Source organism: Fundulus heteroclitus, unplaced genomic scaffold, assembly GCF_011125445.2.
Source record: "Fundulus heteroclitus isolate FHET01 unplaced genomic scaffold, MU-UCD_Fhet_4.1 scaffold_28, whole genome shotgun sequence".
NCBI classification, from domain to species: domain Eukaryota; kingdom Metazoa; phylum Chordata; class Actinopteri; order Cyprinodontiformes; family Fundulidae; genus Fundulus; species Fundulus heteroclitus.
Genome location: NW_023396689.1, coordinates 3,086,012 through 3,355,202, shown reverse-complemented (window position 1 = coordinate 3,355,202; position 269,191 = coordinate 3,086,012). Strand labels below are relative to the sequence as shown.

General features: G+C 41.9%; 4 protein-coding genes and 1 long non-coding RNA gene across 19 annotated transcripts in view; 2 read left to right on the top strand and 3 right to left on the bottom strand.

Annotated features, from left to right (window-relative positions):
* Positions 1 to 20,468, top strand: part of abhd18 (abhydrolase domain containing 18) — an 81,858-nt gene extending 61,390 nt beyond the window's left edge. The window contains exons 13-14 of one of the 3 annotated variants that reach the window (XM_036130085.1): positions 14,389 to 14,551; positions 18,669 to 20,468. In XM_036130085.1, the coding sequence (XP_035985978.1) occupies positions 14,389 to 14,551; positions 18,669 to 18,702 (197 nt within the window). In that variant the 3' untranslated portion in view covers positions 18,703 to 20,468. Of the gene's footprint in view, positions 1 to 14,388; positions 14,552 to 18,664 lie in introns of all 3 variants that reach the window. The other 2 variants (XM_036130084.1, XM_036130086.1) reach the window with 2 other exon arrangements.
* Positions 20,469 to 26,784: 6,316 nt separating this feature from the next.
* On the top strand, positions 26,785 to 39,621 carry LOC118559381. Of its 2 annotated transcripts, XM_036130083.1 has the most exons (4): positions 26,785 to 28,598; positions 29,790 to 30,429; positions 33,325 to 33,484; positions 37,074 to 39,621. In XM_036130083.1, the coding sequence occupies exons 1-4, from the start codon at positions 27,941 to 27,943 to the stop codon at positions 37,086 to 37,088; spliced, it is 1,473 nt and encodes a 490-aa protein (XP_035985976.1). In that variant the 5' UTR covers positions 26,785 to 27,940; the 3' UTR covers positions 37,089 to 39,621. The 2 variants fall into 2 exon arrangements, 1 of the variants encoding a protein (XP_035985976.1); XR_004928811.1 differs by lacking the exon at positions 26,785 to 28,598 and having other exon boundaries at positions 29,791 to 33,484.
* Positions 39,622 to 44,319: 4,698 nt separating this feature from the next.
* On the bottom strand, positions 44,320 to 180,833 carry ccdc142 (coiled-coil domain containing 142). 12 transcript variants are annotated; one of them, XM_036130074.1, is made up of 15 exons: positions 180,370 to 180,833; positions 175,548 to 175,786; positions 175,200 to 175,346; positions 169,852 to 171,104; positions 168,300 to 168,601; positions 156,425 to 156,511; positions 144,651 to 144,830; positions 144,054 to 144,220; positions 136,420 to 136,572; positions 127,568 to 127,682; positions 123,787 to 123,964; positions 96,750 to 96,860; positions 47,677 to 47,777; positions 44,579 to 44,747; positions 44,320 to 44,478 (listed from the first exon to the last, which is right to left on the bottom strand). In XM_036130074.1, the coding sequence occupies exons 2-15, from the start codon at positions 175,614 to 175,616 to the stop codon at positions 44,370 to 44,372; spliced, it is 3,141 nt and encodes a 1,046-aa protein (XP_035985967.1). In that variant the 5' UTR covers positions 175,617 to 175,786; positions 180,370 to 180,833; the 3' UTR covers positions 44,320 to 44,369. The 12 variants fall into 12 exon arrangements, 10 of the variants coding, with proteins under 10 accessions (XP_035985967.1, XP_035985968.1, XP_035985969.1 ...); XM_036130075.1 differs by having other exon boundaries at positions 175,548 to 175,689; XM_036130076.1 differs by having other exon boundaries at positions 175,548 to 175,684.
* A 39,653-nt stretch (positions 180,834 to 220,486) lies between these two features.
* On the bottom strand, positions 220,487 to 244,029 carry immt (inner membrane protein, mitochondrial (mitofilin)). Its single transcript, XM_036130064.1, has 14 exons — positions 243,838 to 244,029; positions 240,933 to 241,000; positions 240,611 to 240,800; positions 238,486 to 238,630; positions 237,259 to 237,354; positions 235,327 to 235,491; positions 233,042 to 233,175; positions 231,817 to 231,920; positions 231,473 to 231,608; positions 231,008 to 231,137; positions 230,607 to 230,830; positions 229,886 to 230,017; positions 227,267 to 227,396; positions 220,487 to 221,443 (listed from the first exon to the last, which is right to left on the bottom strand). Exons 1-14 carry the CDS (start codon positions 243,877 to 243,879, stop codon positions 220,836 to 220,838), a joined length of 2,304 nt encoding a protein of 767 aa, XP_035985957.1. The 5' UTR covers positions 243,880 to 244,029; the 3' UTR covers positions 220,487 to 220,835.
* A 1,692-nt stretch (positions 244,030 to 245,721) lies between these two features.
* Positions 245,722 to 246,061, bottom strand: LOC118559377. The gene is made up of 2 exons (XR_004928806.1): positions 246,012 to 246,061; positions 245,722 to 245,936 (listed from the first exon to the last, which is right to left on the bottom strand). It is a non-coding gene; the product is annotated as an uncharacterized LOC118559377 (long non-coding RNA).
* Positions 246,062 to 269,191: the final 23,130 nt, after the last annotated feature.

Here is a 269,191-nt window from a genome sequence, read left to right as displayed (position 1 = left end):
TTATAAAGATCTGATTTATATATTTAAATGTGTAGTGAATTCAGTCCAAATATTGTTCTTCAGTTATCTTTAAAATTCCCTACACAATTTGATATTTCTGGCTTGTGTACTTGGTCAGTGAGGATTTCCGTTTTATGTGAACATCCAATGAATATTACCTGGCATGATAGAATAGTAAATAAAAGAAAAACTGAATAAATAGTTCAGCTCAACCACACTCAAAAGCCAAAAAAAAAGCCAATGGTCTTTAGGTCTTTAATAAACATGTAAAACTCAAGAGTCAAGGCCAGTCAAATGAATTGGCAAGCTGTTCCAGAGTTTAGGAGCAGCTACCCTAAACTATGGGTCCCCTTGGATCTTAATCCTGGTTTTAGGGACCTCTAGCAGATGCTGATGAGCCAAACTGAGCTGTCTAGCTAGTGTATGTGGGGTTGTGCTATTACACACTGTTTAAAATTATTTAATGTTTAATAAATAACTCTCTCTGTTAGCTATTGTCCGGCGAGTATCAGCCCTAGGGCTGATATTGGGACAACAGTTGAAAGGAATGATTCGAGCACAGACGTTCTCTTAACAGCAAACTCTGCACACTTATAGAATAAATGAGTGACAACTTCTCTTCAAGTTCAAGAATTTATTAACAGAAATAAATTGAACATACCGAGAACACAACTATAGAATGCTGTTTATCTGAATTAACACTATATTTCAATCAACAAATCCTGATACTAGGCTAGTGGAACTTAACGAAAACTACTAAGCAAAATGAAGATCAAAAGAAGCTAAGGAACTATGTACACACAAAAGAAACAAGACAAAATAAAATGGTTGATCATCATCATCAGAATAATTAAGTGAATCTGGGTTCACTGCAGATCTAAGTTAAAGAACCAAAGTTCATCTTAAAGAACATGGAATGAGGTTAAATTTGCTTAACTAATTCAGATTTGGTTTGTTATAACCGTAAAAAACAAACTTGAATTACATCAGCATGGCATGGTTTCGAAGAAGCCAGCAGGAGCTATCCTGTCAGCGCCACGTGTTTCAAAAACACTGTGAAAACTGTGAAGTAAACCTTCTAAAATAAACCATTTAACTTTCCCTGTCAGCTTCCTGCAACAGCTGGGAGAAAAAAACACAAGGCTGGTTTCAGCATAGACGGATTGTTTATTCCAGCGTCTGGTTACGCAGAAGTTAGACTGCAGACTTAGCTTCTATTCAGCTGGCAGTTCTCCAAAATCCGTCAGATCCTCCTCTCCGCGGTGGATGATGAAAGTTACCCACTTTGTTGCTCCAGGAACAACAGGACTGAGTTTCCACCCAATGCTATTCCAACGAAACAGTGGGAAATGAGGATATTTGTCTGTGGGAAGTTTGGCTTTATAGCAACGGCAACCTGCTGAGTGGGCAGTTTATGGTGCCTGAAAAAGTCTGAATTTCCTCATGGGTTGATGGCACAACAATAGTTAGGCCCAGAAATATTTGGACAGTGATACAAGTTTTGTTGAAAATGTATTCAGGATGCAAATATATAATCAATATGGGATTAAAGTCCAGACTCTTAGCTGTAATTTGAGAGTATCCATATCCAAATTGGAGCAAGGGTTCAGGAATTCCAGCTCTTTAATACGTAGCTGGCTCTTTTTCAAGGGACCAAAAGTAATTGGATAATTGACTCAGAAGACTGCAAAATAAATAACAAGGCTGCATGGGCTCTTCCCTCGTTAACCTATCATTATTAAGCAGTTAAAAGGTCTGGAGTTTGCATTTGGAAGCTGTTGCTGTGAACACACAACATGCGGTCAAAGGATCTCTCAACAGAGGTGAAATCTCATCTAATACATCTAAAACTCCATTCTGTCTTTTCCCAGTTACCCTCAACATCTCACCGCACCACTGGATTCTCCAAGCATAAAAACTGAATGGCAGCTGAAAATTAGGCACAGTAACTTCTGTCCCACTGACATCTCACTGTGTCTAGCTGTTGCTTTTATGTTAAATGATCGCGCAACTAAACAAAGATCTACTTAACTTTGCTTAACTAGTATGGATGACATGTTTGCAACCCCTGATCCCTCCCCAGACACAATATACATAAAAAGATTCCTAACAAATAACCGAAAAGTAAGTCTGTATTTCTCAACAGGACAGTTGTTTTCCCCCAATGTGATGTTTGTGCAGTCAGCTGTAGGTTGTCACCCGTCCCGATATGGAATCGTCCTTTTGTAACGTGAGGATTCAAATAAATGGTGTCTGGATCACTTTCCAGAAGGAGAACCGAAAGGATGGAGACAGATGAACTTTTGGGACCACGCTTTATTCCGTCTCACTCCAACTCCCAGCACAGCTGCACTTCCTTGTTTTTGTCACATGACCAACAACAAACCAATGAGAATCTAAACTTAGGAAAAGCAGATCGAACTATCTTAAAGATGTAGTCGTGAATTACATAAAATATAACTATATGAACTACCACATTAACTTAACTTTACATTTCTTCCCCCTCCCACAAAAGAAACGACCCAGTTTCAAATAAAATAAAGAGGAAAACAAGCATCTGCAAAAAAAAAAAAAAAAACATATATGAAAGTAACTTCAGTCCAAAATTCACTTCAGTCACTTCAGAACATAGTCCTTAAGGTACGTGGGAGGTCTAATTGGACGTCTGCCGGGGCGTGGCAGGGAACTAGCATCTCGAGGAATAGCAGAGGGGACAGTGCTAGACTGACGTACTTGGCCAATGGGGATGGCAGGTGAAGCCTCAGTCAGGGGAATGTGCGGTCGGGACAGGGGCTGAGGTTGTGGAGGGCCAGTAGGAGGTGCCGAAGAGGGAGCACTATCGCAGCCAGTCAAGTCGGAGATCTTTGCTGCTGTTGACTTTGCAGATTCATAGGGCAAGGCACCAGACAATGCAGTCAAGGGAGGGACTGGAGGCTGGAAGACGTCGCCCACAGGTGTCCTATGCCCACGATCTGGCACAGGAGTATGGTAGGGTCTAAGGCGGTTGTAGTGGACAATCTGGGACTTCTCAGATTGATCCAGGAGGTAGTGAATCCTGTACGTCACTCCAGGAGAATCTGCCTCAGATCCAAGGCACTCCAATATTTCAAAGGGGCCTTTCCAGTGAGGAGCAAGTTTTTGCCTAGTCGTGGTAGGGTCATTCAACCATACAAGGTCTCCAGGAACATAGGGAGTGTACCTAACACATTTGTCATACTGCCATTTCTGCTGATCGTGGGCACATTCTCTATTCCCTGCGGCAGAACTGAAGGCTGACTGAAGTTTCAGAGTCAACTGTGCAGCATAGTCAGCAGGGGAACCTTGAGTGGATATAGATGGTGTGTTATCAGGTGACATGTTGACAGGCATCCTGACCTCATGTCCATGTGTGAGGAAGAATGGTGTGAAACCTGTTGTAGAGTGAGGACTGGTATTGTAAGCCAAAGCAACTTGGTTGAGACAGTCATCCCAGTCACCAGGCTGTTGGAGAAGTGACTTTGCTAACTGATCAATGAGTGTTCTGTTAAATCTCTCAATCATGCCATCACTCTGGATGATATGGGCTAGTTCTTGTTTTCTGAATGCCCAGAAGTTTACACAGATGTCTCAGCAGATTAGACTCAAACTGCCGTCCTTGATCAGTGTGAAGCATCTCAGGGATGCCATGTTCACAAAAGTAATTTTCAAACAGACATTTTGCAACTGTTGTGGAGCGCTGGTCTGGAATGGCATAGAGGTTGACAAACTTGGAGAAATAATCTTGCACAACAAGCACATACCTGTTCCCACGACTTGTGATTGAGAGCTCAAGGATGTCAGCTGCAACCTTCTGGAATGGTTCCGTTGCGACAATCGTTTTCATCGGAGCTCTCAGATGAGGTGTGGGACTTCGTCTTGCTTCACATGGAGTACATTGTTTACACCATTCCTTGATATCACATGACATAAAGGGCCAGTAACACAGTTGCTGAGCAAGTTTCAGGACTTTATCAGCCGATAAATGACCCGTTACTGGATTCCCATGCAGCATCTCCAGAACAGCGTCCTGGAGAGAGAGGGGAACAATTACTTGATGCAACACTGATTTCGGAGAAGGGTTGAAAATTTTACGGCAGAGAATACCATTATGAAAGGTGAGTCTGTGATACTTGTGCCATAGGGCTTTCTCAGCAGGTGGGCGTTTTTTCATGTGCCAATATGGTGGCTTCTGACCTCTAGCTTTCCAGTCACTGACCTCAGACAGTATGGCATCCTGTTGCTGTTCCTTCTTGAAATCATCTTCGGGGAAGTGAAGCACAAAGGTGGAGGAGATAGACTGCGGAACACACTATAAAGAGGCTGGAGAAGGCTGTGATCCAGTCAGGTACGCGGACACTGGCTCAGGATCATTACTGCAGGGGCTGTGATCAACCGAACTGACAGGCGCCGACAGACTTACAGGACTGGGACAAGAATGGGGATTGGCTGGAACACTGGGAAAGGTGGTCTGCTCTCCGATGTCAGCTGGATAACGTGACATTGCCTCTGCATTGAGGTGGCGGTGGCCATCTTTGTGTATGGCAGTCCATTCAAAAGGATCAAGTTCAAGAGCCCAGCGAGCACGACGACCAGTTCTGTCATTGTCAATGGGTATTTTCCTAAGACCCAAAAGAGGTTTGTGGTCGGTGACGATAACAAACGGTTGTTTGTAGTGGCGAAAATGTCTTACGGCCCAAACAATGGCCTAGAGTTCTCTGTCATAAGTTGACCATTTCCTCTCTGCTTTTGTGAGAACATGGCTAGCATAAGCAATCACTTTTTCCTGATCACTTTGTCTCTGAGCAAGCACAGAACCGATAGCAGAACCTGAAGCATCCGTGTAGAGAAGGAATGGCAATGTAAAGTCAGGGAATGCAACCACTGGAGGATTTGTGAGTGCATGTTTCAGGTGTGTGAATGCATTCTGACAGTGAGAAGTCCATTGGAAAGATGCATACTTTTCTGTGAGTGCATGCAAAGGGAGACTGTGATGTGCAAAGTTTCTGATAAACTTCCGGTAGTACGAGCAAAGCCCAAGAAATGCTCGTACCTCCGTAGCTGACTGTGGAACGGGCCAGTCTTGGAACCTTTTCACATTTCTTGGGTCTGGCTTAATGCCGTCTTTGGACACAACATGGCCCAAAAACTGCACCTGACAAAACTGCATTTTGATGGATTCAGCTTCAGGCCACTTGACTGGAATCTGGAGAGAATTTCTTCCAGGTGCTGGAGATGTTCGCTGAACGAGCGGCTGAAGATAAGGACATCATCCAAATACACAAGGCAAGTTTTTCACGGGAGGCCATGAAGTACCATTTCCATCAAGTGTTGGCATGTAGCTGGCGCATTCGTAAGACCCATTGGCATAACTTTAAAGTGATAAAGTCCACTGCCTGCCATTTTGAACCACACTGAGAGAGTGTGCCACTATGATGCCACAGGAGGGGTTGGGCATGACAACACCACAGTAGTCAGTGGGCATAGGGGAAGCAGGTGTAGCTGCTGACACACAGGCTGTGATGAGGGTTTCACTCATAGCTGGAATCTTAGTCGGCGCTAACACAGACACATTACACCAAGCACCTCTGAGAACTTCAAAGTCCTGTTGCCATGCTTTCTTCCCCAGTTTGATCCCAATCGTTAACTTGCCTAGGATGTCCAGGCGCTGTCCACTGACTGAGCAAGCCGGCAGAGAAGAAGGTGACAGGGGGCGTTTCTTCAACGCTGGGTGAGAGTTTCGAAAATCTTCGCTCACAATGAAGACAAAAGAACCAGAGTCAATTAAAGTACACACTTCAATGCCTTCAACAATACCTAAGATGGTCGAAGAAACAGGGTAATTGGGTTGTGAGTCGTTATGGTCAGGCATCAACTCTGGGGAATCATTCTGGCGCCGTGAAACAGAAGCTGATGTTTGCCCCTCAACATCAGCTAATGGAAGTTTCCCGGTCGGTTGAAACCAGAGTGTGACTGTCTTTCAGGCGACTGGAAACGAACATTGCCTCTAGGGTGTGGACTGCCGTCTCGGTTTCTCCGTTGAAAAGGACTAGGACTGCGTCTGTTTTTGTTTAGGTCATCATCATCATAGCGACCATACCTGGAGTACTGATGAGGTTGTCGTGATGAAGGGTAGTGCCACTCCTGGTTTCGCTGATAAACAGGTGATTGGGGACGACGTTCATAGCGAAGCTCTGGATCACGACCATAATACTGCTCAGGTGAATAAAAGTCTCTGCGGTGTCTGTTACGGTAGTGTTGTGGAGAGACACTGCATGCACTGTATCGAGCATCGTTGGAGGACAACCTGTCACGCCCGGAGTCCAAACGATAAGCCAGGGAACTTTGCTTCTCTTGTAAGTGCTGTACTTCACTTTTTAAGCTGTTGACCGTAAGGGTCAACTGTTCGACAGCATGCAGCAGCTGGTCATTAGGAGGTCTAGGATGAACCATCGCTACCTGTTCTGAAGGGTGAGGGTGAGGAGACGCAACCGATGTCAGTTGAAGAGACGCTCGTGCTCTCTCACAGCGGCTGGCGATACGCAAGGTGTCCTCAGATTCTCAGCACCCATCTCATGGACTTTCAACTGCAAGTTCGGGTCCAAGCCAGAAACAAATCGGCGAAATTTTTCACCCTCCATTGCGTTGTAGTCATAGTTGGGAAAGGCTTCAAGTACAAGACGAGTGATGTCAGCACTGTACACATCCAAACTCTCACCTGGCTTGTGAGGTCGAGCATTCACATGTGTCTGGAAAAATGGTAGGGAATACTTCGGGCCAAAAACATCTCTGAGTCTTTCCTTCACTAAATCATAGTCTCTGGGTCGAAGCAGGAAGGCTGTCCCAATATAAAAACGCGGCATCCGCCAGGCGAGTAGGAAGGAGTGAAGCCATCACCGTAGACAAATTAGTATCCGTCGAACTCATAGCCTGCACTGCTACTTCAAAGCGTCGAGACCAACTCGTAAAAGATTCAGTCCCATCTCCTTTAAACGCAGGTGGAAGCTCGATTTTCAGGGAACTGGGGACAGAATGTGCGGCTAGAGAGGCAGCACCTGTCCTCGTATCAGTCGGTCGGTGATCAGCGGAGGAAGACTGCAGACGCGCGTCACATTCATCGTTCGACATGGTGGGAAAAAAAAATATGTCCAGCGCAAAAAAAAATTACCAAATGCACAAAAAAACGGGGAAAAAAACACTGCAAAAGTTCTTAATATCTCCAGACCAGGTTACAGGCAATCCGTTGTTCTCCAAATGTGTAAAAAAAATCCAGATGGCACAAAAGGCAACAACATCCACAGTTCGGGACAAGTAACCAAAAGCGCCAAAAAACACCAAAATAACACCACGCTGCCACCAAATGTAACGTGAGGGTTCAAATAAATGATGTCTGGATCACTCTCCAGAAGGAGAACCGAAAGGATGGAGAAAGATGAACTTTTGCGACCACGCTTTATTCCGTCTCACTCCAACTCCCAGCACTATATCTTAAAGATGTAGTCGTGAATTACATAAAATATAACTATATGAACTACCACGTTAACTGAACTTTACACTTTATTTGGTTAATGTTGTCCGTTTTGAAGCAATTTGTTCCGTATTTTGATAAATATCAGATAACCATGTCTGTCACACACATATCAACATTAAGTCTAATATGAACAAAATAAGACGTAGGAAATAAGGCCAGCAAAATTATTGTGGCGGGATTTATCAGGACCACTCAGTCACACCTACGCAGCTTTCACAGTTGCATAGAGATGAACACTGCACACCTTTCTCGCTCTCCTTTCAGTTACACTCCGACGCGAAAACACTTTGAAACTAGATGGGAGTGAGAAGAGGTAATTCTTGGCTGAAGAGCATCAGTGGCAACAAAATTGATACTTTAGCAGTCTATGAGCTCAATGGGTTCGGATGAGACGCTATGTGGGGTTCTCTTTCATAGCATTTGTTTTGTGTTTAACTATGGGAACGCCTTCTGTGTGACCTCTTCAGAAGCTTAAAGGTATACTATGCAACCGGCGTTGATTTTCCAAGCTTTGCGCCGCTGAGCGGAGCGGGCGGAGATGCGCGCATATCGAGTTAGTTTTATTTTTTTATTATTATTTTTTTGGAATGTCGGCGAGGCGGTAGCGTGAGGGAAACCCTACAATGTTACTTACAATCGCATCAGCAGAAACGCAAGGTCCGCATCAGCCTTGCAGCCTTCTATGTTCACCCGTGTAGGACTCCTCTCTCTGTCCAGAACCCTTTTTGCTCGTTCTTGCCTGCTCAGACATGGGCTTTCGCTGTTTTCTCGCTGGTTCCGCTATGATAACTGCACAAATATTGCCACTGCGCTAGCAACGAGCACACCTTTCACTGCGGGCGTGTAGCAGTTGTCGCCGTAAAGCAAGACCGACTCTGGCGATGCACACGAGACTACTGAGCCTGTGAGTGCGGGCCGACTGCTCCTGCAATTGCAAGTGCGGTATTTCCCCCACAGACCACCAGGGCGGCCGAGAAAACCTTAGTTCAACCTGAAATGACTCATTTAATCATCCAAAACGGTATGGAACATATTAATTAACTGAAAAATGTTGCATAGTATGCCTTTAAATGTCATTACTCCAGCCCTGAGTGGCTGACATCAGTGATGTTTATGCTGGGGAGAGTCCAATCCCCCACCCTAAATAGGGCTGGCATAACGTCAATCGCCATTCAAAACCCTCTTGCTTCTTTGAGAAGGCTATGGACAACTGTAGCACTGGGCGCTAAGCTAAACTGTCCAAAGACCTTGTGGACAACTCTGTCACTGGATGCTCATTCCCAGCCATACGGTTGTCTGCTATCTTGCGGAAGTAGCAATACTTCTCCTAGCTGGTATAAGCGTGAGTAGCAATACTATCACTCTTATTTTAAGCAAGTAGAAATACTATCGCTCGACAAAAGCTCTAGCTAGCACTTACTAATTAGCTGCGCAAGCCTGTTAGGAGAGCTCCACTAGTGCAAGTCCAAGCTAGCCATGGCTACAGCGACAAACACCAGTAACCATGGATGATCACATGTTTTGTCCCTGCGCCAATAGGATATCCTCGTGGGACACTCATCCTGTGCGAGGCTGGCTTGGGTGTGGCCCATGCTGCAATCTTCCATCTCTCCAGGACCTGTACGCCTCCAGGACTCTGAGGCGTGCAGGGAAGATTGTGGCTGATCCCTCGCACCCCAGTCACAGATTATTTCAGTCACTTCCCTCTGGCAGGAGGCTGCGGTCCATCAGGAACAAAACCTCACGCTACAAGAAGCTTATGCTGTTGGATGACGGAGAGGAGGACTTGACCATCTTGACCAGCTAAACTCCCTGTGGGAAGAGAGCTGCGTCATAACAAATCATGTTAACAGATTATGTTATGATGCAGAGCCATGGGTTTCATGGTTCTTCAGGAGTGGGCCCATTGGCTTGGACTCACCAACCTGACGACGAAGGAAAAAAAGGAATTCCTCGACACACCAATCTTCACTCATGGTCTCTTTGGTACAGCGATTATCACCATGCAGAAGAGATGTGAGGAGAAAAAGAGGGGCAATGAGATGCTGAAACTGTGCATCCCACCACAGCTGCCGCTCCGGCACCGCATCAGTCGTACGTTTTGGCCGCCGCTCGCCCGAAGCCCGGCTTAAGGATCCCCAAGGTGTCTAAAGCGCTGGCCGCGACATCAGCTCCTGAATGTCCGCAGAATCGTTGGCTAGGAAACAATCCCCTCAGGCACATCCCCAGCCCGTTCCCACTCCACCTGCAGCCGCTACGAGTGGAAGAAGTGGCCGGGCAGACGACCTTTTCTCTGCGAGCCCAGTTCTCTACTTTCACGAGCTGCTCCATGCCATCCCGTCTCCGCTGCAGAGTTTGTTTGGGGGGAAAACTGTTAGAGTGTCAGCCCTAACCTGTTTTGTTCATCCCGGGCTGACAAGAGCAACAGTGTTCCAACAGTTGTTACAAAAGCACTTATCTCATGCATTCTGTATTAAAGATGTGCGCATTCAGGCAGAAAGCCGAGGGCGCCATTACACATCGTGAAAAGAATAATAAAGAAAAATACGTTGAAAAACAAAGAAACGCTGGCTGCTATAACACAGCTCGGAAAGACCAATCACTCCCCGGCTGTGAAGACGGCATCCCATCTACCTCTATGCTGCTCATTTAGAGGTGGGGAAGGCATGCACACAGTCAAACTGGGTGCTGCGGACAATCAAATGAGGCTACAGACTCCAGTTCAAAGTTGCCCCGCCCCAGTTCAAAGGAATTATATATTTGCAGGTAAAAAGAAATACAGAGGTCCTTTTGGAAGAAATTTCCACCTTAAAGGACAAGGGAACAATTAAAGTTATCCTCCATCAGAAACCCAAAGCAGATTTTACTCAAGGTATTTTCTGGTTCCAAAGAAAAAGGGGGGAGGAATGAGAGCCATTCTGAATCTCCGGGCCATGAACTGTCATCTGAGGAAATACAAATTCAGGATGCTGACCAGTGGCAGCTGGCCCATAGGGGGCGCTCGGGCGCAACCTCCTTAGATGTGGAGGGGGAAAGTCAAAATATATATAGATTTTAAAAGTATTATTAATGTCAGTTTTTACTTAATAGTACATGGCTACATGTAAGAAGAATTATTAAAACACTGCTACTAATTAACTCCACCAATTGACTCTCATATTACTGTGCATTTCCACCGACAGAACGTATCATTTCTCTTGTGGGGCTATCACTCAAAGCGCCATCAATAAATAATTCTCCAAACAATTGTATGCTGTAGATGCTCCTCCCACGAGTGGCTGTAAATAACAAAATCATCCAAGTAGGCAGCCAAAAAGTCTGTGATGTCCCTCAGGATTTAATCCATTAGGCGTTGAAAGGTCGCTGGGGCCCCCTGCAGACCAAATGGCATTACTCTAAACTGGTACAGACCAAATTGTGTTCTGAAGGCTGTCAGATCCTTTGCTCCATGGGCCAGCGCAAGCTTTAACCTGCCACTAATCCAAGGTCTGTTTGCAGTGTGCTATCAAAAGTGCTATGTGCATGTTGCAGCGTTTCAGGTAAGGTGCATGTGTCTACTTATCCAGTAACGAACCGGGTCTTCGTTACACGGCCCTATTTATAGGGTGGGGGATTGGACCCTCCCCGGCATAGATGTCACTGATGCTAGTCACTCGGCTGGCATAATATGATATTTAAGATTCTGATAAGGTCACGCAGGAGGCATTCACATAGTGAGACACGAAGCAAATGCTAGTCAGAGAACCAAGGTTATATTCATAACCTTAAGTTATAACAGTTGTAAAGTGGTCAGTTGTGACCTATGGAGTCATGGCATTTCTGGATATATTTTTTTTCTGATTCATGTGCTTATAGTTTTAATGATGTTCATAGTGGTTTATATGAGCATTTAGCCAAGATTCTGACATTTCAGTGGATATGTCTGTGTTTACTATGGTGACTGGCAGTAATTAAAAGAGATACAAAAATAGTGAAATTCCTCCCCTGGCACCGAGGGTTGGGTCTGTGCTAGTGTTTCGGTTAAAGAAACTGTAGAGATGATTAAACTTCAGACGTGTGTTGAGGTGGTGGTGGAAGTTTTCAAGATAAAATTTTGTTCCAAAATAAAATGCTGTACCTCGACAAACCAGTAAAGTTACCAGAATCCGCATGGGAAAGACAGAAAAGCCACATGCAGCTACTAAACTGCCCCTCAGCTACTCCTCCTCTAGCCGATGTGTCCCCCTCAAATTTCAAATGCTTCCGATGCCACTCTGCCTACATACAGCACAGTGACTACCTGTAACCCTTTAAACAGTGATGGGCAGTAGCGCCGCTACATGTAGCGAAGCTATTAGTCAAACTACATTTTCCAGTAGCTTGACCGTAGCGTCGCTGCTTTATGAATCAAGTAACTTTCCTGTAGTGACGTTATTTTTTTGATCAAGTAGCGACGTAGCGTCCACAAACGCTACAAAATCCAGGACATAACTAAGAAATGAAACCAGGTTTGTTATTTTGAAACAACATTTAGAGTGAACAATCAATTTGAGTTGTTGGTTGGACATGTTCATGCGCGAGCTTCTACTTTGCCTCTCCTGTCTGTATCTATCGAAACATGCGCATGCCTACGGCAGTGGAACTTATGGCAAGCCGATTAGGCAAATACTCGCCCTTACAATAACGTGCAGTTCCAACACGTATTTTACGCGAGCGCACGTTTTTTACGTCACCGCGTGTTTCCAGCCAGAACGCGCGGTGACGTAAAAAACACACGCTCGCTTAAAATACTAGATTTAAAGGTGTTTTACCCAATAAGAACACTGCAGCACCAGACACAACCAGGAGGTCCCTGATCGTTGGGGAAAGGCAGAAAGAAGATGCACCTTCCTTTCTGATCCTGTCTAAATCCTGCTTAGTTCAATAATAAAGTCTGATATTACACAAAACTCACTCTGCTTGTTCTCCCTACTTATGCCCTTTGTGCAGAAGATAAATGAAATCTTTAACAGAAATGTTATTATTAATTCTGAAAATATTATCATGTGAATATAAATACAAAGCATACAGAAAATGCAGCTTTATTAAGTGACCTGGTTTATTTTATTTAGCTTTTAATTTCTTTTCAACATTTAGTTCTACTACTTGGCTTGTGCTTTGGTAGTTTCATGTTTAAAATGACAAAAGAATCATGAAAAAGCTTATGGTGCATCTTCTTTCTGCGATCAGGGACCTCCTGGTTGTGTCTGGTGCTGCAGTGTTCTTATTGGGTCAAACACCTTTAAATCTAGTGGCTGAGCACATAAAAGACAACCTCCTGATAATATAATATGCAAAAAACGCCACCAAACGTTATTAACGCCACCGCACGTACTAGGCCAATAACCTTTTTGTTTTATTTCTAGCAGTAATTACTTCAGTTTGTATTTTATTATGCTGCTCATAAAGCAATGTCTACACTGTGTTAGGTCATCTTTAATAAATGTTTTAACCAGTGTATCAGACTCATTTTGAATTGATCTGACATTAGGTTGGTACAACGTTAAATAGCTTCTGATGTAGTTAAGCTACTTTTAACACATTTGTGTAACTTTGCTTGCTATATTTCTATAGGTGGTAGCTTTTGTGTAGTGAAGCTTAATTTATTCTTGAGTAACTGATAGCTTAGCTCACTACACTAGACAAGTAGCTTGCCCAACACTGCCTTTAAATAGATAGACCGATTCGTTACAAGCTTGAAGATATTTGTAATGCTTATTGGAGGACACACCTCAGTTTAACATGTCCCTACGGTAAAACAATTTTTAATTCTTTTTAGGGGTGCATTAATTTTTGTCCAAGCCTGCTTTATTCCTTTTTTTTTTATGATTCTGATACACAACCTGCGGTAGACTGGCGACCTGTCCAGGGTGTTCCCCGCCTCTCACCCATTCACAGCTGGAGAAAGGCACCAGCACCCCTCCTGACCCCAAAAGGGATAAGCGTGTTAGGAAATGGATGATGGATGGATGGATTCTGATACACCACAATTCAAAAGAAATCAGATTTCAATTCAATTTTTCAATTCAATTTTATTTATATAGCGCCAAATCATGAAACATGTCATCTCAAGGCACTTTACAAAATCAAGCTCAATCATATTATACAGATTGGGTCAGATTATACAGATTGGTCAAAAATGTCCTATATAAGGAAACCAGTTGATTGCATCAAAGTCCCGACAAGCAGCATTCACTCCTGGGGAACCGTAGAGCCACAGGGAGAGTCGTCTGCATTGTACATGGCTTTGCTGCAATCCCTCATACTGAGCAAGCATGAAGCGACAGTGGGAAGAAAAACTCCCCATTAACGGGAAGGAAAACCTCCGGCAGAACCGGGCTCAGTATGAACGGTCATCTGCCTCGACCGACTGGGGTTACAGAAGACAGAGCAGCGACACAACAAGAGAGACAAAAAAGCACAGAAGCACACATTGATCTAGTAATCTGTTCTACATTAGATGGTAGTAGTGGGTGAGCCGTCTTCTCTGGATGATATCACAGTTAACAGAACGCCAGACCAGGTGTACCTACTATTTCCATTGGTTAATTTTCATTAAACGTTTATTATTACTTTTGTCAGTTTCAAGTTACTTTAGTGACTGCTGTGCCAACAATTTTGTACATGATTTTGAGTAAAAAAAAAAAAAATATATATATATATATATATATATATATATATATATATATATATATATATATATATATATATATATATATAAGGAAACCAGTATTTTTTTATTTTTTTTTTTTTTGCACAAGGTCTCGAACAGCATCCATGTATCCAAAACTAAAGAATTGTCCTCTTCCTGATGACTCTTCTAGTACCTGTAGACACTGGTCTCATAATTGTGATCCAGGCCAGAGAAGATGCCTACATTCCTCGAACAGGAGTCCTAAGTCTGCAGGAGATTTGGCCCGGATGTGAAGTCAGATATCTGAATGGAGGACACATCAGTGCATACCTGTTTAAACAGAATTTCTTCCGGTAAGCTGAATTCTTGAAAATCTGTTTTCTTAGATTTTAACATAAATCTTCATAAACTACACTTACTAATTAGGCCACACTTTAATGTCTTCCTTTCGTGTTGTATTCTGCATTTTACACTTTAGACAAAATCAATGTTGTGCATTAAGCCCGTTTTCCGCCATCTCACTTATGCTGTCTCTACTCAGCTCCGCCCATTTTGCGAGGATTTCAGCTACAGTTTTTTCATGGCCAGGCCATGTGTCACCGACCCTGCTCAGGGGCAGGGTCAAACTGAGTGGACTCGAGCAGAGTTTTGAAATAAACACACTACTTTTCAGTGATTGCCCAAGAGCGAGGAGAAGCGAGGTTTTTCTCCAAGGAAGTCCAGGAAAACTGAGGACCGACAACGTTAATAGTAAAGACCACTATGAGTGGGCCAAAATGAAATATAATTTAACTTTTTACAAGTCATAAACCACACCTGAAGGAACAAAAAAGAAACGGAAAAACGAAACCTCAGCTTTTTATACACAGACTCGCTGTTTCTGATCCGCCGATTTACCGAGGCTTTCTTTCATTTTAGACACACTGAAAGCTGTTAAGTTTTGTCTAAAGGTGTTTGATTTAGAAATTTGCTCATGTCCCTTGATCCATCCTAATCTGCTGATCTATGCGGCAGGAGCCAGCTGCTGTCTTCAGACCCCCCCCCCCCCCCCCCCCCCTGCAGATCCCATAGCGAGCAGTGGGAGGAGCTGCTCCTCTGACCAAAGATCATGAAGTGCAAAGAATATAACCTATAAAATAATCTCACTGCGGTCAAAAATCTGTGAGTTTGCGTCATATAAATTCATTCTTGTTGCTCCACCCATGGCTGAGGCAAAAATATTCTCATAAAGCTCTAAATTTTAACTCTGTGAGGCAAACTTTGGAGCAGATCAGACAGTCTGCTTCTCTCTCTCTCTCTCTCTCTCTCTCTCTCTCTCTCTCTCTCTCTCTCTCTCTCTCTGTCTCTCTTTCTCTCTCTCTCTCTCTCTCTCTCTCTCTCTATGCCTTACCTTATTGCTTATTTTATCCATAAAAAAATTCAAGAAAGTCTTGCATATACAATAATACAAACATTATTTGTATTTCTTGTATTATTTTCATTTATAAGGATTTTTTTTTCATTCTTTACCGTTTCTCGCAGATTTTTTCAACATGTTAATGTTGCAAACAAGACGTAAGCCGGGAGTTAAAGGCTTCACCTCTAAGAAGTGTTTTGTTTTCCAGGCTTTTCTTGACCAATTGAAAAACATAATGCTTCAATTAAAGCGGGCGAGGCGGAGTAGGGCGGACACAATTGAGTAGGGCCATTGGAAAAGGGGCTTTATAGAACCACAAGGCTTTGGCTCCTAATAACATTTGTCCTCCTTTACACTTACTTTTGTACGGAGTGTGAAATTGGTCTGGTTTGAAAGAAAAAAAGAGAAGCTTTCATCTAAGAACGCCATCCGAACTCAGAAGTTCAGATTGTATCATGAGGAAAGAACTTTTTGTAAAAGAAATTTAAGCAAAATCTCATAATTGAAGCAAAATCTAGCAACATGTGCTAGATTGTCTTTCTGGATAAACTAGCACAAATAGGTTGTCCAGAAAGACAATGGCTTATGCATACTGCCAAATTAGTTATTAAGTGGTTTAAGGACAAAAACGTTGATGTGTTGTTGTGGCCATCACAAAGTTCTGGTATTGGTCTCACTGGAAAAGTGCTGACTGAGCTTTTGTGAGCCAGGTGGCCTAAATATCAGACTCAGTTACTTATTAAGTTCTGATAGGAAGAATCGTCCAGAATTCCAGTAAATTGTTACGAGAAGCTTGTGAAAAGATGGATACCCAAGAAGTTTGTCCTTAATAATACATTTTAAAAGTTTTAGATCCCTTAATTCTTCAGAGATCTGCTCACTCAGTGTTTCCAGAACCAAAACTAAACAAGGTGAGGCAACATTTAGTTTCTATGCTCATCAGGTCTTTAATAAACTCCCTAAATTTCTTTAAATCAGGACTGAAAACAACCTTTTACTGCAGCTTACCTACAAAGTGTAAAGGTTACATTACGGTACCACATCGTGTCTCTAATGACTGTCGTCCATCCATCTTTGGCCTTCCACCTATCCAAGGTCTGGTTGCAGGGTCAAAAGGTAAACTCAGACATACCTCCCCCCAGCTTGGTCTGGGGGATCCCAGACGGGATATATAGTACTTCCAGCAAGTTCTGGGTCTTCCCCAGGCCTGCTGGGACATTCTTTGAAAACCTCAACTGACTACTTTCAATGCAGAGCAGCAGCAGCTCTACACTTGAGCTACCTATGCTACCACCCCAATCCATTGGTCCTTCTCTCGTTCCATCCTACCATCGCTCGTGTAGACACCAAGATAACTCCTCAGCTTGAAGCAGAAACTAACCACCAACCCAAAGGGGGCCATCCACATTTTTCCAGTCAAGGACAGTGGCCTCAGAGGCACCGTCTCTCATTCTGGCCGGGAGGCCATTGCCCGAGGAGGCCAACAGAACCACATCATCCGTAAAAAGCAAAGGTTAGATCCTCAGGTTACCAAACCACACACGTTTCTCTCCACAACTACACATTGAGAGCCTGTCCTTGAAAAACACAAACAGGATCGGTGACTTGGCAAGTTTTTGTATAGAACATTTTAGTGACAAGACAATTCAAAGCGCTGTACGTCAACAAAACATACAAAAAGACAGATAAAACTTCATCGCAGTGGCATAATAAAAACCGGGAAAGAGAAGCTTGACTACAAACTTAAACAAGTGATGTTGCATTTAACAGTCATAGGCTACATTCACACTGCAGGGAAATGCAACCGAAAGCCGATCTTTTTACCCATAGTCTCTTTCACTGCAGTGTGAACCTTCCAAATTCCTATCTTTTCACCCCCAAAAAAATCAGATCTGTGCCACTTCCATATGTGGTACTAATTCGGATACATGTCAAATTTTTTTTTTTCAAAGTGTCCGCAGTCTGAACGGTCATGTCGCATTTCATCCATCTTTCACGTCATTCTTCTGTCTCTCACTACACATCCACACACAGTAGTAGCAGTTAGCGCTCCATAAAAGACCATTGTTAATAGCTGTGCTGCTTTCTTCTTACCTTATTTTGTCTTGCTATGATGTGGTCTCAATATTGTCGTCTCCCATGCTCAGCAGCTTTCTAATATTAATAATAGCAAGGAGAGATGCCAGCCAGTATCCACTCTTTTTTTCGGGTTTTTTTTTTTAACAGAACTATTGAACACTTCTAGAAACAATTACATTCACCATTACTTCCACAAACAGTGCGCTGCTCCGTGACGTCTCCTTCTGTTATCCTCGCATGCAGGTCGTTTTGCGGTCTTGAGCTGTTCAAACAGCAGTTTGGTGGTAGTCGCTTTTAATAATAATACGAATGACCACCTCAAAAAAATCAGATTTCAGCAAAAAAAATCTGAATTCAGTATCAAGACCTGCAGTGTGATCATAGCCATAGGCAACTCTAAACAAAAGGTTTCAGCACCTTTACAGTCTTCTGGGAGTTGGTTCCAGATAAGTGGAGCATAAGAACTAAATGCTGCTTCTCCATGTTTGGTTCTGGTTCTGGGAATGCAGCGTAGGCTTGAACCAGAAGACCTCAGTGGTCTGGAGTGTTGATACACTAATAACAAGCCTGTCATGTATTTAGGTGCTAAGCCATTCAGTGATTTATATACTAACAACAGTATTTTAAAGTCTATTCTCTGAGACACAGGTAGTCAGTGTAAGGACTTTAGAACTGGGTCAATGTGATCTACTTTTAGTTCTTGTTAGGACATCGGCAGCAGCAATTTTCTGCTCACATATAAGGACTTTTAGCCTTTACAAGCCACCCAGTTACCCTATTCTCCTGCAGCACCACCCACAAAATAATTTGTTTTAAATTATCCTTTTTTCCATTCATGCGTTTTTATTTGATAGTTAAATGTTTACTCTTTCCACTATGCTATATTGCAAATTGATGGAGTTGTAGTTTTTAATGTCTTTAAAAATTAACCTAATTTCCTTGCATCCTGGCTTTATGCATGTTGATTATTGATGATGTTTCTTTTCCCCAGACAGGCCATTTATGATGCATTTAACAGATTTTGCCTGAAGTATCCAAGCTCATAATAGCCATGGGAGACTGAGGCCCTGTTTACCCATGAACACACACCATGGTTGACTGGACAGAAGAAATGACGATGCCTTTACTACAAAGATGGCAGCAAAAATCGAAAATATGTTTAATTTTCAGTTTATTCAACTAACAGTGGCAGCTTAGTACACTTTTTTTTAATTCCTCCAGATTCTCCTGACTTGCCTGGTGTTTGCTCAGGTAAAGTAAAACTAACATGGAAGAGTGATGCGGCAGATCTGTCTGCCGGTGTTTCGACATCGAATAGAAATGTAGGCTTTATTTTGATTGACTCTAGAAACCATGGAACAATTGTGATGTCTAGTTTTTATTGTCATTGCTTGAATATGTACCACAATATTCCATCTTTCCTCCTAATTTGGAAATCTCTGGATTCCACAAGTAGACAAATCTGTAATAAGCTACTGAATGTGGAAGTGTAATTACAGAAGTATTAATTCAGCAGTGATTGCCTTTTTATTAAGTAAAGTGAATCAGCTTGACATTTCCCTACTGTATTGAGGGACTCTGTATGCATAATGCACACAGTGTTTTGGCTGCATACTGAAGATTTTAACTTGACATTTTGTCACCTTTTGTATCTTATTTTTCTGAAATAGAAATGAGCTGAGTGCCGTTGCCTTGTGTTATATTTTTTCTTTCTTTTCTGAGAAGATCTGTGTTAGGTGCCATTCCCTGATTGTTTTCAGAGATTTATTACAACTGTGAGTCTCTTTGTTTAGTATAGGTTATGCAGTACACCCAACCAAATACAAAGAAACATCCAGCCACAGCCCGTTGCTTTAAGTGATTCTAACAAATGCACTACAAAGACAAGCTGCAGTTGGAGTTGCTTGTACTATCATTAACCATTGTATGGTTGTCTGTGTACAAACTTGCAAGATGCTGAGATGTAAATCCTGTTTTATCTAGATAAATTTTTTTACAGAACAAATCCTTTTAGTGATGTGAACAAATTGACGCATTGCTGATGTTCTCTTAGTTTGGATACATTTAAATATTTCAGAAGTGTCTAATCCATAGGTTAAAGTTCTTCGCCGCTACAACGGATTTCCGTCAATCGGTCAATTGTTATTATAAAAATAAAATGTCTGTTTTATCAACAGAAGTTTGGCAAAAACTGTTCAACTTCATTACAACAAAGCAGAAGAAAAACCTTTGATTTTAATTTTCTGAGTTTAATAAGAAAATGTTACAGCTGCCAAATCCGATTTACAATGAAAACATCCTGTTTATCATTATTTTACCGGTCCGTGTATCAATGACGGTACCCATGTTAATCGCAGTAGCCTCCATCGACTAAAAAACTTCCTCTGGTCACCATTGTCCAAACAGCATTTAATCAGCTTTTCACATCCAAAAACTCCTGACAGCCTGGATCTGAACAGAGTTCACCGCAGCTACTGCTTTGCTAAAGATGGGAAGAATGGAGAAGATTCTGAGGAGATTTGGATTTGCTAATATTTCACCACTTCATAAATCAATTCTCACATCAGTTAAAAGGCCACATACTTGGAAATTACATGAATGTTATGTTTACACATGTGTTTTCTCGCTGTGTTGCAAACTTGACAACGTTTCAGTTGTTTTAAGAATGTGGTCTAAATTGGCTCAGCCCTGTCTGTTGCTCCACATCTGTAAACCCTGCGTGCTAGGTTGACGTCAGCGACTCGTCGCTCGTTAACCGCCCGATGATTAATAAAAAAATCTATTAATGAAATGAAGAAAGGCTTGTGTTAAACATCATTTGTGTATGGCGCTCTTATATTGTATTACGGTAGCCAAAGAGTGTTGGTCGTTATATGTGGGGTATTACGGTTTTTCATATCCGCATGTATGCCATGCTACTTCCGTGTTCACTTGTATGTAGTTGATGACGGAGACGGATGACCAAAGCCGTACTCTATGTGAAAGTTCATTTAATAAATGGCATTGGATAGACACTTCGCTTGTTCTTCTCCACGTCAAGTTGATCCTGCGTAACAGTAAGATAACTTAACAGGTTATGGGCCCAGGGCCGAAGATAGGCGAGTGTGAGGAAGTTTAACGCGACGTATTACGCGATAGCTAGCCAGCAAGAAGCTGAGAAATTGGCGAGGTTGGATGTTGGCAAACCGAGCAACAGGAATCCCAGCACCGCAGCTTTTATTCGACGGATCTGAAGAGAAATATGACCTTTGGGAAACGAGGTTCCTAAGCTGTCTACACATTCTCAAGTTGAAGGATACCATTTTACATGAGCCCACTCAAGCGAGCGATGAGGACAACCGGAAAAATGCAGACTGCTATGCCAAACTGGTAAGGCTAATAGACGATAAAAGCCTATCGCTAATCAGGCACGAAGCCGCTGATAATGGCAGGAAAGCCCTTAGCATACTTAAAGAACATTATTCAGGAAAAAGCAAGCCACGGATTATAAATATGTACACGTCATTAACAAAGCTGCGAATGGCAGAAAATGAAACTGTCACAGACTTTTTAATACAGGCAGAGAACATCATTACAGCGTTAAGAGATGCTGGAGAAACCATGAGTGATGGATTAATCGTAGCCATGATACTAGGCGGGCTACCAGACTCATTCAAGCTGCTAGCAGTCCCTGTAACACAGAATGAGGATAACGTTACGTTTTCGGACTTTAAAAGAAGGCTACGGGTCTATGAAGAATCGGGAAAAAATGAAAATGACAGAACAGACTACAGATAACGTGATGAAGATGCATACAAGACGGGGCAGAGGCCACAGCAAGCCACAAGGTAACAGAAAAGAAGAAGATGCCAACTTGACTTGTTATAAATGTGGAATAAAAGGACACAGGGCGAGAAAGTGTTACAAGAAAGTGTGGTGCAATTACTGTAGAAACAATACCCATACTGAGTCACTATGTAAGAAAAAGGGGGGACAAGATGGCGCCAGAAAAGTTGCTGTGGAACAGGATGGCGATGGAGGAGATTACCTGTTCATGGCTAAACATGTGAAAAGTGAAAGACCACCACTTAACGTGAAAACAAAAGGCATCATGGTGGACGCGGGGGCAACTTCCCACATTGTGAACGACATCAACAAGTTCCAGAACTTCGACAGCTCGTTCCAGCCAGTGTGGAATTAGCCGACGGAAGCAAGTGCAGTGGAATGGCCCAACAGAGAGGAACGGCGGTGATCCACCTTTTAGACAACGCTGGACGACAACACACAGCGCAGCTAAGAGACACACTCTACATGCCATCATACCCACACGGCATCTTCTCAGTGGCAAGAGCGTCAAATGGAGGAGCTACAATCACTTTCAAAAAGGGGGACAGCTGCATGATCACCAAGGATGGTAGCAGGTTTGACATTCACGAGACTGGAATTTGTATTACTTGCCAACTGTTGAAAAAGATGTTGACCAGTGTAATGTATGTCACGATCTACAGACTTGGCACCAAATGGGTCACTGCAATTTTGAGGATGTTAAAAGGTTACAAGGTGTTGTGAAGGGCATGGAGATTAAGGGAGGTGCAGTTGGTTTGGATCAGTCATGTGATGTGTGTACACAAGGAAAGTTTACTCAGACAAGAAAGAGGGAGCCAGATAGGAAAGCAAAGAAGCCCCTAGAAGTAGTTCACACTGATTTAACCGGACCTATGTCCACACCAAGCAAAGAGGGACACAGATATGTGCAGTCCTTCACAGATGACTACTCAGGCACTGTACTGGTGTACTTTCTAAAGTCTACGAGTGATACGGTGCAGGCCACAGAAAGATTCTTGGCAGACACAGCACCTTATGGAGAAATCAAGTGTATCCGTTCAGATAACGGCACTGAGTTTACAAGTCGAGACTTTCAGGCAATATTAACAAAGAATAGGATTAGGCATGGGACGTCTGCTCCTTACTCACCCCACCAAAATGTCACTGTGGAGAGAGGTTGGAGAACACTCTACGATATGAGCAGATGCCTACTGATAGAAAGCTGGCTGCCAGATGAGCTGTGCAACTATGTTGTGCAGACCTCAGCTTATGTGAGAAACAGGTGCTACAGTAGACGCACAAAGAAAACGCCCTACGAGTTATTCACTGGCAAGGTACCGAATGTTTCCAAATTGCAAAAATTCGGATCAAAGTGTTTTACTTACAAGCAAGAGAAAGGCAAATTGGACTCTAGATGTGAGCAAGGCATTTTCATAGGCTACGATAAAAACAGCCCAGCCTATCTAGTATACGATCCAGATACAAAGAGGGTCCAAAAGCATAGACTGGTGAAATTCACCATTAAAACAACCCAGGAAAGGGAGACACAAACATCTGAGCCACACATAGAACACGGGGGTGTACATCCAAGGGTTGACAACAGTGAAGAGAGTGTTGTTGATGAAAATGTGGAAAATGTACCAGGTCAGGGTGATCAAAGTGGTATTACCGAGACTTCACCTGAAAAGACTGAGTACACACAGCCAGGTGAAGTCACAGAAACTGTGACCAAAAAGTACTCACCGAGAAATGGAAAGAAACCAGCTTATCTACAGGATTTTGAAACTGACGATAAGGAGGACAAACTGAACACATGCATGGACTCTTGTTACAGAGCGGTGTGTGATATACCTCAAACTTACCAGGACGCTATTGCATCAACCAAAGTGAGGCCGTGGACAAATGCCATGAAAGAGGAGATGCGATCTCTGGAGGAGAACGAGACCTTCAGCCTAACTCAGTTGCCACCAGGCAAACAGACAGTGGGGGGCAGATGGGTTTTTGCACTTAAAACAGAAATTGATGGGTCTGACAAATACAAAGCAAGATTTGTAGCAAAAGGCTACAGTCAGAAACAAGGCACTGATTATGATGAGACTTTCTCACCCACAGCTGATATGACAAGTGTGAGAGTGGTCATGCAAAAGGCAGTGCAGGATGATCTAGTCTTACACCAGATGGATGTTAAGACTGCTTACTTGCATGCCCCAATTGACTGTGAAATCTATATGGAGCAACCTGAAGGTTATGAGAAAAGGTCAAAATCAGGTGAAAAGCTAGTGTGCAAGTTACACAAATCTCTCTATGGTCTTAAACAGTCAGGGAGGAATTGGAATGCTATGTTGCATACATGTTTAGTTGAGAATGATTTTGTACAGTATCCAGCTGACACCTGTGTGTATACACGAGAAAAACACAATGAGAAAGTAATCCTAATAATTTGGGTTGATGATCTAATCATAGCAGCTAACAATGAGAGTGTTCTGGGAAATGTAAAGATGATGCTTACTGAAAGGTTCAAAATGAAAGACATGGGAAAGCTGAGACATTTCTTGGGGATAGATTTTAAACAAGCAGATGGTTTAGTCAAAATGTCACAAGAGAGATATGTGAGAAAGATTCTAGATCGATTTGAAATGCAGGATTGCAAAACTAGAGAAACACCATGTGAACCAAAACTTGAATACACAAAAGATGCTGAGAAAATGAAAGAGCCAAGGAAGTATAGGGAGACAGTAGGTAGCTTAATTTACTTGTCCACATGCACCCGTCCAGATATAAGCTTTGTGGTCAGTGAACTCTCTCAGCACTTTGCTGAACCAACAATAGAACACTGGAACACAATAAAACATGTTTTCAGGTACCTCAAGGGTACAACAGAACAGGGGTTGTTCTTCAGGAGAAATGACATAGGAAAAACTAGGTCTAAGGGTCTACTGTGATGCTGACTGGGCGTCAGATTCAGCGGATAGACGAAGTACATCAGGATGTTGTGTCAGTTCAAATGAGGGAAGCTCTTTGATATCCTGGAAAACAAGAAAACCAACAATAGCGTTATCTGCTTGTGAGGCTGAATACATGTCCTTAGCTTCAGCCATACAGGAATGCATCTACTTAGAACAACTGCTCAGTATTGTCCTACTGATCGAATGATTGCTGATGTTCTGACAAAACCAGCTACAAAACTGAAGTTGAAAAGGTTTGCAGGAGACATGTTTGGCACTTAGGAGTGCAAAGAGTGTTTTATACTTCAAGATAATGAGAAAACCTCATTCTGTTATTTTGTTTTCATGTAATCTAATGAGATAAGAGCGAGTGGGGGTGTTAAACATCATTTGTGTATGGCGCTCTTATATTGTATTACGATAGCCAAAGAGTGTTGGTCGTTATATGTGGGGTATTACGGTTTTTCATATCCGCATGTATGCCATGCTACTTTCGTGTTCACTTGTATGTAGTTGATGAGGGAGACGGATGAACAGAGCCGTACTCTATGTGAAAGTTCATTTAATAAATGGCATTGGATAGACACTTCGCTTGTTCTTCTCCACGTCAAGTTGATCCTGCGCGACAGTAAGATAACTTAACAGCTTGTGTTCATTTCCATGTTTGTTATTAACCACTTTACTTGAATTTGGGGAGTCTGCAGGATTACATATAGAATGTGCGCACAACCATCACCGCACCTGACCCACACCATCATTATTCCTACAACATGATGTGCGAGGTGCAGAAAAACAGCAGCATTGTATCACAAACTTGCAGGTCAGGTCCTCAACCACACAAGTATGCCACGTGAGTGTGACATGCATGGCACACAGAAACAGCGCATCAATCCACAGAATGGCCCAGTGCACACATCCTGATGGACACTCTCACAAACGCACATAGAGATGTGCCTACATAGCCCATTTCACAGCGACACAGGGAGAAACGATTTATTTCACTAATAGTCCGTGGGCCAGAATCTGTAGGACGTCTTCTTAAGAACTTTCGTACAAACTGTCAGGGGGCAACTTTCTTCAACCCGGGATAAGTTGCTACACATAGCAGTGATTTTAAAACACCAATGTTTACTCGCTGTTTCCCATTTCTCTGGCATGTGAAAAACGGCGAGGTGCGAATAAAGTCCAGTTCTGGCTTTGAGATGACTCTTGTGTCTGCTCTGCCTTGGGAGTGACTGGGTCCGATGAGGGAGGGATCCTCCCGTAGTTGTTCACCCGCTGCTTTGTCAGAGCCGCCCTGCTTGCTGAGCTCGCCTCGCTCTGCAGCCTTGCCTCGGTCCGCATACCTTTGAACAGGTTGATGTCTTCACGGAGGGGGACAGGAGTCCAGATCTGGGTCAGCCACCTGGCGGGCCTGCAGCTCCGCCTGCAATGGAGCATATGGAAAGGAGGGTGAAGCCCCACTAGGTCCATATGTAATTTTAAACAAGGGGTCATCAGCAGCACAACCAGCATTGTCACGTCTGTTACTCATGTCCCCAGATAAATATTTTCCCCTGCCTTCTGTTTCAGTTCAGAATTTAGTTTTAGCATTCATTGCCGCATTTATTCGTCTTTCCCTCAGATCTAAATCCCTTTATATATATATATATATAATTATTTTTATTTTTTACCTAGTTTCTCTCCATCAACTGTTTCACCTTAACTGATTTATACTTAAAGTTGCATCCCGTGGAAAACCAAATTTATCTTACCAAATTAAAGCACATTCAACCCAATCATCTCCACTTTTCCCCCTCATAATTTTATGTATTGGAGAGTCTGGAGGAGAGAGAGACACTCCCGAAACCTTTGAGGTTCCGGAACCCATTTTTTTACCACAGGCAGCACGTCTGCCCGTCCTGGCTTTCTCCTTTATGAGGTGTAGAAATGCTAAAACCACCCGCAAAACCCTTTGTTTCACTTGGTCCTATTGTTACCAATAGACCAGCCCTGTTCTCCAGACAGGGTCAGGCCCTCGTGCTGATGTTCTCACTCCACTAACTCTGCAAAATTAAATAAGTATTAGGAGATGATGATTAATGTGCAACAAAATGGTTTAGAGCAGTGTCTCACCCAGGAATGATCACAGAAATTTTTTGGATTCGGATTCCGATTGGCCAGGAGCTGGTTCCAGGACTCCCCTTATTTCAATGTAGGTGGACTGAAGATAGGTCTTCAGGCTAGCCAAGCATCCTTATCCCTCACCATGCAGTCTTCCTGGCACGTCGGATCCTGCCAACAACGCCAAATTGTAATGGATATTAATAATTATCAATTAAGTGAGCACACCACTCATGAAAACAAATGATGCATCGTTTGTCTTTATGTTATTTATTCAAAGGCATGAGCGTTTGAATGTCTCTGTCCCCCAACGCAGTCAAGAAACCGAGCAATAAGAAAAAGAACACACTAAACTTTTATACATTCTGAGTTAACATAGAAAGTGGAAGTAATCTTCAGAGGAGTGCAGCCACTGGTACGATCCAGGTCCTATCTAACTCAACTCCTCTCTGTGTCCTTGGATGTGGAAACACAATAGTGAATCTGTAAGCATGAGAGATTCTTTCACATGGGAAAGTTATGCAGGAGCACCCAGAGAAGATATGATCAGAGTTACATACATCAAAAAAAATTTCACAACAGTAGCTGTAGGAGCCTGAATGAACATTTTGTGATTTTCTTTGTATGCATTATGATTAATGTTTTGTGTTTAGTTTTCTTGCTAAATTTATTTGTTTGTTGAAATTATTAGATATTATTGGTAATTAATATTAATTTGGGGAATTTGAATATTTAACTATTGTGGACATTTTGTTATTATTTTTATTACTTTTTGGTTTAAGGATGCATACGTGTCACCTTTGAAGAATGATGCATCATGGGAGTTTGGGGTTTTTGGTTGTGGATCTGACAGAGTGGAGCCAAATGTTTTTTTGACCTCTGTCGCCCTCATATTTTGTATGTTAAGCACCCTTTTTTCCCATCTATTCACTAAAACGTTTTTAAATGCAATAACGTCTCCTTGGATTATTTTTGGACCAATCATCTGGACAACTTGTTGGGATTGTTGAGGGCGCAGCGAGTCAGGCCAGCTGCACTTGTTTTTGAACTTTACAACTAGTCAAAAAAACAGCTTCAAGTGGATTTCTGGACCTTTTGGATTTTTTCTGTGGATAATTCGTTTCTTCACAAATTTTGGATTATTATTGTGGATAAAAACGATTAAAATGTCGACACACTCAGTCAAGTCAAGGAAAGAGGAAATTAAAAATGACGGAAAAAGCATTTGAGGCGTCCAAGGAGAAGGATTTAAATGTGCGCAGATACAAGTTGTCCCAAGTATCATGTATGATCAATCACCTTGATAAATTAATGGAAAAGAAGAAAATGTGGACATTGTTAAAAACAAACTGCGGGTCGATTATCACCGTTTGCACCAAGAATTCTGTGAATCAAATGCAGTGCTTAAGGACTATATGGTGGAAGAGGATTACGTGGAGGATCAAGAAAAATGGTTTCAACCTAAAAACAAGCAAATGATTAACTTCTTCTGGAAATGTGAGAATTGGATGAAAAATGTCTTGAAACAAGTGGGACAGGCTGATCAAATGACCGTGACGCTTGGTGCGGAGGCACCTGAACCAGCACTAAAGTGCCAGGTCGGAACTATGTGCGCTTTGGAGGTGGACGTGAAATCTACAAACAGTAGAGCTCCTAGCCGGCGCTCTGGGTCGTCATATGGAAGCAGGAGTTCATCATACTCGCTACGAATAAAGGCAGAGTTGGAACGCGCATCACTAAAGGTAAAAGCTGCTGCAATAAAGGAAAAGTTGGCTATAGAAAGGGAGCAAACGGAGGCAAAGCTGAGAGCTGTGGAATTTGATGCTCAGCAGAAAAGAATTGAGGCAGAATTAAAAGCAAAGAAAGAAATGCATGAAATTCTAACTGCCCTGGCTGAATCAGAAGTTAAAATGGAAGTGCTGCAAAAATATGCCTCAGGATGTACTCAAGCTTCTTTTGATTTAAACAGTGATGCTGATTGTGATGATGATGATGGCAATGAGGACAATGACGATGGGAACAAATACGGAGATGAATTAATTATGGACAATCCAGAGGCGCAACAATTGGAACCATAGACATCATATACGTAGACGCCCCATTGTACGCTGCCGGCCGCTGGGCCGACGTGCCTACAAGGCGGCCATCTTGGGTCAGACCACACATCAGACATCTGCTGTCAAAATGAATAGGAGGCAGCTTAGATCTCATTTTAATCATATGTTCACAACACTCGTGACATTTCAGACAGATTACATATATTTATTCAGAACCAAAACTATTTAAATTGAAGTCAAACTGGATGAAAAATGTACATGCACTTACATATTTTGCAGTTATATATTATAATATACACACAATTTATACACACATAAATTTCTCTCTCTTTCTTCCTATATATATATATATATATATATATATATATATATATATATATATATATATATATATATATATATATATATATATATACTGTATGTATAGGCTACATACACAGACACCGATCTACAGACAAAAGCACTGATCTACATAGGAGCAAAACTATATACAGACAAGTGAGAGCAGAGGTGCTCATAACAGCATTTAAAAATTATATATTACAAACCGCAATCTGGGGGGAAATAAATCAACAAAAAACCTAACGCATCTAAGAATCAAATACATTACAAAATCATAGCAAAAACGGTATAATATCCCCCCCACCACAAATCATGTCTATCCAGTAATTTAGGACCATTTTGTTTGTTTTTGGTGTTTAATGTACTTTTCTCTACTTCCATCCCTGCTACCCATTAGCACATATTGTGTTTATGCCAGAAAAACTGTGACTGTAAAGCATTAGGATTATCTATTATAAAATCTTACTTATGGAAGGTAATTCCCCAGGATCTGGTTTCTAGTAGGCCTATCCTTTTATTTGCGCACCCATAAGCGGAGTAAAAGTCGGGCTTCCTGGGACGTGGCTCTGGAAGTTTGTTTACTTTCAATACAAAATCGAAATTATATATTAAGTTAGACAATAATTTAATTCAATCAATTGGTCCCATGTAGCCCCTAAAGGGGTGACGTTTCAGTCAGTTGATTTATCTGGAAATCGGGTGAGAATACACCGGATTCAGAGTGTCTGAAAACATAAAGTACATTTTTCTGAATTGACTTGTATTCTCTCTGAGCGCAGCTAGGTCTGACCTAAGATGGCCGCTCTGTCGGCACGCCTCTCACCCGAGGACGCGGTGTCTACGTATTCATGTCTGTGATTGGAACCACAAGTGCTGCCCCCTGCTGGATTAGAAATGAAGAACACGAAAATAGGTATTACATCTGTGTCTCGACCTTCATCACATCATGTTTCACCAACATCCAATCTGCAAAACAACACCTCAACCACACCACCGAGAGCATCTACAGCCCCCAACCCGGACTTAGCCTTGTGCAAGGCCATACATCAACAAGCCAGTGTTACTGATTATTTGGTGAAAAACCATAAAGCTACTTTGCTTCCTGAGTTGAAAATTTCAGTTTTTTATGGTGACCCTCTTGAATATCAGACTTTTATTAGATCTATTGAGCACAACATAGAGGGCCGCACAAGTGATGCTTGTGACAGATTGCAGTTTCTTTTGCAGTATACTAGTGGCCAGCCACATGAACTGGTGAAGAGCTGCATCCACATGGAGTCAACAGCTGGATATAACAAGGCAAAGACTTTGCTAAAGGATTTTTTTGGAGATGATTTTAAAATTGCAGATGCATATATGAAAGAAATTATGGACTGGCCAATGATAAAGCCAGAAGATGGCGCAGCACTTCACTCCTTTTCCCTGTTTCTCACTGATGCTTCAATGCAATGGCAGACATCACTTATCTGGAAGATTTGGACAACGCCACTTACATCAAGTTGCTGGTAAGCAAGCTACCTTACAGACTTAAAGAAACATGGAGAAAATCTGCACGTGATTTACTAGAGAAAACAAAAAAGCGAGTTCAATTTAAGGATTTTGTTGATTTTATTACAAAACAAGCAAAGTACATGATACATCTGCTTTATGGGAACATAAAAGAGTCAAATAACAGTAAAGATGTGTTGTCCCGCCAGAGATCAAAGTCTCAGGCTCCAGATTTATTAAGGTCAAAGAAGGTTTTCAGCACTGTTGTTGTACCATCCCCTGTAGAAAATAAAGACAATATAGTGAGCGAGTTGCAAAGGCAGAAAGTGTTTTACTTACCTGTGGATGCCAATGGAAAACCCTGTGCTTATTGTAAAGGAGAACATTACAGTTTGTCAATCTGTAACAAACTAAAAGCCAAGTCACACAAAGAAAAGATTGACTTTTTGAGGCGCAGAGGTTTATGTTTTGCCTGTTTGAAACATGGACATATGGCCAGCTGCTGTAAAGAAAAGGCATCTTGTCAGGAGTGTTCTGGACCACACCCAATGCTGCTGCATATAAATATTAAATCAAGAGAAGCGCAAAATGGAAATGAAAGCCGAGATAAGCAAACTGTGTCAAGTGCTTTGGAAATTTCTGGCTACACTGGGGCTGGTAGAGAAGACTGCACGCTCTCTATTGTACCAGTGTGTGTCAAAGCTGTAAAAGGGACTAAAGTGTTGGTTACTTATGCATTTCTAGATCCAGGAAGCACAGCTACCTTTGCCACAGAATCTCTCATAAATGAACTGAATATGAACGGACATAACACAAGTATTTTGCTTAGGACGATGGGAAGAGAGTCTGTTGTGGATACCTGTATTGTGAATGGACTGGAAATTAGCAGTTTAGACAGTGACAACTTCATTCAGCTGTCAGAAGTATACTCACAAAATGTTTTTCCAGTTTGCAAAGAGAACATCCCTCGTCAGGAAGATGTGAATAAATGGCCCCACCTGAAGGAAGTGAAACTCCCAGTTATCCAAGCCAACATTGGATTGCTCATCGGAGCAAATGTTCCCAAAGCTATGGAACCACTTCAAGCGGTAAAAAGTGTGGATAATGTACCATATGCTGTGAGGACAATATTAGGCTGGATGATAAATGGACCGTTGAGAGGTGGTGGAGGGACTAAACCAACCAATACATGGACTCAAGTGACTGTAAATAGGATTTCAGTTGCCAGGTTGGGTGAGTTGTGGCAGCTGCAATTTAAGCAAGATTTTCCTGATGCAGGTCAAACTGAGGAGATTGAGATGTCCAAAGATGACAAGCAGTTTATTTCTATGATGTGTAAGTCTGTGGAGCTGAAGAATGGACATTACAAGGTTTGTCTCCCAATGAAAAATGCAGAACTGCAAATGCCAAATAACAGATCAGTGGCAGAGCAACGTGCACTGAATTTAAAGAAAAGATTTTCCAAAGATGGCAGCTACTACAAGGAGTATGTGGCATTCATGGACAGCATCTTGGAGAAAGGTTATGCAGTGGAGATAAATGCCAAAGATGAAACATCAAGTAATCGTAAATGGTACTTACCTCATCATGGAGTTAGACATCCTGTGAAGCAAAAACTACGTGTCGTCTTTGATTGCGGAGCTAGTTTTGGAGGAACATCTTTAAATCAGGAGTGGCTGCAAGGACTAGGTTTAACAAGCTCATTAATTGGAGTGCTTTTGAGATTCCGTCAGGAGACTGTTGCTATGATGGCTGATGTGGAGGGCATGTTTTATCAAGTGCAAGTAAGTGATGAAGACACAGACCTCCTTAGATTCCTCTGGTGGCCTGATGGTGATTACAGTAAGGAGCTGGTGGATCATAAGATGCTGGTGCACATTTTCGGAGCGACGTCATCTCCAAGTGTAGCAACATTTGCCATGCAGAAATGTGCTTCTGATTTTGAAGGAGAGTTTGGTCGAGACACAGCTCAAACTGTATTTAGGAACGTTTATGTGGATGACTGCATTAAGTCTGTCAAGGATCAAGGTAGTGTGATTACCCTTGCTGCTGCTTTGACAGAAATGCTGGCAAAAGGCGGCTTCCGGCTGACAAAGTGGTCCAGTAACTGTCGAACGTTGCTTAACACCATACCAGTAAATGAACGAGCAACTGGATTTCAAGATCTGGATTTGGATCAGGATTACTTACCAGTGGAGAGGGCCCTGTGAATACAGTGGTGTGCGGAAACAGACCAGTTCAAGTTTAAAATCAATCTCAAAGAGTGCCCACACACCAGAAGAGGACTACTTTCACTGGTTAGTTCTATCTTTGATCCAATGGGTTTGCTCGCTCCCGTCATTTTACCAGTGAAGAAACTTCTTCAGGAGTTGTGTCGTTTAAAATACTCTTGGGATGAAGAGCTACCAGACACCATCATTAAAGGTTGGAAGAAGTGGCTTTCGGGACTCAAGCTACTGGAAGAATTTGGAGTGGACAAGGTGCATTAAAACCAAGCATTTTGGTAGACCAGTCTTTGCACAACTTCACCATTTTGCTGATGCAAGCGAAGATGCTTATGGCACAGTAAGCTATCTGGTGCTACATAATGACTCAGGTGAGGCACGGTCCACTCTGCTGATGGCCAGAGCCAGAGTTGCTCCTCTAAAAACACCCACTGTTCCAAGGCTGGAGCTCACAGCTGCTACAGTGGCAGTTAAAATGGATAAACTGTTGAAGAAAGAGCTGGAGTTATAGCTGAAGGACTCTGTACTCTGGACTGACAGTACAGCTGTCATTAAATATTTGAACAGTAAAACGACAAGGTTCAAGACATTTGTGGCGAACCGTATAACAGCCATCCTGCAGCATTCACAACCATTTCAGTGGAGGTATGTGAATTCTAGCTCTAATCTTGCTGATTTTGTCTCCAGGGGACTGACAGCCGAAGCTTTGCTGCTGTGTGGAGACTGGCTGTCTGGACCAAGTTTCCTTCTTCAGACATCTGATCTATGGCCCACAAATCCTGATATCAGAGTTGCAGATTGTGAAGACTTGGAGGTGAAAAGAGTGGCTCAAGTTCACACTGTACAGGTACAGCTCAGCAATGCTACAGACATGTTAATGCAGCATTTCTCCTCTTGGATAAAGCTGAAGAGAGCTGTAGCGTGGTTTCTCAGGCTGAAAAGGCTGTTGCAGCTAAGGTTGAAAAGAAAGAAGGTTTTGTCTTCAGATAATGTGAACAACATGGAAGACATGGAATCAAATTCCAAAGGAATGGACTTGTCCTGTGCTGATTTGGATGAAGCAGAATCAGAAATTGTGAAGTATTTCCAAATGCAATACTTTAAAGAGGACATAATGATGCTAATGAAAGGAGAAAATCTTAAGAGAAGTAGCCCACTACATAAACTCAATCCAGTGCTTCTAGACGAAGTGATAAGAGTGGGTGGAAGATTGAGTCAATGCGCCTTGCCATCTGAATTCAAGCAGCCGTTGATACTGCCCAAGCAGTCCCATATTGCCTCTCTTGTGTTGAGACATGTTCATGAAGTTACAGCTCATGCGGGCAGGAATCACATGTTGGCTAAATTAAGAGAGAGGTTTTGGATTCCTGGAGCCTGTGGAGCTATCAGAAAGTTGTTATCAAAATGTGTTACTTGCAGAAAGCTCCATGGTTCAACGGGGAAGCAATTAATGGCTGATTTACCTAGATGCAGATTACTCTCTGATGATCCGCCATTTACCAGAGTTGGGATTAATTACTTTGGTCCTTTCTTGGTGCGAAGGGGAAGAGCCCAAGTGAAAAGATATGGAGTCATCTTTACATGTCTTGCTATAAGAGCAGTCCACCTGGAAGTTGCATCTTCTTTGAATACAGATGCATGTCTTAATGCAATCAGGAGGTTTGTGGCAAGATGAGGACAAGTGAAGGAGATGTACTCAGACAATGGCACCAATCTAAAGGCAGCAGACGTGGAGATGAAACAAGCTATTCAGCAATGGAACAGCAGCCATATTGCAAAAAATCTGCAACAAAAGGGCATTGCATGGCATTTCAATCCACCCTCAGGCTCACATTATGGTGGCTGCTGGGAAAGATTGATACGTTCCGTAAGAAAAATATTGAACGTGACGTTAAGACAGCAAGTCTTAGAGGAAGAGGACCAGACTTTTCCTGACAGAAAGGGTTATGTCCGCCAAGTTAAAGTCAAGACCAAAACTTCTGAACTATGTCGGCCAGTGACTAAGCTATGTCTGTTAAAGGAGACTGAGGAGACATGAACTCTATCTGGAAGGAACTTCTTCAACTCTGTTTGAGGCTCCATTTAATAAATTAATCTGTTTGATAATTGTTACAGTAAACTTGTTAAGAATTAGGGACCGGTAATGTAGGAGCCTGAATGAACATTTTGTGATTTTCTTTGTATGCATTATGGTTAATGTTTTGTGTTTAGTTTTCTTGCTAAATTTATTTGTTTGTTGAAATTATTAGATATTATTGGTAATTAATATTAATTTGGGGAATTTTAATATTTAACTATTGTGGACATTTTGTTGTTATTTTTATTACTTTTTGGTTTAAGGATGCATACGTGATGCATCATGGGAGTTTGGGGTTTTTGGTTGTGGATCTGACAGAGTGGAGCCAAATGGTTTTTTGACCTCTGTCGCCCTCATATTTTGTATGTTTGGCACCCTTTTAAACGGGGTTTGGAGGCATGGCAGTGAGATCAGGCGATTTGTTTAATACAATCTGAAAAGATTCTGCTGAATACGGAAAGGGGCATAGGGGTCCTTCTGTGATGTGCTAGCTGTCTGTCTTAATATGTTATTTTTGTTATGTCTTGTTAAATAGTTTGTCTCAGTTAAAATAGGATGCAATGTGTGAGAGAGAAGCAGAGATTGGTTGAGCCCTGCGGCTCTGCAGAGTGTGGGTGTCTCTGTGTGTGTTTTTTGCTGGTGTGTGTGTGTGTCTTCATGAGAATGTGAATTTCTCCACGTGCGTGGGCCTCACGATAAGAGAAGTGACTGCGGAACAGACTTCATTTGGTTAAGTTAAAAGTGTTCATTATGGAGCAAGAATCTGGCTAAGATATGGGTAAAAAACTAAGGGGAATTTGGAAATCATTGGGAAAAATGGTCGATGCATTAATGATGTTTGTTGAAGTGCAGGAGAAGTTTGAATGGAGAAAGGCAATTTGAGGTATTGGCTGCAAGCTGATATGTGAGTTATATTGGAGAAGAGCACGGCCACCGGCATCTTGGTGAGTTTTGGAGAAAATTTTTATTTTAAACTATAGCCTAAAAGTTAGAAAGCGGTTAGAAGTTTGGAAAAGTTGTTAGAAATTTGGGAGAACATTAAACATCTGTTTGAGGCATTAAAAATTGGGAGAAAAAAAAACAAAAAAGAGGAAGATACCTTTTGTAAGAGCATAATTTTCATTAGAGTCATCTATTGCAAAATAGCATATTAAATGCCTAAATGAGCTTTTACACTTTGTACACTACAAATAAAATATAATTTGCGATTAAATTGTGATTAAAATGTTTTTGTTTGATAGCTCTAGTTATAATACATATATATGAATATAATACACCAGACTTAAATCTAGCTGATTAACAGAGAGCAGGAAATAGCACATTATCAGCTTCTGCTCATTGCAGGTCTGGTAGAAAGCACGAGTAAGCAACACTAAAAGTTACAAGTTATGGTTAAGATGTACCTTAATTGTGCTGGCAGAAAGACATTGCTGCTGATTTGATAGATTTTGTTTACCCTGCATTTAGTTATCCTCAAATGAATCAGCTAATATTAAGGAATCTATGACAAATGTTAATGGCTTGCATAATTTTATTATAGATACTGATATTGCAGAGCAGCAGAAACTAGTAGAAACGGAAAATATTATGGGATAATCATAGGACGGTCCCCAAATTATTTAGTATGGGTAACCACATTTTCAAGGTCCTACCAAAATGCAGATGCCCTTGTCACACAGTAATTTAGGAGCCGAGGAATCTTTTCTTTGTTCATTTGGTGATATGCAATTTCTGGTGAATAAACTTTTCAACATCGTGGCTGGTGATCAATTGTGGCTGGCTAAATTTTTAAACTTTTTTCTAAACCAAGGCACGAAACTGGTTTTAGAGCTATTTTAGGATGTAACTTTAGTGTTTTTTCTACTTTCTTCCTTGGAAGAAACCTGTGTAACCTCCGCATGCAATTTCACACAATTTCTTTTAGTTATTTTAGCAGAGCTTCCTAAGTTTGATTGGGATTTACAACATCTACTGAAGAAAAAAAATCCGAAGGATGGATCAAACACACAGGTGTGGATCATAAAACAAATCAGTCCATTATGGGTGGATTATTTGGAGAAATAATGTTAGAAAGTGTGTCCTCTTCTGTATCTCAGCTGATGAATTTAAATCCTGATACGCTTGCTGGGACAATATTTGATACACCATTTGCCTGTGGCTCAAAAGGAGGGGAGAAAGACAACGATTGTGTTTGTTAAATACTAAAAGATATTACACTTACAGTTATTGGAAACAACGCAGAGAGGGAGTAACAGTAAGCAGCAGATTTCACCAAGCAATGTCTCTAATTTAATTCAAGGGGGGAGGGGGGGTTACCTCCTCCTGCCTCTTTTTCTTTTTGTCCTTCATTTCATTACAGGTCTGTTGGTTCTGAAGCATGGAGACAGATGACAAATGCGCCGATCAGTGCCGATTTGGGGTTGGAGGAATAAAACTGAGCATTTACAGCTGATATATTTATCTGTGGGGCACCCATCAACATCTGCTACAGTCACTCACACTGGCCACTGGGCAAGAGACTGTTTCACATCACCAACAGGTCGGCCTGGCATGAAGTCCAAATACGACCTCACATCCAGAAGGTCAGTACCCCAGCAAGGGGATAACGCTCCCATGAACAATGTTTACGCACCCTGGAAAAGTGGCCAACGCTCATGAACAGCGCAGATCCCAAGCTGTCAAGGGAAGTGGCTGTATGAACTTTCTGCACACATTGGAGCCACTTGTTTCATCAGACTCTGAGTTGTGAAAAGGAGGCTTTATCACTGAGGTGCTTCGCAGAGCCAGCGCATGGGGGAAGGGACGCTGACATCCCATGTCAGTACATAATGAAGAGTTTGTTTTCCTTTAGTACACATACCACCAAATGTTCAGTGAAACTTATTTTGTTTTTGACTTTGTCCAGCAGAGGGCTATGGCTGTGGGGTTTTGCAAAACTAAAATGTAATGTCTCCTGACCTTTGTCAAGGAGAAAAGGTCAGAAGAAGCTTCTCAAGTTGTTTATTCAAAAGCAGCAAATCTCAAAACAAACCCTCGAGATGAGCGCATGAGAGACTTCTGCTAGTCACAAATGCCTGACCCCCAGGATCCCTTCAGAAAGCTGTCCATGGCTATTGCTGACAATCTGACAGAACAGATTTCAAGGCGTTTTCCAAACTTAGAAAGTCTGCAGTTTCTGGAACTGGTCAATCCAGGGAAGTTTGACCAAACAAACTTTGGAACACTTTGGAATGCCTGTTTCCAGAACAGGCCTGGAAATATATCGTAATTTATTTGATTCAGGGAGACTAAAATCTAAAATTCAAGTTCTATATTCAAATCATGACTTACAAGGGAAGAGAGTAAAACTGTGACCTTTTTGTATTTTTTAAAGACATGGTGCAATGGCACAGCTGTACAAGCTGTTGTGTTTGGTTTCCACAATAGGAGCTACATCAGCTGGTGTAGAATGCAGCTTCTCTTACTTAAAAAGAGTCAAGTCATACATATGCAACACAATGGGGCAAGACCGTTTAAGCAAACTTACTCTATTGGCCATTGAGAGGAAGTTGAAGTTGAGGGAAATGACAGTTGCCATGACAGGGTCATAGACCATTTCCTGTAAAAAGAGAGAAGGGCTAATTTTGTAATGTGTTTTATGTGTTTCAACATTTGTTAATGCAATACATTATGTTTGGATTTAATTAACACCACTGAGCCTGTTTCAGAGAGCAGCAGTCACCACTGCTAAAGGTCTTTAAGAAACAGCTACATTTTTAATATCAAAATTAAACTTTGGCCTCTTGCTTATGGAGGACCAGGAGAGTGACTGAAAAAGAAATACAACCATTTAAATTTTAGCATTTAAATCATATAACAGCGTTTTGTAATTGCACATTTTGAATTGAATTATTCAAGAGCATTGTAAATTGTATTTATTAATCAATCCATTATCCAAATCCTATTTCTAAATGGAGATTTAAAAACCAAAATTCATAAATCTGATTATAAATAACTTTTCTTATCCAACATTTAACAACATAATCCCTTTTTCGCATTGCATTTTCTTTTTACTTTACCATCTCCATTGACCGTTTCCGTGACCAGCTCTCTCATTGGTTAGACAGCCAAACTTGGGTCACAACACGACAGCAAACTTAGGTGGTATTGTGCACTCGCCAGAGTTGTTCCTAGAGCTCCTGTCACACATGAAGGACAAAGCAGCAGGCAACATTTGGAGCAGCACAATAGATAATTTAATCAATCTGGCTAACTGCATTGACAGTGCAGGTGCTGATGATGCAAGTGCTTTAAGGAGACTTCTGCAGATAAGGCAAAACTTTGAAGCAGTAGTCCCCAATTCTGGTCCTTGAGGTCCAGTTTCCTGCAGCTTTTTGTCCCTGATTCAACACACCTGAATCAAAAGGCTGAATTTACATCCTCAGTCAAGTTCTCCAGAGTCCTACTAATGACTTGATTATTTGACACAGGTGTATTAAAGCAATGTAACAAATAAAAGTTGCTGGACACAAAAGCACTCAAGGACCTGAATTGAGTACCACTGCCTTAAAGCAGCCATCTAGCACCCAGAAGACGAGTTTCTCTCAAAATTTGATGTCGAACTTTGTTTCACCAAATTGGAGATGTCCGTGAGTTTCCACTCTATCTGGAGTTACAAAGTGAACAGCTGGAGCAGCAAATGAGGTTGGGAACCTCTCTTAAACAAATAGTGGCTCATTTTTGTCACTAAAAACTCCAACAAAGAGTTGTCCAGTGGGGTCTGAGGTAAGACTTTTTTTCCTGTGATAAGGCTAAGAAAAGCATTTCATTGCACCTATCCAAAGAGACATCATAATGCTATGTTTTTTATTATATGTTCTTTAATTCAACTTTTTATTCAATTACATTTCATTTATATAGCGGCAAGTCACAACACATGTCATCTCAAAGTACGTTACAAAGTCAAACTCAGTCAAATCATACACACAGATTGATCAAAAAGTTTCCTAAGGAAACCCAGTAGGTTGCAGCATTCACTCTTCCTAAAAGAGGGTAGAACCACAGTGGACAGCTGTCTGCATTGTCGATGGCTTTGCAAGCAATCCCTCCGACTCAGCATGCATGAAGCGACAGTGAAGAGGAAAACTTTAACAGGAAGGAAAACCAGAGTCACTGTGAATGGTCATCTGCCACGACCGACTGGGGGTTAGAGAAGACAGAGTGGAGACACACTCCAGGAATCCTTTCTATGTTATATGGTAATGGCAGGTGGTAATAATCATCTTTATTGCAACATTTGCCTACCCTGGATGGTGTCAGTTAACAGAACGCCAGATCAGGTGTACTTACTATGAAGAGAGAAAAAAACAACAACTAAAAGTTGAAATATCATACAATGCAAACTGGAGTAGAACTGATGTCCTCCAGCAGCCTAAACTTATAGCAGCATAACTACAACTACTATAGTTCATGGTAAACTAAGCTACTCTATAAGCTTTGTCAAAAAGGAAAGTTTTAAGCCTAGTATTAAAAGTAGACAGGGCATCTGCCTCATGGACCAAAACTGGGAGTTGGTTCCACAGGAGAGGACCCTGATAGCTAAAGGATCTGCCTCCCATTCTACTTTTAGAGACTCTAGGAACCACCAGCAGACCTGAAGTCTGAGAGTGAAGTTCTCTGTTAGGAACATACAGGGTTATCAGAGCTCTGATATATGATTGAGCTTGATTTTTAAGGGCTTTATACGTTAGAAGAAGAATTTTTAATTCTAATCTTGATTTAATAGAAAGTCAAGGAGGGTTGCTAAAATTGGAGAAATATGATCCCTCTTGTTGATTTTCATCAGAACTCGCTGCAGCATTTTGAATCCGCTGAAGACTTTGAACTGCATTTTGTGTACTTCCTTATAGTAAAGAATTACAATAGTCCAGCCTTAAAGTAACAAATGCATGGACTAGTTTTTCAGCATTACTCCTGGACAGAATGTTTAAAATTTTGGCAATATTCCGGAGGTGAAAAAAGTAACTCCTGGAAACCTGTTATATACGGATTTAAATGACATATCCTGGTCAAAAATAACACCAAGGCTTTTTACTTTATTACCAGAGGCCAAATTACTGCCATCCAGATTAGGTGATTGATTAAGAAGTTTATTTTTTGAGGACTCTGGTCCAAAGATGACAACTTCTGTCTTGTCAGAATTTAAAGCAGGAAATTTAAAGTCATACAGGTTTTAACATTATCAAGAGACGCCTATAGTCGAAGTAATTGATTAGATTCATCAAGATTTGTGGATGACTATATCTGAGTGTCATCAGCATAACTGTAAATTTAATCTCGTGCTGTCTGATAATTTTTTTTTTTTGTGATTTTTCACATCTCTAGTGGCTTGCGTTTTATGAAAGTAGGCTGACAGGAAGGGGGTTGAAGAGGGGGAGAGACATGCAGCAAAGGACCATGGGTCGGATTCGAAACCGGGTCGACCATGTTGAGGACTAAGGCCTCCGTATATGGGTCACTCTCCCCGCTGCTCCACGAGCACGCCCGCTGTCTGATAATTTTACCAGTGTTACATGTTGCTATTTTTTTTCTTCGTTCCCTGACGACTTGTTTGTTTTTATTTTTATTTATTTATTTTTGTGCACCTTTGACGGTTCACTGGTGGAGGGGGCGGGGCATTGCCAATCAAGCATTTAGCTGGACTGGTGTCACACCTGTGGGTGATTGTGGTTCTTGTGACAAGCGAGGCAGTGAAGGAGGCTGCAGCGGCAGCGGACTTTTGAAAATACGATTAATTGAAAGGACGGTGCGGGAAGGCTCTGCAAAAAAGAAGAGTACCTTCACCTCGGGAAGGATCTACCCAGAGGGGAGCGTCGGATGATCTGGCCGGAATTAAGTTTGTTTCGTTTTGTTCGATTTGTTTCGGAAACCGGCTGGACGCTAACAAGGGAAAGCACCGGGAGAGTTACACGCCAGCTAGGAATAACCATTGAAGAACCACGAGTGGTGTATTTTTAAGGAAAAGAAGAAAACTACCTGCATATTAAGAACCAAAGAGAAAAAAGAAAATAAACTATTGAACGGAGCGTCTGATGGACGAGGATCGCTAGGGCTCGCCCTTCCTCAGGATCAGTTGGTTGGGGAACTCTGATCAGAAATCTAAGGTAAGCCCCCACCACACTGTGTGTTCCGTCAGGTGCCCGTTTTTTTTGTTTTGTTATTTTTTGTTCACCGTTTCCTCTTATTCACCGTACCATGTTTATTACGACCCCTATCTTCTCTCAATGAGAAGACAGATAAAACGAGCCAGAGTGAGAGGTAGCGGGACGCAACACCAGTCAGAAGCATATATAAAGAGAATTGACCCACGGACTGAACCCTGTGGTACTCCTCAAGTGACCCTAGCGTTCGATGATTTAATATTGATACGAACAAACTGGAATCTGTCAGACAGATAAGATTTAAACCGGCCTGTTTTTATTTTTTCAGTATTAACAGAAATTGTCAAATGTATAACACCTGCCATTCTAATGATCTCTGCATCAAAATGTAATCATGCTGCTTATTCTATGGATTTTCTGCTCAAGTCCACAATGATTTTATTTAATGTAGAGTTCAATTAAGGATCTACATTTAAGGATCTTAGTATGGGGAACATTTGTTAAATTCAATTTTATTTATATACTGGCAATTAACAAAACGTCATGTCAAGGCAATTTTAAAAATTCTACCTTTTGTTGAACTTGTTATAAATATGGTAAAGCTATGTTTCTAAAGACCAAAAACAATTAACCTCAAAGTTTTAATTTACGTTGATGGTAGGAAGTGTTGGGTAGGGTCCATGCCCTACCCAACAGAAGCAGAATCTCATTCTAGTCACTTCACAGTCACTCTGCTGCAAATGACTTGGCCTGAATATACCACAGAACCACACCATGTGCAAAACGCAAGGATGACTTCCAGAGGTTCCCATACCAGCCAGCCTCCTCCCCTTTACTATTAGCCCTTTTCCATTACATGTGAAAAGCCTAGCTTGCATTTCAATACAAATTTACACAGGGAATCTCAAATTCCTGGGGCTTTACTTTCACTGGAAAAAGGTCCTCTTCTGAAGGTAAGACGTTTCAACAATATACTGGAGGAAAATAAGTGTGCACAACTCTAAAAAGGAAAAAAATTGGGAGTTGGTTGCATGGTTCTGGAATAACACAAAGTCTTGAAAACCAGCAATCCCAAATTGCTTACACAAGGATTTCTGCGAGAAATGGTGTGAGATCTTAATTCAATTCAGTTTTATTTATATAGTGCCAATTCACAACATATGTCATCTCAAGGCACTTTACAAAGTCAAATTCAATCAAATCATACAGACAGATTGGTCGAAAGGTTTGCTACTTCTGAAATGTTTGATAATTGATTAGACTTAGAGCATCCTTTCAGAGTTCTAGAATAGATTTTCCCAGGGAAGCTGAGAAGTACCCTTTTGGACCTTTCCAATCTGCCACTCCTAAGGTGTGCTGATCCTCACAATGTTCAGAGCCTTCAGCATTTCAAGCTAAAACACATCCCTTCCTGGTGAAGGAGAAGTCTGGTATTACACCATTTTTCACAAAATTCTGTGACTCTACGGGGCGCTGTTTTGCTGACTCCTCCAGAACAAACCTATTTCCCCTCAAGTGCACAAAATACAAAATCTCGCAGCACCAAAAGGGGAAACAAACTATGCAAACCATAAGGCTTTGTGATCTAACAAGTGTTAATGGAAAGAATATTACATTAGTTGATATATTTTTATCATGAATAAGTAATTTTGTTGCATATCAGATATCAGTCTATGCTTTTAAATGCAAACAATATTTGTATTAATAATTAATGCCACTATTGCAAAGGTTGTCCACTGAAAAACTGTCATACCTCGATACAGCTCTACTTCAGGAGTTACGGGTCAGTGAAACAGTGCCCTGTAAAGTCAGAATTGAATAGTTCATAAAAAATGGTTTAACTTTTTTTTTTTTTTTTGCAAAATAAGAAACTCCAGACAAGTGTGTTTTCATTTAAAACTACAGCAGTGTTACCTTTCTTGAGTCTGATATGCTTCAGTTCTTCATAAGGCTCCATCAAAAGACGTTACTTGTTTGGTTTGAAGATTGGCACACACAGTGCTGTCCGAATAGTGTAGTCAGTAAGGAAGGAGGTAGAAAAGTAGCCTGTATGCTCCTTCTTGCTGCTAGTTTTGCCTAGGAACCCCGCAACGTCTCTTACCAGCGCTAAGAATCTTTGTGTGACGTGACACATAAGCACAGCCCCCTCATGGAAATCAACGAAAATGTCCGGAGAGAAGAGGGCGCAGACTTTGTAGTTCATTTTCGGAAGGCTGCAGGCCCGGATTTGACTTGCATCATCCATGTACGTTTCCATCACTGTGAAGCTTCAAAACTTTGTACTCCATTAATGCTATATTGAGACAACAATCTATTTTAACCTGATGCAGCCCAGTGATCCTAAAGACAAGGTATGAGAATATAAAAACCTATTAAGGAATAACATACAATCACTGTCTTGATGACACAAACATGTTTCCCAACAGTTTCCCCATGTAAGGCAATGTAACTCAGGCATAGAAATAATGGTTTTAGGTGAATACTTTATTTGTCTCCAGAGCCACACTGAGATCTATTCAGTGTTTTGTCTTGGACAGACACTGGAATCCTGGTAGCCTCCAGCGACGAGTAGTGCTGTGGATCCTGAGGTCCAACCATTCCTGTTGGGCAGCACCAAGCACTATACTGCAAGCACAAAAGAGTTCAAAAGAAGCTACGTTTCCCCCCCCCCCCAAAATGCCACCAAAGAATATGTTTGTTTATGTGATAATCTTCATTAACATACCTTGATGCAAGGTAAGGCTCTGCAGGGGTGGACGTGTCTAGTGGAGGGAGGGCAGAGGTCACAGTTGAGGGATCAGTCTGAGTTAGCTCTTCATCTTCCACAAAGCCCAGGTTGGTTATATTATTGCCCACAGCAGGATCCATGCTGTCTCTGCTGCTTTTAACTGGACCTAAGAGGTTTCACGCACATTGACATGTTTCACTCTGGTCCATCTTTAAGAGCTAATTGGATCCAACATCTTAAAAATATCCAACTAGAGACACATCAAACACACAGCAATCACTCAAAGGTTATCCTGTAGTATTCAGCAGGGTCGGTCTCAGTGACTACGATCCCACTGCAGGTCTTAATGCTCAATTAGGATTTTTTTCTCAAATGTGATTTTTTGCAAGTTGTTCACATTATTCTTAAAATGTGAACTGTTAGCGACTCCAAACTGACCCGCATGCGCCAAAGAATAACAATGACTTCTGTCCAGCACACTTTGGGCCAGGAAAATCGAACAAATATGTGGCAACAGTGGCGCAGGAATTAGGGAGTTCATCCTGCAATTGGCTGGTTTGATTCCCCGTTCCGACCATCTCAATCGTTGTGTCCTTGGGCAAGACACTTCACCCGAAGTGACTGCTCACGATGGTCAGAGGGCCCAGTAGGTCCAATGTATGGCAGCCTCGCCTCTGGCAATCTGCCCCAGGGCAGCTGTGGCTACTAACATACAGTAGCTCACCACTGTCAGGGTGTGAATGTGTGCGTGAATGGGTGAATGACTGATTCTAGTGTAAAGTGCTTTGGGGTCGTTGAAGTAGTTAAAGTGCTAGCGTCCAACAGAAGCCATTTATTTTGTCAGCAGGCACACCGGGGGAAGCGCACAAATAAAAAGAAAGACTTTGTAGTCTGGCATTTTACAGAGCTGAGGCTGCACTGTGTGTGGGTGCGGGGATGCACCAAAGAATGGTGGGGCAGGGATTTTAACAACTTCACAGTGACCAAGTTAATTCATAACTTTAGGAAGTCGAGGACAGCTTTTAATTATAAATGTCAGCACCTATCCTCTTGACTCTGAAGGCAGGACACTTGTTGCAATGTACTGTATTGCTTTGCAATGGGGGTAGATCATGATATGGTGCTCCCATTGAAGTGCAATACAATGGATTTGCAACAAGCGGAAACTTCTTTCTTCCATTTGCATTATAGTACACAACTTTGCACAGCCGTGTGCTATGTCCCTCATTTAAATGGTTCTTATACAAGCCGTCTAATTTGGCTTTAATAGAGGTTTCACTCCAATGAGGTCTAACATTCCACTAAGTGGCGCAGTGGCAGGCCGCTGCTGTCTGTCTTGCTAATGCTAACTGCTCACATCCGGATGCTGCTGGGGCAAAGCTGTGACAAGTGTCAATTGAAAGTGGCATCAAAGACGCATCAAATCCGCCATGGTGGTTCCTACTGGAGTCACATTCAAAAAGATCAGATATGAATTGGATTCAGGACCAAATATGGCATATTTTCAAGTGACTTGAAAATATGATTTTCCACTTCTCCTAAAATGTCTGACCAGCTCACTTGACCTGCAAAAAAATCAGAATTGGGCCACATTTGCCTGCAGTGGGATCAGGGCCAGCGCAATTCCTTCCAACAACCTGTCAGGGTACTTAATCTGAAGTAGACCTGGAGCTTTAAAACCATAAAAAAATTACACTTAGATCTTGATTTGTTTTCCCCAAGTTCTTATGCTTAATAAGTAAGTTACTCACAGATCCAGGACCTTAAAGTTATGTGGTCAAAATGCAATATATATAGTAGATACAGGGGTTGGACAATGAAACTGAAACACCTCTCATTTTAGTGTGGGAGGATTCGTGGCTAAATTGGACCAGCCTGGTGGCCAATCTTCATTAATTGCACATTGAACCAATAAGAGCAGAGTGTGAAGGTCCAATTAGCAGGGTAAGAGCACAGTTTTGCTCAAAATATTGCAATGCATACAACATTATGGGTGACATACCAGAGTTCAAAAGAGGACAAATTGTTGGTGCACGTCTTGCTGGCGCATCTGTTACCAAGACAGCAAGTGTTTGTGATGTATCAAGAGCCACAGTATCCAGGGTAATGTCAGCATACCACCAAGAAGGACGAACCACATCCAACAGGATTAACTGTGGACGCAAGATGAAGGTGTCTGAAAGGGATGTTCGGGTGCTAACCCGGATTGTATCCAAAAAACATAAAACAACGGCTCCCCAAATCATGGCAGAATTAAATGTGCACCTCAACTCTCCTGTTTCCACCAAAACTGTCCGTCAGGAGCTCCACAGGGTCAATATACACGGCCGGGCTGCTATAGCCAAACCTTTGGTCACTCGTGCCAATGCCAAACGTTGGTTTCAATGGTGCATGGAGCGCAAATCTTGGGCTGTGGACAATTTAAAACATGTATCATTCTCTGATGAGTCCACCTTTACTGTTTTCCCCACATCCTGGAGAGTTACGGTGTGGAGAAGCCCCAAAGAAGCGTAACACCTAGACTGTTGCATGCCCAGAGTGAAGCATGGGGGTGGATCAGTGATGGTTTGGGCTGCCATGAAAGATTGGTTTGATGAACATGAAAGTCAAGTTGAACATCTCCCATGGCCTGCACAGTCACCAGATCTAAATATTATTGAGCCACTTTGGGGTGTTTTGGAGGAGCGAGTCAGGAAACATTTTCCTCCACCAGCATCACGTCGTGACCTGGCCATTATCCTGCAAGAAGAATGGCTTAAAATCCCTCTGACCACTGTGCAGGACTTGTATATGTCATTCCCAAGACGAATTGATGCTGTATTGGCCGCAAAAGGAGGCCCTACACCATACTAATAAATTATTGTGGTCTAAAACCTGGTGTTTTTAGTTTCATTTAGTTTCACCCCTGTATATTTTGGTTTTGTAAACATTTGCTAATTTAAAGATGTACCACAGATTTGTTGAAAAGTTGTAGAAAACAAACAAGATGTTTAGTGGTGCAGGCTGCAGTTAGCCGTTCATTCAGATAGTCAGTACTTTGATGTGAAGAGGTTGAAAGCCTTTTTTGATATCTCACTGAAATGTGTGACACTCACAGCAGTTTGTGAAAGGGTCCCAGGCTCTGCGCTGCAGGTATGGTTTCGCCTGTGGCTGCTGCAGCAAACATAGCAGTGCTGAGTCTACCTGCTGAAAAACGCTACAGACAGTAAACAATTTAGTCAAAATCAATCACAAGGGTTTCAGAAAATATTCTTGTTAGCTGTAACATTTCAATTTCCCTTTTTCCAGGTCTGACTTTGGTGGTTCATGTTTTAGCCAGCTCCTTAAAAAATATTTTTCTGAGCCCTGCAATTGCAAGAATTTAAAATGATAGAGGTTCTTCTCTTCGTATGAGCTGTATCTAGCCTTGTATTTCTTTTCAGCTGTAAACCTTCCTGGTGGTTCAGGTGAGTGATTACTGCCAGTAACAACTGGCTATGTCTCTGTCTGTCTCCTGAACAAAGCCATGAAGGACATACTCCTACCACCAACTATGTGTACTTTTTCTTTAGTATAGAAAGTAGTCCTGAAACAAGTAATTTAGTTTTATGCATGTCTGCGTTGTCTGAAAATAGCTGCCCAAAGTGAACGTAGTTCTGCAGAATATTTCTTCAAGAATAAACTAAATTAAACTCCAACTGAACAAAAAACAAAACTATTAAATGCTTTATTGAACAAAAAAGCACTGTCATCAGACTAGTTAAAGTGTTGTACAAGTACAATCCATTTACCATTTAAAATCTCTTTCTTTAACTACTTTGTTAATTACTTGATTTGTGATAATCAGATTGATCAATTTTTTTCTTAAATCTGGCTACAGCAAGAGGATTATGATGGTGAATGAAAATCAGTCAAATCCTTATTAATTAAATGTTGACATTTATTAACACTCATGTCAAGGAATGACAACCATTTTTGAATCAAATTTATTGATTAATCTTAGCCAATTTAAAGGGTAACTCATGTTTAACGAATGTACTGCATTTCAATTTCAAATCAGTATTGGTATTGGCTTAAAAGATATTGTGACATCACCCAGAAAAACTGACGTTAGTAGTTCTGCCGCTGTGGGGTATATAAATGGTTCCATCTCGTATGCCTTTGTGGCAAGTTGGAATAGGAATAGTGAGGTTTGTGATCCTTCTATAGATTTTTCAGGTTAGCAGTTTATTAGCTTAGCATTCAATTCTCGAATTGCACTGCTCAAGGTGGCTGGATGTTGGAGTAGTTCTGTCGTTTTTGTTCAGACGATCTTTTCAAGAAACTTCGGTTCTTCATTTTGTGCTTGAAGTATTCTTGTTAGGGTTTCTTCATTTTTGGAACATTTGTTGTGTTGTGCAATGGCCATGTGGGATAAATCAGACTGAGTTGAAGCCACGTGAAACATAAGACTTTTACAGGCCCTCAGGGGACTTGCTTCTCACAGCAGGGCAAGGCAAGGCAAATTTATTTGTATAGCACATTTCAGTACAGAGACAATGCAAAGTGCTTTACATAATTAAAAAATATAGGAAAATAAAACAGAATAAAAGCAAGTAGGAATAAAATGTGGAAACAAAATAGAACATGGGAGAATAGAAACTAAAAGCAAACATTAGTTTATACAGTGGCCCCTTATAGCAAACTAAAAGGGGCCACTGTATAAACCCCCCTGTCCATGCATAAATGCTGTCATCACACACTGTTCCTCTACAGCAGTATTGGAGGGACACCCACACTGGAGAGACCTTCAAACATGCAGGATCGGCCAAGGTGAGCACATCCCTGCCCTTTTCCAACATCAGAAATTGAACAGATGACTGCTATGAAACAGACTGTTTATTATCTTTCTAAGCTGTGCAGGAGAAAAGCTGACCTGGGAGCGAGCTACACCACTGCCGCGCAGAGATCCATATGCTGCAGCCCCAGCAGCGCTGACCTTACAATGGCCTGAGAACCGCATGAAGGAGTTTGAGCTGTCTCCTCACAGCCCGTTTCAAGCCAGCTGCCTGCTCGCTGCTCAGACAACCAGCCTTGACTACTTCCAACTGGATGACCTAAAGTGAACCAAACTGATACAAGATGGTTTGAGGCACAGCCAGGTTTGGCAGAGTTAGGCAGGGAAAGTCAAATGGTTTATTTAAAATGGTTTCACTGTTTTGTTTTATGCTATGACCGAAGAAAATTTCCTGCCGTTACAGGCTAAGCTACCCATTAGCTTCCAGGACACCAAGTTTTTCTGATGTGTTATGCGTGTGTTTTTATGGTTATAACAACCTCTATTTCCATTTATACAACAATGGGATATTAATGTTTGTGTTTTCCAGTCTGCTCATTACGAACAAATAGAACTAAAAAGTATTTTAAATTAGCACTAACCCAATATCCTAAAGGCATTGATTTTACTGAGCAAATCATTGTTTAAAATGTTATTTCCTCAAATCAAGCTTAGTTTAACTCAGGATTTTTGTTTGTTGATGGGTTGAAACACATACCAAATGTTGTTCTAATTAGTTAAGCTAATTTGATCTCGTTTCCCACATTCTATAAGATAAACTTAGGTTCTCTAATTTAGATCTGCAGTGAACCAGGATTCACTGAATCATTCTGATGATGGGTTTTCAACCATTTTTGTAGGAGCCATAAATGTATTATGTTTATTTGTCACATGGTGAATGGTTGCTATGGTGATGTGTAGCGTGCATGTCATGTGACACATTTGGTGAAGGGGGCTGGTTGCTTCAAAATAGGCGTGCTTACCTGTACCAGGTTTTGACAGGAGAGAGGGGAGCGGGGTAGCCGTAATTTTTGTTGACCGTTTTGCCGTGCTAAGATGAACTACAGATCATGTACCATATAGACCAATTTCCAATTGAGTGTAAACAACGTTGAAGACCGCTGAATAATAAATTATTCACTATATAATCCTGGATTCAGTGCGCTTCTCTTCTCAAGCGACGGCAGCGCGTCAGACAAACAGGACCCTACCTTTCCCTCTCAAGCGACTAGGCTGATTCTTTTTGGAGTCGCAATATTTTGTCAACAAAAAAAGGCACTATAATGAGAGCCATCGCTCGCAATCCAGGAATCCACAAATAAACCAAGACAACGCAAAGTAAGTGCGGCCGCGCCCGCAACGCCGGACAAAGCGCCACACCCAAAACGCCATATGATGAAGAACAGGTAAGCCAGACCTGTTTCTTGCTTGTTATGGATAAAGAATCCGTGTGCATTAACACTGGAGGGTGTGTTCATGGCTTTCTGAATGAATGAACGCATGTCGGAAAAGGATGTCATGCGCTGATGGCTCTGCGCGCACTTTGATTGCTGTCTGTTTATAGTGGATTAAGCGACGATTTGGAGTTTCAAAGGAATCTATTATGATGACGCCTTGTTGAAAGAAAATGCTGTGTTTTTCACGTACTGGAAATTTATGTGAAAATATTTGATGCAAAGTTTTCACTGAAAAAGAAAAAAACTGAATCAAAAGAAGTCAAAATGAGTCACACTAATGGTGGTACTTTGCGTTCTGAAACGGAGTTTGAGGAAAAAAGAGAAATCAAACTTACTGAAAAGGCTTTGATGTATAAGGTTGAAAAACTCCAAAATGAACGCAAAAGGTTTGTTAATAAAATGAAAGGATTGATACCAGAAAAGAAACAGTTGATGAAACAAAAGAAAAATGTGTCTCAAGTAAAGAATTTCTGGAGAGATTGGATAAACTTTGTGGATGTGCGAAAGCCGCTCATGAAGAATTGTTGTCACTATTGCCAGAGGATGAAGTTAATAAACAAGTTGAATGGTTATTAAATATAATGAAGTACACTGAAACGTTTCAGAATAAAACAAAGCAATGGATAAAAGAAACGGAAAAAGACTGCAGTAATTCACAGGAACAACAAGAATCATCTGAAAGGAATGAGTCTGTGTTTTTGGTGGAACAAACAGAAACAAATGAACGTTTAAGTGTTTGTGATGTCCATGAAGATGATGTAAAACCAAGTGACAGTATTTCCCACGTTGAATCACACAAAACTTCTCACATGAGCTCTACAACATCCTCTGCACGCTTAAGAGCTGAAGCTGATCTCGCTGCTTTAGCTACAAGACAGAAGTTATTGGAGGAAAAGCATGCCATAGAAGAGGAAGAACTTCGCAAAAGGAAAGCAAGACTACAGCTGGAAGAAGAGGAGGAACAGCTGCGCAAACGAAAAGAAAAACTGCAACTGGATACTGAAATTGCTGAAAAGATGGCAAGATTAAACATTCTGAAAACACAAAGCACAAGTGGAAAAAGGTCATCAAAGATTTCAGATGGAATGAATTCTTATTTGAAAGGGGGAAATTTTCAACAACTTAATGTGGATGCAGAAGAGTTTCATCCATTAGCAACTGCAAAACAAAAAATAACAAAGAAGGATGAAGAACCAGTTAACATTCAATCTGTTAATCAACAAGTAATCACAAATTTAAATAAAGATGCATTACAATTGGGAACCAATGAGGATGTTCTTGGCATTATGAGGAAACAAAACGAAATAACAACTTTGTTAATTCAACAACAGTGCCTCGCAGCTCTTCCAAAGAAAGAAATCCCAATATTTGATGGTGACCCATTAAAATATTATACATTCATGAGGGCTTTTAAGAACGGAGTGGAAAGAAACACAACAAACAACTCTGATCGTTTGTACTTCCTGGAACAGCATACTAAAGGTCTTGCTAAAGAACTGGTGAGGAGCTGTCAATACATGAATCCAGACCATGGATATTTGAAAGCCAAAACTTTATTAAAGGAGCAGTTTGGTAATGAGCAAAAGGTTGTCTATTGCTATATGAACAAAGCCCTCTCATGGCCTACTATAAAGTCAGAGGATGTGAATGCCCTGCAGGATTACAGTCTGTTCCTCAGAGGCTGTTGTAATGCAATGGAGGATGTGCAGTATCTTCATGACTTGGACATGCCTTCTAATATGCTGAATATCATAAAGAAGTTGCCATATAAACTTAGAGACAGATGGAGGAGTCAAGCTTGTGATCTGCAGGAACAACAAAGAAGAAGACCACAGTTCAGTGATATTGTAGATTTCCTTGAAAAGCAAGTCAGGATTCTGACAGATCATGTTTTTGGCAATATACAAGATTCTCCTACAATAACGAATAAAGGAACATACAAACCAAAGTTACAGTCACGATCCAAAGGAGACAGCTTTGCAACCACTGTCGGACCTGTGGAGGACAAACCTCAGCTTGTGAAGAGAGAGAAAGAAATTGGAACAACTGGAATTAACACATGCATTCTCTGTGGAGCAGGACATGCACTGATCATGTGTGGATAGTTGGGGAGGATGGCACATGAGAAGAAGATAAACTTCTTAAAGGAAAATGGTATATGCTTCAGCTGTTTGTGTATAGGACACATGAGTAAGCATTGCCGCAAGAGGATTTCCTGTTCAAAATGTAGCCTGAAACACCCCACTGTACTCCACAAAGAAAAGGATTCAGAGCAAGCTGAGAGGGATGCAGAGGTCTGTGGTAACATGTTGGTGTCAAGTGGCCTTACAGGGGCTGGAGACCATGATTGTAAGCTACCGATCGTCCCCGTCCAAATAAAATCTAAAAAAGGAAGCCATATTTTCACCACATATGCATTTTTGGACCAAGGTAGCACAGCAGTTTTTTGTACAGAGAGTCTGATGAATAAACTGCATCTGACTGGGAGGAAAGGACACATTCTTCTGCGCACTATGGGCCAACAGAGGGTTGTGAGCAGCAACACACTGTTAGGGCTGGAGGTGGCTGCACTGTACGGAGATACGTTTATTGAGTTGCCTAAAGTGTACACACAGGAGTCCATGCCAGTGCATAAAGGAAATATTCCTACTGAAAGGGATATTAAAAAATGGCCTCATTTGAAAAATATTCACTTACCTCAGATTGATGCAGGAATTGAGCTCCTGATTGGGACCAACGTGCCAAAGGCCCTGGAGCCTTTAGAGGTGGTGTGTAGTATAAATGGAGGACCGTTTGCTACAAGGACTATGCTGGGATGGACTGTAAGTGGACCACTGGGAGGCAACAGTGATGAATCTGTAGACAGTAATCAGCCACACATAACTGTCAACAGGGTCTCTGTTGTGAATCTAGATGAGCTTTGGCAGCTACAGTTCAAAAATGACTTCCCAGAGAGCAGGTTAGATGAAGAGCTAGCCATGTCAAGAGAAGATCAACGGTTTCTAGAATTGGTCACCAATTCAGTAAAACATCTAAACGGCCATTATGAGATCAGCCTACCACTGAAACAAAGTACCATCTGCATGCCAAATAACAGAAAACTTGTTGAGCAGCGTTTACAACATCTTAAACGGAGGATGCAGAGGGACTCAACATTCTATAATGAGTATAACATCTTCATAAACAATCTGCTGGACAAAGGCTATGCAGAGAAGGTACCTGAAGAGGAGATAAACCGTGCTGATTGAAAAGTTTGGTATATTCCACACCATGGAGTTTATCATCCTACAAAGGCCAAAATCAGAGTTGTGTTTGACTGTGGAGTAAGTTACCAGGGAACATCTCTGAATGCTCAACTCCTTCAAGGCCCTGATCTTACTAGCTCTCTAATTGGAGTGGTGACTCGCTACAGAAAGGAACCTGTGGTGATAATGGCTGACATTGAGTCCATGTTTTACCAGGTGCGAGTTACTCCTGATGACACTGATTTGCTCAGGTTCCTCTGGTGGCAAGATGGAGAACTTGATAAGCAACCGGCTGAGTACAGGATGAGGGTGCATGTATTTGGGGCTGCATCATCTCCCAGCTGCGCTAACTATGCCCTCAGAAGATGTGCAGAAGACTATGGGCATCACTACAGTGAGGAAGCAGTACACAAGCTACATCATTGTTTTTATGTTGATGATTGCCTTGTGTCTGTGGCCACTGAGAGAGAAGCAGTGTCACTGTACCAGGAACTGGTTTCTTTGTGCTCTAAAGGAGGATTTTCTCTCACTAAGTGGATGAGTAATCGACCAAGTGTGCTTGATATGATCCCTGTGAGTCTTAGGACAAAATGCATTGAACAATTGGACCTGGAGTTGGATTCTCTGCCTGTGGAAAGAGTGCTAGGCTTTGAATGGTCTATTAAGTCTGACTCATTTAAGTTCAAAGTCAAGCTTAAGGACAGACCACTTACCAGAAGAGGAATACTTTCAACCATCGCTTCCATCTATGATCCTCTTGGAATGCTGAGCCCAGTGATTTTGACAGCCAAGAAAATCCTGAGAGATCTGGGCAGCAGAGAGATCGGCTGGGATGAGACTATACCGGACTCAGTCGCAAAGAGGTGGATAAAATTAATACAACAACTTTCTCAGTTGGACAAGTTTGAGGTTGGTAGATGTTTGAAACCATCTCATTTCGGAGAAGTCTGTACAGCCCAGCTGCACCATTTCTGTGATGCCAGTGATAGTGGATATGGAACAGTTACTTACCTGGTGTCAAAGAACAAGAATTGTGAGCTACACTCTGCTTTTGTAATGGGAAAATCTCGAGTTGCTCCCTTAAAAACTGTAACCATTCCTAGGATGGAGCTCATAGCTGCGACTATGGCAAGCCGTATGGATGTAGTCTGGAGAACAGAACTGCAGATGGAGCTGCAGGAATCTGTATTTTGGACAGACAGTGAATCGGTCCTCAAGTACATCAGGAATGAGACCTCACGTTATAAAGTATTTGTGGCTAACCGGGTCTCCCAAATCCTAAAAGTTTCATGTGCTGCACAATGGAGATATGTGGACACTGCCCATAATCCAGCAGACATAGCATCTAGAGGGGTGAAAGTTGAGCCATTCATTAAACATCCTACATGGTTGTCAGGACCTAATTTTTTGCTACGGCCTGAGTGTGAGTGGCCTGTCAGTCCACAAAATATCAGCCAGCTTTCCCCTGAAGATCCTGAGGTGAAGAGAACAGCAATAGTGAATGCTGTACAAGCAGAAGAGGAACCAGTATTTTGCTTGATCCAGTATTTTTCATCCTGGACACGTTTGAAAAGATCTGTGGGATGGATCCTAAGAATAAAAGACTGGCTTCTGTCCTGTGTGAAGAAGAGGGGACAGTTATGTCTGACCATGGCACACTCTGACCTCACAGGAGAGCAAAAGGAGTCCTATGTGAACAAGGAAATGAACAAGTTTAAAAGAACCACTGTACCCAAACTACTCACAGCGGAAGACATGGACCAGGCTGAAACGGCTATCATCAAGTACTGTCAGCATAAACAATTTCCTGAGGAGCTGGCCAGTCTGGAGAAAGGACAGCCCATTAAGATCTCCAGTCATCTTCGAAAGCTTTGCCCACAACTGCAAGATGGAATCCTGAGAGTTGGGGGTCGACTGAGTAGATTGTCTATGCCTGTGGAAGTGAAACACCCTGTGATTATGGCCAAAGATCTACATGTTTCAGAGCTTCTATTAAGACATATACATGAGCAAGTGGGACACGGAGGCCGTAACCATATGTTGTCTAAATTAAGAGAGAGATACTGGATAACTGGGGTAACTACAGCCATAAGGAAGGTGCTGTCAAAGTGCGTTATCTGTCGCCGCCTGAATGCCATGCCAGTTCACCAGCAGATGGCAGATTTGCCTGGCGAAAGAATTATCCCTGATGAACCACCATTTACTCGTGTGGGAGTAGATTACTTTGGGCCCTTTGAGGTAAAGAGCAGAAGAAGCATTGTGAAGAGATATGGTGTTATTTTTACCTGTCTAGCTATTAGAGCTGTGCATATTGAAATTGCACCCTCGCTGGACACTGACTCTTTCATCAATGCATTGAGACGCTTTATTGCAAGAAGAGGTCAAGTCCAAGAGCTTCGTTCTGACAATGGCACCAATTTGTAGGAGCAGAGCGAGAACTAAGGACAGCTATTGAACAGTGGAACAGTGATCAGATTATGGATTTTATGCTGCAGAAAGGAATAAAATGGAACTTTAATCCACCTGCTGGCTCGCACCATGGAGGACCATGGGAACGGCTAATAAGATCCATCCGCAAGGTACTTAATTCAACCTTAAGAGTGCAAAATCTTGATGAGGAGGGCTTGCATACAGTGCTTTGTGAAGCTGAAGCCATCATCAACAGCCGACCAATCACAAAGGCTTCCCTGGATGTTGATGATTTGGAAGCACTAACTCCTAATCACCTGTTATTGTTGAAAACCTCTCCATCCTTACCACCAGGAGTGTTCCAGCCAACAGACATATATGCGCGCAAGAGATGGAAACAGGTGCAATAAATGTCTGATCTCTTTTGGAAAAGATGGGTCAAAGAATATTTACCCCAGCTACAGGAGCGCCAAAAATGGACAGGAGCAAGGAGGAACCTCTGTGTAGGAGACCTCGTTCTCATCATGGACAGCACAGCGCCGCGGAACTCATGGCTGATGGGACGAGTTGTTCAAACCTTCCCGGACAGAAGAGGATTTGTTCGACAGGTTCAAATAAAAACTCGGACTAGCTGCCTGGACCGACCTATTACAAAGGTCTGTTTGTTGCAGGAGGCTGAGACTGGTTGAGAACTAGCCTCAGTAGAGATCGAGGATTCTTTCAACTTGGGTTTTGACTCATGACTTAAAAATGAAGAAACAAGAGTCCAGCATGGATTATATTATCTTTATTGATGGACATTAATTTGCAGGCTTTAAAATCGGGAGTTATTATTGCTAATGCATTTATGCCTCCTATTTGTGGAATTGTTGTTTGTTAATTATTGAGTAATAATTAAAGGGGCTGGTGTGTAGGAGCCATAAATGTATTATGTTTATTTGTCACATGGTCGCTATGTGTCGCATGTCATGTGACACATTTGGTGAAGGGGGCTGGTTGCTTCAAAATAGGCGTGCTTACCTGTACCAGGTTTTGACAGGAGAGAGGGGAGCGGGGTAGCCGTAATTTTTGTTGACCGTTTTGCCGTGCTAAGATGAACTACAGATCATGTACCATATAGATCGATTTCCAATTGAGTGTAAACAACGTTGAAGACCGCTGAATAATAAATTATTCACTATATAATCCTGGATTCAGTGCGCTTCTCTTCTCAAGCGACGGCAGCGCGTCAGACAAACAGGACCCTACCTTTCCCTCTCAAGCGACTAGGCTGATTCTTTTTGGAGTCGCAACAATTTTATTTGTCTGTTTCTTCTGTGTGTACATAGTTCCTTAGCTTCTTTTTATATTAATTATAATAGTGTTAATTAAATATAGTGTTAATTCAGATAAACAGCATTCTATAGTTGTGTTCTCTGGATGTTCATTTTATTTCTGTTATTAAATTCTTGAACTTTAAGAGAAATTGTCACTGCTTTATTCAATATGTGTGCAGAGTTTGCTGTTAAAAGAATGCCAGTGCTCAAATCATTCCTTTCAGCTATTGTCCAAATATCAGCTTTTGGGCTGATATATACTGTACAATACCTAACAGACCGAGAGTTATTTATCAAACATTAAATAACTTAATAACTTAAGACTGTAATGGCACAACAGTTATGATGCTTGATGATCGATTATTATATACTATGAAATGAATGATTAAAGATGAAAGATTATAAGTGAAACAAATATTTTAGCAAACAAAAAAACTTTAGTATACAAACACTACTTTTTTCAGTAATCAAAACTATTGTGTGTTTATGTATTTAGCGAGAAGATTAAAACATAAAAAACAAAACAAAAAAAAAACAAACATAAAATCAATAAACAAAAGTTTATTAAACCAGCATCTTATTAGAGAATAAAAACTACTTTGAGAGCTATACAGACCTATTCCATCATCAAAATCGCCCCTCCTCGCCGTACCGCCATGCACATAACAGAAGGAATCTGTTATAACTTAAATAAAAATAAAGTATTTGAGCAGTACACTGGTCTTTATGTCTTTTCCCGCATTGTTGTGTAAAGCCATGTTGTGCAATGTAACTTTATTGATTATGAATATTATTAATAATTATAATGTGATATTATAATTTGGTAAGATATTATAATCAAACGATTACAACAACGAAACATTTTTCAAAAAGTTTTATTAAGGGCTAAGGGGCTGTACAGTGTCGCTGTTGCCTTGCAGCAAGAAAGTCCTGGGTTCAAGTCAACCCTGGGTCTTTCTGCTTGGAGTTTGCATGTTCTCCCTGTGCATGCGTGGATTCTCTCTGGGCACTCCGGCTTCCTCCCACAGTCCAAAAAACATGACTGTTAGGTTAATTGGCTTCTCTAAATTGTCCTTAGGTGTGAGTGTGTGCGTGACAATAGGTTGCTTGTCCTGTTTGTCTCTGTGTTGCTCTGCGACAGCCTGGCGACCTGTCCAGGGTGTACCCCGCCTCTCGCCCGGTGAACGCTAGAGATAGGCACCAGCAACCCCCGCGACCCCATGAGGGATTAAGTGGATCAGAAAATAGATGGATGGGATGGATGGATAGATGGATTTTATTAAGGGCTATGAGCCTTTAAGGATTATAACTAGCAATTGTGTTTATTATTTAACAATTATTAAACGTATTTACCATAAAACAATTATTGTCTAGTCATTAATCATTAACCACAAGCAAAGGAAAATAATGTCTCTTATGTATTCGTATTGTTAACCTAAAAAGGGGATGATTTGTGCTCTTAGACAATTCAATCAACTTATACGACAGACAACCGCAGTTAAACTATCCATTTTCTACCACATCTATCCCTTCCGGGGTTGCGAGGGGTGCTGGTGCCTATCTTCAGCTGTCAATGAGTGAGAGGTGGGGTACGCCCCGGACAAGTTGCCAGTCTATCGCAGCGCGATAAAACTATTTAACATTTATTAAACCAACAATTCCCTGTTACAGCAATTATTCTGTTTAATTTTAATATTACTTGAACACACTAATACAACTGAATACACACACCTAACAAAAGGATGAAAATAAAAGCAATAACAACATAAAAGAGAAAAATAAACAAAGTAAAAAGTAGTTCTGGGATGCAGAAACGGTTGCTGCAAAGGATGTAAAACGGATCTGGAGTGCTGTGATGGTCCCTAAAAATAAGGCCTGCTACAATGAGCTCGCTTTAGCTGCTAAGCTACCAACTCCAAATGGCTACGGGTCATGCCTAAACTAACCACAAGTTACAGTTTAGACACCACAAGCAAGTGGTGTCACGAGGGACGGCTAATCTTTACACAAAGGTATGTTTATTTATATAGTGCTTTTCAGTAACAAGATGATTCAAAGTGCTGTACATGAACAGAAAAACATTACAGACATAGAAAGAACAAAGGAAAAAGCTAAATAAATCTTTGACCAGATTTTTTCATACATTAACAAACATAAAGAAAGACTTAATTGCTTCAATTCATAAGAAATAGGCTAGGTATATTGTTGTGGATTTCTGATTTAAAGTAATGTCCAACATTCCAAAGCTGCAAATAGAATAACTTATTTTGTTTCATTGTTTCACTGTAACGAGCTTCATCCCTAAAAATGCTTACAGGTCGCCAGTCTATCGCAGAAGATATAACTTAAATCAGAAAATCAAGGGAATCTTTCTTCTCTGAGATTGTCAGCAAAAATATTAACAACACTCATGCCTAATTTGCCACGGTTGCCAGGTTAATAAAATAAAACAATTAAATGTGGTTTAATAAATATAAGGTCTCTCCCCCCAAATACTTTGTTAGTTAATGGATTGATTTCTGACAGTAAGATTGATTTATTTTGTCTCTCAGAAACCTGGCAGCAAGAGGACTTTTTTAGTATAAATGAGTCAACTCCCTCTAATTATTTAAATTTCCACATTCCCACAACTAATGGATGAGGAGGAGTAGCAACCATCTTCCAGTCTGATTTATTAATTAGTCCCAGGCCTATTAATAGCTACAATTCCTTTGAACATCTAACCCTTAGTTTCCCTCATCCAAACTTCAAAGCAATAAAACCTCTTCTGTTTCTTGTTTTGTATCATCCGCCAGGCCCTTGCTCTCAGTTTTCAGATCAGTTCTCAGACTTGTTATCTGATTTAGTGTCAAACACTGACAAGGTTATTATAGTGGGGGGTTTTAACATTCATGTTGACACTGAATGTGATAACCTTAATGTAACCTTTAATACTATCCTATAGGGTAGTTCACGCGTGACGTCAGCGCTACATCCGGGTCCCGCGGGTAGGCAAAAACAGTACTGTTCTAGTCTACTACATGACAAAACGGGTGATTTAGAGCGTACTATTAGTTAGTTTATTTTTGGAATCCAAACAATGCCTACGACTTGTTGTGCTCCCGGTTGCACAGAGAGGCATTCCAAATCGTTGGATGTACGTTTCTGTCGTTTACTGAAGGAGGAAGGACGAAGAAAGAAATGGATATTTTCAATGAAAAGAGCGCAGGCAGACACTCCCAATGGACTGGGGGAGCCATCATACTACGACAGAATTTGCAGTCTACACTTCATCTCCGGTAAATACAACTAAATTCTGCTCTAGTCATTGTTCTACTTAAATAGCGGCGGAGGGGAGGTGGCGATCGCTACACGGGCCGGAGAAGCGGCTGCTGCTGCTGCTGCTGCTGTAGCAGCCGCTGTCTGGAGCAGCAGCAGCCTGCTGCTGCTCCACACAGCGGCTCCATTACGGCCCGTTCACGGGCGCTAGTACTTCTGTGTTTACGCTGCAATGTCGCCGACACTACCACCCATTTTAACAAGACCAAAACACCAAAATAATCCGTAGTGAACAATGTTTTTTTAACCTACCGGGCGGGTCTTCCTCTCTGTTGAGGCGCGGTCTGTGTCCGATGCCGCTTTGTGCTGTTACACAAACGTGTGAACAACATCCATCCATTTTCTGACCCGCTTAATCCCTCATGGTGTTGCGGGCGTTGCTGGAGCCTTTGTCCCGAAATAAAATAATTGTAGCCGTCCAGTGGTTTCAGGGGCTTTCGTGCTCTCTCGTGTATACTGGCCTGCCGTGTTTATAAGGCAGCTGTACGTCGCGGTACGGAACCCTTGGCCAGCATTTCACAGGCTCGCTCTGTCGCTTCAGGCTTTTGCTGTGTGGATCTGGCAATCTGATACCATTAACCATCAACTTACTCTTCAAACGATCTTGTGATGCGTTATCTAAAGAAGAAAAATACGTGGAGAACTCGTCAGTTTCTCTGTTTGCGTCCGCCATTGTGTTCGCCTTTTGCCTACCAGTCCGGCGCGCATGCGCGAAAAACCCAGATGAAGCTCATCTCCTCCGGCGGCTGGAGGAGATGAGCGGCTGAGATCTCACGAGAGCTGTGCGTAAGTAAAATGGCGGCATACATGTAGTTCAAAATTAAATCCACTCAGGTAAGTAATAACCAATAACTGAAAATTAAAAGTAAAGTTTAAACATTAACAATTGTCTCATTTTCACGAGGGAACAAACTGGAAGAAGAGACCTTGACGAGCCTGGAGAGCTACCTGGACGAGTGTTTTGACAACATCGTGATGGGGAAGAAAAAAAATCCCGCAGCCACAAACACACCTTCACTCAAACGAACCCGGTCTAGCTCTACCGGTGCCTCAACTTCCACTCTGTCTCCCGACAGGAGCTACAGCGACGTCCTGGAGTCCATCGACAAAAAGCTTACCAGCCTGGACGCTCGCCTCGCCTTGGTAGAGGTGCTCCACAAAGAGTTCCAGGCTCTCAGAGAAGCGGTCGAATTTAGCCAAGCCCAGCTAGCTTCTGTTGCCGCGGAGAACGACGCGCTGAGGGGGAAAGTCACGGAGCTAACCGAGGGGTTGACGCGGCTGACCGGCGAAAATAAGAAGATGAAAGAATCCATTCTGGACATACAGTCGCGAAGTATGAGAGACAACCTCGTCTTTGCAGGCATCCCGGAGCGCCAAGAAGAGGACCCTGAGTTTGCTATACGTGAGTTTCTCCAGCAGAAGCTGAAAATACCGGCGGATCAGGTAAAAAACATCACCTTCCATCGCGTTCACCGGCTCGGAGGTAAGAAACCCGATAAAATCCGCCCTCGTCCGATTGTAGCCAAATTTGAGCATTATAAACAAAAAGTGTTTGTTAAAAGCTATGGCCGCGAACTGAGAGGAACGGATTTCAGTGTTAATGACCAGTTTCCTAAGGAAATCCTAGACCGTAGGCGAGTGTTATTTCCAATCAGGAAAAAATACATTAATGATGGCGTCAGAGCTAACGTGGCAGTTGACAAACTTTATATCAATGGTCAGTTGTTCAGGGATCAGAAGATCACTCCTTGGCTTTACTAGATGCACAAAGGGTGGATTTATAGCTTGTCACGCTTGAAAAAAAAAAAAAGTGTTTGGAACACGGTGATAAAAAAAATAAACGCACAGCTCAAGAGGACGTTTGCACGGTATGGTTGTTAGTCACGGTTGGGTACACGAGGCATGGGTGATGGTTATTTCTCTTTCATCTTTTCTCACTCTTTGCACTTTCTTAATTCTCTGTCTTTCTTTATATTATTCATCTGCTCCTCTCCTGCTGACCAGGAAATCACAAGCACGTCAGATGATGCTACCTGGGTCTTTGTATAACTATTCTTCTGAAGACATGCACTTTTCAACTTCTCACTTTCACCTATGATGAATGTAAAGTTTGTGTCATGGAATGTGCATGGAGCAGGCACCAGGGAAAAACAGCTAAAGATCTCTAACCAGCTTAAGATTAAAGGCAGATGTTGTCTTATTGCAAGACACCCATAAATCAGATACAACTGTAAGTGATCTTAACTCACCTGAGTTCCCTGATGTGTTTGCTGCCTGCTATAACTCTAGACAGAGAGGAGTAGCAATTTTAATCCACAAAAACGTTAGTTTTAAAATATTAGACAAAATTATTGATCCCGAAGGTAGATTCATATTAATTAAAATATCTATTCATAACCAGAAGTTATGTATTGTTAGTGTATATGGTCCAAATGTTGATGAACCCTCATTCTTCCACAAACTCTTCCATGCACTTTCAAAACACGGGGATTGTTCTCTAATTATTGGGGGTGACCTCAACTTTGGTCTAAATGAGGAAATAGACAGGCTGAATACAACAGGGTCTCAGCGTAGTTGGCAGTCATTAAATATAGTCAAACAATACATGAGTGATTTTGGTCTTTGCGATGCATGGCGTTCTCTTCATCCTAATAGTAAGCAATATACTTTTTTTTCAAATGTTCACCACTTGTATTCTCGTTTGGACTATTTCTTAATCAGCAGTTCGCTGCTGTCGGACGTTTCAGATGCTGTAATTCATCCTATCGCTATTAGTGATCATGCTCCTGTTACTTTAACCCTAACAAATAAAAAAATAACCCCACAAAACAAGAGCTGGAGATTTAATACATCGTTGCTTAAAGATGAAGATTTTAATACATTTTTCAAAGAAGAGTGGGCTTCATACTTAGAACACAATGATCTGCCAGGCACTTCAGCATCTATACTTTGGGAAGCAGGGAAAGCAGTGATGAGAGGCAAAATAATTTCATTCTCATCTCACAAAAAGAAGTTGGAAAACAAGAAGATTCAGGAATTAGAAGAAAAACTTAAATTACTAGAAACTTCCCTGGAAGAGGGAAAGTTGGGCAAAATCCGTAAAATAAAACTAGAATTAAACCAGTATATTGAAAAGCAAAACAAATTTCTAATAGAAAAACTTTGATTAGAAAATTTTGAACATGGCAATAAGTCAGGAAGCTTCTTAGCTAATCAGTTAAAAATAAATAAAGAGAAAACGACTATATTTGCAGTTACAGATTCCAATGGGAATACATTACATGATCCAGAATGTATAAATAACACCTTCCGTGATTTCTACAAAAGTTTATACACATCACAGATAAATCCATCAGACAATGTCATCAAGCAGTTTCTGGATAAAATTACACTTCCTAAACTATCAGATAACCAAAGAACGACACTGGACTCACCGCTGACAACAGTTGAAGTTCAGGAAGCTTTAACAAGCATGCCCAATAAAAAGGCTCCATGCCCAGATGGATTCCCTACTGAGTTTTATAAGGAGTTCTGGAGTATTCTGGCACCAATGTTTCACAGAATGTTGCAAGAAATTCAGGAAAATGGCAGATTTCCAGCTAATATGAACTCTGCCACCATCAGTCTTCTGCTTAAGCCAGGCAAAGATCCTATGTTGCCCACCAGCTATCGTCCCATATCCTTAATCAACGTGGATATTAAAATAATATGTAAAGCTTTTGCAAAACGATTAGATAAAGTCACTCCTTTCATAATCCACCCAGACCAAACTGGCTTTATCAGAGGAAGGCAGTCATCCACAAATACACGCAGATTACTTAATTCCTACAGTACAAATAATAAAACTATTATAATGTCTTTAGATGCAGAAAAAGCATTTGATAGAGTAAATTGGAATTTTTATTTGCTACGCTGCATAAATTTGGTTTTGGCAATTTTTTTATAAATTGGTTAAAAATTTTATACAGCTCTCCTACAGCCTGTGTCAGGACAAATAATCAAACATCTTCCAGCTTTTGTCTCCAGAGGGGCACTAGGCAAGGATGCCCAGTTTCCCCCTCACTTTTTGCCATTTTTATTGAACCTCTAGCAGCAACAATTAGACAAACAAAGGTTATTAAAGGTATAAAATGCATGAATATAGAGCATAAGATTAGTCTTTATGCTGATGATGTATTACTCTATCTTCAGCACTCAAACTGTTCCCTTTCTCAAGTAATTAGATTACTAGAATCCTTCTCAAAGGTTTCTGATTACTCTATAAACTGGTCTAAATCTACAGTACTACCAATTAATTGCTCTTTCCAAAACCCCCTAGATTTACATTTGCGCTCAGGAAACATCACATATTTTGGTATCACTGTGTCGTCTAAACTTGCAGATTTAGTAAAATCTAATCACATCCCACTTTTAAAAAAGATAGAAGATGACCTGGATAGATGGAAATCGCTTACAATTTCACTCATGGGTAGGGTAGCTTCGATTAAAATGATGGTCTTACCTAGAATTAATTACTTATTTTCAATGATCCCCAATAAACCATCATCTGACTGGTTTAAATCTCTAGACTCTTCAATCTCTAAATTTCTTTGGAAAGATAAACCGCCCCGTATCAGCTTAAAGACGCTACAGAAAACTAAAGACAGAGGGGGACTAGATTTGCCTAACTTCCATAAGCAAAATCCGTTAGATGAGCCCTGGATAGATATAGAACAGAAAATATGCAATAACATCATGATTTCAGATTTGCCGTTTATTAGCTCAAATATAAAACGGCATACATGCTTTAAAAATATCAATATCAGCTCTACTCTGACAGCATGGTGGGAGTTTCTTAAAATGACAAAGTCGTCACTTATCCCACGCAGTCGTACACCCATCTGGAACAACCCTGACATCCTACAAAATAATATGATAAACTTTACATACTGGAAGAATAAAGGTATTGAATATCTGGAACATTTACTTGATGGAACCGAGTTCATCAATTTTTCCAAACTAAATATGCAATATGGCATTAGTAAAAATAATTTTTTGGAATATGAACAACTTAAATCTATAATTAGAAAAAAATTTAAGCATGTTAAAGGTGGTTTACAAATTCCAAGTAATATATTAGAGTTCCTAGATTTAACCCCCCCCCCCCCCCAAACTACTGTCTAAATCATACAGGACACTGACTAAAATAGATGATTCAATATCTCTTCCTATTACAAAATGGGAAGAGGATCTATCAGTCAACTTTGAACAAGACTTCTGGGCTCAGATATGTCTAAGAACTTTCAAATTGACTAGTAACACCAACTTACAACTAATACAATACAAAATCCTTCACAGAGTACACTACACAGGACAAAGATTATTCAAGATGGGTCTGGCACAATCTAATATCTGTGCACACTGCATAGGCAATCATCCTGATAATTATATTCATGCGTTATGGTTATGCACACCAGTCCAGAGGTTCTGGACACAGATATGTAAGGACTTATCAAAGTGCTTGAGCTGTAAAATTACACCTTCCCCATCAGTTTGCTTGCTTGGTAATTTTGAGGAAAGCCCTCAGGGGAATAAAATAGTTTACATGGTTTTCACTGCACTATGTATCGCAAAGAAAACTATCCTCATGAATTGGAAAAGTAAGGAGAATCTCAGTATCAATCAGTATAGAGATCTTTTGTTGGATCATATTAATCTTGAGACAGCATCTGCATCCACATCTGTTCGACCTCTTTGGGCTCCTTTGATTAGCACTATCACTTAGTGGAATGGGGGGCGGTGGGTTGCTTCCTGCAGGGCGCAGTGGGTGGGTGGAGGGGTTCCTGGGACTCTGGGGGCACTTGGAGTGGGGCGCTTGGTGGGTCTGACTCCAGGGTCTGTTGCCCCCATCTGGGAGGAGCTTGGGAGGCCTACAGGTGGCCCACAGCACCGCTTGCGGCGCTCTTTGGGAGCTACGTGGGGACGGACGTGGGTTACTGACCTGGTGGCTGTGCTGTCGCTGGGTGGGTCCTGGGTGGGTCTGGGGGCCTGGGGTCCCTGGGGCGCGCCGCCCTCGGGCAGGGGCCCCGGCGTGGCCTCGGGGGTTCCGGTTCCGGGGGGTGTGCCGCTTGGGGTCTGGGCCGGCGTGCGCCCGGGTGTCCGCCCCTGCACAGGGCCTCTGGTGCGCTGGGGGTCCTCAGGGCCTGTTGAGCTGGTAGGGGGGCATGGTCATTAACATCTCAGGGCAGATGCTCTTCCCCTTCTTTGGGTTGGCATTCTGCTAGTGGGGGGAGGGGAGGGAGGGGGAGTAGTGACTTACCCAGCCTGGATGTCTAGTGTCGAATGTATGGTGAGATGTTTGAATGTTAGTGTTGGGGAGGGTTTAAATCTACGGGTGGTGTGTGTGTGTGTGTGTGTGTGTGTGGGGGGGGGTTGGTGGACGTTCTGGTGGGCTTGTGTCCGGTCCCCTGTCCCGGTCCTGGTCCGTGTAGTCTCCCGGTGCGGGTTTCACCTGGGGGGTGGGGTTTGGGATGGCTCGTGCGGGCTGGCTGGCCAGGGTCCCCCATCTTATTAATTTATTTATTTAATTATTTATTATTATTATTATTATTATTATTATTATTATTATTATTAATAAATTTTTTTTGGGGGGGGGGTTAAATACAGTAGGCATGGGGGGTGGGCTGGGGGAGGTAGAGGTGTTGGTCCTGGTGGGTGGTTGGCTGGCGGGTCCTGCGGCCTCTCCCCGGCCCCCGGGCTATGGTGGTGCCGCTGGAGGGGCCCCTTTCTCCGGGTGGAGCTTTCGGGGAGCGGGGGTGCCTATTGGAGTCAGTAGGGGAGCTGGCTCCCTGGGTTGGCTCCCCAGTCCTTTGCTCCCCATCCCCGGACTTCTCCCTCTGCCTGCTCCATCACGCCGCCACACATGTAGGTCCTTGGGGAGAGGGCATTACTGGAGGTTGCCACCTTTTGGTGACGTCCCTCTCCCCAATTTTATCATGCATTTTAGACACTTTCACTCCAAACATTTTCACAACGCATATTCATGTAGGCCACGATATGGGGGGGTGGGGGGAAGACGTCTGGGGGGGGGGCTTATGTTGTGTGAGCCTCGCCCCGGGCGGCTCCCTTCACCCCCTCTCGCATTTAGACATTGAGGGTTCTGGGTAGTTGCTTGGAGGGGGGGCGCTGGCACCAGCTCCCTTCCGGAGGGGGGGGTGGGCTGTGCCGTGCACCCCCTTCGGTGCTCCCAGTTTTAAACACACCTGAGATCAACATGCAACAACACAACATCTGAGCGGGCGTAGGGAGGATCGGGGGTCTTTTGCACACCCCCGATCTCCGATCGCGGCACGGAGTCTGGGGCCTGGAGGAGGTGCGGGCCACTGGGTCCGGGGTCTTGGCGGGGGGCTGTTGCGGCTAGCCAGCGGCTTACCGGATCTGGGATCTGGGGCTGACGCCTCTGCTCTCCCCAGGAAGGGATGGGGGGCAGGGGTGGCTAGGGTAAGGTCGGGGTGGGAGGGGGTTTATTAGGTATATAGTGGGTGAGGGGGGGGTTCTGGTCGGATGGCCCGTACGGGTCGTGTCGCCCCCCCCTCTTTGGGGGGCCTGGTCCGGGGGGCGCCTGGTCCGGGGCCGGGGGTCGGGCACAGGCAGTCGTATTGTTGAATTGTGGTGACCCCCCCCCACTTGGGATTTTTGGATGTGAATGCTATGTGGGAATGTGTGTACAGCGTCTTTTTTTTTTTTTTGTGTGTCTGTGTGGGGCGAGTGGGGCACAAGAGACGGATGGTGTGAATGAGTTTTTTTTTTTTTTTTTTTTTTTTCCAGGTTCGGGTTCGGTCCGCTCCCTCTCCCAAGATCATCTCAAGTCTCCGATAGGTGCGGAGCCCATCCCCCCACGTCCTGCCCTCCTCCGCTGCATTGGCGGGTGCCTTGACCCTCTGGCGCGTTGACGGTCCTCGGGTTTGGGGCGGGTTCCCGGGTGGGCGCCGGCCCATTCCCGGCGGTGGCTTCGCGGGGCCTGGCCCCCCGGGGGGGGCCGGGGCCCCTGCCGCGGGGCGCCCCTGGGGCCTCTGGCCCCCAGGGCCCATGGCCAGGACCACTTCAGCGCGGCCGGCTGCCGGCGGAGCCCACGGGCTTGTCCCCGGGGCTCTTGGGGGCGTCAGCATTGCGGTGGCTGGGGGATTTCCTCGGGGTCGTCTCTCCTCTTTCCTCGGGGGGGTTGCAGATTTCCTGTGAAGGCCCCTCTCGGGCGCACTGCTTTGGGGGCCCCTTTGGGAGTCCGGGGTTATGGGTCCCCTGACCCCTGCCTCTGTGCTCGGGAAAGGCGGGTCTTCGGTTCTCCACAATCACTATCAAGCTATTTCCTTCTAGATAATTTTCACCTAAACTAGTGCACTCTCACAATCTCCCACAGGTGCTGGGTCCCAGGTATTAAATGTTCACTTATATACAGAAAGGCTATAATTTATTAACTTTCTTTTACTTTCTTTTTTAGGTATCACGTTACACATGTCAGCTTAAATAATAATACATATGATTTAGCAATGGTATCAAGGTGTTACACGATTGTATCTGTTGCTTTATGTCTGTTGGTTGTGCTGTTCTTTTTGTGTCTCTTTCCAGGTGATGGACCAGACAGAGGACGTTTTATCATTCTCTTCCTTTTATCTCTTCTTTCTTTCACCTCTTCTTTCTCTTTTTTTTCTCTTCTTGTTTTACTTTTGCTCTCCTACTTTCCCATTGTAGTGTCCATATAATTTGAAATTCTCCCTGCAGGAATCACAATAAAGCTATTTACACGCACAAATCAAGCGGAGCATTATGGTGAAAGCTGTTTGCTCCACTTGTGAAAGTAAAATCTGTCGAGCTCTATTTGGCATTAAGATATCAATTTTTATTGCCACATTGCTAGACAGGACACTGGGGAAAAAAAAAAAAAAAAAAAAAAAAAGATGAAAACCATATCAGTAAACTACCCTATATTCAATTGGTTTTGCTCAAAATGTGCATAAACCGACATATTCCTGCCTTCACCTTGTGCTGACATATGGCATTAATTGTGGAGAATTAACAGTATTTCCTCACAACTCTGTCCTACATGACCATTTTAATAACCTTTGAGTTTAATTTAACTTAGCTCTCCACCCCAAAAGGTTTCATTATAGTAGATCCTTATCTGATAATGGTGTATGAAACTTTGAAGAGAATGTTCCCCTTTTAATTTCGTCTGTATCACAGAAATGCCCAGCAGATGGAAGTTATGTTGTTTCTTCCCATTCACAAATTGATGCTTGTGTTTAAGGTGTCACCTCCCGGTTGTGTTTTCCAATAAACAATGTAGCCTCTTGAAAAAGAAGGTCATTATTTACAAGAAGCTGGCTCCCGGGTTCTGATATATATATATATATATATATATATATATATGTGTGTGTGTGTGTGTGTGTGTGTGTGTGTGTGTGTGTGTGTGTGTGTGTATACTTGTGTTATGAATATAAGGATCAATTTGTTAAATCTAAACATCGTGGTCTTCATTATTTCATAAAACCGTGTCACATGTGAACCTTTAGGAACAGACTTTTTGGGGGAGTATTAAAGAGGTAAAATTACTAATATGACAAAAAAAAGACCTAGGACAATAAACTAAGAAAAAAAGAAAATATACAAAAGTGGTAATGTTATGAGAAAAACATCATATTATGAGAATTAAGAGGGAACATTTCCAGAATTGTCAGTTTGCAGAATTATTTCACTCCTGGATTAATAGGGCCAGGTTAGATTATTATTTTTTTTTCTTTACTAGAATGAATACTTTTCAACATGGCGTCCGGAAGAAGCACCTATGAACCGGTTATCGCTGAGACACCCGTCACGATTTGCCATGATCAGAGCGATTTTTGGCAAGCTCAGCATACTCCTCACAAAGCTACGCTGTTTTTATGCAGAACTCAGATGCCTCCGAGCCATCGTCTGCAAGAACAATGGTCTTTGGAGCCCTATGGAGCCCGTGGTAAATGGGGGTACGTCTTCAAATATGAATCTGGGGAAATGTACCTCTATCAAATGGATGATGAAGGTGACAAGCTGCAAACTATCCACTCCTTGGGGATGCTGACATCAAACGATTGGGCTGTTCTGAAACTCTTGCTTCGGAGACTAGGCCCTGAAGAAGCGAATGCGGCAGCAGGCCCTTCGGTGAGACGAAAAACCAGCTTCATTCGACTAAATCCCCAAGAACCTATTCCTGCAGGGTCCTCTGTGAGAGAAGAAGCCGAGGATGGAATCAAGGATTCCCCCGCAGCTAGACGGGGCAAACGGTCACATCAGCAAGCCAAGGATGGAATCACGGATTCACCCCCTGCTAAACGAGGCAAATGCTCACATCAGCATGCTGAGGACGGAATCAACGCCTCACCCGCAGCTAAACGGGGCAAGCGGGCGCGTCAACAAGTTGAGGAAGGAATCAATGATTCACCCGCCGCTAAGCGCTGCAAACGAGTGCTGACCGACCTGAATGAAATTGACAATGATTCAGGAAATAGGATCTTCTCAGCTACTTGGCAGTCGAAGACGGGGGTTAGCGGTCGATGGTTTTTCCGTGCAAGTCTCAAAAAGGCTCAAGATAAAACACAGACGGTTATGTTCATGCTGGATTATTATAATTCAGAATGTGGAATCTTCAGGACATTGCTAACCATCCCCTTTGATGCCTGGCGTGACAAGATGATCGGAATAGCAGACCGGATTTCAACGCTGTTTCGCGACTGCCGCAACTGGAAAGACATTTTGGGGGTCAAGAAAGCGCTTGCTTTATAGACCCGCCCCTCACAACTGCTAATACCACCCCTTCAACGTTAACCACACCCTTCTCAGTATATAAATACAACCAGCCAGACCGATCGGGACTCCGTGCAACTTCGCTGACAGGACTTCTTACCAGAGAAAGCATCCTCACATCGCTAAAGAGAAACACCATGATCTGGACCGGATCTCGCCCTGAAGGCCTCAACCTACACCAAGAGATCTTTGTTTTAAGGAGTGACAATTCCGAGTTTACTCCCTCACCACCTCAAACGGCGACCCAGGATGAAGATTCACAAGCGGTGGATCTTCCTGCCTCCCCACCGCTTTTCCAAGACTCAGAGCTCCCCTGCAGCCAAGGAGATCCGGGCTCCGCGGTGGAGCACATCCCTGAGAGCCAGATGGATCAGGCCTCAGCGCCACCTGAGGATGACTCAGAGCTCCCCTGCAGCCAAGGAGATCCGGGCTCTGCGGTGGAGCAAATCCCTGAGAGCCAGACGGATCAGGCCTCAGCGCCCCCATCGCCACCTGAGGATGACTCAGAGCTCCCCTGCGGCCAGGGAGATCCAGCATCGCCATCTGAGAGCCAGATGGATGCGACCTCAGCACCCCCATCGCAACCTAAGGACACCCAACAGACGGTGAGAGCGGTGGAGATGAAAACGATGGGTGGATTCGCTTCGGTTTCATCAGAGCGGTGAAAACTGTGGTGTACCATCTTTTGTACCAAGCAATCAAAAAGTTCATGCATGATAAATGTTATGGGTGTGCTCACGATCGTCCTAGTCAAAAAGAGCATGAATGCTTAGACGATACTGAGGATGCATTCTTTGAAAGCAACTACTATCGTATAATGCCACTGCTTTGTAATGAGCGTTTCATCGGAGCCATTCAACACTTTCTAGCCGCACGCAACATTCATCAAGACAACGATGCAGTTAATGCTGTCGCACAGGCATATCTGTACGAATTGACGCTGGTCAAGCAGGTGTATGACCCCCTCAATGTTGCATTTGCTCACGCAGTTGAAGAAAGCTCCGAATATAGAGATCAGCTTCTAGCCGCCTTTGATTACTGGCGAGGGTCTTGAAACCAATGCATACATGTTTTCTCTTGTCTTTCTATTTTTATATATTAAACTAGTTAGTGACATCGTATTAAAAAGAGTGTCTGTTTTATTTTCTACATCTTTTCTTTCTTTCTTATATGAAATGATTGTTTTACAATTAGTTTGTGGTATAATAAATGAGTGTAATTTCTTTCCTGATGAAATGATTGTTTTACAATTAGTTTGTGGTATAATGAATGAGTGTAATTTCTTTCCTGATTATGTTAATAAAATATATAAAAACTTGAATACAGATGTCTTCTCCTTCATTTAGCATCACTACGTGTGTGGGAAGGTATGGCTGAAGCAAAGTTAATGAAGCATGTATATTACACACCTGCTCACCCAGGTTCTTTTGGTGGAGTAGATAGATTACAGATGTCTATGCAGAGTGAAACCGGGAAAAAGGTTCCGATTGAAATGGTCCGAGACTTTTTATCAAAACAAGATGCATATTCTTTACATAAACCAGCAAGAATAAGATTTCCTAGAAATAGAGTGTTTGTCACCAGGCTTCTGAGACAGTTTCAAGCAGATCTTTGTGATATGCAGAGTTTATCCAAAGAAAACGACGGCTACAATTATTTATTAACCGTTATCGACGTATTCTCCAAAAGAGCCTACGTCAGAGTTTTAAAAAGGAAAACAGCGTCCGATGTCGTAACAGCTTTCGAGTCTGTTTTAAAGGAGAGTGGGGTTCCAAAGAGACTTCAAACTGACGATGGTAAAGAATTTTTCAACAAATCATTCAAAGCGTTAATGGATAAAAACGGAATTGAAAATTTTTCCACAGCTAGTGAAATAAAAGCCTCGGTGGTTGAGAGGTTTAATCGTACGTTAAAATCAAGAATGTGGAGATATTTCACAGTAAACAACACTCTCCGTCATGTAAACGTGCTTCAGGATCTGGTCAAAAGTTACAACCACAGCTATCATTCGAGTATTAAAATGGCCTCTGTGGAAGTCATCGCAACTAACGTTTTTCAGGTGTTTCAGAATTTGTACGGGACTAATTCCAAACGCTGCACAAAACTCAAGATGGCGTTTAAGCAGGGTGATCATGTCAGAATATCGAAAGTGCGTGGAGTGTTTGACAAAAAATATGAACATATTGTGAAAATATTCACAGATGAAATCTTTACAGTTACAGAAGTTATACAGCGATCTCCACCCGTCTTCAAGCCGAAAGATTTAGATGGAGAGCCCGTCCGAGGTTCTTTTTATGCTGAGGAGCTTCAAAAGGTGAAAATGTCAAAAAACAAAATGTATCAAGTGGGTGAAATATTAGACAAATGCACAGTTCGGGGGGTCAGATATTTATTTCAAAGTTAACCGCACTGCTAACATGCTAACTTTTCAAGCAGGTGGCCAGAACCACCTATGTTTTTACGCTCCAATCGCCTTTATGTTAGGCACGGAACCTGGAGAATGGGTCAAATTCGACCACTGGCACGCCCCTCGACCTATAGACTTTAAGGCAGGGTTCTACCATCTGTATTTCTACAGCGACGTTGTTGCCTCCCAGATGGTGGGTGACATTCACGCACCGCTATTGCGAACCGTCCAGGTCCAAGGTGTTTTTGGGGATGTTATTACGGAAACTTTCCATAATCCTTACTATTTACCTGTTGCTAAGAAACACATTGAAAATATACAAGTTGAAATAAAAACGGATCAGAACACCCCTGTGAAATTTACATACGGAAAGTGCATCGTGAAGTTGCATTTCAGACCTGTGACCACACACCGAGCATTCACGTGAAACAGATTGTGGATATAAAAAAACACGCACCACTGCGACCGGAATCATTCATAGCCGTGCAATCATTCGCACCAGCAACGTTGCAACGTACTAAAACGTGAGAAGGAAAAAAATAAATAAAAAATCAAGAAAACATGGTTTTCCTGAGAGAAGACCCACACCGTTTCGTCTCCTATTACCAAAGCCAGGTTGGGGGCGCTTTACCAGGTTTCCATGGCGCTCCCGTTATGTACGGGCGGGGGATTGGATCCATTTTTTCAAAACTATTTCATTTTGTATCGCCCCTAGTTAAATCCGGCTTCGCAATAGCGAAACCCCATCTGAAAAGGGCGGCCACAAACATTGCTTCAGACGTCATAGGTAAAGCAATGACCAAAATAACAGGTGTGAATAACCAGGAGGGGTCAGGGGTGATGGTTTTGTCAAAAAGGGCTAAAAGGCGACCTCCGGGGCAACGTGTTTGGCGCTCACATAAACTCGCACCGCGGAAGAAGAACAAGCCAGTTCGCAACAGCAAGCCTAGGAGAAGGAAGTCTGCTGCGAGCAAGGATATATTTAACTGATTTAGTATTTTCATTAAAAATCAATCATGGCTCTTTTACATCAGAAATCGTCAGAATGTACCCTGGCCGAACTCGATCTTTTCACGGTCCCTATGACTCAACTATCTGTGGAAGATAAGATTTACACCGAAATACTACCTGTGTCAGCTATTACAGACACGGGACCTATTGAGTTCTTTATCCCCGGAGATGGAGAAAAATACCTGGATTTGAACGACACCTTGCTGCACGTCCGTCTAAAAATTACCAACGCAGACGGGAGCAATCTGGCTAATGATGCAGCCATCGGACTCATAAATTACCCGTTGAATACAATGTTCAGTCAATCCGACGTTATGCTGGGAGATAGGTTAATTTCACAGAGTAGCGCGACTCATCCTTATAGGGTGATTATTGAAACCTTACTCAATTATTCGGAGGACACTTTAAAGAGTCAATTTAGCGCAGGTCTCTTTTACAAAGATACAGCTGGAGCAATCGATTCTATTGTTACGTCAGACGGTCCTAACTTGGGTATGAACTGCAGAGCTTCATTCACCGCTTATTCAAGGGAATTACACCCGATGGGACCGTTTCACGCTGATATTTTCTTTTGCGAAAGACTCCTATTGAACTCTGTCGACATGAGAGTTAAATTGACCAGAGCTAGCGATGCATTCTCTTTGATTGGACCTCGTGATTCAACCTTCCGACTGAAAATTCTAGGGGCTTCTCTATTTGTGAAAAAAGTTTCAGTCTCCCCGGCTATCCGGTTGGGCCACGCTTCTGCATTAATGAGAGGAAACGCTCTATATCCACTTTCCCGCGTGAACGTGAAAACATATTCTATCCCAGAAAATTCCAGGATATGTACACAGGAGAATCTGTTTTTGGGTACCCTACCTAGATACATAGTTTTAGGTCTGGTCAACCTCGAAGCCTTCACAGGCCGGAGAAGCATGTCGCCTTTCAACTTTAAGCATATGGATGTAGAATATTTAGCTCTCTGCAAAGATTCAATTCAATTCAATTTTATTTATATAGCGCCAAATCATGAAACATGTCATCTCAAGGCACTTTACAAAATCAAGTTTAATCATATTATACAGATTGGGTCAGGTTATACAGATTGGTCAAAAATGTCCTATATAAGGAAACCAGTTGATTGCATCAAAGTCCCGACAAGCAGCATTCACTACTGGGGAACCGTAGAGCCACAGGGAGAGTCGTCTGCATTGTACATGGCTTTGCTGCAATCCCTCATACTGAGCAAGCATGAAGCGACAGTGGGAAGAAAAACTCCCCATTAACGGGAAGGAAAACCTCCGGCAGAACTGGGCTCAGTATGAACGGTCATCTGCCTCGACCGACTGGGGTTACAGAAGACAGAGCAGAGACACAACAAGAGAGACAAAAAAGCACAGAAGCACACATTGATCTAGTAATCTGTTCTACATTAGATGGTAGTAGCGGGTGAGCCGTCTTCTCTGGATGATGTCACAGTTAACAGAACGCCAGACCAGGTATACCTACTATGAAGAAAAAGAGAGAGAGCAAAAAGTTAAAAGCTGAAATGACGACAGTCATTTCAATGTAATACAATGCAATACTGGAGAACAGTAGACTGAAGAACAGTAGAAATCAGTAGAGTGAGAAAATTAGACCCTGATGTCCTCCAGCAGCCTAGGCCTATCACAGCACAACTATAGAGATAGCTCAGGGTATGAGCCACTCTAACTATAAGCTTTGTCAAAAAGGAAAGTTTTAAGATTAGTCTTAAAAATAGATAGGGTGTCTGCCTCACGGACCAAAACTGGGAGTTGGTTCCACAGGAGAGGAGCCTGATAGCTAAAGGATCTGCCTCCCATTCTACTTTTAGAGACTCTAGGAACCACCAGCAGACCTGCAGTCTGAGAGCGAAGTGCTCTGTTAGGAACATACGGGGTAATCAGAGCTCTGATATATGATGGACCTTGATTATTAAGGGCTTTATACGTTAGAAGGAGAATTTTAAATTCTATTCTTGATTTAACAGGAAGCCAATGAAGGGAAGCTAAAATTGGAGAAATATGATCCCTCTTGTTGATTTTCATCAGAACTCTTGCCGCAGCATTTTGGATCAGCTGAAGACTTCGAACTGCATTTTGTGGACTTCCTGATAGTAAAGAATTACAATAGTCCAGCCTTGAAGTAACAAATGCATGGACTAGTTTTTCAGCATCACCCCTGGACAGAATGTTTCTAATTTTGCCGATATTCCGGAGGTGAAAAAAGGAAACTCTGGAAACCTGTTTAATATGGGATTTAAATGACATGTCTTGGTCGAAAACAACACCAAGATTTTTAACTTTATTACCAGAGGCCAAGTTAATGCCATCCAGATTAAGTGATTGATTAAGAACTTTATTTTTTGAAGACTCTGGCCCAAAGATTACAACTTCTGTCTTGTCAGAATTTAAATGCAGGAAATTTAAAGTCATCCAGCTTTTGATGTCATCAAGACATGACGGCAGTCGAAGTAACTGATTGGATTCATCAGGATTTATGGATAAATATAGCTGAGTGTCATCAGCATAACAGTGGAAATTAATCCCATGCTGTCTGATAATTTTGCCAATCGGAAGCATATATATAGTAAATAGAATTGGTCCAAGGATTGAACCCTGTGGTACTCCACAAGTGACCCTAGAGTTTGAGGAAGATTTATTATTAACATGAACAAACTGGAATCTGTCCGGCAGATAAGATTTAAACCAGCCTAATGCTTTTCCCTTAATCCCTACAGTATGCTCAAGTCTTTGTAGGAGAATATTGTGATCAACTGTATCAAATGCAGCACTGAGATCTAACAGGACAAGTATAGACACAAGCCCATTATCTGAGGCCATGAGAATATCATTGGTGACCTTCACCAGAGCTGTTTCAGTGCTATGATGAGCTCTAAAGCGTGACTGAAACTCCTCAAGTAGGTCATTACTTTGTAAATGTTCACATAGTTGATTAGCAACTACTTTCTCAAGAATTTTAGATAAGAAAAGAAGATTAGATATAGGTCTGTAATTTACTAACTCATCTTGATCAATAGATGGTTTCTTAAGTAAAGGTTTAATAACAGCTACTTTAAAAGCCTGTGGTACATATCCATTTACCAAGGATAGATTAATCATGTCTAAAATAGGACCACTGATCAGAGGGAATACCTCCTTAAACAACTTGGTTGGGATTGGGTCTAACATACAGGTAGAAGGTTTAGATGAAGCTAAAATTTTAGATAGCTCAGAAAGCTCTACTGCTTTTAAACAGTTCAGACACTGCGCAGGTTCTAAGGATTCCTCCAATGCTGCCTCACTTACTGAGGACGAGGTAATCATGTTTGGGAGGATGCCAATTATTTTATTTTTAATGGAATCAATTTTATTTATGAAGAATCCCATAAAATCATTACTGCTAAGAGCTAAGGGAATGGATGGATCAACAGAGTTGTGGCTCTGGGTAAGTTTGGCAACTGTACTGAAGAGAAATCTAGGATTATTCTTATTCTCCTCAATTAATGATGAAAAATATGCTGCTCTAACTCTGCGAAGGGTCTTGTTATACAACAATAGACTGTTCTTCCAGATTAGGTAGGATTCCTCTTGGTGTGTAGAGCGCCATTTTGTCTCCAATTTTCTAACATTGTGCTTCAAGGAACGCAGCTCTGAATTAAACCAAGGAGCCAGCTTCCTGTGAATAATCACCTTCTTTTTTAAGGGAGCTACATTGTCTAATGCAGAACGCAATGACGAAGTCATACCGTTTACAAAGACATCTATTTGTGAATTGGAAGAAACAACATTGCTGCCATCTACAGGGCATTTCTGCAATACGGAGGATATTAAAAAGGGGACAGACTCTTTAAGTTTTGATACAGCATTATCCGATAAAGATCTACTATAATGGAACCCTCTTTTGGGGGTGGAGAACTCAGTTAGATTAAACTCAAATGTTATTAAAAAATGATCAGATAGGACAGGGTTGTGAGGAAATTCTGTTAATTCTTCACAATCAATGCCATATATCAGCACAAGGTCTAAAGTATGGAGCCAAGAGTGCGTCGGTTTATGCACATTTTGAGCAAAACCAATTGAATCTAGGATAGTTTTAAAGACTACACTAAGGTTATCACATTCTGTGTCAACATGGATGTTAAAATCACCCAGTATAATAGCCTTATCAGTATTTAACACCAAATCAGATAAGAAATCTGACAACTCATCCAAAAACTGAATGTAAGGGCCTGGTGGACGATACAAAACAACAAACAGAAGAGGTTTTATTGCTTTGCAATTAGGATGAGGGAAACTGAGGGTTAAATGTTCAAAAGAACTAGTTATTATTTGGCCTGGGACTAATTAATAAATCAGACTGAAAGATGGTGGCCAGAATCTCTTCCCACAGATCTGGGAATGTGGAAATTTGAATAATTGGAGGGAGTTGACTCATTTATCTATTTAGCCAGGTTTGTGGCTACAAGATGGCAGACAGGTGCCAGCCAAAGCATTTCAACCTCAATTCAACGATGGTATTTCAGTGAGGGAATATTACAACATGTTCACCGCTACAGGTCGTCATTTAAAAGACCTTCCTTTGAGCATCGCTCGAGAGGACTTTAACGAAGGTTACTCCCTGTTTGTTTTTAATCTCAACCCGAGCGAGGACGCTGACGCTCTGTCCCCGGTGTGTAATGGGAATTTGAGACTGGAAATGAGGTTCAGAGTTCCTCTGCCTCACACGACCACCTTGATTGTGTACGCATGTTACGATTCAATTTTGGAAATCGACTCAAAAAGGCAGGTCTTGGTGGATTTTTATTAAAAACATGAATAACCACGAAATCGAGAATTTGATGCATCATCTCCTGGGGGATTTATTTCACGGCATCTGGGCATCTGATCAGCTCCCGCTGCTGAAGCGCACGTACAAAGGACCGGCCTATTTCATCGTAAACACTCATCCTTCACACATGCCTGGAGAACACTGGCTAGCTTTGACTTTGGAAGAGAATGATCAAGCCACCTTTTTCGACTCTTATGGATTCAGTCCTGATTTTGAATTTTATCCACCAAGCATAGTGACATTTTTGAAAGATAGATCCTCGAAAATGGCGCTCTACACACCAAGAGGAATCCTACTTAATCTGGAGGGACAAACTATTGTTGTATAACAAGACCCTCCGCAGAGTTAGAGCAGCATATTTTTCATCATTAATTGAAGAGAAAAAAATAATCCTAGATTTCTCTTTAGTACAGTTGCCAAACTTACCCAGAGCCACAGCTCTGTTGATCCATCCATTCCCTTAGCTCTTAGTAGTAATGATTTTATGGGATTCTTCATAAATAAAATTGATGCCATTAAAAATAAAATAATTGGCATCCTCCCAAACATGATTACCTCGTCCTCAGTAAGTGAGGCAGCATTGGAGGAATCTTTAGAATCTGCGCAGTGTTTGAACTGTTTAGAAGCAGTAGAGCTTTCTGAGCTATCTAAAATTTTAGCTTCATCTAAACCTTCTACCTGTATGTTAGACCCAATCCCAACCAAGTTGTTTAAGGACATATTCCCTTTGATCAGTGGCACTATTTTAGACATGATTAATCTATCCTTAGTAAATGGATATGTACCACAGGTTTTGAAAGTAGCTGTTATTAAACCTTTACTTAGGAAATCTTCTCTTGATCAAGATGAGTTAGTAAATTACAGACCTATATCTAATCTTCTTTTCTTATCTAAAATTCTTGAGAAAGTAGTTGCTAATCAACTTTGTGAACATTTACAAAGTAATGACCTACTTGAGGAGTTTCAGTCAGGCTTCAGAGCTCATCATAGCACTGAAACAGCTCTGGTGAAGGTCACTAATGATATTCTCATGGCCTCAGATAATGGACTTATGTCTATACTTGTCCTGTTAGATCTCAGTGCTGCGTTTGATACAGTTGATCACAATATTCTCCTATAAAGACTTGAACATACTGTAGGGATTAAGGGGAAAGCATTAGGCTGGTTTAAATCTTATCTGTCAGACAGATTCCAATTTGTTCATGTTAATAATAAATCTTCCTCAACTCTAGGGTCACCTGTGGAGTACCACAGGGTTCAGTCCTTGGACCAATTCTCTTTATTATATATATGCTTCCGATAGGCAAAATTATCAGACAGCATGGGATTAATTTCCACTGTTATGCTGATGATACTCAGCTATATTTATCCATAAATCCTGATGAATCCAATCAATTACTTCGACTGCAGTCATGTCTTGATGACATCAAAAGCTGGATGACTTTAAATTTCCTGCATCTAAATTCTGACAAGACCGAAGTTGTAATCTTTGGGCCAGAGTCCTCAAAAAATAAACTTCTTAACCAATCACTTAATCTGGGTGGCATTAACCTGGCCTCTGGTAATAAAGTAAAAAATCTTGGTGTTATTTTTGACCAAGACATGTCATTTAAATCCCATATTAAACAGGTTTCCAGAGTTTCCTTTTTTCACCTCCGGAATATTGCCAAAATTAGAAACATTCTGTCCAGGAGTGATGCTGAAAAACTGGTCCATGCATTTGTTACTTCAAGGCTGGACTATTGTAATTCTTTACTATCAGGAAGTCCACAAAATGCAGTTCAAAGCCTTCAGCTGATCCAAAATGCTGCGGCAAGAGTTCTGATGAAAATCAACAAGAGGGATCATATTTCTCCAATTTTAGCTTCCCTTCATTGGCTTCCTGTTAAATCAAGAATAGAATTTAAAATTCTCCTTCTAACGTATAAAGCCCTTAATAATCAAGGTCCATCATATATCAGAGCTCTGATTACCCCGTATGTTCCTAACAGAGCACTTCGCTCTCAGACTGCAGGTCTGCTGGTGGTTCCTAGAGTCTCTAAGAGTAGAATGGGAGGCAGATCCTTTAGCTATCAGGCTCCTCTCCTGTGGAACCAACTCCCAGTTTTGGTCCGTGAGGCAGACACCCTGTCTACTTTTAAGACTAATCTTAAAACTTTCCTTTTTGACAAAGCTTATAACTAGAGTGGCTCATGTTACCCTGAGCTACCTTTATAGTTTTACTGCTATAGGCTTAGGCTACTGGAGTATATCAGGATCTAATTTTCTCACTCTATTGAGTTCTACTGTTCTTCAATTATGCATTATGTGTTGTCATTTCTGCTTTAACTTTCTGTTCTCTCTCTTTTCTCTTCATAGTAGGTACACCTGGTCTGGCGTTCTGTTAACTGTGACATCATCCAGAGAAGACGGCTCACCCGCTACTACCATCTAATGTAGAACAGATTACTAGATCAATGTGTGCTTCTGTGCTTTTTTGTTTCTCTTGTTGTGTCTCTGTTCTGTCTTCTGTAACCCCAGTCGGTCGAGGCAGATGACCGTTCATACTGAGCCCGGTTCTGCCGGAGGTTTTTCCTTCCCGCTAATGGGTGGTTTTTCTTCCCACTGTCGCTTCATGCTTGCTCAGTATGAGGGATTGCAGCAAAGCCATGTACAATGCAGACGACTCTCCCTGTGGCTCTACGCTTCCCCAGGAGTGAATGCTGCTTGTCGGGACTTTGATGCAATCAACTGGTTTCCTTATATAGGACATTTTTGACCAATCTGTATAATCTGACCCAATCTGTATAATATGATTGAACTTAACTTTGTAAAGTGCCTTGAGATGACATGTTTCATGATTTGGCGCTATATAAATAAAATTGAATTGAATTGAAAATATTGTATCATAATCGTCAACTTCAAGACACTCTATCCGTCGTGTGCGGCCATTACTGTGTTTATTATCTGTGTCATAAAGCCTGTGGGCTTTCAGTGCATGACATACTGGCTACCTACCACGATGATGTTAATGAAAATGATCTCATGGTATATGATTTTGTGAAAAAGTATCAGAATTGTAATAAAATAGGGCCTCGTGTTCGTTTATTCACGGAACCTGCTCTTTACAAATGTTTAAAGATTGTTACAAGTTATAACCTGTCTAAAATAAAAACACTGTACACATGAATAATTTGAAACATTAAAGTTTTCTTTATTACAAATTCATTTCTCCAGTTTTTATTTCATACAGACTTTTAGGGTGAAAATTTCAACCATGCAGGGGTTTTGCTGAGTCTTTTGCTTCGAGCACGGCCATTTTCAGGGGTGGGATGCTCAAAGTCTATTCCGGAGAATTTAGGGGACAACACAATTTTTCCTTTACGTTTCATGACGGGCTTATCTTTGTTCTTCTCCAATACACCCGCTTCTGCCATGCCTCTGTATTGGTCACGAGCTTGCGGATTACTGACTGACGACACGGGGATGTTTAACTCCTTCAGGGTGGCCATGAACGGGGTCCAACGTGCAGGTTCCTGACTCTGTGTTTTCCTCCTAATTGGAAGGAGGAGGTTTTTCAACAAATCGACCAGATGTGAGCCCCCCATCACACGATCGCGGTAAACAAATTCCCCTTTCGAAGTCCAACTCGTACCAACTTGCGTTAACCTTTTCAGTATGTATTCAGCATTTTTGCAATCTCTGTTAGGCAGAGCTCTTAAAACCTCCATAGCGGTTTCATCCAATTCAACAGGAGACGCTGTAGAAGCAGTAGAAGCAGAGTCCGCCTCTTTATTTTCAGGCACAGGGTCACGTTGCATAGTTAAAGTCACTCGGGGTTCCTCAAGCTGATCTTGTTTCATTAGAGTCAGATATCTCTGCAGCAGAGCGTTGTACCTTTTAATTTTTTCATAAGAACTCAGTCCCGGTTCATTCAGTATCTCTCTCATTTTAGAATCCAAATCCTCTTCAGCGGATGGAAGGGTCCGCCGGGGTCAAACGTTTGAACTGATGTGGTGAAACCAGATATATCTTTTGCGCAGTCCAAAGAGACATTTTTTCTCATCTCCTGATGAGACCTCCCACCAGCTCTCCGATTAAAGGAGCCACAACACTTAACAAGGGCAGAATGAATCCACCTGTTTGATTTTTCAGAACCGACTGCTTGCGTTTTAAGCCAGTTCTTTTATCAGCCAGCAATCTGATGATTTTTTTCTGCTTTTCCAATTTTTTATGCTGGGAATGAGATATTTTCACGTTACCTTTTAAGATGTTCAGAGCTATTTCACACAAGGCTTTGAGAAAGTCGGGTGAGCAGTGAGCAAGAATGTCTTTACGCTTCTTTGCTGTGGCTTGATATAGCGCTCTGAATAAGGGAATGTTCCTTCTTATGCGAGCTGACATGATAAATTTAATTTAATTTCGGTACATAGATAGCCGGCCACTGACCTGGGAGCATTCCTGTTCTCAGTCTGAAACGATCTGGGCAAGTGGGAGTCAGATCCACGATTAAATAGCCGTGAGGATCTCTGGTGGCGTCTTGAAAACTCTCCATGAAGAAAGTTTTCTCTGACGGGAATATTTGACGGGCTAATATATTCAGTTGCAGTTTATCTCTGGGATTCTTAAACAGCACTATATAATTAGCGTTTAAACTAATGGTTCGGCTATACTTCCTTTTATGAAAAATATTCTGGGTTAACATTATAACACTCATATTTTTATGATGTCTGTATTGAGTGAAAATTTTCACCACTTCCGGATGGTCTGAAGCCTGGAAAATCACATCGTCTAAAATAACCAAATGATTTTGATCAGGAGGAAACAGATTTTCATAATTAAAAGAATCAGGTAGTCCTTCGATGAATTTAATCTTTTTATTCATTTTTTGCAATTCAGAATACATACTTTGAAAACAGGTGTAAATCCAAACGATATTTACAGGAACAACATCCATAACATGGTTACAATTCTGCAAAACACTTTTAACAAAAAAAGATTTACCACAATCACTCGGCCCTGCTATTAGAAGTGAAAAGGGAGTTTTGAATCTAGGATCAAATTCGACCCCCTGTGTTTCACGGGAGAGAGACATTTTATTTAGATTTTTTATTTTTCTCAGTTAACCTTTAATAACCAAACGGAAGAGTTGTACCGTCAGAAAAAAGCCTTCTCTTGTCATACACCACACGGAGCGTTTTCTGAAATGTGGCATTTTGAAGCTGGAAGTTTCTTTTATGCCTTCTGATTGTGTGCTGTGGAGCTTGTAAAACACCCCCTGTAGAACCTTGCAAATAACCTTCAACCAGCTCTTTTACACTGTCAAAATCGCAAGAGACTACTGTCCCATTTGTTTTTTACCTTTTTTATTATTATTATTTTGGAAAAGACTGTGTGCTGAAATTATATTATTCATTTGAAACTGAGATCAGAATGGAATCAAATAGGAATTCCTGAAAGTACATCATATAGCTTTTACTTTTACAATAACTGTTATCATTATAAAAGCTACAATCAAATTACTCGCAGAATTTTTTGATCTATGCTTAAAGACAGTCCGTATATGTTCATCATTTCATGTACCTAATAACTTTAACCGACATGCGTACAGCAGTCACAAATATTACAAGTACACTGAAATAAAGACTAACTGGATAAATATTCAACAGCCGCAGCCCCATTTTCATAGGGCAGACAAACTCTTGACGTTTCATTCTGTTACAAAGCAAAAGCCTATCATGGTATGCAGAGAAACAAGAGAATGCCTTAAATTCTCATTTAATAATGCCTGCCTTGCTTTCACAAAAGCTGGCTTGCACGTCATATACACCCTAACGAATAGGCTAAAGTCTTACAAGATTTCTGGATTAACAAGAGTGCATGGCCTACAGCAGGAAAATGGAGTGTGTATCCCACGATACTTGAGTCTGAGTGACGGTCTCAAGATAGAAATAAACATAAAAAGTTCAAAAAAGCTAAAATAACCCATAAAACCACGCAATAACTCTTTCATATAGGTGTTTTCTAATGTATTTTCAAAATAAACCATGTTTTATCGGTTTTAGATCAGTTTTTAAAAGGTTTGAAGAGCCTCACGAGGAGCAAAGCATGATGGGAAATTTCGGCTCCCCCGCCGTCTCTTACGTCTTTTTGTGGTTTAGAATTGAGGAAAAGGTCATTTCGATGTCATCCAAGCACAAAATAAATCTACCAAACATATATCAGACAAGATGTATTTGATTGATCCGACACGTGGGGAAATATTGAGCCGCAGCGGCAGCAGCAGCATAACATATAGAAATCAGGCTAAACATGTCTATACATTCTTACATCCTATAGTTAAATCCATTTTGTTCCATAAGAGGCTATGGGTTTACCGAAATATATAAATAAAGGTGAGCTATTAAAAAGAACAGCATGAAACCAAATAAGAAGAATAATGGTCTGACATTTTAGCTGCTCCTTTGTAGAAATATTTCAGGCTTTAGTTGTTTTTGTTTCTTACATTGTTACTGCATTTAAGATACAGAGTAAGAGATTAGTGAGAAAAACTGATTTATTGATTACACACATTTTGGAATCCTGAGAAAAAGAGGGCAATATTTAAAAACGTAGTGGGTAAAAAGTTAAATTAGTCATGGGTGAATTAGAACCATATTGTTACAATTTACTTTTGTTTATTTTTAATGAAACGCAAGGAATTTTAACATGTTATCACGATAGAGCTGACTGTTTGCTTTAAGGATGGTAAAAGCAGACTTTATATGTTTTTATTCAGTAAGACCGATTTAGAAACCATTCTCTAAAACAGAAATGCCGGAGTCCTCAGCCTCAAAAAAAAAAAAAAGAGCTAAAGCTTGGTCTCTTCTGACCATAGCACACAGTTCCTGTCTAAGTTCCAGAACAGTTATGTTTTCAGTTTGTGATGGCAGCATAGCTTAGGCTTTATTTTTTCTACCCTGACTCCCAAGCAGCTGGTTGATTTATAATCTGATGATGGTTTTAGAGATTTTGTATTCCGAAAATGTTGCACTTTGCTAATAAAACACTTGTTTATTATTATGGAATTTAGTTTTATCCACACTGCAGGCCAGAGGTTGTAAAGTGGTGGTGTTGGTTGCTTTTATTCTTTAGGGATGCTATATTCACTGTGGTTTTGAGTGGTCTTACCTATGTTAGACTGGTCATGAAGGCCAAAACATCCTCTTCCATGTTTTCTGTCTGCCCTACATGGCTAGCGATAAAGTTTAAATGGGACTCCTTCTATTTGTCTTTCAACAATGGCTTTTCTGTCTAAATGTGTCCATAACTTCATCCCTGACCTATCCGCTGTGTTCCTTCGTCTTCAGAACGTTGCCTGTTTTTATTAATGTTCTCTATCAAACCTCTGAGGCTTTGTGAAGTGACTTTATTTACTGCTGATATGGTTTCCCTGGGTTTTATTTAGGGGGTATTAGAGTAAAGGCAAACTGAACTCAAATTCACATAACACTTTTAAGACTTTAATTTTTAAAGCTATTTTAAAACTATTTATTTACTACGATATACTAGAATCTTTCTTTCGCTTGACAATTATGCACTGCTAGTCTATCACATAAAATCCAATTTGTCTTCGTCGACTTGTTGAATGGATGAAAATTGTAAAAGAAATCGGTCTTTTCTTAGTTTGAGGTAGATTTGTAAAGTTTTATTGATCCATAAGACCTCCAGCTCTAATCACACCAGAAGGGGATTCTATAAATTATTCACTCGTGGACGTGGCAAGCACATTCATGTCAGATTTTCACTGGTAAAAGGCCAAAACTGTATAATTTCCCTTCAACCTCACAATTCTGAACTACTCTGGTTTGATCAAATATATAAAATCAACATATAATACACTGAAGCCTGTGGGTTTAATGTAACAAAAACTGGAAAACTTTTGTTGGAAAACAGGGTAGTGTATGTCCTTATAAGTCGCCATGTAGCAGAATAGTAACAGGAAAGAGCCTTATTTTTTCTCTGTAAGCAATCGGAGAAAAACCGTCTTTGCTAGCACGTCGTAAAACCCTAAAACTCGCCTGATAAGCTTTGATCTTATCTTTTTACCACCCCTCACCATTGCGTGTGGATTGCAAAAAGGGGCATTCTGCTGCATCATGCTGCAGGTTGTCTCATTGGGGGACACCTAGCCCAGCAGGGGATGGGAGCCTCCCTTTGCAGCCTCTAAACTTGTCTGATTGAATAAGCTTTGATCTTACATTTATTTTTTCCCTCAACCTTATGCCGGTTGAGACGCGACGTCACAAACAAACGCGTCGGAGTATTCTTTTAACAAACTCCTCTCAAAACAGCCCGGCTGTAGCTCACGTTCAGTTGACTATTAGAATGACGGGGAATATTACGTTCTCAGCAGAGTTACTGAGCGTGTCTGTAAATGTACCGTTTGCTTAGAGGGAGAAAGAACTGAGGAGAAAACCTATCTTGCCGTTGTGTGGTTATTGGCAGAACAAGAGTGGAGCATGTATGGAGATGGTATTTTATTTATTTATTTATTTAGTCTCATTTTTCTTTTCCGTTGTTCTGTATGAGCTACAGATTTATGTGTAAAATCTGTTTATTGTCATCAACCACAGCCCTTCAGTGTCAAGAGCAAAGATTCCTATCCTGCAAATGCAGACTATAAGTCTACAGGTTTATACAACTAAAGTTACACATTTGATAATAAGTAACCCTACAATAAGCACATTTCTTGACCAACCCCATATGCATTAAAGAATAATTAAATAAATAGGCAAATAAATACTTGAAGTAATGTGTGTGTGTGTGTGTGTGTGTGTGTGTGCGCGTGCGTGCGTGCGTGTGTGTGTGCGCGCGTGTGTGCAGGGTGGGGGTCAGGAAGGGGGGTCCGGAAGGGGTTCACATTGGGGTGAGAGGTCTCATAAAAAGGGGAGGGGGTGAGGAAGGAAGGAAGGAAGTGGGACAGGTGTGACAGGTGTCATAAAATGAGGAGGGGGTCAGGAAGTGAGGGATGGGTGAGAATTCAGGAGGGGGGTTCCGGAAGGGGGCGGGACTTCCGGTGGGGGGGGGGGGGGGCTAATGACATGGCCAAGGGGGAGCATGTACGGAATAAACAAGGTCCCACAGGTGACGTTGTGGACCAGGGATTTAGCCTTTCCCAAGGCGACATACTCAGTTCTTCCATGAGGTATAATGAAAACCAGTCATAGACAGACTCAGAGACACCAATAGTGGAGTTTAAATGATGGAGGAGGATGTTGTGATCCACAGTGTCGAATGGTGCAGTCAAGCCCAGGAGGATGAGAAGAGATGAGGAGCCGGCATCTGCTGTCATCAACAGGTCATTTGTGACCCTGACCAGGGCTGTTTCTGTGCTGTGGCGCAGGAAACCAGGCTGAACATTCAAACAGGTTGTGTTGTTTTACATGGTCCTGAAGCACCTTTAAAAGGAACGGAAGGTTGGAGATAGGCCTGTAGTTGGCAAAGACTTCTTAGACTTAGACAGCTTTATTTGTCATTTTGTATGCACAGAGTGCGTACAGAAAGAAATTTCGTTTGCATACAGCTGAAAATTGCAGTAGATTACAGGGTAAAGTAAATTACAGGATACAATTACAGGATAAAATTACAGGATAAAGTGCAGCAGTGATTTAACAGTACAACAATTGAAATGTAAACAGTGCAGGAGAAAGACAGTGTGCGATCACAGTGTACAGGTGAGTATTAAAAAACATTTGTATGTGCAGAAATGATTTGTGCAAGAATGCATTATAAGGATGCAATAATGCAAATGTGCAAATATGCGAATGTGGTACAGAGTCCAGTTAATAGCTTCAGCAGTTAACAGTCTGATGGTGACAGGGAAAAAGCTTTTGCAGAACCTGGTGGACCTGCAGCGGTGCTGCGGAACCTCTTCCCAGAGGGCAGCAGGGAGAACAGTCCATGGTGGGGGTGTGAGGGGTCCCTGATGATGTTACGGGCTCGGGCCACGCAGCGCTCAGATGAAATGTCCTTAATGGAGGGAAGAGGAGCCCAGATGATCTCTTCTGCTGTCCTCACCACTCTCCTCACATTCTTCCAGTTGGAGGCACTGCAGCCTCCACACCACACAGAGAGACAGCTGGTCAGAATGCTCTCTATGGTGCTTCTGTAGAAAGTCGTGAGGATGGGCGGGGGCAGGTGGGCTCTCCTCTTCCTCCGCAGGTAGTACAGTCGCTTTCTGTGCCCTCTTCACCAGTGACATGATGTTCACAGACCAGGTGAAGTTGTCCGTGATGTGCATCCCCAGGAACTTGGTGCTGCTGACCACCTCCACAGCTGAGCTGTTGATGAGCAGTGGAGCGTGGTGAGGCCGGTTCTTCATGAAATCGACGATGATCTCCTTCGTCTTCTCCACATTCAGGATCAGGCTGTTGTCTCTGCACCAGCCCACCAGCTGCTCCACCTTCTCTCTGTAGTCCTGGTCGTTGTCGTCTCTGATCAGGCCCACCACCGTTGTGGCGTCTGCAAACTTCACGATGTGATTGGTGGTGAACCTGGGGACGCAGTCATGAGTCATCAGGGTGAACAACAGGGGGCTCAGGAGGGGAGCCCGTGCTGAGGGTGATGACATCAGAGGTGTTCTGTCCGACCCGGACTGACTGAGGTCTGTTGGTGAGGAAGTCTAGCAGCCAGTTGTGAAGAGGTGTGCTGAAGCCCAGATGTTCCAGTTTTCCCACCAGGTGCTGTGGGATGATGGTGTTAAACGCTGAACTGAAGTCCAGGAACAGCGTCCGAATGTGCGTGTTCTTCTCCTCCAGTTGTGTCAGGCTCAGATGAAGAGCAGAGGAGATGGCGTCCTCAGTGGAGCGGTTCCGTCGGTAGGCAAACTGGAACGGGTCTAGTGTTGGGGGGAGACTGGAGACGATGTGTTCCTTTACCAGCCTTTCAAAGCACTTCATCATGATGGGAGTCAGTGCAACAGGCCAGTAGTCGTTGAAACAGGTGACTTGAGGTTTCTTTGGCACTGGAATGTTGGAGGCAGACTTGAAGCATGCTGGCACTGTAGCTTGCTCCAGCGAGGTGTTAAAAATGTCTGTGAGAACACCAGCCAGCTGACCTGCACACTCCTTGAGCACCCACTCAGGTATGTTGTCAGGGCCTGGGGCCTTCCGCGGGTTGACTCTCCTTAGAGTCTTCCACACGTCGGCTGTGTCAAGGCAGAGCACCTCCTCTTCCTGATGGGGGACACCTTTCACTGCTGGAGTGCTGTTTAGTGCCTCAAACCTCCCAAAGAAGTTGTTTAGTCCGTTAAGAAAGTCAGCATCAACTTCACCCACCGGGGGTGAGGGCGTGTTGTATTCAGTGATCGCCCGTATGCCTTTCCACATGCTCCTGGTGTTGCTGGCGTCATGGAAAAGCTCCTGGATTTTCTGGCTGTGGTTCCGCTTCTCTGGCCTGATGGCATGGTTCAAGTTGGCTCTCGCTGTCCTGAGTGCCTCCTTGTCACCAGACTGAGTTCCGAGCTTTTAGCGCTTGACGGACCTCCACAGTAATCCAGGGTCGTTGGTTGGCTCGGGTGATGATGGTCTTGGTGGTGCTGACGTCCTCAATGCATTTGTTGATGTAGGCTGACACAGTCATGGCGTACTCATCAATGTCGATCTTGTCCTCATAAGTTGCAGCAGCTTTGAACAAGTTCCAGTCAGCGCACTCAAAACAGTCCTGGAGCGCCTCCATTGCTCCCTCAGTCCAAACCCTTACCTGCCTCACTGTAGGTTTAGCTCTGATCAGCAGGGGCCTGTATGCAGGAAATAGCATCAAAGAGATGTGGTTTGAAGAGCCCAGATGGTGGCGGGGGGCTGCCCTGAATGCGCCTTTTATATTTGTGTAAACCTGGTCTAGAGTGTTCTCTCCCCGAGTTGCAAAATCCACATGTTGGTAGAAATGAGGGAGAACAGTTTTCATATTTGCCTGGTTAAAATCCCCAGCAATGATGAAAACCCCCTCTGTGTGTGCAGATTGCAGATCAGAGATAGTCCTATAGAGGTCACACATAGCTTCTTTTGTGTTTGCGCTGGGATGCACGTAAACTGCTGTGATGATACCAACAGTGAACTCTCTAGGCAGATAAAAAGGTCTGCAGCTAATAATCATAACCTCAATGTCCGGAGAGCAAAAACTTGTGACTATTCTAGCATTTTTACACCAGGTGTTATTGATGTAAACGCAGAGGCCGCCACCTCGGGTCTTACTGCTGAGTTCTTATTTTCTGTCGCGCGGAAAGTAGCTAGCCCCTCAAGGCTAATGGCGTTGTCCGGGATTGATGATGTAAGCCATGTCTCGGTCAGGATCAGAGCACAGCAGTCCCTGAACTCCCTCTTTGCAGAGAGCTCGAGTTGTAAATGGTGTATTTTGTTGTCCAGTGAGTGGACGTTGGAAAGCCAGATGGAAGGAAGTGGCGATCTGAATGTGTTAGCCTTTAGCTTAGCTGCTAAGCCTCCGCGGTAGCCGCGTTTCTTCGGCCGGCTACACCGCTTCCGTTTTGCTCTCCATCGGTGTGAGCTGCTCGTCGAGTCCGCCTCACAGGCCCCCGGGACTGGTATCCGTAGTACTCCAAAACCGCATAAACAATAGAGTATAGAAGTGGTTATAAGTCCAAAAATCGGCTGGGTAGATGAGTGGTTTCAAGCAAGTTTGGCGGCATTTTTAATGAAAATATCCACGAGTTGTACCAGAGCTGTACGCCTAGCCACTGCCCGGAAGCGCAGCCGGAAGGGTCTAGGGTGGGTTTTTTGAGAAATGGCCTGATGACAACTGATGACAACGGTTTTCAGTGTTGATGGAACCAGGCCGGACTGGAGGGAGTGGTTAATAAACGTTGTGATAAGGGGACTTATGATATGGAGATTGGATTTTACCAGGACTGTGGGGAAAGGGTCCAGAGTGCAGGTGTATGGTTTAATCTTTTTGATGATGTCCTCAACCTCTCATTGTGAGATGACCAAAAAACAGCATAGAGGTTGTGGGTTGGTAGTCGGGACAGGCAGTGTGGAGAAACTGGGTAGCAGGGAGCGGATGGTATATACTTTTTTGCTGAAAAATGTGATAAAAGTGTTGCACTTCTCTTCTGTGTCTTCTGTATGAGAGTGAGTTTGCGGTTTGAGGATGTAATTTATGGTTGCTTGGAGTTGCCAGGGCTGTTGTTGATAATGTTAGAACAGAACTGTGAACATGCATCTCTCAAGGACCTTGCATAAGACTTTTGATGTTCACGGTAGGCATGCCTATGAACAGTGAGTCCAGAGGCGCCGCTCAAGGACTCGGCCAGCTTTTTTCATTTGCCAGAATTTGAAGGTGTACCAGGGGGCTGGGCGTAAGAAGCTGACAGTTCTAGTTTTGAAAGGTGCGTGGAGATCTAGGAGATGGCTCAGAGATTGGTTGTAGAAGTCAACCGACTCGGTGAATGAAGAGAAAAGGTCAGCAAAGGTGAGATGTTGGAGGTAAACAGTTAAGGTGACCAGGTTGATTTTTTTTACAGGTCCCTATAGAAGATTTGACGTTTGTCTTTGGTGTGGGTGAAAGGAGTGACGGCTCCATTGAGATGGTCTTGTGGTCAAACACACCCAGATCAAATGTCAGAAGGTTGCTAATGGGGCGGAGTTGGATATGGGCAGGTCCAGTGTGTGCCCCCTGGAATGCGTGGGGCCATCGACATGTTGAAGGTTGAGGCAGTCCAGTATTTGCAGAAACTCAGCTGCAAAATGGCAAGAGGGGTTGTCTACATGAATATCAATATCTCCAAGTATCATAATGTTGGCAGAGGTGGTGCAAAGTGTTGTGAGAAGGTCGCGTATCTCTGAGATAAAAGCAGAATTGGATTTGAGGGGCCGGAAGATGAGGAGCATTGTCATGGAGAAGGGGGGGTGGGGGGTGGGTTTACATTTAAAGGCTAGGCATTCAAATGAGGACAGTGTAGGCAGGGGGAGGGGGGTCAGCTCCAAGTCCTGTCGATGTGTGACAGCTAGGCAGCCACCACAACCAGTGCTGTGGGTTCTCTCAAGGTAGCTGTAACCGGGAGGCAGACTTCATTAAGCACTGAATAGACCCCTGGCTGGAGCCAGTATTTCCTCAACTACAGCAATGCCTTGATGACATCAAAACCTTGATGACTTTAAATTTTCTGCTTTCAAATTTTGACAAGACAGAAGTTGTAATCTTTGGACCGGAGTGCTCCAAAAATAAACTCCTTGTGCTTGAACCATTTAAGGTTCCGACTGTTTGTGAGGAACCTTAAATGGTTTTGCTGTGAGCCTTTTGTGAACAATCAAATTTCTAACAAAAGTTTTGTTTCTTATCACAGTGGAAGCTGGTAGGGGTTCTCTGCCTTTTTCTTTGGTAACTGTGTCTCCTGTTTTGTGGATAGCCAGGGAGTTTAGGTTTTGTACTTTCTTTTCAATTCTACCCTAGCAAGAGTTTTCTTTTTATTTTATAATTAGAAGGGGGGAGGGGGTTGTTGTTTTTTTAGCCTTGGAGACCCTGAAGCTTAACACTTCCCTGTGTTTGCTCTTTTGTAATTGAAGTTTTACCTACACTGTAAATAAACTATATTTTGCTACTCACACCAACTGTTTAGGATTACTGGTTTTCTTTGTGTTACACCCAGTGCCAGAATTTCCTCTTTGTGGTCTTGGGGAGGGGTCGTAACATCAACACATTTCATCTAAACAGGTTTCCTTTTTTCAGCTCCAGAATATTGCCAAAATTAGAAATGTTTTATTCAGGAATGACGCTGAAAAACCAGTCCATGCATTTGGTCTTTTTTTTTTCCTCCGTCGATTCACAGTATATATGTGGATGCACTGTATATAACTCATGCACCTTTCCCTCCTTGGCACCTTCTTTTGATTATTGAGCTGATGTGACACGTGAATTTCTCCACTGTGAGATCAATAAAGTATATCTTATCTTACATGTTTACAAACATTGTACTTGTTCCACATGTTCTTGATCCAATTGAAAATTATTAAACTGCCCCTTACATGCTAAACAACGTTTGCACAATTTTAACTTCTCAGGGAGTGTTTGTTCATTCATGCAAATTGAAGAGTCATCACATCATTCTGTAGACTGCTGTTCTTCCTCTTTTTTTTACTTGAACATCTCATTATCTGAATATGCGGTATTATCTGTTAAATACACAGTATGTTTCCCTTTTTTGATAAGTCTTTCTTCTCTGTTGTACAGCTTAAGTCTGTTGTACAGGTTGTACAACCTTTTTTCATATTGTGTTTTTGCATTTGTGAGAATGTTTTGTAGGAATGGTCATCCTTCGTTTTTCCATAGGTGTTTTTTATTTGATTCTGTTTTATGTGTGCATTTCAATCTGAAAAACTCACATGGAAAGAAAAAGACAATTAGAAGAATTTTATTGATAGAAATATTTTAAGACTTTGGCACTCAGACCTCGGCAGGAAACATAGCACTGAATTTGACTTTAATATGCATAAGCAGGTGTATGAGAACAGGGATGTCCTCCACCCCCCCCCCCCCCCCCCCAGGCCTGAAACTGGAGGTGGAGTGGGGATAGACAAAGTTGGTTCAGTCCATAGACTGCTGGTTGGCGAGACGATCTGTACTGGTGGGATCCAGTAGACTGCGAGAGCTGATAGGACTGCGACAGTAGAGAGGAAAAACTCCCCTTTGGGAAGAAACCTCTGGCAGAACCAGGCTCACCATGGCGTTCTTCTGCCAGACCGATTGAGACGTGATGGGGAATGTAGTAGAGTCCGGGAGGAATTACACTCTGATAGGGACGAGGTCAAAGGAGCAACATGGAAAAGCCAGATGGAGCTTAGCTACGATGATGGAGGAGGGGATGGAGGTGGTTGAATTAGGGTCATCTGAGTCCAAATCAGACATTGCGCAACCACTGCATGCGCTTTGGCTGGGTAGCAGGCTGAGTTGTGGATTTGAAGACCTTTTAAGATGAACTCTGGATGCTGATTGGGCTTCATGGAGGTGCGGTTCAAAGCTGATTGGCTTGCGTCGGAGGCGGATGAGCCTCTGATTGGATGAATGTAAGTAATTCAGTTTCTTCAGTTAAATTTCCGCCTAGGCTTCATTAAGAGCTGAAATCTCACCTGAATTTCTTAATGACTGCATAATGACAATAAAGGTTCTTGATACATCTCACTGTGTGTGTCAAGCAGTTTTTGTGCTCATGAAATGTAATCTTCCACATATGGTAGGGATGTACAGTTTCACAATCTGGCTAAAAATATGATAGAAATGGGCTTACCTACTTATTTCTGACCAAAATCTTAAAAATTGTAGATGTATTATTTTTTTTGTCTCCATTAATTTTAAGTTGTGGTAAAAATGTTAGCCCAGAGGAAGTCTTTAAGGTTGATAACATATTGCCAGTATGCCAAACATGTTGTCAATCACAATCTTGGCAAATAAAGTCTGAGTCTGATACTGATTTTTTCTTTTTTGAGTTTGTGCACATGTCACTCTGACTTTGGTGGTCCAGCTGTATGTGAATGTTGCAAAGAGTGTGTGCAATTAGTAATTGAAAAAAGTGATAACATTGACGGATATACCTGAGGCTGAGGAGTATCTGGTGAAGTTCAGCTGACAGACCATACTTGTCAGATTTAATCATCTCTCTGATAGAGTCAAAGTCTTCCTTCAGCTGCAGCGCCCCCTGCACACTGAGGACAAAACAACAGAGACACGCTGTTCAGACAGAACACAGGGGTACGTGTGTGTCAGCACTTGCGCAAAAAACCCTGAAACTTGACCTAACAAAATATTTCCCTGTATCAAACAATCATTTAAGAACAAGTTACCAGCAGGGCATGGTGACACTATGTTCCCCGGTGTCACATGGACAGACTTAGGCATTTAACTGTTGTGTCATTACGCATTGTTTTGGGTTATTTAATGTTTAATAAATAACTCTCGGCCTGTTAGGTATTGTCGGGTGAATTACAGCCCTAACAGCTGATATTAGGACAATAGTTGAAAGGAGTGATTTGAACACTGGCATTCTTTTAACAGCAAACTCTGTGCACATATAGAATAAAGGAGTGACAACGTCTCTTCAAGTTCAAGAATTTATTAACAGAAATAAAATGAACATCCAGAGAACATCACCATATAATGCTTTTTATCTGAATTAACACTATATATTCAATAAACAAATCCTATCTACTAGGATAGTGAAAGTTAACTAATAAGCAAAATTAAGATAAAAAGAAGCTAAGGAACTATGTACACACAAAAGCAAGAAAATAGACAAATAAAATAATTGAAAACCACAATCAGAATGATTCAGTGAAGCCTGGTTCACTGCAGGTCTAAGTAAGAGAACCAAAGTTTGTTAAAGGATATGGAATGAGATCAAATTAGCTTAACTAATTTAAAACAACCTTCGGTCTGTGTTCAACCCGTTCACAATGCAAATCTGAGTCAGACAAAACATTATTGGAGGAAATAACATTTTAAAGAATTATTTGCTCAGTAAAAATCAATAACCTTTAGGAAACTTTATCTTATTTATGCTGCCCATTCAAGGACTCTAGTTCTTTAACAACAGATTATTTCTTTATAAATGCACTTAAACAGCTAGCACAGCTAGTGGCTAAAATGCATCAAAGAGCACCGTAGAACTGCAAGCAAACAGAACAAACAATTAATTTACATACATACAGTCTGTAGGTAACAACAAAAACAAAACTAGAATCGTTCAGCTTCTGAAGAAGTTGAAGAAGGCGCCCGCCTGGTGGTGGGCATGACCGTCAAAGGCAAAGCTTCCGAGTTCCTTGGTCGTAGGCTCTCATCGCTTGGGGATTTTAAATCAAACGTTCTGAGTGAAAAGGATTTGTCTTCATCAAAACCTGCCGACTGGGAAAACTCTGCGTCTGCAGAGCTGCAAACTGCGTATTTCGATCTGAGACGCAGCTAATGAGCTAATTGGCGACAGCCGACAGTCAACGTTTCCCATTCATTTGCTACGGTAGTCCTAAACCACTACTGACATAATACACTTTTTGGCCACAAGCGTCATTTTGGGGGCGTCGTTTCCACCTCTTCTCTTAGAGCCGTTTTTAATAGAAAGAAGAAAAGGCAAAAACGGTCCAAACAAAAGGTTGAAACGTTTACATTTGTAACCTCTGCCTTACATAAACACTAGCATTAAATCTTAATAAATAAAAGTATAGACAATTATTTCAGTAACTCAATTCAGTAAGTGAAATACAATATATAAAGGGGTTGGACAATGAAACTGAAACACCTCTCATTTTAGTGCGGGAGGTTTCATGGCTAAATTGGACCAGCCTGGTGGCCAATCATCATTAATTGCACATTGAACCAATAAGAGCAGAGTGTGAAGGTCCAATTAGCAGGGTAAGAGCACAGTTTTTCTCAAAATATTGCAATGCACACAACATTATGGGTGACATGGGTGAGTTCAAAGGAGGACAAATTGTTGGTGCACATCTTGCTGGATGTGTCAAAACTTTCTTCAATTGAATAAAAACAAAACTGAAGTAATAATATTTGGACCAATAGAGGAGAAATCAAAAGTTAGCACACAGCTTCAGTCGCTTCAGCTAGAAACCACTGATCAAGCCCGAAATCTGGGTGTAGTGATGGACTCAGACCTGAACCTCCAAAAGCATTTACAGACAGTGACAAGGTCGGCTTTCTATCACCTGAAGAATATTTCCAGGATTAAAGGACTAATGTCTCAGCAGGATCTGGAAAAACTAATCCATGCGTTTATATTTAGTAGAATTGATTACTGCAACGGTGTTTTCACTGGTCTGCCTAAAAAGTAGATCAGACAGCTGCAGCTGATCCAGAACGCTGCTGCCCGTGTCCTCACTAAGACTAAGAAAGTAGAGCACATAACCCCAGTTCTAAAGTCCTTACACTGGCTCCCTGTATCTCAGAGAATAGACTTTAAAATACTTCTGTTAGTCTATAAATCCCTAAATGGCTTAGCACCTAAATACATTACAGACTTGTTATCAGTGTATCAACCATCCAGACCACTCAGGTCTTCTGGCTCCAGCCTTCTCTGCATACCTAGAACCAGAACTAAACAAGGAGAAGCACCATTTAGTTCATATGCTCCACTTATCTGGAACAAACTTCCAGAAAACTGTAAAAGTGCGGAAAGCCTGAGTTCTTTTAAATCAAGATTAAAAACACATTTGTTTAAAATTGCCTTTGACTGTTCTAGTTAAACTGTTTTACTGTTTTTAATGTTCTTCTTTGTTTCTACATTCTATCTGTACTTGCTGTTATTCTATTTTCTATCTACATTTTATTCCTACTTGCGTTTATTTTGCTATATTTTAATCATGTAAAGCACTTTGTATTGTCTATGTACTGATTTGTGCTATATAAATATATTTCCCTTGCCTTGCATCTGTGACCAAGACAGCAAGTGTTTGTGATGTATCAAGAGCCACGGTGTCCAGGGTAATGTGGACGAACCACATCCAACAGGATTAACTGTGGACGCATGAGGAAGCTGTCTGAAAGGGATGTTCGGGTGCTAACCCGGATTGTATCCAAAAAACAAAAAACCACATAACTCTACTTATAACTCACTTTCTGAAATATAAACTAAAGGTCACCAATCAGTTCTAAAACATCTTTAGATGAACTCTTGTTGAGCCCTGGAGTATGGAGGACCAAGTCTTCCATATTTAAAAATAAATACAGAAATAAATAAATGCTCAATAACTTAATATGCATACAATTATGTGCCACCAAAAATACAATGCACAAATAAATGGAGATAGAAAATGATTTATACAGTGAGACAAAATGTATATATTTCCTTTAATTAGCCACTTTATTTATTAATTACTTATTTTTTTAAGTATTTATTTATGTGCATGTTATAATATTTTTGTCTGTTTTATTCTTTCTTTGTATTTTTTTGCCCTATTTATTTCTCAGACGCTATTTATTTCTGTTTGTCCTTTTTACATTTCTGTTTCTCGTTTTTACATTTCTATCTGTCCTTTTTACATTTCTGTTTCTCGTTTTTACATTTCTGTTTCTCGTTTTTACATTTCTATCCGTCCTTTTTACATTTCTGTTTGTCCTTTTTACATTTCTGTTTCTCGTTTTTACATTTCTGTTTCTCGTTTTTACATTACTGTTTGTCCTTTTTATATTTCTGTTTCTCGTTTTTACATTTCTGTTTGTCCTTTTTACATTTCTATCTGTCCTTTTTACATTTCTGTTTGCCGTTTTTACATTTCTGTCTCTCCTTTTTACATTTCTGCCAGTCCTTTTTACATTTCTGTATGCATTTCTGCCTCATTATGCAAATGAGGAGGGCTGTGTTATAAGGGCTCAACTTCTTCCCATTGGTTGGTTAGCATTTTACTGCGTCGGTCAAATCTACATGGCTTTTCCCCGACATGAAGCATTGTTTAATAATAACTCAGCAGGCAGACGTTCAGTGTCCGACCTCTTACGGGAAGCTGCTAATAGACTGGAATAGTTAGAACGCTGTATATTTGGGATCTGAAATGTTTTTCTGAGGTTTCAGATTCGGCTTTCCAGATCAATAACTCATCGGCGGATGATTTATTCTACAAAACAGACACCTCTCCGCAACCACCGCAAGGCAGACACTGAGCTACAACCGTAGTTTCCTCAAAACGAGTCCGTGGGCCAGAATCTGTGGGACGTCTCCTTAAGAAGTTTCGTATGAACTGTCAGACGGCAACTTTCTTGCACTTAGATAGGTTGCTACACATAGCAGTGATCTCAAAACACCAATAATCCCACGTTTTTTACACACACATTAATAAGTTATTGCTGATAAAAAATCTAAACTGTTGCGCTCCAGGCCGAGAGGTCACGTGATTCGATTTTTGCTGCTCAGCCAATCAGATCGCTGTATTGTCAGCTGAGTGCGTTCAATGTGTAAGGTGTTGTAAACATTTGTTTCCAGACGAAGAAAGCCCAATAATAGCATTTTCTGGCGCCAGTTGGCAAAGATCTTGATGGCAAGGAAAAAGAAATAGCCCAGACCATCCATCATCCATTTTCTAACACGTTTATCCCTGCTGGGTTCGGACCGGTGCCGATCTCCAGCTGTCAATGGGCGAGAGGCGGGGTAGACTGTTAGGCAGAAATAGCCCAGACTTTTGCTCATTTTACTGTGATATCACCAAGACCTGCTGCGCTAGGATAGCACAGCCAAACGACTTATCCCCGCCAGAATTTGTATCCCCTGCATCAGGATAGTGTTTAAAATCAATAAAACTTTTAACCTCCAGCTTTGTGAAGTCTAAATATTTTTAAACATCACATTCTAATAAAATGAAATTGATTTTTTTAAAATTCCTAATACATTGTTCTGTTTTTAAAATCGACATATCTCGTTGTTGATAAACAAAGAGCAAAAGGCTGGGGTGTTAAATGTGCACGGTGTCGTGCCAAACTAGGTATCCCCGCCAGGATTTGTATCCCCTGCGTCGGGAGCGCGCATTCAGCTTGCTGAACGCAGTAAACTCCGCCTCATTTCCAGACAATTCGGCATGAAAATCAAGATGTTTTATTTCTCTTAGCGAAATATAGGAATAGTGCCGTTACATTATCGTTCAGTTAATGGGTTAAAATTGAAAACGTAACACTTGTTAGTACGATCGTGAGGGATTGCTATGTCGGTTAAAACTAGACTGATCACTCAGTATAACACGTTCTGATAAAGTAAACGGCTCTGTAGTCATCTCCAGATGTGTCACGAAAGTATTAGCTTTATGTCATTAGATTGTTGCATGTCTGTCTGCTGAAACTAAAAACCCACCTTTTGTGCCAAAACTCAAGAATGTGGGCTACTGTTAGTCCATTTTGGAAGGGGATACATATTCTGGCAGGCTGACCCCGATATTTTTTGTATCCCCTTGTAACTTCTTCATTTAAAGAGCTAACAGCTTCAAAATTTCTACAGTTGTTTGTGATTATAAGAGGTGTTTATGTGCCAAGACTCAAGAAAGTGAGCTACTGTTAGTCCATTTTGGAAGGGGATACATATTCTGGCAGGCTGACCCCGATATTTTTTGTATCCCCTTGTTACTTCTTAATTAAAAGAGCTAACAGCTTCAAATTTTCAGCAGGTGCTTGTTGTTATAAGAGGTGTTATATGCCAAAAATCTAGAATGATACTGCTAATCCATTTTGGAAGGGGATACATATATGCTCAGCATGATAGTCTGTTTCCAGCATACATTTCTTGGCTGACTTTGTGCAAGATGAGGACAGCATTACTTACAAATCCAAAGATTGGGGCCTGCTCTGATGGTGCACGTATATATATATATATATATATATATATATATATATATATATATATATATATATATATATATATATATATATATATATAGTCCTCGACTTAGCCTGAGGTCCTTTACCGCGTGTCTTCCTCCCTCTCATAACCCCTTTCCTGCCAGCCTACTTTGAAAAAATTAGCCAATAGAACCTCAAAATCCCAGTAAAAATGCAGGGATCAATTCTCACAACCTAAGGATAGCAGTTTAACTTATGAATATGAAGCTTCATGCATGCTCAGTATGAGGGATTGCTGCAAAGCCATCAACAATGCAGACAACTGTCCACTGTGGCTCTACGCTCTTTCAGGAGGAGTGAATGCTGCTTGGAGAGACTTGATGCAACTTGCTGGGTTTCCTTAGAGAGGAAAACTTTCAGACCAACCTGTCTGGTCAGCACATATAACAATTGGCTGCAGTGTTTGAAATCAATAAAACTTTTAATGTGAAGTCCAAATATTTTTTAAAAATCCTATTCTAATAAAATTGTTATATATATATATATATATATATATATATATATATATATATATATATATATATATATATATATATATATATATATAAACTCCTCATATACTGTTCTTTTTTTTAAAGCGACACATCTTGTTTTCTTTTTTTTTTTTTTTTTTTTTTTTCCCAGTGTCCTGTCTAGCACTATGGCAATAGGAATTGATATCTCAATGCCAGATGGAGCTCGACAGATTTTGCTTTTACAAGTGGAGCAAACAGCTTTCGCCATAGTGCTCCACTTGATTTATGCTTGTAAATAGCTTTATTATGATTCCTGCAAGGAGAATTTCAAATTATATGGACATGACAATGGGAGAGTAAAGGAAGAACAAAAAGTGAAAGAAAAGAAAAAAAGAGTAGAGGTGAAAGAAAGAGGAGATAAAAGGAAGAGAATGATAAAACGTCCTCTGTCTGCTCCATCACCTGGAAAGAGACACAAAAAGAACAGCACAACCAACATCTTGTTTTCTTAATATGGTTCTTGGCTGAATTAAAATATCATTAGATCTGATCATTTTGGCAGTAACTTTATTCTGTGTTAATTTGATCACACTTGGAATCAGCTTTATATAATCCATTCGTGCGGGTCTATCCACACAAAAAAAAACGAACAAGTAGACAGCTGTGATGGACTCAGGAAGGTGGGTTTTTAGTTTCAGCAGACAGACATGCAACAATCTAATGACATAAAGCTAATACTTTCGTGACACATCTGGAGATGACCACAGAGCCGTTTACTTTATCAGAACGTGATATACTGAGTGATCAGTCTAGTTTTAACCGACATAGCAATCCCTTACGATCGTACTAACAAGTGTTACGTTTTCAATTTTAACCCATTAACTGAACGATAATGTAACGGCACTATTCCTATATTTCGCTAAGAGAAATAAAACATCTTGATTTTCACGCCGAATTGTCTGGAAATGAGGCGGAGTTTACTGCGTTCAGCAAGCTGAATGCGCGCTCCCGACGCAGGGGATACAAATCCTGGCGGGGATACCTAGTTTGGCACGACAACTGTCGCCAGCTTACCTGAAGTTCTTTCTGTAAAACTGGCAGACCGTAGTAGTCATGTTTCCTCAGCCATGTCTTTCTCCAAATACGTCGTCGCCTTTTCTTTTTAGGGCTTTCTGCACACAAAATTGCACATATTGCCAAAGCAGCGCGTTTCTCTCCGGTAATGTTTACAGTAGCCATCGACACTTCCGTCTTCTTCTTCTTCTTCTTCTCCTTCTTCTTCTACAGTATGAGCACTCCGGTCGCGTCCGAGCGTTGCGCCGTACACAGATCGTGAGCGGTGAACTTTTAAACCCGCGGTTCCGTCGCACAGTTTGAGACGATATAAGTACCACGACTGAAAAACTCGTACAGTGTATGCCCGGCTTAACACACTTACCATAACAGCTCCGCATCACCGTTTATGACCACTTCTTCTTCTTCTGTTTTAAAAGTGGCGCGCCCTTCTTCTTCTTCGTGTTTTAATGGGTGCTGACCACATCCAAAAGGATCATTAGCGCCCCTCTAGTGGTGCGCTCTGTTCCTCATCTTTATATTATCAGCAGCGCAACCAGCTACCGTAACACCTGTTAAATGTATCACTGTTATAGCTCCGAAGGTCCAGAAACTCATGTGTGCTATAGCACAGCAACGCGGTGCAGTTTTGAAAGAAAAGATAGCCAGTGTGGTGTTAGCTTTAGCCTAGCACGCACCCCCCTCCGCGGTTCACAGGCTTTGTTTATGTTCCGGTCGCCGGCTGAGTTGCACTTCCGCCCGGCCGGGAGAAGTCGGCAGGTTCCAGTGTTCTGAAGAACTATGGGATTACGGGAATATCAGCGATACATGTATCACTGTTATAGCTCCGAAGGTCCAGAAATTCATGTGTGCTATTGCGCAGCAACGCGGTGCAGTTTTGGAAGAAAAAGTCCGGTGAAAAATAGATTAAAAAAACTTCAGGAAAACTGTTGTTTTTTTGATGTGAGACGGTGCAGAGCTGAAAAGTCCATATTGCGCCTGCTAATGAGCAGTAGTTCTTGCTGTTGCAAATTTTTCATCATTCATTCATTTATATCAGTTGTTCAAATTATTTATTTATTACTTGTAAAAAAAATAAAAAAATATTGGGTACCCCCCGGCGAGTTGCGAACCTGCGACCTTTGGTGCACCAGCCCAACACCTAAACCACTGTACCGAAAAAAAGTGCCATGCTGAGCTCTGCATTTTTGGGAGGTCAACTGTGTGTAGGAAGTGGTTTTGAGAAGTGTTTTTTGGTTAATTCTGTCACCACGGTAACTTTAAATGGCGTCAAGTACAAATAGCACACTTTTGATATATAGTTTGTAGGGGTACAGCCTACGGTTCGGGCTGTATTAACGGTGACGAAAGAATAAAAAGCAATAACTAGAAAAATTTCTGAAGAAATTTAGCAAGGCGCCTGCCACTTGCTGCGTACCGTACCGTCAGAAATAGCAACAGGAAGTAACACTGCGAATTTCAGGTTCCTACGATCTTCACAGCCCTCGCAGCGGCCGTTGAAAGGTGTCATGTTAAGTCAATGGACCTCCTAGGAGCCTCTTGCTAGCAGCGTTGTCATGGAGACTCACTGACAGCTGCAGCCCTCTCTGTCTGTAAAGGCAGAAGAACCCTGGCTAAGCAGCAGTTGGTAGGACCTTCCTAAAGGACCTTCATATATATAAAGGACCTTCCTTCACAGACTTGTTATCAGCGTATAAACCATCCAGACCACTCAGGTCTTCTGACTCCAGCCTGCTCTGCATACCTAGAACCAGAACCAAACATGGAGAAGCAGCTTTTAGTTCCTATGCTCCAATTATCTGGAACAAACTTCCAGAAAACTGTAAAAGTGCGGAAAGCCTGAGTTCTTTTAAATCAAGATTAAAAACACATTTGTTTAAAATTGCCTTCAACTGTCCTAGTTAACTGAATCACCACTTTTTTGTTCTATTTTCTATCTATATTTTATTCCTACTTGCTCTTATTCTGTTTTATTTTGCTATGTTTTAATCATGTAAAGCACTTTGCATTGTCTTTGTACTGAATTGTGCTATATAAATAAATTTGCCTTGCCTTGCCTAAAGCTATTTCCGGTTAGCAACATGCTAACGGTTAGCCGCTAGCATGGCTGTGTTCAGTATCACCGGGTGATGTTACTCTGTTAGTTTGGTTGAAATCCTGTACTGAGAAGTGCCTAAAAAGGGAGAAAATCCTAAAATTCACCAAATCTGTCAAGCAGAAGTTTGTACAGGCTTCCTAGAGCTACTTCCGGTTAGCAACATGCTAAACGTTAGCCGCTAACATGGTTGTGTTTGGTATCACTGGGTGAGTGTACTCTGTTAGTTTGGTCCAAATCCTGTACTGGGATGTGCCTCAAATAGGGAGAAAAAACATTGTTTATAACGTTGCCATGGTAACTCAAAATGGCGGGTGATACAAAAAAATACTTCATGGGATCAGCACACATGTTTTGATATTCACACTGTGGGGATTATAATACAAAACTCCAAGTCTTCCATACCGGGAATCGATCCCACGACCTCTTGCATGCAAAGCCTGCACTTTCCATCTGAGCTATACAGTAGCGCGATATATGGGCATGCATTATTCGGACCATAAGGGGTTTGGTCCCCCATTGAAAAGCATTGGATGTTTGACACCTCATAGCTTGGAGATGCTTTATGCGACGTAGCCCAAATTTCTTGTGGAGCTTTCTCTCTAAAGTAAGAACAGACTGTGTGAAGCAGAAGTTGGTGAGACCTTCCTAGAGCTACTTCCGGTTAGCAACATGCTAACCGTTAGCCGCTAGCAAGGTTGTGTTCAGTACCACCGGGTGATTGTACTCTGTCAGTTTGGTCCAAATCCTGTACTGGGAAGTGCCTCAAATAGGTGTGCCAATACTTAATGTCACCAAACGTGACCAAAGTTCATGGGTCAGATTGGCCTCCTTTAGCAACTCAGCCTCACCACATCTGGGCCCAGAACTCAACATTTGACCAAAATGGTGTGTAGTGCCATTTCCCACATGTGGGTGGTGCTGTATTGGCCAATTGGGTCATGTCTGGGCATCATGCCAGGTCCTGTTGGAAGCAAAGGCCCAATAGGAAAGCATGTAAAATCCACAATGGCACAGAAAACTGACACATGGCTGAAAGTCACATGAAAATTTTATAATGTTAAGGAGAAGTGACTGTGCGAATTTCAGATTTCTACATTAATCACAGCCGCTGCAGCGGGCGTCGAAAGTTGCCATTCTATCTCAATGGACAGTCTCCCTCTGGCCCTCAGAGTTCCGTCGTCATGGAAACTCACTGACACAGCTGCAGCGGGCGAGTCTACCAAATTGCAGAGACTTTGCTCACAATAAGTCCCATTGGATTATAATGGAGAACTTTGCCCCGAACAATGCTTCATATCTCCTGATCCATAAATGGTAGAGACGTAATTTTTTCTGTGTTTAGTTCGTAACGGATAGGGGAAGAAGAAATGCTATCGTTTTTTGCTAGAAAAAGTTTAATAAAGGCGTAAAAAATTATGATCTAAATGGCATTTTTATGGATTTTCAGAAATCCTCTAAAAAGGGTCCCGAACAAATCGCTGTAACTCAAAAAGTATAAGAGATATCAAAATAATTCTTTCACCATGAGTATCAGCAGGCTTTTGATGACCCTGAAGCACATTTTTATGTTTGTACAAAAATCGGTGTAGACACAGCGACGATGTAAAAAAGTGGTTGATGTGGGAAAATGCAGCTCCAAAGCGTTTTTAGGATTTTGCACATTCGCTACTCCCGAACAAATTGTTCCTGCGGAAAAACCGTAACAGTTATCCACAAAATTCCTTTTTTGTGAGTGCCAGAAGGGTTGGGACATTCATGTGTGAAAGTCTCACGATGCGAAAACATGTGATGTTTTGGATTTTTAGACGTCATTTTTCAAAACCGCTCCATAGGAAATGAATGGAGGAGGTTTCGGGTTTGTGTCGGTCTGAGGTGATTTGCGAAAAATCTATAAATGCCACACCAATGAGGGTTACATTTCCCGAATCCTGACAAAAATACCTACGTTTTGATGTATAATTTGTCTACATAGAGTGAAAATTGAGCGTGTAAGGTCAAGTTGTTCAGAGTTTTGAAATCTTAAAAAAAGCTAGAGTGGGCCACTCTAGCGGTTGGAGAATTCCGTCATTGACTTTCATTGTAAACGATGATTTCGCTGATTTTTGGACATGAGCTTTGAGGAGTAACTGTGAGGAGACGATAAAAGATATCCACATCCCGTTTTTACTTCTGAGTAGTTCACAGATATATCTACAAACTGGAAGTTAAACGGTGTTCGTAGGTGAAAGCATGACGACACAGTACAGCTTTGAAAATGGTCATTTGGAGGCTTTTTTGAGGCTTTCTTTCTACCCGACTCCATTGATTATTATGGGTTTTTCGCTAATTTTGTTGCCATGCTCGGGGTGCAAAAACCGCACTAAAAATAAGTCAAACCTTCTTGAAATAAGTGCATTTGTCCTTGATTTGAGCAGGTAAATAAGACGATTTGCCAGAGGAATAAGATTTTTCCACTTAAGATAGGATTGGCACTCCCTGCTCTGATGGCCAGTCCCTTGATGCCTGTAAAAGTCTCACACATCAGTGACTTTAAACTTGCAGTCTGATTTTATTACCCATATAGCTGATCGCACAACATAACAACAAAGCAGCTTCTAGAAGTCTTTAACTTTCTTTTTTTATTTTACTATGTTTTAGTAATATTTTGTTACAATAGCCCCTTTTCCATTCAAAGCCCCATGATTTAAAGCCCCATGCTGTGTTTTACACCGGCAAACGAAAGCTTGGGGATTTTGAGTTTTCCTGTTGCCATTAGCTAGGGACCATCAACCCAATGACGTAAGGGAGGTTGTGATGAAAAACTGCGGCACCATTCCGGTCCAGCGGGTGGCAGGAAGAAGACAGCGGTCAAACAAATAAACGCAGAGATCCTGCCAATCATGATGGCACTCATGCTGCCTGCTACTCATCCGGACTCCCGAGAAACGGGAGGACAACGCGCAGCTGAGGGTGTTACATCTCCTTAGTCCTTTTTAGACCGCCCCAACCATATTTCTCATCGCCAGGCTCCACTTTATTCTACTCCTGTAAATAAAAATAAAGCACAGCTTATTTCTGTATGGGCTGCTCGGGAACCACAGTTTCGTGTGTGTGTGTGTGTGTGTGTGTGTGTGTGTGTGTGTGTGTGTGTGTGTGTGTGTGTGTGTGTGTGTAACGAAGTGTAACTAGCCTACTCTTTAGAGCTTTATGAGTGTAATTTGTTATCAGCCATGACTGTAACGATTGAGCAAACTTTTGATCACAGTAAAATTATTTTTATACAGGTTAAAGGCTATATGTGCCGCAGCAGTTCTGCTCTTCCTCTTTCTCTGCCATGGAAAGTGAGCCCACTACACATGCACACACACACACACACACACACACACACACACACACACACACACACACACACACACACACACACACACACACACACACACAGCGTAGCAAAACAGTCTATAATTAACTCAAAAACCTGAAAATATCATGCCAATATTTTCACATTTGACATGATCCAGTCTGCGGGAAATCACACTGAGTAATAACACAGCGGCCGTAACACTGCAGTCACCCTGGCTACGGTCGCCTGTGAGTGGGTCTCTGCCTCTGATTCTGTCCAAGCAAAATCAAAATTGGCTCATAATCCTGATGAGCTGACTGCACATATGAAGTTTGGAGGTGTACTTTCTCGCCTAAAATCATCTTAAAACAACTCTTTGTGATAAATTAAGGTTATAAAATTGATAGGTTTGTAAACTCATCTCCTTACTCCACCCTTGTGGCAGACAGTTTTTCTTACTGCACATAACCCCGCCCCCCTCAACAAGCCCTGAGAAAGTAGAGGGTTACTGGGTCAGGCATGGGGCCAAAGCCCCGGGAATGTAAAGCACAGGGAAAGCTAAATTAGTTGGGTAAATGTGTATGGAAATGCTACCCGTGATTTGCAAAGCCCCAGGTTTCTCAAAAGCCCTGGGCTTTTAAGCTGCAATGGAAAATGGGCTAATTACACAAAATGTAATCTATCTGATTGTATAAACTCTGAAAACCACTGTGTGTTCAGAACATGTGACTTTTATGGAGGACCAATCCTGCAATAACTCAGAATATTTATTTTTTCAACATGGCGCTGCGCAGGCAGCAGCCGGTCACATCAGCTGTATCCTTTCTTTTCCTACTTTCTCCTCTTTATTGTATTTTTTGGATTGTTTTTATATTAGTGAATACCGGATTGGGTATTCTGAGCGTAGATACACTGAAGAAACAAACATTTGGGACTTTAGTGCTTATTTTTCTTTTACTTTCGGCACATTTCGATGCCGCAAGGGGAGACCCCTTTGTCCGCAACTCTGAGCGTCCCATGGTCTACACGAGGAATCAGCTTCTCGGACTACGTGACTCAGCGTAGACCTCAGCCTCCACCTCCTGAGGAGGCTGAGGTCCTTTGGAGTGAGCAGGCCTCTGATTAAGACCTTTTATGACTCTGTGGTGGCCTCAGCCCTCCTCTACGCTGTCGCCTGCTGGGCTCCCGGCAGCACAGAGCGGGACAGAAAGAGACTGAATAAGCTGGTGAGGAAGGCCACTTCTGTCCTGGGCTTCACTCTGGACACGGTGGAGGAAGTGGCCGAGAGGAGGGTGTTGTCCAAGCTCACATCCATCATGGACAACACTGCACCAGACTGTGGAGGAGCTGAGCAGCTCCTTTAGTGACAGACTTAGACATCCTGTCTGTAAAAAGGATCGCTACCACAGATCATTCATTCCTGCTGCTACCAGATTATACAATGCCGCACTATAACTGCAACCATAACTGTAATAACTAATGTGCAATAACTAATGTGCAATAATCTATTTAATACACTGTGCTATAACCCGTGCAATAATCCTGAAGAACTGACTTCTGGTGAATGTAAATAAGACATCATCTTATTCAATAATTGATCAATTAATCAGCTACCAATATATATTTCTATTTCAACATTTAACTGTTGTATTTTATCTCTTTGCTTTATTGTTTTTTTAAACCACTAATTTTCAGTCATCTGTTTTTCTTGAACTATTCTTTCATATTTATTCACACCCAAATATATTTAAAAATGTTTTTTTCAACAGCAAACAGGCTTAAATCGGAGGCAACCGGACAGTTAATTTGAGTTATTTCTGAAAACGTTTTGACACCTGTCCAGGAGTCTTTGTCAATTCTGGTGGCTTGCACATGCACAACCTGTAGTTGGTGCACTGCCGTTTTTAAGGACATGAAGGCCCATCCTCCTAGGCACATTCTAAGTCAGATGCAAATCAATGACCAACCCACTCCTGTCCTGGGTTGTTAGAAGCTATTGCTTGGTGTGAGTGGAGTACGTGGTCACCTGAATGATGATCAGACTGCTGATGTAATCTCTTTGGACTGAGCTGTACCGAGCTGTAAACACTGGGGAGTTGGAAGCGCAATCCTACCCCTCTATTTAGTGATGTTTTTTCTCTTTTGACCAAGATGGCTTCTTTCACCTCTCTTTCAAACCATCTGTTCTCCCTGTCCAAAATCTGGACATCATTGTTGTCCAAAGAGTGCTCTTTGTTCTTGAGGTGGGAGTGGATTGCTGAATCTTGCTGCTGGCCCTCCCGTGCTGTGCTGTGCGGTGTGTTTATGTAGCTGTTGTTTAGTTTCTCCAATGTAGGAGTCTGAGCAGTCCTTGCTGCATTGGATCGCATACACAACCCTGCTCAGTACAGTACTATTAGTGTGACCATATTTTGATTTCTAAAAAAAGAGGACACTTGGCCCGGTCTTAAGACACAAATTCAAACAGGCTTCCTAGAGGTTAATGAAAATGCTTTATTATGTGCCATTAGAAGCGCTGTTTTTAGAGCTACTATCCTTAATTTCACCTGATCCAGTGGTTCAAAGGGTGTAGTAGTGAGAGCATCCAACACCAGGGGTAAATCCCATGATGTAGCAATGGGTCTGGAGACAGGGAGCTTCCTGCAAAGCGGCACACTAAGGGATGTTGGGTAACAGTTTTCCACTCAAAGTCTATGTGGCAGGCTGAGAGTGCCACTAGATAGACCTTAATAGTGCCTGTCCGCATGTCGTCTTCCGCTTTATCGGGGTCAGGTGGTGTGGGTAGCAGCTTCAGTAGGGAGGCCCAGTCGTCTCTCTCCCCAGCCACTTGGGCCAGCTCCTCCGGGGGAATCCCAAGGCGTTCCCAGGACAGCCAAGAGACATAGTCCCGCCAGCTTGTCCTGGGTCTTCCCCTGGGCCTCCTCCCGGTGGGATGTGCCCAGAACACCTCACCAGGGAGGCATCCAGGAGGCATCCTAACCAGATGCCCGAGCCACCTCAACTGGCTCCTCTCGACGTAGAGGAACAGCGGCTCTACTCTGAGTCCTACCCGGATGACTGAGCTCCTCCCCCTATCTCTAAGGGAGAGCTCGTTCTTTCTGTCATGACCCAAAGCTCGTGACCATAGATGAGGGTAGGAACGTAGATCGACCGGTAAATCGAGAGCTTCACCTTTTGGCTCAGCTCTCTCTTCACCACAACGCCTGTCGATCTCCCACTCCATCTTCCCCTCATTCGTGAACAAGACCCCAAGATACTTGAACTCCTCCACTAGGGGCAGCACATCCTCCCCAACCCGGAGGAGACACTCTACCCTTTTCCGGTTCAAGACCATGGTCTCGGATTTGGAGGCACTGATTTTCATCCCAGTCCCTTCAGACTCGGCTGCGAACCGCTCTAGTGAGAGCTGTAGATCACGCCCTGATGAAGCCAATGGGACCACGTCATCCGCGAATAGCAGAGACGCAATCCTAAGGCCACCAAAACGGATCCCCTCAACACCTTGGCTACGCCTAGAAATTCTGTCCATAAAAGTTATGAACAGAATCGGTGACAAAGGGCAACCTTGGCGGAGTCCAACTCTAACCGGAAAAAAGTCCAACTCTGACACCGGTCATAAAGAGACCTGACAGTCCTTATCAAAGGGCCCGGTACTCCATACTCCCGGAGTACCCCCCACAGGATCCCTCGGGGGATACGGTCGAATGTCTTATCCAGATCCACAAAGCACAGGTAGACTGGTTGGGCAAACTCCCATGCCCCCTCCAGGATCCTGCGGAGGGTGTAGAGCTGATCCAGTGTTCCACGGCCAGGACAAAAACCACACTGCTCTTCCTGAATCTGAGATTCGACTATCCGACGGACCCTCCTTTCCACAACCCCAGAATAGACCTTACCAGGGAGGCTTAAGAGTCCGATTCCTCTGTAGTTGGAACACACCCTCCGGTCCCCCTTTTTAAATAGGGGGACCACCACCCCAGTCTGCCAATCCAGGGTAACTGCCCCTGATGTCCACGCAATGCTGCAGAGCCGCGTTAACCAATACAGCCCCACAACATCCAGAGCCTTAAAGTACTCAGGGCAAATCTCATCCACCCCCGGGGCCTTGCCACCGAGGAGCTTTTTAACAACCTCGGCAACCTCAGCACCAGAGATGGGAGAACCCAACCCAGAGTCTTCAGGCTCTGCTTCCGCAATGGAAGACGTGTTGGTGGAATTAAAGAGGTCTTCGAAGTATTCCGCCCACTGACACACGACGTCCCGAGTCGAGGTCAGCAGCACACCACTCCCACTATAAACAGTGTTGGTACTGCACTGCTTCCCCCTCCTGAGACGCCGGATAGTGGACCAGAATCGCTTTGAAGCCGTACGGAAGTCTTTCTAAATGGCCTCTCCGAACTCCTCCCACGCCCAAGTTTTTGCCTCAGCGACCAGCCAAGCCATCTGCCGCCTTGACTGCCGGTACACGTCAGCTGCTACCAGAGTTCCACAAGCCAATAAAGCCCGGTAGGACTCCCTCTTCAGCTTGATAGCTTCCCTAACCGCTGGTGTCCACCAGCGTGTTCGAGGGTTGCCGCCGCGACATGCACCGACAACCTTGCGGCCACCACTCCGACTAGCCGCCTCAACAATAGAGGCGCAGAACATGGTTCATTAAGACCCAAGTCCCCCACCTCCCTCTGGAAGTGTTCAAAGCTCTCCCGGAGGTGGGAGTTAAAGCTCCATCTCACGGGGAACTCTGCCAGACGTTCCCAGCAAACCCTCACAATACATTTCGGCCTGCCAGGTCTGACCGGCTTCCTCCCCCTCCATCGGAGCCAACTCACCACCAGGTAGTGGTCGCTGGAGAGCTTCGACCCTCTCTTCACCTGAGTGTCCAAGATATGCGGCCACAGGTCAGATGAAACGACAACAAGGTCGATCATTGAACTGCAGCCTAGGGTGTCCTGGTGCCAAGCGCACATGTGGACACCCTTATGCTTAAACATGGTGTTTGTGATGGACAATCCAAGACGAGCACAAAAGTCCAACAACAGAACACCACTCGAGTTCAGATCAGGTGGGCTGTTCCTCCCAACCACAACCCTCCAGACCCCACTGTCATTGCCCACGTGAGCGCTAAAGTCCTTCAGCAAAACGAGGGAGTCCCCAGGACGGGCACTCTCCAGTACCCCCTCCAAGGACTCCAAAAAGAGTGGGTAATCTAAACTGCTGTTTGGCGCATAAGCACAAACCAGAGTCACAACCTGTCCCCCCACACGAATGCGAAGGGAGGACACCCTCCGCATTTGTGTGACCTTAATAGTGGAAAAAGCTTTTTCCTTATCAATCAGGTTTTGTAGGAAGGCTAAAATCACAGCCAGAACACTGAAAGGGTATTTCTGGAGTTTCCGAGCACCATTTTTCAAAAACAGACCAACACTGACTCATACAGAGATAGTGTTGTAGGAGCTCTAGCAGCCTGTATTATCTCGATAACATTTTGTGGGAGCCCTATGGACTTTGGGTTAAACAACTCATGGGCCAAGCCCATAGAGCCAGTCTTTCTGGGTGGGGGTGAAAAATATTTCCTCGTGCCTGAGACAGCAGATCTCTGTGTGAAGGGAGAGGCCACAGCTCCTGCTAGAGGAGCTGTGGCTTCTCCGCTAACCAGTGTTTCGCTGGCCAATTGGGTGCAATGAGGATCGTTGTCAGACCCCATGCTCGTACCCTGGCTAGAGTAGGGGAAACGAGAGCTATTGGGGGGAACGTGTAAAGCAAAACACAAGGCCATGGGTGGGCTAGTGCATCTACCCCAAGAGGTGGATTCTGATTGTGCAGGGAGAAGAACAGGGGGCAGTGATTGTTCTATGGAGAAGCAAAAAGGGCCACAGATGGCTGACCAAACCTCGGCCAGACCGTCCTTGCCACCTCTGGGTGAAGTTTTCACTCTGCATACATGGGATTCCACCTGGAGAGAAGATCTGCTCCACAGTTCAAGACCCCTGGACATGAATGGCCCTCAAAGACAGAAAATGTCTGCTGCTCCAAATGATTAGTTTGTGAGCCAGGGTGTGGAGCCTCAGTGATCTCAAGCCCCCTGCCTGTTGATAAAAGCGACCACTGTTGTGTTGTCTGTTCTGATAAGCACATGGTGAGCTCTCAGGATGGGGAGAAAATGCTTTAACGTTAGGTGAACAGGCATTAGCGGCAAGAAATTTATGTGCTCGGACTGCATTTTTGGACCCCAGGTTCCATTCACCACTTGCCGTTCGCAAATCCCGCCCCCCCCCCCCAGCATGACAGGGAGGCATCTGTTGTGACAACCTTTCTGTTCCGCACGACTCCCATCGGGACACCCTGTGTCAGTGCATCTGTGTTCTGCCACGGATGCAGTGCTGCTGTGCAGGCTGAAGTAAATCTCAGCATGTGATGAGGAGTATGTGGCTTTAACCTCTGACAGGCCACCCATCGTTGGATTCCTCTCATGTGGAGACGTCCCAGAGGGATTACCACTAATGCTGATGCCATCAGTCCCAACAGCCTTCTGCAGAGTCTGAATGGTACCAGATTTTCTATCTGAAACATGGACAAGCAGTCGAGCGTTGTTTTCACTCTGCCCTCCATTAGGCTTACTCTGGCATGGATTGAGTTCAGAGAGTTGCCTGTGAAGGATATCCTCTGAGAGGGAAGCAGGGAACTATTTTCTGGGTTTATTTTGATGCCCAGATCCATCATGTGCTGTGTTACCACAGGTGTATGGTCTGCGGCTTCCTGGTGGGAAGGCGAGGCAACCAGCCAATCATCTATATACATTGCCACACAGATTTCCTGCCTCCTCAGCAGAGCCACTGCTGCCTCTGTGCACTTCACAAACACCCTTGAGCTTAGAGAGAGTCAAAAGGGAGGACGAGGTATTCGTAATAGTTCCCTCAAAATACAAATCTGAAGTATTTTTTTGTGTGGGGATGAAGGTGAGGGTAAATGGAGGATGTGAAAATAAGCATCCTTGAGGTTGATCGATGTAAACCAATTGCCTGGATTCAGGAGGAGGAGCTGGGAAGGTCTAGAATCCCACGCATTCCTTGTCCGCCTTTTTTCGGCACAAGGAAATAACGTGAATAAAAGCCTTTACTGCTGTTTTCTGGTTGAATCAGCCATGTCGCTCTCTTTTCAAACAGCGAGGAAGTTTTGTCCTGCAGTAGGAGAGCGGCTTGTTCCTATTCATTATTCCTCTCAAACTTGGGGCAACTGCAGTGAATTGCAGTCTGTAAGAAACTCTCCCTCCTGAGAGTTCTTAAAACCCACTCTGAGTCTGTGCATTTTGCCCAAATTAAGATTTTAACTGTCAGCTGGCTGGTTGGCCAGTCTGAGAGCGAGCTGAGAGCACCCTTTTTGGGTGTAGGGCTGCAAACAACCCGATATGCATTGCGCATGTGCGTAGGGTCTGGTGTGCTACGGAGCTGTTCACGTTGGGCAGAGGTCTCACTCCTTCTGAGAAAGAAGACACCGGATCCCCAAGTGTAATTTTGCTTTTGTTTTTCAACAGTTTTGACTGCGCCCTTGGTTCCCGACCTGGATGCAACAGTTTGGAAGCATTTATTTCTTTTGAACATAGAAATGTGCTTGTGACACATGATCGGGAATCGCTCTGGAAATCCCAGCAATGAACAGAGTCTTTTGACTTCTTGGCATGTTGAGCAGGCTGGATTATTCTCTCAGTCACATGCTGGATTGGGCTGAACTCTGAACAGGTTTAAGAACGGAGCCACGGAAAGGAGTGATCCCTGCTCGCTCCCTCTATCCAGGGAAGATGTCAGGCCAGTCCCTTCCTCCTCCTTATCACCAGGGTGGATGTGGGAGGTGGTTGGTCGAGGACCTTCACCTCACAGCCAATTCTGGCTGCCGTAATGTTTTAGGAGCTTCTGATGAGGTCACGCTGAAAGCGTTCCCAATGTGAGACAGGAAACAAATGCTATGAAAGAGAACCCTCTCAACATTTGTACTGTGAGAGGGAAGTGGAAAGACAAACTGTGCAATCTTCAGTAGTTCTGAGTAACACACCATGCTTTTTGTCTTCTCAAAATATTTGGGCCACTTCTGGTGCACCTGCAGGCCACTGAACTCCTCATTACTTTTGCACCGTTTTATGAATGTCTTCAGATTTGTGACCTGGTCAAAACATTTAACATCAACCGGCACCCCCTTCTCTCCAGGTATTTGATGCAGAACTCCACATCATTCCAGTTTGCATGCTCATTCAGATCCATCCATATGCATGTTGAGAACTCTTCTATGGGAGTCATCCACTTCTTCAGATACTCCAAATATGCACGGTACAACATAGCCATCAGGACAGAACTGGTCACAGCTGTTTCCAAGTCCATCTTTGTGCTTTTGTTCCAGTAGTCCCTTTACTTTAAGGGACATGAAGTTGTTGCTCTTACATTTAAGAAGAATGATGTGGATATTGTTAAAAAAAATTTCTTCACCTCCATGATGGAGATTTTCTCCCGTTCCACTTCTTGAATGTGGATGTGAAACACTGACATGAGTTAATTCATGTGCCAGAGGTAGAGCTCAACTAAGTCATTTTTAAAAAACTTCTTAAGGCCTATGGGTGGCTTTTGATGAGACAGAAAATATGCCATTAAAGCTGGAAACATCTGTATCATCCTCTTAATGCTTAGAAACAGTAACAGGTTAGAATTGCATGAAGCTGAAAAGAGGGAAAACATCAGCAGCTGGATCACTCATAAATACGCAACGTGAACACCTGTGTGCTTTAAGTGTTGCAACTGAGGGGAAAATGTCGGACCATATAGGCTTGATGAAACTCAGTCTGATTCACCAATGAGATTATAGATCTACACTGATAAACAAACCCATAGATTAATGTGTAACTGTAATAATACGGTCAATAACATAAAACTACTTTATTTTATTCAGTATTATTTGAACAGTTGTATTTTTTTCTGTTTTAACCCGCTAACTGATCAATAACGTGTTAACACTTCACTTTCACTGTTTAACAAAAGTAATACATGTCTACTTCCATGTCTGGTCAGATAAAAATGAGACTGAGTTGACTGGACTTCCAGGGTCCAATCAGCTCTGGCTCCAATCACACCCCAAGCCACGCCCCCAGCTCCGCACTGCCCCCGGAAATTAGCATAATCTCACTCTTAACTTTTGATAAAAGTTGAGAGGTCTGTTTACACATAATGTTTGTTTTCGTTTCGCTCCATTGTTCGATAGTGCTATGAGCGTTATAGGGAAGATTAATGTTGATTTAATGGTGTTTTGTATAACTTTAGGGTTAACCCATCAAGCGACCGATTGCAACAGTGCCCCAGCTTTCCATGATTTTAGTAATCGCATTAATATAATCAAGTGTCCTAAAAGCACTGATTTTCCCAGAGCAAATCATTCTTTAAAATGGTATTTTCTCAAATAATTTTTTTAACTGAGGATTTGCATTGTGAATGGGTTGAAACACATAAAAAAATAAATGTTGTTCTAAATTAGTCAAGCTAATTTGATCTCTGATTTTTTTAAGATTAACTTTGGTTCTCCAACTTAGATTTGCAGTGAATCAGGATTCACTGAATCATTCTGATAATGTTTTTCAACTATCTTATTTGTCTTTTTGTTTCCTCTTGTGTGTATGTAGTTCCTTAGCTTCTTTTTATCTTAATTCTGCTTAGTAGTTTTAGTTAAGCTTCACTAGCCTAGTAGAGAGGATTTGTTGATTGAAATATAGTGTTAATTCAGATAAACCGCATTCTTAAGTGGTGTGCTCTGGATGTTAATTTTTATTTCAGTTAATAAATTCTTGAATTTGAAGAGTTCAAGTCCAGCTGTTTAGGCTAATATTCATCGGACAGACCGAGAGTTACTTATTAAACATTAAATAACTTAAAACAGTGCTTAATGTCACAACAGTGCCCTTAACAACAGCTGACACTCACCAGTATTATTTCCATTAGAATTTTTTTTGATAGGGAGATGAGATATAGCGGTGCAACATTTTATTTATATTTAATCTTTTTGAGGGATAATGGAGATGCAGCTATTTATTTATAAACAACTGCTTTAGAGGGAGGAAAGAAGTTAATAAGGTGTCACTGACAAATCATTATGTAGAATATATCATGTTTCTATGTAAAAATGATCCCTTGAACTAATAATGTAGGTTTCTGTGCATAAATGTAATAACACAATTTTATACAACATAGTTTCCTTTTTCCTTCTTTTAAGACATTTATAATGAGACATTCTAGAAACTTAATGAAAATTAGATAGTAGTGTGTGACCTTTAAACTACTTGACTTGTCTATCATGGATTGAATAATGCATGTCTATGTCTGTTAATACATTTACATAAAAGCTGCACTACTTGATTTAGTGAAAATGACAAAAAATGTAATGATGAGCTAACCACAGTTGTCTCACAAATAGAGAGTAATGGAGTACACACTGCCTTGTCAATACACAAAAAGGAAGTTATTGTTTTAACTGAAAACAATCATCTTTTCATTTCAATATAATGAGTAAACAGGTTGTGCATATAAAATATTTAGATTTTCATGTATAATGTTTTTAAGGTGAAAGATACTACTTAAAGAACAATTTCTTAAAGGAATCTAGCCATGTTATATGCTTATAAAAGAAAGGCCAAAAACAAATCATGATAAAATAAGGTTATATACACCAAGCATCCATCCTGATAGTGTAATGATAATAATTTTTGAGTATATATAAACAGACGTGGTGCTATCAACTGGCAATACCACAGAACTATCAGAAAGCTTTATAGCGATTAATAAATCACCATTAATAATAATGCCAAACTAAGCCTGACCTCCTGATTTGCATTGCGCTAAAACAGCCGCTTGTCGTGATCGAAGAACAGCCATTAATAATTAAATAAACCAATATACAACAACTCTAAGAGCCTCATATCAGCACATTACAGATAAATTAATTTCCCAGATAAACGGAATCAGACACAGCATCAAGGTAAGAACCGATGAATTGATCTTATAAATAGAGCGATTGATTGAAGCCTCTACAGTCTTAATAGGCTGTGGGCCAGAATCTGTAGGACGTCTCCTTAAGAAGTTTCGTATGAACTGTCAGGGGGCAACTTTCTTGCACCGGGATAAGTTGCTACACATAGCAGTGATCTCAAAACACCAATGTTTCCACGTTTTCACTTGCACATTAATAAGTTATAGGTGATAAAACATCTAAACTGTGGCGCTCCGGTCCAAGAGGTCACGTGATTAGATTTTTGCTGCTCAGCCAATCAGATCGCTGTATTGTCAGCTGAGCGCGTTCAACCGTTCATCATGGCTGCGCCTGTAAAGAGTTGTAATCATTTGTTTCCAGATGAAGAAAGCCCAATAATAGCATTTTCTGGCGCCAGTTGGAAAAGATCTTTATGGCAAGGAAAAAATAAATAGTCCAGTCCATCCATCATTCATTTTCTAACACGCTTATCCCTGCTGGGTTCGCGAGGGGTGCCGGTGCCGGTGCCGATCTCTAGCCGATCTCCAGCTGCTGCGGCAGCAGGTCTCAGTGATATTACAGTCAATTGGGCAAAATTGACTGTAATATCCTAGTGCAGCACTGCTGCGCTAGGATAGCAATTTTGAATTGATGAAAACTAATTGATGAAAATGAATCCAGTCAACTCCAGAAAATGAATTGATGAAAATGAATCCAGTCAACTCCGCCTCATTTCCAACCTATTAGGAGTGGAAATGAAGATGCTTTACTTTTCTTAACGAAATATAACAATGGTGTCGTTACATTATTGTTCAGTTAGTGTAAAAAAACTGAAAATGTAACACTTGTTAGTGCTATCATAAGGGATTGCTATGTCGGTTAAAACTTGTTTGATCACTCAATGTAACACGTTCTGGAAAAGAAAAAGGCTCTGTGGTCATTTCCAGATGTGTCACGAAAATATTAGCTTTATGTTATTAGATTGTCGCATGTCTGTCTGCTGAAACCAAAAATCCACCTTCCTGAGTCCATCACAGCTGTCTGCTGGTTCTCTTTTTTCTTTTTCTTTTTTGGTAGCTAGACCCGCATGAACAGATCATATAAAGCGGATTTCACGTGTGATCAAATGGACACTGAATAAAGGTACAGCCAAAATGATCAGATTTAATAAGATTTTAATTCAACCAAAAACCATATAGAAATATTAACCATATTAAGAAAACGAGATATGTCGCTTTTAAAAATAGAACAATGTATTAGGAGTTTAAAAAAATCTATTTCATTTTATTAGAATGTGATGTTTAAAAATATTTAGACTTCACAAAGATGGAGGTTAAAAGTTTTATTGATTTCAAACACTCTCCCGACGCAGGGGATACAAATTCTGCCGTGGATAAGTCGTTTGGCACAACAACACCTGTTGCCTGTGGCATTCTAGCGCAGCATGTCTTGGTGATATTACAGTAAATTGGGCAAAAGTCTGGGCTATTTCTGCCCTGCGATGGACTGCCGACCTGTCCAGGTTGTACCCCGCCTCTCGCCCATTGACAGCTGGAGACAGGCACCGGCACCCCTCCCCAGCAGGGATAAGCGTGTTAGAAAATGAATGATGGATGGACTGGGCTATTTCTTTTCCCTTGCCATAAAAATCTTTGCCAACTGGCGCCAGAAAATGCTTATTTGACTTTTTTCGTCTGGAAACAAATGTTTACAACACCTTACGGGCGCAGCCAAGATGACGTGGTTAAACGCGCTCATCTGACAATACAGCGATCTGATTGGCTGAGCAGCAAAAATCGAATCACGTGACCTCTTGGACCGGAGCGCAACAGTTTAGATGTTTTATCGGCTTTAACTTATTAATGTGCAAGTGAAAACGTGGGAACATTGGTGTTTTGAGATCACTGCTATGTGTAGCAACTTATCCCGGTGCAAGAAAGTTGCCCCCTGACAGTTCATACGAAAAGTCATCGTACAGATTCTGGCCCACGGCCTATAAGTACAAACAACATTATACATTTTAGAATGCTGTTTGTACTTAAGATTGTAGAGGCTAAAAAGTAGCCTGGCTAGCCATTCTAACTTTTGCCTTTCTTTGATACGGCTGAAATTAGTCTGGAACTGCTCCAATAGAAAGATTTTTCTGGGGCGGGATTAACATGCGCAAAGTAAAATATATGTAAGTAGAAACAAAATATGTTTGGTGGTCGAGGTTTGTAATTGACATATTCTGCTCCTGTGCAGGTTGGAATATCTTCCTATAATCAAAGCAGTTCTGCAGAGTGAAATTCTGATTGCAATAAAAGATTGTGATATGCATGATGTTGTGTCATTTTCCCTAGATTTGAATGTATTGGAAACTATTTTGTAATACATCATGGTACACTGAACTGTAACAGTTATGTGAAATTTGTCCTAATATTCAGCACAAGAATTCAGTCATATTTGCCCTTTTTTACTTTGAGCAGTGACCCTTCAGTGGTCTCTGTACGGCCCAGGTGAGGTTAGGTGTTAGGTATGAACCGGTAAAGGTTAGGGTTAGGCCATAGAAAGGCTTGAAGATGAATGGAAGACAAGGCACGGTCCTCACCATGTACATCAAACAAGGATGCTTTTGTGTGTGTGTGTGTGTGTGTGTGTGTATGTGTGTGTGTGTGTGTGTGTGTGTGTGTGTGGGAGTGAGTCAGCACTGGGTTTGTTAGGGGAGGGCATTTTATACTCCCCCTGTTAATCTTTGTGTAACTGATTGAAAATCAGAAATCAGTAACAATAATCAAGCAAAAAACTATTGCGTCTTATTTTTTTACCCTTCAGATAAGGTAAATTATCTTCGGCTTTACAACTTAACCTTGAATGAGCCTTTTTATTCATATTACTTAATCTTGTATGGAACTCTGGTGTATTCTGTCTATATGATTTTGCCATTGTCACACCCACATTTCCCCACTGGGACAAAAAGGTATGTCTGTAAAGGTATTTCTATTTATTTAAAGGAGTATTATAAAACTTTAAACAGCTTGAAAGAAACAGGGAGTCATACTGAATTTAGTTTTTTTCCTTCATACTTGTGTTTTGTTAAGGGCTTTCACTGCATTTAAGTATTTAATATGGTTGTTGTTGTTTCTGTTCGCAGTTATTGTGTGAGAAAGAAAACAGGGAATGCATTTTTCCAAAAAACAACATTGTCACCACAATTAAAAAAAACAGCAACAGAGAAACTTTAGTTCCACCTATAAAAAGCACAGCAAGTAAAATGTACATGATCCATGTCCGTTTTTAGCTATTGGAGCAACATATCACTGTCCACTAACCTGAATTTGATCTTTTGTCTTAAGATGTGTTCCATCCATGCCTCCATGAAAGCTGTCATGGTGACGCTTAATGCTTGGACACGGGCATCCTCTGATAATGGAGCAACAGCCTCAAGAACTTGGCCAATCACAGCCTGAGCTGCCAATGATGCATATTCACTGGGACTGCTGGGGAAACCTGTGCCACATCAGAAACATCCACACTTACCTATCTTTAAAGTTTTTTAAAATACATTTCTAAGGTAAGATGATTACTATCGGTGTCTTTTTTAGATAAAATTGGAAATCTCAAATTCTGTACCAACATAAGAAGGGGACGTCTTTTCTTACAGCATTTACTAAAGAAGCAAAAAGGTTATTGTCAGCATATAAAAGGTACAGCTGATCAGAAAAAATTAAGATGAATTGCACAGCAGTGTATGGGATGGTTAATTGTTTTAACTATTTCTGTTTCCTGAAGGGCCAGTATTCTCAGGATCTAGATTTAGATTTATTTATTTTCACAAATCAAAATAGAAGCTCATAATACATCAATAAAATAAGAAATGTGGTGGAATGTGACAGGGTTTAGGGCTTATGCCAAAGTCCACACCCCTAAAACAACAAAACATCAGGACCCTCACATTCTGAAAGACAGTTCACTCGAGAGAGAAAACAGAATAGACGTGTACAGTGTAACATTATTTTTACATTTTAGCTTTCAGATTTCAGGGAGTCGATATTTGTAAAATTATACATCCCTGTCTTTTTTGGATAACAGTATTTTTTTCAAAGACTTTCTACCATTTATCTCTGAAGATTCCAAATATTTTCCATATTCATTCCATAGTTTTGCACCACGATGCCGAAAAGAAAATTGCACTTGAGTTTTAATACTTAATAGTAAATGAAAAGACAAAGCTTGTCTAGTATTATAAGAATGCACTTGGCAGTTCTTAACAAAATAATTATTGAAACTATCAGGAGACTGACCTTGTTTTATCATAAAAACAAAGGTACATGTTTGATACATATTAATTTCATAAATATCCAACAGCTGTAATTTGGAGAGAAGGGGAGCACTAGCTGCATCAACTTTAGAAAACGTTGCTAAGCAAAAATCCTACGTTTTGTAAAAACAGGATTTTTCTAAGATAACTAGGAAATGTACTTGCCCAAACAATATTACAGTATAACAGGTATGGATAAATTAATGAATAATATAAAGTTAACATCACTTTATTGTGAACAAAATGTCTAATCCTTCTCAAAATACTTAGTGACTTTTTTGCAGACTGTACCAATTTGTTCTCTCCAAAGGAGTTTGTCGTCAAGTTGAACACCCAAAAAACGAATGGTGGAAACTTTATCAATTTGCTGATTTTGAATACAAATTCTTATTTCATCAAAAATTTTATTTCTGTGCCCAGCAAAAAACATGAAATTACATTTTCTCACATAACCTATTGGCTTGGAACCAAGTTGAAAATTGGGCTAGATGTCTATTCAGTTTCTCTGTAAGCGTAGTCAAGTCTTTGTGAGAGATCAGAAGATTAGTGTCATCTGCAAACAAAACAGGTATTGTAGAATTGTGACTTTAGCAAGATCATTAATGTAAACTAAAAACAATAAAGGTCCTAGGATACCCATCCATCCATCCATTTTCCAAACTGCTTTATCCCTCATGGGGGGTGCTGGTGCCTATCTCCAGCGTTCACTGGGCGAGAGGCGGGGTACACCCTGGACAGGTCGCCAGTCTGTCGCAGGGCAACACAGAGACAAACAGGACAAACAACCATTCATGCACACACTCACACCTAAGGACAATTTGGAGAAGCCAATTAACCTAACAGTCATGTTTTTGGTCTGTGGGAGGAAGCCGGAGTACCCGGAGAGAACCCACGCATGCACAGGGAGAACATGCAAACTCCATGCAGAAAGTGTACTCGAACCCAGGACTTTCTTGCTGCAAGGCAACAGCGCTACCCACTGCGCCACTGTGCAGCCCGCCCTAGGGTACTCCAAAATTCAAAGAAAAAAGTAATATAATTTGGAGCCCTAGGGTACTCCAAATTATATTACTTTTTTCTTTGAATCAAGACCATTCACTGATACATACTGATATCTATTTTTTACATAACTAGTTAACCATATATTAAAAAGATCTTGAAACCCATATTTGAATAACTTTTTCAATAAAATTTCACGACGAACAGTGTGAAATTTCTTGGAGTGTTCTTGGATCTCTCTTTCCAAGAGAGATCCAAGAACACTCCTATTGTATATTCATTATTGTTTAACGCAGTTAGTATTCTGTCAGTAAGTTCTAAAAGTGCCATATAAGAGGAATGATTCTTTCTAAAACCATATTGATACTGATAAATTATATTATGTCTATTTAAATGTTTTAATCATCTTTTGTAAATTTGTTTTTTTAGAACTTTTGAAAAACATGGTAAAACGGAAATGGGACGGTAATTTGTGAACATACTTGGATCACCAGTTTTAAATAAAGGTATTACTTAAATCTGCAGGGGCAATACCAGTTGTCATTGACAGTGCAAATATGTGTCAGAGGTTTGCTTAATGGAGTCTGTACATCTTTAACCAAAGAAGCTCTGATGCCATCATGCCCTGGAGCTGAATTTTTTAACTGCAATATAATCTCACACACTTCATTACTGTTTGGAAGATCAAAGCCACCCGTCATTGGAAATTTGTCTTTAATATAATCAACTGGATCAATCGTTGTATTTTGGATCTTTTTGGCAAGTGTGATACCTATACTTGAAAAAAAATATTAAAATGACAAACAATTTTATATGGATCAGACAAAAAAAGTGTTTCCAAGAGTTGAAGGAAACTTCGATGCAGCCTTTTTTCTTTGTAGTAACTGGTTAATGGTTTTCCAAGTGTTTTTTGTATTATTTAAACATTTTCTAAACTGATTACTGTAATATTTTTTCTTAGAGACCCTTTAATATTATTATTATTCCTTTATTTAACCAGGAAAAGTCCCATTGGGATTAACAATCTCTTTTTCAAGGGAGTCCTGGCCAAATGAGCAATTTTATTTTTGTATAATTTATATGTAGCCAGGTTTAGTGGAGTTGGGCATGTAAGATATTTTTTATATAACTTATTTTTTATTCTAGAAGGTTTTTTCAAGACACTTGTAAACCAAGGGTTATTTTTCCTCACAACTCCAGATCCTAATGGGAAACATTTATCAAAACAAGAATTAAACGGTATCTACTCCCTTTCCTCCTTCCCCATTGCTTCAGTCAGATGGCTCCTCTCTGGTTAAATGTGACCATGGATATTTCTGGCTCAGGCAATTATAGTATGCTGATCCAAACAGTTGGTTCCAGAACCTTGATCCCGTTTTACAACATATATGAATGAATGAATGAATGAATGAATGAATGAATGAATTAAATAATTTCACAATGGTCAGTTTATGGGGAATGGCTAAATTGAATAAAATATAATTAAACAAACCATTATAACAATATGGTCAAACAAACTAAATCAAAAGCCGCTGGACTCTGGTGTCACCCATTGCAGCCAACAGCTACATGGAGGAAGTAGAAAGTGCAGCACTCAGCCACCATAGAGGAATAACACCAAGCCACTGATTCAGATACATGGACAACACCTGGATGAAACTTTCAGTCCATGATGCATAGCAACGTATACATAGTAATTTCTTGTTCTACACATATGGAATGGATAAGAGTCTGACAAAAGGCCTGCTCTGTTCATCAGTATAACTGTAGTGACGGACAGCACATTTCTGTACCTGTCATTTGGCTTGGTCTCCAGTGAACTGCAGAAGGCATGGTGCGTTCAAAAATCTCCCCTGATACCCGCTTGCAGTTGATAGAAAAGTTATTCAACACCACAGCAGAGAAGGCCTGGTGGACCAGAATATTGAGATCAGACACCATAAAACTAATATGCTTTGTATAACATAATTTGTAGCATGAGAAGAATCTTTAACACGGCTATCTTTTATCTTTAAAACTGGAAAGTAATATTTTATTCTGACAGTTTCACAGGGATCCTACACATTTTTCACTATACAATACCATACATTTTTAAATTTAAAGATATAGATTTTTTTGAAAACTTTCTGAGTACAAAGTATTATCCTCCAACCTTCAAAGGTATGACTTACCTTTTAAATCTGTAGGGGCAATACCAGTTGTCATTGACAGTGCAAATATGTGTCAGAGGTTTGCTTAATGGAGTCTGTACATCTTTAACCAAAGAAGCTCTGATACCATCATGCCCTGGAGCTGAATTTTTTAACTGCATTATAATCTCACACACTTCATTACTGTTTGGAAGATCAAAGCTACCCGCTACCCGTCGTTGGAAATTTGTCTTAAATATAATCAAAATGGCAGTCAAGCGCTTTTAGCTGTAGTTTCCACCAATAATGAAAATGTGCAAAAATAAAATTCCCTTCCGATTTTGAGAGTGTGTTATTAGGCCATTATACTGCTTTTCTCTTGACTAGAAAAACTAAGACCACCTCTCTTTAAAAATCTAACTCTTGGGGTCACTTGATGGCGGCGAGCTGAGAAGACTTGTTTGCTAGAGCTACGTGCCACTCTGTGCTAATTTTGTCATTACCCTGATGATTACCGGGCGCTAGAAGACATTTTCGTTCTGAACATAATAGGCTATGTTCTTGGAAAACCTCTGGCCACAGTCTTTTGACAAGATGGGAAGAACCAGAAGAAATAATGACAAAAAAGACGTCCTGTTCGAGCCCGGAGACGACACTCAAGATGGCGACCTTGTCGAGTCCGACACCGTAGATGGGCTTGACCCTGCTCTTGCCAAAGCTCTGAACATAATGACCTCGAACATTATTAAAGTTATTGATGAAAACGTATGGCCCTCTGGCCGAGAATATCCACAAGCATGCTACGGAGATCCAAGCTGCCAGTGAGCAGGTAGATGAAGCCAGCTGCTAGTGAGCAGCTAGATGAAGCTAGTTTTCAACTGCTAGTAGCTAGGCTACTAGCAGTTGAAAACTCAGTCACCGTACAAGAGCCAAAGTTAGCTGAACTGGAAAAGCAGGTCAGCACCCTCACGGAGAGTCTGGACATGGCCGAGAACTACAACAGGCACCTAAACATCTGACTGGTTACCACGCAAACTGAACATCCCAACCAAGACTGGGCGCATAAAGCTGGAGAGAGGCAACGGCTTTCTAGCACCGAAACCGGACACAAACAGAAGAACCTAGTCGTGCTTCGATTCCACATATTTAGAGACAAGCAGAGAGTCATAGAGCCAGCACATCAGCTGGCCCAGGATGGCGGCTTAACTTACAACAGCGCCAAGGTCTCTTTTTACAACAATTTCTCCTCAACGGTGATGAAGAAACGCAAGGCATAGGATGCAGTGAAACAACGGCTTCGAGAACAAGGGATGCCGTATGCCACGCTATTCCCGGCTACGCTTTAGGTGATACACGGAGACTCCAAAAAGAGGTTTTCCACCCCAGAATTGAATTGAATTGCTGCCTGGAGAATAACTCTGAGGACAGCTGTTCTCCTTCCACCCAGGCTGATAAATCATGCTTTTTTTTGATTGTCGCTTTCTTTTGAGAACTTTAAACATTGTGAATATAAGGAACGTTTCATAGCCAAGTTGCACAGTTGCAGGTGCTCATAACGGGAATATTTTGTTTCCACCAGATTTCGTCGACCCTCGTATAGAGGGCTTTCTTGGTTTTAATTTGCACATTATTATTCAGATGCCCTCAGTTTGCTCTTGGTGAGTTTGAAAGGTGCTTGTTTGTTGAATAGTCCCTGATTATTTAGGAAATGACCCTCAGTTTGCTTTTTTCTGTGGAACATTTGTTATGTTTGTTAATTGTAGTTCATATTTTTACCTCAGGACACGGCCTGCATTTACAATTTTTGTGTAGAATTTTATTTATATAGCACCAATTCATGAAAAATGTAATCTCAAGGCACTTTACAAAGTCAAATTCAATCAGATTATACAGATTGGGTCAGATTATACAGATTTTGGAACCCAAAGTCTTGATAAGCTGTGACAGTGGAAAGAAAAACTCCCCATTAAAGGGAAGGAAAACCTCCAGCAGAACCGGGGCTCAGTATGAACGGCCATCTGCCTCGACTAACTGGGTTAGAGAAGACAGAGCAGAGACACATCAAGACAGACAAAAAAGCACAGAAGCACACATTGATCCAGGAATCTGTTCTACATTAGATGGTAATAGCGGGTGATCTGTCTTCCCTGGATGATGTCACAGCTAATAGAACGCTAGACCAGGTGTACCTACTATGAAGAAAAAAAGAGAGAGAACAAAAAGTCAAAAGCTGAAATGATGACAAACAATGCAAAACTGGAGAACAGTAGAACTCAGTAGAGTGAGAAAAATAGACCCTGATGTCCTCCAGTAGCCTAAACCTATAGCAGCATAACTATAGAGGTAGCTCAGGGTAACATGAGCCACTCGAACTATAAACTTTGTCAAAAAGGAAAGTTTTAAGCCTAGTCTTAAAAGTAGACAGGGTGTCTGCCTTACGGACCAAAACATGGGAGTTGGGTCCACAGGAGAGGAGCCTGATAGCTAAAGAATCTGCCTCCCATTGTACTTTTAGAGACTCTAGGAACCACCAGCAGACCTGCAGTCTGAGAGCGAAATGCTCTGTTAGGGACATAAGGGGTAATCAGAGCTCTGATATATGATAGAGCTTGATTATTAAGGGCTTTATACGTTACAAGAATAATTTTGAATTCTATTCTTCATTTAACAGGAAGCTAAAATTTGAGAAATATGATCCCTCCTGTTGATTTTCATCAGAACTCTTGCTGCAGCATTTTGGATCAGCTGAAGGATTGAAACTGTATTTTTTGGACTTCCTGATAATAAAGAATTACAATATTACAGCCTTGAAGTAACAAATGCATGGACTAGTTTTTCAGCATCACCCCTGGACATTTTGTGGACTTCCTGATAGTATCAGAATGGCCTTTTCTATTCATGTTAATTGTGACTGTCCTACACATTTGGTAATAAGGGTTATGGAATAGATATACGGGATGTGTGTAGGCTTAAAGTGTAGTGTTTTATGGCCAGGTCTGATTTATACAAAATTAAAATCTGTTCATGGAATGTCCTTGCCCTCCAAAAACCTGCCAAGAGGACGGCAGTATTATCAATTTTGAATAAGGAAAATGTTTCTATTGTATTCCTCCTGGCGACTCACCTGGAGGACAAGGATAATGCTAAACTGCCAAGGAGTTGGGTGGGGGACCTTTTTGCTACCTATTTTCCTCTTTCAGTAGGGTTGTTGCCATCTTGATAGGTAGAAAGTTGCCATTTAAGTCTCTTGAGTGTGTCAAAGACAGCCAGGGCCGCAATGTAATTGTTAAGAGAATACTTGCAGGGAAAGAGATAACATTCATGAATCTATATCGTTCCCCAGCTTATCCCCCTGATTTTCTCTCGAAGGCTTTTGCGGTTTTTATGGAGCGGGTTTCAGGAAACTCTTTTGCAGGAGGAGATTTCAACTGACACCTTAACCCCTCTGTTGACAAACTTCCATTTGATATGTCTCCCCCTTCTAAGCGAGCTTGGATACTCACTAACATATGTGACGATATTGAATATGCAGATGTGTGGAGGAAGCTTCACCCTAATGATTCAGAGTTTACTTTTTTTGGCTCCACATAAAAGCTATACCAGAATTTATTACATTTTTATCCCCTCCAAAATGCAATAGGACTTGTTGGCCTGGTTTCAGGACCCTTTCTCTAGATTTCTGATCATACCATCTTTTCTGGGTCTGTTGTGCTGTCATCATACTCTCCTGTGCCAGAGCTGTCATCTCCTCCAACCGCTGCCGCATCTTGACCACATATGCCGCAATGTTCTCTTCTGCTGATTCAGGGTTTTCCCTGTAGTCTTTCAGGAGGTCCAAGGGTCCTCTTACTTGGCACCCATACAGCAGTTCAAAAGGTGAGAATCCTGTTGAGGCCTGCAGAACTTCTCTGTAGGCAAACAGCATATAGGGCAACCACTCGTCCCAACCTGCTCCTGTAGTGGAAACAAACTTGTGCAGCATGTTCTTCAGAGTTTGATTGTATCTCTCTACAAGCTTCAGGATACCGTGTTGCATAATCACATATTACTAAGATGTATTTGTTACCCATTGAGCTTTTCTGTAGGGGACCCACTACATCCATCCCTATCCTCTCAAAAGGGGTACCAATGATTGGCAGGGGCAAAAGCTGGGCATGTGGAACCTTTCTTCCTGAAGTGAGCTGACATTTAACACAAGACTTACAAAAGTTTGATATCTGATTATACATGCCTGGCCACACAAACCGTCTAGCAATTCTACACAGTGTTTTCTGAAATCCCATATGTCCAGCCCATGGAACAGTGTGTCCCAGATCTATTACTTTCTCTCTGAACTCCTGTGGTAATGCTAAGGACTGCACATCCCCTTTACACTGATACAGAATTCCCCCTTTTACTACATAAGTAGCCTCAGCAAGAAATCCTGGACTGCCCTGTGCATTTCCTTCAACATCAGTCACCTTGTCAAACCAACATTTTAAAGTTGGATCCTGCCGCTGAAGTTCACCCACATTTACTGGAAGGTTAACATCTAGCAGTTGAGATGGTATCGAAACGTCATCTGGTTGCCTGGCTAAGCCTCTCATCTTCTCTCTTCTTCTCTGAGCTCTAGATTTAGATGGTTTAACAGGCCCCGTTTCCCATTCTTCCTCAAAAAATGGTAACTCCCTCAAGACATTTTGAACACTCTGCGCCCTTGTGGTCCCCATGCTGTACCCTGTAGATGTTGCTTTAGACTGAGACTCTACAGATTGGGCCAATAGGGCATCCCTTACTTCTAGTTGGGCAGCATTTTCTGTGTGTGTCACTGACTGCTCTCTGTGAGGATGTAGTCCTGCCTGCTGGATGAGATCTGCAATAATGGGGACATCATTACCCAGAATAACTGTGTACGGCAACTTTGAGGCAAGAGCTACTGACATGAAAAATGTGTGCCCTCCCACAGTCAGATATACGTCAGCCATTGGATATACATGTTTATCCCCATGAATGCAGCTTATATGAGACTGCTCCCCAGTCCACCTCTCTCTAGGTATTAAGGAGGACAAAACCACGGTCTGAAATCCACCCGTATCTAGCAACGCTATTTCACGCTTACCATTAACTAAAACTGGTGCAGTATGAGCAGCATTCTGAAAAACATGTCTTTTTGGCCTGGGCACAGTGCAAAACAGGGATGGCTTAGACTGATTAGTAAGGCGGCAAAAATACTCTCAAATGCTAAAATTGTGTTACGATATCAACGGGGTCAAGTGGAACGAACTGTTTATCCCAGAACTGCCTGCCACACTTGGATAACACCGGACAACAAGGAAATGACTCATCTGTCTAATAGCATCACGGAGTTGACACAGTTTATCTACTGATGATGCAGTTTGGATGTGTATGGCCTTTTATGGGTGTTAACCTAAACTCCTTTATAATGTTTCTGTAATGAGCAATCGGGGCTTCTTGTCGATCAAGAGCCCATCAGCGCTGATGTGTCTGTAACTCTTTCTCTGTCTTTAGTAGATATAATATGACTAAAAGTATACTTGTCTGTTTTAGGCGTCCTACACCCAAAGTAATAGTTAAGTGGGCGTCGCCTGATGGGTAAAAAGAGCTGGGTCCACTTAGGGTGTTTCACTGCCGACAGGGTGCAGTAACTTTTAACAATAGTGTAACTTTCATGAACTTACATAACATGTATAATACTAGTCGGGAGAGAGAAGGCTGCGTTCAAGTGACATGCAAACATCAAAATGATATCGGTGCCCTATTTGTTGGTACTCGCCGATGGTCAATACCACCATTTTAGTGCTAGATCGGAGCCCCGTCCGATACTGGGATCGGTGCAACACTAATTCTAATGGTGGTAGATTATTTGATACTAGAACCGTTAATAAAAACTTTGCATCATTCTACTCCGACCTATATACTTCTGAGCAGCCTGACAATGCCTTGGCCCTTATGCACCAGTTTTTTGGAGATTTAAGACTGCTGTAAGGCACGGATGATCAAAAATTACGATTAAATGCACCAATTACTAGAGAAAAGGCACTTTTTGCATTGAACTCAATGCCATCTGGTAAGGCCCCAGGCAAGATGAGTTTAGTTTTGAGTTTTATGAAGAGTTTATTGGTATTCTTTTGGACCCTTTACTGTCCTATGCTCATTTGAAAAGGGCATCCTACCTCAATCCCCTAGTGAGGCCAACGTCTCTCTTATCCTTAAAAAAGGAAAATGTCCGGATAGCTGCGCCTCCTGCAGGCTGATAGCCTTACTTAACTCTGACCAAAAATTGCTTTCCAAAACTCTGGCCTTACGCTTGGAGAAGGTTCTGCCCCACATTGTCAAGGAAGAACAAACGGGTTTTATCAAAGGCCGGAACTCCTGTGATAATGTGAGGAGGCTCCTCACATTATCCATCATTCAATTAACCCAGAACTGCAAGGACCTAGCCCTCATGCTGTCTCTTCACGCTGAGAAGGCATTTGACCGGGTCGAGTGGTCATATTTATTTTACAGTCTGGAGAAATTTGACCTGGGCAATAATTTTGTGAATTGGATTGGGGTTCTTCATAATAACCCGAAGGCAGCAGTGTTGACTAGTAGGCTGAAATCCGATAATTTGCCCCTCCACCGCGGGACTGGGCAGGGTGAACCCCTCAGCCCCCTGTCAATTATTTTTATTTTCTTAATGAACTCTTACTTACTGTAGCCTCATGCCCACATTGTGTTGTTTTTTCTCCCTCTTCGGTCGTGTCCGAGCTGTTCTGTATCTATTTTGTTTTGAGAAAATGTAATAAAAGAAATCTAACTCTTGAACTTTCCAAATTTTGAATGTAGACTCCAAATAAATGTTGACATTATGTTTCTTGTAAAAAAAAAAGGTAAAAATTCAAATAAAATTCTAAAATTGCTTCATCATATGTTTCGTCTGAATTTAAAGTAGAAAACAATGCAGTAAAAAGGGGAAAGCATGAAGCGGGTTTAAATCTTATCTGTTTGACAGATTCCAGTTTGTTCATGTTAATAATAAATCTTCACTTGTGGAGTACCACAGGGTTCCATCCTTGGGCCAAGTGTCTTCTCTCTCTCTCTCTCTCTCTCTCTCTCTCTCTCTCTCTCTCTCTATATATATATATATATATATATATATATATATATATATATATATATATATATATATATATATATATATATATATTACAGCTTCCTTTTATTGGCTTCCTGTTAAATCAAGAATAGGATTTACAATTCTTCTTCTCACATATAAAGCCCTTAATAATCAAGCTCCATCATATATCAGAACTCTGATTACCCGTATGTCCCTAACAGGGCACTTCACTCTCAGACTGCAGGTCTGCTGGTGGTTCCTAGAGTCTCTAAAAGTAGAATGGGAGGCAGATCCTTTAGTTATCAGGCTCCTCTCCTGTGGAACCAACTCCCATGTTTTGGTCCGTGAGGCAAGACACCCAGTCTACTTTTAAGACTAATCTTAAAACTTTCATTTTGACAAAGCTTATAGTTAGAGTGGCTCATGTTACCCTGAGCTACCTCTATAGTTAGGCTTAGGCTACTGGAGGACATCAGGGCCTATTTTTCTCACTCTACTGAGTTCTACTGTTCTCCACTTTTTGTTCTCTCTCTTTTTTCTTCATAGTAGGTACACCTGGTCTGGCGTTCTGTTAGCTGTAACATCATCCAGGGAAGACAGATCACCCGCTACTACCATATAATGTAGAACAGATTGCTCGATCAATGTGTGCTTCTGTGCTTTTTTTGTCTGTCTTGTTGTGTCTCTGCTCTGTAACCCCCAGTTGGTCGAGGCAGATGACCGTTCATACTGAGCCTGGTTCTGGTTCTGCTGGAGGTTTTTCCTTCCCGTTAATAGGGAGTTTTTCTTTCCACTGTCGCTTCATGCTTGCTCAGTATGAGGGATTGCTGCAAAGCCATGGACAATGCAGACGACTCTCCCTGTGGCTCTACGCTTCTTCAGGAGTAAATGCTGCTTGTCGGGACTTTGATGCAATCAACTGGTTCCCTTATATAGGACATTTTTGACCAATCTGTGTAATCTGACCCAATCTGTATAATCTGATTGAATTTGCCTTTGGAAAGTGTCTTGGCATGACATGTTTCATGAATTGGCGCTATATAAATAAAATGGAATTGAATTGAATTTGTTGTGAATTTGTGCTATATAAATAAAATTGAATAGAATTTGTTTAAATCGTTGTCCATTCAGTTAGTGAGTCAAAAATAAAGTGCTGATGGGTAAAATGTTAAAAATCAAGGTATTTTTCAAATGAAAGATTAATTATTTCAACTTAACATACTATCAACATTTATTGAACTGCAGCTGTGAAACAGTATGAACAAAGTATAAACGACCAGTTATAAAATTAAACCTTTCAAAAAAGCTTGTATCCACTTACTCAACAGATGCTTATCCATGCACGCGAGAATGAAAGAAAGCAATAACGTTTGACCCTGCATAATCAATGATTCAACCTTCTCTACATAGAACTCACCTGCAGCCCACATGCAGCCCTATCGAGAGCTGCAAGTTGGTGGCTGAGTAGATGCTGATTGTGGCTCCGCAGAGAAAACTGACGGTCAGAATCTAAGTTCATTGGGAAAGACTTTGTCTGATGAATTATCTTGTCCAGAGACTCCTTCAAGATCTACAAAGAGAAAAGAACAACAGTAGTTATACACTGCTTAACCAAACAAATATCCTAGTTTCTTGCTACAATAAACAGCTGACATTTTCTTTTCACATGTCCCGTCAGGCAGTGTAGCATTAAGAATTGCTGTCTTAATGCCAAAGAGAGCCTAACAGATATTACGTTCACAAGTGGAGCATTACTGCTTTTGCCATAGTGCTCCGCTTGGTATATGCTTTATTAGATTTTATTCTGGGACTGTTTCATGTTCAATGAACACAAAAACAGGAAGGTAGAAGAAAAAAAACAAGAGTAATGAATCCAGGGTCATTATTTGATAGTTTAGGAAGAGTTATTTTATTCAGTAATTGGTCAATATCTATGGGTCTGTGATGTGTATAAAGCTTTGTAAAAATCTGGGGAGGTGTTGTTTATAGTTTCAGGATCATATAATTTATCTATGCAATTTTAAAAAAAAAAACATGTTTATGGTGTCAATTGTAAGCTCCAGATGAACATTGAAATGTATTATTACCTATGCTGCCCAAACTAATTAGGCGTCCGCCTATGCATTGAAAATGCATGGCGGAGGCCTTATGCTATGCACCTAATAAGGGTTTCTTTAATATTATTATTAGGCGCCTGCCATAGCATTTGCAATGAGGAGGCAGTGCTGTACGAAGCTGTGCGAAGCACAGCACTGCCACCAATGCAAATGCATGGAGGCACCTATTACTATTCACCTCTAAACGGACTATTTATTAGGCGCCTGCCATAGCGTTTGCAATGAGGAGGCAGTGCTGTGCGAAGCACAGCACTGCCTCCTCATTGCTGTACTGTGTCTGTGTCGCCATGCTTTCACCTATGAACACCGTTTAACTTCCAGTTTGTAGATATATCTGTGAACTACTCAGAAGTGAAAACGGCATGTGGATATCTTTTATCGTCTCTTCACAGTTACTCCTCAAAGCTCATGTCCAAAAATCAGCGAAATCATCGTTTACAATGAAAGTCAATGACGGAATTCTCCAACCGCTAGAGTGGCCCACTCTAGCTTTTTTAAAGATTTCAAAACTCCGAACAACTTGACCTTACTCGCTCAATTTTCACTCTACGTAGACAAATTATACATCAAAACATAGGTATTTTTGTCAGGATTCGGGAAATGTAACCCTCATTGTTGTGGCATTTATAGATTTTTCGCAAATCACCTCAGAGCGACACAAACCCGAAACCTCCCTCATTCATTTCCTATGGAGCGGTTTTGAAAAATGACGTCTAAAAATCCAAAACATCACATGTTTTCGCATCGTCGCTACTCCTAAACCGTTTTATGTACAGACATGAGACTTTCACACATGAATGTCCCAACCCTTCTGGCACTCACAAAAAAGGAATTTTGTGGATAACTGTTACAATTTTTCCGCAGGAACAATTTGTTCGGGAGTAGCGAATGTGCAAAATCCTAAAAACGCTTTGGAGCTGCATTTTCCCACATCAACCACTTTTTTACATCGTCGCTGTGTCTACACCGATTTTTGTACAAACATAAAAATAAGCTGTATGGTCCTCAAAAGCCTGGTGATACTCATGGTGAAAGAATTATTTTGATATCTCTTATACTTTTTGAGCTACAGCGATTTGTTCGGAACCGTTTTAAGAGGATTTCTGAAAATCCATAAAAATGTCCTTTAGATCATAATTTTTTACGCCTTTATTAAACTTTTTCCAGCAAAAACCGATAGCAAGTCTTCTTCCCCTATCCGTTACGAAATAAACACAGAAAAAATTACGTCTCTACCATTTACGGTTCCGGAGAAATCGTGCGTTGTTCGAGGCAAAGTTCTCCATTATAATCCAATAGGCAGACTTGGACACAAAGTGTCTGCACTTCTTTAGACTGGCCCGCTGCAGCTGTGTCAGTGAGTTTCCATGACGACGGAACTCTGAGGGCCAGAGGAAGAGGCTCCATTGAGATAGAATGGCAACTTTCGACGCTCACTGCAGTTGTTGTGATCAATGTAGAAATCTGAAATTCGCACAGTCACTTCCTCTTAACATTTTTAAATTTTCATGTGACTTTCAGTCATGTGTCACTTTTCTATCCCATTTTGGATGTCACATGCTTTCCTATTGGGCCTTTGCTTCCAACAGGACCTGGCATGATAACCAGACACGACCCAATTGGCCAATACAGCACCACCCACCTGTGGGAAATGGCGCTACTGACAATTTTGGTCAAATGTTGAGTTCTATGCCCAGATGTGGTGAGGCTGAGTTGCTAAAGGAGGCCAATCTGACCCATGAACTTTGGTCACGTTTGGTGACATTAAGTATTGGCACCCCTATTTGAGGCACTTCCCAGTACAGGATTTGGACCAAACTGACAGAGTACAATCCCCGGTGATACTGAACACAACCATGTTAGCGGCTAACTGTTAGCATGTTGCTAACCGGAAGTAGCTCTATGAAGGTCTCACCAACTTCTGCTTCACAGAAACTGTTCTTACTTTAGAGAGAAAGCTCCGCAAGAAATTTGGGATACGTCGCATAAAGCATCTCCAAGCTATGAGGTGTCAAACATCCAATGCTTTTCAATGGGGGACCAAACCCCTTATGGACCCAATAATGCATGCCCATATATGGTGCTACAGTTTAGCTCAGAGGGAAAGTGCAGGCTTTGCATGCAAGAGGTCATGGGATCGATTCCAGGTGGGGGGGAATCAAAGTTTTATATTATAATCCCAACAGTGTGTATATTAAAACATGTGTGCTGATCCCATGAAGTATTTTTTTGTATCACCCGCCATTTTGAGTTACCATGGCAACGTTATAAACGACGTTTTTTCTCCCTATTTGAGGCTCATCCCAGTACAGGATTTGGACCAAACTAACAGAGTACACTCACCCAGTGATACCAAAAACAACCATGTTAGCGGCTAACATTTAGCATGTTGCTAACCGGAAGTAGCTCTAGGAAGCCTGTACAAACTTCTGCTTGACAGATTTGGTGAATTTTAGGATTTTCTCCCTTTTTAGGCACTTCTCAGTACAGGATTTCAACCAAACTAACAGAGTAACATCACCCGCTGATACTGAACACAACCATGCTAGCGGCTAACCGTTAGCATGTTGCTAACCAGAAGTAGCTTTAGGAAGGTCCTACCAACTTCTGCTTAGCCAGGGTTGTTCTGCCTTTACAGACAGATAGGGCTGCAGCTGTCAGTGAGTCTCCATGACAACGCTGCTAACAAGGGGCTCCTAGGAGGTCCATTGACTTAACATGGCACCTTTCGACGGCCGCTGTGGGGGCTGTGAAGACCGTAGGAACATGAAATTCGCAGTGTTACTTCCTGTTGCTATTTCTGACGGTACGGTACGCACCAAGTGGCAGGCGCCTTGCTAAATTTCTTCAGACATTTTTCTAGTTGCTTTTTATTCTTCCGTCACCGTTAATACAGCCCGAACCGTAGGCTGTACCCCCACAAACTATATTTCAAAACGTGCGTCTCGACGCCGCAAAGTGTGCTATTTGTACTTGACGCCATTTAAAGTTACCGTGGTGACAAAATTAACCAAAAACCACTTCTCAAAACCACTTCCTAGACTCAGTCGACTTCTCAAAAATGCAGAGCTCAGCATGGCACTTTTTTTTGGTACAGGGGTTTAGGTGTTGGGCTGGTGCACCAAAGGTTGCAGGTTCGCAACCCGCTGGTGGTACCGAATTTTTTTTTTCTTTTTTACAAGTAACAAATAAATAATTTGAACAACTGATATAAATGAATGAATGATGAAAAAATTGCAACAGCAAGAACTACCCCCCGGCCAATACAGTACCACTCACCTGTGGGAAATGGCACTACACACCATTTTTGTCAAATGTTGAGTTCTGGGCCCAGATTTGGTGAGGCTTAGTTGCTAAAGGAGGCCGATCTGACACATGGCCTTTGGTGAGCTTTGGTGACATTAAGTATTGGCACCCTTTTTGAGGAACTTCCCAGTACAGGATTTGAACCAAACTAACAGAGTACAACCACCCGGTGATACTGGACACAACCATGTTAGCGGCTAACGCTTAGCAAGTTGCTAACCGGAAGTAGCTCTAGGATGGTCTCACCAACTTCTGCTTCACAGAGTTTGTACTTCCTTTAGTAGTTTGTAATGCCTTTAACATTTTTATTCACATATTTCATTTTTTCATGCTACACTGAAGTATTTAATCATGTTTTAATAACACCAATTTTCCATGCTGCTTGGATGCAGACCTTCTCCTGTCGGGTGGTTTTGACGAAGACAAATCCTTTTCACACTCAGAAGATTTGATTTAAAATCCCCAAGTGATAAAAGCCTACGACCAAGGAACTCGGAAGCTTTGCCTTTGACGGTTACGCGCACCACCAGGCGGGCGCGTACTTCAACTTCTTCAGAAGTTGAACGATTCTAGTTCCAAATAAGAAAGACATGGTAGCATGTAAACAACAACCTCGTAAGCCGCAGTTCTACCGACCCTACTTGGTTTAGCTCGCCCAGCTCGGCTCCTCCCTACTCGGTTTATCTTCCCACGACTTGTGTTTCCACTCGCCTAGAATACCTAGAAGAGGGAAACGCCTCCTGGGAGTGGCTTTAGCCCCCGTCCCCCACGCCCTGTTTGCGACATTGACACTTAAAAGAAATTTGAGAACAATGGTAAATGATAAAAAAAAAATATATATATTAAAACATAAATAAAAGAAAAAAATTACAAATAATGTTTATAGCAGCCCCTCAGACCAGAGAAGAAACAGAGAGCCTCGACAGGTGCAGTGGTTTTCATTTACTGAATTCAGAACCAAGTTACACCGTGAAAACTAAACAAAAAAAATACAATACATCTACTTAGATGCCTTTCTTTGACACTGAACATAAAAACATTACAAACTTTATAAACAAATAAAGCTCTAAACCTGTACCTCGCTCCGCTGCCCAAGGGCTGCAAGGTGTTTAGCTCCATAAATATGCTGCTATCAAGCCTAATCAAGCTGTATTCAGGTAAATGTGCACTCAGTCCTGATTTCTGACAAAAAAAGAGCACCTTCTTTCTTTCTCTCGTTTGTGGGATATTACAGCCCTGAGCACTGACTGACAGGAAGGTAGTAGAAACGTTCTTACTCTTGTTCGCAGCTTACTGCCAACTAAGCTACAACACCCTCTACTGTACATTAGCTGTAACAATATAGATTCAGCTTATAAACACAGAATGGACATTTACAATGTTTGTTTAATTATATATGCAACATTGCCTTTAGCCCACAAGTTGCGGGCCTCTCAGCAGAGCAGGCTTTCAGGGGTTTCCCCAGTCCAAGCTCCCTATAGCGGCCACTTCAGCCAAAGCAGGTGTTTTCAGTCACAGAGTTAAAGTGTGCCAGGTGGACCTCTGATTTTGGCATAATTTAACCAAATGTGTTTTTCACCTTATGAAAAGGAAGCAGGTCAAATTAAAGTGCTGATTTCCATTGTAGGAGTCCTTCTGTACATCACAAAGTCTTCGGTAATAAGATTTATCCTGTGATTCATCAACACGTACCACTGTGCATAGCATAAATCAATAAAATGAAGAGAAAACCAAGAAATCATTACTCATATCTTTGTGAAAAAGCTTCTAGAGTAGTTTGTCTATTGCTCTGCATCGCTATAGTGATAGATGTTGAGAGAGGGGTAAAAAAAACACTGCAGAAAGTTACATTGTTAACTGGTTGCAGCTAGAGCTCATGAGAAACTGCCTGTGCATCACAGTTCGCACAGCAGCAGTGACTGGCAGCTTTGTAAGCTCCGTTATGCGTGGGAATTATTTAATCGGCACAGATAGGACAAAGATGTGCTGTATCTCGTTTAAAAGTTAGGACTCTCTACTTTGATACCGACCTTGGGTTAAGCATGTATGTGCAGTGAAGCCTTTTTCTGGGAGTCAGCAATGTTTGATAGACAGTTAAATGGCATTTTGTGTTTGAAATACATTTGTTAGTTAGCTTAGCTTCTTTCTTTTTATCTTAATTTTGCTTAGTAGTTTCAGTTAAGTTTCACAAGCCTAGTAGAGAGAATTTGTTGATTGAAAAATAGTGTTAATTCAGATAAACAGCATTATATAGTGATGTTCCTGGGATGTTCATTTTATTTCTGTTATTAAATTCTTGAACTTGAAGAGAAGTTGTCACTCCTTATTCTATGTGTGTGCAGAGTTTGCTGTTAAAAGATCGCCAGTACTCGAATCATCCCTTTCAACTATTGTCCTGATATCAGCTCCCGGGCTGATATCCACTGGAAAATACCTAACAGACAGAGAGTTATTTATTGAACATTAAATAACTTTAAACAGCACAACATAAACATGTAACACACTATGAACTATGATTATATAAATCTCAGCAGTGGGTGATAGCCCTCACAGCTTTGGGATAGAAGTTGTTTTTTAAGGCTACTAGTCTCTGATGAAATTTCCTGAAACTTCTACCTGATGGAAGTGGGACAAGCAGTGCAGCATAAACCATGCATGAAGCTAGGGTCGGCGATTTTTCCCAAACGTTTCCCCAGTCCCTTTTTGAATAATCACGTATGCGCAAGATCGACTTACCTTGCTCTTTCGCTCTTCAAGGGGAGCATGTGAAAAAATCCCCCAAATCCACTCTGTAATATTTTATCACTTGGTTTTGCTGTTCTCTCTCAGCAGATGTAGAAGCAGACTCCGAGGATGTGATATTGTACTCTCCTTCTCCTCTACTATATTTTTCTCTCCTTTTCTCCCTTTTAGCGTTTTGTTTCATCTTTTTCTCTTCCTTTTTTCCTCTGCTACCTTCCCATTTTTGTGTCCATTGAATGTTAAATAGTCCCAGAAATCTAATAAAGCTTTTTGCATCTATAAATCAAGTGGAGCACTATGGCAGTAATGCTCCACTTGTGAAAGTAAAATCTGTTGTGGTATCTTTGGCATTAAGACAGCAATTCTTAATGCTACACTGCCAGACAGGACATGTAAAAAACAACAACTTCTTAACCAATCTGTCTGTATGATTTGATAGGATTTAATTTGTAAAGTACCTTGAGATGATATGTTGTGAATTGCCGCTATATAAATAAAATTGTATTGAATTTGTAATGCACTGGCTATATACTGGGAGTAGGGGGTAACGCACTGGGATTTGCTGATAAGGTATTGGGACTACTGTACTAGTAATGTAGCAGTAGCTGGTAATATACTGGTAGTGTATTGGGACTAACTGGTAATGAACTGGGAGTAACCAGTTAATTACCAGAGTTATACTTTGTTTAGCTCTCATTATGACTGTTTAAATTATGTTTTCAAATTTAATAACTATTTGAATACAGAGTTTACTGGGTTAATGTATTGTAAACATGGTCTAAATTATTCTCACTTGTCTGTTAAACTGTGCAGCTGATTTGTATAAATGTCAAATTATTGAAAAACAATTCAAAAAACAAGGTTTTTGTATCAACTAGCAACTTACTCTGAGATCTCCCTGTGTGATGAGCAGGAACTTATTTGGACTCCATGTAGAAATGAACTGGTATGCTTTTGACATGATCCAGACTGTAGACATTTGGATTGAAGCTAAAAGCAAACCAAAAGTCTGTTTCTGCAGTACACAGCTGGGCGGAAGAAGGCCAAAAAGTTCTGAAGAGAGAAGAAGAAACACACCTTAATATTCTTCATTTTAATATGCCTTGGGTTTGTTTAACCTGACTGGAAGAAACACTTTTTTCTAAGAGGTTTCTTTACAAAATAGTCCAGATTTGAGAACGAAGAACGAAGTAAACAGAAACAACTTTAAAGTAAAAATCATAAAAACCACAAAACCTTTGGCAATAAATATCCTACATCAGGATAATTGACAAACATCTTTAAACATCAAAAATCTGTTTTCAGAAATAAATAGAAATTCATCCTTTTACACTAATAAAAATTTTAGAATGTTTCTCTTTACCCTTTCCAGTGTAAATTGAGAACATCTATAATGTGAACAAATTATAAGAAACAATTCTACCAATAAAAGATAAAGGTTTGCAGACATGCAGGGGAACAACTTTTTCTTTGATTTCCTTACCAGACGCTGAACTGTTTGACTGACAGCAACACAGAGATGACAGCAAAGATGGTTGGAGCTGGAGGAAATGTGCCATCGTCTGTGATATTATTATACTACATTCCTCAGACGAAGATGTTGCTGCAAAGCTGTTTCCGAGACACTTATCCTTAAGTGCTAAACCCAAACCTCTGCACACCACTAAAAACACACACAACAAAGCAACACATTGTCATAACAGGAATCTAGTGAATATGCCAACTTACAATCGGATTCATCGTGCAGCACAACACTTTGGTTTTACCTCACCTCTCTACATCTACTCTCCCAACCCATCCTTCTGATCATTCACACCCGATTATATTTTTAAATAGGGGAGAAAATGTAAAAATATATATTTGTAGTAACACCCCATAAGCGCTAGACTTAGTTATAACATAAGAAATTCCTTTATTGTCCAAAAATGGGTAAATTTAGGCATGACAGTGGCAAATATAGACAGTTACACAAAGTTTATAGTAGTGAAAAAAACAAGCTAATGTAATCTAAAGTTAGTTCTAAAGCAGTAGATGATGAGCTTTATCAGAAACTGCAAAAATAAATGTAATAAATAAATGACTAAATGATAAATATTGCACAATTATTGAGAATATGACACAATCAGGTAAAAAAATCAAACATCCAGGTTAACAGTGGGGGAAAGAGAACACCAACCTATTTGTAGAACAATATGAAATATGAAATATGCAATTTGCGTGATAGTACAGCAGCATTTCGAAGTAGCTAAGATGTGTGCAAGTGTACTTCATTTATTCATTCATTCACTGTGTCAACACACAAAAGTACAACATTAGACAGATACACAAAGAAACATCGGTTAGTGGATTGATTTAATGTCCATACAACTATTGGGAAAAAGCTGTACATTAGCATCTGAGAGACAGTTTAAATTATTTGTAATCAGATCAGAACCTGTGCAACCATTAACATGTTTGTAAACACTTATTGAGTCTGTTGTGAGCAGCAGAGATTATAAATTCTAACAGCACCTTGGAGGAAGGACCCGTGGAAGCGCTCCTTAGTGCAGGGGTCACCAACCTTTTTGAAACTGAGAGCTACATTCATTACTTTATTACTTTACGTAATATACCGTTCAAAAGTTTGGGGTCACCCAAACAATTTTGTGTTCTTCATGAAAAGTCACAGTTATTCACCACCATACGTTGTGAAATGAATAGAAAATAGAGTCAAGACATTGACAAGGTTAGAAATAATGATTTGTATTTGAAATAAGATTTTTTTTTTACATCAAACTTTGCGTTCGTCAAAGAATCCTCCATTTGCAGCAATTACAGCATTGCAGACCTTTGGCATTCTAGCTGTTAATTTGTTGAGGTAATCTGGAGAAATTGCACCCCACGCTTCCAGAAGCAGCTCCCACAAGTTGGATTGGTTGGATGGGCACTTCTTGCGTACCATACGATCAAGCTGCTCCCACAACAGCTCAATGGGGTTCAGATCTGGTGACTGCGCTGGCCACTCCATTACCGATAGAATACCAGCTGCCTGCTTCTGCTCTAAATAGTTCTTGCACAATTTGGAGGTGTGTTTAGGGTCATTGTCCTGTTGTAGGATGAAATTGGCTCCAATCAAGCGCTGTCCACTGGGTATGGCATGGCGTTGCAAAATGGAGTGATAGCCTTCCTTATTCAGAATCCCTTTTACCCTGTACAAATCTCCGACCTTACCAACACCAACGCAACCCCAGACCATCACATTACCTCCACCATGCCCTGAAGCCCAGAATCCCGCAGCCGCCTCTTCACTGTAGATGTTGACACTGGTGCGGGTACTATTTAATGAAGATGCCAGTTGGGGACCTGCGAGGCATCTGTTTCTCAAACTAGAGACTCTAATGTACTTATCTTCTTGCTCAATTGTGCAACGCGGCCTCCCACTTCTTTTTCTACTCTGGTTAGAGCCCGTTTGTGCTGTCCTCTGAAGGGAGTAGTACACACCATTGTAGGAAATCTTCAATTTCTTAGCAATTTCTCGCATGGAATAGCCTTCATTTCTAAAAACAAGAATAGACTGTCGAGTTTCAGATGAAAGTTCTCTTTTTCTGGCCATGTTGAGCGTTTAATTGACCCCACAAATGTGATGGTCCTGAAACTCAATCTGCTCAAAGGAAGGTCAGTTTTGTAGCTTCTGTAACAAGCTAAACTGTTTTCAGATGTGTGAACATGATTGCACAAGGGTTTTCTAATCATCAATTAGCCTTCTGAGCCAATGAGCAAACACATTGTACCATTAGAACACTGGAGTGATGGTTGCTGGAAACGGGCCTCGATACACCTATGTAGATATTGCACCACAAACCAGACATTTGCAGCTAGAATAGTCATTTACCACATTAGCAATGTACAGACTGTATTTCTTTAAAGTTAGGACTAGTTTAAAGTTATCTTCATTGAATAGTACAGTGCTTTTCCTTAAAAAATAAGGACATTTCAATGTGTCCCCAATCTTTTGAACAGTAGTGTATTTAATGCTTTCGTCATTTTAAATCAATGTAAATACAAGTATGATTAAAAAGGAAGAGGAACTGAATAAAATAGCATTTTAGATACAGCTCACTGGAGGGTTGCCCTATTTTTTTCAGGTGACTCAAGCCACCTCAAGACATTGTAATGCCATGAAAAGTCTTCTGTTGTATTTTATCAGATGAGTTGTGAGTGAAAGAATCCAGCACTGTTCTGACACTTTAAAATCTGAGGGAAATTGTTTATATTTCATTTCCTCTTGGTGGCAGTAAATTGTCAGCCTACAGAGATTATGCTGTGACTAAGTTACTTTTGTAATGTGTACTGGATCAAACAAACTGCGTTGCGAAGGAGGGTAGGACCAAAAGATAGCATGTTTTCAAAAAAAAATATTTTGGCAAATCACAAAACTACAAAGGGATTTACTAGAGACTATGGGAATATTTCAGTCTGCATGGAGTGATCAAATTTTTTTTAAAAAAATAAAAGGAACAGAAAAATTATTCTGTTACTCCATTTAAGAAAGATGAGCAGCTTTCACTTGCTCTATTCAATTCAATTGTATTTATATAGCGGCAATTCATGAAACGTGTCATCTCGAGGCACTTTACAAAGTCAAATTCAATCATATTATACAGATTGGTCAAAAATGTCCTATATAAGGGAACCAGTTGATTGCTTCAAAGTCCCGACAAGCAGCATTCACTCCTGGAGAAGCGTAGGGCTACAGGGAGAGTTGTCTGCATTGTCCATGGCTTTGCAGCAATCCCTCATACTGAGCAAGCATGAAGCGACAGAGGAAAGAAAAACTCCCCATTATTCAGGCATCTATGTTTTTAATTCTCATTAGTCGTTTCTAATTTCTTTGCAAGGTGCCATCTGTGGGATTCTGAGTTTGACAGATCATCTGTCTACTACAGGGCTGCACACTTTGGGAATCCCTGTAGTAGATTCAGAGACCCAGGGGTGCGCGAGCTGCCGCTAGGGGGTGCGCGAGATGAAAAATGTAATGGCGGTCTGACAGTGTTTTTCTCTACACATTAAAAATGATAGAAATTTCCTTTGTAAAAATTTAAATTAAAAAATATAAATTTAATAAATAAAAAAATGTATTCACACAAAAAAATATTTAGAATAGGTCTTCTTCTATGCTACATTTTAAGATAAAATATAGAAGAAGTCATCTTCTTCTACACATTGTACTATATATGTGTATATGCGCACCTAGCTTGTGGCATCTACCTAATTTCTTCGTTCATTCATTCCCGCAAATATGCCCAGTTGGTTGAAATGGCGTACCGCGCACGTGACGTTACCGACTCAAGAGCAACGCCCCTTTTGCCGCTTAGGTAGGGCATACAGGTAGAGAACGCCCGTAGCAACCAGCTATTACACGCGCAACAGAACCAGCGATATGACAGACTTTGCAGCCGTTAAACTTTCCCAAGACGATGTTCCAGGCGCACGGATTACTGGTCGAACTGTCGAAGAACACACCAACGTTCAGCTCAAACGATGGCTTGAGTGTCGAGGGTTTAAAAAGACTGGAAAACGGGCCGAGTTGATGGAACGGTAAGCTTTGTTGTTTTTTTCCTGCGCGGCGGTCATGGCGTCATCGGCCGTTTTTTTGTTTGTAATCACCGTCCAGGGATCGGTATATGTTTAATGTTTGTCTTATTTGAAATGTTTTTGAGTAAGCTATCCTGGTAGCAGGGTATCAAGTTAGCGCCTGCTACCATGATAGCCTATATGCTATCATGGTAGCAGGCGCTTCAATATGAACATGTCGGCCACCAAAATACTCTTACCTGTTCACTACTTGATGTCGCTGGAATTGGGTCAGGATGTTCTTCGGTTGGGCCCTTTCCTCCAACAAAATGCTTGCTACATATGTAGGCCGACCGCACCGGCGTACCCAGCGCACACATTTCTCCTTGGCAGTCTTGAAGAAAACATCCTTCATATGCGGCCGATCAGCGTACCTCGAGTCGCTGTTGCACGTTCCATAGCAACAATGTTTAAAAACCATGGTCTTAGATTTGGAAAAAGCAGTCGTTTACCGAGTAAAACCAAGGGTAACGCACGTCTCTTTTACAGCGAAACAGCGGCGGACTATTCAAGCTTGTCCTACTGCGTACCACGTGATGTGACGTCATCGTGACGTTACGTTTCTAAAAATAGCTCGCTCGCGGTACGCCATTCTCTTTCTCCCTCCCTCAAACTCAGTGAGAGAGAGAGAGCCCCAAAAAATCTAATCAAAATGATGTAAGGTGTGTGCAAACCTTTTTATGCTGTGTGACAATTATTTAATTTTGCTAAGTTTCATCATCATGTCACACATTTCTTTAACACAGTCTAAAGATTTTAGTTAATTAAATAAATTAAAGTTAATTTCTCTCCTTTGATTACTAGAGGCCATTTGTGTGTGAGTGTTTGTACCATCAACCAATAACAGCTCTTAAAAGTCAGTGTTACACCAAGCAATAGGGTCAACCACGCCTCCTCACTAAGAGGAGGTGTGGTTGACTTGGAGTCAAACTCAGCAGCTAACTGACTCGTTGTTAAGCTTAGACTTGTATGTAGGAATTTTAAGCCTAAAATCGGAGCTCTCTGAGAGGACTCTGAGAATCTTTGTGAATACAGGCACTGCAGTCTGAGAGTGAAGTGCGATGGATGGATGGATGGATGGATGGATGGATAGATAGATAGGCTGAAAAGAAGAAATATGTTTTGAACGTGTTCCGTGAAGGGAATCTTGGGTTTGACCAGTAAAAGTTGAAGGAAGGGTGAAGAATGTCTTGTACGGGAACAAAAAGAGGAACAAATTTGTTGTGTACCAGAATCAACCCTGAAAAAGGGGAAGAAACAGTTTGGCTCAACAGACAGCTCCCTGTTTTTGCATCACTGGGGACTTTTTGGAGTTTTGTAACGTCCTAACGGTTGTCACATAAAAGTAAGATGACTTGGGTGTTCAGTGCTCAGTTCTCATCACAGAAGACACGATACACAGAGCAGAAGTAAAGAAAGAAGAAGACCCAGGACAGAAGTAAGAAGATCAACTGGCCAAAGGATGATTACGGAACACCTAGTCTCTAAGAACCATTGAGGCTGAGTCAATGTCCCATCTTCATGTCCTCCACAATTTGGGGCCAATGATCTACGAAGCCTACCAGGGAGTGCTGTGGTTTTAACTGGTCGATGAAAACAACCTGAATGTTCAAAAAATGAGGAATTACTGCAAAGCCATGGACAATGCAGACGACTCTCCCTGTGGCTCTGCGCTTCTTCAGGAGTGAATGCAGCTTGTCAGGACTTTGATGCAATCAACTGGTTCCCTTTTATCGGAAATGTGTATAATCTGACTCAATCTGTATAATCTGACCCAATCTGTATAATCTGATTGAATTTGACATTGTAAAGTGCCTTGAGATGACATGTTTCATGAATTGGCGCTATATAAATAAAATTTAATTTAATTTAATAAAATGTTCAAGAGATAGGAGTCTCACCCACTGGATGTCGGAGCTGAAGCTGAAACAATTTGTTAAACCGAAAAGATGAACCTCAGGTCTGTCAGGGTTTGTTTATCGATGAACTCAGGACGCACACACGGAACTAAAAGTTTGAGTCTTTATTGAAGGAAGTATGCTGGGTGGTGAGTGATGAAGACCGGAGGTTCAGGACTGCAGAAGGTCAGGGATGTAGATGATGGCAGGAGCTGACAGCCCGGAGACAGATAGTCCACACTAGCTAGGTGCTTCTCGGCTAGCAGGCCCCGTAGCCACAACAGGTTAGCAGTTCGTTGGAGACACCAGGGCACAGAGCTGAGCTTCTCCAGGGTGGCTAGTCAGGTTAGCAGAACTTGGGAGACACCAGGGCACAGAGCTGAGCTTCTCCAGGGCGGCTAGTCAGGTTAGCAGAACTTGGGAGACACCAGGGCACAGAGCTGAGCTTCTCCAGGGCGGCTAGTCAGGTTAGCAGAACTTGGGAGACACCAGGGCACAGAGCTGAGCTTCTCCAGGGCGGCTAGTCAGGTTAGCAGATCCTTGGAGACACCAGGACACAGAGCAGAACTTCTCCAGGGACAAACAGCAGAGTATCAGTCTAGAGAAACTGGCAGGACTAACCTTAAACAAGAAAAACAATTCTTCTGAGGCAAAAACGGGGACTGGCATGGAGAGGTGTGGAATGATGACGGCCCAGTGCTGAACTGAAGGCAAAGGGAGGTTTAAATACAGCACTTCACAGGTGGAACAAGGGTCTGGCTAATTGACTGGTAAATTGTTAACAGGTGTGACTGACTGCTGAGGAGGTGAAGTGAAGATGACAGAAAATAACTGATGACAATGAAAACTAACAATAAATAAAGTCAAACCTAACCCACATGAGATGAAAAAATGAAAATAACAGAAAAAAGAAGTTAAACCAGAACTCAACCATGACACTACCTCCCCCCCAAGGCCGGACTCCGGACGGCCTAAAATCAAACAAAACAAACTACAAAGTGACCGAACCAGGGTGGGTGGAGGGAAGGCAGGAATGGCGGGCAAGAGTCATAACCAAGCTGATCTAACCTGGGTGGGTGGAGGGAAGGTAGGATGGTGGGCTAAAATCAAATCAAAACTACCCACTAGGGTGAACTAAAAAGGATGTCTAACAGATGCTGGTAGGCAAAACAAAAGGCGTCTAACCGACGTTGACAGGTGAACATCGCCACCAGGCAAAAATGGGCATGACAGGCGAACATCGCCACAAGGCTAATGGGAAGGAACAGGCGTACGACAACGCTAATGGGAAGGAACAGGCGTACGACAACGCCAGAGGGAAGAAACAGGCGTACGACAACGCCAGAGGGAAGAAACAGGCGTACGACAACGCTAATGGAAGGACAGGCGTACGACAACGCCAGAGGGAAGAACAGGCGTACGACAACGCCAGAGGGAAGGAACGGGCGCACCACAGCGCCAAAGGGAAGGAACAGGCGCACCACAGCGCCAAAGGAAACCCCGCCGGGGTGTGAGGGAAACGCCGGGGCGCAAGGGGAACCGGAAAACCTAACACTATAGGTACCTGAAGACATCTAAACACGCCGAGAAAACTGGATCTAAATGCCAAGAATCTAAACACCAGGGAACCAAGAAATCTAAACACCAGGAGTCTGAGGGCGTCCTAACACGCCGGGAACACTAAATCTAACGCCAGGAATCTAAACACCAGGGAAACAGGATCAAAGGGCGTCCTAACACGCCAGGAACACTAAATCTAAACACCAGGAATCTAAACACCAGAGAACCAAGAAATCTAAATACTAGGTGACAACGGCGTCTAACATGCCGGAAAACACAAATTCTAAACAGGGTTCAGAGGGCGTCCTAACACGCCGGGAAACACAAATCCTAACAGGGGTCAGAGGGCGTCCTAACACGCCGGAAAACCCAGGAAACCTAAATGCCAAGGAAACTAAGGGCGTCAAAACACGCCAGGGGACTAAGGAGCTAGGAGGCCAAAAATAAGACTAAGCAAGTACTGGGACTTAAGGAGCGCGGGGAACCTAAAGAGCGCTGGGAAACTAAAGATCTAAACCAAAAACTAGAAAACCAGGCATAAACTAACCTATAGAACAAAACAAGAAAACTAGGGCAGGGATAACAAAAGAAAAACCGAAGCAAAAACTAGAAAATCAAAATAAAAAACTAGGAAAAAAAAAGATCAACACATTCAAGAAAAACTATAAAACTAATGCAAAAACCAAAACAAAGAAACTAGGGCAGGAACGGGTAAACTAATGTAACACTAGATAACTAAAGCTAGAACAAAAACAAAAACTGAGAGAACAAGGCAAAAAAACTAGGATTCTAAAGAAATAACCAAAGCAAAAACCGGAAGACTAAAGGAAAACCTGGAACACCAGAACTGAGGTGGAAAAACAATAGAAAATAGAAACTCAAGTACTCCAAGAAAAACAAAGAACCCCCTAAATAACTCAAAAACCCCAAAAATCCTAAGTAAACCAAAACTGAAATCGAGCCCAAAATATAACAGAAGGGACTGGCCTTAAGGGCTCAGGCAAGGTGGCTGCTAAGCCAAAAAAGAAAAAGTCTTTGTGGAGGTCGTCCTGGACGAGGCAGGCGGCGGAGCAGCATCGCCCGATTAAACCCTCGAGGAGGGCGGCCCCGACGAGGCAAAGTCAAGCGGCTTGGAGTCCGCAATCTGCGGCTCCAGCCGAACAGGAAAGTCAAAGGCGGGCGCCATGGTGGACGGCCCCGACGAGGCAAAGTCGAGCGGCTCGGAGTCCGCAATCTGCGGCTCCGGCCGAACAGGAAAGTCAAAGGTGGGCGCCGTGTTGGACGGCCCCGACGAGGCAAAGTCGAGTGGCTCGGAGTCCGCAACCTGCGGCTTCAGCCGAACAGGAAAGTCAGAGGCGGTCGACCCTGGCCAGACGGACAAGGAGCGGGAGTTACATCACCTGAGGACCCGGACTGGTGCGAAGCGACTCCCTCGGCGACTTCGAGCTGACGCGGAGCACCTCCGTCGGCAGTTTCGGACGGCGCCGAAATAAATCCTTCGACAGCTTCAGAGAGTGCCGCCGGGAAACAGGCTTCAGCGAAAACCGAGATTGGAGACGGATCCTCCTGGCCCCGCTCGTGGGACGTTGGCTGAGGCAAAGCGGCTCCCTCGGAGGCCTCGGGCTGAGGCAAAGCGGCTCCCTCGGAGGCCTCGGGCTGAGGCAAAGCGGCTCCCTCAGAGGCCTCGGGCTGAGGCAAAGCGGCTCCCTTGGAGGCCTCGGGCTGAGGCAAAGCGGCTCCCTCGGAGGCCTTGGGCTCATCCTCGTCGGCCGGCGGATCTATTTTCTTGGCGGCCGGCAGAGCGGATCCTTCAGCGGCCGGCAGAGCGGAGCTTACGGTGGCCGGCAGAGCGGAGCTTACGGCGGCCGGCAGAGCGGAGTTTTCGGGTGGAGGCGGAACCATCTCCTCGGCTACTTCAGGCAGTGACGGGCAACAGGCTTCGGAGGGCGGCGGCGCCGGGCAACAGGCTTCAGCGGGCGGCGGCGCCGGGCAACAGGCTTCAGAGAGCGGCGCCGGACTACAGGCTTCAGAGAGCGGCGCAGGGCTACAGGCTTCAGAGAGCGGCGCCGGGCTACAGGCTTCAGCGGACGCCGAGGTTGGAGGCGGATCCTCCTCTTGAGCCTTGACGGACCCTCCGCGCCAGTGTTTCTGCTGTCTTCGCCGGGAGGGGACAGATGAGGAATCTGGGGCAATCTCGGGGGTGGCAGCTGGCCAGCAGGGCAGAAGGTCGTCTCGGTCACCGTAGTAGAACTTCCACAGCTGGCTCTCCTTGATGCGTGGGGCTCTGCTAGGTGGAACGATGAGCCTCACTCGAGGGGCCAGCTGCGAGTCATGGAGGTGATGACCGAGACGACGAGAGGCTGAGCGGCTTCTCTCCATGGGCTCCGGGGTAGCTGTAACAACGCCCACGTGAACCACGGGGGAAGTGGAGTCGACCCGGATCGGTGGCGCAGGGTCCCGGGCAGAAGCCATCTTGGCGTACCTCTCCCTCATCTGGCGTTCGCACATCTCCACATATGCGAGGATGTCCGGGTCGTCAACTCCTGCAGGTAAGCCCCGCATGGCGCCTGAGTTCACCCTTGGACTGGGCCGTACTGTCAGGGTTTGTTTATCGATGAACTCAGGACGCACACACAGAACTAAAAGTTTGAGTCTTTATTGAAGGAAGTATGCTGGGTGGTGAGTGATGAAGACCGGAGGTTCAGGACTGCAGAAGGTCAGGGATGTAGATGATGGCAGGAGCTGACAGCCTGGAGACAGATAGTCCACACTAGCTAGGTGCTTCTCGGCTAGCAGGCCCCGTAGCCACAACAGGTTAGCAGTTCGTTGGAGACACCAGGGCACAGAGCTGAGCTTCTCCAGGGTGGCTAGTCAGGTTAGCAGAACTTGGGAGACACCAGGGCACAGAGCTGAGCTTCTCCAGGGCGGCTAGTCAGGTTAGCAGAACTTGGGAGACACCAGGGCACAGAGCTGAGCTTCTCCAGGGCGGCTAGTCAGGTTAGCAGAACTTGGGAGACACCAGGGCACAGAGCTGAGCTTCTCCAGGGCGGCTAGTCAGGTTAGCAGATCCTTGGAGACACCAGGACACAGAGCAGAACTTCTCCAGGGACAAACAGCAGAGTATCAGTCTAGAGAAACTGGCAGGACTAACCTTAAACAAGAAAAACAATTCTTCTGAGGCAAAAACGGGGACTGGCATGGAGAGGTGTGGAATGATGACGGCCCAGTGCTGAACTGAAGGCAGAGGGAGGTTTAAATACAGCACTTCACAGGTGGAACAAGGGTCTGGCTAATTGACTGGTAAATTGTTAACAGGTGTGACTGACTGCTGAGGAGGTGAAGTGAAGATGACAGAAAATAACTGATGACAATGAAAACTAACAATAAATAAAGTCAAACCTAACCCACATGAGATGAAAAAATGAAAATAACAGAAAAATGAAGTTAAACCAGAACTCAACCATGACAAGGTCATGGTATCGAGACGGAGACTCAAGTCATGAGTTTTTTTGTGATCAGGACATAACTGGACATCAATGTTGCCATCGAGAGGAGGAAAGTTTTTCATCTGAACAACACCCAGGAATCAGAGACACTTTGGGATTTCATCTGTGGTAGTGGTTCAGTCTGCTCCTCTAAATTCAAAAAGCCTCTCTTGAACATTTTAGTAAGCAGCCTTAGATAGAGTTAGGAAGTTGGTTAAATTGTAATTTGTGATTTCTGTATTTAATATTGCTCTTACTAATTGCCTGCTAAAGCATGCTAATTAAAGAAGCATATAAAATTCTATTGGATGTTGTGGACATTCGATTTATTGAGTCAGTGTTTAATAAGTTCTTTAATGGTTGTAAAACAAACATGGTGCATGGTTCTAAAATTATTTAGGTCTTAAAAGGTTGCCTGTAGCAAGTTTATTTATTTATTTATTTATTTTTCCAGTTAAAAACAAAAATATTGTTATGTGTAATTGTAAAGAAATTCAGCCAGTGACAAGTTATAATGGTGCTTAGTTAGAAGTCTCTATGGCAACTTAAGAGACATCTCTATGTGTTTATGTGTACAGGTGATGAAGGAGGCTCGTTTGCTTTTTCCCCCATACACCGTTTTATGTAAAGCACCCTGTAGTTGATGTATGAAAGGTGCTAGCTAACTGGTGGCAAGATTAGACTGTGTGTGCAGCACTAACCAGAGTCCCAGTAGGTATGTGCTGACTGGACAAACATAAACAGCCTGAAGTGCTCCAGTATGGTTCTGAACTCCTTTGGAAACAGACCTAAAACAGACAGAACAAAATAATTTAAATAATCATTGTTCACGAAAACATAACAAGCTTAAGCCTGAAGATCCTAACAGACTATGAACACATACAACAGTCTTTATATTCCAATATGGTGACATACAGTAGTTCAACCAACATTTGTATTATTTCTGAGTAACAACAGGGAACAGATTACATTAAACAGTAACTTTCTTAAAAGCTAAATGTAGTTGAGTCTAATATTGCTGTAAAAAACGTTGGTTGAAATGTAGAGGCTTCAAAGTGAGCGGAAAGAAAGCAGTATTAGTTGAAAGGTGTCCTCTCCTCTCCCACAACGGATCAAACTTGAGGAAGAAAGCCGCTGAATCCGTGTAGACTTGCAGCTTAAAATAACGAAGAAATACATGTATTATTACATGCCAATGTTTTAAATTTATTATAGAGCTCATTGCAGAAAATAGACTTAAAAACGGTCAATCATCCCGCTGTAATCAGACACTCAGATCTGGTCTCCTCTTCACACACGTACGTGCGCGCGCACACACACACACCAATACACTAGTACCCCTCCACAGACACACACAACCAAGATCACTGTGAAAGAAACAATCGACTTGATCCATGAAAAGGAGCGGAAAACCAGCAAGAAAATGATAGCCCCTTCTAATCATCACAAATCCATGTATTCAGCTGGTATTAATACACGTCAGGACTTTTACTACTCGTAAAGTAGTTATCACAGGGAGTGGGGGTTAAGCCCCGCTCTCTTGCTGCACAGTGTGTTAACCAGAAAAAGGCGTTCTGTCTGGAATAAGTGAAGCCCAAAAAAGCGACTGCACATTCAGAATCAAACCCAAGAAACCGCAACCGCCGACTCACAAACGTTATGTGACTTTAGAGAAAAACAAGCACAAAGTTGCTGATAATAAGCGGACTAAATGCACTTGTGTCTGTACTTGTCCTGTCCTCAGTGCTGCATTTGATACAGTTGGTCACAATATTCTCCTACAAAGACTTGGACATACTGTAGGGATTAAGGGGAAAGCATTAGGCTGGTTTAAATCTTATCTGTCGGACAGATTCCAGTTTGTTCATGTTAATAATAAATCTTCCTCAAACTCTAGACTCACCTGTGGAGTACCACAGGGTTCAGTCCTTGGACCAATTCTCTTTACTATATACATATATGTGCTTCCGATTGGCAAAATTATAAGACAGCATGGGATTAATTTCCACTGTTATGCTGATGACACTCAGCTATATTTATCCATAAATCCTGATGAATCCAATCAATTACTTTGACTGCAGTGATGTCTTGATGACATCAAAAGCTGGATGACTTTAAATTTTCTGCATCTAAATTCTGACAAGACCGAAGTTGTAATCGTTGGGCCAGAGTCCTCAAAAAATAAACTTCTTAACCAATCACTTTATCTGGGTGGCATTAACTTGGCCTCTGGTAATAAAGTAAAAAATCTTGGTGTTATTTTTGACCAAGACATGTCATTCAAATCACATATTAAAAAGGTTTCCAGAGTTTCCTTTTTTTCCACCTCCGAAATATCGCCAAAATTAGAAACATTCTGTCCAGGAGTGATGCTGAAAAACAAATCCATGCATTTGTTACTTCAAGGCTGGACTATTGTAATTCTTTACTATCAGGAAGTCCACAAAACGCAGTTCAAAGTCTTCAGCTGATCCAAAATGCTGCAGCAAGAGTTCTGTTAAAAATCAACAAGCGGGATCATATTTCTCCTATTTTAGCTTCCCTTCATTGGCTTCCTGTTAAATCAAGAATATAATTTAAAATTCTTCTTCTAACGTATAAAACCCTTAATAATCAAGCTTCATCATATATCAGAGCTCTGATTACCCCGTATGTTACTAACAGAGCACTTTGCTATCAGACTGCAGGTCTGCTGGTGGTTCCTAGAGTCTCTAAAAGTAGAATGGGAGGCAGATCCTTTAGTTATCAGGCTCCTCTTCTGTGGAACCAACTCCCAGTTTTGGTCTGTGAGGCAGACACCCTGTCTACTTTTAAGACTAATCTTGAACCTTCCTTTTTGATAAAGCTTATAACTAGAGTGGCTCATGTTACTCTGAGCTACCTTTATAGTTTTACTGCTATAGGCTTAGGCTACTGGAGGACATCAGGATCTAATTTTCTCACTCTATAGAGTTCTACTTTTCTTCAATTATGCATTACGTGTTGTCATCTCTGCTTTAACTTTCTGTTCTCTCTCTTTTATCTTCATAGTAGGTACACCTGGTCTGGCGTTCTGTTAACTGTGACATCATCCAGAGAAGACGGCTCACCCGTTACTACCATCTAATGTAGAACAGATTACTGGATCAATGTGTGCTTCTGTGCTTTTTGTCTCTCGTTGTGTCTCTGCTCTGTCTTCTGTAACTCCAGTCGGTCGAGGCAGATGACCGTTCATACTGAGCCCGGTTCTGCCGGAGGTTTTCCTTCCCGTTAATGGGGAGTTTTTCTTCCCACTGTCGCTTCATGCTTGCTCAGTATGAGGGATTGCAGCAAAGCCATGTACAATGCAGAGGACTCTCCATGCGGCTCTACGCTTCTCCAGGAGTGAATGCTGCTTGTCGGGACTTTGATGCAATCAACTGGGTTCCTTATATAGGAACATTTTTGACCAATCTGTATAATCTGACCCAATCTGTATAATATGATTGAACTTGGCTTTGTAAAGTGCCTTGAGATGACATGTTTCATGAATTGGCGCTATATAAATAAAATTTAATTGAATTGAATTGAACCCTAAAGCTCACATTAATAGCCTTCATGGATTGTATGAAGTTTTAAAGCCGCTGAGAAAAAGCCAAATAAACGTCGCCTACCTGCCCAGATGCTGCAGTCGCTGGTTTCAGGTCTGAACGATCAAGTGTTTGCTCCAGGAAATATAGAGACAATATTTAGGTGTCTTTGGTCTAATTCCACACTAAAGTCCTCATGGTTACAAGCTCGTATCCACCACTGACATTTCATTGCAATTTTTGGAAAATCAATGGTAAAAAAAAAACCAACTACCTTTATATGATCATGATCACCATATCGCTAGTCACACCGGCAGATACCAACGCAGCAGTGGTGCTTTGTTGTTGCCATATTATTGTCTGTTAAGGCGATATTCTGGACAGATCTGTTCACTATTTTACTCAAACAAGTAAACTATTCAAGCATAGAAGCTCTGCTTCTATGTCCACAAGATTGTCACGATGCATGCGTCTAAATTTAGTAATCCTAGTCTGGCCACCTGGTGAGGGGTCTTGGCGGGCGTTGTTGTAGGGCCCGGGTGACTTGCCGGGACTGGGTCTGACATTTTTGCTCTCCCCAGAAATGGGTGGGGGGAGGGGTGGCTAGGGTATGGAGGGGGAGGGAGTGGGCCTGTCAGTTATTTAGGGGGAAGGGGCGTTCCGGTTGAGTGTCCCGTTCAGGTCAAGTTGGCCCCATCCCCGGGGGGCTTGTGCCGGGGGTCGTCTGGTCTGGGTATGGGATGGGGGGGTCGGGACCGAAGCAGCAACCGGGTTGGTTGGTTTGTGGTGGTGCCACCACCCCCATCTTGATTTCAGGGTTAACCTACTGGGTCCGGGTGCCAGGTACCCCTTTGGGGTGGCGGTGCCACTCACATATATGTGAGTGGTATATGTGAATGTGTGTACGCCGTCTTCTTTTTATTTATTTATTTATTTGAAGAGCATGTGTGCGAGTGGGGGCACTAGGGTGGGAAGGTGTGAATGAGACTTGTGTATGTTGATACACAATGCTGATAGTGAAGCTCACTATTAAAAGAGGTCTTTTTGCCTTATCTACCAAAATGAAGGCAAAAAAGACTAAATGAGTTGTGAATCATGTCAGTAAATTTATTTCAAGGTAACCACAGACAAAATGATGTTGAAGTCCAAGTTTAAATACCCAACTTATACCCTATAATACTCTAACTTCATGTATGTGTTAGAAAATATTACATGTTAAAACAGTTACTGTAAACTGCAATGCCTGTTATGTTTTAAAGCTAGTATAAAGCGATACATTGCACAAATCTACAGTGAAATTCTGTATTAGGAGTGCAAATTTTACTTTACACTACCTACACTGCCGGTGTCTGTCTAAAAAAACAACAACAAAAAAACGTTTCACCACAGTAATATGTGGTGACAATAAAAATTCTTGATTCTATTAAATGCTTTCAGCAAAATCTGAGTTCAGCTAATTGATCATAGTTGACTAAGAAAAGATTTAGGCAACCAGAACTTGCAACATCCATATATCCAAAACGCATTAAATACAGCAGAACTAGCTTCAAAGCATTACTCTAACCCTTGAGCCCACAGGGGTTAAGACCAATTTCCGCCTGAAATTACATATCTGGTTTAAATCAAGTACAGCTTCACAGAAATAAAGTGTAAATGCAAACATGTGGTATCTGTGCCAAGTAAGGCATTAAAGAATATTTTTCCAGTGTAACCATTATTACAAATGTCACTATTTTGCATTTATAGGAATATTATAGAAAGAAAAAAATCTAATTTTTTGAGCCTCGCCTAACTAATCTATTTTTTTATTATTATTTAAATCGGTAAGCTCCTTGAGAGGAAACCATCTAATTTTCAAAGGGGGTCCTTACAAAAAAGGAAAAAAACACAACAGATAAACAGGACAGATGCAGCAGTGAATACAAGAACATACATATACATACAAATGGCCACACATAACCAATCACACCATACATTCAAACACACAAAGCTCTCAAATAAGGAATAGTGGTAATAGAGCAGAGAGAAGATGAAACATTGTTTCAATCAAAGGTGTGCTATATTTAATTTCCTTTTTGATTCTCGGGACAGGAACAATCTTTTGAGTTGCATGTCTAAGAATATATGATTCTTAGACATGCATATATGCATATATATATATATATATATATATATATATATATATATATATATATATATATATATATATATATATATATATATGCATATATATATGCATATATATATGCATATATGCATATATATATATATATATATATATATATATATATATATATATATATATATGCATATATATATGCATATATATGCATATATATATATATATATATATATATATATATATATATATATATATATATATATATATATATATATATATATATATATATATATATATATATATGCATATATATATATATGCATATATATATATATGCATATATATATATATATATATATATATATATATATATATATATATATATATATATATATATATATATATATATATATATATATATATATATGCATATATAGGGGTTGGACAATGAAACTGAAACACCTCTCATTTTAGTGTTGGAGGTTTCATGACTAAATTGGACCAGCCTGGTTGCCAATCTTCATTAATTGCGCATTGAATCAATAAGAGCATGGTGTGAAGGTCCAATTAGCAGGGTAAGAGCATAGTTTTGCTCAAAATATTGCAATGCACACAACATTATGGGTGACATACCAGAGTTCAAAAGAGGACAAATTGTTGGTGCAAGTCTTGCTGGCGCATCTGTGACCAAGACAGCAAGTCTTTGTGATGTATCAAGAGCCACGGTATCCAGGGTAATGTCAGCATACCACCAAGAAGGACGAACCACATCCAACAGGATTAACTGTGGACGCAAGAGGAAGCTGTCTGAAAGGGATGTCCGGGTGCTAACCCGGATTGTATCCAAAAAAACATAAAACCACGGCTCCCCAAATCTCGGCAGAATTAAATGTGCATCTCAACTCTCCTGTTTCCACCAAAACTGTCCGTCGGGAGCTCCACAGGGTCAATATCCATGGTCACTCGTGCCAATGCCAAAAGTCGGTTTCAATGGTGCAAGGAGCGCAAATCTTGGGCTGTGGACAATTTGAAACATGTATCGTTCTCTGATGAGTCCACCTTTACTGTTTTCCCCACATCCGGGAGAGTTACGGTGTGGAGAAGCCCCAAAGGAGCATACCACCCAGACTGTTGCATGCCCAGAGTGAAGCATGGGGGTGGATCAGTGATGGTTTGGGCTGCCATATCATGGCATTCCCTTGGCCCCATACTTGTGCTAGAAGGGCGCGTCACTGCCAAGGACTACCAAACCATTCTGGAGGACCATGTGCATCCAATGGTTCAAACATTGTATCCTGAAGGAGGTGCCGTGTATCAGGATGACAATGCACCAATACACACAGCAAGACTGGTGAAAGATTGGTTTGATGAACATGAAAGTAAAGTTGATTGAAGGAATCGCACTGATGAAAGTGATGAAGATATTAGTTAAACCAAAGAAGAGAGGACCTGTCAAGACCAATCAAATGTAATTAAGTAATCAAGTAAATGATAGTGATCAATCATGTCAAATGCCTTGGTAAAATCAATACATAAAGCACCAGTAAATAAATTATTATCAAAGCCAGTAAAGATGTCATTAGTGACTTTTAAGTAGAGCAGAGGTTATTGAGAATTGTTTCCAAAATCCCGATTGAAACTGAGATAAATGGTAAGTGGACTGAACTTGTATAGCGCTTTACCAGTCATACTGAGCACTCAAACGCTTCACACTATAGCGACATTCACCCAGTTGCACTCACTAACACACACACATTTATACACCGATACGCAAATCCGTAGGCAACTTCAGGTTAAGCCACAATCACCCACAAGTGATGCTTATCTGATAAATAATCAGATAGTTGATTAAAAACAATTTGTTCAACCTTGACAATGCTGGTAATAATTTATATATAGTTGTTCATATCTATCCAGAAGGTACGTCACAAGTAGAAAATTAAATCAATCAATTAAAGAGATTGGCCTAAGGAAAGGAGAGAACACGAGATGCATACTCACTAAATTTGGACCAGTACTAGCAGTTAAAGGTAGAGTTGCCTTTTTGAATAACTGCGCAAAATGGTCTTACCTACTCTTCCGCTCTTCAAGGGGATCGCTTGAAAAAAAAATCTCCCAAATCCACTCTGGTCTTATTTCTTTCCAGTGAGGCCTTCCTGTTCTTCTCATAAACTTGTGAGTAGCTCATTGAGACTCTGAGCCATACTCAAATTCTACAGTGAGAGCAGCAATGAACGGCTAACACTGAAGCTAAGCAGATACATAAACCCAAGAAGTGTGCATGCGCAGCCAGTAAGCGGAAACTAACAAGGAACGTGCATGCACATTGGCATTACATGAGCGCGTCAGAACGATAGGCATGTAGGACAACCAATAGATAAGGTGATACCTTATGGTATGGTGCCGCTGCTCTGCGGCGAGCCGGACTTGTGTGCTACTGCTCCCACCAGTGGCGGCTGGTGAAAAAAATATATATATTGATGGGGTTGGCCAATAGATTTCCCTGCCTAACCCATTACATGCATTTAAATTAAAAGTCGGAAAATTACTACGATTCCACAATAAGCATTTAATTAATTAAAAAAAATTGTTGACAAAGGATTATTTTGCTGTTTTTGTCTTATTAATCCTTTTCACAGACTCATGCCAGAGGGTTTGCATACATTGTACATGTACGTATATTATTACAAAACGAACGTTTACGTCTTGACTTAAATATATATCCTAATTTTTTATTTATATAATGATTTAAGTAGAACAATGACTAGTGCAAAATTAAGTTGTATTTACCGGAGATGAAGTGTAGACTGCAAATTCTGTCGTGGTATGATGGCTCCCACAGTCGATTGGGATTGTCTGCCTGCATCCTTTTCATTGAAATTATCTATTTCTTTCTTCTTTCTTTGTCCTTCGGTAAACAAAAGAAACGTACATCCGACAATTTTGAATGCCTCTGTGTGCAACCGGGAGCACAACAAATCGTAGGCATTGTTTAGATTCCAAAAATAAACTAAAAGTACGCTCTAATTCACCCGTTTTGTCACGGTAGTAAGCGAAAACAGTACTGTTTTTGTCTACCACCGTGACCCGGATGTAGCGTGGATGTAGCTTGTGACATCACGGGTGAAATGGTCTATACACCTATCACTGTGTAGCAAGGGCAAAGACTCCAGGAGCCCCAAAGCCATTCATTTTGGCGATGCTGATTGGCCAAATATTTATAAATTTTCCCTAGCAACAGTATACGGTTGGTACGTATTGGTTATTTCGCTACACTTGTGGGGCTCCTTGAGTGACAGCCCCACAAGTGTAGAAGAAGAGAAATGATACGTTATGTTGGTGGAAATGCACTATTAAATGAGAGTCAATTGGTAGAGTCAATTAGTAGAAGTGTTTTAATAATTCTTGTTACATGTAGCCACGTACTATTAAGTAAAAACTGACATTAATAATACATTAATAATTTATATATATTTTGACTTTTCCCCTCCACATCTAGGGAGGGCAGCGCCCGAGCGCCCCCTATGGGCCAGCCGCCATTGGCTCCCACTGTTTTTAATTTAGGTTTTAAGTGTTTTTACTGTCCTCTGTTTAAGGGAGCGGGTACGCTTGTGTTTGGAACGATATGTCGTTACTTGCACAAAGACTGTTTTTGACGATCATCATCTTCAGATTTCTGTCAACATGTCAAATACTGACATGGGTCATCCAATCATGAATTTGGCTACAACAAAATATATGTCCAAAACCCAACAAGACCAGACAAAAGACTGGAAATTTTTTGACAAATGTTTGGCCATCATACAAGGCCTTCAGTCTGGTCCAGAAAACTGAGGAGCTATTCCAAATAAAGTCTGGTGCATCTTTCAGCAAGCCCTCAAATGCCAAGGATATTGTAATATTACAAACTGTGTCAAATATTCAAAAATGTTGAATTAGACCGACTGAAATAAACTTATTTAAGCCTGTCAAGACCTGTCCTGCATACAGTTAGCTAGTTGCAGTTAAACAACCAGCTGGTTAACTCTATTATCTAAAACTGGCTACATGAAATATCACTGTTGACCTATTTAATACGTAGAAGTCAGCTAAAGCTTCACAGTACCAAAAAATGTTGTAATTTAATCAATTTACAGTAGAAAATGATTCCGAAACACAGAGAACTAACTGCAACTATTGCCGTTTGGAACTATCTGCAACTGCATGACCCATGTGACTTCCGCATTCCATTCTTTCTGTAGAAATCTATAGGAGTGTCGCCACTCTCCCTCATTTATATCACTCTGCATTACCCTTTCAAGCCCACGGAGAGCAATACAAATGAGTCTTTGCTCCACACTTTCGAGGATGGCCCCTTAAGTGGTATCTGAATAATTCTTTTGATTCAGATATCACTTATTGAAATGCAATTTGAAAAGAATGCAATTAGTAAAACTCACTCTGGGAAGAAAAACAATTTGAAAAAAATAAAATCTGAACAAAACAATTCGAGCAAACCAAATCTGAAAAAAATAGCTCAATGTAAAAATGTTGGCTTAACTTTTGCATACACATTGTACTTTCAAAACCTTCAATTTTCCATTTTTGAAACACGATTTTTGCTTGCAATAGTATTGGAACAAATTTCTCTCCATATAGAAAAAGTCTACCTGAAGTGGGTATGGTTAACACAAATGTAGAAAAGTAAATAATTAGTTAAGAGAAGAATAGCAATTAATAAACACAACAAGGTGGTTGTGGAAATAAAATAAAAACATAAAAAAAATAGTCTCAAAATCTAATGAGCAATTTGCAATCCCACCAAATGTTATGCCTGATTCACCAGCAATTTGTGTGGCCAATGGGCGACAACACTCGATTCACGTCATCAAATAGTGGGAGCTTCTACCTGCTGCTTGCCGGCTTCCAACTCAACATGGTGGAGTTGGATTTTACCGAGTGAGACATGGTTCTGTATTTAATGTGGAAAACCAAACAACGACGCACGTGTCTCTGGGTCCACCAGATCCTCCAGAGATGCTCACAGTACAGGGTGTCCAGGATCTACAGCTGGATCATGGTCACTTCCTGCTACTTTTGTCTGTCCAGGATCCGAAACGGTTATCCTGCTTCATGGGACATATCACCTGTACAACACAGGTAAGGCGAGGAGGCATTTTGGAACTCAGGGAGTAAAGCGGGAGATTAGAGCAAATGGCTGGTCAGAAAGAGCACCAGAGCAGAGGCGGCGGTAGGCTGGGATCAGCTCTGGAGCTACAAGAGGAGGGTGAAATTCACCCTCCTCTTGTAGCTCCAGAGCTGATTCATCATTCATCATTCACCATGAATGATGAATGTTTTGACAACCCTTTTAAGGGCTAAATTAAAACAACTTTTTTCAAAGCCACCCACAAACTTCTAAAGAGCATTCTTTACTTCATTCTATATCAAGATACATTTTCTATCTTCCATTTTGATTGAAAACAGCTTCGTCACTGCTGCGCTCCTTCACCCTGTCACAATGCCCAGTCCCTGATTGGTTGACGCAAGATGAATCACCAGAAAAGTGCAGATTTTTTAACTCTAGTGAATATTTCTTCACGTCCACCGCAGGTTTTGTTCGCTTAATTTGACCTCATCCCGTTGATAAATGGCTCTTTTGCATGACTTCTCTCCTGAATGTGCCTCTAGGGATAATATGTTCCTGAATTCCTGAATCTTGTTCAGTATGAACACACCATAAAAATCTCAGAGCTTTTTTGGTACTAGAAGCAGTGCTAATCATCAAGCAAAATACATATTCATTCAGCTTGACAACAGTTCAAAGCTCAGTCTATTCAGACAACACAGGAAATTCCATCCCAGAAACAGTGAGGCCCCTCCCAGTCAGCTTCTACCAGTAACTGGATCTGCATGATGGAGATGGTGGAAAACATGCTGTGAAATGCTGCCAACTATAGTTGATCAGCAACATTGACATGGTAACAGTGGACAACATTTTTTCTCCAACACCTAAATTACAAACACAACCGACAGCAGTATAAATCTTGTTTTTAGTCTTGTATTTTTTAGCCTGATGATAGTTTGAGGGCACACTGATGATAAGGAGAGGAAATTAATGGCCACAAATAGGCTTTATGCTATGCTATAACACTTTAAATGCCCCTATTCAGTCACATTGTAAAACAACTGTGTAGTCACCATCCTCTGCAAAATCCTGTTTCCACAGAGAGACCTGTCCATAGGAAACCTAAGGGCACATGTTATGTTCAGAATCATACACTGTTGTACAGTTTGCTACCATTTTGCCAGTCCAGGCCAAAGTAGTCTCATACTTAGTGGGGAAAAAAAGGACAGGAAGTAAGTCAATTCAATTGATTAACAAGGGCGAAGCAACATGAACCGGGTGTTAGCCTACATATTTCTAACAGCATAACAAGAATCAAATCAGGAAATAGTCAGAAGTCAACAGCACCTTGTAGGTGGCTTTTGTCCACATCCAGTTGTGGGCCTGTCTTTGAAAAAACTCAGCGTGTTTTTTATTGCACCCATAGGAAAAAATCACATAAATAATAATTACAAATGGCCTCATCCTAATAGAAACCGTTAGCATGGTAGTTAACTATCCATCTCTACTGCCTCTTGTGTTCAACATCACTCCACTAACAATCATAACAATTCCAGTTTAGTCTAGTTAAATTTACTAATGTTTGGGCAATGGTGGGTTTTTAATCCAGGTCCCTTTTCTACTGTGTCCTAGAAGAAGCCTGCATCTACTTCATAAAACAGTCTGATATGACTTGCATTTTGCAGAAACAGTAAGATGGGAGAAGTAAAGCCAGCTAACACTCCAAACAATACCACAGTACTGTGTGGGCAATGCAATCAGCTGAGAGGAAAACGCACAAATAAGCATGTGAAGATTACCCATCTCTAAAGCACAAGTAACACTGTGGAGGACTTGGAAGCTCCAATGGTCATCTTGAAGGTTGATGTTGCCTGATGTGTTTTCCGCCGGTGCTACGTGTAGTTTAAGCCAGAGAGCATGGGTGCAGAAAATCAACAGCTGAGACTGATACTGTTCAAGCACATCAGCGAGGAGCAGTAATCGACCCATGTCCATCCACTGCACAGAGTGAGGCCCGTGAGCAGAACTTGACTCTGCTGTAGTTGCCCTCGTTCCAACTTCGGCCTCTTTCCTAAAGTTCTCCTCCTTCAAAATACCAGAGCTGAAAAACACAAACAGCATCCTCAAGTCATTATCCTTTGTCAAGTCAAGGTATTTTGAAACAGAAACCATCGTAAATTAGCCTGCAGTCCACAGTTAAAAGACTTCCTGTAGACAGCTATTCAGAATTTGCTTTCTTGTTGTCAGCTACTGTAGCTCTGATAACTAAGGTCTTAGTGGGTAAGTTAAATATTGACGTTCATGATGGGAATGAAACTGAGAGCATTGCCTGTTTGTAAGGGTTATCAGGAGAAAGGCATTTCTTTAAAAGAAAGTCAGTCCAACTTTGAGATACGTTTGACTATACTGCAGTTAGCATGGGGAAAACACCTGAGAACAAACATGGTAGGGGAGCAGAGATGATTCCTGCTTCTTTTGCCACTACAGAACCTTCCAGTCATTAGAATTTACTCATGACATCCCATGTAGACTAAAATATTGTCCAGTCAAAGTAGGGCTATGGGTCTAATGACTTAGACCCATAGGTTCAAACTGGGTCATGAACATGGCAATGATGCCAAACACAGCATAAAAAAGGCTGAAAAAGAAAACAATCACAGTGAAGCTAAGCCCCAGTAATGTTCTCATCCTGATGAGGATGATGGAGTGGAAACAAAAAAATATTTGTAAAAAGAAACAACCCAAGTAAGGCAATGTTGTACAGAGGTTAAATTCATACAGCAGAGAATTACTGTGAGATAACAGATGTTAAGGTGGTTTTCAAAGCCAGTTCATAATGGAATGAATTCCACACTAAATCAATAAATGGAAGTTCAGGTGAGATTTAAAAAATTTTATATTGACATTTTTAATTAAAATTACATGTTTACATACTATTCTGGATGCTTAGAAAAGCTCAATCCTTAGATAAAGATTGAAAAGATGGTAAATGGACTGAACTTATATAGAGCTTTTCCAGTCATGCTGACCACCCAAAGCGCTGTACACTATAGCCACATTCACCCAGTCGCTCTCACTAACACACACACATTTATACACCGCGATGCAACTTGGTAGGCAACTTGGGGTTAAGTGCCTTGCCCAAGGGCACATCGACATGTGGCAAGGGCAAGCTGGAATCGAACCCACAAACTTCTGGTTGCCAGACGACTACTCAACCCATCAAGCCACAGTCGCCTTATGTAAGATCCCAGTAGCAATTTGTTTAAAAGTTTCTGAAGAATGTTGTGGACATCTACATGAAGCAGGCTTTTAGTGAAAACAATTAGTAACCACTTATTTTGTCCTTACCTCACAGTGGCATCTGCTCCCGTGTTTATTTTCAGTTCAGTGCAATCCTGTTTAGTTCTTTCCACATTTTGAATGTTCGTCACTTTCTCATTCTGCTGACTGAAATTCTCTGAAGAACCGGTATCCTGAACTGTAACTGGGACGAGACGATCAGTTGGTTCTTTTGTTGTTGACCTTTGAAATGCCACTGGACCCAGCAGATCAGTGGAGGTCACAATCGCCCGAAAAAGTGGTTCTACACAGGAATGGTCAAAGTGACAAGGGAGCAGGGCTGAGGCATGATGGGAGGTGGTTACAGGGAGCGAAGAAAGGTCACAGTTTTCTAAACTTTGGTTTCTTTCCATGTTAGATTGAGCTGCCTCTGCCCTGTGCTCAGTGAGACCAAACTGAGTTAAGCATGTTTGGCACTGGCTGGTTTTGTTTTTTATTGAACTCTCTTCTTTATATTTCAAGGATGGCAGTTTCACCAGAACAGGAAGTTGCTTTTTTAAAGCAAAACTGGACAAATGGTGATAAGGGGTACAAATAGAGCAGGGCTTATTGTAAGTTTGTGAAAACAATGTCTGTGAAAAGGGTTGATTACTGAACAGGAGAGGAGATGAAGTTGGGTACGTATGCCACAACTGTTTCCAAGTCCACTTAGAAAAGCCACAGCTGCAGTCGTTAACTTGACCAATGAAGTTATCAGAGCATGCTTTGTGACTGGAATGAATCTTACAAACATGACAGCTCTCCTTAGATATCCAGAGGTCCAGTTTTCTACCGACCATTTCTGCATGATGGACAGCCAAAACACTTATCAGACATTTGACTGACACAGCAGAAGCGTGAAATCTTGTAATATTTGGAAGATTACTAAACAATTTGGATTTATGTGCCTCCTGTAAAACCAAAACCCTCAGATGTGAAGAACTCAGCTGGATTTTATGTTCCTCCACTGCCTGATTATACAATTCTGTACCTGCTAAAATGTCCTCCAAAACATCTCTTGGTAGAGAGTCTGATTCAGTTTTTCCTATAAAAGACAGGATGCCATATACATATTGTTCCATTAAGAGCAAAAGCTGTAGACCAAGTAGGTCTAGAGTTTGTTTCATTTCCTCCAGCATGTTGGTCTGTAAAACAAGTGCCCGTCTCAAATAGTGGTCAGAATGGACTCGACTGCAGAGAAAATTCCAGTGGTTCAGATGGAGTCGGAGCTCCTGACTTAGAGAGACAATATCAATTCTGGATGAAGGTGAGCTGGGCGGGACCTAAAAAGAAAACAACACTGGTTAAGAATAGGCACTGATACACAAGATACTTAAGATTTGCTAGTGTCAAATGTCCCAAGAAATGTCATAAAATCCACACATGCCTAGTGGGTTGCTCTTGTGAATACTTACATGTACAGCAGCTTTAAACCACTCATAGCAAATTTAAATCCATTAGGCGACAGCATACAGAGCAATTCCTGCTCTGGTAGGCCTGCTACTCTTACCTCTTCTGCCCTATTGATTCCCCCCCAGGTCCCTATCAATATCCCTTTTCCATTTAAGATCCCGGAATTTAAGTACCTGGAATTTTTTTTACCCAGGTAAAAGGAATCCGAGGGAATTTGTGTGCTTTGTGTTTTCACTGAACTTAAAGCCATGGAAAATATTAAAACTTCTGTTGCTCAGCAACAGCATAAAGCACAAAACTGTGAAGGAGTAAAAACAAGCCCAAATTGTTGCTCTGTTTCCTTTTTTAATCCTTAAGGAGCACCAGCGGTTTTACCATCATCAAAGGGATGAGTTAAAGATGAGCAAACTATAATTGTTTTAATGCTTCTGCTCTCCAGTAAGACATTAAAGTTAAATACAGGGATAGTGGTAGCAGCGTAGCCTAGGCTACGTAAGCCACTCTATCGGGTCATGAATGTCGCCCAAAAAGAAGAAGCAAGAAAAGAGAACAACGGCCCTTCTGGCGCAAATATCAGACCGGCCCACCGGGAAATGTCCCGGTCCTCCCGATTAGCCACTGAATCAGAAAGATGCTTAGAGCGTCCTAGTAATCAATGAAAAGAAGCTAACCGATTAGATTGGATAAAGAAATGTGTGCCATGATGATGAAACTTAGCAAAATCAAATAATGCTCACTCAGCATCAAAATGTTTGAATGTACCTTATTTACATCCTCATCATTATTTTTGATTTGCTTGTTGTTATGTTTACTTGCCATACTGGTTATTTTACTACTTCATCTGTTTGATATTAGTGTGCCTGTCAGTATTTTACTATGATGGTCTGCTTGTATAAAGTGGTTGTATTTGGTAAATCGACCGACATAAAATGGGGTGAAAAAAGTGGAGAAACAGAACCAGAAAGAGGAGCAGCACTTCTGTCCCCTCGTACAGAGATAACCACAAGAAGGCAGTAAATGAACAACAAGTTGTTTTTTAACCATGCTGCTGACATGGGCCGTTTTCTTTTTTCCAAAGCCACTTGGCGGCCAGATTACAATTGGGCATTTCTCAAATAAATCAGATTAGCTCCACCCCCCTGAAATCAACTCCAGTTCCCCAGACGGCTAGACAAGCAAATTACAAACTGAGAAATGGCAACGTCTGCAACACCAATAATTTTGGAAGATCAGGATGTCCAAGGAGCTTCATTTCAACATGCTTCAATTGAGAAGCACAGCGTCAAACAACTGAGACGTTGGTTGACATTTAGAGGCCAGAAAGTTGGCAGAAATAAAGCTACATTAGTGGAAAGGTAAGGTTTTCTTTTGCTAGACGTATGGTTGAGCTGTGTGGTAGCTAACACGTTCCAGCATTATGTCAGCTAGGCTAAGCCAAGCTATTTGCAGTGTCCTCCCAAACAAAAATATACACCTAAATATTCCACCTAACGTTAATCAGCTCCATGGATTCACCGCATTGGTTCCCTGAGTTATCCCCGTCAGATTGTGTGTTCCCCCGCATGGGGAGCGCGCATGCAGCAGGGAGGGCAAATCCAGTCTGCTCCGTCCCATTTTCAAGCATCTAAACGTGAAAATAGAGATGTCTTATTTTTGTTAGCGGAGAAAAAGAAGAGGGGCGTAACATTATTGTTCAGTTAGTGGGTTTATCCTGAAGATTTAATACATCGACACAGGGTTGTTTGAACAAATCGAGGACGTTTGGCTAATGGATAATCACGTCTGTTTATCTATTGATCCCTCAGTAACCTATTCTCAGAAAGTAAAGGGCTCTGTGGTCATATGCAGACGTCTCACAAAAATAATATTCCCATTGTGTTATTAGATTGTCGTGTATCTGTCTGCTGAAACCAAAAATCTCCGTTTCTGAGTCCATCACAGCTGTCTGCTTGTTTGTGTATGTTTTGTTGCTAGATAGACCCGCATGAATGGATCATATAAAACAGATCCCCTGTCATCAAATAAACACTGAATAAAGTTACAGCTGAACTGCAAAGCCCTCCCGCTTACGCGCTCTAATACAACAATGGTACTTCTTTCGGGGTTTAGGAAAGGAAATGAAAAAAACTCCTGTCATATAGTCACAATGACCGTATGGAGAGTCACTCCGGCAGACACCAAAGCAGCAGTGTTGATTTTTGAATGTTTTTTGTCTTTCATGGCAAACTGACTTATAATTATAATTTCTATAGTAGCCACTTATCATGCTCAGGGACCACTGCCTTGGAGAAAGAATTACATTCTGGTGTCTAAAAAGGGTTTAGCTTGTATCATGTGATACAAATCAGTTGTTTGATCAGGGGAATGCTGGTGTGTTATGCGTGTGTGTTGGGTGGTGGTATTGCAAGTATTGTCTGATGGGCCCGATTAATTTTAAATGCTTTTCGCGGAACGCATTGGTCGGCTACCGAATATTTTTTTTCCCTTTTGTTTGACATTCAAGCACACAGACCCTAAATTTATTTCCATTTGCAATCATTATATTATTGAACCCGCATGGAGTTTACATGAGAGAACTGCCAACGCTTCTCAGACTGGAATCAGAGCTAAGTAAAGTCTTTCTGTAAAATCAGACATCGAAGCCATCAGCCAGCTTTTGCAGGTGAAAGCTGACCGAAAGCCGCTCCCTAGCTTTCAAGGCTCCAGAGAAGCTGTGGAGAAGCGCCCTGGAGTGGGCACAAAGTAGAGTGAGACCAGCTGTTTTTTTGCCACCGGCCCAAAATGCTAGCTGCCCCTGCTGCAGCTCATTGCATCTGAATGTCCCCAGTCACAAGGACAGCACACATAAAACAGAGGTTTTGCAGAAATGTACAGGGAAAATTACTCTGGGATGAAGCAATTCAAAGTTGTTTACTTCTAGTGTGTTTTCACAGAGTTTATAAGGTCTGACTGCTGTTAACATTTGAAGCTAGCAATCTTTGAAACAAAGCTATGCTGGTGTGTTTTGGGTTGTGTATCAATGTTGACATATTTTATTTCTATGAGCATTTTAAACTCTGATGAGATGCTAATGTTTGTGTCTTCCCGTCCGCTCATTACACAAATATGATTAGAAAGTCTGTTTAAGCAAGCCCTGAATATCCACTAGCAATAGCTTGCTACTAAAACGATTAAACATAACTACGGGTTGTTTAAACAAAGTTGTCGTTTCGCTCTGCCATTGTCCAATAGTGTCACGAGTGTTCGTATAGCATTAATAGGCAATGTTGATCAATGGTGTTTTGGTAAAGCTATCAAGCTCAAGGCCACATGATCAACTCTGAGTTGCATTATGAATAGGTTGAACACATACCAAATGTTGTTCTAAATTAGTGAAGGTAATTATATTCCCTCATTCCAAATTCTTTAAGATGAACTTTGTTTGCCTAACTGTAAGATCCTCACTGAAATCTGAAATTCATTGAATCATCTTTATGGTAAAGGCTTTGAACTATTATTATTTGTCCATTGTGTGTAAATTCCTTAGTTTCTTTAATCTTGATTTTGCATAGAAGTTTTATTTTAGTTAAGTTTCACTAGCCTAGTAAAGAAGAGCTGTTAATTGAAATGTAGAGTCAATACAGGTAAACAACATTAAGTTAATGGTGTTCTCTGGATTTATTCACTCATTTATTCCATATGTGTGCAGCGTTCGCTTTTTGAAGAACGCTAGTGCTCGAATCACTCTTTCAACTATTGTCCTAATATCAAAGCCAGGGCTGGTATTCACTGGACAATACCTGACAAACGTAGTGTAATTTGATACATTTTAAATTACTTAAAAGCATGTAATTGCACAACACAACCAGTCCATGGTAGGATCAACTATATTGTTTAAACCATGCTAAGATTTACTCCCAAGTTCTCAGCTAGTTTTATTAAATCATATCCCTTTTCAAGTGTTTATGTTGCTGTTTTCCTCTGACCTGAGCATGCATTAAGTGATGCTGCTGCTGCAGTTGGTTCAGTCTGGATATGAATGCTGCTGACAGGTGAACCCTTCTGGTGTATTCATGTATGAAGAGCAGCAGAGATCGCTGTTCAAAGAGCCTCGACAGAGCTCTACACTGCTCCTAAACGATAGAAGAAGACAGGACAAAAAGACCAGCTTCAAATGGAAGAGCCCATCCAGAGGCCTGACTTTCAATGTAACACTGTCACAGTTAAACACAAAATGACAGATTTTTTTAAACAAAAGTAAGAAATGTTAGATAACTTTGTTTAGTTTTAAATGTTTTTATTTTTGAATTAAAAATAAATCTCCTTGAACTCACTGGAAGGGATCCCATCAGGCCATCCACCAGCTGCCCCTGAAACACCACAGTCAGAAGATCCTGATACATTCACTGAAGATGTGCAGAAGACTGGGACACCAGGTTGTGAGCCATAACAAGACTTCCCTCCTCTTCATCTGGACTTGGAACATGGAACAGCCACTTCAAATTGGGATTAAAGGTATTTCTGGAGAGAATCTCAGCTTGCTGCAGGGAGATGGATGTCTGTGACCAGTTACCTGAAAGGGTGTAAAAAGATTATAAGAGAGGAACAAAAATCCTAAATACCTGGGATGTCCCCACTCAAGGGATTTTTGAATAATCAGTATCAGAGTCCCTAACTAAACTCAACTCTAGATTCCTATTAATGGTAACACCTGTACCTCCCTTGTTAACAGGAATTTATGGTCACCATTCTTGGCCGCACCAGCAATGTTTTGTGGTTGCAAGACATTTCAACCATGCAGTTGAATAAAAGGCCTCCCTCTATCTGTGTGCTTTTTTCTGTTTTAACCCATTAACTGAACAATAAGGTGTTGACACTTCTCTTTCACTTTTTAACATAAATAATACATGTCTACTGCCATGTCTAGTCGGATAAAAATGAGACGGAATTGACCGGACCGGTTCTTCAAGTATCCAGACAGAGACATCCCCGCCCGGCGAAAATTAACATAATCTCACTCCTAACTTTGTTAAAAGTTGAGAGGTGTGTAAAACGGTCAGTAAAGAACCGTCTGGAAGAAAACTTCTGGTCAGCTAACCTAACGAGCTAGCTGTTATTAGCTTGACACACACTACGGCACCTGGTTAAGGGCTGCACCCCTCCTTCGAGCTACTGCATCGCGCAATGCTCCTCACGCTTCCAATTCCCCATTTTGCGGGCATGTCCCACAACCCACCAGACAACTACTGCCAGGATTACCCCCTTTTCTGAAGTGGGAAAGGAGGGGTGAGCAAACACCAACGCACTGTACTAAAACCTTTTTGTTATCTCGTCTCAGACAGAGGAGACGGAAACACAAGAGGAAATAAGCAAGCATGCATACGCAAATTATGCTAATTATTTTAATTATCATATGATTAAAATTAATCATGCAATTAATTGATTTATTGATTATCGTGACAGGCCTAATAATGGTACAGATCTGTTGAGTAGGACAAGATGTTGTTATCCCAATAGATAGCACCGACGAGACACTGTGGTCATCAAGTGGGTAATGGCATCCCTTGGGTTCTCAAGTGGGCGCCCTCCTTCTTGGGTGTTTCGCTGATAGGCTCACAACAGCTCCAGAGGGTTCATCAGTAAATCCCAGCGTCCCAGGTTCACTCCCATCAACCATCACACACTTGAGCCACAGGCCAGGTCCTTCCTCTTGGTCCACAGCCACTGGCTCCCCTTTTCAGCATCCTTGGAGAGGTCCTTGATTGCCTGCCTGTGGGCCTTCCCTCGCACCCCCATCTCCCTGAATAGCCTAGATGTTGAGCTGGCTATGAATCCCCTGCAGCCTACTTCCACCAGGCGTACTTTCACCTTCCATCCTTGTTGTTGGGCTTCTGCTGCAAGATTGGTGTATCTCAGCTTCTTCCGCTCAAAGGCTTCCTCTATGGCACCCTCCCAGGGTACCATGAGCTCAATGTGAACACCAGCTTGAGTGAGGTAGACCACAGAACGAGGTCTGGATGCAGGTTGGTGGATGCAATTTCCGGTGGAAAGCACAGCTTTTTGTCCAGGTCTGCCAGCATTTTCCAGTCCTGTGCTCTGTCCAGCTGCCCAAAGTCAGCCTTACTGGTGATGGTGAAGCTGGCTTGACCCTCTCGAACAAAAAGTGTTGGCTGCCGGTGGGATGGAGGCGGGGGGAGCGCATTTGCACTCATCCGCTGGCATTCCAGCACTGCTGCAAGACTTCGGAGCACCTGGTTGTATCGCCAGGTGTAGCCACCTTGGGTAAAGCTGATCTTGCATCCCTCAAATATGTGCTTTAGTGTTGCTGGGCTTGGGCACAAGGAGCATGTGGGGTCGTTGCCATACCATTGGCTTAGGTTTGCAGGTGACGGTAAAATATCATAAGCAGCTCTGATGGTAAAGCTTGCCCTGAATGCCTCCATCTCCCATAGATCTTTCCAGGAGAGCTTTCTTTTCTCAACTCCTTCCCATGCCATCCACTGCCCTTGCTTCGCCTGTGCCACGGCTTGTGTGCACCTTGTTGCTTCCTCTTCCCGCCGTACCTCTTGGACCACCGGCTTGCGCTTCTGAGCTGGATTGGCCTTGCTCCAACTCGCTCTGTGAGTGCCAAGGCCAAGACCACTCCTCCCCTCCTGAACATGTCCCACGATGTCACGTTGTCGGAGTGCTGCCTTTGCCTGCTCTGTAGCAGCTAGCGGGGTCCACTTCCTCCCAGTGGCCATGATGGGTGCTGCTTGGGACACAAGTGGGTCCCTGGAGTCTTGGAGCGTCATTTCCAGTCTAACCTTGGCACACTTGTAATCCTCTGCCAGGCTAGTGATGGGAAGTTCCAGCATTCCTCTGCCATAAAGCCCAATGCTACTGAGGCACCTGGGAAGGCCATGCCACTTCCTAGCATAGGTGTTGACCAGCCTCTCCAGTTTTTCCACCTTTGAGAGTGGAACCTTGTAGAGGGTTATTGGAGACGTGGCAGGAGTCCATACTGCATACACCAGAGCTTGAGCTTGCCAGGAAGCAAGGTTCTGTCGATGTTCTCTAGGGCACTGGCTATGTCCTTCCTGAGCTGCTCTACTTGCTCTTTGTCTTTGAGGGAGGCATCATACCATCGCCCCAGGCTCTTAACTTTATTCAGTGATTATTTGTACATTCTAGATTATGTTCCATTCAAGCAGGACTATCTTACAAGATATGTTTTTGTTGTTTTTTGCAGAAGACAGATTTTCTGGAGATGAGTGACAATCAGAGCAAATTGCGTTTTTGTCAGAAATCTGGAAACGACCACAGAGCCGTTTACTTTTTGAGAACGGGCAATATGAAGCGTAAATGTTGTGAATGGAGTTTAAACAGACGTGATTCTCCTCATATTAGGCAGTCTCGGTATGTTGAAACAATCACGGGAGAACAGTTGTGTGTGTTTTTTTATTTGTTTGTTTGTCTGTTTTAACTCACTAACCGAACAAAAGTGTCGACCAGTGTTGTATAGTAACGAAGTAAAAATACTTCACTACTGTACTTAAGTATATTTTGGAGTACTTTATACTTTTCTGAAGTATAACATTTTTTGATAATTTTTACTTTTACTTCACTGTATTTCTGATCTTAATTGCATACTTTTACTCCAATACATTTCCAATGTTTGGTTTAGTTACTCGTTACAAAAAGAGAGAGAGAGACTCACGCACGCATGTGTTTTGACCCCACCTACTGATTGACTGCAACAAAGTCGGGACTTGCCTGGGCTTGTTCATCACCACCAACAGGATAAGAAGCTGGTTCAGTGGTAGGGCAGGTTAAATTAACCTTGTGGTATAGGTAAAGCATCTAATAGCAGAGAGTCCTAATTTTCTTAACTAAATGATAACCTGCAGGTGTATCTATTAGCAGGTTTACCACTTCCTGTAGGTTGACTAGACCTGGTTTATCACTTAACCATGTTGTAAGTATACACCCCCTGGTCTAATTTTTGCCTGCACTTGGTTGTGTACAATTTTAAAGTGCATAGCACTGACCTTACTTAAACAAGGAAAACTGAAAGCTTACAAAAAGGTTGTATTTTCTGTCTAAACTTGGTCTAAATTTCTCCTGCACTTGGCTGTTTGTATTATTTCAAGTGAATTTGACTTTTAAAGTTTACCAAAATCTAAAAAATGTCATTCAAACTGCATTTGCTTTGTTTTACTTTTTACTTATACTTTTTATTACATTACTTGAGTACATCTCTTTTTATAGTAATATTCATACTTAAGTACAAGACATTTCAGATACTTTAAGACGTTAACTCAAGTAACATTTCAGTCAGTGACTTGGACTTTTGCCAAAGTCATATTTTATAGAGGTACCTATACTTTTACTTGACTCCGAGATTTCAGTACTTTATACAACACTGGTGTCGACACTCCTCTTTCACCTTTTAACAAAAGTAAAACGTCTCTACTTCCATGTCTGGTCAGTTAAAAATTAGACGGAGTTGACTGGATCCGCTCTACCTGCGTCGCTCCCGATGACGAGGGTAAAAATTACCCCCACCCCCGAAAAATAAACATAATGTCACGCCAAACTTTCCATAGAAGCTGAGAGGTCTGGTTAACACTGAACTCTGACCAGGGCAATGGGCAGTTTGTGTGTATGAGTACATCACCTGCCATCACACCATTACTATTATTCGGATGCATCTTCATCTCTTATTTACTGGGTTCCATCCCAAGAAATATAAACTGAGAATAGAGAACATCTCAACTTTACAAAGGGTCACAGTTCCATCTGCTTGCCTTTCTAAAGCTATACTCTCTCACCCTTTCACAAAAAGACGATCACTTTACATCACTCGGGGAAGCTTTTGCTGACATTTTTACAAATACTTTTCATCCCTTGACAATCAAAGCTCTAACAAGTTTAAATGTACCCAATACTGAGAGGTGCTCTGCCTCAGCAACGGGGGCTGATCATGCTCAGCAAAAGCCCAGGTAGACCCGCAACAACTGCAGATGTCTGCAGACTAATAACGCCTTTTATGCACAGACAGGGCGTAACAAGGAGAGAGGGGTGGAAATCAAATCGGAGGAAACGTGGACACACATCAGTGACATTCAAAGCCAACATGAATGCGAAATCAAAGGTCAGATACAAACACACTACCTCGCCAAGATGTGCTTCCCCATCAGTCGTGTCCCGATGAAGCAGTCTCTTCCTGTTTTCAGATTCGTATCCAGCAGCAACCGCCGACGCTCGTAGCCAGCAGTCACCCTTCACAGCAGAAACCAATTCTTTCGTTTAACGCTTGAGCTAAACGATTACAACAATGAGGTTTTTTTGTTTGTTTTTTTTAACTTTGCGCCAAATCCATTACCACTGAAACATCTTGGACTGGAACACAAAACTGCTTTAAATATATTTTTTTTATTCTCGCTAGCTTCTAGCCTTATATCTTCCAAGTTGATAAGTGCTCAACACAATGTTCCGAAAAGTAGTAGTATTGCGCTAATCTGCACCAGAATGTCTCCACAATCTGGACCGAACAGGAAGTGCTTTAATCCTGGGTTTAGGATACATTCAATGGCTGAATCCAGTCAACAGAAAATCCCTAGAAAAGAGCTCCGTCCGAACACAGACATATATACGTAGACGCGTCATAGGGCGCAGGTTCGCACGTCAACGTCACCGCCATATTGTATGTGGCAGAAATAAGTTGAGTTCTGTTATTGTGAACGTGGATCAGAGAAGATGCCTCATTCCTGTGCTGCAATAAATACAGACACACACACACACACACACACACACACACACACACACACACACATATATATATATATATATATATATATATATATATATATATATATATATATATATATATATATATATATATATATATATATAATTTTTTGTATGTGTTATGAATATACGGATCAATTTGTTAATTAATCTAAACATTGTGGTCTTCGTTATATCATAAAACCGTTATTTCATAAAACCGTGTCACGTGTGAACCTTTAGGAACAGACTTTTTGGGGGAGTATTAAAGAGGTAAAATTAATAATATGAGAAAAAAAAAGTCCTAGGTCAATAAAGTAAAAATAAACAAACAAACAAACAAACACAAAAGTGATAATGTTATGATAAAAACATCATATTATGAGAATTAAGGGGGAACATTTCCAGAATAATCACAGTTTGCAGAATTATTTCACTCCTGGAGTAGGCCAGGTTAGATTATTTTAAATATTTTTATTCTTTAGGAGAATAAATTCAGGAGAATGAAGCTGAAGGGACACGTAAATAAACTTGTAACATTACAAAAAAAATACTACGAATACAAAGTATATTCAGAGATTAAAGTCCCTCTGATACTGTTTAAGTGACTGAGTAACTGCAGATTTGCCACATTTAAAATGGCGGACGCTCTGACGCATCGCAGCATAGGCAGAACCCGCCCAATGACGCGTCTACTCTATGTCTATGCGTCCGAAAGCAACAACACGTGATCTCCGGAGCGGAAATAGCTACAGAGGATTAACCACTCAGCTATAATAGTACACTGGAGTGCTAATCACCGTCTGTTTGAACGAATCGCTTTGAAGCCACCAGCCGCCATATTGGTACTCCCTATTTCCCCTCAGTAACTAGGGAAGATGTGCGCTACAGCATCGAATAACGAGGATTTTCTCAAGTTCAGGGGGGACTTAAGACTTTTAAAATGTCAAATGCCAAATAGTTTTATGTTATGTTCTAAAAAATATCAAGTACTGAGAAAGTCATGTGCTGAAATATTTAGCATTTAATTCATTTAAATATATATGTTTAACATTTATAAATATATACATAACAATATACAAAAACATATATTTACATATGTGTATACATATATATACATATATACATATACACATACTTATATATACATATATATATTTAATATGAATAACATGTAAAATATTTCAGCACCTTATTTCCTAGTAGTTGACAGTGTTAGTACATCCACTGACTGTAGAATTACCTGTGAAACGTTTTCACACAGCCAGAAAACTGCTTGTTGTTGCAACCAAATCCTATGGGATTCTGTGAGAGTAGGGAGTAGCAAGATAGCGGCCAGTGACTTCAGTTTTTTGGCAAAATCAGCACTCCAGTGTATAATATAGCTCAGTGGGATTAACACGTAACGCCTCATAGGGTATGGAGGACCAGCTCTACCATATTTAAAAATAAATACAGAAATAAATAAATGCTCAATAAATAAATAAATAAGTTAAGCATACAATTAATTGCCACCAAAAATACAATAAACAAATAAATGTTTACATTTATGCAGTGATACATAAATGTATATATCTCTTTTAATTAGCTTCTTTATTTATTCGCCTTTGTAATAATTACCTTATTTATTTATTGTCCGTTATAATCTTCAACTTTATTTATCAATTACTTATTTTTTTAAGTATTTATTTATGTGATGTTATAATATTTTTGTCTGTTTTTTTACTGCCAGAACTGCAGTGTATTTTATTTGCATTATGTAGATTTGTCACTAAGACAGACCCTTATTTTGAAAACCCAAAAAGGAGTTTGCCGGACTAATTGGCTCTATGAAAACGAGCTCGGAGAGGAGGGTCGACAGTGCTGTCTGAAAAAGTTGGAGGGAGGTGGTTGGACGGTTGTGAGCGCGGCAAAACGAAAACGTATATTGGAGTTGGAAAAGGTGGAGTTGGCATAAGCTGGTATGTGAATGGTTCGGATGGAAATGGAGACAGGAATTGAGGAAGATATGGAATATGAAGGGTGGACGCCAGTGGGGAGAGGAAGAGGGAGAGGACGGGAAAGACAAAAAATAAACGAAGGAAAGAGTATTAGTGATATTCAAGGAAATAAAAGAGAACTGGAAGGAAGTAGCTCTGAAGAAGAAAGGATAGTGAGAAGGAAAGTTGTGAGGGAGGAAGTTAAAATAATATTAAAACTAAAAAATGAAGAAGAACAGAATAACATCAGCCCCATTGTTGTGTCAAGAGAAGTAAAAAAGAAAATCGGAGATGTTGAAATGGTGAAGATATTGAGAGATGGAAATTTATTAGTAGTTTGTAAAAATGAAGAACAAAAAAATAAGGCTTTAAATGTGGATAATATATGTAAAAAAACTGGGATGGAGAAAAAAATAGTAGGCGAAAATAAAAAAAACTAGAGGAGTGATTTATGGGATCCCTCTAGAGGAAGATCTTGAGAAAATTAAGAAGAATATTACAGGAGGAAAAGTGAATAACTTGAAGAGGTTGTCAAGAACAATAAATGGAGAAAGAGTAGGTAGTTTGTCAATTCTCATTGAATTTGAAGAGAAGGATTTGCCACAAAACATCAAAATAGGATATCTCAGTTTTCAGGTCAGGCCTTATATCCCTCCACCACTTCGTTGTTTTAAATGTCAAAGGTATGGATACATAGCAGCAGTTTGTAAAGGGAAGCAGAGATGCCCAAAATGTGGTGAAGATCACAAAATGGAGGAATGTAAAGAAGAAGCACAAGAAAAATGTTGTAATTGTGGAGGGCTACATAGAGTTATGTATGGAGGATGTGAGGTGAGGAAGAAGGCAAAAGAAATCATTCAGATTAAAACAATTAAAAACATTAGTTATGCAGAGGCTGTTAAAAATGTGAAGGAACAGACAACAAGAAAGAGTGAACAAACAGTGAATCAAATCCCACAGCAAAGCAAAGTTCAGTTAGAAGAAAATATCACAGTGTCAGTAGAAAAATTTATATTATTTATAGCATATGTTATCAACTGCACTGACCAAGCCAAGCAAACAACTGAGAAAATCAAAATAATAGTGAGAGGAGCAGAAAAATATTTGGGGTTTAAAGAGGGATCATGGGAGAACATAAACAAAAAGCTGGAGGGGGATGGGAGATCAGGACCACCAGCTGAAAATAATTAATGTTAATATTACAATGGAATGCAAGAAGTTTAATTGCTAACGGACAGGAATTTAAAGGTTATGTTGATAGTCTTGAGGAAAAAACAGAAATTATTTGTGTTCAGGAAACATGGTTAAAAACAACATTAGATTTTGTGATTAAGGGATATAATAGTGTAAGAATAGATCGACTGGAGGGAGGGGGAGGAGGATGTGGAATATTTATAAAACAAGGGATACAATATCAGGTATTAGGGAAGGGGAAAGAACTTGAATTTATAATAGTTGATATATGGGAACAAGAAAGTAAATTCAAAATAATACATTTTTACAATCCATGCAAAACATTATCAATTGAAATAATGGAGGAGTTAATGGTATATTTGGAAGAGAAAGTAATTTGGTGTGGGGATTTTAATGCAAATAGTACATTATGGGGTAAAAGTAATGATAAAAATGGAAAAGTTATAGAGGAATTAATGGAAGTGAAAAATCTTGTATGTATTAATGATGGGAGGGGAACAAGAATCAATGTAAGAACAGGGATGGAATCAGTTATTGATTTAACAATAGTTTCAAATGTTTTAGCTGGTATATGCGAGTGGTTCATTGATAAAAATACAACAATAGGAAGTGATCATTATCCCATAGTAGTTATGGTAGGATTAAATCTAAATAAGAATATAAAGGTAAATAAAAAACTGAATTTTAATAAAGCAGATTGGATTAAATTTAGGTATTTGAGTCAAATAAATTTAGAGAAAGTAGATATGACAAGGGATATAGATGAAGTTAATCTAGAAATTTGCAAAATAATTATGGAAGCAGCAGATAATTCAATAAAGAAAACAGGATGTAGAAGTGATAAGAAAATGGTGCCATGGTGGACAGATGAATGTAAAAAAGCAATAAAGATAAGAAATAAAGCATTTAAGGTATTAAAAGGGAATCCTATTTATAAAAACTTAATTGATTATAAAAGAAAGCAAGCAATGGTAAGAAGAACTATTAAGAACGCAAAAAGAGATTATTGGAGGAATTTCTGTAGTACAATAGGGAGAGAAACCAAAATGGAAAAAATATGGAAAATAATTAAAAGAATGAATGGCAAAAAGAAAGAGTTTGAATATCCTATATTAAAAATGGATAATATAAATATAGTAAGAGATGAAGATAAAGCTGAAACATTGGCAAGAACATTTAGTAAAGTTAATAGTTCAAATAATATAAGTGAAGAGGGAAGGAGAGGGAGAGAAAATACAAAACTTAAATATAAAGAGCTATTAGAGAATGTTGAAGAAACAAATAATTTGTTAAATGTTGAGTTCACAAAAGCTGAATTGAATTCTGCACTCAGGAAGACAAAAAATACAGCACCAGGTAAAGATAAGATTTGTTATAGAATGATAAGACAACTTAGTGAGAAATCAAAAGATGTAATATTGCAAGTATATAATAAAATTTGGGAGGAAGGAAAATTACCAATGAATTGGAAGGAATCAGTTATAATACCAATAGCAAAACCAGGAAAAGATAATTCAAACCCAGGAAACTACAGACCAATAGCTTTAACATCCAATTTATGTAAAATAATGGAAAGAATGATTAACAATAGGATGGTTTATTATTTAAATAGTAAAGGATATATATCAAAGTATCAAAGTGGGTTTCGAAAAGGGAGGAGCACTAATGATCCAACGTTATGTTTAGAACATGAAATTAGAAGAGCACAAGTAAATAAAGAAAGTGTGGTGGCAGTATTTTTTGATATAGAAAAAGCATACGATATGATGTGGGTGGAGGGATTATTGATTAAACTATATATGTTGGATATTAAAGGAAAATTATTTAAATGGATTAAAGACTTTTTAACAAATAGAAAAATACAAGTGAGAATAGGGGAAGCGTATTCAGAAAAATATAAGGTAGAAAATGGAACTCCGCAAGGAAGCATTATAAGTCCTTTACTGTTCTTAATTATGATAAATGATGTGTTTAATGGTATTGGAAAAGAAATAGGATGTTCATTATTTGCAGATGATGGAGCGGTCTGGAAAAGAGGGAAAAATGTAGATCATATGGTAAAGAAAGTACAAAAGGTTATCATTGAAACAGAAAAATGGGCATTGCAATGGGGATTCAAGTTTTCAGTTGAAAAGACAAAAGTAATGATATTCACAAAAAAAAAAAATAAGGAAATAAAATTAAAATTATATAATCAAGAATTAGAACAAGTAAAGTGTATAAAATTTTTAGGAATATGGTTTGGTGAAAAACTAAACTGGAATATACATATTCAAAAAGTGGTTGATAAGTGTAAGAAAATCTTAAATATTTTAAGATGCTTGGCTGGCAGTGACTGGGGAGCAGATAGGAAATCAATGAAGCAGATTTATAATGGATCTAAACAGATCCATTATAAATCTAACATAGACTAACATAGACTTTGGGTGCATAGTTTATCGTTCAGCAGCTAAAACACATTTGAATAAATTAGACATAATTCAAAATCAGGCAATAAGAATATGTACTGGAGCATTTAAAACCACACCAACAGCTGCAATAGAAGTAGAAATGGGAGAAATGCCATTAAACTTAAGAAGAACAAAACTAGAAATAAATTACTGGTTAAATTTACAAAGCAATAAAATTGATCATCCAACTCGGGAAATTTTAGGACCATGTTGGGAAAAAGAAAAGAAAGAAATTAGGAGTTTTGGATGGAATATTGGAAATAAAATAAAAGAATTCAAGATTGATAGTTTAGAAATAAGTCAAACACCAATGTCAATAATACCGCCATGGATTTTACCAGAAGCAAATGTAGACATGTCAATAATAGAAAAGAAACAAGATAAATCATGCACGGTAGATAAATATTCAGTACAGATACATATAAACAAATATTACAAATATATTCAAATTTATACAGATGCGTCAAAGATAAATGGGAAGATAGGAGTAGCTTTTGTGGTGCCAGAATTCGATGTAAAAATAGGAAAACGGAGCACAGATGGGTTATCAGTATACACAGGAGAAATGTTGGCAATATTGTTAGCCTTGCAATGGGTGGAAGAAATAAAACCATTAAAAACAGTGATGTGTTCAGATTCAAGTTCAGCATTATTAAGTTTAAAAAAATTTCAATCAGATAGTAGGATGGATATATTATTAGAAATATTTTATACATTGTATAGAATACAGAATATGGGGCTGGTAGTTGTATTTGTATGGATTCCAGCGCATATAGGGGTAGAAGGAAATGAGAGGGCAGATAATATGGCAAAAATGGCAATTCATAATAATATTAGTTTTAAAGTTACAACACGTAAATATGAGGGAAAGAGTATGGTTAAAGAAAAACTGATGGAAAAATGGCAAAAAAGGTGGGATGAAGAAAAAACAGGAAGATGGTTTTATAAAATACAGAAGATAGTAGGAGAGAAAAGAAATGAAAGAAGAAATAGAAAGGAGGGAAGGGTGATAACAAGATTAAGATTAGGGCATACAGGTCTTAATTATACACTTTTTAAAATACAAAAGCATAATAATGGAAAATGTGATTATTGTGACAGATATGAAACGATAGAACATGTTATGTTAGAATGTCATAAGTATGAAAGAGAAAGAAGGTGTATGAAAAGAGAGTTTGAAAAAGGAAAAGATTAAATTGATAGATATTTTGAGGAAGAATTCGGGGAGTAAACATATACAAATAATTATTAAATATTTAAAGAAAACTAAATTATTTCTAAGAATATGATTAAAATAGGTGTGTGTGTGTGTGTGTGTGTGAATGGGTGCATGATCTAGGGGGGTGGATTATAAAGATATATATAAAAATGGATGAGAGTATGTAGGTATATATAAATAGGAAATTCATTTAGTTAAATTATATATTAAAGGTAGGAGTAGGATACAAATACAAATAAGTACAAATACTTATATAAGTTGATAGTCCATTTCGAACCACACTCCATACCAGTAGGTGGCGGTAATGCTGCTTAAAGTTTGTTGCCAACCGCCAATAAAATCAAGAAGAAGAAGAATTGGCTCTATTGCACACCTGTGATACGTGCACACCTTTGATGGACGTGCTCCCCGATCAAAGCATCTATATAAACAGCAATGATCGCTACAAATACTAAGGAAAATAAAGATAGTCAATGCGACACATTGTGGTCTCAGTCTTACCTTATGAAATCGCGCTGATTATCAGTGAAACACCTCTTCACCTCCCGAATTTTCTATGTAAAAGCATGTAGCCGGAAGTAAAGATACCCTGCTCCGCTTCAAAACGGAAGTTGAGTGACGTCATGTGAAAAGGGTCTATTAAGTGAGCAAGACTGGTTATTGGTAGAGAAGCTGTGCTGTGGAGCAAGGAAGGAAATTGGAGATTTCCGTTTGTTCTTTATTTCTACTTCTATGCCTGGGTCAGCCAGCGAGGTATGTTTTTTGGTATGCTGATATAACTTTCTTTATTTGCTGTCTTACTGTTACTATAAGTTTAAGATAAGATAAGATAGTCTTTATTGATCTCACAATGGAGAAATTCACTCGTCACATCGGCTCATACAAGAAGGTGCAGGGTAGGGAAGGTGCATTCAGTTATATACAGTGAATCTTCATATCTACAATGGATCAAAAGAACACCAGAAAAAAAAATACAAAAAAGGAAATAGGAATGTAAATGTCTCATTTACATTCTTAGTGGTCTATATATATATATATATATATATATATATATATATATATATATATATATATATATATATATATATATATATATAAACATATCTATATACTTAAATATGTACATATATCTATGCGCTTACTTACATACGCACCTACGCGTATGTACGTGCATATACATTGTATACATTTGTACATACATACATACATGTGTACTGACTTATGTTCAAGTGTTGATAGCAGCAGAAGTCACTACATCAGGATTATTGCACGGGTTGTAGGACAGTGTATTAAATAGATTATTGCACCTTGGTTATTGCACATTAATTATTACAGTTATGGTCACAGTTGCAGTTACAGTGCAGCATTGTAAAATCTGATAGCAGCAGGAATAAATGACCTGCGGTAGCGCTCCTTTTTACAGACAGGATGTCTAAGTCTTGCACTGAAGGAGCTGCTCAGCTCCTCTACAGTCTGGTGCAGGGGGTGGAAGGTGTTGTCCATGATGGATGTGAGCTTGGACAACACCCTCCTCTCAGCTACTTCCTCCACTGAGTCCAGAGTGCAGCCTAGGACAGAAGTGGCCTTCCTCACCAGCTTGTTCAGTCTCTTTCTGTCCCGCTTTGCGCTGCCAGGAGCCCAGCAGACGACAGCGTAGAGGAGGGCTGAGGCCACCACAGAGTCATAAAAAGTTTTTAGCAGAGGCCGGCTCACTCCAAAGGACCTCAGCCTCCTCAGGAGGTGGAGGCGGCTCTGGCCCTTCTTATACAGGGCTTCGGTGTTATGTGTCCAGTCCAGCTTATTGTTGACGTGAACACCCAGGTATTTGAAACTCTCCACAGTTTCTATGTCCTGCCCCTGGATGTTCACAGGTGAGTGAGGTGGGGGTCTTCTCCTGAAGTCAATCACCATCTCCTTGGTCTTACTGGTGTTTAAGCACAGGTGGTTCTTCTCACACCAGTCCACAAAGTCCATGATGACCGACCGGTTCCCTTCAGACACACAGCCCACAATGGCCGAGTCGTCAGAGAACTTCTGAAGGTGGCAGCTGTCCGTGTTGTAGGTGAAGTCCGAGGTGTAAAGGGTGAAGAGAAACGGAGATAGAACGGTGCCCTGGGGGGCCCCGGTGCTGCAAAGTGCCACCTCTGACTGACAGCCGTGCAGCCGCACGTACTGAGGGCGGTCAGTGAGGTAGTCCATGGTCCAGTCAGCCAGATGTTTGTCCACCCCAGCGTCCTCCAGCTTCCCCCTCAGTAGCACCGGTCTGATGGTGTTGAAAGCGCTGGAGAAGTCAAAGAACATGACTCTCACAGCGCTCCCGGTGGTCTCCAGGTGGGTGAGCGCCCGCTGCAGCAGGTAGATGATGGCATCCTCTACTCCGATGTTGGGCTGGTAGGCAAACTGCAGTGGGTCCAGGGTGGGGCTCACCACAGTGCACAGGTGAGCTAGGATGAGGCGCTCCATGGTCTTCATCAGGTGGGAGGTCAGGGAGACTGGTCTGAAGTCGGCCGGTTCCCTGGCGTGCGGTGTTTTGGGAACCGGTACCACACAGGAGGTCTTCCACAGGGTGGGCACCACCCCCAGGCTGAGGCTCAGGTTTTAGATGTAGCTGGGGACCTCACAGAGCTCATCTGCACAGGTCCTCAGTAGCCTGGGGGGGATGCCGTCCGGTCCCGAGGCTTTCCTATGTTTCAGCCTCGTCAGCTGTCCTCTCACCTGCATTGGTGTGACTGTGAGGGGGGAGGAAGGTAGGGCTGAAGGTGTGGACGGGTCAGTCGTTGATCGGAGTGGCGGTGGGGGGGATGGTAGGTCTCTGGAGCGCTGGTGGTTGGAGACAGGTGGAGAGTTGAGGGCAAGGAGGGGGCCAGTGTGGGGGGAGTCGAACCGAGTGAAGAATGTGTTCAACTCATCTGCAGACTTGGTGTCTCCGTCTGCAGCCCTGCTGGTCCTCTGCCCGAAGCCGGAGATGTTCTTCAGACCTCTCCACACATCCCTGACGTTGTTCTGTGCCAGCTGCTCCTCCATCTTCTTCCCATAATCCTTCTTTGCTGCCCTGATCTTCCACTGGAGCTCCCGCTGGACTCTACGCTGCTCCTCTCTGTCCCCTGAGTAGAAAGCCCTCTTCTTCTGGTTCAGGAGGACTTTCAGCTCAGGGGTCACCCAGCGGGGGTTGTTTGGAAAGCATCGTAGCCGTCGTGTTGGCACAATGCTCTCCACACAGAAGTTCATGTAGTCAGTGATGCATTCAGTCAGGCTGTTGATGTCCTCTCCATGAGAGCTTTGGAACATGCTCCAGTCTGTGGTTCTGAAACAGTCCTTCAGTTTCTCACTGGCTTCGTCTGACCAAACTTTCACTGACTTCTTCTGTGCCTTTTGCCTCCTCACCAGTGGAATGTAATGGGGGAGCAGATAGACGAGGTTGTGGTCTGAGCGTCCCAGAGGGGGAGGGGGGCGGAGGTGTAAGCGTCCTTAACGTTAGCATAAAAAAGGTCCAGCGTTTTATTGTCCCTTGTTTTACACGTGACGTACTGGGTGAGCGTGGGGAGGGTGGAACGGAGGGAGGCATGGTTGAAATCCCCTGTGATCAGCAGGAGAGCGCGGGGGTGCTGTGTTTGCAGATTGTTTACAGCGGCGTGGATCCGCTCACACGCGGCGGCGGCGTCCGCGGAGGGAGGGATGTAAACACAGAGCATGATCACATGGCCGAACTCTCTCGGCAAGTAATAAGGTCTTAAGCTCACTGCGAGAAGTTCAACATCCGAGCAGCATATCTGCTGCTTCACGTGAACATGCGCCGCGTTACACCACCTTTCATTCACAAACACCGCCAGCCCTCCCCCTCTCTTTTTTCCGCTCCCCACAAAAGTTCTGTCCACGCGGATAAGTTTAAAGCCGTCCGTGGAGATCACTGAGTCCGGGACAGATCCATCTAACCACGTCTCCGTGAAGCACATAATGCTAGCGTCTCTGTACTTACTCTGGAAACGGGTTAGTGCTATGAGTTCCTCGGTCTTGTTCCGTAAAGATCTAACGTTTCCCGTGACAACCGATGGTAAATAACCTTTCCTCCGCTTCGTGCTCCCGCCCCGACATCCTCTCCGCCTCCTCCGTATTTCTGCAGGGATGTATAGTTTCTCAGCGTGGTGATGAATTGGGACGCAGCGCGAGGAGTCACGTAGTCCTAGAAGCTGGTTCCTCGTGTAGATCAAGGGACGCTCGGAGTTGCGGACAAAGGGATCTCCACTCGCGGCATCGAAATGTGCCGAAAGTAACAAAAATATAATCACTAGAGTCCCAAACGTTGGTTTCTTCAGGGCATCTAGGCTCAGAATACCCGATGCGGTATTCAAAAATATACAAGCAATTCAGAAAACACAATAAAAAGGAGAAAGTAGGAAAAGAAGGGATACCGCCGATGTGACTGGCTGCTGCCTGCGCAGCGCCATCTAGTTTATGTTGTATTTCAGTTTGACGATTGCATAAGTGGCGTTGTAAAGCTGTAAGATGGTGACGTCGTATAACTTGTAAGACGACGGCATCATGAGCCTGTAAAGACTGTGCAAAGAAAAATAAAGACATCTTGCCATCAGTCAAACAAACTCTTTTTATTGACATCTGAACAGCTAAAGAAGAGGTAGAAGTGACACTATTTATTTCTTCGATGCTATTTATTTCTGCCTGTCGTTTTTACATTTCTGTATGCATTTCTGTCTTATTATGCAAATGAGGAGGGGCTGTGTCGTAAGGGGTCAACTTCTGCCCATTGGTTGGTTAGCATTTTACTGCATCGGTCAAATCTACATGGCTTTTCCCCACCATAAAGCATTGTTTAGTAATGTCAAACTCAGCAGGCAGACGCTCAGTGTCCGACCTCTTAAAGGAAGCTGCTAATAGACTTGAAGAATTAGAACGCTGTACATTTGGGATCTGAAATGTTTTTCTGTGGTCCTTTGAAAACATTTTTTTAAATTTTACTTTACTTTTACATAAACAGCTTCCAGTTCGAGACTTCGGTAAAGTTAGAAAGATATTCACAGATTCGGCTTTTCCAGATCAATAACTCATCTGCGGATGATTTATTCTACAAAACAGAAACCTCTCCGCAACCACAACAAGGCAGACAGTGAGCTACAACCGTAGTTTCCTCAAAACGAGTCTCCCATCGCACTGGGAGAATTACATTGGACCTTATGCAGAGCTCGCTCCTCCGCAAATGCTTAGGGACCATCTGCAAGTTGCAATACCAGAAAATAATCATAGAGAAATATTCAACAGCGTCACCACGGAGAGGTATATTATTATCAAATTCATTTCACGTCTATCTCATGTCTGTCATACCACATTTAAGTGTTTGCAAAATAATACTTTTTTTGAAGAATTTCCCAAAGCCTAAATGCCAAAAATATTCATTAAAGTCCCTTTTCCTTGGTGTAGGATACAAAAGAAATCCATTAAACATAACTGTTTAAACATAGCTCTATAAATCAAATAGCTTTGGCTAAAGGGTTTTCACTTTAATCTGATTTTATAATTTAGATAAGACCTACACTTTCTCCTATTTTATTGTTAGAATAAGTATAAAATGAGCAATTACTACACTATAAATCATTGTAGTGCCACCAAACGATACATAGATATCCTCACTTGGATCATACTACAACTCTTATTTTGGTAAAATGCATTAAACTCTGCAACGGTTAGCAGTAGAGGGCAGGGACCTTGGCGTTTCAATCCTCGGCTGCAGAAGCTGGCTCTTGGGACGTGGAATGTCAGCTCTCTGGTGGGGAAGGAGCCTGAGCCCATGTGCGAGGTTGAGAGGTTCCGACTAGAGATAGTCGGATTCACCTCGACGCACCGCTCTGGCTCTGGAACCAGTCTCCTCGAGAGGGGCTGGACATTCTTCCACTCTGGAGTTGCCCCTTGTTATGCCAGAAGCTGGTTGAATATGCTTATTATTATTATTAATTATAATTTGGTATTATAATTTAAATAATAAATCATTCAACTCAAAATTCCGCTATAACACAATATAGTTCAAATGGTGGTGATGTTAGCTATAAGCTTGTAAGAAGTTATACCACTAATGCATTAGTTAATTTGCTGTTATGAACTCATTTATGCTGGAATAAATGATCTGGTCGGACTTTTAACCAACGAGGTTTATCCGGCAGCTGTGAGAACCCCAATGTAACTGCAGTTAGAGTTTAAATCCTTATTCCTTATCACCATCCAATGATATGTCTCTGTATTAATATCAGATGTTAACTCCAAAGGAGGTTAGCTCTGAATTCTGAATAGCCACGCAACTGTGAATTAGATTGAACACAAAACAATGTCTATTCCGCAGTCGTTGGTTTTATTGAATCAAAAGCAATTCCCTGTTACAGTAATTCTCTGATTCAACAACTTTGGAATTCTTACTCACTACTAAAACTAAAACATGCAAAATATATATGTGGAAATAAAAGAACAAAACAAAAATAAACAATGGATTAAAGTGAGCGGTTAGCAGATCTTAACTTAACTCACAAATGTTTAACACCGCCCTCAAAACACCGGCATTTGACGTATCAGCATTGACAGACAGAACAGCTTCGGGAATCTCACTGGACGCTTTGATGTCTTACCAAAAGCTAGTTCAGCTAAGCTCCCTACAGTTCAGATACACGTCACCCTCCCAAGATGGCTGCTACGATGACGTATGAGGGGAGGTCCTAATGACGTAACCACGCTTACGCTGATGGGATAATGCCTCGCTTCGAGAGGGCGCGGCTAACTGGGAGTTTAAACAAAGCCCGCGAATTGAGCTCGGACAAAGAGATTAAACTGATAAGAAGAAGCGAAAAGAGAGAGGGGGGAAAGCAGGGAAGAAGATGAAAAGACTGAAGCAGTGACCCACGGCGGGGTTATTGATGAATCACAAATCAACACAGCAAAATCAATTGTAAAATGCATGCACATACAAAGAAAAACATTCAGCAAAATAATTCCAACTTCGTCGTGGAATAACAGCATTAATCTGCACCTACAAAGTTCTAACGTCTGCCCAGGCACTTCTAAACATCCTATGGATGAAAAAGAAATAAAAGGGGAGAACCCCGTTACTTTGAGGTGGTTCCGAATGAAAGTCCCGGCTTCGGGTTCGTGAGAGCTCGGAATAACGCGGCGTCCTGAACGCACCGGAGCGGGCAGCAGCAGGAACAGGCGAGAAGGCTCTTTTGTCTCTTCCTCCGGGCTCACGACCGCTTGGCTCGGCCCAGCACAAGCGTAGTACTCTTTCGATCACTTTGGAGATAAGGCGGCTTCCAGTATTTGATCAGAGGGAATTAAAAGTACCTTTTTAAGTCGACCTCCTGTCTGTACAGGGAATAGTTTTGCTCCGAACAAATCTCGGTCCAGCGAGAAACTCGAGCACGTGGCGTGGGATTGCCCCAACGGAGTGAAACAGCTGTGTGTCTTCTCGGGTTGGCAGGGCGCCAGGGAAGAAGGCAGATTGTCCTGCGTGGCCGAGTTTTATCAACTTTTGCCTAGGAGAAAAAGGTGTGCCTCCGTTGTTAGGGCGGCAGCCATTTTGGGCTGCGTTGCATGATGGGAGTTGGTGGCCATTTTGACCACATTGCATCATGGGAAATGCAGTCCGTCATGTCTCGAATTAATGCAGTCTCGTCACGTTTGAACTGGCATTACACCCTGGTGAGAGGCGCCGAGCTGGAGTGGGCATACTTGTTACCCCTCATCTCGGTGCCTGCACGTTGGGGTTCTCCCCGGTGAACGAGAGGGTGGCCTCCCTCCACATTCGTGTGGGGGGACGGGTTCTGACTGTTGTTTGCGCTTATGCGCCAAACAGCAGTTCAGATTACCCACCCTTTTTAGAGTCCTTGGAAGGGGTACTGGAGAGTGCCCCTCCTGGGACTCCCTTGTTTTGCTGGGGGACTTCAACGCTCACGTGGGCAATGACAGTGGGACCTGGAGGGGCGTGGTTGGGAGGAATGGCCCACCTGATCTGAACTCGAGTGGTGTTCTGTTGTTGGACTTCTGTGCTCATCATGGATTGTCCATCACAAACACCATGTTCAAGCATAAGGGTGTCCACATGTGCTCTTGGCACCAGGACACCCTAGGTCGCAGTTCAATGATGGACTTTGTTGTCGTTTCATCTGACCTGTGGCCGCATGTCTTTGACACTCGGGTGAAGAGAGGGGCGGAGCTCTCCACCGACCACTACATGGTGGCGAGTTGGCTCCGATGGTGGGGGAGTAAGCCGGTCAGACCTGGCAGGCCTAAACGTATTGTGAGGGTTTGCTGGGAACGTCTGGCAGAGTCCCCTGTGAGACGGAGCTTTAACTTAACCCTCCGGGAGAACTTTGAACATGTCCCGAGGGAGGCGGGGGACATTGAGTCTGAATGGACCGTGTTCCGCGCCTCTATTGTTGAGGCGGCTAGTTGGAGCTGTGGCCGCAAGGTTGTCGGTGCATGTCGCGGCGGCAACCCTCGAACACGCTGGTGGACACCAGCAGTGGGGGAAGCCGTCATGCTGAAGAAGGAGTCCTATTGGGCTTTATTGGCCTGTGGGACTCCGGAAGCAGCTGATGTGTACCGGCAGTCGAAGTGGCAGGCGGCTCGGCTGGTCGCTGAGGCAAAAACTGGCCATGGAGAAAGACTTCTGTATGGCTTCGAAGCGATTCTGGTCCAGTATCTGCCGTCTCAGGAGGGAGAAGCAGTGCGGTACCAACACTGTTTACAGTGGGGTGATGGAATCTCATCCATCCTTGGGGATGGATGAGATTCGCCCTGAATACCTTAAGGCTCTGGATGTTGTGATGCTGCGTTGGTTAACACGGCTCTGCAGCATTGCGTGGACATCGGAGCAGTTCCCCTGGATTGGCAGACTGGGGTGGTGGTCCCGCTATTTAAAAAGGGGCACTGGAGGGTGTGTTCCAACTATAGAGGAATCACACTCTTAAGCCTCCCTGGTAAGGTCTATTCGGGGGTTCTGGAAAGGAGGGTCCGTCGGATAGTCGAATCTCGGATTCAGGAAGAGCAGTGTGGTTTTTGTCCTGGCTGTGGAACACTGGACCAGCTCTATACCCTCAGCAGGATTCTGGAGGGGTGATGGGAGTTTGCCCAACCCGTCTACATGTGCTTTGTGGATCTGGAGAAGGCATTCAACCATGTCCCCCGAGGGATCCTGTGGGGGGTACTCCGGGAGTATGGAGTACCGAACTCTTTAATAAGGGCTGTCAGGTCCCTGTACGACCGGTGTCCGAGTCTGGTCCGCATTGCCGGCAGTAAGTTAAACTCGTTTCCGGTGAGAGTTGGACTCCGCCAAGGTTGCCCTTTGTCACCAATTCTGTTCAAACCTTGGACAGAATTTCTCGGCGCAGCCAAGGTGTTGAGGGGATCCGTTTTGCTGCTATTCGCGGATGACGTGGTCCTATTGGCTTCATCAGGGCGTGATCTACAGCTCTCACTGGAGCGGATCGCAGCCGAGTGCGAAGCGGCCGGGATGAGGATCAGTACCTCCAATTCCGAGACCATGGTCTTGAACCAGAAAAGGGTAGAGTGCCTTCTCCGGGTTGGGGAGGATGTGCTTCCTCTAGTGGAGGAGTTCAAGTATCTTGAGGTCGTGTTCACGAATGAGGGGAAGACGGAGCAGGAGATCGACAGGCGGATTGGTGCGGCGTCTGCTGTGAAGCGGGCGCTGTACCAGTCCGTTGTGGTGAAGAGAGAGCTGAGCCAAAAGGCGAAGCTCTCGATTTACCGGTCGATCTACGTTCCTACCCTCATCTATGTTCCTACCCTCAAACTTTGGGTCGTGACCGAAAGAACGAGATCCCGGATACAAGCGGCTGAAATGAGTTTTCTCCGTAGTGTGTTTGGGCTCTCCCTTAGAGATAGGGTGAGGAGCTCAGTCATCCGGGGAGGACTCAGAGTAGAGCCGCTGCTCCTCCACGTCGAGAGGAGCCAGTTGAGGTGGCTTGGGCATCTGTTCAGGATGCCTCCTGGACGCCTCCCTGGTGAGGTGTTCCGGGCACGTCCCACCGGGAGGAGGCCCAGGGGAAGACCCAGGACATGCTGGACGGACTATGTCTCCCGGCTGGCCTGGGAACGCCTTCGGGTTCCCCCGGAGGAGCTGGCCCAAGTGGCCGGGGAGAGGGACATCTAGGCCTCCCTACTGAAGCTGCTACCCCTGCGACCCGACCCCGGATAAGTGGAAGAAAACGGACGGACGGCGCTAAACTCTACTTTTATAGATTTTTTTCATTGTTGTTATAAGCATATAATAGCCAATAATTACACCATAGATCACAACATTTACACCCAATATTGCACCTTCTCAACAAGTAAATGGCTGTGGTTGTTCAGGTTTCGGTCAAAAATACTATCTGTTCTGATTGTCACTTATCTTTAGAAAATTATGTTTGCTGCAACCAAAACTCCACCTTCCTGGGTCCATTCCAGCTGTCTGCTTTATTCTTGTAAGATATATTTTGTTTCTCAATAGACCCGCATTGATGGATCAAATGAAACAGACCTTAAATGTACAAATAATCGCTGAATAAAGTAATAAGTAGTTTTAAGTTCTTGTCGGTATTATTACACACTTTTAAAAAAAAATAAGGAATGGAGAACTGCTTTTTATTTTATTAAAGAGTACCACTCATGCAGAGTGCCTCATGGGCTCCATGTTTAACCTCTTCCTCCTCTCTCTTTACCCCCCCCCCCCTTTGGAGTCTGTCATAAGAAACCAGTGTTTAGCCTTTTTGTACGCAAGACAGACTTTTATGACACTAAAAAGAAAACAGTTGCTCTAAATATAAACTTGTCAAAGTCATTGCAGGAATCATGGATGTCAGCAAGGTTTATGTTGTGTGGGTTATGTTGATGTGTCTTTCAGCAGTGATGACCTGGGATCTTAAAGTCAGTATCTGACACATTCAGCTACAGACCTGAGTGTAAGGCCTGAGAATATGGTAATGTTATAGAAATATATAATCAGTTTTGTGTTAATCATGTATTTCTCTTAAAGCAATAAAGAGTTGTGCAAGTTTAAAATAATATGGTTTAATTGTGTGGCATGGAGTGAAAAGAGGACGGAGTCTCCAGACTCACTTAAAGCAATACATTAATTTAATTGTCTCAGGGATACAATGCAGAGTTGGAGTCACATGAGGTTTCATGGGGTACCCTTCAGAATGGTTTACGGTTTGAAATCTTTTTCTAGTCTATCAAAAGATGTGCCTCTGGCCGGGGTTTTTCAGACACTAGCTTACAACCGGCATGGATGGGTGGACTCTGGGTTACATTCCGTGAGTATTATTATAACGCTTGTAAGTGTGTGCCTCCCCTTAGAATTCCAATTGTAATAAATATGTTTATTCTAAGTGTTTTGTCTCTGATAATCGTATTCTTCCTTTGCTGCCAAATCTATTGTAGTGAGTGAAACAAGAAGCACTAGACTAGAGGCTGTCTTATCAGTAATCTTAACTTTGATGCACAGTTAAAATCTGTGGTCCGGTCCAGCTTTTTCAAACTGAGACATCTGACTAAAGATTTTAATCCATGCTTTAATTACTGCACTGCACTTTACTCTGGGAGTAATAAAACTCAAGTGGCTTGATTGCAGCTGGTCCGAAATGCTGCTGCTCCTTTTTTAACTGGTACCAGGAAATGAGAACACTCCATTGGCTACTGGATCACATTCCGATTTATTTTAAAATTCTTTTGTTTTTTGAATATCTTCATGGGAAAATGCATAGAGACTGTTAAGGGCTTCTTTAGAGAGAAGAGGAGGAATAACGGGTCTGAGCTGAAGCCCCTGATGTTGCAAGTCCTTTAAATTACCCCTAAATGTGCCACCTATATTACATGCATCTAAATTCAAGCGCAAGGCGAGCACACCCACCGCTGCACCACTGGATCTGTGTTGTTAAACAAAATAGTATGAAACACAACTACTAACGCTCCTATCGATTTTAAATTTGACATTTTTCTATGGGCGGAAGGACATTAAACATTGCAATTCACGTTTTGAAGGCTGGCCGCTGATAAAAGTCCCTGGCTCTGAGGGAAGAGGAGCAGTAAGAGCGTTGAGGCACAGAAACACAGCACATATCGTTCAAAAAAAATTCGGACTTATAAACGGATTAAGTGGTGTGGTATTTTCTGATCCAATTTGCAGCCATGTCTGTTTCTGAATGAAGGCTTTATCTGGCAGCAGCTCTCCCCTCTTACCTCCTGTGTACTGGCTTAAATTATTTTAGCAGTACTCAGTACCAGACCATACTGGCTTACTTTCACCACTGGTTAAGACCAAAATTATTCATAACTCTGATCGGTCTTCCTCTGCTACTCTGTTGACACGAACTGCACCGGGAATTACTGATGGCTGTGAAAGAAGCTGAAAACAGCTCCACAGTAGGCGGTGTGTGTTACACAGACACTTTCTCCATCTCTATATATTAATATCTCTCTATATACGTACATATCTATTACTATATATCTATATATGCTGCTCAAAAAAGTAAAAGGAACACTAAAATAACACATTCTACATCTGAAACAATGAAATATTCGTATTAAATATTTTGTTCTTTACATAGTTGAATGTGCTGCCAACAAAATCACACAAAAATTATCAATGGATAGCAAATTTATTAACCCATCAAGGTCTGGATTTGGAGCCACACTCAAAATGAAAGTGGAAAAACACACTATGGGTGGATCCAACTTTGATGTAATGTCCTTAAAACAAGTCAAAATGAGGCTCATTACCATGTATGGCCTCCATATGGCTTTGTGACCTTCCTACAATGCCTGGGCATTCTCCTGATGAGGTGGCGGATGGTGTCCTGAAGGATTTCCTTAACCTTAGCGTAGCCTTTAAATTTATCCTAGATTCAATTGGTTTTGCTCAAAATGTGCATAAACCGACAGACTCTTGATTCCATACTTTAGACCTTGTGCTGACATATGGCATCGATTGTGAAGAATTAACAGCATTTCCTCACAACCCTGTCCTATCTGATCATTTTTAATAACATTTAGGTTTAATGTAACTGAGTTCTCCACCCCCAAAAGAGGGTTCTATTCATTCATTAAACTTTAAAGAGTCTGTCCCTCTCTTAATATCATCAATATTGCCGAAATACCCTGCAGATAGCAGCAATGTTGTTTCTTCCCATTCACAAATAGACACCTTTTGTTAACGGTGTGACTTTGTCATTGCGTTCTGCATTAGACAATGTAGCTCCCTTGAAAAAGAAGGTGATTATTCACAGGAAGCTGGCTCCCTGGTTTAATTCAGAGCTGCGTTCCTTGAAGCACAATGTTAGGAAATTGGAGAGAAAATGGCGCTCTACACACCAAGAGAAATCCTACCTAATCTGGAGGGACAGTCTATTGTTGTATAACAAGACCCTTCGCAGAGTTAGAGCAGCATATTTGTCATCATTAATTGAGGAGAACAAAAATAATCCTAGATTTCTTCTTAATACAGTTGCCAAACTTACAGCGTCATAGCTCCGTTGATCCATCCATTCCCTTAGCTCTTAGCAGTAATGATTTTATGGGATTCTTCATAAATAAAATTGATTCCATTAAAAATAAAATAATTGGCATCCTCCCAAACATGATTACCTCGTCCTCAGTAAGTGAGGCAGCGTTGGAGGAATCTTTAGAACCTGCACAGTGTCTGAACTGTTTAGAAGCAGTAGAGCTTTCTGAGCTATCTAAAATTTTAGCTTAATCTAAACCTTCTACCTGTATGTTAGACCTGATCCCAACCAAGTTGTTTAAGGAGATATTCCCTCTGATGAGTGGCACTATTTTAGACATGATTAATCTATCCTTGGTAAATGGATATGTACCATAGGCTTAGTTATTAAACCTTTACTTAAGAAACCATCTCTTGATCAAGATGAGTGAGTAATTTACAGACCTATATCTATATCTTCTTTTCTTATCTAAAATTCTTGAGAAAGTAGTTGATAATCAACTTTGTGAGCATTTACAAAGTAATGACCTACTTGAGGAGTTTCAGTCAGGCGTCAGAGCTTATCATAGCACTGAAACGGCACTGGTGAAGGTCACTAATGATATTCTCATGGCCTCAGATAATGGACTTGTGTCTATACTTGTCCTGTTAGATCTCAGTGCTGCATTTGATACAGTTGATCACAATATTCTCCTACAAAGACTTGAGCACACTGTAGGGATTAAGGGGAAAGCATTAGGCTGGTTTAAATCTTATCTGTCGGACAGATTCCAGTTTGTTCATGTTAATAATAAATCTTCTTCAAACTCTAAGGTCACTTGTGGAGTACCACAGGGTTCAGTCCCTGGACTAATTCTCTTTACTATATATATGCTTCCAATTGGCAAAATTATCAGACAACATAGGATTAATTTCCACTGTTATGCTGATGACACTCAGCTATATTTATCCATAAATCCTAAAGACTCCAATCAATTACTTCAACTACAGGCATGTCTTGATGACATCAAAAGCTGGATGACTTTCAATTTTCTGCATTTAAATTCTGACAAGACAGATGTTATAATCTTTGGACCAGAGTCCTAAGAGTTCTGATGAAAATCAACAAGAGGGATCATATTTCCCCAATTTTAGTTCCCTTCATTGGCTTCCTGTTAAATTAACAATAGAATTTAAAATTCTTCTTCTAACATATAAAGCCCTTAAATATCAAGATCCATCATATATCAGAGCTCTGATTACCCCGTATGTTCCTAACAGAGCACTTTGCTCTCAGACCGCAGGTCTGCTGGTGGTTCCTAAAGTCTCTAAAACCAGAATGGGAGGCAGATCCTTTAGCTATCAGGCTCCTCTCCTGTGGAACCAATTCCCAGTTTTGGTCCATGAGGCAGACACCCTGTCTACTTTTAAGACTAATCTTAAAACTTTCCTTTTTGACAAAGCGTATAGTTAGAGTGGCTCATGTTACCCTGAGCTACCTCTATAGTTATGCTGCTATAGGCTTAGGCTACTGGAGGACATCAGGGCCTATATTTCTCACTCTACTGAGTTCTACTGTTCTCCAGTCTACTGTTCTCCAGTTTTTCATCACTGTTGTCATTTCAGCTTTTAACTTTTTGTTATTTCTCTTTTTTCTTCAAAGTAGGTACACCTGGTCTGGCATTCTGTTAGCTGTGGCATCATCCAGGGAAGACAGATCACCCGCTATTACCATCTAATGTAGAACAGCTTACTGGATCAATGTGTGTTTCTGTGCTTTTTTGTCTGTCTTGTTGTGTCTCTGCTCTGTCTTCTGCAACCCCCAGTCGGTTGAGGCAGATGACCGTTCATACTGAGCCCGGTTCTGCTGGAGGTTTTTCCTTCCCGTTAATGGGGAGTTTTTCTCTCCACTGTCGCTTCATGCTTGCTCAGTATGAGGGATTGCTTCAACGCCATGGACAATGCAGATGACTCTCCCTGTGGCTCTACGCTTCTCCAGGAGTGAATGCTGCTTGTCGGAACTTTGATGCAATCAACTGGGTTCCCCTATATAGGAATTTTTTTTGACCTATCTGTATAATTTGACCCAATCTGTATAATCTGATTGATTTTGACTTTGTAAAGTGACTTGAGATGACATGTTTCATGAATTGGCGCTATATAAATGAAATATAATTGAATTGAATTACAGTAGTCAGCCAAGGTATATATAGCAGCAGTGTGAGATGTGCAAAAAAAACAGAGGGGGGGGATAATTTCAAAAGTTGTATTAATGAATCAAAGTTTTATTAATAATGGTTAGCTACCAGGTGCTCTTTCAGGTAGCTAGCTAGATCCAGTAGGTTAGACTTTTGTTTTTAAACTTGCGCCATCTACTGTCGGGACTCAGGAGTGGGTATTAATTTACTTTAACCGCTTTGAGCAGAAAATGTAATAATACTCTTTAAATACAAACAACAAAATTAATTTACAAATGTGAAGGACACAAGACATGTATTAATATCAATTTTGAAAAATCCATCATATTCAGGGGTTAAAGCAAAAACAATCAATTTGACTGAAAACATTTTCTAGTCAGCCCATATATTCCTGGGCCGTGGACGTCATGCCACCTTAGTAACCTCATTTGCTTATTGTAACAAGTCCACTTCAACCAAATCTGACAGTTCCATTGACAATTCCTGTATCTCTCCCACCTTCCAGCTTCAGAGCCTTTGCACCATCAAGGACAGCCCTTTGCATAATCTCCTTCACTTTCCACATCCATAACATCACCTGGTTAACTTTCATATTTGCAGCATCAAGCAAGTTCTTCCTTTGCACTTTTGCCAAACTGGTCCACGATCCACTCACCTTTCCACTTTACAATTTCAAAACCCTCCATAAACTGCAGCTAATTCAAAAGACAGCAGCTTGCATCATTACATCATCTTCTTCACACCTGTACATTAACTCCCCTGTCACATTCAATATAAATCAATCCTATATACTCTGTGTCCCCACCTCTCGCTCATTAACCGCTGGAGATGGTCAACAGCCCCTCCACAACCTTCTTTGTTACAGAAAAGCGCAGGTGGAAAATATTTATGATTATGACTTTTTCCGAATCAGACCCAGTCAATCCGGGACATCGTTTCACATTCCGACCCTCCTTCTTCTTATTTTTAAAAAAGCGCGTCATGCTAAATTAGCTGAGCTACAGCGTTACTCTTTCAGTTTTAAATAAAACATAGCAGCAACAGACACACTTAACGAGGGAAGTTGTTGTCAGCTGTTTTATGCACTGAACTTTCTGACCTGCTGGTTTACACAAATCCAAAGAAAACCTTTGACTACCGCTACTTTCATTCATGCATCTGTGGTCAGTTTGAGATTTTCTTTTAAAAGTTAAAATGATTAAACACCGATAAACCTCAGACTGGTAGATTTCCGCTTTGCAAAGACCCGCCCTACTCTCCTTCTGATTGGATAATGTCCTAGCTCTGCCAGATTTCATTGGTTAAGCGCAGCTTCTGTTTAAAATCTTGAATAAAAAGTCTACATGGAACATTTTGCGCTCATTTTCCAAATGACGAAAGTCCCTCACAGCGACGGAGAACATTAAACCCCTGATAATATTACTTATTCAGATCAGAAGGGGGAGGAATGTTAACCTGACAACAGCCAGCTGCATGTCTCGCTCCGCCTAGCTCCACTCACATACATCTGGGACACCGCCATAGGGATTGCCTTTACTGAAGGCTGGGCCTTATCAAAACTCCTTGCATATGATTGGATAAGCCACTTGTCTGTCATCTTTATCGACGTGCTATTTCAACCACTCACACCGAAGCTAACCCGTGACGCTGATGAGACCGACGCAGGAAAAAAAAAACCCTTTTTTTTTTTTTTTTTTTTTTTTTATGTATTTGCGGCTCTAGTGCAGGGTTTCCCGCAGCGCTATCTTGGCGAGGCGGCCGCGGAAAACGTGTCGTCCACCCCCCCGTTCCGCGAGCCGGTCCGCGGAAAACGTGTCGTCCACACGCCCATCCCCCCCCCCCCCCGCTCCGCGAGTCGGTCCGCCTCGTTTTCCTGCGGGAAAGACTGTAGTGGCACGCGTTTTATTGACAGTGAGCTGACAGGAAGAGGGGGGAAGACAGGCGGCAAAGCGCCGCGGGTCGGAGTCGATCCCGGGCCGACCGCGTCGAGGACTAAAGGCCTCCTAACATGGTTTGCGCTAACCGCTAACCGCTCCGGGGCGCGTCCGCGTTGCGTGTCCGCGTACGCGCCCCGGAAAACAAAACTTGCCAAATCCGGTCGGGAGAAGGGCGAAAACATGGTTTCCACCAACTAAAGCCTTCAGAGCCGTTCTCTGATGTTCTTTTAATGAAACAATATCAGATAGATTGGACAACACGGAAGAAATAGCAGCATCAATGCTAACGCTTGCTTCCTCGATGCGAGCCGCCATTGTTGTTGGAATCTCACGGTAACTTCTCCACTACGTCACATCCATGAAACACCCGCCCTGCGTCCTGATTGGCCAGACCAAAAATTTGGTTGGGGAAATCACTTTCAATGAGCGATGTATGTCCCAGATGTATGTGAGTGAAGCTAGGCGGAGCGATACATGCATCTGGCTGTTGTCAGGTTAGAGGAATGTATCCCCCCCAGGGATAAAACACAAATGACCAGAGGGGGGGACGTAACAACCAGGGGGAGGGGGGAATCCCCCCCAGCAAATCGCACCCTGTATAGCAGTAATGAAGAAGTCTACTGTCTCATTTGTCTGTTGTACCCTGTAGGAGCCTAAATTCAGTTTAAGATAAAAAGAATATTACAATATATGTACAAGAAAGTAAAAGGTTCTCATGTGAAAGGATATGTAATATTTGCAATTGTACAGAAGTTCTTTAGCAAATGTGCATATTTATTTGCTCATTAGTGAGTTTTTGGATTTTTAGGGGTGTGGCCCTGATTATTTTTAGGGTGTTCAGGTAATTGAAGTGGAGCCACAAAGTTTTTTGACCTCGTTTTACATTTCTCCTAATCTTCTCTTATTATTTTATTTTTGATGGATATTTCACACCTGTATCGTGAAGTAAACAGCTGAACCTAATGGGGAGAATCCTGTTTGTTTTTTTGCCATCAAGTGGATTACAGAGAGGGAAAAGAAGAATGTCACCCTTATGGCTTCATTACTTAGGAAACTACATACCCATTGGTTGAATCTTTCCTTTCATATATTACATTTTTCCTGGGCACAAAGTATGTTTCAAATCATCTTTTATTGTTTCGTATTGTCTGTGTCCGTCGGATAAAGCTTGGCCCCGGAGTATATCATCTGCTTCATCCCCCATGCAGTAGATCAGTGTGTTTACCTGGTTAGCTTGAGAACTAAGATGCAGGTTGCTGGCGAGTTTGAATCTTTCAAATCTCCGGATCCATCTCTCCCAGTCCTGGTGTAACTCCGGCTTTAGGGGTAATCCAGGTATCTTTAATAATTCAGGTTATGTCTCCCTAATACTAAGGCTAATACTATCTTTGGTTGTTGACCTGGTACCATTGAGGTGATATTGTTCAGTATTATTTGATGAAAGATGTTTGTATATTATCTGATGGTGCACCATTTAATGTTTTAGAATCGGACATTAAGGCAGAAGAGTACTCTATTTGAATCATGTACATGTATTTTTTTCTATTCCAATTACTTATAAAATGAAGTGTTTATGATATTAATAATGACTTAATATTGACTATTAAGAGGAAATTAACTTATTGTTGGACTTTTCTATACAGGCCAGGTCCCCATTTGATTGCAAGCCACTAGGCCTTTGGGCCAAGGAACCTGGATGTTGGACTGCTAAATCTCTAGCTATGTGATAGGAGGCATTTTTGCCTGCTCCCACAACATCCAACATCAAGTCAACGTTTAAATTAGCCAAAGACTGGTTTAGTTCTTTGGACTCTTGCACTGGTTATTCTTTCTACAACTTGGATTATTACTGCATGTGCAGGATCTCTGTTTGACAAATAGTATAAATCACTTTCTGCACAATCTTACTGTCTCCAGTGTAAAATACAACTCTGATCCCCCCTGAGTTAAATCTTTATGTCTTCTGGTAAATAGCCCTTACTGTAAATATTTATTGGCTCGTTGTAACATAATTTCAGCATCATAAATGCTACAAGAAGTCAAATGTTTCTGGGGGTTGTATCGTGGACGTTGCACTTGGAGGTGGATTAGCAAAGTTGGCTGCTAGCTGGGGAGCCTGTGCACCGGAAACATTGGCATTTTCGGTCATAATTTTCCTGCTGACGAGTGTTGAGAAAAAACTTTTATTTTTACTCTCCCATTGTCTTTCTTCTGCTTCTCACTGCTGCCACACTTCTGACACCATGTCGTGTTTTCCAGCAATAAAGTACAAAGAGACCAGACTTTGAAATTGTCTTCATTTAATCCACATGAACTCAATAACAGAACTTCTCACTCCAACTGTTCAGATGCTGCTCCTCCACTTCCTATCTGAGTCCCCCCAACTAGTCTGGCTACATAGAGCTTTACAGTCCAGTCGCTGGTTCCAGAACCTCCAGCTGCATCTTTCAAGCCTCCGCTGATGTTCTCAGCAGCTGATCATCCATCAGTGGTACAACGATTGCCACACGGAGATGGAGACGCCAGAAAGTCGCTGTTTGTTTTTACCAGCACACTGTTTGTTTTCGGCGCCAAATCATCAAAATATATAGGCCTGCGTCACCAATCCTATAAATAGCTTGCGCTACGACACAGCGTCATTCAAAAAACCTCTTCTCACTTCGAGGCATATGCTTTGAGAAATGTGAACGAGGTCTCTGAATGCAGCCTAGCTTAAAGTCTAACTCTTGGACTGAATGTATTTTTACGCAGATGCATTCAAATAGTCACCAGAGTAAAGAAATGTATATTATATGAGAATTATGTGCGCCGTTTGGAAGTAATTTAGATAAAACTTGCTGTATAAGCGAAAGAGCCCGAACATTCTTCAATCGGGCTGTTTCAGAATGTGACGTCACAAACAGAACTAGTACCGTGCATCAGGCTGCTAACACTACAACTTTCGCTACCGATTTATTAAATTTAATTAATAACTCTTACTCTACGTACAAAAAATTTATAAAGAAAAATGTCTGATACATCTACAAACCATACCGACTATATATACGAAGAAACGGAGTTTGAACAAGGTGAACCTGAGGAGGCTATATCTAACGCTGCCCAAGACATAGAGCCCATGCTCCATTGTAAGTACCCCTCAAAATCCTCGCTCGTGAAGTGTGAATTGCATAAAACACTTTTGTCACTGCCGGCAATCCAGTCCTTTCGCGTTTCTTTTACGAATTTATCTCATTTCTTTCGGACCTTTTGATCCACCGGCCAAGTATGTAGCGCTACTTTCTGGCCTGCACTAGACCGCGGTGAAGTTGGCTTGACATTGGACATTCAAGCTCCGGAGTCAGCGGAGCACTCTTGAGAAACAAAAATCAAATCAGATTTGTTGACGGTCCCACCGCGTATGGGAGAAGGGAGCAGCTAAGAGACGCTGGCCAAAATCGGAGTCCTTCAAGCGGATCAACCGTGAGCTAGATCCCGCTGACTCCGCGGAGCTTGAATGTCCAATATCAAACCAACTTCACCGCGGTCTGCACTAGGTCTATAAGCAACACTACAGCCACCAACTACGCACCTAGAAGGCATTTTATTGTGGACTTAGTTCGCCGATTTTTTTTTAAAAGCACTTGCTCAAAGTAGACGTGGATCAGCAGATTTGGTGTGTGAAAGAAAATACTTGGAAAACATCCATATATCCTTGTTCGCCGTACCGGTTGTACAACGTAAACGCCTGTGTGTTTCTATGCAAGTTCGCTTTGTGCATTCTCGGTGTCCTTGAACTGACGTCATACGTCAGAAATGGCCGATTGTAAACAGAGGCAGCACTCAAACGCGGAATACCATAATCGGTGTAAAAAATTTGCAATATTTCATATTTAGACTTAATTTGAACACTTTTGATACATGAATATTCAAAGTTTACCTTGTTCTGGAAGTTATTCAATGGTTTTCAGGATTTTTTTTCAGTCCGAGAGTTAGACTTTAACTGTTCATTGACTGGGGAGTTTTAACATAACTCTCCGGCATCTGCTGCTAGCTGCTACCGCTCCAGCCTTCACCATAGTCTGGAGCAACTATCGCCTATATTAGCACACGCACACCAGCTAATGTTATGCTTGCTGAGCTATCACACTAGTCAGCTCAGTTTTCACTTCGGCTAGTAAACCAGCTACCGAAATAGAACCTGCCTCCCCTCACACCAGAGGAGGTGGCAGCTCAGAAGCTCACCTCTGTGGCTTTGGGAACAAAATCTCAAGCAAGGTCCCACACCAGGTGTGCTCGACATGCCTTGGGCTGGAGCATGCCCACCTGGTGGTGGACTAGACCTGGTGGTCTAGTGCAGGCCAGAAAGGGTCACTTGCACAGCACACAGGTCCAGTTCCCCCTGGATGACCCCCACCGCCTTCAGCTCTCAGCCTGGAGACAAAAGGGGTCGGGTTAAACAAAGCAAATACAAGAAAGACATTACCATTTAGACACGGGGTGCTAAAATGAGGTTATCCCTAACCTCCGATGTATCCAATTATTAAAAATCCATGTTTTAATTAAGTAATCCTAAAAAAAAACACAACCGTTACATACAGCAAAGCTGGAGGCCACACAGAACAACAGGATAACTCAACAAACAACCAAATTTAAGTAAACAAAACAAAAACAAAGCAAAACAAAGCAGCAGGGTCTCCAGCGAGCTGCAGCAGCTTTATATCTAAAAAGTAGTGAGATTAAAATATTCAATTCAATTCAATTTTATTTATATAGCGCCAAATCATGAAACATGTCATCTCAAGGCACTTTACAAAGTCAAGTTCAATCATATTATACAGATTGGGTCAGATTATACAGATTGGTCAAAAATGTCCTATATAAGGAAACCAGTTGATTGCATCAAAGTCCCGACAAGCAGCATTCACTCCTGGGGAAGCGTAGAGCCACAGGAAGAGTCATCTGCATTGTACATGGCTTTGCTGCAATCCCTCATACTGAGCAAGCATGAAGCGACAGTGGGAAGAAAAACCACCCATTAGCGGGAAGGAAAAACCTCCGGCAGAACCGGGCTCAGTATGAACGGTCATCTGCCTCGACCGACTGGGGTTACAGAAGACAGAACAGAGACACAACAAGAGAAACAAAAAAGCACAGAAGCACACATTGATCTAGTAATCTGTTCTACATTAGATGGTAGTAGTGGGTGAGCCGTCTTCTCTGGATGATGTCACAGTTAACAGAACGCCAGACCAGGTGTACCTACTATGAAGAGAAAAGAGAAAGAACAGAAAGTTAAAGCAGAAATGACAACACATAATGCATAATTGAAGAACAGTAGAACTCAATAGAGTGAGAAAATTAGATCCTGATATACTCCAGTAGCCTAAGCCTATAGCAGTAAAACTATAAAGGTAGCTGAGAGTAACATGAGCCACTAGTTATAATTTTTGTCAAAAAGAAAAGTTTTAAGCCTAGTCTTAAAAGTAGACAGGGTGTCTGCCTCACGGACCAAAACTGGGAGTTGGTTCCACAGGAGAGGAGCCTGATAACTAAAGGATCTGCCTCCCATTCTCCTTTTAGAGACTCTAGGAACCACCAGCAGACCTGCAGTCTGAGAGCGAAGTGCTCTGTTAGGAACATACGGGGTAATCAGAGCTCTGATATATGATGGAGCTTGATTATTAAGGGCTTTATACGTTAGAAGAAGAATTTTAAATTCTATTCTTGATTTAACAGGAAGCCAATGAAGGGAAGCTAAAATTGGAGAAATATGATCCCTCAGGTTGATTTTCATCAGAACTCTTGCTGCAGCATTTTGGATCAGCTGAAGGCTTTGAACTGCATTTTGTGGACTTCCTGATAGTAAAGAATTACAATAGTCCAGCCTTGAAGTAACAAATGCATGGACCAGTTTTTCAGCATCACTCCTGGACAGAATGTTTCTAATTTTGGCGATATTCCGGAGGTGAAAAAAGGAAACTCTGGAAACCTGTTTAATATGGGATTTAAATGACATGTCTTGGTCAAAAACAACACCAAGATTTTTAACTTTATTACCAGAGGCCAGGTTAATGCCACCCAGATTAAGTGATTGGTTAAGAAGTTTATTTTTTGAGGACTCTGGCCCAAAGATTACAACTTCGGTCTTGTCAGAATTTAGATGCAGGAAATTTAAAGTCATCCAGCTTTTGATGTCATCAAGACATGACTGCAGTCGAAGTAATTGATTGGATTCATCAGGATTTATGGATAAATATAGCTGAGTATCATCAGCATAACAGTGGAAATTAATCCCATGCTGTCTGATAATTTTGCCTATCGGAAGCATATATATAGTAAAGAGAATTGGTCCAAGGACTGAACCCTGTGGTACTCCACAAGTAACCCTAGAGTCACTTGTGGAGAATAGAGAATATAATTTTTGGAAAATGGCAGAAGGCAGGGGAAGCCATTGTCACCTACCAGAGCTGGATTACTCGACCCCGACCAGAGAGCCCTTTCCGGCCCAACAGCCGGAGGATCCGCTTGCCAGTACGTTCTGTGCATAAATAATTGTGATTTTGTGCTATTGAACTGCATGGGTGTAGTGCAATAAAAAAACAATACATACCTGTCTTATGTTGATAAGCTGACCTGGAGAGGGTAAATTACAACCACACCCCAGTACTCTCAGTCAGTTTTGTAGGCCATAACACGGAATCATTGAAATTAACGCTGTGATCCATCTCTGAGCAACTATGCTCAGACTATCCAATCGGGCAGTAAGCCTCTCCACCTGCACTGTCTCTGTTATCGCTAGGGATGGCTCTCTCTGTCTCCTCCTCAAACACACGCTGGGTGCCCCCCCAGTATCACTGCTTGCTGATTGGCTGGCGCCGCTGAGCCATGTACCAGAGGGAAGGGGGAGCGGCAGAGTGCTGTGACACAGACAGCATGCGTGCTGACTGCAGCAGACGCGGAGACGTTGGTGAAGCTGCTACAGTCGCGCACGCACGCTGTCTGTGTCACGGCACTCTGCCGCTCCCCCTTCCCACTGGTACATGGCTAGCAGGCTGCCTTCAGCAGCCAGCAGCCCTGGGGTCCATTGACCGATGCCACTCTTTTGGTCCATCCTTCACCATCATGCTCTCTACCTGGCTACATACTATTTCAGATATTTTCTGGAGGGCTACTTATTTACTACTTTTGTGGACCCTTTATCGTTGCAATGTGCAAAATTTCTGACCCCTGGTCTGCACGACAGCAACGCCACCATACCTCCATTTCTGAATTTACAACTGACATTCACCATGTAGCTGGCAAGTCCAGCTTGGTAGCTGACTGTCTGTCACGTGTACTGATCTCCCCAGTTTGTCGGCATTAGCCCCATTTACACTACCCTTGTTAAACCGATCAAGCTTGGTCCGAGCTTGGATCAGTTAACCAAGCCAAGCTTGGTTCTGATGACCGTTTACACGTCACGCTATCTCGGTTCCTTGGTTTCCTCGCCTCCTAGTGACGATCTGCGGTACTACTGCTCTCTGGGATTGAAGGCGGCACTAAGCAAATCAAGATGGCGGCGCCCGTAACATTCGGGCAGTTAAGCTTAGTGATATGTCGTTGTTTGTGGAGAGTCAGGCGAAGATGGCAACTTTTGGCGTATTTACTTGACAGTCAGCTTTTGGGAAGTGGATAAGACAAACGAACATCTAATAAGGAATTACAGATGCAGGAAACGACAGACGCTGAGGTTAATCACACTGCTAAGCAGACTCATCACTGGAAATCGTGTGTCACGGTAGGGAAGCAAGGATTTTTATGAATGTCTGAAATGTCAGCTGACCGCACGGAGATGACGTGGTCTGCTCATGCGCTCTTTGTTATCTGAGAACCGGGCTAGGGAAAAAACAAGCCGAGCTCACACATGGAACTGGGCTGCATTTAGCGCGGTCCGGTTGTGTCTGGCTCGGTTCAGTTCACTTTGCTTTCCATTTACACCGAGCCGAGACCAGTCCGAGCTCTGTAACCGAGATAACTCTCGAGTGTAAATGGTAAGCAGACTGAACTGAACCGAGCTAGACATAACCGGGCCGCGCTAAATGCAGACCAGTTCCATGTGTGGTCTTGGCCTGGTTTTTTCTGTCCCGGTTATCTAATAACAAAGAGCGCATGAGCAGACCGCGTCATGCCCTTACAGTCAGCTGACTGTCCGTGGTTTTTCCGGTGTGTCTGGCTGCACGTCCCGATTCACAATCCATTCAGACAAATTGCAGACATTCATAATAATACTAGCTTCCTTACCGTGCCACACGATTTCCAGTGATGATTCTGCTTAGCAGCGTGATGAACCTCAGCGTCTGTCGTTTCCGGCGTCTGTAAACCCGGAGTAGACGTTCATTTGTCTCATCCACTTCCCAAAACCCGACTCTCTCAAGTAAATTCACCAATGTTTGCCTTCTTCCCTTGACTCTCCGCAAACACCGAAATATCACAATAATACTCAAGCATAACATCCTGAATGTTACGGGCGCTGCCGTTTTGATTTGCTTGGTCCCGCCTTCAATCCCAGAGAGCAGCAGTGCCGCAGATCGTCACCAGGAGGCGAGGAGCAACCAAGGAACCGAGATAGCGTGCTGTGCAAACATTCGTCAGAACGAGGCTCGGCTTGGTCTCGGCTCGGATCGGTTTAACAAGAGTAGTGTAAATGGGGCTAATGACCTTGTCATCCCAATTCTGAAGGGTAGGGAAGAGCATTGAACTCTGATAAGCTATTTTCCATCATCTTCTCTCACCAAGCGGCAAACTGAAGTGCTAAGCAATGCTAGTGGTAACAGATTCTCTTAAAACCTTTCCTTCTAATACCTTATTTGGATCCCTCTATTTGCAAGGGTGGAACTGCTGGCACAGGATTCAACCATTCAATATCAGTGTACTCTGGTCGGAGCTTTGGTGCACTGCATGCCCTGGTGAGCAACATGCAGCCTTTGTAACATTTGCGATCTCATCTTGCTTGGTAGAATAATTCTGTCTGAAGAAAACATTATTTCATCTCTTCATACTCTGTGTCTAATGGGCCAGTACTGCTTCATGTTCCCGTCAACTTGTTTTCTATGCTGTGGCCAGCCTTGCCTGTGAATGTCTTGTAATGTTTGCAATGTGAAATCAGTTTGTCTCAGACTTTAATTGTGCTAGAGTCTCTGCGATCAGGGTATCTGTAGAGCATAGAACACTTTTTCTTCAAAAAATGTCATCCTGTGTCTGTCTCGTGTTGATGCTCAGCAGCTGCCTCAATGGCGCTGTAGCCATAGCTTCACTAGGAATGTCCTGTGAGAAATACTTGATCAAGGCATGAAGGCATGTCTACTATAGCCTTAACTTTCACTTTCACACCATCTGAGGTCACCCATGTATTTTACACAGCTCACCTTATATTGGATTTTCTCTACATTGAACTTGACATTAGCCCCTTTGCTCTTGTCATACCTTTTTGTAGTATTTCTTTATGTTCTTTCTCTGTAGATGCCGCGACAATCATGTTGTTTGCGATTATTTGATCACCTGCAAAGTCCCCAAAGGTTTCATAGTTACGCTTCCGGAAGACATCACTCATTCGCTTGATCCCAAATGGGAGACATTTGAATCGATGGCATCCCCAGGGTGTATTAAAAGTACACAGCAGGGACGAGTTTTGTCTAGCTTTATATAGCCGCACTTCTTATCCAGCACAGTGACAACTATCAATTTGATTTCAGTTAAAATAAAATTTATTTATATAGCGCCAATTCATGAAACATGTCATCTCAAGGCACTTTCCAAAGTCAAGTTCAATCATTTTATACAGATTGGGTCAGATTATACAGATTGGTCAAAACATTTCCTATCTAAGGAAACCAGTTGATTGCATCAAAGTCCCGACAAGCAGCATTCACTCCTGGAGAAGCATAGAGCCACAGGGAAAGTCGTCTGCATTGTACATGGCTTTGCTGCAATCCCTCATACTGAGCAAGCATGAAGCGACAGTGAAAAGAAAAACTCCCCATTAACGGGAAGGAAAAACCTCCAGCAGAACCGGGCTCAGTATGAACGGTCATCTGCCTCGACCGACTGGGGGTTACAGAAGACAGAGCAGAGACACAACAAGAGAGACAAAAAAGCACAGAAGCACACATTGATCCAGTAATCTGTTCTACATTAGATGGTAGTAGCGGGTGATCTGTCTTCCTTTGATTTGATAGCTGTCAAAAGATTTAACAAAAGGTATATTTATGTTTCTCTCACATACTACTACAGAAGCGCCTCTCAATTTCAAAGAAATTTAAAAAAAATTAGAGATATCCTACATTGTCCCTTAGTGGTTCGGTTCACTTTGGGCATCCATTTGGAAGCAGGGAGGGTGAGGACTGATTGGGTGAAGGCTGATTGTCTGATCAGCGGCATGCGGTTATACGACTAGCCGAAACGTGGCTGTGGGAAAACGGCTCCACGTCCTAGGTGGGTCTTAGGCATGTGAAACTCAGTACTGAGAGACTGCAGAAAGTGGAACGTGGGTACCGCACCACGGGTAAGTGGGGCCTCCTCTCAGATTGGTTTGGCCGTCTCAAGTCAGCGTTCTTGCAACAGCTGAGAAAAATCACAAGGCTGTGTCAGGGTTTGTTTATCGATGAACTCAGGACGTACACACGAGACTAAAAGTTTGAGTTTTTATTGAAGGAGGTATGCTGGGTGGTGAGTGATGAAGACCGGAGGTTCAGGACTGCAGAAGGTCAGGGATGTAGGTGATGGCAGGAGCTGACGGCCCGGAGAGAGAGAGTCCACACTCACTAAGTGCTGCTCGGCTAGCAGGCCTCATAGCAACACCAGGACTCTGAGCAGAACTTCTTCTGGGCAGCTAGTCAGGTTAGCAGTTATCAGAAGACACCAGGACAAAGAGCAGAGCTTCTCCAGGAACGAACAGCAGAATATAAAGACTTACAGAGGGAGTGGTGGATAGCAGAAGATGGCCCAGTGCTGAACTGAAGGCAGAGGGAGGTTTAAATAGAGCACTTCACAGGTGGAACAAGGGTCTGGCTAATTAACTAGTAAATGTTAACAGGTGTGACTGACTGCTGAGAGGTGAAGTGAAGATGACAGAAAACAACTGATGTCAATGAAAACTAACAATAAATAAAGTCAAACCTAACCCAAAAGAGATGAAAAAATGAAAATAACAGAAAAAGAAAGCCAAACCAAAACTTAACCATGACAGGCTGGTTTTGGCAAAGATGGATTCTTTTACTTTGAGTCTGGTTACGCAGAAGAAAGACTGCAGACTTAGCTTGGTCCTCTGCTCTGCAGAGGATAATGAGTGTGCGCTCCCCAATGCTGCTCCCACGAAGCAACGGGAAAATGAGGACGATTGTCTGTGGACAGCAAGCCTTTATACAGTACAGCACCCTGCTGTGAGAGGCGGTCCATGTGTGCATATACAGTATTTCTTTCATGTTTTTTCCAACTCAGTCTGATTGTGCCTCATGGCTTGATGGCACAATTGTGGATTTTTTTTTTCATCTTTCCTGAGCTGCAGCACAAAAGCATAGACTACAAAAAATGCATCCAACACAGTAACATATCTGGTATAACAAATGATTGGCTAAGACCGGTGCCAGTGTCTTGTCGTTGGTTACAAAAATTAAAAACAAGGGTCCTCGTGCTGCTCCATCATACAATATTGACAGAAAGTTAGCATTGTGACAAAACGCCAAACCTCATTTAATTCTGAATGGACAAAAGAGCATGTATTTATAACGAAAAGTAATCAAGACTCATTCCATATTATTTTACACTGCACTGAACTTTTTTATATTAATTTTTATACCATTATCTTTGCACCATAAACATGGTGGAACATTTTTATGCACACTTAAAAAAAAAAATCTCCTGCATTGTTCTTATCACTGCTGCACTTTATATTGTAATGTTATCTTATTCCAACTGCAATCTCATTAAACTGTTGTAAGTTGTATGCAACGAAATTTCGTTTTGTATACACTGTGCATATAAAATGATTATAAAGTTTGTCTAAGTCTAAGTCATTGATGTTTCTCCAGATGGGGCAAAGATCGATGCAGGAAATAGATGATGGCATCCTCCCTGTTGGTAGGTAAACTGCAGCGGATCCAACAAAGACCTCACAAGGGGGCGAAGGTTGAGGACCAACCTTTCAATGGTCGTCATCAGATGCCATGTTAGTCCTTACCGGCCAGGAGCTGCTGAGGTTCTTTAGATGTGTGGCCTTCAGCACTGGTATCACACAGGTCTTCCACAGCTGTGGTACTTTCCCCAACTTCAGGCTCATGCTGAACATGTAACTCATAATTTTACATGAAAAAAATCAATTTGATTACGTAAGAAAAAGTAATCTTATTAAATCTTGCATATAGTGAATGGCAGGGAAAAACAGGCAAAAACACATGGATGCTTTGAAGCGAGAAGCGACTTCACCGATGGCGTCGATGCAGACCCCGCTCCGCTCCACACAAAAGTTGTTCCGTTCGCCAACTCACCGCCTCACCTAAGCAAATTCCTGCGGGAAACACCGCCTTCCGCATGTCGGCTTTGTTTTTTTCCGGCCAGCACCTTTCTTCCTCTTTGAATCCAAGGCTCGGCTGACAGCGAGGTTATTGGCGCATTATCGCCACCTACTGTTCTGATTCAAACCCCTACACCGCAGCAACAGACCTTCACAAAATAAAAGCATGTGAGCAACATGCGTTAGCCCGATTAAAGTAAATATCGCCGTTAATAGTCTAATGAATTAACGCGAAATTAACGCGTTAACTTGCCCAAACCTTTTATATATATATATATATATATATATATATATATATATATATATATATATATATATATATATATATATATATATATATATATATATATAAAATAAACAACAGATGGCACTCCACACCTTACTTTCCTAGACCAACATAAGGAAGTGGCATCGAAGCAGGCAAGGACTGTAGCGTCTCCGATGGATGGGAAGGGACATAAAATTACGTCAAATTGCTACACTTAGAACTAGTGTTCCACCGATACCGATACCAGAATCAGACGGGGCCCCACGATCCAGCACTAAAATGGTGGTATCGGTATCGGCGAGTACCAACCAATAGGGCACCAATACCATTTTGATGTTTGTATGTCACTTGAACGCAGCCTTCTCTCTCCCGACTAGAGTTATATATGTTATATAAGTTCCTGAAAGTTGCACTATTTTGGCATTTGAGAGCCACAAGGGTTTAAAAGAGATTATTCAATTATCAACGTAATTTTACTGTCTTACTGTTGCACTACTATTATACATGTTATAATTTCACGAATGTTGCACTATTTTGGTCTTTGAGAGCCAAAAGTTTAATCAACTATTGTCACCCATTCCAGGTAGGCAATAAAAAGTTCTACTACCCTAAGTAGTATGCAGTTCTTCATACACACACACACACACAAACACACATCAATTTCAAACAGATGGTATCGGTATGGGCCAATACTGCACAGCCAGGTATCAGGGCCAAAAAATGGCATCAGCGCAACACTACTTAGAACAGCCCAGGGCACATGTGCCGCAGCCATACAAACCTTGAGAGATAAAGCTTGAATAGTCTGCTTGTATCAGTCAATCAGTGAACAGATCTGTCCTGAATAATAATCATCACCCTTATTGTCATTGCAACATACATTCCAATGAAATCTGTTCTCTGCATTTAAACCATCCCTTTAAGGAGCAGTGGACTGCCACTGTGCGGCACATGGGGAGTAATCGGGGGTTAAGGGTTACGCTCAAGGATCCAAAGTGGCAGTCTGTGGGAGTTGAACCCAGAACACAAGCACAATGCTCTACCCGCTAGGCCACCACTCCCGAGTGGTGACTCTCGATGTGATGATAGTGACCATATGAAGAAAGTTTGATTTTCCAAACCCTGGAGAGAAAAACCTTGGCGATAAACGTCAGTGTTGGATACAAGCTTCTAACAGAAGAATACCAGTGACTGCAACGTCTGTGCAGGTAGGCTACGTTGAATTGGTTAGAAGCGGCCTCTGTTTTACAGAGTGGTGGGTTGCTTGTTGGGCTGGTTTTCATGGAGCAACTCACTCGTTTCTCGAACAAGATTGGTGATCTTGTGTGTGAAGGCGAGATGGGATCTTAGTGTCTAATTATTTGAGAGATGTCCAATTAAGGTTCATCAATTAAACCCCCCACCCTGTCCCGTGTTCTATTGGAGCAGATCTGGCAACCCTATTGTACTCTTCTACCAGCTGGCTGTGGGAACAGGTACAAACCTTCACTCTCTTTTAGACCTGTCCCATCTCATGCCATTCATCATGGCCGGCTCATAGTTTTATGCAACCTTTCACTGACAGTAAGACAGTGTCTTGTGTCTCTGTGATGGACAGGTAAACTGTCCCCAGTGTACCCTGCCTCAAGGAAAACTTAACTATTAATGCCCATTTTATTTCTCTACTTTTACTTCACGCTTACAATAAGGTGGTTTCCCCCACCATATTGTAAGCGTGGAGGCCGCCATGCTTTACTTGCACCCCCACCAGGCTAAGCGTCGTTTGTTTACTTGAAATGCTCGATGTTTGACAGCAACATAGAACGTTCAGTAAAGTTCCCGTCTGGGAGAAAACCTCCATAACCTAACGCGCCAGCGGAAACCGGTACCCGGCTGTACCCTTCCTTCGAGCTGTTACCTCACGCTTACATACACTCCCAATCCCCTGTAACTCACCAACACAACTGCCACCAGGATTACCCAGTTATCTGGTGGAAACTCTGCATTGTGAGGGCTTAGCATTGATTTCCATTCATTTTCTATTTCCTTTCTATGGCCTAACCCTAAAGCTAACCATTACTAGTACAGACATAACCCTAACCCTAAGCCCCGCTAAACACACAGCCTGAATTTAGAATTCCCAATGAATGTCAGCCTCTGGTGTCCTTCCAAAATGCTGGCTGGAAGGACACCAGAGGACCAACAGGAAGTCCACCCCGGAGGGACCGAGCAAAGATTTGGATCTGAGCACTTTGTGAGGACAAAATGATTAAACAGATGGCTTTCCTCATCATGATTTATTTAGCATGTGCAATATTCACAACAGCGCAGCATAACACATAATTTAATGTTAGGATTAAGATACCATGACATGCTGCCAACTAGAGCAAAGGCAAGGACTAGATCTAAACTTGAATTACATCTTTTCTTAGTGATTTTAAACGCATCTGTGGATTAACTAATGTGAACGCACCACTGAAACCTAATGAGCTTTCCTTTGTTGTTGTATATCCAACCTCAGTCCATCTTGCTACCAACACAGGTGCTATCGTTCTGGCCTGTTGTGATCGCTGAAAAGAAAAGCATGTACCGGAGTTTCCTTCAAAGCTGCCTGGCTGACATGGCGGCTACGGGGCCTGAGTGGTTCCCAAACCCACGGCATTGGCATAAGCCGAAAGCAAACTGGCCACCTGCCTGGTTTCCAGTGTGAGTCTAGCTTCAGTTAGCCAGTCCTCCACTACTCTCCTGGCCTCTCCTCGCAGCTGGTTCACCAGCTTAGCTGCCAACTCTAGGTCCCCATGCTCCAGACAATAGCTGGCATAAGAGAGGAGCTTGAATGCATCCAAATCTTCACTGTGTAGTTGGGTGGGTGGGGCTTCCTGTTGGCTCTCAAAAAGCAGTGCAGCTTGAATGTAGGACAGAAAGTACTGGTACAGGGTGTTGTGGGATTCGTCGATGAGAGCCACCCTGCGAGCGAGTGATCGCATGGAGTAGAAACGAGCACGAAGGGAAGCCTCGCTGTACACACCACGCTTCAGCGATTTTTCCGGCAGAGCTGATGCCAGAGCTAGGGCAAAATCACTATCGACACAGCTGGCCCGCACAGCCTCAGCAGCGTCCTCCAGAGGCATGCTGGGGGATTCAGCGCTTGCAGTTTTTAAGGTGTAGTTGAGAGCTTCCACAGAAAGCCACAGCTGATGAGCTTTACGGGCCTCCTCCTCTGCTTCCACATGGCCTGCAATCAGAGCGCAGGGAGAGGGACGCACAGTCAACATCACAAAGAAAAAGGAAACACAGAACAGTATGGCCGGTTCATATTCATTTCATCTCTACTGAAAGATGAAGCCTAGTGTTACATCACAACACTGCCGAAATTACATGTACAGGGTTCTTCAACTAACATTCAGGATTTGTACCATTTAGAATGGATTCCCACACAAACTAAAGTGCAGAAACATTCAAAAAAAAAAAAAAAAAAAAAAAAAAAAAAAAAAAACAGTGACATCCCTGTCTGAGTGAATCTAATTTACAGCCAGAAAATGTTAAGGCACAAAAATGAATGTGAATTCTTACCCAGTTCCAGCAGAGTTCATGGCCACAACAATGGCCACACTCTGGGAACAATGTAGCAAACACCTTATCTGGTGTCCCAAACCTGTGAACATATCTCCAAAATGTTTCTACAGCTAATCTGCAGACATCTTGAAGTTCATTGTTGTTGTGTGTGAGTGCTACAGTTTGTGGAGCATTGAAGGGATTTTTTTGAACTCATTTCATTGGTTACATTTATAAAGACTTATTAGATTTTCCTTCTCCAATGAAAATTTGTAGCAACACCAAAGTGCCCCAAGTGGACATATCCATACCCATCACCAGTAGACCCAGTGGATCTCAAAAGTTCACACACTTTTGCTAAAAAAAAAAAAAAAAGGTTTTTGTGACATAAAAAGTCAAAATATTAAAAATAATTTCAAAACCTTTTTACATTTAATGCATCATCTATCCTATACATTGTGTGAACAACACTAATGCAGAAGATGGAAAAAATGGAACAATTTCAAAAGGTTCAGTAACTTTCTTCTTAGCTGTGCACACTTTAACCTGATCCTTCTATCTTGTTGAGTTCAAAGCTGCCAACGCGTCTGGTCAATTGGATAAACGCGAAGTAAAGTTGGGCTGGCATCTTTTGGCTAGAACTAGAGTTAGCAGACAGGTCACTGGGCTCAACATGAGCATATACCGTATCTTCCGGACTATAAGACGCAGTTTAAATCCTTCTATTTTCTAAAAAATTGATGGTACGACTTACAATCCTACGGAGCCCCTTAAGGGACACCGAAGAGAAATAAAAAAATAATAGTTTCTCGTGCGCACCAGATAGTTTCTCGTGCGCACCACTTAGTTTCTCGTGCGCACCAGATAGTTGTTGCATGATCGCATGAGTATTTCGGACAGCCGTGTTCATTAGAATGGATGTAGATGAACTAATTGCACTATATTTTCAGTTTGGGGTACCATACAAAGACATTGCTGCATTGCTTGCAAGACGTCACATTTATGTTGTGCCTGAACGTCACATAAAACGTATCCTGAAGTCCTGTGGTCTATTTCATTCCAAAAAAAGTAAAAAACAAAGCAACTGGACGTATTTTCCGTAGTTGAAGACCTTTCGCTTCCTCTCCAGGAAGCTTTCTCAATTCAAAAAGTATGGAGTAATGTGCAGTACCAAGCTTTATACTGCTGCCCAAAACAAAGGCCTTGTAATGGCCAAAAATTCACAAGGAAGGAACACCACTCAGACCCATTGTCAGCAGCATTAATTCAGTAACATATAATATTGCTAAACAGCTTGCTAGTATTTTAGCCCCCATGGTGGGGAACACGCCTCATCATATAGAAAACTCCAAGGACTTTGCTAGCAAAGTCAAACATTTAAAGATGGCACCAGGAGAAACTCTGGTGTCTTTCGATGTCACTTCACATAGCAGGACTAATTTCACCCCGGACCAGATCTGTACCCTACTGGACCTTTGTGTTTCTACAACTTATTTCAAGTTCAGCGATCATTTTTACAGACAGAAGCATGGTTGTGCCATGGGATCTCCAGTGTCACCAATTGTACCCAATCTTTACATGGAAGAAATGGAAAAGAGAGCTTTGGGAACCTTCAGAGGAACACCACCAAGCCACTGGTTTAGATATGTGGACGACACTTTTGTCAAAATCCAGTTAAAAGAAGTGGAAGATTTCATGAGACACATCAACTCGGTGGACAACAACATCAAGTTTACCAGAGAGGATGCCAACGACAACAAGCTACCTTTTCTCGACTGTTTGGTGAACTTGGAAGGAGATGGAAACCTCAACATTGAAGTGTATAGGAAACACAGACCAATATCTTCTTCACACCACCCACTGGAGCACAAACTTTCTGTGATCAGAACCTTACAACACCGGGACAAGCATGTCCCGACTAAAACAGAAGGGAAGCACAAGGAACAGAAACACAACAGAGATGCCCTCCAAACCTGTGGGTACCTTAACTGGGCTTTCCTCAAATCAGCAAGAAAATCCAAAAGACCCGCTGCAGAATATAATAGTGAGAAAAATAAACGCAAAAACATTGTCATCCCATATGTTGCTGGAGTCTCTGAAAAACTCAAGAGGATTTTCTCCAAACACAAAATCCCAGTACATTTCAAACCAAACAGGACCCTCAGACAGAGGCTGGTGCATCCCAAGGACAAAACCCCCAAATCTAAGATGAGCGGAGTGGTGTATGCAATTCAGTGTAGTGAGGAATGTTCTGATCTTTATATTGGAGAAACCAAACAACCTCTCCACAGACACATGGCTCAACACAGGAGAGCTACCCCCTCAGGACAAGACTCTGCTGTACAAAGGACACTCTTTTGGAGAAAGAAGACAAATGGTTTGAAAGGGGTGTGAAGGAAGCCATCTACGTTAAGAGAGAAAAAACAACCTTAAACAGAGGATGTGGCCTTAGGTTCCAACTCTCAAAAACTTACAACACAGCTATAGAATTAATTCCGGCCAATCATCACCTCAATCCTCACCCTCACATGGGTGATCAAAACATCGTTCCTTTAAGACAGGCCAATAACGACCCTAACGACTCCTCATTACAAAGGAGTGGACCAGTTTCTGTCCAATCTGCTGCCTTAATGACTTCAGCGACCGCCCATTACTAAGGGGTGGACCTGTTTATGTTGAATTTGCATGTTATCTAAGCCATTACGACGCCTTTGTTTTGGCCAGCAGTATAAAGCTTGGTACTCCACATTACTCCAGACTTTTTGAATTGAGAAAGCTTCCCGGAGAGGAAGCGAAACGTCTTCAACTACGGAAAACAAGTCCAGTTACTTTTTTTGGAATGAAATAGACCACAGGACTTCAGGATACGTTTTATGTGACGTTCAGACACAACATAACTGTGACGTCTTGCAAGCAATGCAGCAATGTCTTTGTATGGTAGCCCAAACTAAAAATATAGCGCAATTAGTTCATCTACATCCATTCCAATGCGCACGAGAAAGAATCTGGTGCGCACGAGAAACTAAGTGGTGCGCACGAGAAACTAAGTGGTGCACACAAGAAACTAAGTGGTGCGCGCGAGAAACTAAGTGGTGCGCACAAGAAAGTAAGTGGTGCGCACAAGAAAGTAAGTGGTGCGCACGAGAAAGTAAGTGGTGCGCACGAGAAAGAATCTGGTGCGCACGAGAAAGAATCTGGTGTGCACGAGAAAGAATCTGGTGCGCACGAGAAACTAAGTGGTGCGCACGAGAAAGTATTATTTTTTTATTTCTCTTCGGTGTCCCTTTAGGGGCTCCGTACAATCCAGTGTGCCTTATATATGATTACTGTTGTGCTTACTGACCAATTTTATGTGGTACAATGCGCCCAAAAATCTGTTAAAATGTGCAAGTACGACTTTGGTAAGCAACGAAGCCGCTCAGCTCAATGGATATTTGGAGCATTACAGTACACGGTGTCACTATCTGATTGGACACCTGAACAGTCTGCAAGACTGCCTGACTGTAAAGTCGAAACTACAAGTGCATTCATGTAAAAGCCCCCACATACTTGGGCGTAGTTCATTCCATGGAGGTCCATGCGTACAGTTACGTGCATAGCAGTGACGTGCAGTGAGGGGAGGCAAGTGAGGCCAGGTCTCACTTCTCATCATGAAAAAAAAGAAAATATATAATAATGATAACATAACATAAATTGTGATTCACTCACTCATTTGTAATAAAGGTTCTTTTTTATCTAATTTCCTAATTTTTTTATCATATTCTCTTTAGAATCGCACTTTTCGTTATTTTTCATGTAAATCCTTGGTGGAGCTTGATAGCGAAGCCGGTAAGGCCGCAGTGAGCTTGGCCTCCCCTGGGATTGCGCAATCCCATGTTAACTGCGCTGGCTTCCATTCTGTGAATGCATCTTCCTGTCTCTAGATCATACAGTCAATTGTTCAAACAGTTATTAACTGATTGTCCACAATTTAATACAGGGATGGGCAACTGGCGGCCCGGGGGCTGCACACGGCCCTCGTCATCACTCAGTGCGGCCCGCGAATAGATCAATAATAATAATTTAAAAAAAACTTGGAATTATACTTTTGACCGATAGAGGGCCATATCCAAACAATAGCGGGCACTGGCCGTTTTGCAACAGCGAGGAAGAAAGTCAAGAGCCATGGCCACTAGCAGTGGCATAAAGGGAAAACTTGACCGAGAAAGTCACATTTTTCAGACAAAATGGGAAGAAGTACGGACATGGGGAATTTTTTTTTGCGTTCCCTTGCAAAGGTTTTTGCATTCCCTAGAGATACGTGAGAGCCGACTTGAGTTTTGAAACTGCAAAGCTTTGTCTTAAGCAGAAGATAGAACATGCACCGCATGGACTTCATTTATAGGTAGAGGTAAGACAGCGATAATTACTCATGTTTTGTTTTTGTAATGAAATGTGCGTAATGTGGGTTATATTTTTTAAAATGTGTTACAAATGCAGAAATCCATCATAACTCAAACTGTTACCAATCAAATGACAAATAATTTAGTTTTTTTTTTTTTCATCAAAGAATCAATATTTTTTCTGGTCTCTTGGTGAATTGATTTGGCTCAATCAGTCTCCTTCAGCACTTTGCAATGAGTCTACTCTGTAGAGTGTATATATTTGTAAATCTGACACTGATGACGTCAGTGCCTCAGCAGCTATGAACCCTACCGCACGTCACTGGTGCATAGCTAATTTTTTACGAATTCTCATAGGCAAGAAGTCTTTACATCAAACTGTTTTATGTGACACAGAGCTTAATATTCCAACCTGCTGGAAAAGGAACGACTTGAGGGACTCAGCTAGCTAATCACACATTTTACCATCAGTTCCGCCACTTCGTCCCACTGACAAAGTGTGGGAATTATAGGAATTTGCCCCAAGAAATGTAGGCAATAGTACGCTCGACTAAGAAGGGTGAAACGTCCACGGAGAGTCATCACGGAGTCCACCAAGCTCACAGTAAGTGCACAATACGCCTGAGTATATGGGAGCCTTTAGGCAGCCCACCCATGGAGTACGCGCTAGCAACAATAAACTTAGTAAGTTAATTCAATAAATAAGTTACGTTTATTTTGGCCTTATGTTAGGACTACTCTGTCCTTCTGACAGAAATGGATAGAGAGCTGTGTATGTGAAAGGGCGGAGTGATGTTGCATACTTGGGAAGAATTTTTAGTGCGCATTATAATCCGGTGCGGTTTATGGTCTGAAAAATATGGTAGTTCAAATTAGGGTCACAGTCAAGCAGGTGGTACCCCAGGCCCAGCTCCACAAACCTTGTGGAAGAAGAATGTTCTGGTCTGATGAACCAAACTTAAATCTTTGGGTCACAATTCCAAAACATCTGTTTGGCACAAAAACACTATAGGGAATCCTCTAATCCAAGCTTTTTATCAGTTATGTACACTTATGAGACCCACTGTGCTTCCAGTCTATACTGAGTCTTTTTAAGGTGTTGCTGTTTGTGTGAATCTTACTATCTATGGCCTCCTCCACTCCCTTCAGCCTTGCGTAGGCAGCATTCATATCCAGAGTGAAGTTATCAAGCTGTTCCTGAGTAAGCTGACGGTAGCGGGTCTCCTGTTCCAGCATCTTACTGCTCAGGACCTGAAAAGATGCAACAGTTGCTAAATTGTTATACAAGTAAGAGACAGACTTTTTTTTAATTACTGGCAGCACAAACATTTGAATACAAACTCAAAGAGTAGCGCAAGCAAACCTCAGAAAACACAACGATCAGAAGCATAAAACCCCGCTAGATTTTTTAAGCCTAAATAATCCTCTTGATTTAACTACCAAACTTCCATCATCTCAGGTTCAGCTTCCGAGTTAAAGTTTTTTGCGATAGTTGCGGAAGCCAAGGAAGTTACAAATGACGACCAAACAGTCCTCAGACCAACCTCGTCCAGAGGCCCAGAAACATTAGAAAACTGCTCTGAATGGAAAGAATGGGATTTAGACCAAACCAGATCTGAAGAGTTGGTTTTTATGAGGTGATCTGGGAGGACTAGTTGTCTTCATCTCGTAGTGTTTTCTCTACTTTTACTTCATAGTAAAAGGCTGGCGCTGGCCTTACCACCGTGTTCTCTCAGCCCCTAGCTGGTTGAAGCTGGAGCCTGCGGGAGGTTCCCTCCTGCTGGAGAGGAGTCCGTTCGCTCTACTCGTCTGTTCTGTAGTCTCTGAATGAGACTCTGTGTCAAAGCCATGGTTCGGGGCAACCTGAGGGCTTCCTTGCATAGATTTTCTTTGAAGATTTTAAAAGTGGTGGAGACATATACCAAAATACACAGACTGAAAGGTTTGCTTTCTTGTCACAGGCCGAGTACAGACCCTCACAAGAAGCATCTATGCCAGGGAGGCTCAGCGGAGGTCCCCGTGTTCACAGCCTGAGCGCAGACCGCCAGAGCCCATTTCACAAACGGGGAGCTTTTCCCACCTGAGCCAGCCAGCTCCTCACCGCTGGCCGAAGAACCAGTTTCACCCTGTAGTAATTGACTGCAATCGCACGCCCCATCGCCACAACCAGACAAAGAGAGGTTTGGGAGAGAAATTATAGGGTGAGTTGTAGGGTATTGATCATTTAAAGTGGTTTACTTAATGTGTTTTACCTGTTTTAAATCTTGACCCAACATGCTAACCCCGCTAGCATTCTGGAAACCAAGCTTTGCTGATATGTTTGAGTGTGTTTTTACGGTTATAACAAACTTTATTTTCAGAAGGGTTTTATACACTGATGGGATATTAATGTTTGTGTTGTCTGGTCCGCTCATCCCGACCAAATAGAGTTTTAAAGTCTTAAATTAGTGCTGAATGTCTGCTAGCACAGTGCTATTAGCTTCCTGGATAACAATGAGTCAAGGCAACTGCGGTCTTTTTTAACATAATGCTTGTTTTCGTTTCACTCCGCCATCATTTGATAATGTTATGAGCATTAGTATATCATTAATAGGTAAAATTAAAGGGGCATGGCCACGTTATTTGACTTTCTTTTTAATTTATGTCAGTGGCTCACTCTAGTTGCATACAAAGTTTTTATGACAGATTATCGCATCCTGCTGACGTATTAGTTATTTTAGCGTTTTACGCTTTGTTTTTGCTCAGTCTGTTAGTAAATAAAGCCTTTCGTGTTTATTTTTAAAAACAAAGAAAGTACAACACTGTGCACCCACAGCAGGGGATAAAACAAGGAAGCAACTAACAGCTATTAGCATCTCTCAGCGAAACACTTAAGAATGATCCAAGATCCAGTGAAAAAAATAATTAAAATTTGATTCCAAGCTGTTCATTTCATGTGTGCAGAGTTTGCCGTTAAAAGAACGCTAGTGCTCGAATCACCCTTTCAACTATTGTCCTAATAGCTGTTTGGGCCGATATTCACCGGGCAATACCTAACAGAGTTATTTATTAAACATATTCAATTGTGGCTTCAACTCAGCCCGACACCACACCCAACCACCTCTCCACAGATCTTGACACTCTTCCATAGATGCCAGATTTGTGGAAAGCAGAGCTGATGGCTGTCATGGCAACAGATTCTCTCCATGAGCTGCAACATCCTGCAGGTCCTCCAAAGTTACCCAACCAGCCAGTCTAGCTTGATGGCCATGTCCTGGTAGGTAGCTATGCTACACTTGTTCCATTTTTTCGATCAGCAGCTCTCTGGGACCTGTTCTAACTCTCCTGTAAATGTCCCCACAGCTCTCTCTTTAAGCTGCTGGGCTCCTTGGTCTTCCTGATTTAGAGTGTTCACTTACCTCTGAGGCTTTCATTGAGCAGCAGCATCTATACAGAGATGAAATTACACAATGCTAGACTCTGTATACTATTAGGGGACTTTTCAAAGTAAATGGTTTTCTAAGGTCAGTTCACGTTTAGGGGGTTTGTAGCCTTTGCAGGGTGCTGCATGGTACAAAACAGGCCTACTCATCACAGCTACTATTCAAACTAGTTGAACAAACATGGCACCAGATGATGCAAGTTAACAAATTTTCTTCAGTTTGTACAAGCAAACATCCAGTAGAGGACATTACAAATATGGAGAAAAACACAGTGTAGTATATGGTGAGCGTGTATTGTGTGTGGTAGAGTGTAGACACCTGCTCAGCTTCAGCTTTAAGCTCCTGCTCCTGAACTTTGAGGACATCTCGAACATGGTCAGTGTGAGCTGCTGCCTGACGCCGGAGTTGTGTTCTCATCTCTGCCTCAATCACTTCTCTCAGCTCAGCGAGCTATAAGGACATAAACATATCAAATCACCCAAACTGTTGAGATAGACATTGCATAGTAGATAAGATGGAAAAAAAACTGTGTTTTCTCATTTATAAAGTGTGCATATGTCACTTTACACACAAAGGCAGTGTTATATAAAGAAAGACTGGACAGGGAAATGTGTCGCCCTCATGGCAACTCTGACCCAGGCGTATGCTCGTTTTAAGGAGAGAGAAAATCGAGCGCAATTCACCTCTTCACGATCTGCATGATTCCTCTCAGATGTTCAATTTCACTCCATATCAGACTTTAATCATAGATCCACTTTATCAGTATTAAGAACTGCAGTTTTATTCATGCTTGTGCTGGCTCTGGGCGTGTATAGGGCAGAACATGAGGCAGAACCTGGTACCAAATGTTCAGGTGCAGCTGTGTTCTATGAAGGGAAACTGCATGCTGGTGTGTGTGCGCATGATTTTATAAATCAGGATTTTTTTGCCCTACACGGTTTATGGCTTTTTGGCGTACGCAAACCTCTAAGTATACATCCTACACAATGTTTTATAAATGAGACCCCTGGTGTGAGAGCAGGATGTCAGTTTTCTGCACCTTTTTTTCCTGCTCCAGTCGGGCCTCCTCTTTTACATGCTGCAGTGCGGTGCCAACAGCTTTCTCCAGAGCTTTCTGGTCCTCCAATTTCTGCTGCTCCAGTGCTGCATCAATGTGGATCTGCTCTCTGACCCTTTGCTCAGCCAGCTCTCGATTCAGTTGGTCAATGCGCCGATGTGCGTGGGCAATCAGAGCATTTAGATCATCTGTTGAGAGTTTACCAGCTCACAAACACAGAACAGCTGGAATTAGTTTGGGACGGACTTCTTATTGGAGCTTGCATTAACAGTAAAGGTAGAATTCACATTGACATATTTGGTTGGCTGCTGCCCACAATAATATGATGTGTGTGTGTGTGTGTGTGTGTGTGTGTGTGTGTACCAGGTCGAGTGGGTACTTACTAAGCCCTTTCCAGTTGGCTTGGATCTCTGGAGTAAGGCTACTCACTTCCCTATGAAACTGCTGTTTGGCTTCATTGACCAGTTCGCTGTACTGGGCCACAATCTTTGCTTCTGACTCTGCCGACTGCACCTACAAACAGTCCATACAGGAGACAGTGGGAGGGTTAAAGTGAGTCCTCCCATAAGTTCTGGATACAGAACTATAATCAGATCTCAGTAAATGTGTCTGCACATAAACTGATCTCAAACAAAGGTTTTACACAGCGACTAATTTATTCATTATGTTGATTATTCCAGAGAAGTGCAAAACCTGATCAGGTGCTGAGTTAAAATCACTTCGGATTTTTTTTACAATGGAACCAAAACCAGAACGATGAGGAGCAAAACTGAAAACCACTATTCCAAGAAGTTAAAAAACAACAGCAAAATGGCCAATGCTATACAAATATAAAACCATAGCCCTACCTTAGAGACCACTTTGTCCAAGTCCACTACCATTTTATGGAGATTCTCCTCTGCTGCTAAAATCAGCGGCCGTGCAGCTGCAACCTTCAGTCCTTTGGACTTGTCAATCACTGACTTTAGACTGTCCAGGGCTTCACTGCAAAAGTAGGGGAAAGTGAATGTAAATGAGGTTTGTTTGAGCTGTCAGAGCTCAGGACTACATAATCAAGTCTCCAAGACAGCAAAGATGCTATTTTTAAAATGCTCTAATTTTCACAATAGTACATCACATGAAACAAAATGTAAAGATGAGTTTGATTCAGCTCAGCAGGCTTAGAAGTCTAGAACATGTACATCTATCTTACTTGGCTTTGAGAAGAGCAGTCTTGGCAACATTCATAGAAGTGGTTCTGTCTGCGAGAGCAGTTTCTAGATCTTTCCACTGGGTTGACTTCTCCTCAGATGGAGCCTAGATTTGTTAAAATATGAAATTTAACATGAAACATCCTTCCACAGCAACAACTATGCCCCACATTCAAAAATATTCAAACAGAAATTATAAAAACATTTTTTATTGGAACTTTGATAATGGCTCTCATCATGTACGTTGGAGCCCCCTCTTGTGGTGAATGTTAGAACCCACTCTGTATTGTATAACTAGTGTTTTACTTTTCCTAAACTTTTCAGAGGTTCAGCATGAATATGAACTGGGTAAGACGGATTTATTTCTTTGTATTTATATACAAACCACAGCCTAGCCAAGTAACACCTTGTTACAATATGACCCAGCCCAATTTAAAGCACATCCTTGGATGTCTGTGCTTCATGACATTCTATCAACCATGCATCATTTTGTACGGCTGCAGGCAGACAATAAGTTCTGATCTGTGGACACGCCTAACTTTAGAAAACATCTCATCACAGTGTGCTAACATACAAACCTGTAAAGCTTATTCACAGTCTTTGCTTACAATGTTTACAACCTTAAAAAATGTAGATACATTTAATTTCCCATCAAGTTAATGTGTTGAAAAATATAAAATCTACAATATAAAGAAAAACAAAGAATAACCTCTACTGGTCATTGACATTCTGTGGGAATATCTGACTAACATTTGGTCAGAATTGTCTCTCTCTGACTCCACAAACAAAAGCTGTTGTTTCTCTCTGACCATGATTCCTGTAGTCAGAGGATTTAAATTAGCTCTAATTTCCTTTGAATTCATTTGTAAAGAATGGAGGTCACAATAATCCTTTGCGGCATTCAGCTGCTCATTGTTGCAGCGCCACAGCTTGAAATTGGGGGTGCTATTTGCAACTGACCAAATGAGTCTGTTCTTTGGTTGAACCTCATTCTTTACTGCCTGAAGGGTGTGCAGAAATGTTAAAGGTTAGATGATACACTAACAGTATTCAGCAGCATCTTTATTCCACATCGGAATAAAACGTGGAGTGGCCACTGCTTAGGTATATTATACCGGAGGTCAGGACAGTTGTCCATCTGAAGCTGGAACCGAAACGCACCTGGTCACAAACTCAGTTTTATCTTATTATAGTTAGTCGATTTTGTTCATTCAGAGGAGTCGGTACCTCTGCTTCCATAGCCTCCTTCAGCTTGTGGGTGTGCTGACCGATGGCCTGCAGAGCTGCCTCCTGAGCGCCAATAGCCTGCAGCGTAGCCTGAGCAGAGCTTGCCAACGAGTCCTCCAGACTAGCCGATACAGCTGCAAAACAAACAGATGCATGATGGGGAATTTAAGAGCCCACATGACATGTTAGATGGGAAGGTGTCTAAGTCAGGTCCTTGTGCTCCAACTTGGTTTGACTTCCTCTGGCTGCTTGTGTCTCCTGTCATATCACACTCCAGGTAAACAAAAAGGGTAGGAATAACGTCCCGACACCCTTTGTTGTCAAACTTTAAGGTGTGAGAAATGCGTGTTCATATTCCTGTTATACAGTCACCATCTGTGGCCCTGTTGGACCAGGAGCAATTAAAATTTTTGAATCCAGTGCAAACAAATTTACATTAAAATAGTCATCAAATGTTGAAGTCATTTAAGCTATATCCAATCTAGACATTCTGGTCACCCTATATGGCTCCTAGATCATTCTATTACTTGTTCAACACAGTATTTATATCTTTTTGCTCATCCTTGAGTAACATGTGTGATATGGAACAGATGGGTATCCAGAACGCTGACTGGCTAAAGATCATGAGCTGGAATATCAGCAGTAGGGCTGCAACTAACAATTATTTTAATTGATTAGTCGGTCGATTATTTTTCCGATCAATGAATCGGACGTAAAAAAACAGTTTTATTTCCATTACTTTTTTCCAAAATTGAACAAAACACAAGTTGCTACTTAAGTGTTCTGTTACAATAATATTAGGTAATAAATAATTTTGCTTCAAATAAAGAAGCTTATGTTGACTAGATTGTTAGCCAATCATTTAATAGTGTCGCGCAACACAATGGATCGATAACGAAATTTGTTGCCAGCGCTTTTAATTGTCGATTTTTAACAATTTTATCGATTTGTTGTTGTAGCCCTAATCAGCAGGCAACAAATCCAGATTGCAGAGATTAGCAAACACAATCTAAAATCACTTTTAAACCCTAAAAGCACATCTAACAAGCTTAGATATTGAGCTGGTGGGGTATTTAAATATAAAATTGATGTTATGACAACTGTGGCAGATGTGTGCCTTTCCCGCAGTCTTAGAAGTCTACACACTATATGGTATGGATTCATCCAAATAAAACCGAATCCAGATCACGGTCCCATAGCTGGCATGACCCTATAGTAGCAAGTGACTATGCTGCACTCTATAGCAGCACTCCTCCATAATGCATTGTTCTTTGACGAGTTCATGTCATATGGTTGAAACCTGTGAAAGATTGTAGAAATTATTATTATTATTGTTATTTTCATCTTAAACTAGTGCTTGTTATTCATAGCAGGAATTCACAGCTGCTCATAGCAGAGAAAACTAAAGTTATACAAGTTCCAGGGCCAATCAAGGAGCAGTGGAAAGGAAACATTTGGGAAAGGAAATGAAAACCTTGACCTAAAAGTTACGGCCTAATTATATAGTAACTACATCTGAGAGCCAACCATAAGGAGTCATCCAATGATGAAGCAGGATGTGGCTCAACCAATCCTAGAACCAAAAGGAGAACACAGGAAACAAATCTGGCATAGAAGAAAACAGTTCTAGTGTACATACTTTTTTAGGGGATCTAGTTTCCAGAACATTCCTAGAAATCTGGATGCCAACAACACTACAGAGGATATCCTTTGATCTGTTTAAATTCACCAGACTGACAGAAGATTACATATATTAAATGTTTGGACTGTGTTTTAACAACCAAAGCCACCGCTGGCCCAAAAGGCTAGAACACCAGCTACTAACAGAAAAACAGCGATAATCTTTTAACCCACTCAGGATCCACTGGAAAAACAACTAATCCTGATTATCAAACAAACACGTTGTAGTTTTTCTGAGCAGAGGGCTGCTACTTTCTGATGAGGCTGATATTGTAGGTTTTATTCATCTGGTCAGTTTTTCCAGACATTCCTGTTCTTTGGAAATCCTCATGCTTCTGTTTCTTCTCTAAGGGAATTTGCAGCCGTTGGCTGAGCTTACAGTTCCTTGTTCCCTCTGCAACTATTGGTCTGGTGAGTAGGACTTTTCCTTTCAAAATCACACCTAATATCACATGACATGATAGAAATTCAAAAATAAGAAGCAGGAGGTTTTTTTTAAAGAAATGAGCAAACACTACTGAATCCTGTCTTGTTCATCAGCTGACTGATCAGTGAAAGTTGAGGTGAATAACAGAAATTTTGTGTGTGTGCTGCTGAAAACTCACATGCAACAACGTTGTTTTCTTCCTGGTCCTGTTGGGCCAGTCTAGCTGCCACTTCTTCTACTGGACGCTCTGTCAGAGGCTCTGCCGTCCCAGCTGAGTCTGTCTTCTGAAGGACAGCTGTTGGTTCCATGGCAACCGTATGGTCATTGCATTCTTTGCAATCCTCTGGTGGATACAAACACACACCTACTTAGCATGTCCTTTTAGTAGAAGACCGTTAGGAGGATGAGGCCGCTCATTCCAGATAATAGAGTGACAAGGGGGAGGATTTAACCGCACACCCAGTTTTTAGAAGTCAGTTTAATGTGATTTACAAAGGTGAAACATTACTGAATCCTTGGAAGGAGACCCTGCTGGATACATTCGTTCTACACTGATGTAAAAATTGAAGTAGTTAAAGAGATACAGCAACAGGTTAGGGTGAGAGACTTGGAGCTATTCCCTGGAGGCATCAAAGGATCTCAGAAGGGAAGATAACTTGTTGTGTCGTATGTGAAGTCTATCACTGAGCCCAGATAAAACTGCTCCAGCACTGGAGCCTGTTTAAACCACGTTTCTTCTCAAACTTAAACTTTATTTTTCCTTTTTGTTGTTGCACTACCTTTTATTTATTTTGATCAAATCCTTCCTGTGGATTTCCTCCACTGTTGTGGCAACATACAGAACATGAGGTCAGTTCAGAGGTCTGTCCCTGAGCCAACTACAGTGAAGCCTCTACACTAGAGAGCTTTCCGCCTCATGCCTCTACTCAGCCTTATGCCACACTGATCTGTCCTTTGACTAAACTGTTGGAAATTCACCTCTTCTGTCTGAGTAGGAATCATTCAATGAGCAGGGAAACAAATGAGAATTTGTTTACTTTGGTCAAGTTATTGCCACAAAAATATAAGATAAATATGAATACTGGGGCTGTTCAGTGTGGCTGTATGATGATTTTTCTATGCATGAAGATCAACACTGTTTAACTACGTTTGCACTTCTTTATAACTTTTCCAGGGGTATGATATGTATAGTTTATAGGCAGGTATAGCCCTCTTACTTGGTTTATGAACTAGAACGTGTTTGGACAAGAAACATTGCAAACAAGTATTGACTGGGGAAACGTTTCGTTTTATTGTGGCCGTTTTATGCCTGAGATCTTCTCCTGCATGGAGTGAGTCCTCTGCTGCTCCAGTTTCTCAAACATCACCACACTACCAAGATCACCCATGTTACGGCCCAGTGGATTCAGGCAGAGGAATAGATTAGAGCGCTCTACTGCCACCCAGTGTACCCAAGTAGCAACTGCTGAGACATAACAAAAAATAATAATAAATAAATAAATAAATAAACACACCCACCCCAGAGTAACTTTAAAGGAGCAATAAGCCAAATTTCCTTATTTTAGATAGAAAGAATTAAAAAAAATGTTTTGGGAAGATTTCTTTTTCTGGCTTTTTTGGCAGACGTGTGAAGACACTGTTGCAGTAATCAATTAAACTAAAGAGAAATGCATGGATGAGTTTTTTCGAGATCCTGATGAGACATTGGTCGTTTAATCCTGGAAATGTTCTTCAGGTAATGGAAGGCCGACTTTGTAATTGTGTTTAGATGCCTCTGAAGGTTCAGACAGAACCATGGGCCTCTGAGGACACCCGAACCCACAGGTGATGTTGTTCTGTCAATTACAGGCTGTTACTTTTATCACACTTTACGATAAACCCTATTTTAAACTTAAAATTTATGAAAGCGTTGGTTGTTTCTTAACAGTAGAACTACAAAATGGGCATTTTAATATAAATCAGAAATTAACCTACTTTTCAGGGTTGTGGATGACTGCTCGGGACTGGATTTCAAAAGTGTCCCATCAGAGTGGGAAGATGTGAAATGGCTGAGAAGACCAGTGACTTTAACATGACCTTAATGTGAGTGTAGCACGGTGGAACATCTTACCTCTGCCTGTTGCTGCAGCCTCTGTGTCACAAGGAGCAGGAACTGACTGGACCTCACTGATGGCTGAGATGATCTGAGTAGCCTCTGCTGAAGCCTCTGCTTAGGAGGGAAAAACACTCGGGTGATTCCTGGCCTCCCTCTGGCCTTTACACCATAGGAACAGCGTGAAAGCAAGGGTTGTGACTTTAAAACTTTGAATATCTTGATGCTGGTAACTGACCCAGACCTAGTTTGGATGGGTTCACTCAGGTATTGAGCAAATAGGTCTATCAAACCTGCGACAGACTGGCGACCTGTCCAGGTGAACCCCGCCTCTCGCCCGGTGAACGCTGGAGATAGGCACCAGCACCCCCCGCGACCCCATGAGGGATTAAGAGGATCAGAAGATGGATGGATGGATGGACTATCAAACCTTTAAGCATTGGTCAATGTTTATGCACTACAAATGTGACTTATAAAGGCTGTAAAGACATACGGCATGCCACGGGTCAGTTAAACCCAGATGTTTTGACATGCACATCTGTTCAACGTTGACATTTTTTTGCTAGTAGAATCTGATCCCAACACTTGCCAATAGTTAGTTCTTTTATTTCTTTAAACATTTTTTTGAATCAACTCAATATGGAGACAGCCAAACACAATCCAAAGGATGCTGGAGGCTGAGGATGCAGCTGCTGGTGGAGGGTGTGGGCTTCCACACTTCGACAAGAGATAGATCATTTAAAACTGTGTTTATTCCTCCTGGAAAGTCTCAGACAAAAGTTCGAAACAAGATCCAAAGTTTGGACTGGACTCTTAAAGAGGTTACAAAATATCACAATGAAAAGAAAATGTTGAAATGAGCTAAAACAGGAAATACAAGGAGTAAGAAAACATGGAATGAGTTGATAAATTCACAGTTAAAAATCCAGAGGTCAAACTGTAGGGACTCTAGAAAGGAGAGCGTCCAGTTGAACTGGCCCTGCTTGGTGATTTCAGTGGAAAGCTACCCGAGGACAGAATCTAGAGGATGTCACAGTGCTGCACCATGCAAAGCTGTGTTCTGCTGAGGTATAATCTTCAACAGCTGATGGCTTAGCAGAATAACCAGCAGTGAAGTCTCCAAACAGACCAGTGCCACGCCCACCCCCCACTGCCATTTTTGAGTCATGTAGACTGTAGCACTATAGCAGTCTTAATGTCTGAACGAATAGGATAGGAGGTAAGATTGGCAAGTGAAAATCTTACCCTGTATGCTCTGTGCAGACTGTACCAACGCAGAGCTAGCATCTGGGGCCGGATGCTCGGCTGTCTCCTTTAATTTCTTTTCAGGCTTGGTTGTGGGCGTTCTCATCTGTTTTTCCATCATGGAGGGTGGCTGGAGCGACTCCATCTAAACACCAAACATATGGCCATTCATGTGCACTTCCATCTAATTACACCCGTCTATTGACCAAAGCAACATGCACCTTAAAAGGTGCAATGTTTACAGCTTCTTCACTTAAAATTGGTAGGAATAATTGATGTTATTAATCTGTAAATACTTTACAACTCATTCATAAGTGTTTAATATACCCTAATTAAGGGTAAACAAGAGACAAAACTGACTGGTTTCTTCCCAAATAGTGAGCCTAATCTTTCAACTATTTGTTTAATCTAGAGTTGCTTATATTAAGCATGCCAGACAAAATTAATAATATAGCTATAAACTATTTAGTAGCACTCTATAAGGGCAGCCTTATTGTAAAGTGGTGCCAAAACAAGAGTGAAAGAGATAGTGAGGTTGAGAAAATGGAGGAGATTTCAAATGTTTCAGCGGCGGTGGCTGTAGTGCTGGTCGATGAGGAGGAGCATCTGTTAAGTACGTTGCAGCCACATCTGATCTCTGGTCCAGTGGTATGATGGCTCTATGATATTATGGGACTTTTCCATCGTCCCTGTTTACTAGAGCTGTACGATTTTGCCAAAAATCAAAATTGCATTTTATTTCAACCATAATTGTGATTGCGATTTAATCTGGACTTTTCTCTGCGTTAACCACAAGCATTAAAAATGGCCTGTAGATAAAAGTTGTTTGTAAACAAGGACTTTTACTTACGTAATATCTTGGAATCTGGATTGATAGTACACTTTCATTTGCACACCATATTAAACTGCTTGTAAATGGACTTAGAACCAGGCTGGGTTTCCTTTTTTGAATTCGAGCTTGTCTGTCCATTGAGGCCCAGAGGAGGCTTGTTGCAGCCACATTCATGCCAATGTTGGACTATGGCGATGTATACTTGCATTCATCAGCTCAGAGTCTGAGAGCTCTCGATACTGTCCATCTTGGAGCTCTGAAGTTCATCACTGGCCTCAAAGCTCTTTGGCATCCCGCAGGCTTCTGCATCTGTACTTCCTCAATTATAAATGTTCACTCGGTCAGCTTCCTTGCTACTTACACATGTATATTTCTAAGAAATGTACTGGTTCCTATCATCTTTGTTCCGCCGACCTATTTTTTTTTGTCAGTTCCAAAGGGTACGATCTGATCTGGGAAAGAAAGATTTTCAGTTTGCTGCTCCTGCATGGAACCTTCTATAAAAAGATTAAAACTGAGGCAGCTGGTCTCCCTGAAATCTTTTAAAAGACTTTTATATGACAGAGATGCCATCACATTAACATGTAGTTGTTTTAACTGATTATTTCTTATATTGTAAAATCTATTGCTTCTGCCATTTGATACTTTCACTGGTTTGTAATTGTTTATTTTGTATGTGTGGATGAATGCTGTAACCCTGCTGCCTGTTTTGGCCAGGACGCTCAATGAGACTTGTCCTGGTTAAATAAAGGTTAAATTAAATGAAATAAAAAAAATTGAGCAGTAGAGGGCCTTTTTGGACTCGAGAGACAGAACAACAAAGAGTGCATGATACTTTCTGGTACCATATATATTCACTCTGATACTCTCCAGTGGTTTCCACCCTACTCTAACAGCTGGTAGAAATTTAAAACAAACACCAGCTGATGGCACTGAAGGCAGAAGGAAGAACCAGAAATATAATTTTCAAAGTCTTTGCATAAATACCACTAGAGCCCCAACACAAATGCATACACACACATACAACCTTTAAATCTGCTGGATAGAAACAGGTAAGATTTTACCCAAATGAAAATGCCTGCATCAGAATCTGAGAACACCACACAGCTTTAGCTTGACAGAGTTTGTTTTTCACAAGCTAACATACTGATGCTGCTAGCCAAGAACTGGATGCAGTCTGCTGGGCCTCATCAGCTATAATGCATATGAACCAATCTGGGTCACAAGCTCAACTTCACTGTTTGACTATTTGTGGGGATTTGGCACTGTATAAATAAAGAGAATTGAACTTACCCGTTTCTTGATGGGGAGACCTGTATCTTGAGGAGCAGGTCCCAAAGCAAGACCAAGCAGCCATTCCGAATATGGAACGTTCTTTTCCACAGCTGCTCGAAACTTGTGGTCCCATTTGGCATAGAGAATGGTGCCTCCAACGCCACCGCTTACCGTCAACAAGCCAGCAACAACCACTCTGGAGGCACCACTGGGATGAAAGAGGATGGAACAGAGTGCTGACTTGTTATGATGCAACACCAGAACGTCTACTGTTCACAATGATGCTTGAAAATTCAACTGTAATATGTGCTTAAATCGATTTCAGATGTAACAGTTTTACCTGCTTTCTCCTGCTGTGTATCCCCTGTTGTGTTGCAGGTTAGTTAGACGGGTTCTCCCACTGTTCTTCTACAAGGTGAAAGGAAAAGACAAAAAAGAAAGAAAGAAAATCTATCAGTGCAGTAGTTCAAACCACAACAAGAATTGTTCAGATCATTAGTCTTGAGCTTTACTTCTAAAATTGTCCATTACTACTTTAGCCCTGTTGAAGGATGTAATTGAGTTTCCTTATTCTTTTTTTTTTTTTTTTTTTTTTTTTTGTTAAATCACCAAAATGTTATCGTCATGTTGCTGTTCACAGAGATGCTGATTTACATCTTCCTTAGACCTGATATGCCAATTTGACTTTTGACCAGTTCCAAATCTACTTTACAAAGACAACACCACATCAAAAACTATTTCTACAAGTTCTATTTCAACAAATATAGAAAAATAAGTTTGTAATAGAGCTGGTAGTTTGGCATCTAGCGGAAAATAAAGGTACTAGTAGATTATGAAATATATTGATTCATCAATGCATCAAAATCGATTCAGAACACCCTTTGAATCAATTACGGTAGTTCCCCTGGCCACTGAGTTCACGAGTAACTGTTTCGAGAGATTCCCATTGTACGGGCTAAAGCCAGACAACGGGAATGTAAATAAAGTAAATGATTTTACTGCCATGTTAATACAGTGGCGGACTGGGACAACCGGAGGTTCAGCCTGTGGAGGTCCTGTTGCGCTCTGCTTCATAGTCAAGCTCTGCTGCGCCACAGGGCTTCAAGCGCCTTCTCTTCACTCTACCTGTCCTCCGTTCTGGCCAGGCTCTGCTCAGCGCGTGGCCACAGTGTGGGCCTGTTAACTCATGAATGAGCGCTACAAAGCCAGCCGCTAGACTGAGCAGTGAAGATCAGAAAAACTTGTCTCATAAAGCCTGGCTTTATGGGACAAGAAAACAAAAACCCTCTGTGGCCCTTAGAACTCAGCAGTTATGAATCAAAAAGCCTCGTCCCCATTAAACCTCCCAGTTTGGCCCTCACATTTAACAGTGAGATGCCCGGTGCTGTAGCTCTAGCTCGTCATGTCATTCCTCCGTGGAGCATTACCTGTCAATCACTGACGCAATGAAGAACATTAAATAAGTCCGCATTAGTCCTGCGATGGCGCTAAAAAGTTGAGATCTTAAAAAAGAAAGCCCTCCAGGAAAGTGCAGTAACACATTTAAACATTTCTGGCTTCTGCTAAATTTGAACAAAAGCTAAAAATGCTGGAGAGTGATAAGTTTAGATAGTGAGCTAGTGATGCACAAGAGAGTCAGTTTCTGCAGAGGTTACCCAAAGGGTGAACAACATACGTTTATTAGCTTTCCAGTTCTTTATTTTGTTAGGTTCAAATTAGGTTTCTAAGTTATTTTGTTGCAAAGAAAAAAACATGGCTGTCATAATTTATCTAATTTCTAATTTACGTCTCCCAGAAAAAAAAAGGCTAAACGGACAGATGTTCGTATGCCTCCACCTGAATCACATCCTGCAAAAATTTCCACTGTATGCTGTCAGTTTTATGGTCTAGAAACAGCATGGTTAGTGAATGCAGTTCTGGCTCCCTAAACTACAGTTAAAACCACAATTATTCATATCCCTGAATTTATATTTCAAATTATTTTCACTGAACTAATGAGTTTGTTTCTAAATTCAAAAGGAGACAGGCATCTCTCAAAGGATAAAACAATGTAAAAATATCAAGTATAAAAAAAGTCAACTTTTATATTATTTAACTGGCTGATGTCTTTAGAACTGGAATGTTGACAATCTATTTATACCTTCTACGTAACCAAAGGGAAAAATCTTTCATATTACAGCAATCAAACTGTTTTTTATAACTGTTGACCACTGGGGGTGTTGCATGGATTTTAATTCTAGAGAAAATTTGTAGGCAGAGCTGAAAAGATGTGTGGGAGTAAGACGGCTTCTGGAACATCATCTGTACTTTATTGTATGTTGCTCATGCCAGTTGCAGGGGATGCTGCTCATCCCTTTAGATGGGGACTTTAGGTAAGCAATGAAACAGTTGATCTTTATAAGTGATTAAATTCATTTGGTCAAATGAAAAGATGACTTTAATCCTAAATCTGCCAAGACTATCAATGATTACGGTTTTAGCTGAGAAGACACCAGCGAGCACAGACGAGGCCTTGCGTTTTTTCGTGAACATTGACTATCTGAACCACTGGTATGAGGAGAATGGGTCAGGACGATCTGATTCAGCACCAACAGGACGGGGACAGCTGCCCTTAAAGGAACAGGACGTCCGGGGAAATTTGCATATTTACTCTGGGATACTTTTCAAACTTTGACACTCAATTGCCCAAGCAGATATTTAGTCCATTTGAACATGTTCCGTATAGTTTCTCTGTTTAGCATTAAATATCTTCAGAAATCGAGCTGCGACGGTTATGCGAATCTGCGGCGGCTTCTTTCACTCCGCGCAGAGCAGCAGCCACCGGGTCCCTGTTGGCCCTCATACAGCACGGCACGGCACGGCACAGCACGGCCCAACAAGCCACCGCGTCACACACCGCCATTGCGCTTCAACGACAAAAACGCCTTTGCGGCGCAAGGTTCGAAACTTTCCGCACCAATTTAAGACAGGGATGTGGGGAGTTTGAACCCGCTGCCTGACGTGCTGGTGGGCAAGAAACTACACAAACCACCAAAGTGTTTCAAATGAAAATCTATTCTAAGCCACGAGCCAGTGATACGGGACCCGGTGTTCTGGAAGGCTGGGCATTGGAAAGATCCGAACGACCTCTCCAGTGAAGGTTAGCAGAGTTCCCGGCTCTCCGCGGCACCTTGAGCCAGGCTGCAGGTCACTGATGACAACAAGCTAACACCAACATGGCAGCTAACAGTTGAACAGAGTCCTACCCGGGCCGTGGCCTTCACTCCGCGCAGACAAACCCTCAGCATGGTCCTCGCTTCCTTTTCTCTTAATTAGGACCTAGAACAACCCACACAGCACCGCTTTGTTCACTTTTCCCAACAGGCTTTGGTCAAGCTAACATCAAACACCATCTGACAGGCGGCTTCTTCTTCTTCTTCTTCTTCTTCTTCTTCTTCTTCTTCTTGTGGAGTGTTATGGGGGTTGGCAACAAACTTTTAGTAGCATTACCGCCACTTACTGGTATGGAGTGTGGTTCTTAATGGTCTCTCTCTCTCTCTCTCTCTCCTTATATATATATATATATATATATATATAGCCCATATATATATATATATATATATATATATATATATATATATATATATATATATATATATATATATATATATATATATATATATGAAACACCTGGTTTTAGACCACAATAATTTATTAGTATGGTGTAGGGCCTCCTTTTGCAGCCAATACAGCATCAATTCTTCTTGGGAATGACATATACAAGTCCTGCACAGTGGTCAGAGGGATTTTAAGCCATTCTTCTTGCAGGATAATGGCCAGGTCACGACGTGATGCTGGTGGAGGAAAATGTTTCCTGACTTGCTCCTTCAACTTCACTTTCATGGTCATCAAACCAATCTTTCACCAGTCTTGCTGTGTGTATTGGTGCATTGTCATCCTGATACATGACACCTCCTTCAGGATACAATGTTTGAACCATTGGATGCACATGGTCCTCCAGAATGGTTCGGTAGTCCTTGGCAGTGACACGCCCATCTAGCACAAGTAAGGAGCCAAGGGAATGCCATGATATGGCAGCCCAAACCATAACTGATCCACCCCCATGCTTCACTCTGGGCATGCAACAGTCTGGGTGGTACGCTTCTTTGGGGCTTCTCCACACCGTAACTCCCCCGGATGTGGGGAAAACAGTAAAGGTGGACTTATCAGAGAACAATAAATGTTTCAAATTGTCCACAGCCCAAGATTTGCGCTCCTTGCACCATTGAAACCAACGTTTAGCATTGGCACGAGTGACCAAAGGTTTGGCTATAGCAGCCCGGCCGTGTATATTGACCCTGTGGAGCTCCAGACGGACAGTTTTGGTGGAAACAGGAGAGTTGATGTGCACATTTAATTCTGCCGTGATTTGGGGAGCCGTGGTTTTATGTTTTTTGGATACAATCCGGGTTAGAACCCGAACATCCCTTTCAGACAGCTTCATCTTGCGTCCACAGTTAATCCTGTTGGATGTGGTTCGTCCTTCTTGGTGGTATGCTGACATTACCCTGGATACTGTGGCTCTTGATACATCACAAAGACTTGCTGTCCTCTTTTAAACTCTGGTATGTCACCCATAATGTTGTGTGCATTGCAATATTTTGAGTAAAACGATGCTCTTACCCTGCTAATTGGACCTTCACACTCTGCTCTTATTGGTTCAATGTGCAATTAATGAAGATTGGCCACCAAGCTGGTCCAATTTAGCCACGAAACCTCCCACACTAAAATGAGAGGTGTTTCAGTTTCATTGTCCAACCCCTATATCTATCTATCTATCTATCTATCTATCTATCTATATATATATATATATATATATATATATATATATATATATATATATATATATATATATATATATATATATATATATATAAAAATATTCTACTCATTTATATAATTCACTCCTTCTATAATTAAATTATATGATATAATTTAGTTTTCTTTAAATATTGAATAACTATTTGTATGTTTACTCCCCAAATGCTTCCTTAAAATATCTAATAAATTAACCTTTTCTGTTACGGTGGCAGCACAGCAGGGGTGAGTGTCCTGTTTTCTTTCTGTTTATCTCAGCATGTTCTGTGTTATTTTCTTTGGCCCTATGTCTCGCCCCTCCCTACGGTTCTCTTCCCTGCGTTCTGGAACCATCCTCCGCCAAGCCACCGCCTTCTGCCACCTTCACACCTGAGACTCATCATCTTCATCACACGCAAGATAAAAAGCCGGTCGATCTCACCACTCATCACTGGATCGTCTGCTGCATTCATCCTGGTGCCGCTGATTCTCCTAGAGCTCCCTGCGTCTAGACAAAAATATTTCCCTGGTGTTTCTCCCTTGCGCTAATCCCTTTTCTGTGTTTCCTTTCAGGTTCACTCACCTTGCTGATCTTCAGCCAGCTGGGCTCGCGACCGATTCTCCCCTCCCGGATGCTGCCACTGCGGCTCACCATCCACTTCCCAGTTGGTTGCTCGCCGGCCGGCCGGTGCCCTCCTCTGGGTCTCGAGTCAGTCGTTCCCGGGTCGCCTGGGTTAGTCCCTCTGGTCCGCGCTTTCCATCCACGTTCCTGCGCCCTCCCCCCTGGAGAACCGTACTCCCCGCTGTACTTAAACCCTTTACTGCTCTAATTAAAAGAAACCGTTTTTTCTGAGTGGTTGCGTGTGGGTCCGTTCTGTCTAACCTTAACACTTTTCTTTAATACATTTAAACTTTTTCCCTATATATCTTCTCTCTCTTTAGTATTTATTGCATTCTAATATAACATGTTCTACTGTTTCATATTTTCCACAATAATCACATTTGCCGGTATTATGTATAATTAATTCCTGTATTTCGTCTTCCATTTCTTCTTTCTCTTACTGTCTTTTGAATTTTATAAAACCATCTTCCTGTTTTTTCTTCATCCCACCTTTTTTGCCATTTTTCCACGAGTTTCTCTTTCCCTCAGATTTACTTGTTTTAATGGTAAAACTTATAGGATTTTGAATCGCCCTCTTTGCCAATTTATCTGCCCTCTCATTTCCTTCTACCCCAATATGTGCTGGAACCCACACAAATATAACTATTAAAGCCATATTTTGAATTCTGAATAATGTATGAAATATTTCTAATAAAATTTCTATCCTACTGTCTGATTTCTTGCAATTTAAACTTAATACAGAGCTTGAATCTGAACAAATTACTGTTTTTAATGGTTTTATGTCTTCTACCCATTGTAAAGCTAATAATATTGCCAACATTTCTCCTGTGTATACTGATAACCCGTCTGCAATTCATTTTCCCATTCTTATATTGAATTCTGGTACTACAAATGCTATTCCTATTTTTCCATTTATTTTTGATGCATCTGTATAAATGTAAATATATTATTTGTTTAGATGTAACTGTACTGAATAACTAACTTGTTTCTTTTCCATTGTCATATCTACTGTCGCTTCTGGTAAAATCCATGGTGGTATAATTGATATAGGTATTGTTTGAGTAATTTCTTTTAAATTATTTTCTTTTCTTTTTGATTGTCCATTCAAAACACCTCATTTCTTTCTTTTCTTTTTCCCAACATGGATTTAAAATTACCACAGTTGGATGATGTAATTTATTGCCTTTTAAATTCAGCCAATAATTTATTTCTTGTTTTCTTCTTAAATCTAATGGCATTTCTCCCAATTCTACTTCTATTGCTGCTGTTGGTGTGGTTTAATATGCTCCAGTAAATAATCTTAATGCCTGATCTTGGATAATGTCTAATTTAGCCAGATGTGTTTTAGCTGCTGAACCGTAAACCATACATCCAAAGTCTATGTTAGATCTAATCATACCTGTATAAATCTGTTTTAGTGATTGCCTATCTGCTCCCCAGTCACTGCCAGCCAAGCATCTCAAAATATTTAAGATTTTCTTACATTTATCAACAACTTTTTGAATATGTATATTGCATTTTAGTTTTTCATCAAACCATAGTCCTGAAAACTTTATACACTTGCTCTAAATCTTGGTTATATAGTTTTAATTTTATTTCCTTGTTTATTTTTTTCTGATTAAATATCATTACGTTGTTTTTTCAACTGAAAACTTAAATCCCCATTGCAACGCCCAGTTCTCTATTTCAATAATAACCTCTTGTAATTTATTTACAATGAAATCTACATTTTCCCCTGTTTTCCAAACAGCTCCATCATCTGCAAAAAGTAAACACCCCATTCCTTTTCCAATATCTTTAAATACATCATTTATCATAATTGAAAACAATAACGGATTTATAATCCTCCCCTGAGGAGTTCCATTTTCTACTATATATTTTCCTGATATAACTTCACCAATTCTGACTTGTATTTTCCTATTTTGCACCCACAATACTTCTCTTAAGTTTAACAAGATCTTCATCTAGAGGGTGTTGAAGCCGTCTTGCTTCTCCGGGTTCGTTAATTGGTTGTGCAGGACTTAAAATAATAACTCAGCCAGGACGCAGAATTCCATTTCACCTTTGCAAAGGGGAGATAAGATATACCTGGCAACTGCGGGCAACAACTCTCTCTCTCCTCCCCGTTTAGGCTAATTTTATACATTTTGGAAAAAATAGATTATACAAAGTCACACAATAAATGACGCACACACCTTATCGCTATCTTACTCCCTAATAACTATCTTCTCTTGTTGTTTTCTCCTGCTGCGTGTGAACTGGAGTCGTTCTTTCCCACTGCCTAGGAACTGGCCTTGAAAACTCTCTCCTGATACTTTTGCTCGTAAATTGCATATTAAAATCAATGTTAAACCTTCATAAATGTGTATTAAAAACGGATCAAAGTTAATACAGTCCACAATTACCCTTTTGAACTCTTTTAAGAGTTCACCCATAAACTATTGCAGTAGAAAACCCCGCATTTGCTAGTTTGTTATGACTCATTTGGTAAATGCTTGATTATACTGTAACGACAATAAGTTGTAACGTTTCTGGCACTGGAGCTGCTGATTGCAATCAGCACACCTGTGTTTTTCTCCGCCCTAGCTGCTTAAAAGCTCTGCTCCTCGCAGCCTCCAGTGCCAGAACGTCTCTGGCCATACGGTGAGCGATTCCAGCCTTGTTTTTGAATTCCTGTCTGCCTGTCTGCCTCTCGACCTGTTTCTGCCTCTGTTTTTGGAAACCAGTCTGCCCCTTTGGATTTGTCTGCCTGCCTGGGTTCTGCCTGTCAGCCTCAGAGATCTGGATTGCCTTTCCGTGTTTCTGACCCCAGCCTGTCTGTGAGTAAACGAGTTCGCCTGCCCCCCCTGTCTGTCTGTGCTTTTTGGATAAAAAGAATATATATATATATATATATATATATATATATATATATATATATATATATATATATATAGAGAGAGAGAGAGAGAGAGAGAGAGAGAGAGAGAGAGAGAGAGAGAGAGAGAGAGAGAGAGAGAGAGAGAGAGAGAGAGAGAGAGAGAGAGAGAGAGATTTTTTTTTTTTTTTTGATTTTTAAATCAACTTTATTTTCCGTTCATTTCCAAACAATCATTTGATCATGACATATTTATACAACCTTACTCCTCAGAGTAAATAAATAAATGAATAAATAAATACTTAATTCACATGAGCACATCTCCAAACTGCAGTGTGTGGTTTTCCACCCAACATAACACCTGATTAAAACACCAAACCTGCTGGAATGAGTCCAGATCTCCTGCTGCTTTGTAATAATTAAAATCAATAAGGAGTCTGGACTTCATCATATTTGTACACACAGTGACAGGTTCAACAGTAAAACCATCCTCCACCTTCCTCCTCCGGCTAAAATACACCGCCATCTTGGCCTGCCCTAAAACAAAGTTTAAAAGCTGGCACTTGTTCTTGTGCTGGCGTGTGTATTTAAAACCTAGAATAAATAACTGCTTGGTAAAAACCTCTCCACATTTGGTGAAAACAGATTGTAAAAACAGAAACAAAGGTAAAAGACGAAGACACTCATAAAAACAGTGAAACACGGTTTCTCTTTTGTCGCAGTAGGGACACTTGCCTTCTACTGCTGGGTTTATAGTGGACACAAAAGAGTTCACTGCAATAACCCCATGGAGGACTCTCCAATGGATGTCTGCATGTCTTTTTGAGAGTGGAGGTTTGTAGAAGGACCTCCACTCAGGTCTGACTGCAGGAGCCAGCTGCAGATATCTCCTCCATGGCGTGTCAGGTCTCTTGTCTAGTTTTTTCTGGTTAATTGCTTTCACCAATATTCGGTAAAATGTTTTTCCTGTGGTACCATCCAGTGGTGCGAGGTGTGTATATTCCATTAAAATCCCAGAGCAGTCTTTAAAATCCGGTGACAGGGAAATGGCAGGAAAAGGATGGTCATCAGTCACTGTTTGATTGGAAGCGGAGTTTAGAAGCAGGCGTTCGTGTCCTGTGAGTCTCTGTTTCCAGTGTTCTGTGAGTTTCTGTGTGACCCTCACTGACGTCAGTCCCAGCCGGGCAGCGAGTCCAGAGGGATCGTCCATCCGGGGTCCAGTCAGCGCCACCACCTGCCCCAGAGTAACAATCCCCGCAGTCTGCAGTCTTGTAGACAGACTCTGACCTGCCCAACTGGGAAGGTCCAGACGGGTCCCCCAAAGGACCGGCTCCTGGAGGATCCAGTACAGGGAGTCCACCTGCCCCCTCCTCTCTTTCCTCAGCAGGTTCCACACTCTAAAAACACTTTTATAAAAAGCAGGCAGAGTAGATGTGCTCATGTTCGGTACGTTCATTAAAAACAAATTAAAATCCTGACCCAGGCCTTTAAAACCCTGCAGAATGCAGCGGGACAAGGGTCTCCACAGAGTATCCTTTGGTCCGGTCAGTAGTCTCTGGATAAACTGGAGGCGGAAAGCTGCGCCCCTGCTGGCCAGATGGACCAGGCCCTGCCCCCCCTCCTCTTTAGGTAAAAACAGGACACCCTGTGGGACCCAGTGCAACTTGTCCCAAATGAAATCAACTAAAACTGACTGAACTTTTGACAGGAGAGTAACTGGAGGATCAACACAAGCCAGCCGGTGCCACAAGGAGGATGAGACCAGGTTATTGGCTATTAAGGTTCGGCCTCTGTAGGACATTTTTGGGAGTAGCCACCTCCACTTCCCCAGCCGACCTTTGACCTGCTCCAGGACAAGGTCCCAGTTTTTATTTGTGTAGTTCTCATCCCCCAGAAAGACTCCAAGATATTTGAAACCTCCTTTTTTCCACTTTAGGCCACCGGGCAGCCTGAGCCAGCCCCCCAGCTCCCCTCCCGCCATCAGAGCCTCGCTTTTACCCCAGTTCACTCTGGCAGATGAGATAAAACCAAAATCCTTCACAGTGTCAGCTAAAATGTCAATATCTCGTTGTGAATTAACTAAAACAACGAGATCATCAGCGTACACAGACAGTTTAAAAGACACGGGACACTGGGGGAAAACCACACCTGTAAGTGTAGCTCTAAGTTTGTGGAGCAGAGGCTCGATGGCTACCGAATATAGCATCCCAGAGAGAGAGCAGCCCTGCCTTACCCCTCTCTGGATCCCAAATGGTGCACTCAGCCCACCGTTAATTTTCAGAACACTCGCAATGTCACTATAGAGAGCTCGGACCATGGCTATGAAACCATGGTTGAACCCAAAAGCAGCGAGAGTCTGCCACAAGTACTGGTGTTCAACCCGGTCAAAAGCCTTTTCTTGGTCTATTGAAATCAGACCAACCTCTATACCCAATGAACTGGAGAGCTCCAAAATATCTCGAATTAAAGTGACGTTGTCACTGATGAGCCTGCCGGGCACACAGTAGGTCTGGTCAGGGTGGATGATGGACGCCATCACCTCCCTTAGTCTAAGGGCCAGAGCTTTGGACAGGATCTTATAATCCGTGCACAGCAATGAGACCGGCCTCCAGTTCTTCAGCTCCTGCAGGTCTCCCTTTTTAGGCAGCAGGGTTATTGCCGCCCTCCTGCAGCTCAGGGGCAGTCTGCCGGTCTTTAGGCCTTCACTGATCACCTCTAGTAAATCTGGTCCTATTATAGACCAGAAAGACTTGTAAAAGTCAGCAGGAAGGCCGTCCATACCTGGAGCTCTGCCGCTCTGCAGGCTCATGGTGGCAGTGTGGAGCTCCTGCAGCGTCACCTCTGCTGCCAGCTTGCTGTTGTCAGCCTCACTGACCTGAGGGAGACCGCTGAGGAAGCTGCTGTGCACATCTGGATCATGGGTCCACTCACTCTTATACAGGTCTCCATAAAACTCGGCAGCACACTTCCTGATCTCAGATGAGTCTGAGACTTCGGAGCCGCTACCAGTTCGTAAAGAATGGATGGTTTTCCTTTGTCCATTTTTCCGCTCCAGCCCAAAGAAGAAGCGCGATGGGGCGTCCATCTGTGTAATATTCATAAACCTAGACCTGACCAGCGCCCCCTGTGCTGAGACGCCCAACAGGTTGGCTATGGCCGATTTTTTTGACTTGAGGGAATCTAATAGCCCTCGATTTGCTGTAGAGTCTGCTAAAGCCTGCAGCTCCACCACCTGCGTCTCCAGATCTTTCATGGACCGAGTTAAGTTTGTAGTGACACCGCGAGTGAACTGCTGGCAGAGCTGTTTTATCTGTGTTTTACCAAAATCCCACCACTGTTGTATGTTGGTAAAGGCAGGCCTGCTCTCTCTGTGGGATTCCCAAAAAAGCTTAAAAGCAGTTCTAAAAGCCTGGTCATTTAAAAGGCCCGTGTTAAAATGCCAATAAGCGCTCTTTAAACGGGTGTTTTTGATAAAAACACGACAAGAGACCAAAAAATGGTCACTACAACCCACAGGCTGAATAAAACACCTCTTAAAAATATTCAAGTGGTGTTTAAAACAATAAAAGCGGTCCAGTCTGGCCAGAGATAGAACCCCCTCCCTGCTGTGGCTCCAGGTGTACTGTCTCTGCTGACTGTTAAAAACCCTCCACACATCACTCAGCTCATGGTTCCCCATCAGCTGTCTGAGTGTGTGAGATGAAGGAGGATGTGGTTCAGGATGGTTCCTGTCTAGGGTTGGATTTTCTGTGCAGTTAAAATCACCCCCCAAAAACATAAAACCATCATCCTCACAGTTCTTGACACAGTCGCTTAGATTGTTTAAAAAAGCTACCCTGTCCACCGCATTAGTGGGAGAACAGACATTTAAAAACACAAGTTCCACATTTTCAAAGACAGCTTTAACTTTCAATAAAGAACCTGGAACGACTTCATCAGCAGTAATAGAAAAAGGTACAAAACCCTGAGCAAATAAAATCCCCACTCCTCCACTCAGACTGGACCTGTGACTTAAAACCACCTCCCCTTTAAAAGCCCTTTTCCAGTCACTTTCATTGTCTGTAGTGCTGTGAGTTTCCTGAACAAACATGACATCGATTCTTTTTGTCTCCATCAGTTTAAAAAGAGCAGCTCTTTTAAGATCAGACCTGGCCCCGTTCAGGTTTAAGGTACTGATATTGAAGTCACACATGGATAAAAAAAGAATAACAGTAAGAGGAGCAGTAAAAGGTAGAAAACATCTAAAACTCATCTTCATCGTTGACGATTTGAGCTTTTACCTTCAGTAAGAGTTTTTTCAGTCTGTATATTTCCTGATCTGTTAAAACCTCCTCCCCACTGCTCTTCCTGGTGAGAGGCCTGGCTGACCTGATAAACAGCTGAAGGTCTGGGAAGAAATCCCCTACGTTAGGCAGCCTGGAGCCTTTAGTCTGTTCTAGGAAACTTTTTATTTTCTCAGGAGAATATCTACACTGAGAGTCCTCCTGAGTCAGGGGAAAGTCACTCTCTGACTCTGTGGACATCCGGACACTTATTTTCTTTGTTTTACTGTTCTTTTTTCCTGCTTCAAAATGTTTTCTTTTCTGAGACATTTTGAGGAGATCGTCATCAGACATATCCTCCTCCATAATTTCTTGAAACATGTCACTCTGCTCGCCTGTCATGGCTTCACTTTTTGCCTCGGCACATACTACCGGAACCGGGTCCCCCGCAACCACAGGGACCGGCGCCGCGGGAGGATCATCCGCGACGGGCGGCCCCACCGGAGCAGGAGAACCCGGCCTCCCGGCAGCCACTGGGGTGCCCCACACGGTTACCGGGGCAGGAGCTGCATCCGCGGGCGGATCCCCCCCCGGAGCCACCGCAGCAGCACCGGGCGGATCCCCCCCCGGAGCTACCGCAGCAGCACCGGGCGGATCCCCCCCCGGAGCCGCCCGCCGCGCTCCGCCACCTTCCGGGCAGGAGCGGATCAGGTGCCCCTCCGCCCCACAACCAAAACATTTCATTGTTTCTGAGGAAATGTAAACCACATAATTAAATCTATCAATTTTAAACGAGAAAGACAGGCTCAGATCAGTCTTTCTCTCCTTCAGGATCATGTACACCTGTCTTCTATGACACACAACATGTTTCAGTTTAGGAGATTTACACCCCAAAGAAACCATCGTAATCGGCGACACAAGTTGTCCATATCTAGATAGCTCCTTCCCCAGCAATTCATTTTTAATGAACGGGGGGGCGTTAGAAATCATTATCTTTGTGGCTGGGTTAACGAGAGGGGAGACGGGAGTGAAGGTATCTTTGATCACCACTCCCCTCTCCACCACCTCACCAACCTTAGCCGTGCTGTCTAAAAACATAACAATGGCCCCGTTCATGCGTGAGGCAGACCTCACACAGTCACACCCAACCACCTCTCCCACAGCCAGCCCGGCCTCCTCCACCGAGCACTGCACCGCGGGGAAAAGCTTGATCGCATGTCTGCGAGTCAGCTTCTCAAACTCCGCAGGTACAGCCTCCATCACCGGCATTGTGCCCCAGAGCACGCTGCCCTCACAAACAATTCCCCACACACGCACACACACACACTCACAACCACATAAAAAGAAACAGCCCTTTCAACAGAAAATAATAAAGTAACAACTTACAAACACACACAGCGGGGAAAAAAAAAAGAAATAGTTTTCTCAAAAACTACGAAAAGTTGAAACAAACCAGCAAATCACTCTTAGCTCCTCACTCACACGCCATCACTCACATAGAGAGAGAGAGAGAGAGAGAGAGAGAGAGAGAGAGAGAGAGAGAGAGAGAGAGAGAGAGAGAGAGAGAGAGAGAAAGATGTGTGTGTAATTTATGTATGTTTATTATATTAATATATAACTGCAAAATATATAACTGTTAGTATATATATCAGAGGTCACTAATTAGAAATCAGCGGGGTCCGAATAAAGAAAATCAACAACCAGTAAAGGTCTGGACACCTTTTTTATTACAATCCGTTACTTTAAACAGTATTTAACACTGAAGTAAAATGTTTATGCATCCACCTTATACATTGACTTTTTAAACAAAAAAATAACATAAAAATAGAACGTTTTTCTATTTTAAAATCCAAAGTGCTTTTTGAAATGCAGCTTAAGCGAAAATTCAGACTGAAGAAACTCTATTGCCTACCTCCATCAATCAGGGACTCATCCGCCTCCGACACAAGCCAATCAGGATCCTGGGTCCATCTTAAAAGAACTCCACATCCTCATCTCAGCCTTCTGCTCAGCGAGCAAGCGGTGGCATGCCGCGTCTGGTTTGGATTCTGATGACTGGATTCAAGGGATAATAAGTTATCCTGAAATCCTCCTGCCATAGGAATACCGTCTAGCTGCGCATCTTGCTTTCCGACCTCTGTTTTCGTCAGCTCCGATTCCTGGCGCAAAGAACTCGCAAGCGACGCAGAAGCGTCCCAACTCTGCCTAAGTTCCGGTCAGCTTCGCTTCATAGCGCGCCGGGGTCTTTCTCAAATTGATCCCGTGGGGCTGGCTCTTGGTTCGCGGATCCGCCGACTCATCCGGGACCTCCTCTGGTTTTCATCGGCTTTGCGGCGCCACCTTGCCGCTCGTCCCGGCCGCAACTTTTCAGCCGGATCTACTCTCTCATTCACTCGCTAATGCGTTCGGAGCCAGCTCAGGTAATATGTATTCACCCATGTTCGTCCTCTATTCAGGCGAACGTATTTCATTTTACTGTTTGTTTTCGTTTTCTTCTTCTTCTGGTGTTGCCGGTAGCCACCGGGCTTGTGGTGGCATTGCTGCCACCTACTGGTTGGAGTATGAAGTGCATTTTAAATTCAGCAATTGATAACAATTGTTGTTAAACCGCTGCAACTCTGGTGCAGTTTGGCATCCGCTTGGACTGGTCTGCATGCAGCCTGCCCTGCCATATTCCCTGCGTTCTCTGCCATATTCCCTGCGTTCTCTGCATGCTCCCTGTGTGTTCCCTGCGTTCTCTGCCATGTTCCCTGCGTTCTCTGCCATGTTCCCTGCGTTCTCTGCCATATTCCCTGCGTTCTCTGCATGCTCCCTGTGTGTTCCCTGCGTTCTCTGCCATGTTCCCTGCGTTCTCTGCCATGTTCCCTGCGTTCTCTGCCATGCTCCCTGCGTTCTCTGCCATGCTCCCTTCTATGCTCCCTGTGTTCCCTCCCATGTCCCCTGGATGCTTCCCACCATGCTCCCTGCTATGATTGTTCATTCATCACGTGCATGGCCTGGACCTCAGCATTTTTGGGGGGGAGCATCCCTATTCTCATACATCTGTTTATCTATGTTAAAGTATAAATCATGTTTCCTGATTTATGTTTCCTGCTGAGGTCCAAGTATTTCGATTTAGACGTTCCCCTTTGCAAGCCTTTCAGTTCCAAGTATCATCCTGAGACTGACCATCTCTATTCATGCACCTCACCTCATCTCCCCATACATCTCACTCAACTTTGGTAGGCCTTCGCGGCAACCGGCCTGTTTGATGCACTGGCCTCGACCTCGGCAATTTTTTGGGGGAAATATCCCTATTCTCATACGCCTGCTTATGCATATTGAAGTATAATTCAGCGTGAATTTTTCCTGCCGAGGTCTGAGCGCCAAACTCTTAAAATATTGTATCAATAAAATTCTTCTAATTGCCTTTTCTTTCTGTGTGAGTTTTTCAGATTGAAATGCAGCTTAAGCGAAAATTCAGACTGAAGAAACTCTATTGCCTACCTCCATCAATCAGGGACTCATCCGCCTCCGACACAAGCCAATCAGTTTTGAACTGCTCCTCCTCGAAGCCAATCAGGATCCTGGGTCCATCTTAAAAGAACTCCACATCCTCATCTCAGCCTTCTGCTCAGCGAGCAAGCGGTGGCATGCCGCGTCTGGTTTGGATTCTGATGACTGGATTCAACCCACCTCCATCCCCTTCTCCACCATCGTAGCAAGCTCCGCCTGGCTTTCCTATGGTGCTGCTTCAACCTCGTCCCTATCAGAGTGTAATTCCTCCCAGACTCTTACGGATTTCCCAGTCACTCCTTAAAACGGTCCGGCAGAAGACCACCATGTTGGGCCTGGTTCTGCCAGAGGTTTCTTCCCAAAGGGGAGTTTTTCCTCTCCACAGTCGCTTCATGCTTGCTCATCATGGACAGTTCATGGAAACCTGTGTTTATCAAGTTGGACATCTAGCTCAAACAATTCAGCATATGGACTGAACAAACTTTGTTTATCTCCACTCCACCACCAGTTTCAGACCCGGGGGGAAATATCCCTATTCTCATACGCCTGCTTATGCATATTGAAGTATAATTCAGCGTGAATTTTTCCTGCCGAGGTCTGAGCGCCAAACTCTTAAAATATTGTATCAATAAAATTCTTCTAATTGCCTTTTCTTTCTGTGTGAGTTTTTCAGATTGAAATAGAGAACCACAATCTTTCACAGTTTGGTATATAGACAACTTCTTGACTTTCACATCTTTTATAAAACAACTGAACTTTTTTTAATTTCTTTTTTTATGGCTTAATGAGAGAAGTGAGCTTTAGGCTGCCCTGCAAGTATTTTAAACCTGGGTTTGATTGGCAACAAAGTCAACCTCAAGCACATATCAAGGTGCTCATTCGTTCTGCGCCTTTAAATCAGCTATTTTCTCCGTATGTATGAGCAAGCGGATATGTTTGGGAACGCTCCGGAGGGCTTTGCCATATTAACAAGAGAAGCGGCGCAAGTGAAGTTAGCACAGGGGTTGAAGCAAAAATAATGTTTGACTGAAAACATTTTGTCGCAAGCCCATATATTACGGGGGCGTGGACATCGTGTTGCATTAGTTGGCTCACTTGCTTAGTGTGTGCGAAGTCCACTAAATCTGGTACTTTTAAAATATCCATTGCAAATTTCTGTATCTCTGCCACCTTTCAGCTTTAGACCCTTTGCGTCATCCTGGACAGCCTCTCCATCACTTTCCACATCCAAATCATCATCTGGTTAACTTTCATCTCTGCAGCATCAAGTTCTTCCTTCACACTGTTGACAAACTGGTCCACAGTCTGTTTTACAATCCCAGCTCCCTTTCCTCCTTGTCCTCCGGAAAACCTCCATAAACTGCAGCTGATTCAGAGGACAGCAGCTTCATCATTACATCATCTACTTCACATGTGTACATAAACTCCACTGGCTCCCGGTCACATTCAATATAAACCAATTTTATGATCATACAACGCCAAACACAGCCTTGGAAATGCAGGACACATCACCAACACTATCATGACATAATACATTTTAATTTGACACAGATTGCACATGACAATGATAAGTCTCTGCTTTGCCCGTTATTGTTCACCAATTAATCATTACAGTTTATAAAAAGGCATGATTTAACTTTTTTGAAGTTTAATAAAATTGTTATATTTTAGCCCAGTGACTGGAGACCTGTCCAGGATGAACCCTGTGACCGCGCTCCACTTTAACTTCATAGAAAAACTCTCTGAGAATCGCCTTTCTCTGGCCTCACCCAGTTAGAACCCGTTCTCCAGTCCATGTTGTAGCTGGAGTTTATTTGTTTTATCTTTTTGATGTAGTTTTCTTAACAATCTGTAAGCATCAAAATCCTTGTCATTTTATTTAGTGTCCTGGAGCGCAGCTGCTCATCAGGTGAACACTGCTGCATACCGACAGCAGATGCAGCTCTGCCTTCTTTGTTTCAGAACAGCGCAGGGTTGTTGTTGTTTTTTTTTTTGTTTCTTTTTCCGAATTGAACGCAGTCAAATGCGGCACATCGTTTCACATTCCAACTCTTCTTCTTCAAGGGTCATGCTAAATTAGCCTGAGCTGGCGCGTTATTTTTCTTTGTGTTTTAAATAAAACATAATAGCGAATCACGAGGAGATCCCTGGTTGGTCGCCGCGTTTATCAGCGAGGGAATAAACGCTGACAGACAACATGGCCATATGTGGAAATAATGAATTAATTAACTGCAGGAGCAGATTGACACACTTACCGAGGGAAGTTGTTGTCAGCTGTTCTATCCGCTGAACTTTATGACCTGCTGGTTTGCATAAATCCAAAGAAAACCTTTGACCACCGCTACTTTCATTCATACCATCTGTGGCCAGTTTAAAATGCTCTCCCAAAAGTTAAAATGATGAACACGATAGACCTCAGCATAGACATTATATACGTAGACGCCACATTGGACGCTGCAAGTTGGCTGCACCCTGTTTGTGTTTAATGTCAAGTTTATAATCTTGTGCCATTAAGGCCCAACGCATGAGTCTTTGATTGTGATTGTACATCCGAGAAAGGAAAAAAAGTGGGTTATGGTCAGTGTACACTGTAATTGGCACAGGGCTAGACCCCAAGTACACCTCAAAGTGCTGAAGTGCCAGAAGCAGAGCCAGAGTTTCTTTTTCAATGATGGAGTAGTTTAGCTGACTTTTGTTAAATTTACGGGAGAAGTAACAGACGGGATGATCAGCTCCGTCTTCACCTTCCTGTAATAAAACAGCTCCAGCTCCCACAGCACTAGCATCCACCTCAAGCTTGAAGGCTCTAGACATGTCTGGAGAAGAGGGCCCAGGAGCATGTGATAAAAGTGATTTTACATTCTCAAATGCGACCTGGCACTCTGGAGTCCACACAAAATCTACCTTTGGGCTTAACAGTGTAGTGAGAGGATGAACTACAGCTGAGAAGTTTCTACAGAAGTTTCTGTAATAAATAGCCATGCCAAGGAAACGTCGAAGGGCTTTTCGTGTGGCAGGTACCGGAAACTCAGAGATGACTGATATCTTAACATCTACCGGACAAACCTGGCCATTACCAACCTCTCTACCGAGGTAAGTAACAGTAGCTTTTCCAAAGTCACGTTTAGCTAGATTTAGTGTGAGGGATGCCTTTGCGAGCCGGCCGAACACTTGTTTTAAAACAGTTATGTGTTCATCCCAGGTAGAAGTATGCACAACAAGGTCATCAAGATAGGCATTGCAGTTTGGCAACCCAGACAGAACAGTATTGACTAGACGTTAAAAAGTAGCTGGTGCATTGCACACGCCAAAAGCCATGACCGTATATTGTAAGAACTGGTCTGGTGTTACAAATGCAGAAATCTCTGATGCACGTTCAGTAAGTGGTACCTGCCAATATCCTTTTAAAAGGTCTAACTTACTTATGAATTGAGCATTTCCAATTGCATCAATACAGTCCTCTATTCGAGGAAGAGGAAGAGAGTCAATGACTGTAACAAAATTAACCTTTCGGAAATCTGTTATAAAACGAGAAGAGCCATCTTACTTAGTCTCTAAGAGACATGGGGAGCTCCAGGGACTAATGCTTTGCTTAGCAATGCCATGTTCTATCATGTAGTCTTTCTCACCTTACATTAATGCCCTTTTTACTGGGTTGATTCTGTAAGGGTGCTGTTTTATGGGCTTAGCACCAGCAACGTCAATATCATGTTTAATGACTGAGGTTTGTGTGGGAACGTCGTTGAAAAGTTCTGGAGAATGGTCAATTAAAATGACAATGTCATTCTTTTGCTCTTCTGATAAATGCGAGAGCTGATTAGGCAGCACCTTCAACATTGCAGAGTTTGGCAGTCGTGGAGTTTGGTTAGAGATGGAACACAGTTTCAAACCATCCTCAGCTTTGGAGGAACTTGTTACAATCAGTGCTGAGGAACCAGTGGATGGCAGTGGCGGATCATCAAATAGTTTTCGGCTTATATTTTGGCCTCGGGCATTGTAAGGCTTTAACATGTTGACATGGCATACCCGAGTCTTCCTCCTTCGTTCAGGAATGCCGATAACATAATCTGTGTGACTTAGTTTGTCATGAACCTCTTAAGGTCCAGAAAACTTGGCAGACAGTGCAGAACAAGGTACAGGTAATAATGCAAAAACCTTGTCACCAACTACAAAAGATCGAGACTTGGCAGAGTCTCATGGTCTTTTGTGATTCACAGAAAGATTTCTTTGCAAGTTCACGGGTATGGTGGAATCTCTCTCTGAACTGACAAACATAGTCCAGAATGTTCTGTCGAGGAGAAACAGTTTCTTCTAAAAGTTTTTCTTTAAGGGTTTTAATAGGACCACGAAGTGTGTGTCCAAATACCAACTCCGCTGGACTAAACCCTAGAGATTCCTGTATGGATTCTCGAGCTGCAACCAAGAAAAAAGGTATGCCTTCGTCCCAGTCTTTTTCAGCTTCAGCACAATATTTCCGCAGCATGGACTTTAATGTTTGATGCCACCGTTCTAAAGCTCCCTGTGACTCAGGATGATACGCGCTGGAGACAGTATGCTGAATGTTCAACTCTTTTAGGACTTGTTTGAAGAGTTTTGACTGGAAGTTTGTTCCATGATCAGTTTGGACTACCTTAGGTAAACCAAAAGTAGAGAAAAACTTCACCATTGCTTTTATGACTGAGCTGGACATAATCTTACGTAGGGGGATGGCTTCAGGGTAGCGAGTTGATGTACACATCAACGTAAGCAAAAATTATTACCAGTCTTTGTACGAGGAAGTGGACCAACACAGTCCATAATGATGTGTTCAAATGGTTCTCCAACCACAGGTATGGGATGGAGTGGAGCTGGAGGAATTACTTGGTTGGGCTTACCAGCTATCTGACAGGTATGACAGGTGCGGCAGTACTGGCTTACATCGGTCTTTAGACCTGGCCAGTAAAAGTGCTTAAGTATATTTTGGTAAGTTTTGGTTATCCCCCAGTGTCCTGCCCAGCTTCCTTTATGTGCCAAAGCTAGAATGTGTTTGCGGTAAACAAATGGAACAACAATCTGGTGTACCACATTCCAGTCAGCATCGGGGAGGACAAAGGACACCACTTTTTCATTAGTACTCCATCATTGACATATAATGCTACTGGCTCAACTCTAGCTCTGTCAACACTTACCACACTAGAGAAACACTTCTGAAGAGCGGGGTCCATCTTCTCAGCTGCACAAAGTTGGGCACGTGTAATGGGTAGAGAACAGGGACGTGCAGAGACCGTTGGAGGGGCAGGTGCTCAAAGTTGAAAGAGGGCACATGGAGCACGGATTTAAAACATGATACAGAAACATACCTTGCTATACAACCGGTTGAAATGTACCAACCCATACTATAAAGAATGTAACATGGAATCAAGGGGGTAGGTTTGATTTGAACTTTGATTTGAACTTTAACCCTAGGGAACCTATTGGCCCAAAGCTTCATTGGTCTGACATCATTGGTCCTACGCAATATGCATGCTCCTATTTCTTTATGCTTGACTTGAGTGTCATGACGCATTTCTTCTATCTAAAGAGAAAAGCAGTATTTCTTGCTACATTTATTCAAATTTTATAAGCACAACACACTAGATGCTTTTTGTTAATCTGGTGGCCTAGTGGTTAGAGCATTGAGTTTGGGTCCCAGAGGTTCTGAGTTCAACTCCCACAGACTACCACTCTGGGTCCCTAAGCAAGACACTTAATCCCCAATTGCTTCCCTGGCCCCGCACAGTGGCAGCCCACTGCTCCCCCGAGGGGATGGGTAAAGATGCAGAAGTGAATTTCTCCATTGTTAGATCAATAAAGTTAAATTATTATTATAAAGCAGCGTCTGATCTGATGAATGTTGAATTGTTCCAAAAAAAGCAAAAAACAAAACAACAAAGTCCAGTTGCTTTGTTTTTTACTTATTTTGGAATGATCATGACCTGGATGACTGAGAATCTTCACCAGCAAAATGTTGAATTGGGACTTTTTTCCCACTTTGAAAAAGTTTGCATTTGAACTTACCAGCAACAGAGACAGATGGTAAAAACGTGCCAATTAAACCAAATATATTCAAAATATGTCTGTTGTCTAGATTTATCCTGTATTTTCTTTTGAAGATATAAAAATGTGAAGAGATAAACCCCACCCTTATTCTTTTTTTTAATCTAAGATACTCTGTCACCATCATAAAACACAGCAAAATTATACATTCAAGGGACTGCAAATAAATGTATTGTATTTACTCTGCACTGGAAGTAGAAGTGTCACTGACACGGACAGCATTTCAAATATTAAATTCAAACTTCAACAAATGTACAACTGGGCTGTGTAGCCCATTTCATGTAATTTATCTTAACATTCCAAACACATTTCTTACATCATATATCTGAAGTGTAGATAACAGCTTCTCCTTACCTACATCCTCTCAGACATCTAATTATTTGCCTAACAATAGTAAGTTGTCAATGTTTAAATGTGCTGCAATACTGTACTTTGGATAAGTTTAGCGACACCAAAACTGAATTGTTACATGGGTGGTTGTCCATTTCATCATTCAAAATGAGAACATATTAATATACTATTGGTATATACTAGTATGACTATTAAGGAACAGCAAATAACACTTTAAGATACGTAAAGGCCTATATTAAAATATTTTTACGACCACATCAACAGATTAAATAATTTTTACTTTTTTGGTGTACCAAATTGCCCTCATATTGATGAAATATTTTATGGGCTAAGCCCCTGGTGATGAAAATGTCTAGCTCCACCCCTGGTTTGCACTAATTTACTAATGGACAGTGTGAAAACCTTTGTACAACAAAAACAATGTAAATGGTCTTCCTCACTTGTATTTGTCAGAATTCTAATTCTAAATATAGAAATAGTGAAATAAATAGCACTATTATTATGTGGAATCCTATTTATGCTATAATAAATAAGCAAAAGTCTAAACAAAATATAGCAGTTGTTTATGTGGCATCTAGTGTTGTTGTGCTGTATATCATGTAAAAAAAATAACACCTGCTATTTATACCTGAACTGCATCAAAGGGTCGACAAAAAATGAAAGCAACAATAACAAAATATTGGTAAAAAGGAAACCCTCACCTTTTCTTTTTTCAGGCAGCTGTGGCTAAGAATCTGAATTTTTAATATCTTACAGTCTTTGCTTTTCCATCTTTCCAGCAGTCTTCAGAACTCCTGCCTGGCACAGAATATTTACTTTTATAAAACAGATTAGGTTTCTGTTGATAAATGTGTTATACTTCAGAATTAGATGCTATTTTGAGATGCTAATGTTGGTTACTTACATTTCTCAAGTTCCACAAATCAAAACAGTCTCTCCTGCTTCTTTAAAGAACTGCACCCAGTGGCTTTCACCTATTTTAGCGCAGATAATATTTAGTTTCTTAACTGGGACTAGTTTCGTAGTCTAGTATTAATTGTGGTAAGCGCAGCATCCCGGTATGAATGGAAGCTTAAATCTTGCGCTCCTAGCAAGCACGCACACACACGCATTAGAAAACAGCCAATCAGAAAGAGGGGAGGCGGGATTTAAAGCAGTATAACCAATGACAGTGGAGTTAAACAGGACAGAGCACAGTCACGTGTGCTGCAGATTTAAAGGGGCAGGACAGACCGGGCAATAAATTATTATTGCTTTTGGACATGCACACACACACACAAACAAACACACACACATAAAAAAAAAAATAAATAAAAAAAAACCTGACAAAAGGACACTTTAGGCATCAAGGGGCAAAGGGGCAGGTGCTCAAGCACCCTCCGCTCCCCCCTCTGCACGTCCCTGGTAGAGAATGACTCTCTTTAGTCAACAACTCATCTTTGTCACCTACATGGTAAACTGCAGGCACCAGTGCATTATCCTGTGGCATTTTGTCATCTGAAAAGATTGGCATAAACAAGCTATCAGACAAGTCAACATTCATTTCTTCAGTTTTTTTTCATTTCTGAGCTCGGGTGAGCACACAGGAAGTAGTAACATTCTTTAATGTAAGATCTTCCTCCTTAGGAAGAAAACTAGGGACATCGGATATTTCCAATGCAGGAGTCACCTTATCACCAGCAATATCATTACCTAGGAGAAAGGAAACACCTTTAATTGGTAATGCATTACAAACAGCAACTGGAAAAGCACCAGAAATCAGTTTTGACTGTAATGGCACTAGATGTACTGGCCGGGGGAAATAGCCCATGTCAACTCCTTGCAGTACTACACTGTAGCCACAAGATGAAAACTCAGAAAAAGGTAAGGAGTTTGAACCTCCAGTATCACGCAAAATGCGGACTGTACGTGGTTCTGCAGAAATTCTCGGAATGGAAACCAACCCATCCAACAAAAAAGGTTCAAAACAGGGATCCGGAGTGCAGTCAAGTTGGGCTTTTTCTGGGACCTGTGGTTTGCTTTTTATTAAACCCACACCTTTTGGTTTGGTCTGGAAAGAGTTCTGCTCTTTTTGTTTTAAAGCTAAACAGCTAGCAATAACATGACCTGTTTTGCGACAGTAGCGACACTCTTTTCCAAAAGAAGTCCCCCTCTGTTTCCCCCCTCAACTTAGCAGACACACCGTTAGCGGACATAGACTGAAAGGAAGACTTATGTGTAATTACGTATTCATCTGCTGAAACAGCAGCAGAGGACAAAGAGTCTACTTTTTGTTCGTTTAAATGCACAATGACCCGCTCAGGCAAACAGTTTTTAAACTCTAACAAAATTAGTTCTCTCAGAGAACTAAAGCTTGTTGCTTTATTAGAAGCACACCACTTGTCAAAGAGGCTTCCTTTCTCCCTGGCAAATTCTACATAGGCCTGAGCGGGACGCTTTTTAAGAGACCTAAATTTCTGCCGGTAAGCCTCAGGAACAAGCTCATGGGCTTTCAAAATGGCAGCTTTAACCACCTCATACTTTAAGTTGTCTTCAAGAGATAGGGCAGCTACACCCTTTTTTGCTTTACCGAGTATTTTACACTGTACAAGTAAGGCCCAAACATCAGGTGGCCACTGCAAAGCTTGCGCTATTCTTTCAAAAGCAGAAAAATAAGAGTCAACTTCTGCCTCTCGAAACTCTGGTACTAAAGCCACATATTTTGTGATGTCAAAGGGGCTGATTGTAGGGGACCCACAAGAACCATTAGTGGGGCTCACAGTTCTTGAAGGCACATTGAACCTTTGGGATTCAAGCTCCAACTGACGAAGCCTCACAACCTTGTCCTCTTCAACTTTCTCAGCTTCAACTTCCAACCGTTTAAGTTCAAGTTGAAATTGTCTGAGATGTGCTTTCTCCTCGGCCTCCATTTTCAATCGGGCAAGACGAACCTATAAACGAGCATCAAGCTGGGAACTAGCTGATCCAGTAGAAACCGAAAGGGGAACAAACCGAGGAAGTGTGACAGGAGTCTTAATTTCATCAACCACCTCAGGATCAACCTCTGGTGTCTTCCACTGAGGTTCTTTTGCAACCGTTTCAGAGGGGCCAGCCGAAGATAACACTGCAGGAGGCGCGGCAATTGTTGGTTGACCAGCTGAAGAAGCAGGAATAAGGTTCAACTCAACCAATTTATGCACAATCAGATCCCTTAACTCCCTTTTGACTATCTGCCTTGAATAAGAAATTGAAAAGTGACTAGCAATCTGGGCTAAGTCAACTTTACAACAGCTAGTAAGCTGCTCAAAAGAGGGGTGTTCCAAAAACTGAACAATGTCAAACTGAGCCATTTTTAAGCAATAGCGCAAACTTCACAGGTGCACCTTTAACAGAGACAACTTAGATTGTAGTCAAAGGATTGTCTTAATTCACTCCCGGACGAGCCCCCATTAAATGTTATGTCCCAACTCATCTAGGGAAAGGGGAAGTAGCATTTAAAAATCAAAACCAGGAAGGTTTTTTTAAAAAAGGTTAATAATTTATTTTCCAGTAGTGATGTTACGTGATGTGCCGAGGCTTCAAGGCGAGTGTCGAGTAATGGAGGGGGCGTTTCCGTAAAGTGCGTATCGAAGCTTGCTTCATTTAGGGGAGGAGCCGAAAACGATGACGTCCGAAGCCTCGCTGCCCGGCTGTACCACGTGACTGCTTTGGGAAGTGGCTCAGATTTTGCCGGATGACCGGTTCATTCAGAACCAGTCATTGCTGCACGCTGGATCATAAAACAGTTCTGCTAACCAGATGCAGTTTTAAACGCCACTTGGTCTGTTTATAAGTTTCGTTTTTATTAATTCTGCATTTTTTAACTACATGCATCGTATTTCTGTGCCTCAGCGTTTGCTCCTCTTCTCCCCTCCTTTCCCTCGGAGCAGGTGCTTTTATCACCGTTCACCATTCAAAACGTGAATCACTACATTTAATGTTCTCACATCGGTAGCAACGTGTGCCAGTTAAAGTCAATAGGAGAGTTACTAGCTGTGTTTCATGCTCTTTTGTTTTTAACAACATAGAATCAGTGGCGCTTCGGTGGGCATGCTGCCTCGCGCTTTAATTCAGGTGCGCACTTTTAAAGAACTTGTAACATCAGGTGCTTCATCTCAGACCTGTCAGTACCCCTGTTCCCTTTATAGGAGCCCTTTACAGTATTTAGCAATGTTGTATAAAGTACTGAAATCTCAGAGTCAAGTAAAAGTATAGGTACCTCTCCAAAATATGACTTTGGTAAAAGTCCAAGTCACTGACTGAAATGTTACTTGAGTGAAAGTCTTAAAGTATCTGAAATGTCTTGTACTTAAGTATGAAAATTACTGTAAAAATAGATGTACTCAAGTAATGTAATAAAAAGTATAAGTAAAAAGTAAAACAAAGCAAATGCAGTTTGAATGACATTTTTAGATTTTGGTAAACTTAGAAAGTCAAATTCACTTGAAATAATATAAACAACCAGGAGAAATTTAGTTCAAAGTTTAGACAGAAAATACAACCTTTTTGTAAGCTTTCAGTTTTCCTTCTTCAAGTAAGGTCAGTGCTATCCACTTTAAAATTGTAAACAACCAAGTGCAGGCAAAAATTAGACCAGGGGGTGTATACTAAGAACATGGTTAAGTGATAAACCAGGTCCAGTTAACCTACAGGAAGTGGTAAAGTGGTAAACCTGCTAATAGATACACCTGCTGCAGGTATCATTTAGTTAAGAAAATTAGGACTCTGCTATTAGATGCTTTACCTATACCACAGGGTTAATTTAACCTGCTTTACTACTGAACCAGCTTCTTATCCTGTTGGTGGTGATGAACAAGGTCAGGCAAGTCCCGACTTTGTCAATCAGTAGGTGGGGTTAAAACACATGCGTGCGTGAGTCTCTCTTTCTCTTTTTGTAATGAGTAACTAAAGCAAACATTGAAAATGTATTGGAGTAAAAGTATGCAATTAAGTTCAGAAATATAGTGAAGTAAAAGTAAAAGTTATCAAAAAAAATGTATACTCGAGAAAAGTATAAAGTACTACAAAATATACTCAAGTACAGTAGTGAAGTATTTTTACTTTGTTACTATACAACACTGGTATTTAGTTATGCATTTTCCCCACTGTTTATCCGTCGCACGCAGCGCACTAACGGGGGTAAAATCCGCCCACCTCACCGCCCAGAGCGCACTGACGAGAGCAATAGCAAACACATGTCGCTGTGAAAGGTGATGAGAATGTTATAAACTCTAACAGTCTAGAAGTGCATTGAGCTGAAAAGAGGGAGACATCAGCAGCTGGATCGTGCGTAAAGACGCAGCGTGAACCTCTGTGTGCTTCAGGGTTGCTGCTGAGGGGAAATTGTTGCCCATAATCCCCCCGCCCCCAAAATTAGCATAATCTCACTCTTAACTTTTGATCAAAGTTGAGAGGTCTAATTATTACACACCATGCCATATCACATGACACTACTATTTTGGGAATAATTACACACAGAGAATACATTCAAATAATATTTTATTATACCCATCCATCCATCCATTTTCCAAACCGCTTCTCCCTCATGGGGTCGCGGGGGGTGCTGGTGCCTATCTCCAGCGTTCACTGGGTGAGAGGCGGGGTACACCCTGGACAGGTTGCCAGTCTGTCGCAGGGCAACACAGAGAGACAAACAGGACAAACAACCATTCACACACACACTTACACCTAAGGACAATTTGGAGAAGCCAATTAACCTAACAGTCATGTTTTTGGACTGTGGGAGGAAGCCGGAGTACCCGGAGAGAACCCACGCATGCACAGGGAGAACATGCAAACTCCATGCAGAAAGACCCAGGGGTGTACTTGAACCCAGGACCTTCTTGCTGCAAGGCAACAGCGCTACCCACTGCGCCACTGTGCAGCCCATTTATTATATTTTATTATACATATACATAATTTATGTAGACAAATGATTTAGTCCTACACCTTTGAAGTCATTTCCAAGAGCCATAATAGACAAAAAAAAAATCAATGCATCACACGTGTTAAGATACACCTGGCCAGTAGGTGGTTTCGTGTGCACATGAAGCTCAAAGAAATGAACCCTTTCTCAAACCAGT

Excerpts from the sequence above, each read along its gene's own strand:
- immt (XM_036130064.1), bottom strand. The coding sequence starts at position 243,879 with ATGCTGAGGGTTTGTCTGCGCGGAGTGAAGGCCACGGCCCGG. Across the intron at positions 241,001-243,837 it reads GAGTGAAGGCCACGGCCCGG|AAGAACAGTGGGAGAACCCG; the intron begins GTAGGACTCTGT and ends TTCACCTTGTAG. Across the intron at positions 230,831-231,007 it reads AGCCAACTGGAAAGGGCTTA|CTGGTAAACTCTCAACAGAT; the intron begins GTAAGTACCCAC and ends TGTGTTTGTGAG.
- LOC118559381 (XM_036130083.1), top strand. The coding sequence starts at position 27,941 with ATGGTGGAAGAGGATTACGTGGAGGATCAAGAAAAATGGTTTCAACCT. Across the intron at positions 28,599-29,789 it reads AGAGGCGCAACAATTGGAAC|CACAAGTGCTGCCCCCTGCT; the intron begins CATAGACATCAT and ends TGTGATTGGAAC. Across the intron at positions 30,430-33,324 it reads CCACTTACATCAAGTTGCTG|GGGACTGACAGCCGAAGCTT; the intron begins GTAAGCAAGCTA and ends TTTTGTCTCCAG.
- ccdc142 (XM_036130074.1), bottom strand. The coding sequence starts at position 175,616 with ATGTATCAGGATCTTCTGACTGTGGTGTTTCAGGGGCAGCTGGTGGAT. Across the intron at positions 144,831-156,424 it reads ACATACCTACTGGGACTCTG|TGGTGTGCAGAGGTTTGGGT; the intron begins GTTAGTGCTGCA and ends GTGTGTTTTTAG. Across the intron at positions 127,683-136,419 it reads GGGCTGCATGTGGGCTGCAG|GCCTTCTCTGCTGTGGTGTT; the intron begins GTGAGTTCTATG and ends CTGGTCCACCAG.